Here is a 254,781-nt window from a genome sequence, read left to right on the forward strand (position 1 = left end):
TTTTTTTTTTTTGACAGGCAGAGTGGACAGTGAGAGAGAGAGACAGAGAGAAAGGTCTTCCTTTGCCATTTGTTCACCCTCCAATGGCCGCCGCGGCCGGTGCACCGCACTGATCCCAAGGCAGGAGCCAGGTGCTTCTCCTGGTCTCCCATGGGGTGCAGGGCCCAAGCACTTGGGCCATCCTCCACTGCACTCCCGGGCCATAGCAGAGAGCTGGCCTGGAGAGGGGCAACTGGGACAGAATCCGGCGCCCCGACCGGGACTAGAACCCGGTGTGCCGTCGCCACAAGGCAGAGGATTAGCCTGTTGAGCCACGGCACTGGCCCTCTTGTCTTTGTTCTTGTTCCTGTCTTCTTTTAGAATAAAGTACATTCTGGGGTGCCGGCGCCGTGGCTCACTTGGTTATTCCTCCGCCTGCGGTGCCGGCATCCCATATGGGTGCCGGTTCTGTCCCGGTTGCTCCTCTTCCAGTCCAGCTCTCTGCTGTGGCCCGGGAGGGCAGTGGAGGATGGCCCAAGTGCTTGGGCCCTGCACCCGCATGGGAGACCAGGAGGAAGCACCTGGCTCCTGGCTTCGGATCGGCACAGCACCGGCTGTGGCAGCCAATTTGGGAATGAACCAACAGAAGGAAGACGTTTCTCTCTGTTTCTCTCTCTGTCTATAACTCTACCTGTCAAATAAAAAAAAAAGAGTAAAATGCATTCTAACTTCAAAAAAGTAGATCAATCTGATTTTTGCAACTGTTCACATAAAATTAGCATTGTCTGTCTGGCAACTTTGCAATACTTTCTGGGTCTGGTGAGATTTTTTTTTTAAGAATTATTTTATTTATTTGAAATAGGAGTTACAGAGAGAAGTAGAGCCAGAGAGAGAGAGAGAGAGAGAGAGAGAGCGAGCTTCCATTCCATTGGTTCACTCCCCAAATGGCCGCAACGGCCAGAGCTGAGCTGATCCAAAGCCAGGATCCAGGTGCCTCTTTCAGGTCTCCCATGCGGGTTCAAGGGCCCCAAGGACTTGAGCCATCTTCTTCTGCTTTTCCAGGCCATAGCAGAGAGCTGGATTGGAAGAGGAGCAGCTGGGACTGGAACCAGTGTCCACATGGGATTTTGCAGGCTGGGGCTTTAACCCACTGTGCCACAGTGCCGGCTCTGGGTCTGGTGAGATTTTTAAGAAAATTATTTATGTGAGAGGGAGAGAGAAGGGAGAGAGGGAGGGAGGGAGAGAGGGAGGGAAGGGAGAGAGGGAGGGGGGAGAGAGAGAAGAGAGAGAGAGAGAGAGAGAGAGAGAGAGAGAGAGAGAGAGAGAGAGAGAGAAGGAGCTCCCATGGCTCAGGGGCCCATGCTGGGAGCAAGCAGCAGGAACTCAATTGCTTGAGCCATCACCCCTGCTGACTAGGTTTGCATTGACTGGAAGCTGTGGCTGGGAGTCACACGCAGGCACTCTGATGTCAGACACAGGTATCTCGAATGCTTACCAAGCTAAACTACTGGGTAACTGCTATGGTAACATATATGCAACATAAAATTCCGCACTTACCCATTTCAAAGTCTGCAGTTCAGTGATGTTTAGTACATTTGCAATTATGCAACTGTTACCATTATCTGTTTCCAAAATGTTTTCATTGCTGGAAACAGAAACCCTATACTTGTCAAAGAATTAGTCCCATTTCCTCCTCCCCTCTGATCCCTTTTCAAACTGTAATCCACTTTCTGTCTCTATGATTTTGCCAATTCTAGGTATTTCATATAAGTGAATTTATGCAATTTTTGTCCCTTTGTGTCTGCTTGCTTTACTGGATATAATGTTTTGTGGGTTTATCAATGTTACAGTATGCAACAGTATGCTGTTCCTTTTTAACGGTGTTTTTAAAATCTGAGACACAGAGTCAGGAACACACACATACACACACACAGTGAGTGAGAGGAGAAGAAGGGAGGGAGGGAGAGAGAGAGAGAGAGAGAGAGGAGAAGATGAAAGTTCTCATTTTTCTGGCTCATTTCCCAAATGCCCACAGTGGTCTAGTCAAAACAGATCTGGGAGCTTAATCCAGATCTCTCACATGGCTGACAGGGACCTGATTACTTAGGCTATCCCCACTGCCTCCTAAGACCTGCATTAGCAGGAAGAGGGAGTCAGGAGCCTGAACAGGGTATTGAACCCAGGTCACTCCCTGACTTGAACACTAAACTGGAAGCTTGACTGCTAGGCTAATGCTCATCCCTCCTTCTTTTTTAAGCCTGAATAATATTCCCCTGTATGCATATGCCACCCTGTGTTATCCATTCATCTGTTGATGGACACTTCGATTGTCTCTTCCTTTTGTGAATAATACTGCAAAGGATATTTGCATGCAAGTGTTTAAGTACCTGTTTTTAATTCTTTGGTTGTTTCTTTTTTCATTTGAAAGGCAGAGGAGGAGGAGGAGGAGAGAGAGAGAGAGGGACAGAGAGAGACTGACAGAGTTGGATTTCCCATTTGCTAGTTCATACCCCAAATGGCAACAGCTGGGATTGGGTCAGGCTGACGCTGAGAGTCAGGGGCTGAATCTGTTTCTCCCACATGGGTAGCAGAGTCACAAGTATTTGAGCCAATACCTGCTGCCTCCCAGGGTGTGCATCAGCAGGAACTATAAATGGAAGTGGATCCAGGCACTGTGATATGGAATTTGGCTATTCCAAGTGTCCTACATCATATTCCCACCTCATGCTTTTAATTCTTTTGGGTATATACCTCAGAGAGGAATTGCTGGATAGTATGGTAATTCTATGTTTATTTTATTTTTTCAGGACTGCTAACGGTTTTACACAGTGACTACAGCATTTTCCATTCCCATGAGCTGTATACAAGTGCCTTCATTTTTCATGTTCTCAGCATCACTTGTTATTTAAATTGTTTATGACAGCCATCCTAGTAGATATGCTGTCTCACTGCAGCTTTGGCTTGCATTTCCCTAATGAACAGTGGTGCTGAACACCATGCTTCATTGTGTTTTCTGGCCATTTGTGTTTCTTCTTTGGAGAATGATATATGTGTGTGCGGAGCAGGGGAGTGGTTATAGCTACATTTCTGACAACTGGTTAGTTTTCTTTAATGCTTTTAAGTTTCTAAAAATTGTGAGGGTCTATTCAGGTTTTAAACAAAGTTATTTATTTTAATATAAAAAGGATGGGGAGAGAGGGAGAGAGAGCGAGGGTGTTTGTGTGTGTGTGTGTGTGTGTGTGAGTGTCAGAGAAAGATCTTTCAACTGCTGGTTTACTCCAGAAATGCCTGCCACAGGCCGGGCAGGATCAGGCTGAAGCCAGGAGCCTGGGCTGAAATCTGGGCCTCTGGGCCTCTCAGGTGGCGGCAGGGACTCAACTGCTTGAGCCTCATCTGGATTAGAGGTTGAGTACCTGGGACTTGATCCAGGAACTCAGATTTGGATGTAAGGAACATAATCATTGTACCAGACGTCCACCCCTTATTTAGACTTTATATTTCTTCTTATGTCAGTTTTAGTATATTAAATATATATTTTTAAAAAGTCCTTTTTTTACCAGTTAATTATGTTTTCCCAATATATTCCTTGTTACTTACAACCTGGTAGATCTGTAGTCATCTTCCTTTTATTATTCCTGAGGATAAATGTTCATGTTCTCTCTTGGTTGGTATGCCTTCAGGGTGGTTTTCAAACAAAAACCTTCCAATTCTTTGACACCTGTTGCATCAAGAAGTGGGTCTATTTTTCATTCTCTTGTGAGTGGACTTGAAACTGCATTGATCAATAGAAAATGGCAGAAATGATGCTGGCTTGCTGGTTGAATTCTAAGACTGAGCCCTAAAAGATGATGCAGTGGCTATGTTATTTGCTAAAACTTCTGTGTTTACAGCCCTGAGCCTCCATGTGCACAGTTCAGCCACTCTGAGGCCACCATGCTATGGGGTGGCCACAACCCATGGGAAGGTCCCCTGTACACGATCTGTTGTCAGTTCCAGTCTGAGTCATCACAGCCAAGGCTGCAGGCATGATTCTCGTGGACTCACGAGAGATGATTCCAGCGCCTGGATGTTTAGTCACCCCCCAGGAGTCAAGTCTTCTCAGTGGGAGTCCCAGACCTTGTGAAGCAGAGATTATCGGATAGCTCCAGTGCCTTCTTCTCTTGGTAGGGACCTGAGTTCATCATGGAGCCCACGCCCATGACCTCATCTGTGCCTGATCTCCTTCCAGAGGCCCCGACACCAAAGGACCCACCTCTCATGAGGGCATAATTTCGTGTATGATTTTAAGGGCTGACACACTCATTCAGTCCACAAGACATGTATACCTTACAAAAAATAGGCAAATGCATTCAGCTCCTTCTAAGGGAAAGTTATAGCCAGATGCATTTGAGGTCTCTTCAGGAGCTTAGGGCACAGGAGCCAACAACAAGCGATTGAGGAACCTGAGATGAGATACTGAGATCTGTGGCGGAAGATGCCATAGTGCATTATTAAGGTCTACAAATGACTAATGTACGCTTTCCACACCTGGACATGTGGAACAGAATTTCAGCATTAGATGAGTGTGTCATTCTTACTCAGTGCTTTGAATTTTGTACTCATGATTGCAGCTGATTCATTGTCCATGAAAGAAAAATGTATCACGAGGGAAAACATAACTAAAATAAGTCGGAAGCTGAAGCTGGAAATGGAAACATCATCTTTGAATCATAAATTTTATCAGGCCATGCTCTTCAACTTTGGATTTATATTTTCCAATTTACTGAATTATGTACATCTTTCCCTGGAACATAACTTGAACCCCAGCAAATGGGAACCCCTCATTTCTGTAGTAAATGGAGAGAAACAGTTACTGACTCAGATATATTGGCTGTGTAGCCTAGTTTTACTTGGTAGATATTAAAGCATTTCATTTTCTTTCTCTAGTGCTGTGATTTTCGCTTGTTTTGAATTACAACACTTTCTTGTCATTTGCTTCATTTCACAACATTCTCACTTCTGAAGAGAGATTTCAGAGCTATTGAGAATAAAATGCTATAAGATTCATTTTATTTAGAGACTCGTGTCATAATTTGAAATAACTGGAGATACTCTTCCAAAGCCCAGGAAAGTGCTGCTTTAGAGTGAGCCATGAATTCTCATAGTTTTCTTGTTGAAAAGGTTATTTTTCTACAAATTTTACATGTTCATCTCCCCAGCTATTTTCCTTAAGTGTACTGACAGCACCTGCCTCACCAGGTGAGTGTACAAATAACACCACCACTCTTTTGTTTCCTCATTAGTTGTTTGAAAACAGGCTTGCCCTTTTTAGCAGGACACACAGTGTCTCCTTCCTGGAAGCTTCATTTCCTCCCAGAGTCATTCATAAATCTTGAGGAGTTTTCCCTTGGTTCAAAGGGTAGCCCTTCCCCTAAATGCTGTGTGCGAGAAAACTGCTGCAAATCCTTCCCAGGAAGCCCAGCACTTTCCTCCTAGGCTACCCTGATGGACCCGATAATCCAGGCATTCACCCGCAGGCCTCTCGTGGGAGGTCTAGGGTTAGACTCTTTTAGTTTATACTGGCACATCAACAACAGGGTTGACACCCCCACTCTGGGACATTTGGCAACGTTTGGGGACATTTTTGGTTTTCACAACTGGGAATAGCTAAGTGCTACTGGCATCTGGTGGGTAGAAGACAGGATGCTGTTAAACAGTGTACAAGGCATGGCACAGTCCCCTAACCACAGTTCCAACACAGAAAACGATGTGGTCCCAAATGGCAATAGTGCTGAGGATAAGAAAGCCTGGTTTTCTCCAGTGGACTTCACCAATTTTAACCTGCTACTTTCCCCAGGATCTCCAGGGGGTTCAGCCCTCAGTCACAAGCTACAGCTCCACCAGCAACTGCATCCCCAGACTCCCTAGTCTCCCAGGTCATCTGAGGTTTTTTTTGTTTTTTTTGTTTTTTTTTTTTTTTTTTTTAACCAATCTACACTACTCTACCCCCTTTTTCTCAAGATGTACTCTGCTCCAAGGTGTCCAATATCTTTTTGGCTTATCTCCATTTGAACTTCTCACGTTCATCACTGAGACTTCAGGGCCGTTGAAGTCCATCAGCGAGGCCAGTATCAAGGTCTATTTCCCCTCCCAAGTTGCTTTTGGTCCCCTTTGCAAATCTGTTCAAGGTATATAAAAAACCAAGAGGGCCATTTCAATATCAGCCATGCCCCCCGACAATTCCATCATATCCCTACTTTCCGGGGTAGTGGGTGTCCCCTTGACTTATATTTGCATAATCCAGATGAATTCCCAAAGGATCCTCTGTTGCAACAAGATCTTATCTACGGAGACTTGCTGGGCTCAGTAGGCAGAGAAATAGCATCTTGATTAAAAAATATATTCTGCCTCACTAGGCACTCTGATCCATCCGTCATTGTCTCCTGCCTTTTGATGCCTTAGATTGTACTGAGTTTCCTGCTAGTGCACCAAGCGTTAAAGACATTTTGAAAGCAGGTAGTTTGCTAGATTTGCTTTTGGAGTGACCTCTCTACTGATTACAGGTCAAACAATTTTTTTTGTCTTTGTTATTTGTAGTCACAGCTCCCATAGTGACATTTTTTTTTCCCTGATATGAAATAAAGGATCCATAGAGGTTTGGGTCCTTATGTTGGTACAGTGGATATTGATACAAAGAGTATCCAGGAACACCTGAACTCATATTCTTATTTCTGTTCAGAAACAGAAGCTGTGTTTCTGGCCTCCCTACAGGTACTAGGGGATCAACAGTGTTCTTATGATCTGACCTCAAATCTCAATTACTGATGGTGGTTTCGGAAACACAAGACAGATTCCAATGAACTGGCCAGCAGATTACTGGGGTAAAAACTCTGAATAAATTGGTGGCTGCCTTTTCTCTCAGCATCTGAGATGGAGGTTGGAGCGGAGGGCAAGGGACTACACACTACTCCACAAAGATTACTGCACACCATTCTGCTCTCTTGGGCTTTCGCCCTGAAGAGCTTTGCACACTTGAGGGAAGGATGGGCACTGCCATATGCTGTCCATCCAGGAACAGGTGGGGAAACAGTCCTACAGGAAACCAATGGATCTCATGAGAATGGACCAAACTTGTGGATTACAAGTGTCAGCTCTAGACGCCAGAATTTGGTAACTCTCTGTGTTATAAATTTTCACTCTTATCCCTGAGAGTTCAATAAAATCTTAAAGTATTCCAATATCAGCTGCTCTTTGCTGTCAGAGGATTTAAAAAAGATTTATATCCATGTTTGAGATGGAAGGCCATCAAGAAAAATGCACAAAGGCCAGAATGATGGTATCAGTGAAGATTGCTAAAATTCTCAAAAGACAAGTGAATTCTAGGGACAATAACTGGGAGTTGGCATTGGATATGAGGATTATCCCTTCCCATATGGAGATTCAAATTTTATATATTTTAATTTTATTTCAAAGATGGGAGGGGAAGAGGGGAAGAGATAGATAGATAGATGAGTGATAGATAGATAGCTAGATGATTTTTCCATCTGTGATGGTTCACTTTCCAAATACCCACAACATCCAGGGCTGGGTCAAGTTGAAGCCTGGAGCCTGAAACTCAGCCTGAATCCATCACATGGGTGGTAGGAACCCAACTACTTGAGCCATCTGTTGCTGCCCAGGGTGCATATCACCAGGAAGCTGTATTGGAAGCAGAGGAACTGGGACTCGCAGCAGGCATTCCAATAAGGGATGTGGGCATCCAAGCAGTTACTTAACCCACTGTGCCAGGCGCCCACCCCCATATGTAGATTCTGTCTGTTCTTAGTCACTGTGGGTAATTTTGCCAAGGAAACATGAGTTTTAATCATACTTTCTCCAAGATACTGGTACATGCCTGACACCACCAGGACTCACTCCTGACTCGAGTCTCCACTAACACTGGAGAAGAATCATCATCATTAATGAGGCTTCCTTCTTGCTTCATTCTCCCAGCACATATCACTAGCATAGCGGTTGACACATCATTCTGTCTTCCTCATTGGGTTCTCATTACTCAGGCAAGTTCCTGGCACAGAGTAGACACACAGTAAATGTGTTGAATGATTGAAGGAACAAACCAGCACAGGATGGGAAGTCTTCATGGGGTTGTTACTTGAGGCCACAATCTTATGATGGAGAGTCTGAAAAACACAGTCTGCTCTTGAATCAGCTGTATTGATTCAGAGAGCCAGGAAGATGCTTCTATTAAATGTAGGAAGATTATCATTAGTAGGATGTGTCCCTAGGGCAGATTTCAGGGTCTGTGTGATAGTGTTGAGTGAAGACTAAACTTCTGACCTCAGATCTTAGTTCTGCCATTTGTTAATGGCATAACAAGGCAAATAGCTTTTGGTTTTAGTTGGTACCTAATTTCAACCTAAAATTTATCTTTCCATCCATCTGATATTGATCTAGTGCCTGCCATGTGGCAGGCATGATGCAAAGTACTAGAGATTAAAAGGTGATTATGATAAAATCCTCATCCTCTAGCTGTTTACCATCAAGTAGAGTTGACATTTTTTCCCCCACAGCTATCCAATATAGTTGCTCCATAAATCACAGAAGAGCTGTGTAGACTGGAGTGCTGTTATTTTGACTCTGATTGTTTACTGATTGCTGTCGCTACAGAAAAGTAACTTCTCAATGAGGGCTGGGCCATGGGAGGGCACGAACTGCGTGAAAGACCGAAGACTTCAACTCCAGGCCCATCCAAATAAAAAATTAGTGGCCACTGACAAGTTCCTCATCTTTGTGGATCTCTGTTTCCTCCCCTATAGTCTGAAGTGGGCAGAGAAAGATGATCTCAAACTTTCCATAGCCCACACTTGGATTTTATAAAACCTCAAGAGCAGATGAGCAGTTATCTTTGCTGGCCACTAGAGGTCAGTACCTTAAAAAGTGTACAGTCCACATTTCCCACGGTTTCCTCTCTGGGCCTGAAACCTGCTTCAAGCACCGGGGAAAGCCACTCTGCAGGGGCACCAGTGCTAGACAATAATGTCCCCCAGCGGCGACTCTCGGGAGCTGGTCCCTACACACTCCAGCCTCCTCCACTCTGGGGTAGCGACTCTCGGGGAGCACCTCCAGTCCCCGCTGCAGCAGTTTGCTGAGTAACACAGACTTCCTGGTCCCTGCCCGCTACCGCTTTCTCTCCACAGGATTGGTGTCTCCTGCACCTCCCAAATAAAATTAACTTACACTCGGGTCCTTGCCTTGCTTTCTGCTTTTAGGAGAAATCAGCTAAGATAGAAACAGAGATAGAGATAGAGGGAGGGAGAGAAAGAGAGAGAGAGAGAGAGAAAGAGAGAGAGAGAGAAAGAGAGAGAGAGAGAGAGAGAGAAATGTTTTCCATCTGCAGGCTCACTTCCAAAATGCCTGTAACAGTTTGAGCTGGGCCAGGCTGAAGCCAAGCACCAGGAATTCCATCTGGGTCTCTCTCATGCATGGGAGTCACTGAGCCATCACCTGCTCTCTTGCAGGGTGTGCATTCGCAGGGAGCTGGATTGCAAGCAGAGGTGAGACTTAAACCAGGCATCCCCTGCAGCGTGGGCATCACGAGTGGCAGCTTAATGTGCTGCATCACAGTACCTCTCCACAACACGTTTTTGGAATAGAGCAAAGAAAAAGTGTGGCAACACCTCCTGTTGATGGGCTTTGCCCATGCAACCACGTTGTACACCGGGTATTGATGCTCTTAGTTGGGGCAAATGACAGCCCTAACTGAGCCAGCAGCCAACCCCCCAGGCTGGCCCCTGGGCAGACAGAAGCCCACTAAGCCATGGGATCCCCACTTCGGGGGATTTGAGCTGAGGGATGAAAAGAAAATCAGGGGGGATTGAGCAGAAGTGGAGCCACAAAGATGTCAGGGCCTAGAGCTGAGCTGAAAAATGGCAGGAGGTTAAGGGAGAGAGCAGAATCAAGGAAGTAGAAGAAAAGAACCAGATCAGGGTAAGAAAGCCAGGAGACAGTGTGAGAAGCCCACAGATGCAGCAAGAAGCAAAATCATGGAACTGTATGGAATTTAGTTCATCACTCGGGCTCGAGCCAGGATTTACTGTGTCCTCCACTGACATCCTTCAGGGCTGTTGGAAGCACCTAGTTCGTATCAGACCTGGTCGAAGCAGGTCTCCACTCATGCTCTGAAATTGTGAAAAATATACTTCAGAAGACAGCTGTCAAGTTTTGCTTTTAATGTAGGGTGTGAAACTGGATATGACCTTACCTTATGGAGCTGAATTAGAATGTAAGGAATTCCAAACTTTCACTGGATTCAGGGAAGGCGAGTTTATTTATTTATTTTTTAAAGATTTATTTTATTAATTTGAAAGAGTTACAGAGAGAGATAGAGACAGAGAAAAAAAAAGAGGTCTTCCATCCGCTGGTTCACTCCCCAGATGGCCACAACGGCCGGAGCTGCGCCGATCTGAAGCCAGGAGCCAGGAGCTTCTTCCAGGTCTCCCACGTGGGTGCAGGGGCCTAAGGACTTCCAGGACACAGCAGAGAGCTGGATCAGAAGAGGAGCAGCCGGGACTAGAACCAGCGCCCATATGGGATGCCGGAACTCCAGTCCAGGGCTTTAACTCACTGCGCCACAGCGCCGGCCCTGACTTATTTAATTTTTTAAAAGATTTATTTTATTTATTTGAAAGACAAAGTTACACACACACACGCACACACACAGAGAGAAAGAGAGAGACAGAGAGAATGAAAGAGACATTGAGAGAGAGGTCTTTCATCCACTGGTTCACTCCCCAGATGGCTGCAATGGCTGGAGCTGAGCCGATCTGAAGCCAGGAGCTTCTTCCAGGTCTCCCATGTGGGTGCAGGGGCACAAGGACTCGGGCTATGCGCCACTATTTTCCCAAGCACATCACCAGGGAGCTGGATGGGAAGTGGGGCAGGTAGGACTTGAACGGGCACCCATATGGGATGCCAGTACTGCAGGCCGGGGCTTTAAACCCTATGCACCACAGCACTGGTTCCAGGTGAGTTGATTTCATCTCAAGGGTAGACCCTTGTTGAGGGATGGGCTGTGTGGAGGCTTTGTTGAGAGCTCTGGCCCTGGATTGCAGTGAGAAGGAGCTCTGTGATCAACCCACGATGTCTGCCGTAAGTTCAGAAAAAGGAAGGCAGCCCCACACTCTCCACTACCCATCTAACATGGAAACAGGGGCTTACAGGATGGAATTAGGTGACTTGTCCACACAAGGTTAATCACTGGAATTTCTGGGTTCAGTTCTTTTGTCTTCTGCCTTTTTTCCAGCTTATCCTATGTCCATGAGACTCTGTTAATCTTGGTCGTGTTTTGGGAAGCTAAGAATCCCTTCCAATAAGAAAGGCTATTTCTTATTACTGTACGTGAGGAGTACATGCTCAGCTCCCTGCAGCTTACTTGGATCCACATCAGGTCTTAGCAGGTGAGTCCCCAGGGAGTTGACTTGCCAGATACAGCCAGTAAGAATCCAGGACACTCAGTTAAATATTTGAAGCGTTATTTAATACTAAATAATTACTCATTGCATTATCTGAAATTAAAAGTAGAATTTCTGAGTGTTACCTGGCCATCCTAACTGGGAGTTAAGTGGGTGCCTTCTATCTCTCTGTGTCTTTTGAAATATAGAGCATATGTTTCCTGGGTCCTGACCATCTCACATACAATCATCTAATTATTATTTGTCAATAGTTCAATCAACAGGAATGCCTTAGGTATTTGTGCTTTGATTATAGTTCCTGATGTCATAGACCTGGATGCTTTCTGTAGAAAATTCTTGCAGCTCCCCATTGTCACGCCCAAGTAGCTCCATTGACGATAGGGGTGCACGGCAGTATTGATGTTTTAAACTGAAGCTGAGGTAGGGGTCAGTCCCAGAGACTTTGCCTTAACTTGCCTGTTTCCGTTGTGAGGCATCTCACAAGACAGTCTTGCACAAGCGCACTTTTGTCATCCAGCAGCGTGTGTGCAACCCCACTGAGTTTGTGACTTTTCTGCTGCCAGTGATTGCGGGTCATTTCTTGGAATTCCAACGAGGGTGGGCAAATCTGTGCTTCAGCAAATCCCGCCACCTCCACGATGGCACTGCAGGTTAGCCAGGCACACGTCTTTGCATCGCTGCTTGTAAACACTTTTGCCATTAACAGATGCATTGATTCTGAGTGACTTCATGCTGTAGTTAACCCACTGGATTTATCGTTCTGGACTAATAAAAGGTCAATAAAATGATGTCAGTTCAACACTCATTTCCTACCCTGTTCAAGTTAGGAGGGGATAATTAAAAAATATACACACTAGGATGATTTTGTCTTATTTTGGCTTTAAAGAATCCTTTGTAATAGACATCCAGGTATGATACCAGGATGATGCAATTTCACATTCAACTTACAGTTTTAGGGAGTTTGTTTTTATCATACTTCTTATATTTTTTTCTCTATAATTCTTTGGAAGTAAAATAGTATGCAATTACTCTAACTATGCAACAGCTTATGTAAAATAAGTGAAATGTGTAATTGTAAAACTTAAAAATAAAAATTTAAGTGGAGGAATTTTAAAATCTCTATTAATAATATTATCCAAAACTTTTTGGATACATGTTTGCAAACTCACTTTAAAAACATGATAGTCACTAAAAATTTTCTATGATAGTCTTTGTTTTGTGACTATTTCATGATCTTCCATGGAGCTAATTCATTTCTAGCCTCAAGATTTTTTTAAAAAAGATTTATTTATTTATTTGAAAGTCAGAGTTATGCAGGAAGAGGAGAGGCAGAGAGAGAGAAACGTCTTCCATCTGCTGGTTTACTCCCTAATTGGCCTCAATGATCAGAGCTGTGCCGATCAGAAGCCAGGAGCCAGGAGCTTCTTCTGGGTCTCCCACGTGGGTGCAGGGGCCAAAGACCTTGGGCCATCTTCTACTGCTTTCCCAGCCTTATGATTTTTAATAATTGCATTTTGTCAGATGAATGTACCACAGTTCAATTAATCTGCCTTCCACTATCAGATACTTAGTCTACCTCTCAATTTTCTGCTATTATTATTATAGATTTATTTTGTTTATTTGAAATGCAAAGTCATGGGGATGAAGAGAGAGAGAGAGAGGGAGAGGGAGGGAGAGAGAGAGAGAGTGAGAGAGAATTTTTCATCTGCTGATTCACTCCCCCAATGGATGCATTGGTTAGGGCTGGGCCAAGCCAAAGCCAGGCTCCAAGAACTTTATCCAGGTCTCCCACATGAGTAGCAAGGGTATAAGGGAATGGACCACCATCTCTCCATCTGCTACTTTCCCAGGCACATTAGCAGTGGGCTAGATCAGAGCAGAGTGGCCAGGACTCAAGCTGGTGCTCTGATACGGGATGTTGACATCTCAAGTGCTGGGTTAACCCACTGTATCGCAGTGATGACCCCTTGATTTTCCATGATACAAACTTTAATGCATGACCTTTTCTATAATAAAACCTTTGCACACATTGTTAATTATTTTCATGGAATAAATTTTTAGAAACTGGAGATTTTGATTTTGTATCTTAGACAAAAGAAAGGAATGTTTTGGCTACGTAAGAGGGAATGTGGATGAGGGCATAGTTTCTTGTACATCTTCCAGGATGTGACTCTATAAAGGGAACAAGTATTTTACTGGAATGGTGACCAACCATGTAGTTATGTCTGGCCACTGTACTTCCCCAAGCACATTAGCAGGGAGCTGATGAGAAGCAGAGCAACCAGGAGACTGAGAAAACTGTCAACATGAGAAAGGTTGCAGAGAATTGATTCTCGACTGGGGACAATGTTGCCTCCCCAGAGACATGCGACTGTGTCTGGAGATACTGTTGATTGTCATGACCAAGGAGGGGTGCTGCTGGCATCTGGCGGGTAAAGGCCAGGAATACTGATGAGTGTGCTCCAGTGACAGGATGTGCCCTCACAACAAAGAGTGATTGGCCCAAAGCAGCAATGTTTCTGAGGCTGACAATCCTGACATAAGGAGGTGAAAAAAGGAAGTGGCAGTATTTCTCTTGAACATCGTGGCATGACACTACACATTTTATACATCCAAGAAAACTTTGTTTTTAAAAGCTATTGAACTCTTCAGTTACTGGACATATTTGAGATCTCTTGGCTTGATCTACGAGCCATGCTGGGCAAAACACAAGACCTGTGGAAAGTGGGATCCAGATTGCTCCTAGCCCCTGAGTGGGTTAATCCTGACGTGTGTAAGAGTATGTGTATGTGTAGTGTATGTAAAACAGAGGAATTCAAACTGCCTGCGTTTTCCTAAACATAATGATATAACCGTGGTGCTAAAACCTTTCCTGAGTTCTTCTCGGCAGAACTCATCCAGACCCAAAAGGCATCACGGTTCCCTTGGGGCCGGTCTTTGCTCCCCAGGCACAACAAGGAAGTTTGGTGCAGTTTGGACTCCTGGGAATCTTGGAGCCATAGATTTGGTCACAATGAATGAATATTTTAATCATAGACAAATCCACTGCAGCTGGAGGAGAATGATGTGTAAGGATTGTCAAAGGAGCAGGAATACCCCCTGTGCAATGGTCTGTCTGTGAAACTGATGGAAGAGGCTATGAGACGTAGGGGAGTACAGGTGTGTGTGCTCATGACCAGGCATGGGTGCTGGTGGCAGGTAGACGGGAGTTAGAGCCCTGTCCTTGTTAAGGCCGGATGGCAAATTACTCAACTACTCAGAGCCTCAGGGCACTCATCTTTAAAGAGCAAGAGGAACATTTAACTCATGATGAGCTAGAAAGCTATTTGGCTCAAATTTTGAGCCCCACAATGCTTTACCAGCTGCTTCAGGCTATTGCTAGTTGAGGAGGAGGACTTGCAAAACCCATTGTCTATCACTGCAAAGCTTGATGCCAAACTCCTTTACAATTTTCTTGTAAGTGGAGCTAGGCCATTTCTAAGATGCCAGGACTCCTGGTGCCTCAATTACAGGCAGTGTTAGCAGCTGTGGACTGTAGCCCTTCTGTCCTTTTCAAGACAGGCCACCAGTTTCATCGCTTAAGTGTAAGGAATTTTAGAGACTCTCAAACAGGAAGCGATCTAAGAGGGAAGATCTTGAAGGTTAATTTCCATTTGCCCTTTCTCCCTCTTATATATTCCTGTACCAAAGTCAACTGAGGTAATCAGAGTCTAGCTGGGAAATCAAAGTTGAAGTTTATTCAGCGAGTCAAACGGAGGATTTAAACCCAGGAATAAGCAGTCAGTTGCTGAGTGTGATGCAAGCTTGAGTTATACTTTTCTTACGTGAGTGCATGCACTGAATTATGTTTAAACAATCAGATTTATGTGTGGTTATCAATCACATTGAAAGTTGAAGAACACCTGGTAATAGCTAACAGATTTGATTATTGATTAGGGAGGTACAGGTTGAGGCAAAAAAAATGGGGTCATTAATCACTCTTCCTACAATGTTCTGAAGACATAAAACTCACTCTTTCTTCATAGAGTAGACATTCCCTTGGTCATCGGTGAGGTTTGTTAAAAGGTCATGTTACCTGGGAACAAGCTGCAGGGCATCTTCTGAGAGTGGACAGTGTTTCAGCTGACATGGGGTTCTGCAGTCACTTTTCCATTCTTAAATCCACGCTTAGGAGGCACACAGTCCATGGTAGCTGGTGGTAGTTTGTGAATTCAGGAAACAAGAAGGGAAGCCAGAGGCCAGCGCTGTAATCAGTGGCCTAGGATGGCTTTGCCGTCTCCTCTGTGGTGCTGTCACTATGTTGGCCAAGGAATGAATTCAATCTATTGGCTCATTTTGAGTCCATAATGAAACTGATCTCAAAGGATGCCTCTACCTCCTTTTTGTAATTATCAAAGATAGTTGCATATTTTGTAGCATATTCTGAGGCTTCATTGTAAAAAAAAATCAGGAGGGTTGAGGGAGTAAAAGCCCATCAACTGAGAATAATGAATTCTTTCCTTAAAAGTGTTGGTTGGGGGCCAGCATCATCACATCCTGTGAGATGAGATCATCACAGATGCCAGGCTCAGACAGTGCAAAATATTTAGTCAATTCTGACCAATTATTGTCAAATATTAGATTATCTCAGAGGATAGTAATTCTAGTAACGCATTGATTTACTGTTATATAGACAACATTTTGGTTTTATATGAAAGCAGCCCAGAGAGGTCACCTTTTGTTTCTTACTGCCGAGTAACCAATACCTCTTCTGGTCCTGGCACCCTTCTTTTCCTTTGGGAAATGATCTCTCCCCTACCCTGAGTCCATGAGATTTAGGTGGGATGATACCATTTCTAGCTCTAGGGGTGGCTGTGATGTCATGGGCCTGGCCAATGGGAACCGCACATCACCATGGCCTGTCATTGATTGAGGCCTAGGCCCAGAACTCGAGCAAGACCAATCACAAATCACAGCCACAGGTTCTCATCCTCAGGCCTATGGCTGGAACTGTGGAGAAAAAGAAATTTTTTTTTGTCCTTCTGGGACCGAAAAATGCAAACCTGTTGTTGCTGGTGGCCATCTTTGCCACAAAGACAAGAACCTGCCTGAAACCGAAGTCAACACTGAGGAGAGCTGATCTGTTAGACTGGGAGAGAGAAAATCCTAGTGCTAACACTGGGTGCAAGATCTGGCTCTAGAACTTTTTATATCTTGAGCTGGTTTGGGTTGGGTTCCAATAGCTGCAATCTAAAGAACCTTGATCAATGTACAGGATGATTATGAGACTTTGATTATACATGGCATTCACAAGAGAAGACTGTTTTAAAAGAACTTGTCACTGGTTAACTCATCATATTTTCGCTGTATACATTATTAAGGTAGATACCATGTAGAGTCCTGGATATACAGATGAGTAGGACAAAATCTCCATCAGACAGATGAATGTGAGAACATATGAGCAGTGCAGAGACGGCACTAATGGGAAAGGAATGTGAGATGGGATAAGGGTACAGCACAGCATCAAGGAGGGGGCTCTGTAGCTTGCCTGGCGCTACTGTGCCACTCACTTTTGACTTCACACAATCCTCCCCCTCCTCTCTTTCCTCCTTCTCTTCCTCCTCTTCCTTCTACTTCTTAGGCTTTTATTTATTTTTAAATTGACAGATAAAATTGTATTTATTTATTGTGTGTATTTATTTATTATGATGTTTTGAAGTACTTATACACAATGGAAAGACTAACCAAGATAATTAACATATATATTACCCTCACATAGTTAGTTATTTAGTTTTGGTGGGAATGCTTAATATCCACTATCTTAGCAATTTCAAGAATAAAATATATTATCATCAGCTGTTGTACAATAGATTTCTTGAACATATTCTCCTATCTAACTGACATTTTGTCCCCTTTGACCAACATCCCTTCTCAACACCCAACCTTACCTCATTTCCTGCACCAACCACTCTATCCCCTGGTATACACCATTCTGCCCTCTGCTTCTAAGATCAACTGTTTTAGATTCTACCTATAAGTGAGATTATGTGGTATTTGTATTTCTTTGCCTGGCTTATTTTGTTTAATATAATATATTCTAGGTTTACCCAGGTTATTGCAAATTTCAGAATTTCTCCATATTTTATGGCTGAATAGTATTCCATTTTACAGATATCTCACATTTTTCTCATTCATCAACTGTAGACTGTTAGGTTGATGCCATTTCTTGGTTACTGAGTAATGCTGCAATAAACATGGGAGTGCAGAGATCTCCTCAACATACTGATTTCATTTCTTTGGATATATACTGAGTAGTGGGATTGCTGGATCGTATGGTAGTTCTGTTTTTAATGCTTTTGAGAACCCTCAGATTATTTCCGTAATGACTGTATTATTTACATTTCCATCAACAGTTTGAAGGGCCCCCTTCTTCCACATCCTTGCCACCATTTATTTTTCGTCTTTCTGACAATAGACATTCTGAAAGACGTACTTCACACATTTCTGAACCTCTCTGTCCTTCAGTTTTCCTATTTGGAAATTGGGAAGGATAATTGTTATGAGGACTGTCTTTATCCATTTGGACTGCTGCAACAAAATACCAAAAATGTGGTAGGATATGAACAATCGTTTATAGTTCTGAAGGCTGAGAAGCCCAAGGTCAAGGTGCTGGGAGATCTGGAGTCTGGGGAGGGCTCGCTTCCAGGTTTACAGATGGCATTCCTCTCATTGTGTCCTTGCTTGGTGCAAGGGGCAAGGCAGCTGTCTGAGGCCTCTTCCATGAGAGTACTAGTGGCATTCATGAAAGCAGAGTCTGTTGAGCTACTCTCTTCTCAAGGGCCTCACCTCCTAGTGCCCATCCCACTGGGAGTATGCATCAACATATGAATTTTGGGGAAACACAACCATGCAGGCCATAGCAAGGACTCAGTGGATCAACACTCCTAAAACACATTAAAAGTGTTCAGCAAGTGGCCACTATTGCCACTGTGACTATACACTAGTTCCCAGGGTGGCTTTTTGGAGATGTGACTATAAGAGAAGGTTGAGGCTAGGTCCTGAAGAGCCCAATGAGCCGTGCTAGTGTTGATAACATCTCTTGCCTTCACTAAGTACTCAGAGGGCTTAAGAAAAATTAGCATTTAATGGTTAACCTAACTGAAAAGTCCAAAGGAAGATCTGGGTCCAAATGATGACCCCCAAAACCCCATTTCCTTTCTTTAACTGTGTCTCTCTGCTTCTTCATCTATGGATAAAAACTCCATTTTCAAATGAGATCATGCTTCATGCTGGTAAGATTACTGCTAGAGTCTTGTGGGCTTAAGTCCATTGGGAAAAAATGAGATTATTTTCTTTGGAAGTCCCACAAAAAGCTCATTGGCTCTTACTGATTTCCTGAAACAATTATTTTTCATGATTGCAATGCTGTGCTCTGATTGATCAGGATGGAGGTTTGCATATTGGAAGGATCAGTTCCATTGAAAAACTCATAGACTTGGCATGTAAGGGAGTATGGTCCTTCCCAAGGAAAATGAGCATGGATACCAGAAAGGATATGAAAGGCATGCTTGCTAGTGACAAGGTAATTTTTATTATGTAGCTATTGGGTGGACTAGTACAGGTTTTTAAGCTGGGGAGTGACATGATTAGATTTGCATTTTAGAAGTATATACCCAATGTAGTATGGAAGATAGACTGGAGAGTTGTGGCTGGAGCCAAGAGATCAGTTACAAAGTTTAAAAACAATCTGGGAAAATGATGATGAATATATGAATGAAACCTTTACATTGAGAATGGATAGGTGCATTGAATCAGAATTGTATATTTAGAGGATAGAACTGTAAGAATTTTACGTTGAATAAAACTCAGTAAGGAAAGGAAGGAAAATGTATACAATACGCTGTAAGTTTTGGGCTTACCTACTCAACATGAAACTATTGGGGGGGGGAGAGAGAGAGAGAGAGAGGAGAGAAAGAGAGAGAAGAGCAAAAGTAGCTAATATTTACAGTGGATTTATGCCTACAATCTTTTTCATAGAGTCATACAGAAAAGTATAGTCAGAATTTATGGGATCTGTTTTACATCACAGGCAACATTCACAATGATAGATGCTGTGTGGATGTCTGTGCACACAAGGATACAAGGCAACACATGTGCCCTATCAGTGAGCACATAGGCACATACATGTTCATGTGCACATAGTTTTGTATTAGCCTCACTCCAGCCCTTTCTTGTTTTGCTCCTTTCCTGTCATCTGTGTCTTACTTCTGTTTTATTTCTGTATTTTATCTATCTTTGTAAATGGCTTAAACACTCTGGAACAAGATGATAAAGTCAATAAATATCACTTAAACATATTCATTTTAAGTCAGTCCTCACAAAGAATGATTGCAATGTGACTTGAAATTTTTTAAAACCAAAATCATTTTAATACACAAATATCAAAAAATCTGGATGAATTATATCTGTGATGTTTGAAGCAACAATAGACACCTGTATTTGCTTAAGATCCTATCCTTTGAATACCAAAATAGTCTTTCCTTTCTCAGGTCTCTGATGCGCATCATGACCTCATCAGATATTTCAAAATAAAATGCATTCCTGAGCGAGAACCAACGACAGGATTGTCAGTTTAATGAGCTACTCAAAACAGACTTTGTAATGAAAGAAATATTTAAAAGATAAGCAAACAATGTTTAAAAGATGAATACATTTTTGGATCATGATCAGAAGAAACTTTTAATTACACAGTTTTGGGGGGGGTCATTACTGTCTGCAAAAACTTTCCCATTTTTCAAATTTTCCATCAAATCCTTTGGTCCTCAATAAGCCCATACTTTCTTGTTTGTCAGAGTAAATATTCCTGTTGACTCTTTTTCATATTTTGTAGCTTCAGCAGTTACTTGTAAGCAAGTGACTACTTTGGACCAGCTTTTCTCTCTCTGTCCAATATTCATTGCTGTCTGTCTCCTGACTCACAGAGAGCAACAAGTGCACAATCAGATAGGCAGAAGACAATGGAAGCAAGGTAGTCTGAAAGGCAGGAGAAGCATGATCACCCTCACGCACAACTACCTGATCATTGTAAATTTCTCCTCTGAGCATGGCAGCACCTGGCTGTGGAGCTCACAGGGCCTCCTCACTTTCTTCTGAACACAGTCATTGCTGGCACCTTTTAGGTGTTTCAAATGCAGTCTCTCTTCTGGATCTCTGTTCTCACTTCCATGCGTTGTCCACATCATCACAAGTGTTTCAAGTGTCCTTTTCTCTACTTGGGTCCCTCCAAGTCCTATTTGTTACTCAAAACCCAGGGAGCAGAAAATAGTCCCCTGTCCCCCCTCCCCCCCCCCCCACTTTCTAAGTTGGATGTAAACATTTCCTTCTCTCTCATGGCATTTTTATCTCCAACACAGCATTTGTCATATTTTAGCACATTGTTTTCCACGATAAAAGGCATTTTTGGAAGTGTGCAAGTCATTTCCTTTCTGGAATCTTTAAAATCAACGAGGCTGTGCCATTTTCATCTTGGCGTTCTTCTGCCTTCAACAAAGCAGTCCTGGCAGTTCCGACACAGGAGGCAGTAGAATAATTATTAAATGAAGGGTCAAAGAAAGCAATGCATTGAAGGAGGTTTAGAAGAGCCTCAAAGAGGTAAACTAAGGGAATCCATTACTGCAAGAGAGACACATGCGTCTGAGTCATGGGTGAGATTAACTGAGAAATTGAAGGTCGGTGGGAACAGGAAGCTGGTGCTGAAGAGAGAGCAGAACGAAGGGTGCTCAAGGCTTCAGAGGGTATCTGTTCACTCAGGTGTGGGGTGCTCTCCCTCCTCCCCCTGTCCAGTCCCCCATCGCTCACTCATACACAGGCAGCCATAGGCTTTGCTTTATTTGAATTTGAGACCTAGGAAACTCATGAGAAACAACGTCTCACCACAGTGTAAAGTAGTGGGTGCCCTTATTTGTTAGGAAATCATTAGGATAAACGTTTCTCCTGGCAAATGATTGTACTGAACAATTTCAGGGAGTGATGTAATTACTGTGTATTTCTCTCGATTTCCATCTTTACTTCCCCTGTCCCTCCCAGGCTGCTTCTAACTTCAGGCTCTTCACCCCTTTAGAACAGAAAATACTAATGATGGGTTGAGGGTAGGATGGGGGAAATGTGGATGCTAAGTTCCTCGTTTCCTTTGCAATCATCACTCCACACTTAAACACGCACACTTTAGCCACCCAATGTTTCTCCATGTGTAAACTCTTCTCTGGGTCCTAGCCCTAGGAAAGACAAGTGCTATTATGTGCCTGTAGCCTGGATTCACTCTTTCTGCTTGGTGCTCATGACACTGACATGTGAGAGCATGCTCACCATACACTAGCCAGTATGAATGTAGGATTTTGTCTTAAGTCATAATTAAATCTGATTTGGTCCCATAACATCTGGTCCATAAAGGCTCAGTAAAGCCTTGTGTGAATTTGTACAAAACATGAAGAAATCAATAATAAAACAAAAGAAACTTATTACTTCATTTTAGCTTGCTTGAAAATACTCAGCATCTCTTACCTTTGGTTTTTGACTTACTGTAGACTTTGAAAATTATCAAAGATTTTGCTTGGGATGATATGACTCTGAAATAATAGACAAAATGTAATTTTATGAACATTTAATAAGGCAATATCTTGACAGTTGATTTTATCACTCAGGTCATTTAATATAAAATTTGTTAAAATTGCCTTTCATCTGTTTAAATATTTTTGAACATCACTTTCAAGATAATTCATATCTGGGGTTGTTTTACATAGTTCATTTTTGACTGGTTTCAGCTGTTCGGTGGTTCATCTTGTTTTAATAGATTCTTCCGGAACTGTCTGTAAATGCTCTGGAATCTGAGTGGGAGTCTGTTTGATCCCATTCCTGGTTTCTCTGCCTTCTAGAATCCCAGATTAAATGAAAAGATGTGCTAGAGTGAGCTTGGAACATTCAGATCCGTGTCCTGATCACAGTTCATCATCTTCTGAAATGGAATCCAGGTAATCTGTGTCAACATACAGCAGAAATCCGGAGAATAAGCTGTCTGCCCAGCCTGGGTCTGAGAAGAGGCCGTTCTGGTCAGTGAAGAAGATCTCCAGCCAGACTTCATCTTCTGGCTGCAGATAGATGACCGTGGACCCTGAAGCCACATCATGGTTCCCTGTGTTGGCATCGAAGGTCCTTATCCGGTACTGTCCATTGTGTACCAGTCCGATTGCCAGGTGCTTGTTAGCCAATGTGATATCATAAGAAAAGTAATAGATCCCTGGGAAAGCACAGATGAACTTCCCTGTTGCAGGATTGTAGTGCTCCCCCTCATTGAAGAGGACCTTGTTAAATATAATAGGTAGCCTTTCTTCTGGGTAGCTGGTTGTGATGCCAACAGAAAAGGCAGATTTGAGCACGATGCTTCCGCATCTGCAAACTCCAGGCAGCCCTGGGTCCCCTTGATCTCCTCGGTCTCCCTTTGGTCCAGGAGGCCCAGCTGGACCCACTTCTCCCTTCTCTCCCTCTGGTCCCATGGGTCCTTTCTTCCCAGTCTCTCCTTGGTCTCCTTTCTCACCAGCAAGACCCAGTGGTCCAGTCTTACCTCTCAAACCTTCAAAAAGAGTTTAGAGTTCCATTAATAGTTCCTCTAAATGCAAGACTGCAAATAGCACACTACACAATTCAGCCAACTTTCAAGACTGTACTACCAAATGACACATCTTTAAAAAATCACTGATAGAACAAATATGAAATAGAAAAATTTAGAAATTCAGACATTTAAGTCTATTTCCTTGAGTATGTTAGAAATCACTTTACCACTAATTTAGAATAATTAACTATTATATGATAGATCAGCTGCCCCTCCATTATTTATATCCAGGTATTGGTCACTACAGAAATTGTTCAATGAGGATGATAGTACTATTCCCCAGAATGGAATCACAGAGGTAGACAGATCATATAAATCTTCAGAGGCTATTAAGCCTCATTTCCAGGCTATTTCATTTACTATTAACAATAAGAGAATTAAAATTAAGTTTGCTTATATTTATGAGCCTTTGTTAAGTACCAGGGATGTGTGAAGTGCTTTATTTGCATGCATTGTTTTATTTAAATCTCACAATGACTTCATGAAATAGGAATTCTTATTACTTCCCTTGTAGATGAAGAAACTGATCCACAGAGAAGTTATTTTGCTCCAGGGAACAGAGCTAATGGTTATGGAATTGATATGGGAATTGAAGCCTGCCTGACTGCAGCCTGAGAATCCACTGGAGTGATTGGCAATGCTGTCCATTGTAAAGTGCACTTGGAACATAGTAAGTGCTCCACTTGATAAAATAACCATAAAGTATTGACCACTACTGCTACATAGCTCCTTTCTGGAGTAGAAGATGGAGTCCAGAGAGGTTAGAAAACTAGGTTAGAATAAGACTAGGACTAGAATCCATGACTTCTTAGCCTCATGATGCTTCCTCTTCATCATAAAGCCTCTTATTTGGGGGTTGGAGTCAAGAATCGTAAATTCTGTTTGGCTTTACACCTAAATGGTTGTATCCTTTTAGGCAAGTCCCTTAGTTTCTCTGGGTCTCATATACAGAAAAGATATAATAGCTATGAAGGGATTTCAACAAATTGAGATCATCATACAGGAATATTTTGTGTGTGTTCATCTTTATTTCTGCAGATCAACTATAGGCTAAATGCAGAGAAATAGCAATCTTATTTAAAAGTAACAAACAAAATCTATAAAATTTCAAAACCATACATGTGGAAGCAGGATACACAGCAGACTCATAGAATGTCAAAAGCCCTAAACAGCACTCTGGCCCCAGAATCAGCCTTTAAGGCATTCGGGTCTGGCTAAAAGGTCCATGAGAGTTTCACAGGCATGGAAAGCCAAGACATTGTGACAAAAAAAAAAATAACCTAAATGAAAGATCTTTGTGAGTGAGATCCCACCAGAAAGAATGGGCCATCAAAGAAGGCAGTACCTTTCTCTGAAGCAGGGGGAGAATTTCTACTTTGACTATGGCCTTGTCTAAATAAGATCGGAGTTGGTGAATTCAAGAGGCTTCCATAGCCTTGGCAGCTCATGACAAGAGCCTAGGGTTATTACTGATGTCATAAATAAGAGTGTCAATTGTTAACAATGGGAGTCACTGTGCACCTGCTCCCCATGTAGGACCTCTGCCCTTAATGTGTTGTGGTATGAGAATTAATGGTAAAACTACTACTCAAACAGTACTGTATACTTTGTATGTCTTTATGGGTGCAGTTGAAATCTTTACCTAGTATGTACTAAATTGATCTTCTGTATATAAAGATAATTGAAAATGAATCATGATGAAGAATGGGATGGGAGAGGGAGTGGGAGATGGGATGGTTGTGGGTGGGTGGGAGGTTATGGGGGGAAAAGCTGCTATAATTCAAAAGTTGTACTTTGGAAATTCGTATTTATTAAATAAAAATTTAAAAGAAAAAAAACCTTGCATGTAATAGCAGTGATTTTGTACCATAAAAAGATGTCACTCAATTTAATAGCCAAATGCATTCCATAAATAATGCTTGCATAATGTTGTCTGAAAAAGAATCAAATTTATTGGCTATCTTTAATATACTACTGTATTCAGTGGAATATATTGTTGGTGGATTGTGTAGTTTCACTTTAAAATCTATTTGTTCTCAAGAACTCTTATTAAGTTAAACCTTTTTATCTTGGTGATGCTTTGATATTGTTTCTTTGAATATTACACATACATGGCTGTGTTAGTTTAATGATTTCATCATTTCTCAGTTGGCAATGTTAGCGATAAAGTGCTGAGAGTAATGTACATTTGAGGAAAATTAAAGCTTTCGCTTTGAAATATGAAACAGTTTAATCATTTCACAAAGTGGCTATTGAACAATTTATAACGCATAGAAAATGCTAACAATGAGTGTGGCTCTTTCTTGGAGAGTTGGGATCAACATTGTTAACTGACCATAGTAGTATCTCCAGCTATGGGTGGCTTTTGTTGCTAGGTTCAAACTATACCAGGCCCAGCCAGCACACATTCTGATATTTATTTCTTGAAATAAGGTCATAATAGTTTGAATTTTCAATGTTTGTTTCATTAAGGAAGAAATGAAATATGAATGCTATTTTGCTTTAGATTACTTGGGAATCAAAGACTCTAACTTCCAAATTGCTATTTTATATTCAAAAGGAATTTAAAATTTTTGCTTTTACTATTGACCTTTGATGCATTAATAAAATAATTTTGTTTACAGTATCAATTTTGACCATAAAATCTCATTATGTGCACAAATCCTCTTGCCTCTGATTCTAGGCAAGTCACTCCTTGTCTGTGTTTCAAATGCCCCATCTTGCAAAAATATGGACAAATTGCAACTACAACCATGTCAAACTCATTGGGCAAAGAAGTCAATATAGACCCAGCAGATCTGAGATGAAAGCCCCTGTCGGCCATGGATTAGTTATAGGAATTTGAAGATGGGGATTGATCTCTAGAAATGAAGGTGTTGTGCTGTATTGTTAGAGAGCTCATCCTCTTGAAGATTCTTTGAGACCAAATCATAGATACTTGGATGCAATTTCACGGTGCCCTCCATGAAAAGCTCTTCATAACCTCAACCTCTGGGTTTTCTACAGTAATACCTTTTTAATACGCCAAAGTGCTGGAAGATAAATAGTCATGAGCTAGCTGTAATAATTTATCCTGTTTACATAAAAAATTTTCCTGTGTGTTAAGAGATTACACAGTAAGAGTAGAAAGAAAGAATGATTCATTCTCTACTTCCCTATTATGTCATATATAGGCTTGGGCAGAAAGGAGAGTTACAGAGTAAGGGTTGGGCCATGTTTAGGTACTGGAGGCTAAGTAGAAAGAATTCCTTCTTAGTGCTCCATGAAATAGGTAGGTGTGCCTAGATTTTTTTTTTAAATACATTTGCTTATTTCTTCCATCTGCCCATTCACCATCCATCCATCCATCCATCCATGGATCTATGCATGCATTCAATGCTCTAAAACTGATTGACCATCTCCTGCATGCCTGTCACTGAGTTAGGGGCTGAGTGGGACATTGACCTGAATAACATCTTCCCGGCTTCAGGTTAGCTGTTATTCCTTATGACCTTATGATCTGCAATGTGTCATAGTTAAGCTCATGTATATACTTAAGTTTATATGATAAATTGGAATGAGTGATCTGGTTCATGAGGTAACTTTAGTGACATTTGAAGATATTTACATGAATATGCATTCAGATTAAGTCAAGTGTTGATGATGTACTACAATAATGATTATCGCAGACCAGCGTGAGAGACATATATTTTTACAGAAAAAATTTAATTCAGTAAAATAAGTTCTGAAATTCTGTCTTTCTAGACCAAAAAAACGCACTTGACTCTGCTTGGACTTGGTTGAGTCAGATGTAGTGGGAGTGTTTACCCAGAGTACAAGAATGAGGGGATCCTCTTGTGTTGTTAAAGGGAAACAGGGAGTCAAGGCTCCCAGGCACATTGTGCTCAGATACAGCCACATAACCACGCCGCCCCTACTAGACTCCACCAATGGCTCTGTCCTAGTAGTTTCTAAGTGGTGCATGCTTTTCTTTTGATCATATTGTTTTCCCTACCTTAACTTTCTGAGCTGTTACATGTCCTTATGTATTTATAAATATACATTGAATTTAAATAATCTCAGGTTGGGAAAGTAACTATTTTTGAATCTCATTTTTTTCCATTGGTAACATTAGTATTATTGCTAGTAGGGTTCCAGTGGACTTTAAATACTAAATTAAGTTCTTTCTGAATGGTTGCTATTATATGTTGTAGTTATGCAGTTACACATTGGCCTCTCTCACTTGAAAGCCTGTTTATCAAGGCAAAGACAATGTCTTATTCAAGCTTGTGTTGCCAATGCCTAGAATAGTGTCTCACCCAGGTTTAACCTTGTACTGCCTACATTTCTATCCTCAGGGCACGTGGCGAAGTCTGGAGACCTTAGCAGCTGTCACAGTTGGAGGGATGTTGCTCAACAGGCTGCAGTGCTCAGGCAGCTTCCTCACAGCGGAAGCCTGTACTACCCACATGTCATTTGTGTAGAGGCTGAGAAACACTGGTTTAGAATAATGCTGGATAGTAACAGATGCACTCACAAAAAGCTTGTGGGGTGAGTAATGTATGGGTGAATGAATGTACTGGTGGCTATTGGAGAAGAGTTGGCCTCAGACATGGTTAAAATTGCAGCAATTCTTAATATTGAATTTAACCTGATTCTCTCTCTCTCTCTCTCTCTCTCTCTCTCTCTCTCTCTCTCTCTTTCTGACTTGTTGTATGGCATTGGGTAGTCACAAATTTATCTGTGACCTATATTTGCATATTACAATGTAGCATGTAATAATAGCTAACATTGGCTGAGTGCATACAGCATGGACGTTATTTTGTGGGGCCAATTTTAGGTATTCTTCCCCTTTAACTTCACAATTACCCTTACTACTGCCAACTTACAAATGAGGAAATTGATGCTCAGAGAGACTATTTGCCCAAGGATACTAAGTTAGTAGTTGTAGGGGCCAAGATTTGAGCCTAATCTGACTCTGCTTGCTTGAGCAGTCACTACATTATTGCTTCCAGACACAGTAAATCAGAAGAGACAGCAATATATAACTCTACAATTCTGCAGTTATACAGGAACTTTGGGATATTCATAATTATGACTATGTGGTAAATTATATTCACAGGTTACACTCACGCATCACATTAAAAGTTCTTTCTCTGATGTTGAACAATGTGCATAGATTTGGTAGTTATTGATTTGCCAAACATTTTTTGCATGCCACATTTAGAAATGAATTATTAACCAATAACCTGAATATATATTATAATGCTGTTTCACAGAACACCATTAAATCAGGTGCAATGATTAGATGGAGGCACTTTCTTAGATCTATTGATTTTTTGTTCCTCTCCTTTGTCCCAGTTTTTACACAGAAATTTATTTTCAAAGATTGCTTCCAAATCCCTTCCTCTTTTAGACTAACACAGCCTCTCAAGAATTTCAGTTTGGTTTACTCTGAAGAATTGCAGAGTCTGGCAAGCTTCCCAGGCCAACTTATTTGTGGAGAGCAAGAGTGAACATTACCGAAGGACTAGGGGACAATTGTGTTGCTGTGCCCAGCTACAGGAAATCTATTTTGTAACTGCTACAGGACAGGTGGGACTGTGATGAGCTAGGAGAGTCAGGCCATGCAGTGTCATTGTCATTCCATCTGTGAAAAATAGCATCTAGAATCTTGTTAGGTATCTTTGGTTCAGTGCCAAGCAAGGCAGTACCTTTGTATCTGGTGACTAATTTCTGCCTCTGCTTAGCTGCTCTGTCTGCCTTCCTGCCCATCTGTCTGTCCATCCATGCACTCACATATCCAGCCATTCCTGTATAGTAGAGTATCTGTTGGCTCCAGGCCTCAGATGCTGAGTCCAGCTCACCAGCAGCACACATGCATCTGCATCCATCCTCAGCAATTCATTTAGAACACTGGGGCTTAATTTCCTTCTCTACATAATGGGATGACGTCCGCCAGCAGAAGCTGTCCTCACTGTTGCTTGGGGATTCAGCAAAGAGTTCATAGCAGCACCTGAATATTTCTCACCAGAAAGCAACACAGAGAAGGAGCAGCTGTGCAGTGGGGGCGAAGGAGTGTTCTGTGGGACTTCATTATGCATTACCTGCAGATCCCTTTTCTCCCTTTTCTCCTTTCCTGCCGTCCCGACCATCTCTGCCTGGAAGGCCGATGCGGCCGTGGTGCCCAGGAGAACCGTTTGCTCCTGGGGGGCCCGGAGGTCCGGGTAAGCCCGGAATGCTGCAGATGTATCTCGGGGCATAGCTCTCTCCTTTGAACTGATGTCCTCGAGGTTGTCCACTTGCACAAAGGGCGAAACTTGTAACATAGAGCAAGACAAACATCTTTGGCTCTGGAAGAGAAACAAAGGGACATAAATGCACCCTCTTTGGATTGATTATGAGAGCAGGAATCTGTAGCCGCTCACTGCAGTGCTTTTTCACAAGTGTAAAACTTTGTCAACTCATAATATCACTGAATACTGTTCACACAGTGCTGATAAAAGTTCTCAATGCTCTGCAAGAAGTTGTGTAGAACAAGGGTTGATTTAAAAATTTTCAAATTAAATCTTAGTGGTGCACTTACTCTACAGTGGTATCATTCTTACAATTCCTGTAAGTTTTTCCATTTACCAGTATATCATGAACACTTTGCATCCAAATTATTCATAACATTATACAGTTACTGCTTTTGTCTCTATTATCTCCTATGAACACAGTCCCTCATTACAGGTATTTAAGTTGTTTCCGGTGTTCCACAAATATAAATACCACGCTGGACATTCTGCTAAGTAATCTTTGCATACATCCATGATTGCTTTCTTAGAATTACTGGGCTTTTTAAAACAGGGGAACGGCAGAGGCATTTTAAGGAAAACCGTGTTTTTCATTTGATAATCAAGTGTAATGCAATTAGTGTTAATTGGAGTACTGTGCGTGTCTGGGGGGGGGGGTCTCAAACTTTAATTTAAACTCTCCAGGATGTAATGCCATGGTGTCCCATTAAGCCTTTAGCACTGGGGCTTGATTAAGAGCTGTGTGAGATTCCATTGTGCACGGCACCATGTGTTCTCTGTGAAGCAGCTAGCTGGCCTCTTCAGCCCTGATCTGACAGCACTCGGGTTTTTCCTACTCAGCTGAGAAAAATGGATCATTTATTAGCATGATGTCCTTGTATATTGAATGGGGATGGGGAAGTTCAGGGGAGACTGGGGAGACCTGAGTTTTTAAGGCTAAATGGTCCTTAGAATTACCAGTTTCTTGACTAGGAGAACATGTATAAATGGCTTTGGAATTGCACAAAGGAGTAGTTTGGGATGATTGGACTTGTGTTTTATTTTTTTTCCCAAAGAAACAGTTTATTTAATGAGTACAAATTGCATAAGTACAACTTTAGGAATATAGCAATTCTTCCCACCATCCCCAGCCTCCCATCCCCACCCCACTCCACCTCCTTCTCCCTCTCCCATTCCCAGTCCCATTCTCCATTAAGAATAAAACAAACAAAACAAAACAAAAAAACTGTTTCTTGACAGTCAAGACAAGGACTGTTCAAGTCATTGCTTCTCAAAGTGTCAATTTCACTTCCACAGATTTCCTTTTAGGTGCTCTATTAGTTATCACAGATCAGGGAGAACATATGGTATTTGTCCCTTTGGGACTGGCTTATTTCACTAAGTATGATGTTTTCCAGATTCAACCATTTTGCTGCAAATGACCGGATTTCACTTTTTTTTTCTTTTTTTAAGAATTCAGGCAAGGACTGTGGCTGCAGACAGCAGTAGAAGGTGACAATACATTTATTTATTTATTTATTTTTTGACAGGCAGAGTGGATAGTGAGAGAGAGAGAGACAGAGAGAAAGGTCTTCCTTTTTGCCGTTGGTTCACCCTCCAATGGCCGCTGTGGCCGGCGCATCTCGCTGATCCGAAGCCAGGAGCCAGGTGCTTCTCCTGGTCTCCCATGCGGGTGCAGGGCCCAAGGACTTGGGCCATCCTCCACTGCCTTCCCGGGCCATAGCAGAGAGCTGGCCTGGAAGAGGGGCAACTGGGATAGAATCCAGCACCCCGACCGGGACTAGAACCCGGTGTGCCGGCACCACAAGGCGGAGGATTAGCCTGTTAAGCTATGGCGCCGGCCACTTTTTTCTTTTTTTACCACTGTGTAGTATTCCATAGAATACATAATCCCATAATTTCTTTATCCAGTCTTCAGTTGATGGGATTTAGGTTGATTCCATGACTTAGCTGTTGTGAATTGAGCTGCAATAAACATGGAGATGCAGATAACTCTTTTAATAACTGACTTTATTTCCCTTGGGTAAGTTCCCAGGAGTGGGGTGGCTGGGTCATATGGTAGGTCTATATGCAGATTTCTGAGGTATCTCCAAACTGATTTTCATAGTGATTTTACCAGTTCACATTCCCACCAACAGTGGCTTAAGATACCTTTTCCCCCACATTATTGCCAGGATTTGTTGTCTGTTGATTTCTGTATGAAAGCCATTATAACTGGGGTGAGATGAAACCTCATTGTGGTTTTGATTTGCATTTCCCTGACGGCTACTGATTCTGAGCATTTTTTCATGTATCTGTTGGTCATCTGAATTTGCTCTTTTGAAAAATGTCTGCTTAAGTCCTTGGCCCATCTCTTAATTTGTTGTTTGTTTTGTTGTTGTGGAGTTTCTTGATCTCTTTGTAGATTCTGGTTATAAATCCTTTATCAGTTACTTGTTTGCAAATTATTTCTCTCATTCTGTCGGTTGTCTCCTCACTTTCCTGAGTGTTTTTTTTGCAGTACAGAAGCTTTTCAGTTTGATGTAATCCAAGTTGTTGATTTTGGCTTTGATTGCCTGTGCCTCTGGGATCTTTTCTAAGAAATCTTTGCCTGTTCTAATGTCTTGAAGGGTTTCTCCAATGTTCTCTAGTAATTTGATGGTATCAGGTCATAGATTTAGGTCTTTAATCCATTTTGAGTGGATTTTCATATAAGGTATAAGATAGGAGTCCTGCTTCATATTTCTGCACTTGGAAATCCAGTTTTCCCAGCACCATTTGTTGAAGAAACTGTCCTTGCTCCAGGATTTGGTTTTAGTTCCTTGGTCAAATATAAGTTGGTGTAGATGTTTGGATTGATTTCTGGTGTTTCTATTCTGTTCCATTGGTCTATCCATCTGTTTTTGTACCAGTACCATGCTGTTTTGATTATAATTGCCTTGTAGTATGTCTTAAAATCTGGTATTGTGATGCTTCCAGCTTTGTTTTTGGTGTATAAGATTGCTTGAGCTGTTCGAGGTCTCCTATGTTTCCATATGAATTTCAGCATCATTTTTTCTAGATGTAAGGAGAATGTCTGGTATTATGATAGGTATTGTGTTGAATTTGTAGATTGCTTTCAGAAGAATGGACATTTTGCTGATATTGATTCTTTCAATCCATGAACACAATTTTTCCAATTTTTTAATCTTCTATTTCTTTCTTCAATGTTTCGTAATTCTCATAATAGAGATCTTTGACATCCTTGATTAAATTTTTTTCCAAGATATTTGATTATTTTTTGGCTATTGTGAATGGGATTGATCTTAGACTTTTTTCTGTCTGTGTATACAAAAGCTGTTGATTTTTGTGTGTTGATTTTATATCCTGCTACTTTACCAAACTCTTCTTTGAGTTCCAATAGTCTCTTGGTGGAGTCTTTTGGATTTTCTATATATAAAATCATGCAATCTGCAAATAGGGATAGTTTGATTTCCTCATTCTTAATTTGAATCCCTTTGATTTTTTTCTTGTCTAATGCTTCTGGCTAAAACTTCCAGGACTGTATTGAATAGCAATGGTAAGAGTGGGCATTCTTCTCTAGTTCCTAATCTCAGTGAGAATGTTTCACACTTTTCCCCATTCAATAGGATGCTGGTCATGGGTTTGTCATAAATTGCCTTGATTCTGTTGATGAATGTTCCTTCTATACCCAGTTTGCTTAGAGTTTTCATCATGAAAAGGTATTGTGTTTTATCAAATGCTTTCTCTGCATCTTTTGAGGTCATTATATGGCTTTTGTCCTTCAGCTTGTTAATGTGATTTATCACATTGATTGATTTACATATGTTGAACCATCTTGCATGCCAGGGATAAATCCCAATGGGTCCAGGAGAATGATATTTCTGATGTTTTGTTGGATTTGATTGGCCAGAATTTTGTTGAAGATTTTTTGCATCTATGTTCACCAGCGAAATTGGTCTGTAGTTCTCTTTTTCTGTTGCATCTTTTTGAGGATTAGGAATTAAGGTGATACTGGCTTCAGAGAAAGAGTTTAGGAAGATTCCCGCCCTTTCAGTTGTTTTGAATAGCTTGAGATGACTTGAAGCTAATTCTTTTTAAAATGTCTATTAGAATTCAGCAGTGAAGCCATCTGGTCCTGGGCTTTTCTTTGTTGGGAGGTTCTTTATTACATATTCAATTACCATCATGATTGTTGGTATGTTTTGGTTTTCTATGTCTCATGGCTCAATTTAGGTAGGTTATATGGGTCCAGGAATCTATCCATTTGTTCGGGTTTCCCAATTTGTTGGCACACAGCTTTTTATAGTAATTTATTTCTGTGGTGTCTGTTGTTACATTTCCTTTTCCATCTCTAATTTTGTTGATTTGGGTCAGATGACCCAAATCCTCCTTTTGTTGGTAGTTGGAACCATGGTGTATCAATTTTATTTTATTTTTAATCAGCTCTTGTTTTTGCAGATTCTTGTATTGTTTATTTGGTTTTAATTTTGTTTATTCTCTAATTTCAATTATTTCTTTTCTCCTACTAGTTTTGAGTTTCGTTTGCTGTTATTTTTCTAGGTCCTTGAGATGCACTGAGAGCTCATTTATTTGGAGCCTTTACACAAATTGCTGTAAACTTTCCTCTTAACACTGCTTTTGCTGGATCCCATAAATTTTGGTATGTTGTATTGTGGTCTTCATTTGTTTCCAGAAATTTTTTGATTTCTCTTTTGATTTCTTACTCACTGTTTATTCAGGAGCATGTTGTTCAGTCTCCATGTGTTCGCATAGGTTTTGTAATTAGGTGCATATAGATTTGTAATAGTCACATCTTCCTGTGGAATTGATCCCTTAATCATTACACAGTGTCCTTCTTTGTCTCTTTTAACAGTTTTTTGTGTTACAGTCTATGTTGTGTGATATAAGAATGTCTATACCAGCTCTTTTTTGGTTTCTGTTAGCATGGAATAGCTTTTCCCATCTTTCACTTTCAGTCTGAGTGTATCTTTGTTAGTGAGATGTGTTTCTTGTACGCAGCAAATAGATGGGTTTTGTTTCTTAATCCATTCAGCCAGTCTGTGTCTTTTAACTGGAGAGTTGAGGCCAATTACATTTAAGGTGACTATTGATAAGTAACAACTTTGCCCTGCCATTTTTCCAAAAATATTCCTATTTTTTACTTTGAATTCCCTTTGAACTTTTACTAGGAGATTTTCTTCCTTTACCTTCTTTTGTAGTGATGACCATATTTCTGTGTTTCTGTGTGCAACATATCCTTAAGCATTTCTGCAGGGCTGGATGGGTGGTGACAATTTCTTTTGGTTTCTGTTTGTCATGGAAGGTCTTTATTTCATCTTTATTCATAAATAGAGTATTTTTCAGAGTATAGTATTCTGGGTTGACAGTTTTTTTCTCTTAAGACTTGGAATATATCTTGCCATTCTCTCCTAGCCTGTAGGGTTTCTGATGATAAGTCCTCTGTGAGTCTAATTGGAGATCCTCTGAAAGTAATCTGGCATTTCTCTTGCACACATTTTAGTCTTTTCTTTATGTTTTACTGTGGAGAGTTTGATTACAATATGTTGTAGTGAAGCTCTTTTCTGGTCATGTCTATTAGGAGCTTTATGTGCTTCCTGTACTTGGATGACCCTTTCTTTCTCCAAATTGGAGAAATTTTCTGTTATTATTTCACTAAAAGGCCTTCTAATCCTTTCTTTCCATGCCTTTAGGAACTCCTAGAACACATATGTTGGGTGGTTTGATAGTATCCTATAGATTCTCAACAGTGTTTTTTAGTTTTCTAATTTCTTCTTCTTGTGTTTGGTCTGACTGTATAATTTCCTGTGCTTTCTCTTCTAAGTTGGATATTCTTTCTTCTGCTTCACCAATTCTGTTGTTAAGGCTCTCCACTGTATTTTTTATTTGTTGTATTGAATTCTTCATTTCCAAGATTTCATTTTGATTTCTCTTTAATATCTCAATTTTGTGGGAGAAACTTTCTTTCATGTCATGTATGGATTTCATGAGTTTGTGCATTTGTTTCAGATTACTCCTGAGTAATCCTATGGTCAATTTTTTGAATTCCCTCTCTGGCATTTCTTCCATTTCATCATCTTCACAATCTAGTATTGAGGTTGTGTTCTTTTGAGGGTGTCATTTTGTCTTCCTTGTTCTTGTTTCTTGGATGTGCATTTGTTATTCAGCATTTGTGGGGATACTTGTTTGTTTCTTCTTTGACTTTTCGCTGTGGTGGCTTTTATCTTTGGACTAAGTCTGATTGGATTAGTGGAGCGTCTGCTTTCAGGAATTACTAGAAGTGTGTGGTGGGTGAGGCCAGTGATCTCTGTTCAGTGCTCCAGATTGAAGGGTGTGTCTGAGGTGACACACCCAGGTTTGGTGTGGTAAATCTCTTTCTCTTTCTTTCTTTCTTTCTTTCTTTCTTTCTTTCTTTCTTTCTTTCTTCCTTTCTTATCGGGACAGTGGTTTCTTCTTGTCTGTTGGCATAGACTCAGCTGGCTCCTCTTCTTGACGGAAACCAGTCCTGGGTGCTAGCCCCAGTGAGTGTATTATTCGTCCACTCTAGCATAAGGACCACACAAAGGATCTGTGCAGCTCTCAGTATAAGCTCAGATTCCCCAGCAATGTCTCTTGCCATGTAACCAGGGAGCCCTGATTGTGTGCAGCCTTCCACAGTGACTGCCCAATGTCCCAGCCGCACCCTAAGTCCTCCCATGCAACCTCAGTGTTTTCACATTCCCGGCACACAAGACTCCCATAGTCACTTTCAAAAGTTTCCCCCTGGGTCATGGGTACCCAGCCCCTGTCTATTCTCCCCACCAGACTCAGGAGTCTCCACTTGGCTGATTGCTGGGCATGGACATGAGCTGGCACAGCTGTTACGTTTGTCCAAACTGTCGCCTGCTCTCTGTCAGCTTGTTAACTGGGTATCTTTGCAGGATGATCAGGAAGAGAGAAAACATGCCCTCCACTTTGTTTTTTATTCTCCTCTAGTCTGGCGGGTACACGATCCTGCATGGGGCTCAAACCCAGATTCCCTGTAGGCTCTTCTTGCAGCTTTTTCGCCAGTGACTTGGGCTACTGTGTCTGGTCTCACATTGCTCTCCAGTGCTGTTGAGGAGGCTCTCAGCCTGTGGGGTCCTAATTTTTGTGCATGTTGGCCCTCCACATAAGTCCACTGTGCTCCTCCAATTTTCATGGTTTCTTTTGCTGTTTCTCCCTAACCATTCCCTGAGACTGCACTCTTTCCACTTTTTAAAAACTATCTTCTTGTAGATCACGCAGCAAGCTCCATCCCTACGCTGCCATCTTAATTCCTTATGGATTTGTGCTTTAATAATAATAATAAAAAACACATAGTGCTTGACCTGGCACATGCTCCTTCAAAGGAAGTAATCATATCATGTGGGGAAGCAATCAGACAGAGTCTCTTTGGTTTTTTGACAGCCACTCAGAACATTAACTAGGCACTGGTTACCACTTTTGTGGTACCCAGGGGGAAATTGCAACATCTTTGAATTAGGCCCAGGAATTTAGAGAGCATAGGAAAGACAAAACTAAGAAAAACACAAAATGCACACAAACTTTTGCAATAAGCCTGATTCCTAGAAATCGTATTAGTGAAAAGTAACAGCATTCATCCAAATACAGGCGTTTTATTTGTAGTCATAAAATGAAAATCAAGAACATCTTTTGGCATGCACTGTTTGCTACACTTATCATAGTAATCCTTTTTTTTTTGTTTCTATAATGAAATACTTGAGGGTAGGTACTTATAAAGAAAAGAGGGTCATTGAGCTCACAGCTTTGGAGGTTGAAAGTTCAATAGCATAGGCTGGTTCTGGTGAGGCCCCACCCCCTGTTGCCTGGCTGCATCACTTCATGGCAGATGGCACCATTGTGAGAGCACTTCCTCTAGAGGGAGACAGAGGAGGAGAGGGAAAGGAAGAGGGAGAGGGGGAGGGAGGGGGAAAGGGAGGGAGAGAGGGAGATGAGGAGAGGGGGAGGGAGAGGAGAGGGGGAGGGGCAAGGGAAAGAGGAAGGGGAGGGGGAGGGAAAGAGGGGAAGGGAAAGAAGGGGAGGGAAGGGGAGAGGGAGGGGGAGAGAGAGAATCTTAGGAAGTCAGAGCACAGCCCATGTGGTGCAGGGGCCCAAGGACTTGGGACATGTTTCACAGGCACATCAGCAGGGAACTGAATTGGGAGTAGAGCAGCCAAGATTTGAACCCATATGGGATGCCAGCATCACAGGTGGCAGTTTAACCCAGTATACCACAACATCAGCCCCAACATGGAGGCTTTTAACCACACACAGAATAGAGGACTCTGGGGGAGGCCAGGAATTGAGTCTAAGAGTGAAATTATCAGAGAGAAGATGCTTTGGACAATGACATCTTAGACACTCTGATGGAAGTGTGAGGATAGTCATTTATTTATTTATTTATTATATGTAATATATGTGATATATAATATATAATATGTATAATATATATAATATATATAATGTATAACCAGCCTAAGTGGGGACAACTTTCTCTCTTTAAAGGATTCATTTATTTGAAAGGCAAAGTTACAGAGAAAGAGATCTTCCATCCACTGCTTCACTCCCCAAATGGCCACATTGGTGGGGCTGGGCCAGGCCAAAGTCAGGAGCCCTGAACTCAATGTGGATCTCTCATGTGGGTGCAGGGGCCCAAGCACTTGGGCCATCTTCTGCTTCTTTCCCAGGCCATTAGCCTGGAACTGGATGGGAGCTAAAGCAGCTGGAACGTGAATCCCTGCTCATATGGTATGGCGGTGTTGCAGATGGCGGCTTAACCTGCTGTGCCACTACACTGGCCCCAGCAAGAGCTGTTATTTAATGTTTTCACTGTTCTGTTAGTATAAACAATAGTGCAATGAATATCTAATTCTGTCATCTACTTAATTGCATATGTTTAGACTTGAGCATCAAATGATTTTTCTCAGTTTGTCTTTTCACTTTGTTCATGTAATTTTTTAAATGGTTTTTAAGCATGAAACACTTTTTGAGGTTCAATTTGTGCTTAGAAGAAAATAGAAAAGAGCCTTGCAGTTTTCTTTTAATTCTTTTTTTTTTCACATTTAAAAATATGATCCATTAGAACTTTTCTGATAAGAAGTGTGAGGTAGGGTTACCACTTTACATTTTCAATACCTTGTAATAAATAGCCCATCATTCACCTGCTGCCCCACTGATTTTCAATGAACTTGGTTATTCTGACTGACAATGAGGCATGTGGGTCAGGACTTTGTAAACATTACAATAGATTTTAACAGCTTTATAAAGATATAATTTGCACACCATATAATTCAACAAAGTGAAAGTGCATTATAATCCAACTTTGGCATACCTCCAAAATCCCCCAAAGAAATCTTGTACCCATTGGCAGTCACTCCTCATACAATATGCTTTAAAGTACTAAATTGAATTATACAAATTTATGTAGAATATGTGATAAAATATATTTTATCCATCATTTTGCATTTTTGGAGTTAGAAAATCAAAGCTCTGAAAATATTGCTAAACTTGAACAGATCTGTTCTGGATGTAAATTATACATGAGGGTCTATTCTGTTTTTCTGTGGGGATTATATAAATGTAGGTTTGATTTGTATTACTTTAGATTCTAGAGGCTTTATGTTACTGTGCGTTTTGAATATTTAAGGAAAGAATGTAGTATGTGTTGCTTTGGAAATATTTTTAGTTATAGAACCCTCTGTGCTTGCTAAAGTAGCCATGGGAAACTCTTGGAGAAATACTGATTAAACCAGGGAAAGATTGAACTGCTAGAAAATGTGTTCATAGATTGAGATCCCTTGGTAAATAGCACATTTTCTTCTTTCAGAAATGAAAGTTTTGGAAACATAAAATGATGCAGTTTTGTGGAAAATAGTGTAATGATTTCTCAAAAATATTGAGCATAGAATTTCCATATTATCCAACAATTCTGCTTCTGGAACGAAAAGCAGGAACTCAAATGGCTATCTATACACCTGTATTCATAGCAGCATTATTCACAGTAGCCAAAAGTGGACAGGACCCAAGTGTCCATCCACAGATGAATGGATAGACAAAGTATCTGTACAGTGGGATACCATCCAGCCTTACAAAGCAAGAACATTCTGGCACAAGCTACAACACGGGTGAACCTTGAAGACGTTATGCTAAGTAAAGGCAGTTTGTGAAAAAGACAACTATTGTATGTTTCCTTTTAATCGAAGTGCCTAGAGTAGTCACATTCATAGAGACAGAAATTCTGCAACTTCCAAGTGAGCTCATGAGGGCACTGCCATACTCCGACACAACCAGGGTTTGAACTGAGTCCTCTGTCTCCAGAGCTTGAGTGTTCCTCGATACCATGTGCGGGAGACTCCAAGATACGGCTTCATGACAAGGGGCTGACCTGGACTATTAATTCAAACTGGAAATGTGCTCTGCCTGGAAATCATTAGGAAGAGGGTAGGTAACCAGTGAGGGCCAGAATGAGACGTCTCCTTGGCTTCTGGGGCAGGGATTTCACAATAGGGGGCTCTCTCATTCTCTGGCTGCACTAGGACTGGCACCGTGATGGGGCCCGAGGGGGCCCTGAGCTCCTCACGTCCCAGTTCCTTCTGTGTTGGGCTCCTCAGCTCCCTGACCGTGGCTCCGGTTTCCCTCTGCAGAGCTGCTTCCCGCCCTTCCTCCTGCTGGCACTGCTCACAGCCCTGCAAGGCCGCCCAGTCACACTGTGTTCCAGCTGTTTATTTGCTTGCCTGCTTCCCCACCCAAACGTGCACGCCGCGTCACGGATATCTGGGACATAGACTCGTCCACAGGGCAGGCTCAACTAAGCTTTAAAGGAGGAAAAATCCACTCACTATCATCAACAATTCATAATTTATAAACTTCTGGCTGTTCCATGTAAAGTGCCACGGTGGAACAGTGATAAAAAAAAAAACAAAACAAAACAAAACAAAAACAAAACAAAACAAAAAAAACCAACAAAACCTGAGATTTGTAAAAAGTCTTACAGTCTACAGAGCAATGCGAAGTCCACTTCATCCTCCCAAAGCAGCTTTTGGGGTAGGCTGGACAGAGAACCAACGCTCAGAGGGACCCTGTCACTTGTCTATGGTCCAAAAGCTCACGTCAGGTCAGAGATTTGAACCCAGGTCTTGAGTTCCATGGATTCGTTCTGCAAGAATCGTTGGTTTCATAAACTAAAAATCTACCATTATGAAAGAAAGGCCATTGCATCTATGTTTGCCAACATTCTAAAACAAACAAGAATAAACACCATACCTTGCTTGGCTGGTGGTGGCCGCAGGGTTCTAAATCCACACGAGACTGAAGCTCTTTCATGAGAGTTCAGTGAGAAACTTGCTTTGGTACCAGACAGAATAACAGATCCAAGTTCTCAAAGAGTTCCAAATAGTTGTGCTAAAAATAATGTTCTTGCTTAGTCCCAAAGAGCCAGAGGCCCTGGAAGTCATTCATCGAGCGAAGCTCAACTCGGGGACCAGTTAAAATTATGGTTTTGTTTGGGATCGGCTTTGAGCGCCTGCTTTTCTTGACTGGTAAGTTTAGAGACTTCTCCATCGCTGTGTTCTGGCCACTTTTCCAGATTTGTTTACTTAATTTTTCCCCTCCGCATTTGTTTTCCATTGAGAGGATGTTTTAGGGGAAAAAAAAAAAAAAAAAAAACAATCGCTGACTGGAAATTAGCTGTTAGCTTGGACAGCACAGTCTTGTATGTGAGAGATTCCAGGTAGAAGCTTTAGATTCTAATGGTGTTTCATGGAACGACAAGGAGCGATGTGACACCTATTCTTAGGGGACAGGAAAGTGGCCCTTCCCTCTGTGTGCTGCAGAAAGAAAGGCTATGAGTACTGCACTGTGGTTTGCTTTGTTCCGGGCTGAAAGGATAAATGGTTGTATATTTTTAGAAGACTAATATGCCTTTGTTCCTATAGAGAAATGATTGTAACGACTCAAAATGCAGACTGATTCTCTAAAACCTATGACTAGTCTTCTCCGGTGCAATCAATTTCTTTGTTTCCCTTTGATGTGTATTTTTTAATATTTGCTTGGCAACAGCAATATAATTTATGATGTCATGTATGGAAATTAAGTGACTGAAAAAAATCTTGTTTTCATCTTGCTTTCACGAGCCTCATTCTTCTCTAACAGTGAGAATGCTAATTGAGAGAAACGTTTCTATAGTTAGGAAAAGGAACATGGGACACAATTCTGACCAGGAGGAACGGCGGGCTCTCTGTTCTGATAGGCCTTATTGTTCTGGATGTATCTAGCCTGCAGTGCAAAGGAGAGGGGCTCTTTTATTTTGTTGCCTGTTCAAAATCTGGATGCCATAATGATGTGGTAAAAATAGTGTCTTCAGCATAGGAGCTAGTCCTAATTTTTTGCTAAATTAGAGTAGAGAGAGACAGCGAGTGACAGAAACACACACACACATATACTCACACACACACATACAGATCTCTCACCTACTGGTTCACCCTCCAAATGCCCACAACTGTCAGGGCTGGGCCAGGCGGGAGCCAGGACCCCAGAACTCAGTCTGGATCTTCCACGTAGCTGGCAAGGGTCCAAGTACTTGTACCATTATCTACTGCTTCCCAGGGAGCACGTTATAGAGGCAGATGGAATTGAGACTTGTATGCACTCTGATATGTGACACAGGCTTCCCAAGCAGTGCCTTAATCACTCTGTTAGATGCTTGCCCCTAAAGTAGGGTCTTACTCAGAGTCACTGGGCTTGTTCTTTTATCCCCATAATAAAATGGTTGGCCTTAGGGCCAGCACTGTGGCACGGTGGGTTAGGCCATCATCTGCAGTGCATATATCCCATATGCATGACGGTTCAAGTCCCAGCTGTTCCACTTCCCACCTGGGAGGACAGTGGAGGATGGCCCCAATTCTTGGGAGGCCTGGAGGAGGACCCTGGCTTCTGGCTTTGGCCTGGCCCAGATGGGCCATTGCAGCCATCTGGGGAGTGGACCAGTGGACAGAAGATCTCTGTCTTTCTCTCTTCCCTTCTCTGTGACTCTGCCTTTCAAATGAATAAATCTTAAAAAAATTGCCCTTGATTATTTCTGAAGTCCTTAATATTCTCTAACAAAATGCTGTGCCTGATGTTAATCATTAATAATCATTAATAATTATTAATAATAATCATTAATAATAATAAAAATGATGTCATCCAGTTACAAGTTGAACTTCAAATGTTTCAGCTACTAAAGGGTTCACTTCTGTGTTTACAATCGATGACTTCTAAGATATATTTTTTTTCATTCACTCTTCTTTGGAATAGCCCAGTCTCCACCAGGGAGCATAGAAATAGATGGATTTGTTGGACAGTAAAAGGATGGGCATATTCTTATTTTTGTGCCTTCACCTGGTCAAAAGCTAATTCAATTTATAGATATTTATACTGTCTTTTGTGAGTCATGCACAACTTGTCTAATTTCCTGGTAATGTTGTTTACCACACTTTTGATGATAAAAGATTTTTTATATCATGAAAGAATCAGGTTGTTTTTTCTGTCCTGTAATATTTGAGTTTTTCTTTTTAAAAATGATTTTCCAACTCAGATAACCTAACTACTCATGGGCTAATGTTTCCAGAGGGAATGAACCTCCAACATCTTCTCTTAGAGCCCTCAGACCTCAGCTGTGGCTGTAACTTCTTGGGATCTATTTCACACTTACAGTAGCTGAAAGTGATGAGTAGAAAAACATGCTGAAGACCATAGACCAAGAGCAAACAGTTGGATTCCATTTTGACCTGTCACTCACCCCAGACCTGTTCCATCTTTCCTAGGGAGACAGTTTTTCCCTCTTAGCTTCTTGTGCTCTTGTTTTCCTGTAGTCTTTACTTAACTTTTCCAATGAATTCTGTTTAACTCATTCCGATCAAGTCAGTGTTAACACAGCATCTAAAATATGTGGCTAAACCAGCTCTCAAGAAAAACAAAACAAAAAAGCAGCAAAAAACTTGAATTTGGAGCTTTTGTAATTTCTTTGGTGTAACTGGCCCTGTCATTGGTCCATTTCAAGCTACCAACCTGATATTCATTGCAAGCAAAGTTGGGAAGCTATTTGCAGAATTGGCTCAGCACCTCACCTGTTGTACAGACACACACTCATACACATGCACACGCATGTACATATACACATACCTACACACACATAGAAGTCATTTTGCTAGGCACTAGAATTATTTCAAAATTGATGGTTCTAGCATCTATAAAATGAGTATGTACAATGTGTTAAGATATTATAAACATTGCTTCCTTTAATCTTCACTATAACATTTCCGCTTCTTCCTGTTCTAGGTGGCTCATTCAAGCAGTCTCATCTACAGTCAGCTCACCTCACACCGTATTTCCTTCCCAGGGACTTGCAAACTTGACAGGACCAGATTTCAGCATCCAGAAAGCTTGTGATTAGTGGACTGCACACCGGTCTCCTCCTCCCCCAAACTCGCTGCAGGTGGACTGAGTGCTGTTAGGAATGCAATCTTTTCTTAGCCTCGGTGCCTTGCTTTTATCACCTCCTGCGGCTCCAAGTTCCTGCCAACCATGTTGTCCTACTCCCCCATCTCCATCCATTCACATTAAACCTCCTGTGTGTTGCTTTCTCTGGCATGTCTCCCTGATACTCTCAAGTAGTTGCAAACTTGCCCTCCTTTGAACCCTCCTAACATGTCACCAGACCTCTCTTATGCACTGGACCTCACTGGCTCTTCCCTGGTCATAATGAGTCAGCATACTAGAGAAATAAGTCTAGGTATTTATGCTCTCCGACAGCTCTGCGGATGATTCTGTTGGCAGCTGGGCTTTGGAAATCCTTGTCTCGTTCATACACACACATACATACTCACATACATGCATGCATATGCAAACATAGAGACATACACATGCACACAGATGATGCTCTGCCTGCTCATCCTTCCAAGCCAGTGGGTTTCAGTGACACAAATCTGGTCCTGCCCATCTCCCATCCTACACTTCCATGTGGTACTCCATTACACATTTATTGAGGTGCTACTGTAGGGAGATACTGCACATTTGCTGTTGATATTCACTGGAGAACACAACACAGCCCTTACAGAGACAAAATCTAGTGGGCAAGACAGACATCCAGATGATAATCTTAGACCTCCATCCAACAGGATATTAATTGGCAATTTCTACCATCTTGGAATTTTAGTGGAGGACTCAAGGCAGAGAAAAATGGGCAATCAGTGCCCACATATCCACTTAGGACTGGATAAAAGCCAGCCAGATCTGACACTTATCATCATCCCTTTTCAATCCACACAAAAGAAAAAAATACAAGTGGAAATTCTCAAAGGGCTAGTGATGGGAGACATCAAGGTACAGAGCAGTTTGTGGGTAAGGGGCTGATGAAGAGTTTGTCCCCTTCCTTCCTATGAGCAGGGAAGGAGTGCCCCTTCCCCAGTCAATTGGCAAGGACCTGAAAGAGTCACCAAAAGAACAGGGGAGCCTGCAGGAAGAGAGCTCTGCGGTTATCATGGGCCAGTAAAATGCAATCGAGAAATGTTGAGTGAGTTTGGGCCCCTGGAGCTGGATGTCTTCTGTGAGCATACAGACTGGAGAATTCTGAAGGCAGAAGGCTATCTGAGGAAGTGAGAGCAGTGCAGGGGTCACTTTGGGCAAGGCAAATAGTACTGAGGCTGGCAGCTCGGCCTGGGCCATCTGGATGAGACCTCCTCCTCCAGGAAGAAGCCCTGAGCACATCACTGAGTGCTGAAGCCGAGGCTGGTGTGGGGACAGTGTCAGCTGCCAGCCCCAGAGGGAAGCACCCCCATCAGGGCTCAGTACAGGGAGCCTCTGATGGCCTGGGAATGTGCTCAGCATGAGGAGGCCACCAGATACTTGGCACCTGTGCAGGCACTGGCAGCCAGGAGGGGACATACAGCTAGCACCCATGACTTTAAAAATAAGGTGTCCACTTTTTTTCTAGTGCCTTTACCTCCGTATCTGACCCTAGAGATACTGAATCTAGAAAGAGGTGGGTGGCCAGAGACGGAGGAAGAGAGAGAGCACAGCTTGTCCAGAGCTGAAGCCATGGACGGGGCACAAGCTTTGTGTTGGGTGTGAACCAGAGGTTCCCATTTAGATCGGTCCTTTCAATAAGTGAGTATCAGTCACAATGGACTACCGGAACTGCTCAGGGAGCCTGAACGTTACCAGAAAGCTAAGGAACTTGCTGGGGATCTCAGAAGAGGACAGGGGAGAAAGATCCAAAGGAATCTGAATAAGTGAAACAATGAAGGTGTTTTTGTTTATATTGTATAAAGGACAGCCAGGATTATTTGAGACATTCAATAAACTTTGGAGAGTGTTCTGAATGAAAGGTCCAGGTGTTGCAGAGTTAGCAGGGCAACCTCGTTGAGTCTCTAGGTCAGAGCGGGCTGGCTTCTGACCCCAAATATGAAACAGGAGTAGGCATCAACCAGGCAGAAAGGCAGGCGAACACTTCCAGGCAGAACGTCATGTGCAAAGGCCCCTGGGAAGGAGCAAAGGCCAGCACAAGCCTGGAGGGAGGATGTGCCTGTACCAGCAGGACTCTGCTGGGCAAGAAACCTCTCTTCTCTATCCTAGGGTTGGAAGGGGCCCTTGAAGGGTTGAGTGAGTTTTATGGAAAGGCTGTTGACTCTCCCTCACTCTGATTTCAACAAGGAGGAGGAGGTAGGTGAGATGGTGCCTGCGGCCACTTCCCGGACTTTTTAGGGAGACCTCCACAAGCTGAAAAGATTCAGTTTGGTTTCTGGACTGAAACTGCCATCACTGCAGGGAATCAGGCGGGTTCTCCTGAGAAAAGGAGGTGCGGATTCTTTTAAAAGGCAGTCAGTTTGCCTGTTCATTGACTGAACAAGTGTGCGTTAGTGCAGCAGGCCCAGTCCCAGGTTCTGGACCTACTTCCTTGAAAGGAGAAGTCAGGTTCTTTCTGCACACAGCTCACATTCCAGGGGACTCACATGCTGTTAGAGATGCAGCTACCTCAAACGCTGTCTGCCCCACGTTCCATTTTACAGATGAGAAAAGTAATTCAGGGAGGGGTGAAGTGTCCAAGGATCATATGCCAGCCAGGACTAGAACTCAGGTCCCTACGTGATGTCCAAGTTTCCTTCCTCCACACAGCACAGCCTCCTGCTGAGACCTGATTCTTAACTTCAAATGTAGGAGACAGGGGCCAGTGTTGTGGTGTACCAGTACAATGCCTGCAATGCCAGCATCCCATATGGGCCCTGGGTTCGTGTCCTGGCTGCTCCACTTCCAATCCAGCTGCCTGATTTTGGCCTGTGAAAAACAGGAGAAGATGGTGCAAGTATTTGGGCTCCTGCCACCTACATGGGAGAGGTGAATGAAGCTCCTGGCTCCTGGTTTTGTCCTGGCCCAACCCTGGCTACTGAAGCCACTGGGGAGTGAGCCAGCAGAAGAAATATTTCTCCCTTTCTCTGCCTCTAATTCTTTTTTTTTTTTTTTGACAGGCAGAGTGGACAGTGAGAGAGAGACAGAGAGAAAGGTCTTCTTTTTGCCGTTGGTTCACTCTCCAATGGCCGCCGCAGCCGGCGCACTGCGGCCGGCGCACTGCGCTGTTCCGATGGCAGGAGCCAGGTGCTTCTCCTGGTCTCTCTCTCTCTCTCTTTCTCTCCCCTTCTCTTTTTGGAAGTCTAACTTTCAAATAAGTAAAATTTAAAATTTAAAAAAATGTAGATGTCATTTCAGTATGTTCTATATACATAGATAGCCATCATTGTTGATAGCTGAGAATTAACAATATAGCATAAATTCACATCACAATACTTCATCTTTGTCCAAAATACCATAGTTTAACATATAACATGCTTTTAAAAAGTTACAGAAAACTTGAAGCATGCCTATAGAGACAAGCACCTAATGAGATTCTGCGTACCCTCCCAGCTTCAACACACACCCAAGCACAATCTTACTTTCCCTTTCCTTCACCCCTGCACTTGGTATATTTTGAAGCCAATTCTAAACATCATATCATTTAGTTGATAACTCTTCCTATAAAACCCAGGAATTTTTATCATCTTGGGTAGTAACAGAGTGGTTGACGCCATATAGTTTCCTTGGCCCTTGAAATCTTTTAACCAGAAATGAGCATACTTCAGACAAGTTAAAAAAAATCCTGAAAGCTGTTTGCTTACAAACTACTATTCTGTGTACCAACAATTCTGAAATGTAAATTTATGTGGCTGTGTCGATTTTTCAGTGAAATTTTCAGAGTGCAGTGGCAACTCTCCGACAACTTGTTATTGAAATTCTAAGAAGATGTGGGTTGGTTACAGGCTGCCGGTGGATCATGGATTCTGGGAAAGAGTGTGGTACAGGGCTAATCTACAATGCCTCCCTACTTTTAGAATGCGTGATGCTGATGTCAGGACTTCCAATTTTCGACTTTTGCTAACAGAACCTGTCACACTGCCTTAAGATTGTTTAGGAAACACTGGAGAACTGGCACTGTTTTTGCGATGTGAGGGAAGTCTGAGGTTGGAATGCAAAGGCTAACAGGGTGATTTGAGTTGATTTAAGAACTGACGGACAAGGAATGGAGCAGGTCAAACTAGAGTGGATCTTGGACTGGGCGTCCCTGCCACTGCACAGACACAGAAAGTAGAGGCCAGGTAAAAACGTGTGTGGATGACAACCAGGGCAGAGCACCGGAAATCCCTGATGAGTTTGCTTCACCACTACGCAGCCTTCCACTTCAGCCTGCATACTTTCCGGACAAAGACTTGGCTTTTTTTTTTTTTTTTTTTTTTTTGACAGGCAGAGTTGTACGCAATGAGAGAGGGAGAGACAGAGAGAAAGGTCTTGCTTCCACTGGTTCACTCCCCAAATGGCTGCAACGGCCGATGCTGCACCCATCTGAAGCCAGGAGCCAGGAGCTTCTTCCTGGCCTCCCATGTGGGTGCAGGGCCCAAGTACCTGGGCCATCCTCCACTGCCCTCCAGGGCCACAACAGAGAGCTGGACTGGAAGTGGAGCAACCGGGACTAGAACCCGGCGCCCATGTGGGATGCTGGCACAGCAGGAGGAGGATTAACCAAGTGAGACATGGCGCTGGCCCCAGACTTGGCTTTGAGAGTTGCCATATCTTTGAATGATGGAGGGAAAAATAGTTACTATGTGTTAATGGTTTATTGTGGCAAGGGGCTGTTGTGATGCTTAATTCTGTGTATTGGGCCACAGTGTCTTGACTGGGCCACAGCGTGTTGGGCCACATTTTTTTTTTCTGGCTGTGTCTCTGAGAGTTTTTTTTTGAAGGTAAAGGGCTTAGGAATTTGTGGACTGAGTAAAGCAGGTGGCTCTCTCCAGTGTGGCTGGGCATCAGGCAATCCATTGAGGACCTGAACAGACGAAAAGGTGGAGGAAGGGAGGCTCTGCTCTCTGTCTGAATATGGGACCTGAACATGCATCTTCTCCTGCCGTGGGTGCTTCTGGTTTTCAGACCTTCTGGCTTGGACTGGAATCTACATCATTAGCTCTCTGCTTTTAGAGCTTTGAGTCATACCCCTGGCTTCCCTGGGTCTCTAGCTTGCAGGTGGCAGAGCATGGTCTTCCAAGGCTCCATAAACATGCGAGCCAATATTTATAATAAATCATATATAATTTATAATAATATAATTTATAATAAATCATTTATTATATATATATAACAAATCACATATATTTGTATCCATATCTATATTTCTCCTCCTGGATTCTGTTTGTATGGAGAATCCTGACAAATACAATGATTCCAAATGTTCATATATATTTCTTATTCATTCTTATTCTTCAACTCATGAGGTAGTGCTATACATTTCCTATGATGAATGAAGGGACCAAAGCTAGGGACAGACAGACACTACTGACGAGCACCAAGTTGGACTTCAAAGTCCTCTCTGGGGCTAACATAATGGCATGGTTGCTTAAGCCTCTGCTCGTGACGCAGGCATCCCATTTAAGCCTGAGTTACAGTAACAGCCGCTCCATTTCCCATCCAGTTCCATGCTAATGACCTGAAAAAGCAGCAGAAGGTGGTCCAAATGCTTGGGCTCCTGCCACCCATGGGAGAGACCTTGATGGACTTTCCAGGCTCCTGGCTTCAGCCTGACCCGGCCCCAGCCACTGGGGGCATCTGGAGAGTGATCCAGTGAATGGAACTCATTCTCACTCTCTCTCTCTCTCTCTCTTTCTCCCCCCATCTACCCTCCACCCTTGTAACTACTACACCTTTCAGGTAAATAAATACATCTTTCAAAAACAAAGTAAGACATAAAAAACCCTCTCCTTCACAAGTGATCACTTTATCCATATGGGTGAGGTCCAAGGGCCATTTCAACGTTTTGCTAGAGTGTCTGTCTTCATGACATCTAACAGCAGAAAACTTAAGATGCTGTATTGGGAGTGGATATGGAGTAATATTAGGGGAAATTCACTTTCCTCTGGGCCTTTGATTTCAGGAGGAGGGATTTTTCCTAAGTATTCTTATGTCCTTCCCCACCCCCTTATTTATTTTACTTCAGTGAAGTGAGATAAATGATCTGATAGGCAAATTTGAGCACAATAGTAGGCATATCAGTTCAAGTGGCAGAGAGACAAATCAACGCAATTCAACGGAATATGGAGTAAAAATCTCTTTGACTACCATATTTAAGCAATGTCATTTAAAATTTAAAAATTTTAAGTTTTTACAGAATAATATTTATGGGGTAGAGTGTGACCTTTCAATACCTCTTTTTAAAAAAGTAGACTTTATAAGATAATTTACAAAATGTAAATGTACCCCTCTTGTGTGTGGTCAATGCATTTTGACCAGTAAATGTGGCTGTGTCACCTCCATCACAGCAGAGACACCGAGCTGTTCTGTTCCCTCCAGACACCTCCTCACCCCTTTAGAGGCGGTCTACTCCCCAGCTCCAGCCCCTAGCAGAGGCTGACCTTACTTCTGCTCCTATAATTTTGGAATATCTTTCCAGTATGTCATGCAAATGTAATCATGCCATATGTAGGCATTCGAGGCTGTCTTCTTTCACCCAACATAATGCTTTTGAGAGTCACTGATGTTGCAGGTTTCTTTCATTGCTGAGCAGTATCTCATTGTATGGTTGTACCAGAGTTTGCTCACTCACAGACCAACTGATGGACATTCATTTGTTTCCAGTTTGGGGCTATTATGAATTAAAACTGCAATAAATATTCAAGTACCTCTCTGGGTGGTTATGTGTTTTCTTTTCTCTTGGGAAAGTACTTTAGAGTGCGATTCCTGGTAATATGTTCAGCAGATATTTAACTTTATAAGAGCTGCTAAAGTATTTTAAGAGACTATGTCTACCATTTTACATTTCCAACAGCAATGTATGGAAAGTTCTAGTTGCATTATGCCTTTGCTTGCACTGAGTATTAGTTTGCTTTCAAATTTTAGCCATTCTTGTGGGCATGTGGTGGTTTTGCTTTGTAGTTTTTATCTGTATTTCGCTAAAATGTTGAGAATTTGTCCTGTGCTTATTGGTGAAATATCAGTTCAAATCTTTTTCTCATTTTGGGTTGTTTATTATAAAACTTTTTTGTATATTATGGATACACATCAGACTGTACTTTGCAAATACTTTCTCTAGACCATGACTCAACTTCTAGTTTTCTTAACAGTGTCCTTTGAAGAGAAGTACAGCTGTCCTCAGTATCCATGGGACATTGGGTCAGGGCCCTCTGATGAATACCAAAATCCGTGGCTGCTTGAGCCCCTTATATAAAATAGCATAGTATTTGCTTGTAAATTATGAAATCATTCTGTAGACCTTAAATCACTTTTAGATTACTTGAAATACCTAGTACAATAAAAATGCAAATAGTTGTCATACTATATTGTTTAGAGAATAATGACAAGAAAAATGTCTTCATGTTTAGTGCAGAGGGAATTTTTTCTTAATTTTTTTAATCTATAGTTGGCTGAATCAATAGAGGCAGAATCCATGAATACAGGACTAGTTGAATTTAATTGTCAATAATTATTTTCTTTTATAGTTAGTATTTTGTGTCCTAAGAAACCTTTTCCAACTTATGATCATTTGTCTTGAAAATTCATAGTTCTAGGTTTTATATTGAGGTCTATGAGCCATTCGAAGTTCATTTCTATATCTAGGGGCTAAGAAAGGGTTGAATTATTTTGAGAATGAATAAACACATGGGCCATAGCCAGATATATAAAAATAAAACTCTGCCCCACAAGTTTTAGCCACATGCCCAGGAAACCAGCCTGCTCTATGTCAGACTTGCAGCAAGTAAAACTGCTATCTCTGCTAACATCCAGCAAGCTGAATAGTGAATTTTGTAACCATCGGCCCAAGTCACCAGGACTTGATTAGCAAGGGACAGCTTCCTTCATTCTTGTCCATTCTTAAGTCCAACTGGGGGATATGCACCCAAACCAGTCACATAAGTTGTTCTGCTTCTGCATGGCCACCTCCAGCTTCCCCAGGTCAGCAGCCTTCCATCCATGTACTAGAAACTTTCCCTTTGTTCATTATAAAGCTGCCCTACTCTTCTATGAATCTATGGAAAAGTGTAAATGGTGACAGATGACTCCCTTGCTGTAGCAAGCTCTGAATATAGAGCTTTTTCTTGTTCTCATTCGGATAGTCTTTATTTATACCATAGAGATGTCAACATGTCCTCATTTGATTCTCTATTTGTTAAAATATCTGGCAGGAGTAGATCTTCCATCTACTGATCCACTCCCTAAATGGCCATAACACCCAGGACTTGGTCAGGCTGAAACCAGGAGCCAGGAACTCTATCTGGGTCTCCCACATGGGTGGCAGGGACCCAAGTACTTGGGCTGTTATCCACTGCCTTCCCAGGCACATAAGCAGGAAACTGGATCAGAAGCTGGACATCAAACTGGCACTCTGATATGGGATGCTGGCAACATAAGCGGCAGCTTAGCCAGCCACGCCACAATGCCAGCCTCTCACCTGCATCACCGTGAGCAGCAGGTGCACCTATGGAACATTTTTCACCTGGCTTGTTTGCGAAGGCCCTGGCAAGGAATCCCACCTGTAATGTAAGGGGTTGGTGATCTGGCTCCAGAAACTAGGGCCTCACCAGCAGGAGGACTTGCTTCCCCTCCCCCACTCTTGCTGTCTCCACTCAGAAAAAGAAAACAAAGCAAAACAGAAGAATCTGAAGAGTCCATGATAATGTGGCTATTGGTCATTTTGACTAAACCTCTTTTGTTAACGTGTGCCATAAAAAGCTGAATTCTTAAAAAAATAATTTCCCTATTTACATCCATTCTAGTAATTCAATACACTCTGTTTTTATTGGAATCAAAGAGGGAAAATCAAAAGCAACAAGGAATACAGAGTGAACAAACATGGGTTGAGGATCCACTGTTTGCTAGACACTTGAAACATTTTATAAATTGATATGTTCCAGCATATATTGAATCTGAATACTCTACTCATAGACAGTTTCCATGTTCAGGTGTTGATTTGAGATGGATATATGCCTGATTTTAAGACAATTTGATTCTTTAAATTTTGAACTGGGTTGTAAACAAATAAAGTCATTCACCCCAGTAATTATTCCTAACAATGTTGATAACAACTAACTTGTATTTAATGCTACTCTGTGCCAGGTGCTGTTGTAGCACGTACCATTTGCTTTATCTCCCTCAAGGGAAGATCACATGTCAAGCTTCCTTGGAGACCAGCAGCAGGCAAGACTTGCTCATCACAGGAATGACAGCTGTTATCCTACTGCACACAGGTTGGTGAGGAACTTGCCCCAAGGCACACAGTTGGTCATTGTTGGAGCAAAGACGTGAAGTATTTGGTTTCAAGGAAATATTCTGAGGTCCCAAGTTTCCACAATAATTGCTTCTCCTAAAATGTCCAGCTAGTCTGTGGGTGGGACGTGAGCAGCCAAGAAATTCTACTGGGATTTTACTCTGGCTGGAGCCCAGTGGGCTGACTTGAGGTGAGACAAAGAAGGAAGGAGGAAGAACTCGGAGGCCAGCAGGTCAAACCTGGCTTTGGGTACTGAGCTTCACTTAAGAAAAGAGAAGCTACCAAAGGAAGAGATGCAAGCTCTCATCTCTTTGCTGGGAGTGGAAGTAGGCAGCCCCTGGCAGCAGGCTAACAATAACCTGCAGCTTGTTAAGAATAATAAGTAATTGGCTTAAGGGCATCCTATTACACAGAGCCTGGCCCAGGGGCAAATACAAGAGGAAATAATAGAAGGTGCAAAAGGAAAGAGGGATCATATGCCAGCACACGGGGTGGCATTGGCTGGAACGGCGAGATGCATCTTGCTCTTGGATTCTCAGAGCAACTTGGCAGCCAATGCCTGTTCTCACTTCCAGCTGGCTATGGGACACTCCCCTGCTGAGATGGCATGGTCATGGCGATACCCACATCCAGCCTCCCGATACAGCTGCCAGTGAGCCGAGACAAGAAGTCTATCCGAAGGGCGGCAGCTGGCAGTGCAGAATTCTTCCTGCGACTAACAGTGAGCGCCACGTACTGGAACTCCCAGTTGGGAGGCAGCATAGAGTAATACCCACTTATTAAGCTTCTGTTGTATGCTAGCCACAGTGAACACTGAACATTTGGTGAAATGGGTATTATTATCTTCTTCTTACAGATGTTGAAACTGAGGCTTCCCAAGGGCAGAATTTGCACACGGCCATGATAGATTGGGCATTCAAACCCAGATTTATCAGAACCCAGCTCCAAACGCTTAGCATGAAATAAAGACAGAGGTAGCGGTTACCTTCTTGGATTGTTGTAAAGATTTATCAAAACAATGCATAAAAAGTGAGTCATGTGTTTCCTAGAAACCTTTGGTGGGTTAGTGGTGCTGTCATAGATGCCGCTACAGCTGCTGTGTGTCCTGTGTTCCCTGTGCTCCTCCTGTTTGCAACCGAAGACCATCCAGAGAGGACACTCCTTGCTTGCAGAGACCAGACGGTCATCAAGTAAGACGGTCATTCAGTGAAGCAAATCCATCCTGCAACTTTTGAAGTGTCATATATAATATAGGCATACATATAACAATAATTCTAATAGCTGACTTTGTTTGCTAGGAAAGCCACTTAAACTCACTTCCTTCCAGTCATCTCACGCCTAGTCAAATATTTTAGTGCTTCTAAATATCTACCCAGACAGTGGAAGTCCCATGTTCTTTGCTCTGCTTTCTGCTGGAAACATGTGAGACATTCAGGCGAGGGGAGTGGTACGAGTAGGGGCAAATGCTACAGTAGATGCAACAAAGGCAGTGACTTAGCGGCCGGGGGTATTTCTTGCACATAGGTCCCTTCTAGCCAGAACACTGTCCTCAGCAGACTCCATCACAGTGGAGAGAACACTGGGAAATCCAATAATGACTCATAGAGTGCTGGAGAAGAAAGCTGAGCATCAGGGTTTGGCAAAAAAAGACAAAAACAATGGAATGTTGCCCCAGAGTCTAAATCAGCAGGGTTCATCAATCTCCTCTCTTCCCAGGGACAGTTCGTGGCTGGATTAACACCTCTGATGTTGGGGCAGGCATTGTGGCACAGTGGGTTAGGATGCCAATTGAGATAACCACATTCCTTGTTGGAGTGCCTAGGATTGATTCCCAGCTACTTGGCTTCTGATCCAGCTTCTTGTTAATTCACACTCAGAGAGGCAGAAGATGATGGCTCAAGTGCTTGTGTCCCTGCCACCTATGTGAGAAACCTGGATAGAGTTTCTGACTCCTGGCTTCAGCCTGGCCTGGCCCTAGCTGTTGTGGGCATTTGGAGAGTGAACTGGTAGATGGAAAATCTCTCTCTCTCTCTTTCTCATTCTCTATCTCCTCCCCACAACCCTGCCACCCTGTTACTTAGCCTTTCAATTAAAATAAAAATAAAGAAACTTAAAAACGACCCCTGGGATTAAATGCCAATTTCAGCATTGTCTAGCCTTGTGCTTTTGGCAAAACTGCCTTGCTCCGGGCATCTCCCTCTGGATCCTCAGTGTTCTTTTCCATAGCCTGAAATTTAAAAATTTCTCAAGTAAGATTGTTGTAAAGTTTGGTGAAGTAATGTATCTCATTGGTTGGCACATGTGTGCTATTCAAGAAATGTTGGCTTCTTTTGGTGGGAAGAGGAGCAGATATAAGTTGCAAGCACTCATTTAGAAAAAAAAAAAAGTGTTTAGGGGCAGGTATTGTGGGCATTGTTTTTGATGCCTGCATCCCATTTTGGAGTATCTGTTTGAATCACAGTTTCTTCAGCTTTTTTCTATGCATCTTAGGAAGCATATGAAGCAGATGATGGCCCAAGTACTTGGGTCTGTGTCAGCCACATGGGTCCTGGATAGAATTCTGGGTCCTGGCTTCAAGCTGGCCCAGGCTTTTGGGGAGTGAACTAGTGGATGAAGAACTCTCGAACTCTCTCCCTCCGTCCCTCCCTTCCTTGGCCCCTTATTTCTCTCTGTGTCACTCTGCTTTTCAAATAAATAAATAAATAAATAAATAAATAAATAATTAAATCTTTTAAAAAATGAGAATAGTGTTTAGAACTCATGGTTTTTCCAGGACTAGGAAATGCATAATTTTGGGGACACCCCATTTGAACTCTAGATCTGTATTTTCAGGTTAATCTCAACTATGGGTGTGATCAGAGAAACTCTCTCTGAGTAAACAACATTCAGGCAATTTCTTGGGACCTGAAGGACGGCTATGAGGAGTCTAGAAAAACAGGTACCAGACTGGCGGCGTGGCTTAACAGGCTAATTCTCCGCCTTGCAGCGCCGGCACACCGGGTTCTAGTCCCAGTTGGGGTGCTGGATTCTATCCCGGTTGCCCCTCTTCCAGGCCAGCTCTCTGCTATGGCCCGGGAAGGCAGTGGAGGATGGCCCAAGTGCTTGGGCTCTGCACCCGCATGGGAGACCAGGAGAAGTACCTGGCTCCTGGCTTCAGATCAGCGAGATGCTCCGGCCGCAGCAGCCATTGGAGGGTGAACCAACGGCAAAAAGGAAGACCTTTCCCTCTGTCTCTCTCTCTCACTATCCACTCTGCTTGTCAAGAAAAAAAAATAATAATAATAAAAAGAAAACAGGTACCAGGGTGGGATAGAGTTGGCTCTGCAGGCAAAAGCAATGGCTTGAGTAAAAACCTGGCATTGAGAGAGAAGAAGGCACTTTGGAGAAAGCAAGAGAACGGTGGTGCAGCTAGAGGAGAAGGGAGTAGGAAGGAGTGAGGGGAGAGAATCCAGTGACCATCATGTGTTATAGGAAAATCTCCTGGACTACTATTTGGAGTAGGGTTTGGCAGAAAGAAGCTTGAAGGGGCTATGGTAGACAGTGCCCCTGGACAAGGATGGGTAATAAAACAATGCAAACACTAGACATGACTTTACTTTTTAATTAAAAATTTACAAAATTATTTATGTTACTTGAAAGGCAGAGACACACAAAAGATGGACAAAGAGATCTTATCCACTGATTCATTCCTCAAATGGCCACAGCAGACAGAGCCAGGCCAGGCTGAAAACAAGAGTCAAGAACTCAATCTGAATCTCCCACAGGGTTGCAGGGACCCACGTACTTGAGCCATCACCTGGGGCCTCCCAGTGTGCACAGTAGCAAGAAGCTAGAGTTGGGAGTGGAGCTGGAAGTTGAACCCAGATAGTCTGAGATGGGATGCAGGCATTTTAACTTCTGTGCCAAACATCCCCTCCCCCAGCAATGATTTTAAAAGAAGCTATTAAAGTAAAGTAAGGGTTAATCATAGCACTGTGATTCTGTGACAGTTGCTCTGAAAACCGAGACAGCTACTAAGTGAGTAATGAGAGGGTAGTACATACAGCAAGGATACACTAGGCAAAAGCGAGATTCGTGTCCTGGGTAAGATGAAGAGGGACAGTGTGGCATTTCATCATGCCAGTTAGAATGGCATGCAATTTGAAATTTATGAATCGTTTATTTCTGGAATTTTCCATTTACATTTTTGGACTATGGTTGACTGTGTGTACTGAAATCACAGAAAGGGAGACCATGGGTAAGAAGGGAACACAAGATAGGATGCTAACAGGACAAGCCCAGGTTTGGCTTGTTTGTTTTTTGTTTAGCTGTGTGTGTGTGCATGTGTGTGTGTGTGAGTTTTCTCTTAATATTTTTTCCTATTCATAGTTTAGAAATTGTATGAAGGAAATATCTATGCTACTTTTATCTTAACACTATTTTCAATGCTTTACATGCACAGTATAATTGCCAAATAGAAATACTCATTTTTATATTAAAGATATGCTCACTGAAGAAAACCTGCATAGAGGAAAAAGTAGAAAACAATAATAAGACATTGTAGCTTTATCTCTCAGATAACCACTGCTGTCAGTTTAGTTTATTTGTTTCTGTTATTTTTGTTCTGTATGTATGTTCATAGATCTTTTTAAGACTTGTCATATTACTTATAAACTTTCTTTTTTATTTTTCTTTAACCTAATACTGTATCACAAGCTTTTCTTCTCTGTTACTATTTGGAGCCGTTAATGGCCAAACAATATGCATCAAGTGGTTGTACTACAGTTTGTTTAATCCCCTTCCTTCCTATTTTAGGACAATTAAGCTGTTTCCATATTTTCCCGTTATAATTGAGATTATATTGAAAGTTTGTGTGGTTATGCCTTTATCCCTATTTAAGATTATTTTCTTAGGATTGATTCCCAGAAGTGGAATTACTGGGTCAAAAGGTTTGTGTGTTTTATGTCTCTTTTGGTACATGCTGCCAAACTGCTTTCCAAAAGGCTGTGTGAATTTACACTGCCCCATCCCTGTATGAAAACAAAATTCTTGGAATGTAAGTTCTTCAACAGTCAGGCACCTTTTGTTCCCGGAACACAGACAGAGCACTGAATTCTCAGATTTGGAAAAACTAAGATCGACAAAGCTCCACTCTACTGTAGAGAGAACATCAAAGCTTGTCCCATGCGGTATTGACAATTGTCTCATCTCCCGGTTGGGTGGCATCTCAGAGGTCATTTTGCACAAACGTTCCTCATTCCTGACACGACTTTACCCAAGGCTCAGCCTTGTTTATTTGCAAAGTCTCAGAACTAGTCCCATGCTATGTGTACAGCAGGTGCTCAGTGTAAATCTGCAGACCCAGATACAGGTGCGAGATGCACTGCATGTGTGAGGACACCTGCTTGTGGTCTCCCCAGGCAGCTTCCCTGGTAAGACACCGCAGGCAGCTCTGTGCTGGGACAGAGCAACTATTCTCTGGTGTGACCAGGGCTCAAGGGAGCTGGAGACCCTTAGTCCCAGGGTTTTGTGAAGTGTGGGCCACTCTTTTTTTTTGACAGGCAGAGTGGATAGTGAGAGAGTGACAGAGAGAAAGGTCTTCCTTTTTGCCGTTGGTTCACCCTCCAATGGCTGCTGCGGCCGGAGCATCTCGCTGATCTGAAGCCAGGAGCCAGGTGCTTCTCCTGGTCTCCTATGCGGGTGCAGAGCCCAAGCACTTGGGCCATCCTCCACTGCCTTCCCGGGCCATAGCAGAGAGCTGGCCTGGAAGAGGGGCAACCGGGATAGAATCCGGCGCCCCAACTGGGACTAGAACCCGGTGTGCCGGCACCGCAAGGCGGAGGATTAGCTTGTTAAACCACGGCGCCGGCCTGTGGGTCATTCTTAAAATGCTCCTTGAGGCTTTGGCTGGGCCAGGGTGAAGTCATGTGACCCTCAAATCCATTTTTACATCTTCCTCATCCAAAGTGTCAAGCCCTCCTAGTCCTCTTCTCGTGGGTCTATAGTTACTCAGCCCTACCTGTTACCTTCACATTGGCTGTCTGCTGCCCTCTGGCATTCTTTGCCTCTCAGCTTTGCTGGAACCTGCCACTTTCCCATGCCTAGCTGAAATCTGCACTTTGACAACCCCAGGAAGTTTATCCATTCTACTGGGATTTGTCCAGCATCTCCTATGACCCAGTCAATGGCCCAGTACTGAGGGTGATAGACACAATCGAGTCTAGTCCTTGTCCACACCTTGATCTTGCACAGCTCTGGGACTTTGCTTGTGTTACTCTCAACCTACCAGGTTTTCCACTCCATGTCATCACCTGATTCAGCCCCAAACTCACTCAAAATAACTTCTACCAATCTTCTGTGTGTGTAGGCATTGGTCAATGCTGTTGAACAGACCTAGCACAGTCTCTGGGTCTGCCATGGGTTTGGGATTGGACAGCAGAAAAGAATCCCACTGAATCTGCTGTGGCCTGGGCTCCGTCACACATGGACTCAATCTTCCTCCACCCACACAAGGGGATTACTCCTATTATTTTCATTCTCAGATGGAAAACAGGCATAAAAGACAAGTCACTTGCCTGAGGCCATGCAGTAATAGTTAACTATTATATTTTACTACCTTTTTTTTTTTCCAGTAAATAACTACATGAACTAAAAGAGAGAGCTTTAAGGGGTGGGTGTGTCATACAGTGGTTAATTTGTCAGTTAGAATGCCTGAATTCCATCCATATCAGCGTGCCTGGTTTGAGTGCGAGCTACTCCACTTCTGACCACTTTCTTGCTAATGCAAGCTCTGGAAGATAGCAGATTATGGCTCAAGTATTTGGGACCCTGCCATATATTTGGAAGACCTGTGAATTCTTGGCTCCTGGCTTTGTTCTAGCTAAATCCTGGGTGTTGTGGGCTTTTGGGGAGTGAACCAGGGAATGGAAGCCCTCCCCTTCTGTCTACCTTTCCATGAATATAGATAAATAAAAATTTTAAGAAGTGAGAAAGACTTAGAAGAGAGGCAAAGCTAGTTTGTGGGTCAGGGAAGATCACTCTGAAGAAGGGACATTTTAGGGGATACCTGGGGATGACTTAGAGGAAGACAGAAGAATATGAGAGGGCCCTCTGGCAACAGAGAACTTTGGGAATTCTAGGAACTGAAAAGACAGATGGCTAAAGCTTATGGGATAAAGTATCCTATCAGGAAGTCAGAAACAGGGACAGGATCAAGTCCATTTAGGACTTAGAGAAGTTGGGTTTTGCCTTACCAGCAAGGGTGAGGGGATTTCTAGAAGGATATGATCTTTGTTATGCTCCAGCTGCTGCCTTGAGACAGTGAATCAAGGGTGGGCAGTTGGGAGGCTGACGCAGCTGAGTGGGCACAAGATGATCGTGGCTAGTCACAGCAGCAGCAAGGGATAAAGAGAGAGGTGGAGAGATTCTACACGTATCTTTGATTAAGTCTTGATAGGCCAAGTGTAGCATCCTGTGGGAAGCCTCTTCAGGGCTTGTCCATGCTGGCTAGCCCAACACTCTTTCTCTCTGCTTCCACACCATCTCATATCTGTTATAGTGTGGGTGAAGAACTCCCCTGTATTTTGTCTGCTTTCTCTCTCTGGATGGTGGGATCTGTATTTTATTTATTGTTTCACTCTCTTCTATACCCCTACCACCGGAACAGTGGTTGTCACATAGTTAGGTATCTGAAAATGCTTTTAAAATGTATTGATCACTTACAGTGTGCCTTTAGTTGTATTTTATTTTAATGTACACCATCTGGTGTACTAGGCTCCAACCTCCACCCATATAACTGTTTCTCTTCCATCCCCACTTTATAGACAAGGAAACAAAGGCATAACAAGGCCAGTTGTCCAAACTGCTCAACTCACTGTAAAGTTCTAGAGCCATGGCAGGAGTCCAGGTCTGCTGGTGATGAAGACTGTTAGTGTGGGCACCTTGTTGATCTACATGATGCCCACACTGCCCACAGGCTTGTAGAGTAGGGGAGCAGAGTCCTTGCATGTATCATCACCAAACTGGAAACCTAGGCATGATGCAGTAGCAGCAAGTGAGTGTACATGGAAATCACTTTAGTATGCCTGGACGATGGACTATTATTTAGGCATTAAAAATGAATGTGATACAACATGGATGAACCTCAAAAACATGATACGAAATGAAAGCAGCCAGACAGGTCACATATTGTATGATTCCATTCACAATCAAGTTGCAGTCAATGAGGTATCATATATATAATGATGGCTCAATAAAATTATATTGCCTAGTGATATTGTATTCATCCTAATTTATGTAAGAACATTCTATGAGGTTGGCACGTTGCCAAAATTATCTAATGGTGTACTTTTGGAATGAGCCAGGTTGTTAAGTGATGAATGACTGTACATCAAATGTCCGGAATGGGTAAATCCAAGAGGATAGAGAGCAGGCTGGTAAGTGCCAACGGCTAGTGGCTCCAAGGAATGGAAAGCAACTGCTTAATAGTTTCAGGGTGTTCTGTGAGAGTAGTAAAAATGTTTTGGAACTGATGTGGGCAGTGACTGCTCAACACTCTTAATGTATTAAATGCCACTGAATTGTACACTTTAAGGTGGCTCATTTTTATGAGTTTCACCTCGATAAAAATTTTAAAAGAATGCAGAAAAATGAAATGTACAAGCTTCAGGCTAATGGCTGAGGAGCAGGGAAAGGGTAAAAACAGAGATTTAGTCAAACCTGTTACTTTTTATTTCTTTATAACATAAAAGATCTGAAGAAAAACAAAACCAGAAAAAAACATCACTTGGTTATTGCCAGAAATTCTTTGGTATAGGGAGGAGGAGATAGGAGCAGACAGAGTACCATAGGCCAGCATGAAGTCAGGATTGGCCAAACTTCAGCCTAATTGTCCTGCCACTGAAGCCTCTACCTTGTAATGCAAGAGGAGGGACTGTGCAGTTGTGACTCAGAAATCTGGGTTGCAGCCACAGCTCTATTTAGAATGAATGCAGACCAACCTGAGATGTAACCAAATTGGCTTCCTCCCATTTGTTTCTCTTTCTTTGGATGGAGAAGGAGTTGTCTGAGACTCTAAGGCATGAAGGGTGGAGGGCTGAAGCCCTGTGGTCAAGGTAGAATGAAAGTCATAGAGAGAGCCAGTGCCTTCAGTGAGTAGCTGGCCAAGCTGTACCCTGGACCAGACACCAGACACATGACTACACACACACACACACAGGCTGAAAACTGTGCAAATCTTTGTCACAATACTTCCAGGATTTAAATAGTCGAAAATGACAAAAAAATGCAGCTAAGGCTATATCTATAAGGATGTTGATCCTAGTGAAACACCATGTTTTGAATTGTATTAAGTGATTTTTTTTCCCCTGCAATTAAGGTTGTTTAAGGCAATGGCACATCAACAAAAAGACTCTTTGCACCCATTAAAGTCCATGTTCTCCAGAAAAATTTAATGGCAAAGGCAGATGTTTATAATATATTGTCTAAGAGAAAATGTAGGCTACCACATTGTGTTTCTAATTTGGAATATCCATTCTGGTTTAAAAATAAAGTATGCATCAAATGGAAAGACGAAATGGCTCAATACCAACATATTAATATGGCTATCCTACCATGTGGTGGGGTTAAGTGTGATTTACATTTTCTAGTTTCATCTGTAAACTCTACTTTCTAAATTTTCTGCAAAGGGCAGTTAGCATTTTCCTTTGAGTCTTTTCTTCAAAAGACTCTTGCCCACCTAATGGATAGTATCCTATGTGGTTGAAAGGAAAGTATTATCTTTATGAAAGTTAAGAGCAACAAATAACATGAGACTATTTTATGGATATTTCTGTTAGTTCATTTTCTCTTCCTTTTCCCTCTTTTTTCTTTTGGTTCTTCAATGTACATTTCTATCTACTTCTCTTCCTGGTGCCAGACTTAAAACATTTGGTTAAGGTCTCAAATTCTCTTTTTCTCCTACACTTTCTCATTGAGGAATTTGAAAGCAAAGAATCTTGGATTTTAGACATCTGGGGATGGCCAAGATTTTGGACTTGTTTTATAAAAAGATGTATTTGTTCAGTTGAGCAAGTGTGAAACAAATGCTTTCAACATGTCAATTAATCTTTGCGGCCTGAGTGATGTAAGGGTACTCTCACTCATGTTTTATGATGTTTGGTTTCATAAGAATGTTTTGGTTTCAAGGCATTGGCCCCTGTTCTCTGTTGACTAGGAACAAATTTGGAGTATGGAAGGCATCTTGACTCCTATCCCAAACCTCATTTGTTTTTTAATCATCAACTGGAACTCTATAATGGCTATGACTAAAACATTTGGTGAGTTCATGAAAACATTTATTTTAATAGAAAAAAAAGGAACAACACTAGAAGTAGAAGGACTGACACCATGTTTTGACAAAGGACTTTGTTGGTGGAAGTCCTTAGTGATAGCTTAGAAGGTTGATTCTAAATTTAAGTCACAGATCCAAAAATGTAAAAGAGGCCAAACAAAGAGATTTTTCGGTTAAATTGGACAATACTGATTTATAGTGGCTGGGTTGCAGGTAGAATTCACTGTCAATCAGAGCAGAGTTGGAGTGAGTAATGCACTCAGTGACACAAATCTGTCTGAATTCCCCAAAGCCATGTTAGAACACACTTTAGCTTTAATCAAACTTTAGAACTAAGAGATGTCAAGGGGCAATGCTTGTGTTACAATGTTTAATGCAAAAGTCCTTACACAAAAAATGCATGAATATGATTTTGTATAGAGAAAAGAAAGAAAAACTCTACACATTGAGAAAATAAAAAGACCAGAGAGAAATCTAACAAAATGCTATTTGCTTTCTGTTATGATCATGGAACTATGTTGCTTTCTGTATCTATTTTCTGGAAATTCTTAATGATCACACTTTATTTGTTTAATAAAAGAGCTCTTCATTCATCAACATATAGCTACCAATCTTGCAGTTCAGAGATTTAACGATGATTAAGCCACTTTTCTACTCTGGAGAAGCTTACAACATTTACAGGAGAGACAAATAGACAAGAAGTGAATACGTGGTTACTGTGAATGAGACAGGAATACTTGATGCCCAAATGCAAATAAAAAAAGCAGTGGCCTTTATACTGGTGAGTAAAGTCAAACTTTATAGACAGTGAAATGCACACTACTGTAATGCTAACATTGCACAGGAAGAACATCCACTACAGGTCATTCTCTCTAATTAAATGAATGTTGAGTGGGTCTGAAGACCTGAGAGGACTGATCTTGCAAGGAGCACACAATATTGGAGTTGTACTCTGCAACCTACCAGTTTGAGGAACATAATCAGTCTTTGAATCCTCATTTCTGTGTGCAGAAGCTGCTGTTACAGACTCTATCACATTGATACACAGTTAGCTTGTCCCCTTGGCTCATTCTGATAATGGTCCTTTTTAAATTAACTATAATGGAAACCTATCTGTTGTAGCAGAAAGAGAATCATAAAGAGCTCAACAGAGTGGTTAGAAATCAGCTTTTAAAGAGAGGGAAGTCAGGCTCTGGATTAGGTCTCAAGGGATTTTCTGAAGAGATTGTGCATTAACTTGGACCTGGTGCCATTTCCTTTGGCAGTTGCAGTCTTTGTGGAGTGTTTGTTAATGTTTAGCTTCCCATCCATGTTGCAAGGACTGGGTTGGCTCACATCAGTTATCTCCAGGTCAAGGAATGCTATTCATTTGTTACACAAATGTTTATTACTGCCTCCTATGTGCCTGGCCTGAACTCAGAACTGGTGCAGTGGCAGTCTGCAACAAAAAAGCAAAGATCCTTGCTTTTGATAAAAGAATAATTCTAAGATGTTCTAATTTAATTACCAGGGCTGGAGGATGGAGTAGGGTTGGAAGAGAGATAAGGAAATGAACCAGTGAGCAGCTGTGGCTAAGCCAATAAAAGATTGTTTCACATTCCTGAATCTGTGCTTAAACCTTGATATAAAACTCGGGGTGGCCAATCCTCAGGTGCCAGTGCCTCCTGCTTATCTATGACTTTCTGGATTATTAATCCCAGCCTATCCGGAAGGACGCAGAGGTCTTCTCCATGCAGACTACTCTCCCAGCCCCCGAGTTTCCCTGCTTCGCATTATCCTGCCCTCTTAAGCTGTGGCCAATGTAAGCGCGATGTAAACACTCCACGCTTTCCTCCCTTGAATTTTTGTTGTAAAAAGGCTCCGGTCTCTCAGGTCTCATGGATGCATTTCTGACTGTTCTCTAGACTTGCTGCTGCCGGTTGAGGGTCTGATTCCTGGGCCTGTTCCCTTTCTCTAGCTAGTACCTGTGACGGCTCAGTAACCCTTTTTATGTCACAGAAGCCCTGGTCTTGAGAGTTTTGGCTTACCACTGCCAGGGAGAGATAGCTGATACACACACAGACATACAGGTCGATATGGAAATGGGTGCCAACGGCTCGTGCTGTTAAGAGTAGGGTGCAAGAGGACAGCCTCCACTTACTGCAGACCTCCATTGTTCGGTGCCGTGAAAAGGTGCTGCTCCTGTGAGTGGAATTTGCTGTCCGCTGTCTTAGCTGTCAGCATGGTGGACAATACCCACCTTGAGGTTGTGGCACTTTGTCACAGCAGCCACAGGAAACTAATACTCCAGGGAAAGGCAACAGAAATGTCTGGGGCTGGTTAAAACAATGAATTTTTCTGAGACCAGTGAGCTTGCATTTGAAGCCCGACTCTGCCACCTGCTAACCACGCGGTCTTGAGAAAACAGCATGCTCTCTGTGAAATAGTACAAACTTAGGACAGTCAGGATACTTCAGAACACTCATGGAGAAGTGGAATTGAAAGTGTAAGTTGGGGCCAATGTTATAGCATAGTGGATTAAGCTTCTGCCTGCAATGCCAGCATCCCATATGGGTGCCAGTTTGAGTCCCGGCTGCTCCATTTCCAATCTAGCTTCCTGCTAATGCCCTTGAGAAAGCAGTGGAGGATGGCCCAGGTTCTTGGGCGCCCTGCACCCAGGTGGGAGACCTGGATAAAGCTCCTGGCTCCTAGCTTTGGCCTGGCCTACCTCATGACTATTGTGGCCATTTGGGGAGTGAGCCAGCAAATAAGAGGATCTCTCTATTTTTCCCTCTCTCTGTAACTCTACCTTTCAAATAAATCTTAAAAATCTTAAAAAAAATAAAGTATAATCTTAAAAATCTTTAAAAAAGAAAGTGTAAGTTTATTTTGATTTTTTTTTGGTACAAAAATTCAGTTTTTATAATATTTGGAAAATGAGTTTTGCAAAATTGTTTTTGTCTCAAAATTGACTGAGACATTCAATTCCATGTTTCCATGAACTTTTGAAGTACTGTTGTATAAAAACGTTGGCATATTATAAGTGCTCAGTAAACAGAGGTGGTTTTCAATGTACATGAGTGCTTATTGAAACACATTTTCTGTCTCTCTGGAATCATGGAAGATGAATGAGTCTTTGCCATCCAGCACTGGTAGGAACTCACTAGAGAGTTTTGAATGGTGTCAAGGGATGATCTCAAGTTCACGTTCAAGTGAGGATTTCGTTCAGAGGATACCAATGGCAGTTCCTTTTCCTTACTGCTCGCAAGAGATGTGATTTGGATGACAGGCCCTGATGTTTCTCACAACTCTGTTTTGTCTCATGGTTGTAATTCACAATTGATGTTGAAGCTTTTAGCCGCCAAATAAAGTGGTGCCCTTAAGCCCTTTTGCAATTCTGTTTGTCCTTGATAGATCACAGGCTGCCTATTGCTGCTGTGCAAAAAGGTTTTCCCGCAATGATTCTGAAAACCAGGGAGAAAGTACATTCACATGAAATCTTTGTGATGTTCTGTTTATCTAGTTAGAGTGATACTGTTCTCTAATGTAATTTTATATTCTTAAAACAAAAGACTTGCTGCTTATGTTAATTTGGTCTAAGGAAATAATTTTTAATCCAATAAAAATATCTACATGCAAAGATGTTTGCTGCAGCATTGTTAAAAGTAGAAAAATTGGAATAAACTGAAATGCTGGACAATTGTTAGATATGTTCTGGTTTAGTCCGTGGAATTTCATGAAGCTAATTTAAAGTGTAGTCATAATGACTTTTCCATCCTAAGAATAATATTTGCAATATTCTGTTAAGAGAAAAATCTGGATATAAAGTTGTGTTCAGATGGTTATAATGACTGCAACACATATTAATGGCCAAGATACAAATGTACCAAAATACTGACACTCACAATGTTCAGGAAACATAGCTATGAATTGTTTTTTTTTTATTTTAGTAATATAGTTATTTATATCTCCAAGGAAAAAAAATCAGTTAAGTGAAAATAGGAAGAAATAAGCCAAAACTTTAAAATAGCAAGAAAATTATGAATATACACATTTACAACTTTAATTAAAATATTTAGTTTAATGTTGGTGGCAGGAAAGCCAATGTAAGAAATCTGGGGCGCCGGCGCCGTGGCTCAACAGGCTAATCCTCCGCCTTGCGGCGCCGGCACACCGGGTTCTAGTCCCGGTTGGGGCACCGATCCTGTCCCGGTTGCCCCTCTTCCAGGCCAGCTCTCTGCTGTGGCTAGGGAGTGCAGTGGAGGATGGCCCAAGTCCTTGGGTCCTGCACCCCATGGGAGACCAGGAGAAGCACCTGGCTCCTGCCATCGGAACAGCGCGGTGCGCCGGCCGCAGCGCGCTACCGCGGCGGCCATTGGAGGGTGAACCAACGGCAAAAGGAAGACCTTTCTCTCTGTCTCTCTCTCTCGCTGTCCACTCTGCCTGTCAAAAAAAAAAAAAAAAAAAAAGAAATCTGGGGCATTAACACTTAGCAGGGCACATGCAAACTGTCACAGCATTCGTGCTTTCTGGCCTTGAGTCAACTGATTTGGTTTCATGCTTGCTTAACTAACTCCATTCTGATGGTTTCAGTAACCTCCAATCCAGTGCCAGAGCTAAGGAGGAAAAACAAGAATCATGCTATGATTTATTGAGGGTTTGTAATATGTTAAGCTTTGTGTATAATGTGTTACCTATATCATCTTGACTCAGCCTCACAATTCAGGTAGGTTCTGCTCTACAGAGTTTATAGACCAGATGCTCAGACAGGTGAGAAAAATGTGCACAGGGTCTTCCACTGGCTGGGGCAGAAGTAGGTTCAGATACTGGGCTGTTTCATCTGTGAACCCTTAGCCACCTCCAAACTGAGTGCTTACCCTGCTCTAATGTAAAGAGATTTGACAGCATCTCTCTAGATTCGGGGTTCCCTACCTTGACTGTGCATGTACACAATGGCATTTGAACCTTTTAAACAACAAAAGGCATGTTCAACACATTCATAGATGAATGGAATTACAAGATAAGTTTATTTTGGTGCATTTTTTGAAATTCATGCAGAATTTTCTCATTATATGCATTTTCCATGAATTTTCTGAAGACACCACTTATGCATGGATTTCAAAAAACTTTGTAACAAACTTATCTTTGAATTCATTTTTCTATTAATTTTTCAAGTGCTGCTATCCGATGAAAGTAATCCTTCCTTCCACATCGTCCCTCAGCCTGCAGTTTGTCTTCCCTGAGAAAATCACTGTGAGCAGGAAACACTCCACAAACACAGCTAGATACCGGGGACGCCTTCTCAAGGTCTAATGCCTTAGAAGCTCCTGGGTCTGTCCAGGATCCTGGACTTTTCACACGCTCCCTGAAATGATCTGGATGCCAGGCCTGGGGCTGAGGCCCATCCTCCAGAGATGGTGATGCCCAGGTGATGACAAAAATCGGCATTACCACCCCTTTATGTCAACAGCAATTTAATTGCATAAAGCATTTCAGGAACATTAGATATTTGACAAAAGGAGTTCATTTTTCCTTGGTTTTCCAAATCCAACAATTTTAGAGAACGGTATATTTTATCTGGAGATGTTTCTGGGCAGAAGTGGAACTGTGAAGTGATCTGAAAATTCCATCTGTCCTTGGATCCTGACTGCTGGAAGGAGCATTGTCTTGGGGGAGACTGCGTGTCCTGGTCAGCTGGGACCACCACAACCAACTGCCACAGACAGACGGCCGCACAAGTCACTGGGTGTCACACAGCTCTGGAGGCTGGAACGTCTAAGATAAAAGTGCTGGCAGATTTGGTTCCCAATTCCCCCTTCTCAACTTGTAGGTGGCATTCTCTCTGAGTCCTCACATGGCAGGAGAGAGAGAGAGAGAGAGAGAGAGAGAGAACTCAGATCTCTCTTCCTCTTCTTGTAAGGAGGATAATCCCATGACAGGACTCCACTGCTATGACTTAATCTAAACCTGATCACCCCAAACACCCCACGTTGAAATACCATTACATTGCATTTTAGGGCTGCAATATATGAATTTTGACAGGGGTGAAACATTCACCCCATAACACTGGACTTCTAGTCTACTCTGCCAGAGACCAGATGAGTGCGCTCGGGCAAGCTGCTTCCCTTCCAGAACATGGAGGTAAACTGGTTGGAACAGAACGAGGATGTCCCAGGTGTTCCCTTGGGACACGTAGAACCTTCTTGGTGCCGCGATGGAAGGGTTTTTGGCAACCAAACAGACTTCTAGTTCCATAGTTCAGCCTCCTTCCCATTTTCATGATCCTACCTCTATAAGGGCAGCTCTTTTAATCTGTATGTGTGTGTTTATATGTGTGTGCGTGTGTGTGTGTACAAGTATCCATAGAAAATGTATATACAAATAGCTCATGGAAAGTGGAATTTAAAGATAAATTTAGGTGTTGGTGTTTGGTACAGTGGTTAAAATGTAGATCTAGGACACCCATGGCCCATATCAGAATGCCTGGGATTGATTCCTGACTCTGGTTTCTTGCTAACGCAGGGTTTTGGAGGCAGTGGGTGATGGCTTACGTAACTGGGATTCTGCCATCCATGGGGGAGATTTAGCTTGTGTCCCAGGCTCCCAACTTCAGCTCCCCCAGCTATGGCTGATGTAGGCACTTGGGGAAGATGGGTACTCTTTCTGAATGGGATTGCTGGGTCATATGGTAGATCTATTTTCAGATTTCTGAGGCATCTCTATACTGTCCTCCTTAATGGTTGTACTACAGTGTTATTAGGGTACCTTTTTCCCCAACAAGCATTTGTTATTTTTTGATTTTTGGATGATAGCCATTCCAGCTTGTTTGAGATGAACCTTTATTGTGGTTTTTATTTGCATTTCCATGATGGGTAGTGATCCTGAGCATTTATTCATGTGTCTAAACAATTTTTTTTAAAAAGATTGTTCTGATGCAAAAAAAAAATTGGAATTCCATGCATATCAAGAGTGTTCCAAAAGTTTGTGGAAATTATGTACTATGAAAAAAACCATGCATGTTTAAAAACTTTTTGCACCAAATAAACTTACCTTTTAATTCCATTTTCCATAAACTTTTTGAAGTACCATACACTAATTAAGCAGCAGCCTATTTAGATTTCACGGTTTTCTATTAATGCTAGTGATCTTTTCACAGTCTAAGGTCAGGATACCGCGTTGCACTGAAAGTCTTAGTTGACTTAGCCTCTGACTGAGAGGTTAGTCAAAACAGTGGCTCCACAACAGAAAGGAACTGTTTGGTCTCCTCTGGTGTGCTGCTCAGTGTGAGGCAGCCACTACTGGGGACGAGTGACTACCGTGCAAGGGAGCAGCAGGGGCTTTGAAGTCAGGTAGAGCTGGTGTAACAACCTGCTGAACCCTCCTGAACTTCAGATCATCATTTCTGAAGCTGGAGAATAACTAATTTGCAAGTGTTGAGACCAAAATGTGTCTGGCATAGGGTACCATTCCAAGTGTTGGCTGTCGCAGCTCTTACCTGGGTCCCTCAAGACACCAGGCTGCCTAGGCCTCACCATGGCCATACGGTGCTACCCCTCCTGGCACTCTCATCTTTTACCCTGCTGAACCTCAGACATTTCCATATGCCTAGAATAATATTTAGTAGCAGCAGCATGTTCTCTCAAAAAAAGACCTTCTGATGGTTGGCGTTTTGGTTATCCAGCTGAAAAGGGGTTTAAACCATGCATTCTAATTCAGTTATTCCAAATTGGCAAAATCTTACATAATTAATAATGTTGGCCTTAGAAAAATTAGAGAGTGTATGGATAAAAAAAGGAAGGAAACAGAAATCAGCTGTAATCAGACCACCCAGAAGTAACCTTGTTATCATTTTGGGATCTACATCTGGAAAGATACATAGACCATCCCCCTGTAGCTCTCCCTCTCTTTAAAAAAAAGATCACAGTGTCCTATGAATTACATTGCCTACTTTTCTTACTATTTATGATCCATTTTCATATAACAAAGTACATGAATACTTGAAAATTTGTAGGCAGAGGATCTCCGTGAGAACTCAGTGGAAAGAAAGGGTTATCAAAGATATACTGTTCTCTGAAGGGAGGAGAAACATCTGCTTTGCTTATGGCCGTGTCCAAATACTGATGGAGTCCACAGTCACAAAGGGCTTCCATAGCCTTGGCAGCCCATGTCAAGAGCCTCAGATGATCACTGATGTCATAAATAACAGTGTTAATTATTAAAGGAACAACAGAAGTCACTGTGCACTTGCTCCCCATGCAGGACCTCTGTCCCTAATGAATTGTAATATGAGAATCGACTGCAAATTTTCTAATTTTCTCCCCAAACTGTACTCTATATATTGTGTGTGTACGTGGGTGCAAATTGTTGAAGTCTATGCTTAGCATGGAGTTGGTCCTCTGTATATAAAGTCAAACTAAAGCCATAATGAGGAAGGAGATGGGAGAGGGAGAGGGAGGGGGGTTGGGAGCTGGGGGGGAGTATGGGGGAAAGAACTGATATATTCCTAAAGTTGTATCTGTGGTATTTTAGGCATGGAAAGCCAAGACACTCTGGCAAAAAAAAAAATGACCTAAATGAAAGATCTCTGCGAGTGAGATCCCAGTGGAAAGAACGGGGCCATCAAAGAAGGAGGTACCTTTCTCTGAAGGGAGGAGAGAACTTCCACTTTGTCTACGACCCTGTCAGAATAAGATCGAAGTTGGCGAACCCAAAAGGCTTCCATAGCCTTGGCAACTCCTGACTAGAGCCTAGGGAGATTACTGACGCCATAAACAAGAGTGTCAAATTGTTAAGTCAACAACAGGAGTCACTGTGTACTTACTTCTCATGTGGGATCTGTCCTTAATGAGTTGTCCAATGTGAAGTAATGCTTTAACTAGTACTGAAACAGTATTTTACACTTTGTGTTTCTGTGTGGGTGCAAACTGATGAAATCTTTACTTAATATATACTAAATCGATCTTCTGTATATAAAGATAATTGAAAATGAATCTTGATGTGAATGGAAGGAGAGAGGGAGCGGGAGATTGGGGGGTGCGAGTGGGAGGGAAATTTTGGTGGGGGGAAGCCATTGTAATCCATAAACTGTACTTTGGAAATTTATATTTACTAAATAAAAAAAGGAAGAAAAAAAGTTATACTTTGGAAATTTATATTTATTAAATAAAAGATGAAAATAAAAAATAAAGTTGTATCTATGAAAAAATGCATTCATTAAATAAAAACTTAAAAAAAAGTTTGTAGGAAGTTGAATCAAAAGGTAAGTTTATTTTGGCAAAAAATATTGAAATCCATAGTTTTTTCATAATTTGCACATTCCATGAACTTTTTGAAGACTTCTCATGAAATTTTGTCATCTAATTTTTACATTGTAGTATGCAGACATGTTGACATTGTCTTCACTAATTCCCCGTTGTTGGATGGTGCAGTTATTTTTAATTTTTGTTTTTGCCCATAGGTGGCAACGAACCTTGCTCTAGTGAAATCCCTGTGCCCCGTTCTGCAGTCAGGATGTTTGATGCTGGCAGCGGCTACACTCAGCCCCGTCCTCGTTTCTCTCCTGTTTACAGAATCGCTTGTGCTGCTAGTGCATGTGTGGCTTCCTAGGGCCCCCGTGCTCCTCTGAGGGCAGCAGCCACTGTGGCTCCTTGTCCTTTTCTCCCCCCCCCCCCCAATACTCAGCACTGTGGACTGACCTCAGCATGCTTTCACCCTGTGGCTGTTCCCTTGAATTTCCATCCCAACTATCAGTTCTGCTCGGATACTTGGTGTCTGGCTCCTTAGCCCTGGTGCTTGCCCCCACTCCCTCCCTCAACAGAGAGTGACCACATCTAATATGTGAAAAGCACGGGCGTGGGCACTGGGGCAACAGTGGCCAGTAAGAATTCCTCCCTCAGGGAATGGTGTTGTGGAGTGGCAGGCACATGTGAGCAAACACGGTCATTTCAAAGGGACAAGTGCTGCTAAGATGAGCGAACAGTTCGGAGGATGGTGCCTCTTGCAGAAGGGATGCTTGGGGACTTTAGGAGGGGGCTCAGAGAGGGCTTCTTTGAGAAGGAAACCTTTGCATAAACATCTAAATTACGTTAACGTGTGACCAGTAATGGACGTGAACATGGGGTCCGTTCAGGCCTAACAATACAGGGGCATGCAGCAAGGGCAACCACGACAGGGATGGTGTAGCAGCAGAGGAGAGAGCAGCAGTGAGCGTTTTGGAGATAAGGTAGGGGGGGGCTGGACGGGGGCCATGGTCTGGAGGGTCTTGCAGGCCCTGGGGAGGAGTTGAAATCTTATTTGAAGGTCAGTGGGAATGTCTTGAGGGAAGCAGGAGAGGGACAGGGTCTGGTTTTCATTTCACAAGATCACTCGGCTCAAATTTTGTTTTCAACTAAATTACCCCAATTATAAACACTCAGCAGGAGGAATGATAACTGAAACAGGCACTGGCCAGGAGGAATTCACACGGGTTTCTGAAAATTGGGTTTTCTCAGCTTTCCAAGTCTCTTTTTGCAGTAGATATTGTTATAAAATCGATATCCAACTCCTGCTCTGCCCTGGCAACCAGAACTCTGGTTTGTCGGGTGGCAACCTCCGCCCAGCTTCACCCTCCCTTCCCAGCCTCTGCTGTGGGGTCACTTGGGGGGTGGCAGATACAGTGCAGCCAATCAGGTATGCATGGGCATGTCTTGGGACAAAGAGTCAGTCAGCAATCTGCATCTCTAGCTCCACCTTCCTCTTGAATATATGTGACGTCTGAAGTGCAGAGCCACTTGCTCTCATTCCATGACAAGCGTGAGAATGGAAGACAAGACGATAAAGAAGCCATAGTGAGAGGAGAGCAGTCTGGGCCTCTCCTGGCCTTAATGAGCAACTGAACTAATGCCAGTGGCCCCCCGACTTCTCATCGTGTGAAGAAATACAAACCCCTAGCAGTTTCAGCCATTGTTCCTTGGGTTTCTGTGGCTTGCATACAAAGTACTGCTAATGGATATACTTTCCAACGAGTGAAGTGGGAACTGACTCCATTAGTGATGGCATGGAGTATTATGCATAGCCAAGGAGTTCTAGAAGCAATCATTGAACCTCGCTGGTGAAGGCTGGGTGCTCAGGGCTCAAGTCCCAGATGCTCTGGGGATGTGCTGTTGGGTTGCCATGTGGAGTACGACTAAGTTCCCTAGAGTTGTGCAGATATGCTTGATCTGAGAGAGGAGCCACACTGAAGGATTTGGCGCAAACACGATGGGGCCCTTAGCTTCTGAGACCTTGGCATGCACTGAGCATGGAATGACAGCCCTGCTCCAGGCAGCTCTGTGCTGATTGTGACATCTTGAAGCCCTAAGTGCACATCCAAGACCCGAGAGCACACTGTTTCAATGCTCTTGGTCAGACTCCCACGAATGCTTTTGACTTTGGCCCTTTCCCTTTTCCACGGTGAATTTTCTGGAGATCTCCCTGTTGTAACCTCTAGAAGTATAATTTATAATGAGCATAATCAACACTGTATTCTAGAAACTTTAAGAAATATTTTGTAAACATTACATCTCATCCTTATTTAATCTTTACAATGATCGACATATTTGAGATGATTTTCCTGGCAAAAATCAAGTCTCAGACATGTCAAGTAATTCTTCCCAAGTTATGCAACTAAGTGGAGAGGGAGAAGGGGCAGCCAGACACGCCTGGTTCGTAAGCCACTGGTACTCTTTTGGGATCTGTGGGCCCCGTGTGCTGTGTGAAGCTCTCATCTAGGGGGTTGCTCACCACTTCCACGAACAGCATGGAAGGAGCAGCTCACAGCTGTGTTTGCAACCTTTCAGAAATCATTTTAGTGGGTTCAGTAATAGCTCCCCAAAGACACCGCATCCCCAAACCTATGAATGTGCCTTTATTTGGAAATATACAGATGTCTTAAAGATCCTGAGATGATATCATCTCAAATCCTTGTGTCCTTAGAAGAGAGGAGAAGGGAAAAAGACAGAAAAGAAAGTGATGTGAAGATGGAGGTAGAGACCAGAGTGATGCACCTGCAATGTAAGGAACCCCAGCATTGTCAACAGCCACAGGAAGCTGAGAGAGAGGCAAAGAATGGATTCTCTCCCAGGACTCCAGAAGGCATCAACCCTGCTGACACCTTGACTTTGGACTTCAGGCCTCTGGAACTCTCAGAGAATAAACTCCTGCTGCAAGCCACGCAGTGTGTGGTCATCTGCTATGGCAGCCCTAAGGCATGAATAGAGCATTGTGAGCTAGTGTACAAGGCAGAGACAAGACAAGGACAACAGTGTCTGAAGGGAGAGACACCAAGCTAAATGTCCCCACGCACTGCAGTGAGAGGCCAGCACACTCTTCTCAAGAAGAGAAGTCTGCGGGGCTGCCCAGGGTTTCTGAGTACTATGGAGGTTGAGGACAGGCAAATTTTCAGTAGCTGATACTATGTGTGGAAGAGTGGGAGGGGTGACAGTGGCAATTATGTTTGCGGGACTGTAGCTTATTATGAAAATCTCAGGGGCCGGTGCCATGGCGCAGTAGGTTAATCCTCCACCTGTGGCGCTGGCATCCCATATGGGTGCCGGTTCTAGTCCTGGCTGCTCCTCCTCCAGTCCAGCTCTCTGCTGTGGCCTGGGAAAGCAGTAGAAGAAGGCCCAAGTGCTTGGGCCCCTGCACCCATGTGGGAGACCTGGAAGAAGCACCTGGCTCCTGGCTTCAGATTGGTGCAGCTCCAGCTGTAGTGGCAATCTGGGGAGTGAACCAGTGGATGGAAGACCTTTCTCTCTGTCTCTTCCTCTCATTGTCTGTAACTCTGCCTCTCAAATAAAATAAATAAAATCTTTTAAAAAAAGGAAAATATCAGAGTTTCAGAAAAGAGCAAAGAAGAAATCTAACCAAAAACAACCTCCTGTGTCTCAGAAATCATTATGTCATCATTCCACAAACATCATTCCAGATTCTCTGAAGGCATATATTTAGCCACAAGTCTTGGAGGATGTAATTTTACAAAAATAGATGCATACTTTGCATGCTATTTTTACATAAATTATTAGACATAATCTATTTGGGTTTTCCTGAAGAAAAATAAACTAGAATCAAAAAGATGGAATTGTGTAACTTCAGATAAAAATTTGTTCAAAACAAGAGGTATTAGTTCCTGGAAGAGATGTCTCAGGTTAAAATATAACAAAAAGGTAAGAGTTCCGAAAGAATAGTTTTTTTAAATTCTCTGTATATTTCAACTTCATGAGATGTTTATTTATTTACACTTCCTTTTCCCTTACACTCATCTCTTGATTTTTGTTAGGTACATTATTATTTTTGGACCATCTGGGATGATAACATTTCTCTTCTGACAACTAATTTCCATTGTTTCTTAGTCTTGTTTCTGTGTCTAAATGGATCCAACACATATTTTTGTCGGTTTACAGAGGCTGGGTGTTTAACTTTGATTCATATCTTGCGAAACTAGATTTATCATCAAGTAGTTTTCAAGAAAGGCTTTGTTACCAGTGTCCTTAAATTCTTCATGCTTAATAATACTCGCTGGCTGTTTTAAGTCACTAGCACATCTTGGCTGAGCAGAAACCTCCTGAGCCACCCTGTTCCCCTTACAACTTGGTAGATGCTGCTCTGTGGTTCTCTGGTATTGGGCGGTTAGTGGAGATGGAGAGAACCTGCTGCTCTGTCCTGATAACTCCAGTTCTCTGAACCACGCATATGGGATATTTACCTTGAATTTCAGTGTCTTCACAGGATGAAGCTATTTCAAAAGCTTCATGGAAAACTAGAATCAAAAGATAAGTTTTATTTTGCTGCAAAATATTTTTGGAATCCATGTATGGAGTTTTCATAATATGGATTTTCCATGAACTTTTTGGAGGCCCATAATATACATCTCTTGGAGTTGTCAGTTTTACTTATTGTTCCTGAAGCATGGTGCATCCTTTAACTTTAGAGATACCTAGGTTTCTTACACAAAAAATTCCTAAAATTGACTTTTAAGTTTTCCCCGTTTCCTTTTTTTTCTGTTCAGAGCACCAATTTGTGAAGTATTGGTGTCCTTTATTCTTCGGTTTGTATTGTCTTGTCTGTAATCATTTTTATCTCGTTGTTCCCTTTCATTTCGTGTGATTTCTTAAGCTTGTCCTGTGCTTTCAGCAGGATTTATCTATTTTCTTTGCTTCTAAGTTGACTTTCATCTCTGTAATTGTTTCGCTTTTATCTTACATTGATTTCCTGGGCTTTGCTAGTGCACATTTCAACTGGCCTTCATCTTACTTGTGTTTTTGATCACTTCCATTTCTTCTTTGAACTTCCTTTTTTGAGGACCCGTGCTGTGAAATCATTTAAGATTGAAGAGAACTAATCTGGTGGTATATCATTTGTAATGTTTTAAAACCACTTTCTGTATTTGTTGTATCTTCCTGTATCTCTCCCTCTTGATGTATCCCTTCTGGGGCCCTTGCCCAGTTTCTGTGTCAGTCTTATTCAAATATAAATGCAGCCAACATGTTGACCAATAATAGTGCAGAGAGCCTTGGAAGGGTGGTTCACGGTCTCCAAATCAGACTTGTGGTCTCCGCCTGTCCATCATTCTCTCCACGTTGGTGCAATGTCTCCCTTGCATCTTGGTCTGCAGAAGGTCAGTGTGGCTCCTAAGGCAGCTCTTGAAGATACAGACTGTGATGTGACCCCAGGATTGCTCCTACCCTCTCCCTCTTCATCCTGTCCACTGCAAGCAGATCATCCCAACTAGAGACTAACCCTAAACCATAAAAATGGATCATTCCAACCAGAGACTAACCCTAAACCATAAAATGGATCATATCAACCAGAGACTAACCCTAAACCATAAAAATGGATCATATCAACCAGAGACTAACCCTAAACCATAAAAATGGATCGTCCCAACTAGAGACTAACCCCAAACCATTGAAATGGTGCTTTCCTGGTTCCTCATTGTTCACTTGTCATTCCCATCCTCCTGGCTGGCCTGTCACATGAAGATAGGTGTTTCCGGTAATATCCTGTCTTCTCTGGGTGGAACGCAGCACTGGTGCGTGCCCACTGGTGTTTCTGGTTAGATCTTCTTCTGATGCACATGGCAGGGCCATCCATCTTTACACTCAAGTCAGGCCTGGCCTGTTGATTTGCTCGAGCAGGAGAATGAGCGGTGGTAACATGTGTTATCTGTGTGCTGTCTCCCCTGCACCGTGGGCTCTGAAGCCTCCTGCTATAATGGTGGCATCAGGATGTGACCAAGGTGGCTGACGCCCACGATGAACAGACACTCTAGCTGGCCCACAGTGAGTGTACAGCATCACCAATTTGAAGCCATGGAGATTTGGGGTTTGTTGGTTACTGCTGCCTAACCTGGCCTCTTTCAGTACAGGAAAGAGAAGTAATAACTCTTGTAGCAAATGTCAGGAAGCTTGGGAATTGAGTAGAGCTTGTGGGCTGCCTGGAAGGGGGAATCAGGCAGATCCTTCATCCCTCATCCGGGATACGACCAGCTCCACGAATTTCCTTGAATTTTGGAGGGAAATTGTGGACTCTCTAAAGTTAGGGTCTCTTGCTGTAGAGGGTTTCAGATTTCTGATGTTTACCAGAAAAGAAACCAATGAAACGAACCCTTTTCTGTTTCTCTCTGCTTCCTTTCTATAAATAATATCTTCTTGTGCACTGAACTGAATGCTGTTGACAGTGTTTTTTACTACCCTGGACAAACTTGGCTGATTTATGATCGATTATACTGATCATTTAAATCCCTCCCAGAGCCATGGGAGCTGTTGCCTTCAGGTCCTGTTGCAATTTATAGTCTATAAATGTTTTATCCTTTTTTTTTTAGTCATGTTATTTTTTTCTTACAATTAAAAAAATGTGTATATAATCCAAGACAATTCTGAAGAACAAAACTTTGTATTCTAATTCATTGTGGGGCCTCGCGACAATGGAAGATAGCTTAGCTCCAATCTCATTCCCATTTCCTCACCCGGCTGCCACAGTGATATCTGTTTCCCAGAAACAGAATCCAAGCTCAGGTCCCTGCCCCAACATTCAGGAATGGCATGGCTGCAGAAAAAAATCGCACAAATTTTCTGAACTTATGGTCTCATCTATGAAAATATGGTCATGGCCATTGCTCTTTCAGTCCCACAGTAATATTGCAAAGAGTAGATGAACTCCCATGTAAGAAAGACTTAGGGCCAGTGCTCAGTTCCACATGAGCATTCAGTACTTACTACTTAAAAGTACCTTATAAATTTTACAAGTAGTATCTCAGTCCATTCATTCATGTACTTCATCCCAATACATTGAGTACTCTTCAGGAGAGTTGTGTTTATGGCTATATAAGACAAAGGAGTAGTGGTGATAGTTAAATTATGCTATGATTAAAATGTCATCCATGTTCTGAGATCACAATAGCTAACATCTGAGAGCTTGCAATGTGTTCAAGTACTGGGCTATGTCTTTCCATGGATCATCTCATCGGATCCATACATCATTGTGTACATTACTATTATTATCTTCATCCTAGAAAGCAGGAGGCTGGGGCTTGGGGATGAAGGCACTGGCCCAGGTAACAGAGCAGCAGAGTTGGAATGGGCTCTGCAGGCTCTATGGCTCAGAGCACAAGTGCTTAACCACTATCTGTGACCCTCCAGAGATACTCATTCTGCTGGAAGCAGACCACTGCCTCAGGACAGGTGACCATGAAGGGTACTTCAGAGAAAGCTATGCCTGAGCTCAGCTTTAGGGTCTGAATAGGAAGTGCCCAGTCAGATGGAGGAGTCCTGAGCCTGGGCTCAGATGGTCCTCATGTAGATGTGCTGGGTGGCTGCAAACAGTTCACCATGGAAGCACAGATCCTGAATGTCAGTTTTGGAGGACAGGGCTTGAAGAGTGGGAAGAAATCTGATCAAGAAGCTTAGAGGTCAAATAAAGGAGATTGGATACCAATGAGACACCAATGATAGATGTTAAGTATAAGTGTGGTATGATTAGCTTTGCTATTAGTATTTGGTAAATGGATTCCAGCTGGGGTTCATTAGGACCCTTGGTAACCCCAGGTGCTTTTAACATTCTCAGCTGAATATATACAGATAAAATTGCAATAATCTCTAGGGCCTGTAAGCTCCTTTTTACTTGGGGCCATAACTCATGATTGTGTTGCTGGAACCACATACATCTGACCCATATCCAGCACTGAGGAAATTGTTGGCCGAGTGAATGAAAGAAAGAACTAGATCCATGGTAATAGCTAAGGTGAGAAAAACAGTGAGGCCAGAATTGATGGGAGTTTCTGTCTGCTGATCTGTTTGAGGATGAGCTCTTAGGGGGAAGGGAGGAAAAGGTGGTGGGATTCTACCTTCTGTGTGCTTTGCAATTTCAAAAACAGTTCAGATGGTCTGGGGATTCTTGGAAGGTGGGTTGTGCAGTCACCAGCAATCAGTGGGAGATACTCATGAGGTGTGTTACTGAAACTCCCTGGCTGTGAGTGAGGCATTGGCAGATGGGCTGCCAGGTGCCTCAAATAATGTAGGAACCAAAAAGAAGCTGATTCCGTGGGATGTTGCTCCCTTAAATTTCTCAGAAAGCACGTTTCCAAGTGAGGCCTTAAGAACTCTTGGGGTCTTCACAGCTTAGTGAGTAATGGGATGTTTTTGCTCTTCAGACATTACAGGTCCTTGAAGATAAGGGTCATGGGTTATAGTTTTCAAGTCCAGTATGACTCAGAGCACCTGCGCTCAACCACCACCTATGGCACCCCTAGAGATAGTACATGTACTAGAAGCTGACTGCTGCCTCGGGCTGGGTCATCACCAAGGGCATTTCAGAGAAAATGGTGTTTACACTCAGTCCTGAACTTGAGTAGGGGGTTCCCAGTCAGACGCAGGAGTCCTCAGTCTGGGGTCAGATGGTTGCAGAGTTGTCTGGTAACCGCACAGTTCCCCGTGAAAGAATGGAGTGTGCGAGGGCTCTCAGTGTATCAGGGACGATTGTTGCTCTGCGCCACGGCTCTTGACCCCCTCCCAGTCTCATCCACACTGACAGCTGCCTTTGTGTCCCTTTTCTTCACTATGAGGGGCTTTATCTGAAACTACAGAACCTGCCCAGCCAGAGTGAGGACCACCAAGAACTGGTGGTGGTGGGAAGCCCTTGCAGCAACCCTAACCAATGAGGGATGAGGCTTCCCACCCCCGATGGGGAAATTCTGAGGTGTGCTCTGCCAGTTCCTCAGAGTCCTCAGAGGGATTGGGCTGAGTCTCCGCTGTCCACAGTGTTGGTACACTCAGTGACGCACTCTCTTTGGGTTTAATTATCCCTTGTCTGTTTCACTTTACTTTTTCCCTGTGTTATACACGTTATGGTCTGCCTTTCAGTTTGGGAAAGTATGATTCTCTGCTTTGTGCTCAGTAAATACTGGGTGAAGATAGGAGATTGGCTCAACTCCCCCTAGTTGCTGAATAACGTTGGAGAAAAGTAGGGAGAAAAGGTAGCACACAATTGTGCTACTTCCCTTGACTTCCAGAGGGGCCTCTCTTGCCCAGCCAATGTTTTACAAGCTCCTCTGTACTGGTTGCTCTCTGCCCCACCCATCCCATTTGAAGACACTCCTCCCCTCCCATCCACAATCAACCCCCTCTCAACCTCAACTTCAGTGTCCACCTCAACCTCAATCTCCAGCTCAACTCAACCTCAATCTCTATTTTGTTGCTCCAGCCCACCACAGTGGGAATCTGAACCAATGATCCCCAGGGTGCAGTACAAGGGCTGAGTCTTCACATCTGGGTGCTCTAAGGCTGCAAGCCCTTGTCCATTCCTGCTTCTCTGGCCAGCTTGGAATTACCTGTGTCCAGAGGCCCTTGGGAAGGTCTTAGCCACACTACAGCTCCACTTGGAAATGTCATGCCACTAAATCCTGGGAAGGAACCACCATAGTTGAGAGTCCCTTCATTGCCCCCAATTTCCCTAGAGATCAGCATCTGCCCAGGCTCAGGTCTAAATTTCTGAGAAATTAGGCCCTAAAGGAAAATGTAGTGTCTTTGGAGTCAGAGGAACCAAAATTTAAATCTTACATGTACTATATACTGGCCAGATGACCTCAGGTGAGATACTCACCTCTCAGCCTCATTTCTTCCAACTGTACAATGGTCATCATTGTGTGTGTGTGTTTATTTATTTATCTGATAAGTAAAGTTACAGAGAGAGAGAGAGTGGCTCGAGCTGGGCCGATCTGAAGCCAGGAGTCAGGAGCTTCTTCCTGGTCTCCCACACAGGTGCAGGGGCCCAAGCACTTGCACCATCCTCTACTGCTTTCCTAAGCTATAGCAGAGTGCTGGGTCAGAAGAGGAGCAGCTGGGACAGGCACCAGTGCCTATATGGGATGTTGGCACTACAGACGGAGGTTCAGCCCACTACATCATAGTGCTCGCCCCTGTTGTGTGCGTTTTAAAGGATATTTAGGAATAGCATATTTAGGGTTGATCTGTATTTACTTAACAATAGTTGGGTCTTAGGATTTTCTGCCTTTTTTTTTCTAGTATCATTTGGTCTTTTGGCCCTGCCTCCCCCTATTTTGTCCCTTCTCCCAGCCCACATCCCATTACACCTCCTGGCAGAAAAAGTCCAAGTTAGGGTCCAGGATGCTGGCCTCTGTTAATTGGGTGGATGTGGTAATGATGTTTCATTGAGTCTGTTTTTTGGCAAGGCCAATTGCATTAACTGCATTTTCTTACTTTCTGGATTCCTGACCTCTGGTATCTGACTGGGGAAGAGTCTGCCCCTTCCAAGGCTGGCCAGCTCTTAGAGGCAGCCGAGGGCTTGGCAAGCATACTCCTTTCCCGTGCACCAAAATAATCCAGAGTCCACACTGTAACTGCCACCTTTGTCATCTCATACACTAAGCCAACATGACCCCAGGACCAGCTACCAGCAACCAGAGAGTCCCTGGGCCCCCATACTTGCTGCAATTATTCCAGCCAGCCAATCTTGTCTCACCTTTCCCATGGAAAATACAGTAAAGGCTCTAGCTCAGACTTTTCTCTCCTCTTCTTGTGACCACTGAGCAGACCAGGTACCCACTGCCCCTGGTCAGATGACCCTGCATGGAGTGACACCACCCCTCCTCTCAGAAAATAGACATAAAAAATCTTTGGTCAATGCCGGCGCCACGGCTCACTAGGCTAATTCTCCGCCTTGGGGCGCCGGCACACCGGGTTCTAGTCCCGGTCGGGCACCAATCCTGTCCCGGTTGCCCCTCTTCCAGGCCAGCTCTCTGCTATGGCCCGGGAAGGCAGTGGAGGATGGCCCAAGTGCTTGGGCCCTGCACCCCATGGGAGACCAGGATAAGCACCTGGCTCCTGCCATCGGATCAGTGCGGTGCGCCAGCCGCAGCGCGTCTACCGCGGCGGCCATTGGAGGGTGAACCAATGGCAAAAGGAAGACCTTTCTCTCTGTCTCTCTCTCTCACTATCCACTCTGCCTGTCAAAAAAAAAAAAAAAATCTTTGGTCAAGAGCATTAGCCTGTCCTTGTGGTCTCTCCATCAGTTCCATAAATTAAAATCCCACAGGTACACTTCCAGACAGTCCTGCCCAAATCCTCTCGGGAAATAGGTGTTCACATTGTTACTTCATTAGACTCCCATTGTGTGCATATTTCTCATGTCAGACACTTTTGTGTCACTTTTTACGTGAGAGTGTGCCAGAGCCAGTACTGGGGCCTAAGACCTCTGAGAGTCCCTGTTACCTCTCCCAGGACTCCCCAGATGTGAAGAGTAGAGTCCAGTTCCATGTGGGTCCAACACATACTTTACATGTATTTTTAGTTATGAAAGAATATATTTCCCATACAAAGTCAAATGATTAGAAGGCCTTGAACTAAAAAGAGGGAGTCCTTATGTGCAGATCTCCTCCTTTGAACCCAGTCCCTCAAAGATTCCCACAGTCAGCGTCTCCTGTGCTCCTTCCTCCACATTTTTTAAATTCTGCATGAACATACGCACATATTGAATTAGATTTGTTTTACAAAAGTGGAACCCAAACATGTCTGTTTTCTGTAACGTGCTTTTTCCATTCAACAGTCTATGGTGAGTCCTTGCCTCTGCCCAAGTTCTGTAGTGTGAGCAGATTGTAACAGATTTCACCAATCCCTACCGATATGTGTTTAGGTTGTTTCTAATTTTGCATGAATTTTTTTTTCTTTTTTGACAGGCAGAGTGAACAGTGAGAGAGGGAGACAGAGAGAAAGGTCTTCCTTTTGCCATTGGTTCACCCTCCAATGGCCGCCGCAGCTGGTGCGCTGTGGCCAGCGCACCGCGCTGATCCGAAGGCAGGAGCCAGGTGCTTCTCCTGGTCTCCCATGGGGTGCAGGGCCCAAGGACTTGGGCCACCCTCCACTGCACTCCCTGGCCACAGCAGAGAGCTGGCCTGGAAGAGGGGCAACTGGGATAGAATCCGGCGCCCCGACCGGGACTAGAACCCTGTGTGCCGGCGCTGCAAGGCGGAGGATTAGCCTATTGAGCCACGGCGCCGGCCTAAATTTTGCATGAATTTAACTACTATTTCTTGAAATCTCACTCACCCTTTGGCTATGGTAACTGACCAGGCCCTACACAATCTGCCCTTGGGTTTCTCCCTGACTTCAGCTCGTATCATTACCCCTCTGCCCCAGTCACTCTGCACCAATGTGCTTTTGTCAAATGTTCTTTTTTTTTTTTTTTTTTTTTTTTTTTTTTTTTTTTTTTTTACAGGCAGAGTGGACAGTGAGAGAGAGAGACAGAGAGAAAGGTCTTCCTTTTGCCGTTGGTTCACCCTCCAATGGCTGCCGCGGTAGGCGCGCTGCGGCCGGCGTACCGCGCTGATCCAATGGCAGGAGCCAGGTGCTTCTCCTGGTCTCCCATGGGGTGCAGGGCCCAAGGACTTGGGCCATCCTCCACTGCACTCCCTGGCCACAGCAGAGAGCTGGCCTGGAAGAGGGGCAACCGGGATAGAACCGGCGCCCCGACCGGGACTAGAACCCGGTGTGCTGGCGCCGCAAGGCGGAGGATTAGCCTATTGCGCCGCGGCGCCGGCTTGTCAAATGTTCTGAACACACTCCCACCCCAGGACCTTTGTGTAGGGCTTCCTCTCTGCTTGGAAGCCTTAAAATCCAGATCTTCACAGGCTCACCCATTCACCTTCTTCAGTACCCTACCGAAGCGTCCAATATCTGATAGCCCCTCCTTTACCTCCCATATGAGATAGAACTTCCCACCTGGGCCCTGCCCACCCCCTTACCCTGCTCTACTTTTCCCCTAGTGTATTCATTGTCTGAAAGAGGGAAAGATTACTTATGTGCTGCCCGTCTCACTTCTTTAAAAAACAAAAATGTTCAGGTGGGCACAGCATTTCTGTTTTGTTCACTCCTGTGTCCCTTGTGTGTAGGAAGGGCCTGGCGCACAGTAGGTCCCCTGAGTGAGCAGCCCTGTCTTGCTGCTTGTGCTCTCATAGCCTGTAGTTGTCACAACCACCCTGCAGCATGGGTGGGTTTGCCCCATTTTAAACTTGAAGAAACAGACTCAACGAGGAGAGGTCCCTAACCCTAGAACACGTAGCGAGGAAGGTCAACTGGAATGGCAGCTCTCAAACCCACCCAGACCTTGGACTTTCCAAGGGAGTCTCTTAAAACCAGAGATGCCTACATCTCACACATTCAGAACTGGGACTTCTGGGGCCCAGGAATCTGCATTTGAACACACTCCTGTGAGTGGGAACCTCTGGTCTAGAATGCGATTTAGTTTTCCTGCAGGTCCTGTTCATGCCCTCATTCTAAGTTTTAGCTGCCCAGGCCTGGGTGGGGGCGTCTGGTGACCGTGGGTGTGTCCTGTGGAATGGCCTGCAGGGGATGATGCTGGGTTCACAGTGTCTGCAGCAAGGAGGATGCGTCTCTGGGACAAGTTCCTAGCCTTGCTTCTAGGTTTTTACTGCAGCTGTCATGAAAACTTCCTCACTGAAGGCTAGCAAACTCCTAGGCGTTGGAATTCACCTATTTCCTGGAGACTCGCTGCACTGCACTTTCATTCCACTCAGATTCCTCCAGATAATCCTCCATTGCTTCTTTTTATACCAGAATCACTGGTGTTTATTGCTAGGAGATGGAGAAAGGAAACAGGCCCACAGAGAGGCAAAGCAGGCTTGCAAGGAATTCCTGGCCCAGTGCCTTCCCTAGCACATCCTCTCCCCTCCCGGGTGGAGGCCATTGTTTGCTGCTTTGGAGAAGGCGAGCTACACTGGAGCAGCTCTGGAGAGGCTGAGCTGGGGGCCATGTGGACAGGGATGGACCTAGGGCTTTCTGGAATGTATAAGGCAGGACTGATGCCCTTGGAGGGGGCTGCCCTCCTTTACAAGTGCCTGTGATGGGAGTCAGAAGACCCTGGACTTGAGGTGAGAGTCTGACTGCTCCTCCCTCCGTGTCTGTCACTTGGACTCAGATGATGGTCGGGTCCACTCGTGGAGCTGCAGAGAGGGGTTAATGGGTTGATGTATACAAGTGCCTTCCGAGTGCTCACAGGTATGGACTGAAGATTCTGCGGAAGTAGAATCTCAGTGTCTGGACATGCAATGAGATTGTGTGGGGGATTCTGATAAAAGAACATGTAAATTCAGCTTGGTGTCTATGCACGGTCTTAAAATTTCCAGTTCTTTTTGCCATGTCTAAAACATTCTCTAATAAATCATTCTAACCTAATGTATCTCTCAATCGAAGGCTAAAGGAATATTCTAGAACCCCTGGGTAACTCCTGCTGAAGGTAAATCTAGACTACTCATGAAGGCACTTTTTCCTCTCTCCCTGCATATCTGGATTTATGAGGCCCAGGCTGCAACAAGAAGCACGTGAGTTTCAGAGTCCATCAAACCTCACCTTACCTGCTTAATTTCTTTGTGCATCAGCTTTGTAATCCAGAAATATGGGCACAGGAATGCATACCACTTCAGTGGTTTTGAGATCCAGTTAAAATAGTTAATATTCATAGAACACTTTGTCTCTGGCCAGGACTTTACCCATATTGACAATATTTCGTTCTCGGTATTACCATACAAAGCAGGCACTATCATTACCCTACTCTACAGATGAGCAAACAGAGCCGGCCAGACGTGAGGCAACGTGCCCAAGGTCACACAGGCAGGAACAAACCCATCACTGTTAACTACTCTTACTTTAACTTGTTCTTGCCAGTGGGAATTCTGTATACTAAGTATACCCTTCATTGGCTGTGTGAGCCGAACAGAGTGAGCCTCTCTCGGTCTGTGGTCCTAAGAGCCTGAACTGTTGTCTGAACAGCTTCTTCCTGCTTGTTTGCTTTTTCCTACTCCTCCACTTTTCAGCACAAATTTCAGTTTTCAGAATTTATTTCTTTTTTTTTTCATTTTATTTGAAAGGCAGAGAGAGAGAAGACAGGGAGAGAGAGAAGAGAGAGAGAAAGAGAGCAATCTTCCATGAGCTTGTTCACTCCCCAAATGGCCACAATGGCTGGGGGTGAGCCAGGCCAAAGCCAGGAGCCTGGAGCTTCCTCCAAGTCTCCCATGTGGGTATAGGGGCCCAAGGACTTGGGCTGTCCTCTGCTGCTTTCCCAGACACATTAGCTGGGAGCTGGATCAGAAGTGGAACAACTAGGACTCCAACCAGCACCCATATGAGATGCCGGCATCATAGGCAGAGGCTTAACTTGCTGTGCCACAGCTGGCCCACTTGATGACCTGTTGCGTTGGGTGTTCTATCACTTTCAGCTGGAAGAATGCTAACTGACGGGGTTCCCAGATGGACTGCCTCTTGGTGGTAAAGAGGTGGGGGTGACAGGAACTGTGACTAATTGTTTTTTCTTGTTTTCATGAGAGTGTTGAGCCCTGATGAGGTACTTATAAATACCTGCCAATTCCTTCATCACAAATTCAGTGGAATATTGGATACTTATTGGGAATTTTGATTCATTATTTAAAAACCCTTGTATGCTGTATAAATAGTTCCTTCTTGAAGTGTCCAGGGAAATTTGGAGAAAATTTACTCTGAGTTTCTTCCCAACTTTATTTCCCAGTGAGATCAAGTGTATAATTCACATGATTTTCAGCAGAGAGAGTCATGTTATATTTTTTGGACTGTCTGTTCAAATTCTCTGGTAAGAATTCTTACCACTTAAACGTGAAGCTCTGAATCTTCTGAAATGCGAGGTGGAATGTCACACTCCTCTCCCTATAAAGCTTTGTGGACACTGAGGGAGGAGCCACAAAAAGAGCCCCAGCCATGGATCTGTAGGTTTTAGGGACTACGCTGGTGTCGTGGTCATTTTTATGTATTTATTTGGCTAGTTTTCAGTCCTTAGTTATCCATCAAACACTCATCTAGGGTTGGTTATGATGGCATTTTTTAGATATGATAAAAGTCCCTAAATCATTGACTTTCCAGTAAAGTTTTCCTCCAGAATCTGAGTGGCTTGACTGAATCAGTCAGAGCTGTAGCTTCCTTACTGTAGTCTGCAGCATGTGCTCTTGCCCAACAGGCCCAGCCTGCCCTTTCCGGAGACCTCGCTACAGACTTTGGACTTCTAGCCGGCCCCCACGTTCTTGTGATCCAAGCCCTTGCTGTGCATCTCTTGGTTTGTATCTCCTACCAGTTCTGCTTCTCTGAGCAATGCTGTATACAACTGACCAATCTTAACCTTCCTGAAATTGTATGCAGGTGCATGTGGGAATGGAAGAAAGTGCAGAATCTTCCTATTTCCAAATGATCTTTGTCCCATCACAGACTAGCGTCCTGTGCTGGATGGAGGACAGGTCTTTAACATGTCCGTCAGTTCTCTACCACCTGCTCCTGACGACCTCCTCAGACTCATCTCCTGTCTCCCCAATCTTCACATTTCATCCAGGATGAATGATGTTCTTGAACCCCTGGAAGCTCTTCCCTGGGGCTGCTGAGAACCCATAACTCAACAGGTCACTCATCAACAAAGTACCTTGTACACTACCCTCCCTCTGAATGTCCTGTGCGTTCCTGTTCTAGCTGAAGTCTGGCTTCCCTTAAGAAAACTTCTGTGCTGTAGCCCACTCACATGGTGGCTACTTTCAACCCCCACTCCTCCTCCTCCTCCTCCTCCTCCTCCTTCTCCTCCTCTTTCTTCTTTTAACTGTACCTTAAGATCCCTCCTTTTAAAAAAATTATTGAAGGTATAAAAATTTCATGTATATCAATTTAGGAACATGGTGATACTTCCCATCTTACCCTGCCTGCCACCCACTCTCCCACCCTTCATCCTCCTTCCTCTCCTAATCACTCTCAATTTTTACAAATATCTACCTCCAGTTTACTTTAAACTCATAAAATCAACCCTACACTAAGTAAAGAGTTCACTAGTAAGAAGGAAAAAAACACTGTTCAAGGCTGTAAACAATCATTGAAGCTCAAAATGTTAATTTCACTCCAATACATTACATTTTTGATAATCTATTAGCTACCACCACAGATCAGGGAAAACATGCGCCATTTGTCTTTTAGGGACTGGCTTATTTCACTAAGTATAATTGTTCCCAGTTGCATCCATTTTGTTGCAAAAGAGAAGATTTCACTCTTTTTTTATGTTTGAGTAGTTTTCTATAATATATATATATATCATAATTTATTTATCCAGTCATCAGTTGATGGAATCTGGGTTGATTCTTTATCTTAGCTATTGTGAATTGAGCTGCAATAAACATGGGGGTAAGACAACTCTTTTATCTGCTGATTCCATTTCATTTGGGTAAGTTTCCAACAGTAGGATTGCTGGGTCATATGGTAGATCTATTTTCGGCTTTCTTGGGTATCTCCTTACTGCCTTCCCCAATGGTTGTACTAACTTACATTCCCACCAACAGTAGTACTTTTTCCTCCACATCCTTGCCAGCATTTGTTCGTTGATTTCTGTATGAGAGCCATTCTAATTGTATCACCCACTCTTCATTCCACTAAACCTAGAAGTGAAATCGGTGACTTCCTTGCTGATTCCAGACCATTCATCCTTCAGTGTCAAATCTCATGTCATTCATCTACCAAGGGTAGGAAACCTTTTTTCTGGGAAGGGTCATTTGGATATTTATAGCATCATTCTCAGGTCATATAAAATTATCAACTTAAAAACTAGCCTGTTACAGATTTACTGAATTTTGTGTCCTGCCTATGGTTGCCTTGGCAGAGTCAGATCAAATGGTTTCATGGGCCTCACACAGCCTATGGGCCAGACAGCCCCCTCCTTGATGCCATCCACTTCCCGCATCCAGTCCTCTTGGAGGTACTGATCTGTGCCACCTCCCTCATGTCTTAGAGCTTTCAGCTCTGGTCCCCTTTCTCTCCGACACTATTAAAATTCTCAGTGATTTCATCATCTACTTAAAGACTTGTTGCAGTCTTGATCTCACACTTTCTTGACCTTCTTTCTTCCAATGGTCCTGGTTCTCTGATCATGTTTGCCGTTATTATTAAGCAGGAAGTACTGAGTCTTCATAAAATCAAATTAAAGTTTCCTACTCTTCTATCACCACTTGCTGTTTTCCTGCTCAGTCAACTCCATCCAGTACGCCAAGTCCAGCTGCTCTTTGACCTCTCTTGGGCACGACCACCTTACCTCTGTACTTTATTTACATCAGCACTTCCTTCCTTACTCTGCCTAATCTTATGATAAGTATTCTCTGAGACACATCCTTGACTCCTTGGCTCCTCTTTTCTTTATTTTATCTTATTGGCTAAAGCACTACTTTGACTGGATGCACTGGAGAAAGGTACACACAGCCATGCTGACTGCTCTCCATCCCAACACAACACCATTCACCCCAAAGATGCTTCATTAATGCATCTCATTAAAGATAGATTTTTCTATTTCATTGGAACTCATTCTCCTTTATAACCATTTCATACCTTCTCCTCTGACTTTAAATCCCCAACATCTCTCTCAAGGGTCACTCTGAAAAAAATGACCTATATTCACCAATTTCATTCTTCAAACTCAATCTTAAATTCACCCCATCAGGCTTATACTCCTCTACTCCACAAGAACCAACCATTTTCAAGGTCATCAGCAACCCACATTGTCTACATCAATAGCTCAGTTCTCTTGGTACTTGACCTATTGCCCCTCCAGTCTTCATTCACCCTTGAGAAACTACTGTCTGCTCATTTTCTTGCTGCCCATTAGTTTCCTTCGTTGCCTCCTTTCTCAGATCCTCCTTCCCTTCCTAAGTTTGGAAACGTTGGAAGTCCATGTGCAACCCTTGGTTACTTTCACTTCTCTATCTGTACTGTTTCCTTGGCAATTCTAGTCATATGGCTTAAAATGTCCATTTCTAGCCCAGACTTCTTTTCTGGACAGCAGACTCACATTCAGCCACCCATTAGACGTCTCCACAGCCGTCTGACACTTGGGTCCTAGTGGTACAACCTGCTCCCACACTTCCTCCTCTCAATAATTGATGACACATTATTCAGATGTTTAAGCCAAATACCTTTGAATCACCTGTGATTCTCCTCTTTCCTGCAAATATCACATCAACAAATCATTTTGTTTTTTCTTAAAGCTTTCCTCAAGCATGTCATCATTTCTCACTGTCTCTGCTGTTGCCAAGTTCGTCCTGTCAACATTAGCTTCTGCCTAAATTATTACACAATTCTCCAGCTGGTCTTGCTGTGCCTGCCATTGAAGAAAGCACCTAGCAGAGATAACAATCCTGCTAAGACCTGAAGATGGGTGCCTCTCTTTTTCTGAGTAAAAGCTAAAGGCTTTTTTTTTTTTACTATAATGTAAACTTAAAATATGTTGTCTCAAAAACCAAAAAAAAAAAAAAAAAAAAAAGCAGAAGGAAGGAGAGGATGGAGGATGGGAGGGGGAGTGGGAGGAAGGGATATCATTATGTTCTTATTATCAACAATTCACATTGGATCTGCAAAAACTAATTAAAAATTAACATAAAAAAGTTTAGAAAATGCTAAAGGCTTAGAGTCAGCCATGAGGCCTTGTTTGGCCTGCCTCACCCCATCACATTGTCTCATGTTCTGCTTTTCTCTCCTTTGTTCATTTGACTCTGACCACACTATCTTTCTGCTGCTCCTCAATTATGCCAGGTTTATTCCTGCCACAGGACATTGACATATACTGTTCTTCCTACTTATACAGATTCTCCTGCAGATGTATGTCTATACCTATGGCTATATCTATCCATGCCTATGGTTATCTCTTGGTATTCTCTATACCTTTACCTGTATCTTCATCTGCCTCTACTACTCTTTCAGGTAAAATCAAATTTCACGTTCCCAAGGAAGTTTCTTCTGACCACTCTTCTTAAACCTGCAAACCCAATGATTCTGCATCTCTCTCTCTATTTTCCCCATTGCATGTCTTATTATCTAACACATTGCATATCTTGCTCTATTTTTTGTATCATCAAGGGAAGGCCTTTTAGTCTGTGCCTTTTGTTGCCTTGTTCTGAGCATCTAGAATACCTGTTACATTTTAAGGACAAACATTTGTGGAATGATTAACTAAATGACTGCTACGGACATTGATAAACCTTATTTGAGTGTCTCACCTCTAAGTCTTCAACTAGATAGTTTCTGCTTAAGCTTCCCCTCCAGAAGTTCCCCTAAAAGCCCCATGCATAAGAAACAAGGCCAGGCAAGGCAATATCCTGTTATAATGGGACATGCAGCCACAAGATCCTGGAGTAGGACCCCAGAATCCTGGTGAACCAGACTGGGTCCCAGACGTCTGCTGTCTGGGAGGTATCAGTCTGCCTGCTAGCAAAGGCAGGTCCAAAGAGAAGGAAGGAGAATAGACAGTCTTTCCTTTGGCTTTGAGGTCTGGTTTTGAACTTAACAATCTGGTATTTGAGGTTTATGGCTGGTGAAATAAAATGCTACAAATAGAAATGTCTTAGTCAAATTAATTTTCTTTTATTACTACGCTATGATGTGATCTGTCTGTCCTCAAACAAAAAAATGCAATGTAAAATATAAGCTATTAAGGTACATGCTTGTTAATTTTTTATGTATGTTTTGTTTTGGCCAGCAAATTCTTCACCAAGTGCGCCTGCTATTGTTGAAATCGCCTGGCTGGCCTACCAGAGTTAGAGCAATGACATAATCCACTTCGCTGGACCTCCTGACAGTCGATTTTCCAAACAGCCATCACAGCGGACTTTCAGAATTTAACACAGAATCTGTCAATCACTTTCCTGCATAAAACCTGCAGTAGTGCCCACCTCACTCCGGATGGGGGCCAACATCCTTGCAAGACCATAGGTGATTTTCTCCCACTCCTTTCTGACCTCCCATCTCGTCAAAATCCATTCCAGCCAACTAGTTCCTGGAACAAGTCAAGCACAATCCATCATGCCTCTCTGCTGCCTGTTCCTGTGCACTCAAGAACACTCTGCTCCCAGATGCTGGACTCAAAGAGCTTACTCCTCTCTTGTGCTGCTGCCTTCCCCTGGCTCATAGCTTCTCTAGCCTACCTGTCTAAATCAGTACACCTGCCCCCCCTGGCGTGATGCCACTACCTTCTCCATGGTCCTCCTGACTTACATGCTTTTGTGGCTTATTTGTCTGTCAACTGATTATCTGGAATCTAAGATCCTGGAGGGAGGAGTTTGTCTGTTTGATCCCAGCTCTGTTCCAAGTGCCTGCAATAGAGCCAGGTATGTTGCAGTGTTTAATCCTATATCTTTACTATTGCAGTGGTCTTGTCTGTGAATAGCATTTCTAAAAGACAAGACCAAGAGACCAATACTTATTTACAATACTTGGGTAGGTAGATAGGTGGGTTGGTGGATAGATAGAACTAGTGTTCAAGAAATCTCAAGCTCCTAACCTTTGTTGTCACAGAAGAATCCTCTTGGGATCCTTGAAGGACTGGCTGGATTTGGGCCAGTCTATCAGCATTCTGGCTGCTCCCCACTGTGGCATGGGTGAGGGGTGCCAGGGCAAGGTGGATGAGAATCCTGAGCCTCCCACCTACCTGAAGGCCACTACCTGCTATGGTCTATCCACCAGCTACTCTCAAGTCTGAGCATGAAACCTTCCCAAACCAACCCTAGTGATTTCAAACAATCAAAGGAAGACGGTCTAAATCTGAAACATTTGGAAGTCTAAAACCTGATTTGGCTCCAGAAAGCTCATGCTTATTAAAATCTTCAAAGACCAGATATAAAAATGGTCCATGTTTTAGATTATCTCCCTCTCATTTGTCATGTCTGGAGCCATTTTTACAACACAGAACACAAAAGCTCTGGAATTTAGTTTTCTTCCTGCACACACATACAGAAAACTCCCCAGGCTTGTGGGTCATGGAAGGAGAATATATGTGGCCGGAGGGCTTCTCCAATAGTATGCACTTGGGCCAAGTTATTTTCAAAACCGAGATGAGTTTAGAGAGGTCATGTAGTTCAGAGTTTAAAACAAAAAATGTTTCAGGAAGGTTTGTGTGTTTCACTTAAAAGGTAAAATATACGGGCGATGTCATGTGCTATTTTTATATGAGATCATTTGTAGATAAACATTTACTATAAATTTCAATCTATCAAGGGGGAAAGAAGTGGATAGGTTTTTCCTAGTGCTTAGTCTATGACAAGCACCAGACCAGGTGTGCTCAGTACATGTTTGATTACTTCACTGTCCTTATCATAAGCTAAGATCCCAGTTACAACTTTCCAGAGAAAACAGAGGGCATCATTGCAATCCCCTCGGTTTCCCTAATTCACATTCCTACCTATCCTCACTTGCTTCTCTCCTGTTTCGGTGGACCTGAGTCTGAGTTAGGACTTTTGCTTGTTTAACGCAAACCCTTTCTCTGGTAGTTGTTTTGACTCACCTTTTGCACCTCCAAGACCTCCTGGCCCAACTACCTAAACTCATTCTCTGATATCTTTAAATTCTACCATTGGCTCATTGCTTTCAACCTGTACATGTGTCCAAGTTTCTTCCCTCCTGAAATGACCTTGAGTTGGCTCTCTTGGCCCATTTCTGTCTGTTCAATCAGACAAGTTAAATGCATCATGCAGGACCAGGAGGGGGTAAAGAAAGAAAATGGGCTCTTCACAAAGATGCTGCAAAGATGGCTGCAGCAAGTATTCAGACTTGTCCAGCTACCAGTTTCTGACTTCAGTCTGTGCCACCAAACTGACGGTACCAAGCTCTACATAGATTTTTCATATTTTTGTTTTTAGTGAGTTTTATGTCCAGCTAGAAGCTGGAGATTAGCTATTGAGGGTGAGAGGTGTGAGGGATGACTAAGTGGAAATAATTGAGTGGGGGGATGACGTAAGGACAATGGAGAAAAGAAGTGTTTTCTGTTCTCTGCCCAGGAACTGGTTTTGCAATGCAGAGAGTTGTTAATTTCAGATTCTGGAGAGAATGTTTCCAGGAAAACATTTAGGACAATATTTCCAGTAAAGGCTTGAGTCTCTGGCTATCAACATAGTTATGTTGGGGGCCAGGTGACTTAACATGGAGAAATGGCTTCCTCTCCACTTCTGCCCAAAACTTAGCAACACCCTGATTCCACGAAGATCATCAGCTTTGGGTAATGTTACCTTCTCAAGACAAACTCTATCACAGTGTGTGATTTGCATAATTGGGTAGGAGTTAGACTGTGATTTGCATGGTGACTGTTGCCTTGGAGTCCATGGATACTTGTAAGCCCAGCACAGAGACACCAAGGAACACCGGAGGGTAGTTGCTCAGTGAGAGGAGACATATGACATTGACTGCTGATGTTTGAATGTCTTCGTCAGCATGCTCAGTGTGTGAAGCCAGAGGGCAAAGGTCCAAGAGGGCAGGGATTCTTGTCTATTTTGATGATCCCTGATTTGGTAGGCACTCATAGACGTTTGTTCAATGAACTTGAGGTGACTTTGGCTGCATGTGGTCTGGGAAGGGATGTTTCACCTGAAGAGAGTTGGATACTTAGTCTGAACAGCTGGAAGCAGTAGAACCCAGGAAGGATCAGTTAAGGTCAGATTTAGGGTATGGATGAGAGACAGTGAAACAACAGCAGTGGCTTCTTGTAAGAAAGTCTGACTATAAAAAATCAAGTGAGAAATCAGATGGGAGATTGAGAAGGGTATAGAATTCATTATGTGTAACAATGTGGTATAAACTGTAATACAATAGATAGGAAAGAGGAAAATTGGCTTGAGTATATCACCCACTGTTTTTTATTTTAGAAAAAGATTTATTTATTTGACAGGCAGAGTGCCAATGAGAGAAAGACGTATCTTCCACCGCTGGTTCACTGCTCAAGTTGCCACAACAGATTGGGCTGTGCCAGGCTGAAGCTAGGAGCCAGGAACTCCATCCTGGTCTCCTACTGGGTAGCAGGGGTCCAAGTACTTGGGCCACCTTCTGCTGCTTTTCCAGGTACCTTAGCAGGAAACTCAATTAGAAGCGAAGCAGCTAGGACTCAAACCAACACCCTGATACAGGAGGTGGCATTGCAAGTAGCAGCTTAAACTGCTGTGTGACAGTGTTGGCTCCTCATACATTGCTCCTCACGCACTGAGAATTCTAGTGCATTTTCACAATGACCTTCATCTCAACCAGATTAGATGGGTGGGATAGGTACGTTCATTCTTTTTTTTTTTTTTTTTCAGGTAAAAGAAGATAATCAGGTTAGATGATAGCTTGCTATAGACCAGAGAATTCATATGTGAACAACAATCCATGGCTTTGAATTGTGTTGTAGAATTTTTTCTACTTTGCCATAGTGTGGAAATGAGATTTTGACTATGCAAATCTGCTGGCTCTTTTCAGTTTGTTTTTCCTCTTCAGAATTTTGCAGTAGTGACTATGAATTGATAAGCTTTAAACATCTATCGTTGACTGAAAAGTGTGGAGTGATATGAGGAGATAATTAAAATGGAAAGAAACCCAATCTAAAACCTGGCTTTACACATTAGGATGAGGATAATGTATTGAAACAGGGGAGAGCCTCTGTGGAAGCTTTATTTCCCATCTCAGCAACACAGAACAAATTGCACAAATTCTGGGAATTACAGCCCATGGTAACAAACACTGAACTCACTTTTAAAAATGTCACCAAATGGCTTTGTTGATGCTGTTTTGTAACTAGTCACAGCAGATGGTACTTTGAAGCATATGATGCAGCTTGGAAAAGAAAATCCCTCAGACATTTTTGTCTGGTTTGCTAAGACAATGTGATGAAGCTTGAAATGAAAGAACCTCGGTGTGCACTGACAGAGAAAGGCTACACAGCGTTCGATGGGTTTGTTCTAATTTCTTGCAATCATAGAGTTGATTCTTCAACTGTCAACTCTGTCTCTGTGTTGGGTTTTGTGAAGGTTTATGCACTCACTAAATAAAGGGTGTGAAGCAAGGGAGAAAATAACTAAATAACTACTATGTCCTACATTAAGTGCCAGACTCTATGCAGCATATAAACATTCTACATAGCTTATTTAATTCTAAAGCAATTCTTTTTTCTCTTTATTTTTTTTATTTAATAAATGTAAATTAATTATAAGACCAGCAATTGTTGCCCTATTTTATTTACAAAGAAATGTGGTGGGTATTGTGGCACAATGGGTTAAGCTACAGCTTCATATGCCTGTATCCAAATCGAGTCCCATTTCCTCCATTTCACATCCAGATTCCTTCTAACCTGGGAGGCAGCAGACGGCAATGGCCTCAGTACTTAGGTCTCTGCCACCCATGTGACATACAACAATAGAGTTACTGGCTCCTGCTTTTAGCTTGACCCAGTCCTGGCTGTTGCAGGCACTTGGAGAGGGAACCAAGAAATGGGAGATCTCTCTACCTCACTCTCTTTCTGTCTCTGACTCTCCCACTGTTGCTCTGCCTTTTAAACAAATAAGTAGAATCTTAAAAAGCAAAGAAATTGATGAACAGAAACATCCTATACCTAATTAAGTAAAAAGTTGGAATTCAGACCCTTATCTAGCGCCCCAATCCATGGACTTCCTATTTTATATACTGTAGATAGACTTCTAGGTCTACCTACTTTTTCTTGTTTGCTTTAAAATATTTTTGTAATCATTCATAATTTAGCTGTTAAATATTGAGATAAATGAAGCTGTTAAATGTTTATGTAATGGAGTGCTATTTGTGCATCGAATTTCAAATTTATTGTTTCCAGAAATAGGAATTTTTGGCACATTTTGACAGCAGTGTAGGTTGACTCACTCCATTGCAATTCAACATCTCCTTGACTTTTTCTGTAGTAAAGACTGGAAAGCAGAATATACAGACTTCTGGATTCTCTTGCAGACAGAGGTAGCCATGGTACATATAACGCTTGGCCAACAGGAGGCAAATGAAAAATCCTGGAGGAGCACTTTCCATCCTAAATAGAAAGGCAAAGTTTGATAAGAGAGGCTTTTGCTTTCTTATATCAAAATCTGAACTCCACACCAGGAGGTGTAGCAACTATACTGCCACCACAAACATGAAAGCCCTGGGCGCTGACATCCCTGGACCACCAACCTGTGGGTCTCTTGTTAGGTAAGAAAAATAGCCTACACATGAAAGGAAATGGGTTTTCTGACATTCATGGACAAAAATACAACCCTAACTGACATACTTAACAACCAGAATTTTAGAATACATTCATATTTTCTAATGCCATTTCATTTTCACTCCAGTTTTAATTGTGATTTATAGGTCCCAACATGGAAATATGGGCATCAGACAACAGATTCATTGGAATAGTGTTCATTCCATTGGGCACACACTAGAACAGAGTTGAGTCCTCTCCCTGATTGTGGGAAAATGGTCAGTACAACTGTGTTTCAGGAAACATGTTCTTCCAGACAATCTGGACACCACCCCCACCAGCATGGGGGTAGGGTAGGCAGAACAGGATATGCCCCCCACCGATTTCTTTTGCATATATGTAGACTTGGCCTTTGGTTACAAAATTTAGAAATGAACTTAAAGAATCATTTATCTATCTTTTCACCTTGGAGAGGGACCACACTAAATTTATACCAGACATAAATGATAACTGATCTGGTTTTAATAGACCTCCAAAGAAGACAATTCCTCAGGAGGCCATTCCATATTTAGAAATTCAGAGTCAATTCTTCTTTTAATTAGAATGAGTATTGCATATGACAAAAATACTCCTTTATTTTTCTGTGCAGTTGAGTTGGTGTTTGCAGAGTTGGGCAGTCCTGGGTTAAATTGTAATTCTGCCACTTGTTAGCTGGTGAGTGTCCTTGGTTCTCAGCTTCACTAAGCCTTAGTTCCTCATCTGTAAGATAAGTGGAATCATGGCTATACTGTACTCCCTGGAGTCCAAGTAAGGAGCTAAAGAGTGCAAAACTATGAGGACATAATTTTCCAAAAAGGTAAGTGCTCAAACGCCACTCCCCTTTTGTCTTCTGTCCATTATGGATAGCAGTTTACCGTTGTTCTCTGGGGAATTCTACATTAGAGACCTAAAAGGTGAACTTCATGTAATTGCTCCACAGCTTCCTCTACTACATACTAACTCCAATTCTCAAATTGCTCTTACTTTTCTTTTTTTTTTGCCTTTTATTTAAGAATTTATCAATTTGTTGATTGATTGTATTCTAAAGGCAGAGTGAGAAGGAATGACAGAGAAAGAAATCTTCTGTCTGGGGTTCACTCCTCCATGGCCACAATAAGCTAGGATTGAGCCATGTAGAAGCCAAGAGCCATCCTAGTCTCTACTTGCTCTTACTTTACAATCCTTATATCATAACCTGTTATTGAAAAACAACTTAAAAATGTTTTGTAGTTTGGAGATCACATTTTTATAAAGTAAGCAAAAAAAAAAAGCAGCAATTGAAAATGGAAAATATTTACTTGTACACTTTATGTTGCTATGTACACAAAATTCTCATTCTTGGTTGTGGTTCCATAATTGAGATGTACTCCATGGTGACAAAAGCAAATGGGGTAATGAGACAGCCATCTGGATTATTACACCAAAGATATTCTGGCTGCAATTATGTGGTTAATTGAAAGACAAAGACTCCTTTGGGGCAAGTTCTGTGCATCCCAAGTTTCACTGTGGTAGACACTGTCTGGGACCCAAGGGAGGTCTACTACACCATTTTAAGAAAGGACACATTTCATATCATGGATTATTTTAAAAAGCTGTACACATGACTCTTGGATAATGGAGTGTTGGATCAGCTGAATTCTGGCAGCTTTGTGTGTTGGCTTCACTCACATATGCATAATTTCAAACTCAAAGCCACACATGAAGTAATTGTGAAGCCACACAATTCATCTCTAAGACCCTGCCATGCAGTGTTTCCTGTCTTCTGCAGCAATGTAATCCCTAGAAAATGTGAGGATTCCAGCTTTAAAAAATCATGAATTCATCTTTATTCGCTTAGAACCTACTCATTTAACCTTGAAGAATATCTCAAAAAAGCCCAAATAACATAATGAAAGAATGACACAACTCCCAAAGCATAGTTAATTAAGAGACTTTCCTTTCTTCTTTTTCACACAATTACTCATAGCGTATGACAGTAAGAAAGAGAAAGAGAATTTCAAAAGTTTCAGTTATTGAAGCCTCATAGATGTACTCATTTTCCACCCTTTGTATGTGATAAAATTGGAGCCTCAAAAAAATTTCAATGACTTGTCTAGTATCACATGGCTAGTGACTTAACCATGGCTTTGAGCCACTGCATTATTCCTGTCATTCAAATCTACTAAATGTCACTTTCTCAATGAGGTGGGTCCTGGCCACCTTTGCTAAAGAAGTAATCCCTTCCTGGTACCTGCTAGTCACTCTATCTATCACCGTATTTTATTTTCTTAGCAGTCTTTGGATTCATACTCTATGACTCTGTTGTTTTTCTCCTCTTCTGAAGTACAAGCCCCATGAATACAGAGACTCTAGCTCTCGTTCACTGTTCGACCTAGAATAATGTTGGGCAAAGAGCAGGTGCTCAATAAGTATTTGTGGACTTAATGGGCTGGCTGGTATAAAGAGGAAAGGAACTCCTGTCTATTACACACAATCATGCCAGGTGATTTGCTAAGTTAAAACTGTCACATAAACTTCCAAGATAAGTGACATGCTTGGCGTCTTGAAGTTAGGAAGTGGTGAGGAGAGAATTCCAAGTCAGGGATATTTTGCTTCCAGTCCTGATGCTTGCCACTAAGGAGACTGCTTCCCATGGTCTATGATTCCTGTTCCACTCAGCTTCCCATGATGTCTTTCTCAGCATCAAGCTTTCCCACATCTCCAGGTCAACGTCGGACATCACTCCTTGTGGTTTGTATCATCTGTGACAGTTGTCTTCTGGTAAATCAACCTGAATATATATTACTCAGCATAGTAAATATTCTTGTTGCTGGTTTCTCTATATAAAGTTTACTAAGTAAATTTCTCATAAGTGTTGTAGCTTACTTTGTCTAATTTGTTGACAAGTTCCATTGAGTTGCACTAATTTTCAGTAAAAATAGAGAAAGAAATCTACCCATCTGGTGACCATTGAAGCCTGATACAATCAAAGGGATTGATGACAAAAAGTTCAGATGGTTACAAGGCTTAGAAGATGACAAGTGCCAAAAGATGAAGAAAGCACTGGGATATAAACAAGACGAAATGTAACCCTGCAACAGTGTTGCTTCTGACCACAGGATAAACCACAAACTTGAGTTGGGGGAAAATGCCAAATCTCTTGCTCTTAACAGAACTCTTCACCTCCTTCAGGTTATGGTCACTGTAGGTACCACAGTCTTCATTTTCTCCTGGATTATAGAACCAACTGAAGGTAGTGACTGTGAAATGCTGATGCACACCAGAATCACTTGGATAATTTATTAGCCAAGAGTGGCAGGTCACTGCTGTAATCAATGAGGCACTGAGCCAGGCATAGAGTTAGGGCCTAACTGACAATGACCATTATCATTAGCTTTGTCATTCTTCCCCACAGGGCGGGTTTGGGTCTGACCCATCCACAGGTTGGTAAGAGAAAGGAAGAACATGGGGTAGAGAATAGAACCCAGGATTTGGAACTGGAAAACATGTGTTAGGATCCCAGCCCTGTTCTCTAGATGTTCGACTTTGGGTGAGTTGTTTCTTTCTTTCTTTCTTTTTTTTTTTTTTTTTTTTTTTTGACAGGCAGAGTGGATAGTGAGAGAGAGAGACAGAGAGAAAGGTCTTCCTTTTTGCCATTGGTTCACCCTCCAATGGCCGCTGCGGCCGGCGCATTGCGCTGATCCGAAGCCAGGAGCCAGGTGCTTCTCCTGGTCTCCCATGCGGGTGCAGGGCCCAAGCACTTGGGCCATCCTCCACTGCCTTCCCGGGCCATAGCTGAGAGCTGGCCTGGAAGAGGGGCAACCAGGATAGAATCTGGCACCCCAACCGGGATTAGAACCCGGTGTGCCGGTGCCACAAGGCGGAGGATTAGCCTGTTAAACCATGGCGCTGGCCATGTTGTTTCTTTTTTTGAGCTTCAGTTTCTTTGTCTGAAATCCTCATGGCCAATAGCATTTATCTGATGGGCCATTGTGAAAGCTGGGTAAAGAAATGCACGTGAAGAAAGAAGTGATGGTTGAAAACACAGTGTTGTCTCCACTATGATAAATACAGGTCATTTGTTTCTAGATCCTAGCCCTGCCAGTCGTCACTGCCTGTGTGGCTGTGGGTTAGGCAACTTCATTAGACCACGTATATGAAAGAGGCAAAAACAATACTTCAACCATACTCACTCTCAGTCTTGCATGGACTGCTGTTGTTAGCTCTCCTTTATAGTAAGAAAACTGAGACACAAAAGAAGTTAAGAAATCAACCATGGATCACACACAGGCCATTATGGTTTGTGTCCCCAGAAAGCTGGGTTTCAGAGCCTCTGTTCTTCAGCAGTGAGCTTTGTGCTGCACGGAGCAAGTGAAACATGACTGGTGTGGGCCTAGCACATGGCAAATGCTTGAGTAATTTCCCAGTACTTGAATACTTTCCTTTCACATTCCAAACTTATATCCTTCATTTTATGATCCAGTATACCACACATTGCAGTCAACATCCAACTTATTTAGCTGTTGCCTGTGAAAATTGAAGCTCACTTGGGCCACATAAAAGCTACAAATATGTTTATACTGGGAAGAGTGCATGGTTTCACATTTGGTTTTTATTGCATTAAGCATATAACATCTATTTGTTAGGCAAAGGTGAAAGGTTAGAGATTACCTCAGGCTATATATGGAGAAGAGTTGCTTATTGGGGAGCTACATAGGGAATCTGTGATAAATTCCCAATAATGAAAATCCCTTTCCACAGGGATCCTTCTGACTCTCAAAAGTGTCATAAGCGCGTGCAGACAATGAGTGACACCAGGAAGCAGATCATCTCATCCTCACAAGATGTCAAAGTGAGCCGGAATTATGCAGTGGGAGAAAAGGAGTCAGACACTAAGGCTGGAGCGAAGGGCAATGATTCTGGTTATTTTGGGAGCTTTCCAAGGAGTCAGGCAACGCAGCCTGGGTAGAGGGTGTGAGAAGTTGTTATTCAGATCATGAATCAGAGCATGTTGGGGTTATATGGACAGAGTGAGAGTCCTTGGGACATAGTTCCCTGCCACCATAGAGCTCATGGAGACAGACCCTGAAGAAAAACTCTCGAATTCCTGGGGAAGCCATGGGGCTCACAGAACCAAGTCTGATCCAAGCAAAACTATCTCCTTTAAACGAGTTAGTTATACATTTCCCCCTAATTAGTTAACAGTGATTCATCAGAATCTGGTTTAAAATATCTGGGAAAGAAAGAACTTAGTTCAATATATCACTTACAAAAATTATGCAATCCTTCGTATAATCACTATTAATACAAATCCACAATTTTACCAATCCAGTTTACATACTTAGGCTCCTTTGTTGCAAGTGATTGCATTATCCACCCACAGCCATGTGGAGTGGTAAGCATATTTGATTAATAAACTAGACAGTAAATAAATCAGCAGCCTTAACCCCAAATAAATTGAGCCCAGGATTTCTACTAATACAAAGCAATCTCCAGAGAAGAATATTAAGCTTAATGTGTTCTTTTTTCCTCCATTAAAATCCTACAGAACATCAGGAGAGACGCATCTAAAACCAGAATTACAGAGGCGCGGACTCAAGGACAGTTCCATTTCTCAAGGTGAGGCTACAAAACCACTTCAGTTACTCTCACCAGCACCTGCATCCCGCACGCTCGTCTTCAACAAGGACCTCTAGCTGCGCAGGAGTGTGCCTGCCAAGTCAAAGGTTTTCACAATGAACCCTGCCCCAGCAAAGCCAGTTCTGACAACTTTCACTTTCTCTCTTAGCACAAGCATCCCCCAGAGAGGTTTTGTTGACCAAGCCTCAGTTCGTAAACACTTGCAAACATCAGAGAAGAGCGAGGGGAGAGAAACACCAACGTGAGCCAAAACACTCATCTCTAGAAGAGAAAAAGCCTGAAGACCAGGCTTTGAGCAGGAGAAAGTGCTGTTTACTTACGTCGCTCGCAAGACCTTGCCACAGCTGGAGAGTTTGAACTCTAGGGCGTGCAGATGTGGAGCTTTTGCTTGTAATCCCCTTCCCATTGGCAGCGAGGAGTGCTCATAACTCTTTGGGACTTCAGATTGATAAGCAGTTTCCTGATTCGCTTTCAGAAGCATTGTCCCAGGATTCAGGCCGTGGCAGGGAGAGAGGGAGTGTTCAGGCATGCAATGACGCCGTGGCTTGCACAGACCTCCTGGTTGTTTGATCGAACCCAAAAGAAGGATTTGTTGACTTCGTGAGCAAAAATAAATATTGTCCCTTATCTGTTGACTTGCTTCTCAAATCGTATTTGGGTGACGTCATAAAGGATCTGGACAACCATTGTTCTAGAAATATAATAGCCAAGTTGGTGCCTTCGGATCTCTCATGCTGGAGGAAACCAGGGCACCTCTCACTGGTCTTCAAAGACCAGCTGTGGGCAGGTCCTCAGCAGCCACCTTAGAAGATGTTCTTCAAGACATGCAGTTCAGCCCCTTTCGTTGACAGTGAAAGGAAATGAGGCCCAGAGCTTGGATGACTTGGCCAGAGGCATACAGCTAGCTAGGGGAAGGACTGGTACCAAGGCCTCCTGACTGTGAAGCCAGTGCTCTGTCCACTAGGGAGGAGGAAGCAGAGGTACAAGTTTGAGATCCACCTTTAGGAAACAGGCCACGAGATGTGCCCTTAATGTTTCTGTGCCCTGGTTCTCACATCTGGGGAACTGGAATCTTACTAGTGATGCTTGATCGTGCTGTCTGGTGAGTTCTGTGAAAGAGCTTCGTCAGGAATGAAAGCCATGTGCTACCCTGTGATGGGATTTTATCCACATGGCCCCTATTGTGTGCTTCCCCTCTCCTTTCCATTCAATGTTATTGTCTGTGGCCACTGAGTGACTTTTGGGTGATGAAGGAGAATATTGGTCAGGGAATGGGATAGGACATGGAGAAAACTTTTGACTTTGGAAAGTCAAGTCAGGAGCAGGTGAAAGGGTAAATGGCATGTCTCAACATTTGCCAAAGAAAGAACACTGGTTCTGGAAACAGAAAGCAAACATTTGGCCACTGCTTCAAATACTTGTCAGCCCAGGGAGCCCTGCAGGGTCATTTCAACATTCCAAACCACAATTTCCTCACTGGGCACATAATCCCTATCCCACTGTGCTTACTTCATTCTCTTGTGGTAATGATCAGATGAGATCTTCATTAAGATTGTGCTTTGCCTTGAAACTAAAGTTGTGTCAGTGCTATGTTCTTTTCCTCTTTTAAATTAATATTTTGCTTATTATTTTTGAGATAACATTTTTAATTATAGTCAAAGGCTTAATACTCCATTAAATAAAGAGTTCAACAAATAAAAGGTAACTTAGTAAGGTTGGAATGCATATGTCCTCCCGAAATTCAAGTTGGAACCCAACACCCAATGTGATAATGGTTATGGGGACATGGGCCTCTTTTGTCTTTCCATCTTTCCTCCAGGTGAGAACACAGTGATTGTCCCCTCCAAAGAGTTCAGCAATAGGCACCACCTTGAAAGCATGGACAGGGCCCTCGCCAGACATGGAACTGCTAGTGCCTTGATCTGCAACATCCAGGCTTCCGTAGTGAGAGATAAACTTCGATTATGAATTACTCCAGCTATAGTATTCTGGTGCAGTAGCACAAATGACTAGCACAGCAGTATTTCTCAGGTCCGTTGCTGCACTACCCAGAGCAAACATTACTCATGGAAGGCATCGCTACTGCTCCCCATTTCACTGGTAGCACCACCTCACACCCTTAGTGCCAGGGCTCCTGACTTCTGCTTTGCCCCTTTCTTCTCCTTCGAAGGAGCATATTTCGTCTTTCTTTCCCTATCCTCCACGTCTTCATACTTGTCTCTCCATGCAAGTCTTGAGCCAGGCTTTGGAGCTGATTCTCAGTCCTTGGCCTAACAAATCTGTTCTAAATTTCCCCCATTCCATTCCAAAGAAGAAGGCCGTTTCCCTGGAGGGAATTCAGAAGAACTTAGAAGCTGTGGAAGAAAGACCTAAATCTGAAGTCTTGAAGTAGAAATGAGACCAAGAGAAAGAAATGCTGCAGGAAGCAACAGAAGAGAGCAACCTCAGCAAAATGGTGGAAAAGAAACTGACCTCCAAAATGGAAGCTAACCGAGAGACCTGAGAGGCACAAATGGCTGCCAAGTGGAAGCCTCTGCCAGCACAGGACAAACAAGTTGAAGAACTGCAGAATCCAAAGGCCCTGCTAATGGTCCTGAAGCTCACTGATTTGTTCTGAGAGCTGACATTCTCTCCCTCCGCTCCCTAAATATCCAACGACGCACCATCCTGCATCATCTTATTGTATCTCCTGACAAATATGCTCAAAGCTGATGTAGGACTGTATAGGGAGATCCAGACTGCAAGATGTTGTTTTAGGGGATAAAGAGGAGAAATCGAAAAGCGGTTTAGTCTTTTTCTACAGAGCTGATCTTTCTAATGTAGCTATTTTTCTTGCATCTTTTCTACTTCAGTATACTTGCTGCACTGGGTTAATGGCTAGTGCTGTGTTGGCTTTGTGAAAACATGTTTATTATATAGTATGTAGTAGTTTCTTCTGAACTGTTAGATGCTGATTATATGTTTACTTTTCAATCCCAATTCTGTTGCCAAATACCAGATGCTACTGTAATTGAATGGTTAATAAAACTACACAGCACTGTTAAAATAAACAAATTTATTTCACCACAGCTCTGTTGACTGAAAGTCTGAGATTAGTGTGCTGGCTTGGTTGAGTTCTTGTGAGGGCTGCATTTCTGATTTGCAGGTGACTGCCTTCTTACTGGGCCCTCATATGGTGGGGAGGACTTTCTCTTCCTCTGCTTTAAGGCCACAGTCCTATTTGATTATGGACCCATCTTTATGACCTCATTTAACCTTAATTTTCTCCTAAAGACTCTGACTCTAAGGACTGGTGTTGTGGTGCAAATTACATCACCAGCATCCCATACTGGAATGCTTATTCCAGTCTTGGCTACTCTGCTTCCAACCCAGCTCCCTCCTAGTGCACCTGGGAAAGTAACAGAAGATGGCCCAAGTACTTGAATCCCACCACCAATGTGGGAGAACAGAATGGAGTCCTTGGCTCCTGGCTTTGACCTGTTCCATCCTCGGTCATTGTAGCCATTTGGGGGGAGAGAGGCAGTGTTTAAATCAGCAGATAGGAGATATCTCTGCTTGTCATTCCCTTTCTCTCTCTGTTACTCTTTCAAATAAATAAATAAATAAGCCTAAAATACTCGAGTTCCAGATACACAGTTACATTGGGAGTGAAAGCCTCAACACATGAATTTTGGGGGACATGATTAAGTCCAGAGAAAAGAGCGTTAACAGTGATTGAGCCTACTGATTTCTGTTATTCTTGAATCCTTTTTCTTTACAAATAATTATAGAGTTATAGGAAAAAAAAAACACAAGAAATAAATTAGTTTCCCTTAAAGGTGATATCTTATATCACTCTAATATAACATCAAAACCAGAATTTGACATCAGTACAATAAAATTAATGAGATCTTATTTAGTTTTCATCAGTTTTTACATTGATTAATTTATGTGATGTATAGTTCAATGCAACTTGATCTCATCTATGGATTTTCCACTGTTCTTTTGATTAGTACTTGATTCCTACCTAAAGTGATGTTTTATTTTCCTAACAAAATGTTTATTGACGTGACTAGTAATTACTGATGCTGTCTCACCTTTGAAGCCTTGCCATCAAGTTTTTTTGTTTGTTTTTTTTGTGTTTTTTATTGCAGGCAGAGTGGACAATGAGAGAGAAACAGAGAGAAATGTCTTCCTTTGCCATTGGTTCACCCTCCAATGGCTGCCGCGGCCGGCGCACTGCGGCCTGCGCACCGTGCTGATCCGAAGGCAGGAGCCAGGTGCTTATCCTGTTCTCCCATGGGGTGCAGGGCCCAAGCACTTGGGCCATCCTCCACTGCACTCCCTGGCCACAGCAGAGAGCTGGCCTGGAAGAGGGGCAACTGGGACAGAATCTGGTGCCCCGACCGGGACTAGAACTCGGTGCTATGCGGAGGATTAGCCTATTGAGCCACCGCCCCGCCATCAAGTTTTGATGCTTGCATTTCATTATGTTCTTTTACTTATTCAACTAAAGCATCCCTGGAATTTCTGCACATATCCTTTTTTCTCATTGTCTTTGGCTAAGGAAGCAAAGTTTCTCATTATATATAACTTACCACCACAGATCATTAACTAAATGTTGGGATTTTAGTTGCTCCATTCTGAAAGTCATCCTTACCACAGTAGATCACAGTGCAATACTATTATAATCACTCCTAAATAGCAGGGAACAAAAACTAACCGTTCTAGATATTGGATTGGAGGGGATAATGTTATCATCATTGAAACAATAAAACAGCATAATAATAAAATGCAATTTAAATAATAAGTTGCCTAATAACATCTGTATAATAAAATTGCAGGTGATGAAAGGAAATTTGAAAACGACTCTGAGGTATCAGGGTCTGAGAATCAGCTTGAGCCCTCTGGATGCTGACATGGTGTTCCCCAGTGAGCTGTGTTGGCTGCACTGACTGCATTAGCTCACTCTGTCTAATTGAAAAAAGACAATTTGTAGAAAAGTACCAGGAAACAAATGGTGTAGGTGGTGCTAGGTAATGCCAAAGACTCTGAGCGACAGGTATGCTGACATTTGGAAAATCCAAATGTAGCGCAAGTCTTAGGTCTAAGACCTTGACTTGCTTCTCGAAAACTCATCATGAGGAAGCATTTAGATTTGCCTCCAAGGTGGAGTTAATTCTTTAGAGCTTTAGCACGTTAATGAGGGCAACAAAATTCACATCATTCTTAAAAGAATACTTTGGAAGACTCTGTTTTCCGCAATGATCACTTGCCTTTGAAGACTGGAAAGTGCCTTCGTCCTAGTTTTATTTTAAGATTTTGATTGAAGACACTGAAATGCAGACCTGGCTTCAAAGCATAGTTTCAAACCAACAAGCATTTCCTGGTTTACATTGCTTAATTAATAATAATATTGATTCAAAAGAAGAAAGAGATTCCAAATCTCAGTAATTTCTACTATTCATAAATGTAAACAGTTAAACCAAAATGTCCTCAAAAATAACTGAATCTTAAATCCTTCCCATTTTCAAGCTCCTCGTCTCATCATCATCACTAAGTTTTTTCTTGTTCTCTTCCAGTTTTTTTCCTTCTTCAAGTTCAGCGTTATGACTATGCTAAATAAATCCACAGGATTTGTACATGTCCTTCTTGTCTTAATCAACAACGGAGCTTCCACTTACTGGGTAGCTTATTCAGGATAAGTGCATTTACTGAGGCTGGCTTGCTTGCATCAAACAACATACAACAGCTACTTTGGAAACTGAACACCAAATTTTAGTCACATATTATTTAAAAGTTAAATATGCAGCTCCATAAGAAAATAAAAGAGAAACAATAAAAATAAGAGAAGGAAATGTCAGAAATAAGAAAGGATAGAAAGGAAGTTAAAAAAAAAGGAAGGAATGGGGCTGGCGCCGTGGTGCAGTGGGCTAATTCTCCTCCTGCGGTGCCGGCATCCCATATGGGCACCAGTTCTAGTCCCGGCTACTCCTCTTCCACTCCAGCTCTCTGCTGTGGCCTGGGAAAGCAGTAGAAGATGGCCCAAGTCCTTGGGCCCCTGCACCCATGTAGGAGACCGGGAAGAAGCACCTGGCTCCTGGCTTCGGATCGGCGCAGCTCTGGCCGTTGCAGCCATTGGGGAGTGAACCAATGGAAAGAAAACTTTTCTCTCTGTCTCTCCCTCTCACTGTCTGTAATTCTACCTCTCAAGTAAATAAATAAAAATCTTTAACAAATGAAAAAAGAGGAGAAAGATGCAATGAAGGAGAAAGAAAAAAAAGAAGAAGAAAAGAAAGCACACAAGGGGAAGACCAAGCAAAAAGTAGACATGGTCTATACATTTTTTTCATGGAACTATCTGCAGTTCAGGATGAGTCACCCCATGTCACTCTTCCATTGATGCAGAACCTAATAATACATCAACTAAAGATTTACAATGAGAAATGCCATTTTGGGTAGGGTGACCATTGCCTTACTTTTTTCTGGGACTAAGGGGTTTCATGAGTTTTGGGACTTTCTGTTATTTATTTATTTATTTATTTGACAGAGTTAGATAATGAGAGAGACAGAGAGAAAGGTCTTCCTTTCCGTTGGTTCACCCCCCAAATGGCCGCTATGGCTGGTGCTGTGTCGATCCGAAGCCAGGAGCCAGGTGCTTCTTCCTGGTCTCCCAGGCAGGTGCAGGAGCCCAAGCACTTGGGCCATCCTCCACTGCATTCCCGGGCCACAGAAGAGAGCTGGACTGGAAGAGGAGCAACTGGGACTAGAACCTGGTGCCCATATGGGATGCCGGCACCGCAGGCAGAGGATTAACCAAGTGAGCCACGGCGCCAACCCCAGGACTTTCTGTTTTAAAACAGGAATAGTTCAGCAAACCAGGATGGTTTGTCTGGGAATGAAGCATCTTTGAGGGCATGGGACTTTCAGTGCTAAAACTTTCAGAAAAGCTGGTCACCGTCTCTTTAGGTGAAATAGTAAATCTCATCTCCTTTGTCTTTTGTGCATGGTGAAGTGATCTGTTGAGGGTAAATGTGTAACTCAAGAAGGACAGACTTGGGAGAAGGAAGTTCCTTTTGCTTCTCATTGGTCATCTTCTCACCACGTATGACCAAGACAGCAGACGTAGGAAAGAGAAAAGGAGGGAGGAAGTGAGAGAGAGAGAGGCGGGTATCATTTGAGCTGATATATCCTGCCATACACACAAATCTACCATTCCTGAACTGTCCAATAAATGAGCTTATGCATTATCTTTCTTTTCTTGGTTGGTCTTTTTTTTAAAGAAAATTTTATTTAAGGTATACAAATTTCATACATACAGATCTAGGAATATAGTGATACTTCCCATCTTACCCTCTCTCCCACCCATGCTCCCACCCTTCTTCCTCCTCCCTCTCCTATTCTCACCCTATGATCAAAACACATATTGAATCGTATGAAATTGTGAATATTCTGCTTCTTTTGACTTCAAATGAGAAAATTTTATTTGATCCCATGTAATTATTATTTCCATTTCACAGATGAGGACAAAATTGAGTAATATTGAGTAACTTGCCAACAATGCACATTTGCTAGATGGCAGACCTGGGAATAAAATCAAGCCTCTTGTGATTCTATGATACACATTTGCATTTCCAGTTGTTTATGCTGTCTGAAAAAAGTACCTTAAGAACTATCCTAGCTTACATTAGGTTTGGACACATATATTACATATAAACATACATAGCGACAAACATCTGCTTGTTTGCTTCTGAAATCCTTGTTTCACTACATGTTTCATGAAGAGAAGTTGATACTTGAGTATGTACAGCAAGATGGAAAACAATATTCTCTGGTATTTACATATTGGTGGGGAGAAATCTCCAAAGGTAATTGAATGTCAGATTTTTAAATTCCCTTCAACTTTATTTTGCACTGACAATCAAGAAATGGTACTGTTGCTTTGCAAAGAAGTGATTCTTAAGTCACTGTGCTCTTGGTACACCGAGACTATTTAATTGTTTCCCATAACTCAACCACAACACTTTGTAACACAGCTGTGTCAGGGATATGAGCATTCTGGATTTCTTCTTCTCCCTCTGCCCTCTTTTTTTCTTCTCCCTTCACCTTCTTCTTCTCCTCCTCCTCCTTCTCTCCGCCTCCTCATCCTCCTTTTCCCCTCCTCCTCCTCCTTCTCCTCTTCTTCCTTCTCCTCCTCCTTCTTCTCCTTCTTCTCCTTTGCACTTGCCTAGTGAAGCAACAGATTGATGTTTGTCCTAGAAACATTCCTTTTCGTGGTGATCCTTATCTGTGTTTGACAATCTTGGAGCATCATTTTGAGATGCTTATGTATTCGTTATACATGAAGTTATCACCTTTCAGGACTGCTTCTTAATTTAACGGACTGCAGGGGAACAGTGTGTCTTGTGGCAGTGTGGATAATATTCCCCAGTAAGTGCTGTTGGCATTGTCTGTGATCAATCACGTCTTTTTCATTTCATGAATTTCCTTCCTCTGCTGACATGGTGGCAGGCTCAAATCATCAGCTATTGCTGCCATAAACTGGCAATGGAATAAACCAACAATTTCAGAGGCTCATAACAACAAAACTTCACTTTCTTTCCATGCTCACTTGGAGGTGTGACACTTTGCCCAAGGTCACATAGCTAGTAAACGCTGACACTGAGATTCACTCATTCAACAGATACCCCTGAGGTCCTACTAAGTGCCTAGTAGAATGAATAGGTAGATAAACTACCAAGCCAAAGACTATCTGTATCTTATCTGATGACTTCAAAAGTGGAAACAACAGCAGTGGACATTGAGACACAGTGGGTTAAGCTGCTACTTGGGACCTCAAATCCCATATCAGAGTGCTGGTTTGAGTCCCAGCCCTCCTTTTCCACTCCAGCTTCCTGCTGAAGCAATGATTGATGCCCCACAGTATCTGTGTTGCTGTCCCCCATGTGGGAAACCCAGGTGGAGTTCCTGGCTCTTGTCTTTCACATGGCCTAACCCTGGCAGTTATAGGCATTTGAGGAGTGAAGAAGTGATGATAGAAGATTTTCTCTCTCTGTCACTCTGCCTTTCAAATAAATAACCAAATCTTTTTTATTTATTTATTTTATTTTTTGACAGGCAGAGTGGACAGTGAGAGAGAGACAGAGAGAAAGGTCTTCCTTTTGCCGTTGGTTCACCCTCCAATAGCCGCCGCTGCCAGCGTGCTTCGACCGGCGCACCACGCTGATCCGATGGCAGGAGCCAGGTGCTTATCCTGGTCTACCATGGGGTGCAGGGCCCAAGGACTTGGGCCATCCTCCACTGCACTCCCTGGCCACAGCAGAGAGCTGGCCTGGAAGAGGGGCAACCGGGATAGAATCCGGCGCCCCGACCGGGACTAGAACCTGGTGTGCCAGCGCCGCAAGGCGGAGGATTAGCCTATTGAGCCACGGCACTGGCCTAAATAACCAAATCTTTAACAAGTGTACACAATACCATTACATCTCTAAAGAATCAACCAAAAAGAGAACCAATGAAGCAGGAAAGATATGCCATGCTCTAACAAGGCAGGGGTACTACACTTGCCAGGAACTGGGGGATGTTGGTAACACTGGCCAGAATTGTAGCCACAGTTGGATCACAAGGTTAATTAGACAATTCAAATATAGAGGCATTCCAAGAAGAAACCTGTGTTGCAAGTCTACTTCCTTTGAGAGAGAGGAAAAAGAGAAGGAAACATTTGAAACCAAATTTGAATGTCTTCTTTGCCAGACATTGCCACTTGAAAAAAATTCATGCGGCAATCTTCTGAGACAATTGCATCACACTGCACATTTTGCCTCTCTCCTGGTATCACTTTCTATGTCTAATGCAAGTAGAGTGCTCTTTCCTTCTTAGTCTAATTTGTGAGTAACATGTTGCAGGCCCTCAACGAATGGTTTTCTTGGCAGATTCAATCAGTTGCTTCTAAAAGTTCATTTTGCACTTCTTTATAGCTAACATAGAATTTGTTTACCTCAGGAGGCACTGTGACCAGATAAATACCCATCTTCCCAGTCTCCTTTGTAGCCAGGAAAGGCCATAGGATCCCCCAATCAAGATAATAATAAGTAGGCAGAGGTTGATGGAAGAGGCTACTGGGAAAGCTTCATAAAGGAGAAAGACAGCTGCTGTCATCTGTTTGAATTTTGTTATCTGCCATTTGCTATGGATCCAGAAGGCAGTCACAACATTGAGATAGAGTAGATGTCTTGCAATCACAATGAGGACAGCTGCATATGGCAGTGGATGAGGAGAAGCAAAGAAGGAACCCAGGCTTCTGATGGCAAAATTCCACAGTGTGAGATCATTAAGAGGTGGGCCAATGGGAGGCAATTAGCTCATGAGAGCAGTCAGCGACCTTATGAGAAGAGGCTAGAGAGAGCTTGTCCTCTCCTCCCCCCGCCTTTCTTTCTCTCTCTCTCTCTCTTTCTCCCCTCCCCCCCCACTCCCTACCATGTAAAGAAACAACCAAAAGATGGTCATCTGCACACCAGGAAGTGAAGCATCACCAAACACCAGATCTGCTGGTGCCTTGACCTCAGACTGCTCAGCCTCATGGGTGGCGGTTGATGGAGAAAAACACGATTGTTGTTTAAACTACCCAGTCTGTGGTATTTTGTTGTGGAAGTCTGAAGTGACTAAGACAGATGCCATCACCTCCACCCTTAATTGTGTATCTCCAAGCTAACTCCTTTCAAGGAAAGAAAAAGACCCCCTCCACTCAACCAGGCCATGCAAGTTGGGTTTATATTGCATTGAACGTATTATCTGACCAACACAGGTCCCCTTTTCACTTTTATTCTCATTTCAATAGGGAATACTATCAGATTTTGGTTAATCCTTCATTGTTGCAAAAGATTTGACTTCTTTCTGAGCAAATTTTCTGCAATAGCTCATTTTTCATCATTTGGCTGTGGTATCTGCTTGAAGGAAAATACAATTAAATATACTTTTGTTTTTAAAAAAACTTTATAATGCACTATAATAATAGCCCATAGAAAGAGCTCCACCTGGCAAAATGCTGGGCTTACCCTTGCCCACTAAAGTCACATCAGACAGGGCATGACACTTGAAGTTCCAACCAAAAAAAAATCATCCAAAGGAAGAGATGCAATGAAAAAATTAATGAAGTCTCTTTTAGGGTTTGCATTCTTAATCTTATTATAACTTTTGCAGCACCATTTGGTAGAAAAAGAAAACTAGAAAATTTCAAGGTAGGAATCCAGATTCAAATTTCCTCTGAACCATTATAAGGTGAATGATTGGGGGTGTTTTCATGTTTTAAGGCTTTAGTTTCCCACATTGTAAAATCATGATGATGATGGTTCTAATGATGATAATCATACCTAGTTATAGAGTTGGTGCAAAGAGTAAGCAAGTGATTGCCTGTGAAAGCACTCTGCAAACCACAAAATGTTACGTAAGCTTCTCCCACTATTGCAAGGTGAAAAGCTAATGCCAAGTGTGAAATGGCGCCAAGCTTGTCCAGTTGCCATCTGGCACTGATACATGGTTTAGAGGTGTGAAACTGAGATGCTGAAGGATATATGGACTGTAAATTCTTCATTGAAGATTAGTAATGAAGGTCTTTCTTGCCTGTATTGGGTCTTGCAAACATAGGTGCCAATTTTTAATAGGTATTGGGTAAGAAGGAAGAAAACTATTAATTTTTTTGATCACTTATGACAAGTGCATTGGTGTTGTACAGATTTGGTCTTTAATTAATTGGAGACATGAAGCTACATCAAGAAATTTCTTCTGAGGGGAGAAATTTTGTAGTCTCATGAGTGGAGCTATGCTGCATGTGAAGTTGGTAAGACAGCATGAGTTCGGCACAATGGTTAGGAATGCTGACTCAGGCAGAAGTCAGTGCTGGGTCAGGCTTTGGGGAGGGCTCTGTGACCTGAGTTTAGAAGATTAGTCCCTCATAAAAGGAGGAGAATCCTGGCCGGTGCCGTGGCTTAACAGGCTAATCCTCCACCTTGCGACGCCGGCACACCGGGTTCTAGTCCCGGTTGCCCCTCTTCCAGGCCAGCTCTCTGCTATGGCCTGGGAGTGCAGTGGAGGATGGCCCAAATGCTTGGGCCCTGCACCTGCATGGGAGACCAGGAGAAGCACCTGGCTCCTGGCTTTGGATCAGCGAGATGCGCCGGCCGCAGTGGCCATTGGAGGGTGAACCAACGGCAAAAAGGAAGACCTTTCTCTCTGTCTCTCTCTCTCATTATCCACTCTGCCTGTCAAAAAAAAAAAAAAAAAAAAAAGGAGGAAAATCCTATTAAAGCAAAGCGGAATTGGTGCTGTTTTACCGGTAGGAAGAAGGGATGGGACTTTCCTAGCCACTGAAGACCTCCTATGTCAGCTTTCTCTCTCTCTCTCTCTCTCTCACACACACACACACCCTCTGAGGTAATGAGTGTGGGCATTTTCTCTGTGATTGGCACTATGCTAAAAACTTTAAGTTGCTGGCTCATCAACCTCCTCAACAGCCTTCTGAAGTAAAGGTACTAAGTTTAGCCCCATTTTGCAGATGAGAAACTGAGGAATAGAAAGGCTGAATGACTTGCCCACAGTCATCCCGCTGAATTGGAACCCAGGAAATGTGGTTTCTATGACCTGATCTTTGCCATGATGCTATTTTGCCCCTTGAGGCGGGGAATAGAGCAGAACATACGCCAGACAGCTGTGAGTCTTGAGCTAACTTAGGAAAATCAAAGGTGTTAGTAGAGGATGGCTGAAGAACTGCCTGCAGATAGCTTGGGCTTCCCAGGGAACTAAATGTAACCATGCATTCACATACAGCACAGTCTCTCTGGTCTGTTGTGAGATTTAGGGATTTGAGAAGACATCTGGAATTTATTTATGCCATTTAGGCTTTGAAATTCAATATTAAATTCTTATAGTGAAAGAGACAAAGAAGTCAGAATAGACTGTATTAGTGAAATCTGTCTACCCTGGGCCTATGTTTGCAAACTGGGATTAAATGTCTGGCTAAAATATTGCTCTGAATAGCCTAAGAAATTCTTCTCCAAAAAGAAACCAGGTTTCTGCCATGATTTTGACCTTCCGTGTATGTGGCAGTGGAAGGAACTATATTTCAGGGCTTGTCTTCCCTTGGATCATACTGAGAACATGAGACATGGTTACCTGGCCCTTGCCATTATGGCACCAACATAATTAGAAAATTACCACTTTGGCAGTCCATGTTTTTCATTCTGATCCTGCAGAGGCAGCAGCATCTTCAGAGAAAGATGTGGACTGGTTTTGTCATTTCATTAGTTGTGTAATTTTGGACAATCTCCCCAAGCCAGTTCCTTAATGTGGGGCATGTGTCGAGCTGAAGGTGTAACGTGGAAAGCAGATTCCGAGAACTTGGGGTGGTTCATTAAGACTGAAGTGGAAAGTGCTAGTGAAGACTGTTAGGTGAGGAAACTAAGGAGGCGTGATCCTGACAAGTCTTGCACCCCAGCCGGAGTGATTGGACTTTATAGTCAAAGCAGTAGGGCGCTACTGAAAAGTTGTCTAATTTAATCCTTTTGAATGCCAAACAGAATTGCTTTTCTGTATTATCAGTGTAGTAGCTTATTACAGAAAATAATAGGTAAAGAAGAGAAACATTTTAAATACAATCAACCTTAGCTTAACCTCTTGGGAATGTTTTTCATTTATATTTAGATGCATGTTTTCATAAAAAATGTTATCATATTGTATGCATTCTTTTTAACCTAATTTTTTTATTTAATAAATATAAATTTCCAAAGTACAGCTTATGGATTACAATGGCTTCCCCCCTCAAAATTTCCCTCCCACTCGCACCCCCCAATCTCCCGCTCCCTCTCCCATTCCATTCACATCAAGATTCATTTTCAATTATCTTTATATACAGAAGATTGATTTAGTATATATTAAGTAAAGATTTCATCAGTTTGCACCCACACAGAAACACAAAGTGTAAAAATACTGTTTCAGTACTAGTTATAGCATTACTTCACATTGGACAACACATTAAGGACAGATCCCACATGAGATGTAAGTACCCAGTGACTCCTGTTGCTGACTTAACAATTTGACACTCTTGTTTATGGTGTCAGTAATCTCCCTAGGCTCTAGTCATGAGTTGCCAAGGCTATGGAAGCCTTTTGAGTTGGAGATCTTTCATTTAGGTCTTCTTCTTCTTCTTCTTCTTCTTCTTCTTCTTCTTCTCCTTTTTCTCCTTCTCCTTCTCCTTCTCCTTCTCTTTCTCCTCCTCCTCCTCCTCCTTCTCCTCCTTCTTCTTCTTCTTCTTTCTTTTTTCCAGAGTGTCTTGGCTTTCCATGCCTAAAATACTCTCATGGGCTCTTCAGCCAGATCCAAATGCCTTAAGGGCTGATTCTGAGGCCAGAGTGCTATTTAGGACATCTGCCATTCTATGAGTCTGCTGTGTATCCCGCTTCCCATGTTGGATCATTCTCTCCCTTTTTTTTTTATTTATTTTTTATTTATTTTTTTATTTTTTGACAGGCAGAGTGGACAGTGAGAGAGAGAGAGAGACAGAGAGAAAGGTCTTCCTTTTGCCGTTGGTTCACCCTCCAATGGCCACCGCGGTAGGCGCGTTGCGGCCGGCGCACCGCGCTGATCCGATGGCAGGAGCCAGGTGCCTATTCTGGTCTCCCATGGGGTGCAGGGCCCAAGCACTTGAGCCATCCTCCACTGCACTCCCTGGCCACAGCAGAGAGCTGGCCTGGAAGAGGGGCAGCCGGGACAGAACCGGCGCCCCGACCGGGACTAGAACCCGGTGTGCATTCCCACCAACCAGTGGGTTAGTGTCCCTTTTTCCCCACATCCTCTCCAGCATCTATTGTTGGTAGATTTCTGAATGTGAGCCATTGTCACTGAGGTGAGGTGAAACCTCATTGTGGTTTTGATTTGCATTTCCCTGATTGCTAGTGATCTTGAACATTTTTTCATGTGTCTGTTGGCCATTTGGATTTCTCCTTTTGAAAAATGTCTATTGAGGTGCTTGGCCCATCTCTTAAGTGGGTTGTTTGTTTTGATGTTGTTGAGTTTCTTGATTTCTTTGTAGATTCTGGTTATCAACCCTTTATCTGTTGCATAGTTTGCAAATATTTTTTCCCATTCTGTCCGTTTCCTCTTCACTTTCCTGACTGTTTCTTTTGCAGTACAGAAACTTCTCAATTTGATGCAATCCCAAATGTTAATTTTTGCTTTGACTGCCTGTACTTCTAGGGTCTTTTCCAAGAAGCCTTTGCCAGTACCTATATCTTGCAGGGTTTCTCCAATGTTCTCTGATAATTTGATGGTGCCAGGTTGTAGATTTAAGTCTTTAATCCATGTTGAGTGAATTTTTGTGTAAGGTGAAAGGTAGGGGTCTTGCTTCATGGTTCTGCACATAGAAATCCAATTTTCCCAGCACCATTTATTGAATAGACTGTCCTTACTCTAGGGATTGGTTTTGGATCCTTGATCAAATATAAGTTGGCTGTAGATGTTTGGGTTGATTTCTAGTGTTTCTATTCTGTTCCATTGGACTATCCATCTGTTTCTGTACCAGTACCATGCTGTTTTGGTAACAACTGCCCTGTAGTATGTCCTGAAATCTGGTATTGTGATGCCTCCGGCTTTGCTTTGTTGTACAAAATTGCTTTAGCTATTCGAGGTCTCCTGTGTCTCCATATGAATTTCAGCATCATTTTTTCCAGATCTGAGAAGAATGTATTCAATATTTTGATTGGTATTGCATTGAATCTATAAATTGCTTTTGGGAGAATGGACATTTTGATGATATTGATTCTTCCAATCCATGAGCATGGAAGATTTCTCCATTTTTTGGTATCCTCTTCTATTTCTTTCTTTAAGGTTTTGTAATTTTCATCGTATAGATCTTTAATGACCTTTGTTAAGTTTATTCCAAGGTATTTGATTGTTTTTGTAGCTATTGTGAATGGGATTGATCTTAGAAGTTCTTCTTTAGCTGTGGCATTGCCTGTGTATACAAAGGCTGTTGATTTTTGTGCATTGATTTTATATCCTGCTACTTTGCCAAACTCTTCTATGAGTTCCAATAGTCTCTTAGTAGAGTTCTTTGGATCCCCTAAATAAAGAATCAGATCATCTGCAAAGAGGGATAGTTTGACATCTTCCTTCCCAATTTGTATAAGCTTTTCTATTATGATCATTTAAAGTGAATACACTTACATTACCATTTTAATGTTTACATAATACTTAATAATGGCTGTTTGCATATGCCATAATTTCTTTAATGTTTTTCTGCTTTTGGATTTTTAAATGTTTCTACATGTTAGAGTGTTAAAAAAACCCAGTAACAGACATCCCTCTGACTAAATTTTAGCACACAACCATAATTATTTTCTTAGGATAAGGGTTAAGACAGGTAGGGTATGATTATTTCTTTTAAAAATGTATTTATTTATTTGAAAGGCAGAGCTACAGAGAGAGGAGGAGAGACAGAGATCGAGAGAGAGAGAGAGAGAATCTTCAATTGGATGGTTCACTCCCTAAATGTCCATAATGGCCAGAGCTGGGCTGATCTGAAGCCAGGAGCCATGCACTTCTTCTGGTTCTCCCATGTGGATGTCAGGGACCCAAGTACTTGGGCCATCTTGTGCTACTTTACCAGGCCATTAACAGGGAGCTGGGATCAGAAGTGGAGCAGCCAGGACTCGAACCACTGCCCATATGGGATGCTGGTGCCACAGGCAGCTCTTTTTCCTATTATGCTACAGTGCAGCCCACGGAAGGGAACGATTACTTTAATGAGTTTCATGTATGTTGCTCATTTACTTTCCAGAAAACTGGGAATGAGCTGTCCTGACAGCAGAGTTCAGGCTGCTCATTTTATGGGAGAGCTGAGCAGGACATGGCAGTTACTTTCTGAAAGATTAGAGCATGTCCCAAGAAAGTGACAAAGATGATGAAATTGAGGCAACTGTGAGGAACAGTCAGAGGGAGGAGATGTCAAGCAAGGGAAGTTGCCATTTTGGAAGAGGCAGCAAGGGGGTGTCTTCAAATATTTGAAAGATGGCCCTGTGGGAGGAGGCTGGCAGTGTTCTGTGTGGCTCCCAAGGACACAACCAGGATCAATTCACGGAAATGTCTGCTTTAAAAGGAAGGAGAGTTTCTTAACTTAATACTAAAATATGTAAATGGATTATGTAATGTCCTAGAAAGACTCTCAGGATAATTCCATCTGGGGTCTATACCTCATCAGGAAAGAAAAGCGCAGCTTTGCAATGGAGCCCTCTGTTGTCTTCTGACAGTGTGCTGTCTGCTAGTGCTTGTGGGTCTCAGATAGGCACCTGTCTGCTATGACCTCACTGGAGATCTGCAAGGCCAAGTTTAAGTGCAAATGTTACATCTGATGGGTGAGTGTGTGAGCAACTTTGAGGTAGTATCAGTCCTCATTTTTCAGATTCTGTACTTGAGAATTCAACTCCTTGCTAAAGTTTATTTGTAGTCCCAAATCAATACTCATGATATCTTCCTGATTATTGTAGATATGCATTGTTGAGATCAAAGAAATGTGTTCTGTCTTCTCCTTTCAACTCATTCTATAAGCAAGTGCCTGGTTTTTCATTTTTGTTCTTAGTATTCATTGCTTTTGGGAGATTTAAAAATGGCTCCCAAGAAGAGCGATTTTCTCTAGTGTTCCTAAGTGCAAGAAGCTGTGATGTGGATTGCAGAGAAAATATGTGTTAGATAATCTTCATTCAGGCATGAGTTACAGGGCTGTTGGCTGTGAGTTTGATGAATTAAAAACATACGTGAAATAAGGTGTCCTTAAACATAAACATGTGTAAAGCAAGGTTATGTGATGATCGACTGCTGAAAATGTCATGATCAGAGGCTCCCAAGAACCTAACCCTTAGATTTCCCTAGACGCAATGGTTCAATATTGGCTAATTCAACATTTGTGATGACTTTATAGAACACCACTACTACAAATAAATGTGTTTTTAAAAGATTGATAGGTTCCTTTTGCTCATGGAACTTAACTCTCGGATGCCTGATCAGTCAATCCAATCCCAAAGTCAGTCTCAAAGCTCTGTGTGTTTACATATTATTTCTGTGGATTATTTTCAGAAGGAAGTGGGTGGATGGCTGTCCAAGCAGAAGCACTTAAAGGCATGTTCTGTGGACAGACCACTGCTGCTACACCTGCCAGACCCTTTCTGGAGAGGTGAAGGACTGTAACCTTCTTTTCCTTCTCTGGCTAGAATCTCTCCTTGGTTCTTGGCTGTGTGTAAGGCTACAGGTAGATATGAATGCCTGTTTGTGTTTATCATACACTGTGAAGCTGTGTCTCTGGGCAAAATCCATTCTTCAGAAGGAAAAGAATCCCACTTTAGCTGTATCTCTGGAACTGGAGATCAGACTCTCTTCTGACAGCGCTTTGGGTGGGTCAGTCACCAGGACTCCTCAAGAAGGCACTGAATATCCTGTTGGGGGTTTCAATGGAGTTTGACCAACAGCCTCTGAGGTCCCTTCCATGCTAAGATTTTTATGATTCCACAGTCCTATTTCTTACACTAAGATTTCCTTTGTTCATCTGTTTTTCTTCCTGTCTGGATTTGGGACATGATGTCGCACTTTCTTGGAGGGAATTGGCTTCTGTTGACACCTTTTGGGGAGGAAGTGGGCTAGGATGCCAAGTGTCCCATGGTGGCCTAGACACAAGGTAGAACTGTGTCACTCAAAACGCTAGTAGCATGGATCCACCTTTCTTTCATCTCTACCCATACTTTTCCCAGAGATTCTTCCCACCTCCAGGGCCAGCAATATAACTTCTCACTTCCACGGCCAGCAACATAACTCATGACCCTACCACAGAAAGAAAATGTATGACCTTTGTTTGAAAAGCCAGATAAACATTTTTACACTCTTTTTTCCATGATATTTACTATTTTATGTGGCTCCCTCTGGCATGGGGATATTGACTGAGAACCCTTGTCTAAGGTGCCTGCCCTTTCTTATGCCTGTGCCCAGGCCCCCAGTGGGAGAGGAGGGTAGCAGTGTTTTCTGGGAAGGAACAGGGAGCTGAGGACCAAGAACCTATCTAAGCCCCCCGTGGATATTCCATGGTCCCATCCCACTTGACTCGCACAACACAAAGGCACAACTAAGACTATTGGAAGACAGAGAGCACAGGCCAAGCCTGGGGCCGCTTGTGAGCACAGTACAACTGCGCTGGCTGGAAGTGCACAAACCCACCCTGTCCACTCCCAGCTCTCGAGTCCTGGTTTAGATGCAGAAGCCCACACTCTGCTTCTGCTCTTCCACATGTCTTGCCCCTGTGTTTCTTCTGTACCTCTCAGGAGGCTCTTACCCTCTGCCTTGTCTTGTGATGAGTCATTCAAATGCCACACATCCTCTAGTGGTTGGCCTCGCTCCTTCTCATATGTTACCTGTCTTAACACAGAGCGTGGTTTCAACTGGCATGAAAGCCATTCTGGATGGTGAGGAGTGGGCACAAGAGACAAATCTTGATTGAGCCTTGAAAATAGTTGTTGCTATTTATTGAGCATTACAGAAGGGGACTTTGATGAAAACAATTGCTCTAGTCTCCCACCCAAAGGGTTAATGTTTGGTACAGCCAGGGGCTCCAGCCTCTTTCTCATCAGTGGGGACTGTGCACTTGAATTCATCCCTTCATGGGTTGTCTTTAGGATCCACAATTTTTGGGTGAGAAATGAAAGCTTTGGAGAATGTGTTCAAGCACACACAACTAGCAAGTGGCAGAAGGGGTTCTGAGCTGGCTCTGTGGGGGTTTCTCTGTGCATGATCTCAATATCTATGACAACTTGTAAACTGCTAGTCCTTGTTTGCAATTCAGCAAGCAAATTTGGTTCAGTTTGAGGTTTAACAAATGTTCTGAATTAGTCGCTATTATTTAAAAACTGGGAGATTTCACATAAAAATCCCTCTGCCTTCTCTTGTGGCAACAAATGGGTGGGTGGGGTTGTGTAGCTGGCATCTTTTTTTGGGTAGGCCATCTGAGCTCTTGTTTCTCAGGTCTTTACCCAGCCCTGGTGTTGCTGGCATTGATTAATGACCCTACTCTCTGCTCTGTCAATTCTTTACTTAGAGTAAGACGTTGTCCTATCTGTTGTTTCATCCGATCCTGGGGTTTCTGCAGTTGAGTGAACTTGCTCAGGGTCACATGGCTAAGACGTGAACTCGGGTTCAGTTCTAATTCCCCGACAGACATAGCCTTCTTGAATTTTTACAACCTGTAAACAGCATGCAGCCATTATCCTCCAAAGCGCGCCCTGGCTAGGAGAGTCCCAGTGCGCTGATCTCTGCAGATAACTCTAATAAAAGCAGGAATCAAGGGTGACCACATGTGCATATACGAGCAGGGGTGGGTTGGGGCCCTGTTTCTATGGAAAATCATTCTTTAAGGCTTAGCAACTTTCCAAAAAGCGCCTCATATGGTGTCATTTCTTCTCTGGGGTCCATAATTTAAATTTATGTCTTAGAGCAATTGGGGGGAAAAATCTCATTTTCCCCCCACTGCGGTTTTCCCCTCATCATCTCTTTGCTTCCCCAGGTCAACTTGTATGTCACGGGGTTGGGGGGGGGCTATTTATAGTGTGTTCTCCCCTGGAAGATTTCCTGGAATGCTCTCAACGTCCTGATGACATCTCCATGTCAAAAGCTGAGAGAATTTAGATCACTCAACGTGAGCCGCAGCAGGCAGAGCCCGGGCAGCCTGAACAGCTTCCAGGACAGAGCAAAGCAGGACTCAGAGGACACGCAGGGCCACAGAGCAACACAGCTTCCAAGCTACTGCAGGGTGTCACTGTTCCAGCCTCCCGGCTCCCAGTCCTCTGCTGACTTCCTCTGAAACTGCTACCCACCTGTGTCTCTCTCACTTGAAAACCTTTGATAGCTTCTCACTTCCTTCAGAATAAAGTCAGAATTGCCTCTCTGTGACTCTCCTTCCTCAGATTGAACTCTTTGATAAGTTTCTAAAAAAGATCTATTTATTATTTGATAGAGAGAGAGAGAGAGAGAGAGAGAGAGAGAGAGAGAATGAATCCATTTATTGGTTCACTCCTTTACTGGCTGCAAGCCCCTGCCAAAGCCATGAACCTTTAACTCCATCCAGGTTTCCCACATAGGTGGCAGGGTCTCAAGCACTTGGGTCATCTGCTGCTGCTTTCCCAGGTGCAGTGGCAAGGAGCCTGGTTAGAAGCAGAGCAGCCCGGACTCGAACTGACACTCCAATGTGGGATGCTGGCATTGCAAATGGTGGCTTAACCCACTGTGCCATGGAGTACTGCCCACCCCCTCCACCCCCCAATCTAACTTTTATCATACTACCTTCTTTCTAGAATATTCTTTTCCAATCAAACAGGCCTACTTGGTGTGCACCGAGAACTCTGTGCATGCATCCTTCCCCCTGGCCTCTGCTGTCTCTACAGATCCCCTCTCTCCCTCACAACCCAGTCATCCTCTTCTGTGAGGTCTGGGACCCCTCAGCCTCATTTCCCCCAGCTGTGGAGAAAGAGAAGGACGGATGCCGAAATGTACCTTGCCTGAAACTCCAGATGCAGCAAAACACCTGCTCCTAACGCCCCAGGGATGGAATGCATCAGGCCCACTGGATCCATTGTGTAATATACTTCTCTCTTTGTTATTGTTGTTATCCAGTCGTTCATTGATTCAAGCACATTTTGAACAAATGGGAGTTTGGGTCTCACTCTGCAGCTGAGATCTCTCCCCACGCACTAGCCATGTGGTCCAGTTCCTTCGCCTCCCGCAGGAATTCGCAGAGCTGAATGAACTCACGTTCCTGCAGCATTCAATCAGGACCAAGGGCTCAAGCCAGACAAAAGATGGATCCTCAGGAGATGCTTGTCTCTCCTTCCTGCTGATGGCTTTTGTCATCGACCAGGGATGTCACCGGCAGCTACCTTGTATAAACTGCAGCAGGGTCCCAGGGAAACTGTGCTCTGAGACACGAGCTCTATTTGAGGTGCTTGTGTTTTATGGGTGTGTGGTATGGCTTCCCCCAATTCATATTAGACCAACTTTTGAAGAAAATATGAGCCAAAAGGAAAATACTCAATTCTCCCTTTTGTGTGCATATTGGCCATTTGTCTGTCCAAAGTAAACAGCCTCTCTAATGGGCCTATCCAATTTTATTCTCAAAGATTCTAAAACTTGTCCTGGAATGAACTTGCAGGCCAATTTCTTTTAAAATATAAGTTTTAAAGATTTTTTCTTAAGCCAACATGAACTGTCACTGACTCTTTCAAGTGGACATTGCATCAGCAATTTCCAGGACTGGAGGTCTTTTCATTGGAAGGGAAATGTTATTTTGTTCCCTCCGCTGTCTCAGTGCAAAGAATAACGAATCCTAAGATCTCCAGTCTGCAGACCAAACGGAAATCATCTCATCGACATAGAATATGCAGCTATTTAGAGCTAATATTGTATTTTTTATTAGATTTTGTTTTTTTTTCCAAGCTAATATTCTAGAAATTAAAGCAGGCCTCAGGATCATATATGCCTGGATTTATGAGAGAAATAATACTTGCAAATGGGCACCAGTTTTCAGGGATAATTAAGGGATGTGAAGATTTGCTTTCAGCGAGAGAAGCAGGCATTTGAGCTGGCACGTGTGGGATGATCTGGCAGGCAGATGTTGGCAATGACCGCATCCAGGGAAGGAGGAAGGAGTGGGCAGATGATGGACACAGCAGTGCTGAGAGTGACCAAACCTAACTATCTGTAGCTCAAGGCACTGCATTTTCCAATTAGTGTCTGTGATAGGCGATCCGGATTCTGCCTGCTCCTCTGCAGATCGCCTGTTCACTCACCGCTCTCTGAAAAGCTTTGAACCTTGCTCAAGCCCATTTGTACCTGGAAGCTGAAGCTGCCACCTGGGGCACATTTGCACTTCCCTTCACTTTCACTCAGGGGCCACGGTGTTGGTGTTGACACATTGTCTTATAGGGTCATTTTGTCCTTTTGCAGGTTTAGAAGGAAGCACACAGGATTGGATTAGTGCTTTATACTGGGAGTGGCAGGATGAAAAGATGACGGGCACCTGGGTTGTACAGACCCAGGCTTGAATCCTGGCTTGCCACTTAGTGACTTTGGGCAAACGATGGAGCTTCTCTGAATCCCATTTCCTCCTCTGCTGAATGGGTCGCAACCACTTTACAGGATTTACATAAGGATGCAGGGAGGTAATCAAGAGATACATCTGACATGCAGTAGGAAATGTCATCAAGGACTGTTTAAAGGCAGTGCATGGTGGGGTGTAGCTTGAGGGGCATACTTGGTCAAGATCCCTGATCAAACTGTTGGGTGGAGGGAAACATCTTCCAGAGCTTGCAAACCTACAAGATACGGTTGACTCACCTTTGGCTCCAGCACACTTAGGTATCCCGAATTCTAAAAACAAGTTAAGTTGCCTTTGCTGAATCCCCAGCTCTGTTCTACTTCCTCCCTTCCTTCCCCATGTTTCCCTGCATCTGTTGCAGGATCAGCCACCCGTGCTGTAGACCCTCCCTAGCTACTCATTGCTTCCTCTCACTGCCCCATTGCCAGCTCTTCCAATCTCCTAAAGTCTCCAGAAAAGTGCCAATGTCCTCACACCTGTCACAGAGCACACAGTCTGACAGCCCAGCAGCTCTCCACACCATGGGCTGCCACCTCCCCTAAAGCAGCAGCTCTCTGCCTTGACTGCATGTTAGAATCACCCGGGGGAGCTCTAAAGCATGGTTTAAGCCTGGATCTCACCCGCAGAGACTGACGTAATGGTTTTGGGTGCTGCCTGGGCTTTTTCCAAGCTGCCTCACTGATCTTTAAGGTGCAGCAAAGATTGAAGACCACAGTGAAATTTCTTGCTCTCTTCTGTTTATGTAATCTGATGATGCTGCTTCTCCACTCACCAACACTTCTGAATCTCAGGATCTCACTGAAATCCTGTTACAATGTTGCTTTCTGGAGTAGATGAAGTAAGTCTGACAGTGAAGGGAGTTTACAGTAGGGGTTGCTGTTATGGGTTGCTGAAGAAAATAAATGAGTTTTGTTCAAATAGAAAGCTTACAGAATGTGTGTTCAAGCTGGGAGGTTACGGGGGGAGAGAAATGGAAGGAAAACAGGAAGGAAGGAAGGAAGGAAGGTAGGAAGGAAGGAGGGAGGGAGGGAGGAAGGAAAACTAAGGAGGGAGACTCGGACAACACCCGCATATCACCCTGCTTTCTCTTCCATTCCTGCAATGGAAACAGGATTTTTAGCATTAGCTGTAATTTATAGAGCAGCACATTATCTCCCTTAATTCTTTCCACAAGTCTAATGAGATGGATAATATTATCCTCATCTGTTTATAGCAAGGAAATGAAGGGAGGAGAAGTTCATTGTTCCATGACACAGTCTAGAAAATGACAGAGCTGGGGTCTCCCCCAGATCTGCCCTAGCTTCAGGGCCAGCCTATACTTTGCTGCCTCTTAGGATCAGAATCCCAAGGTGTTAGCAAAAGATCTTGGGAAATTTCCTCAGAAGTCCAGCTGGAGGGAGCGCAGCAAAAACCAGAACTGAGGCCAAGGGAAGGTGATGCGAACAGTAAGAGTCCAGGGTAAGGAAGGACACAGGACGAAGAAAATGAGTCACTCTGGGGACAAATGGAAACAGACTGGGATGAACTTTCCCTTCCTTCTTTCTTCCCTTCCTTTATGTGATCCTTTCTGCACACGAAGCAGTCTGCTGTAGCCTGAGGCTGCACCCAGTAAGCTCTCTGGTTAACCAGGATTTACAGATCTCCCTCAGCAACAGCCTTGCAACAGCTTCAGCCATAAACCACCTTTGCTGTAAGACTCGTATTCCTTGCTACACACAGCAGCATTTCTAAACAGGATATGAGAGAGGTTGTCACGCAGGGCAACACGGGATGTTCAGTGAGAGATTAAGGGATTGCTGAACATAAAAGTGAGATAAGGAAGACAAATTTGTTCCAAGGCAGGGCCCGAGTTGCAGCAACAGAAAGGGGACTCATTTCCCCTCTGTCCATCCTCTGACCTTGAGCAGACCCAAGATGTCACGGGTCACTTGCATCTGAAAAGTATCAGGGTGTGGCTGCCAGGAAGTGGAATTTTATGCTCAACCCTAGTAACCAGCTTGGTCCTGTGGTTCACATATTTAGCTCCTCCTCCTCCTCATGGCTTTGATTTTCTGTTTCCATTTAAAGTGCTTTGTTTTGCACATTTCTTTCAATTTGCCTGGAACATTTGTAGAAGAGGCCAACTGACACTTAATGGAATTCTTCTATGCACCAGGCATTTTGCTAGGCATGTATGTTATCCAGAGGCACATACGCTGCAGGGGATCAAGCACACATGCAAACAAAGGAAAGGCATCCAGACTTGGGGGAAAATGTGGCAAAAACACAGAGAAGCAATGAAATGAGAAGAAAGGAATTGAGAGAAGATGCTGATTGCCGTGAAATAGGATGGGAAAGCAGAGAAGAGAGAAATAGGATGAGAGGGTGTGAAGACAAGAGGTTTAAGGGTGATGTGAGAACACAGAGATTGTGGGGAGCAGAGAACAGGACAGGAGGAGGGAGATGGCTGGAGGAATGGGGCTGGGTGGAAACAGGACCAGGGTAAGACCTGGAAGAAGAGAAAGTGCAGGAGAGGCAACTCTGCAGAAGGGGTAGTGACGTGGAGGTTGGAAGTTGCCAAGAGAGGTCAGGAGGATCTTCATCCACTCCAGCCTCCAGCACTGGGAAACGGGCAGCAGCGCACACTTCACACTGTGTCCTGCAGCCTTGCCTGCTAGGAAACAGGAGGATCCCGGCTCTGTAGGCCAGCAGGTGTACAGGGCCACAAATCGCTCCAGTAGAGGGTGAGTCTTCAGTCTTCCTTGCAAAATACGGACAAACATATCATCCACTTTGCAGGGGCTTTGAGGATTTGCCCATAACTGTGCCTTCTAGCCAGGAGTGTACCCTGTTGTCTCCTGTTGTGGGGTGGGGGTGGGGGTGGGGCATGATACACCCATACATGTGCACATTTATCCAAAGTTACTGGAAACATAGAATGAAAAGTTAAATTTACTTTGGTGCAAAAAAGTTTTGAAATCCCTGCATAGTTTTTTCTGATATGTGTTTTCCATGAGCTTTTTGAGGCCTACTCAAATGCATGGGTTTCAATTTTTTTTGTACTAGAATAAACATTATTTTAAAATATTTTAATTTCATTTTCCCATGATCTTTTTGAAATGTCCTCAACTTTATCATTGAAAAGGCTCTGGAGACTTCTCACATAGCAGGAACATGGGAACTCTTTTTATGTCTCCAGATGATACTGTATTGACTCATAGGAAATCACCATTTCTGAAGGTCAAACACACAGAAATTATTTTATATATTTTTAGATTTATTTGAAAGGTAGAGAGAGACAGCATGACCTCCCATCCACTCCTCAAATGCCTGCAACAGCCGAGGCTGGAACAGGCCAAGCCAGGAGCTGTGAAGACAATCTGGGTCCTCCACATGGGTGACAGGAACCCAACTACTTGAGTGATCACGTGGTTTTATCCAGAGTGTGTGTTACCAGGAAACTGGATTTGGGAGTGTTGCTGAGACTCCAATCCAGGCAGTCTGATATGGGGTGTGGGTGTCCCAAGTGGCATCTTAACTGCTGGGTCAAATGTATACCCTAGCCAGTCTTTTGGAATAATAACACTTCATGAAAACATGCAAATACATGGGTTTTCTTGAAATGCTGAAGATCTGGCACAGCTGAGCCACGTTTCCCCTAGGACCAGCGGAGGGTGACCAGCCTTTCTGGTGGAGCGTGGGATCCTAGCTCTCTGGGGTCTCTGCCATGCTCATCCACTCATGTGCATTGTCTGCTTGGTCCTGAGGGTTAGGGACGTAGCCTCTGACTTATTGCCTAGAGCTAAGCTATGTCTTACTGCTACTGTAACCTGGGAAATTATATTTTCTTGTGCAGAAAAAAGTGTTAGGACGACAATGTAGAACTGTGTGAGCAAATGGCAAGAATACATCATCCAAGCCAAACACCTGAAGCCTTGAATCCACTGCCCTTATTTGTGGGGGACACACTGTAAGACCCTAGTGGATATTCGAAACCTCAAAACTCTACATACACAATTTTTTCTATATATACATATTTATGATAAAATTGAGCTTACAAATTAGGCATAGTAAGAGATTAACTATAACAATGGAGCAAAAATTTTAATAACAATAATTTCAATAATAGCAACAATAATAATAATATATTGTAGTAAAAGTTTGGCCCTGAGGCCATTATTAAATAAGTGTTACTTGAAGACTAGCACTGCAATACTATGACAGGCAGACTGGGAGCCCAGAGCACTGCTAAGTGACTAATGAGTGGGTGGCGTATATGGTGTGGACACGCTGGACAAAGTGATGACTCCTATCTCAGTTGAGGCAGAGTGGGACAAAGAAAGAGTTCATTGTGCTACTCGGAACTTAAGAATTCCTTATGTCTGAAATTTCTATTTGTTGTGGGCTGCAGAATGGGATTAGAGCACAGTGAAAGTGTGGAGCAGGGAATTACAGGTACGGGACACCCGTGTAATCAAAGCAAGCCAGGAGCACTGGTCTGGAGCCTGCTTGCCACTCTGCTTCCACAGCAGTGTGGAAATATTTTCAACTTGGCTAAAATTCTCTCCCTGGACTTGTCTACACTCACATAAGAATGCATTCGCTAAATTTCTAGTGTGTGTTCAATCTTCTTGGTTGTACTTTTGTTTTTAATCCCCAGTTAAGTGCTAATTTGTCCAGAGAGAAGAAATCTACCATAACAAAGAGGTCTAGGGAAAGAGCAGCTGGCATTTGCAGCATTTGCATTTCACTTTTTTTTTTTTATTTGACAGATAGAGTTAGTCAGTGAGAGAGAGAGAAAAACAGAGAGAAAGATCTTCCTTCCGTTGGTTCACCCCCCAAATGGCTGCCACAGCAGGAGCTACGCCGATCTGAAGCCAGGAGCCAGGTGCTTCCTCCTGGTCTCCGACGTGGGTGCAGGTGCCCAAGCACTTGGGCTATCCTCTACTGCCCTCCCGGGCCACAGCAGAAAGCTAGACTGGAAGAGCAGCAACTGGGACTAGAACCCAGTGCCCATATGCGATGCAGGTGGAGGATTAACCAAGTGAGCCACAGCGTCGGCCCTGTATTTCACTTTCTAGCTTGCACACATTTTCTTGCATAGTATCTCACTTAATACCTCCAGTAAGTCCAGTACATATTATGACCATTTTCAAAGGTGAATAGAGGTTCAGAGATTTCCAGTAACTTGGGTGCAATCACATAGCCAGGGAGACTCAAAGCTGAAACAGACACACAAACAGATTAGAGTCCCAGGACCTTCATTCTTTGTAGTTAACTGTGAAGAGAAGCAGCATCACAACATGGATGAAAACAGGCTTTGTTGCAACTAAGTTTAAGAAATAATCTGAACGTTTTAGGTGTCCCTTGTATGAGGTGAACTTACTAGTGAGGCTGGCGCACATGGCAATTAGGGAAAATGGAGCATTTGGATCAGAGATGTGGTCGTTCCCCTGCACTGTGGGCTGTCAGATGATCTCCAAAGTAGAGGTTATAGCAGCCCTGACACATATCTGATACTTCTTGACACCTCACTAATCAAACTCTTTTTTATTTATTTTATTTTATTTTTTTTGACAGGCAGAGTTAGACAGTGAGAGAGAGAGACAGAGAGAAAGGTTTTCCTTTTTCCGTTGGTTCACCCCCTAAGTGGCCACTATGGTTGGCGCATTGCGGCCAGCGTACTGTGCCCATCTGAAGCCAGGAGCCAGGTGCTTCTCCTGGTCTCCCATGCGGGTACAGGGCCCAAGCACTTGGGCCATCCTCCACTGCACTCCTGGGCCACAGCAGAGAGCTGGACTGGAAGAGGGGCAACTGGGACAGAATCTGGCGCCCCAACCGGGACTAGAACCTGGGGTGCCGGCGCCGCAGGTGGAGGATTAGCCAAGTGAGCCATGGCGCTGGCAACTCATCGAACTCTTGATACTCTCTTGCTAACCCTAAATTGGATTCTTTCTCTCTCCTTCCGTCTCTCTTTTTTAAAATACATATTTCTCTGAAAGGCAGAATTAAGAGGGGAAGGGATATCTTCCATTCGCTGGTTGACTCACCACCCAAATGGCTGCAATGGCCTGAGGTGGGCTAGGCTGAAGCCAGAAGCCTGGACTCCACCTGGGCCTCGCATGTGAGTGTAGGGATCCAAACACTTGGGCCATCTTCTGCTCCTTTCCCAGGTGCATTAACAAAGAGCTGGATCTGAAGTGGATCAGCAGGGACCCAACCCAGTGCGCATAGCGGATGCTGGCATCGCAGGTGGCAGCCTAACCCTCTGCACCACAGCGGCATCCCCAGCTTCTTTGTTAACACAGGGATTCAGGCAGCCATTCTCCAGCTCAGGACAGCGAGGATCGAGTTGGCATGAGGCACGCAAGCCATTTCGAGTCTGGCAATCCAGCTGGAAGCTTGTTTCAAAAGGGGTATGCGTATCTTAGGTGAGTCACGGGGCAAACCCTCCCTGCAAGCACAGAGAGGCACCGACGGAGGGTGGGGAAGGCGGAGGGGGGCAGCCTTCAAGGATTTAAAACCCAGGGAAGAGAGGGCCTTTCCTTGCTGCTGCTAAAAGCAGAACCTGAGCAATCGGGAGATGCCAAAAAGGATGAGATTCTGGCGTGATGAAGAACTTCCTGGTGACTGGTGCTGTTTAAGTGAAGGGGTAGCTTTATTAACGATGCGTGTTTGACCTCTGCTGGTGCTGAAATGGAAGGTGGCATCTGCAGCTTACATTCTAAAAGTCTGTTTGGATATCATTCCACCTCAGCCTCCCGGACAAACAGTAAGGCACTGAAAACATTTTTGTTACATTTCAGAGCCTGATACATAAATTGTCTTCCAGAAATGAGAGTTTTTCTTAGTGCCTCCAGTTTATATTAGAATCACATGGAATTGCCATTCTTTTTTTTGTTGGTAACAAATGGCTGGATGTCAGTGATTTTATATGGTTCAACATATTTTATACAGAGGTAAGGGAATAGGCTCAGATGCTGTGGACTTGTGTTGAGTAGTGAAGAGGGCCACCCAAGAAGCTGTGGAGGGAGCGTGCACAGGTAATGGGTGACTCAAGGGAGAGCCAAGGGTGAAGGCAGACAGAAGGTCACAAGACAAATTTCCAAAGCTCCCATCTTGGCCCATTTTGTGTTGCTAAAGTAGAATACTTGAGACTGAGTAATTAACAAAGAACAGAGGTTTGTTTCTTACAGTGCTGGAAAGTGGGAATTCCAAGATCGAAGGGCCTTGGTGTTACATAGCCCATGGTGGAGGGCAGAAGGGCAAGAGAGCATGCGGAAGGGTGGGGAGAAAGAGAGAGCAAAAGAGCAAACTCACAACCTGAATCTCCAAGCCCCTTCCTCATTAATCCATTTATGAGGGTGGAGCTTTCATGGTCTAAACACCTTCTGTTAGTCCCTACTTTATAGCACTGTTGCACTGGGAATTACCTTTCCAACACAGGCTGTGTGGAAGACACAGTGAAATCATCACACCCCGAGACCATGTCAGGGATTATGTGGTTTATTGTGAAGGAAAAGAGGAGCTGCTAACAATCTTGATAGAGACACCTGTGACAAAGTGGGTAGGTGATTCTAATACATTCCAAGAATACCTTAACTAAGATTCCTTTGTTGTCAAATCAGATTTTAGAGTGGAATGGGACAAAAATTACTTTATACACAGTCATTTCTAAATAAATTAATGGTGTGAACAATAAAGTGAAACAAATCACTTAACCAATTTCAGGGAGTTAACTCTTTCCTGTAGGTAGCCAATTAGTGTTCTAATGACAGCTCTCAAATATTGTCTGAGTGGGGGGCTGGCGCTGTGGCTCACATTGTTAATCCGCCGCCTGCAGCGCCAGGTTCTAGTCCTGGCTGCTCCTCTTCCAATCCAGCTCTCTGCTGTGGCCCGGGAGGGCAGTGGAGGATGGCCCAAGTGTTTGGGCCCCTGCACCCACATAGGAGACCAAGAAGAAGCACCTGGCTCCTGGCTTCGGATCTGCACAGCGCTGGCCGTGGCAGCCATTTGGGGAGTGAACCAACGGAAGGAAGACCTTTCTCTGTCTCTCTCTCTCTCTCACTGTCTTTAACTCTACCTGTCAAATAAATAAAATAAAATAAAATATTGTCCGATGTCTGGGAGGATGTATTTTAAGGCAACTACAATAGCTATCTATGGCTTTCTATGATTGGCAGTATGTCAGGACCCTAAAACTATAAATGTCTAACACTGGTCAATAATTAGCCTTTCATTAAGTAGGACCAATTTCCTTCTCTTGACTTTGAGGCAGAAGTCAGACGAACATGGTGAGGAGTCTTCAGAATGCTTATGAAACATGCATATTATGAAAAGATGATGCACGAATTTCGTAATTTTTGCACCAAAATTAACCCATCATTTTATTCCAGTTCCCACATTTTGGAGTTTGAGGTCTCCTCTGACTCCGTGGCCTTGGACAAGGTGCTTCGCCTTGCTCTCCTCTCTGCCATAGGCTGAGTCTGCCACCTTGCAGACAGATGCAGAGGTGGAGGAAGGAGCCCCTCCCGTTTATTACCAGGTCAAGCAGTCATGCTGTGTTTATGGGAGGGAAGCTTTCTCCAGTTAAATTAAATTTTAATTGGAAATGGTTATTGAAGGATTAGTCAAGACCAAAGCACCAGATTTCTACAGAAAATAAGGAATCCTTTGTGGGGGTACCCATGGCAGTATGCAAAAAGAGTGTAGGTTTTGGAGGCAGGCACAACATGAGTTTGGGGACACAGAGACAGGATAAATACAGTCCTGGCACAAGGTAGAGACTTCATGAAAAGATACTTAACCTGATCACAGTAAATATCTCCTCCGGAGACAGACGGAATAACTCTGAAGGAGTCCCTCTATCATCATCTGGGACACAGGTTTCACTGCTGGTTGTTGAAAAGTTATTAGGTGTGTGACAGGATCACTTAACAGGAATGATGATTTGTGGTGTTCTCCATTCCCAACTTACCCTTATAGGAGTGCTGCCTATTTCAAGAATATTGCCTTGTTTCAGGGGTTTTTCAGAGCAGGAAGCAGAAGTGTCTTGAAAACAACACTTCTTTTCAGAAAGTCTAAGTCCAAGTATGTGTTGGGGAGACGTGAAAAGGACTGTTGATGGGAGATGGTCCTGCACCTGGAAGGGCAGGGGTCAGGGCATCTGAAAGAAGTAGAAGTGCTCACTCTGTAGGGTCAACTCAATGAGGGGAGGGCTGCCTGGGACTGCCCAGACATCAGGTTCCCGAGCTTGATAGTGATCCTCGATTCCCAAGGAAGGTACGAAACCAGAATCCACAGACATCAAAAGGATAGGTAATTTATAAGAGCAGGCCTGATGAACATAAAAGAAGACCTGTCAGGGTCTTTGTCTGACACTGGTTTGGAAAATGGAGGCAGGTGCATCACTAATTTCTGTAACTGAAGTTCCTGCTGGCATGGTCTCTTTGAATCAGATTTAAATGGAATTAAAGAAAACAGAGAAATGTGACATCTCTTGCAGACTTGTGTTTATACATGAAGATTCAGACATGCTGTTGGAAGGCAGCGGCGAATCAAAACGTGAACAGATGCTTGCTCCCCAGGAGCTTGTCACCTGTGTAGGAGCTGCAGGAAGTCACAGGACTCCAACACAGGGGACCATCATCCAAAAGCCCTACCGTATCTGACATGGTACAAACTGCAGGAAGAGTTCTCAGTCCGCAGAGAAAGACAGTCGAAGTTTGCAAAAGGCAGATGGCCAGGAGGATGGATGGGAGCTTCTCCTGAAAGGCTATATTAACATGCGCCCTCCCCCAGTGGTTGCATACCAATACCATTAATATGTAATTGCTTTAGCTGTAAACTCATAAAACTTTTGTAGGCCCTAAAGTTCTTTTGGAAATATGCCTGTTTGATATGAAGGAGGGGTCTGGAACTTGGTGATCAAATAGGGAACTATATAGTTAATGATTTCCATAAAAGTGCTGTGAGCCTTATCTCATGGAGTGGGAGAGCTGCGAGGGCTCTCACAGGTCAACTGGCCCCCGCCACACTCCCTCATTTCCATTCCCTCCCGTGTTGCTATTGAGGCCCATGTGGAATTTGGATTTAGCGAGGATGTTATTTTGAAAGATTTTTGTGATGGTCAAGGCCTTGGTGCAGCTGAGCTGAACGTGTGCCTCCACCCTTTAACGGCTGTGAGAGCTGCCACTGCCGCGGTCTCCTGCCTGGACACACTGGCCTCCTAACGGGAAGTGGACTCTCTGCCCCTGCCGCGCACTGATTACACATCCTAAATCATTGTTCTCATCATGTTGCTTTCTTGTTTACAAACCTTTCGTGATTATTCCATGAAAAATCCAAACTCTGTGGTTTGGCATTCAAGGCTTGCTATGATCTGATTCCAACCAAGTCTTCCTAGCTCATCTTTCTCCCGTCTCTGTGCCTGCACTTTGTCCTGCCAGGGCTGCTTTCTTGCTGCTCCCCGTGCTGTGCTCTCCCACGCTTTTGCTAATATTCTTCTCTCCGCCCAGAACGCCCCTCCCTCCCACCAGTCCTTATCCATCCTTCAAGACCAAATGACACATTCCCTCCTCTGAGGCGTCTTCCTGGGTGAGGGGCCCGAGTTCTAGACCCCTACCCTGCCTGTTGGTGAGTGAAAGACACCAGGCAGAAATTCCAGACCGAATTGCTCTGGGGCTCAGTTTTCTTACCTGTGAAATGGATAAATCGACAGCTACCTCGTGGGGAATTATTTGGCACAGTTCCATGTACATGACTCACATCAAAGAATGTAGCCCACTATTCTGGCTAATCCAGGCGCCGGTGGTCAACTCTTCTTTGAGTTCCCTTTGAGCCTTTCATGTTCTCTCTTGTGGTATCTGACCTTGTATTTTGGATATTAAACATGTGGTTTATTTTCCCCATTCTTTTGATAGCTCCTTGAAGGTGGGATCATGTTTTCTCCTAGGTTCTCCCTTTTGCATTGCCCTCTACACAGCAGGTCCTCAAACTGTAGGCAAAGGCTGACAGTTCAGTGTGAAATTACTGACAAGAATTTACTTGGCTGTCGCATTTCTCTCCCTTCTAAAGGTTAACAGTAGTTTTTCAAACAGGCAGTTTCCTAAGATACGAGATGCCCAGTTGTTGACATTTGTGAAGCGGCTAGTGGAGGTTGGCGCATCCCAACTAAATCTCAGGAGACCGTGCTCTTGGAGGACTTGTGACCTCAACTCGCTGGGCCAACTCAACCGCACCACCTTCCAACAAGTGCTTCATGGTCTGTGTGATATTTTTTAGAGGAAAAATTGGTTTCGTGGTTAGATGAGTTTGGAAAGCATTAGAGTCTAATGCCCCAGTCAAGGAGAGTCAGGACACAGTACCCAGCTAAAACATCAGAGAAGTCCTACAGTTGAGAAAGCAGTGTTTACTAGCCACCAAGAAGAGCTGACAGTCACCAAGCTCCCATCATCCACCAGGCACTTTGCTTACAGTAGGCTGTTCCCTTAATCCTCAGAATGCCCTACAAGATGAATATAATTACCACGGTCACTTAATGGATAAAGAAAATGATGCCTGAATGGGCCCAATTCACAGGGACATCCAGGGCTGCAGCTGGAATTCGAGGTCAGGTGTTTGCGACCTTAGAGTTGCAGCTCTGGTTCACTGTGGTGCACAGCTCTTCACATTCTCAAATATGCCTGGCCAGGAAATGCTTTTGTTGTTCCTCCTGGAATAACCCATGAAACTAGTGTTCCTTGGGACACGCCTTGGGAAATACAGCCTCATCACCCCTAAGTTACTCGGGTTATGGGAGCAGCCACGTTCCTTATGCCTCTGTGCCTCTGCATGCCTACCTCTGCGGGACATCCGTTCCCTTCCAGCCTTCTCATGGTAGCTGACACGCCCACCAAGGTCTAGTTCAAATGCAGTCCTATGGAAAGCCTTCTTGGTTTCAGCAGGCCAGTTTGCAAAGCCCCTCTCTGTGTTTTCATCCTTCTACACTCGTCAAAGACCAAGTTCAAAGAGTCTTGGTAAAGTATTGGGCGCAGACCAGACACTGTTACCCTCTGTGGAATTGCCACCATGTCGCTTGCCTTGCCTCTCAGCATTGATCCCTGAGCCTGTGGCTTGCTGCGTTGAGGGTCACAGGATTTGAGTCTTGCCACCGTGGCCCACAGCCGGGGCTAAGCTGGCTTGTGGCCGCTACAGCGTGGCCCACGACCCGGCAGTTCAGCAGTTAAAAGCCTCCTCCCGCTGCTTCTCTCTCCTTAGGCCAGGAGGTGCATTAGGTCACATTGGGCCTCTGTCGTCAGCGCCCTTTTGGGACAACCCTGACCTGTCCTTTCCAGGGCACTGTCCAGGTCTCATTACTGCGCCTGGGGTGAGTCAGCTGGCTCGGGGCTTCATTAGCAACCCCAACCCTTTTTGTTTTCGTCCTGCTTGGGGCCCAGGGGTGGGGCCTGGCGGGCTTGGCTTCCTGAGATGCCGCCAGCCTCCTTGGGAGCCCGTGCAGGAAGCCGGCGCTGCAGCCCCAACACTCACGTCATGGCATAGTGCGCATTTCCAGGCCGCACCCATCCCCAGGGTACAACTCAGGCGCCACGCACCGCCGGCCACCCCAGCTCTTCGGCTGCCTGCGATGAGGTCATGGGCGGGGCCCGGAGACCCCCTCCAAATAGGGAGGGGGCTTCCCCCACTGGCCCTGGGACGGGCCGAGAAGACCGGAGCGAAGCGATGGGAATCATCTCTTCATCTCTGTCCAACCCACTGCTCCCTCCTTCATGGTCTACGGGCCAGTGTGGCGGGACGTGGAGGGAGAACACAGAGAAGACTACAGAAAGAGGACTTCGAAGCGGCAGCTGAAAGTGGCCGAGTCCACTAGCAAGCGTGGAGGGAGAGAAGCCATTTGAGCCTCTTGACCACTTTGCTAGGAGCCCAGGGTGCCGCCTTCTGGCTTTTCTGTAATAACGCGCTTCCCTTGACCGTAGTCCCTGCCCTTTCACTGAGACCACACGGCAGGGGAAGTGGCCGCAATCCACCTTCTACAACCAGAATGTGAGACAGAGCAGAAAGTAACCCAGAAACACAGCCACAGCTGGCGAACAAGAAGGTAGAACCCTTGTAAGCCCGAGAGCAGAATCCCCCGGCAGTGCCTCACTTACCCTCCCCCCGCCCCGCCTCCCCACCAAGGCCTCCCGGGTTGCTTTGCCAATGTTGCTGTCCCGGTGGGTTTGGCAGCTCAGGTCACCTATGTGTCCCACACCACTCCAGCTCAATCAAACCCACACGGTGTCGTAACCTCTGCCCGTGAGCTCACATGTGTGCGCGCAGCAAGCAGTGTGCAGTTGTGTTTTAAAACCCGAGCCTGCCAGAAGATTTTGCAGATGTCTGATTTTTCTGCACCTGGAATTCTGCCGTGGAGAGATGGAAACACTGATAACAGACATTTTCTTAGGGAAATGGGAACAACGCATCGCACATCGGCACACCCCTCCACCTCCAACCATGAGATACTTCTCACGGGACCGCTGCATAGAAAGACAAGAAAACACCCCAGCCTCTCTGCTCCCCACCTGTCTAGGAGGCAAAGCACCCCGGCTTAGACAACAGCACAGTCAGCCAACTGCGACTAACAAATGTTGACTTGAGCACTTTTCCTCCCTCCAGAATATAGAACGCCTGTAACATCCTCGTGTGTCGTCACAAAGGGAAAGTCAAATGATTTATTTCACATTTAAAAACATACCCTGCAAAACAAGTTTATAAGCAGTCATAGAAACCGCAACGAAGAGAATTCGGGGAATGATATTAAAATCTTCCGTGGGGAAAGATTTCTGAGTTAGAAGAATCACAGCTCTGGGAGTTGAGTTGCACATAGCAGGATACGGAAATACAGGTACTCTGACCTTGGCAGTAAATTAGGTCATGGCCACAATGGCGGATGAGAAGCTCACCAGTTTGGAGATTTTTTAAGAACTCTCCACACGCCCCGGCAACACACATTTTCTAAGGGAAATGGCATTTTTCGTGGAGTCAAAGACGTTTTACGGAGATTCACCCGTCAAGCAGAATAGGAAGTAGGAGAACACACTACCGCTGTGGCTTTCCACCCTCTGATTTATCATTTGCTGACATACTTCCTACAGGTCCCTCCATTTCTTTACAAGTAGCCATCGTAAGATCTTCCAGTAAATATTTTGACAAAGGCCAGACAGGAGGGAAAAAGAGAAAGACTGAAGTGAAAATGGTTCCTTACCTTTTCTGGCCATTGCTGGAATCAAACTTTTCCCCCAAGCATGAGGTTGTCTTGCTTTGGTTGTCCCATGAATTCAGAAACCATTAAAAAAAAAAAGTTAAAGCAGAAATAGATGTTTCTTCTTCGAAGCTGCTCCAAAACAAAGCACAAAACAACTTGATGAAAAATAAAGTGCCCGTCTGAGCTTGAGAATGTGTTTGAAGCTTGGAACTCATGCTGTTCTACTAGGTTTTGCAACTGTCTTTCTCAGTTTAAATAACCTCCCACTCCTTCTCCCAGGCACTTGCCAACTGCTATAATTTAAAGCAACTGCGATCCTTCCCATAATACTCACATTTCAAAGGGCTTAATATATACACTAGTTAGGAATGAGCGGGAGTAGGGGACCTCCTTCTGCAGACTAGGGCTGAGCAAACGGAAGGAAACCTTGTCAGAAAGCAAAACCATTCTGTCTCTCTGTTATCCACTGCTCGTCTCACTGTGGCGACTCAAGTGGCTTTTGCCTTTTAAGAAGACACTGAAGACCAAATGTCATCAATTCACTGCAAGCCAAAAAGAAAAAAAGAGCACTTAGGAAATTTATGCTTCAACTTACAGAATAGAGGTATTAGTAAAAGTGTGCTTAAACATCACTTTTGGTAACAGAATTATTTCCAGGAAACTTGCTCCCAATTTATCTATTTGGCAATTTAGGATGATCATACATGTTGTTTCCAGAAAAGGGGAAAGTAGTTCAAGTGATGTTATTAGCATTGGTCTTGTCTTAAACTTTTTTTTTTTTTTTTTTTTTTTTTTTTTATTAAACTTTTATTTAATGAATATAGATTTCCAAAGTATAGCTTATGGGTTACAATGGCTTCCCCCCTCCCATAACTTCCCTCCCGCCCGCTACCCTCCCCTTTCCCGCTCCCTTTCCCCTTCCATTCATGTAAAGATTCATTTTCAATTCTCTTTGTATACAGAAGATCAGTTTAGTATATATTAGGTAAAGATTTCAACTTTTTGCCCATATAGCAACATCAAGTGAAAAAACTACCATTGGATTACTAATTATAGCATTAAATAGCAATGTACAGCACATTAAAGACAGAGATCCTACAGAATTTTTTTTTTCAAATTAATTAATTTTCTATGCCATTTCCATTTTAACACCAGGTTATTTTTTTTTTTCATTTCCAATTCTCTTTATATACAGAAGATCACTTCAGTATATAATTAGCAAAGACCTCATCAGTCTGCGCCCACACAGAAACGCAAAGTATAAAAATACCGTTTCAGTACCAGTCGTAGCATCACTTGGCTTTAGACGACACATTAGGGACAGATCCCATATGGGGTGTAAGTACACAGTGACTCCTGTTGCTGATTTAACAATTTGACACTCCTGTTCATGGCGTCAGTAATCTCCCTAGGCTCTAGTCATGAGTTGCCAGGGCTATGGAAGCCTTTAGAGTTCGCTGACTTTGATCTTATTCCGATAGGGTCATAGTCAAAGTGGAGGTTCTCTCCTCCCTTCGGAGAAGGGTACCTCCTTCTTTGATGGCCCCGTTCTTTCCACTGGGATCTCACTCACAGAGATCATTCATTTAGGTCTTTTTTTTTTTTTTCCCATGATATCTTGGCTTTCCATGCCTGCTATACTCCCATGGGCTCTTCAGCCAGATCCGAATGCCCTGAGGGCTGATTCTGAGGCCAGAGTGTTGTTTAGGACATCTGCCATCCTATGAGTCTGCTGTGTATCCCACTTCCCATGTTGGATCTTTCTCTCCCTTTTTGATTCTATCAGTTAGTATTAGCAGATACTTGTCTTGTTTGTGTGATCTCTTTGAGTCTTAGACCTATCAGAGCTATCAATTGTGAGCTGAAATTGGTCACTTGGACTAGTGCGATGGCATTGGTACATGCCATCTTGATGGAATTGTGTTGGAATCCCCTGGCACGTTTCTAACTCCACCATTTGCGGCCAGACCGATTGAGCATGTTCCAAATTGTTCATCTCCTCCCTCTCTTTTTCCACTCTTAGATTTAACAGGGATCACTTTTCAGTTAAAATTTAAACACCTAAGAATAATTGTGTGTTAATTACTGAGTTCAACCAATAGTACTAGAACAACAACAATAACAACAAATACTAAAATGGATAAAGTATTACATTGTACATCTAAAGTCAGGACAGGAGCTGATCAGTTCATTGTTGCTTATAGTGTCCGTTTCACTTAACAGGTTTCCCCTTTGGTGCTCAGTTGTCACCGATCAGGGAAAACAAATGATATTTTTCTCTTTGGGTCTGGCTTAATTCACTCAGCATGATGTTTTCCAGATTGCTCCATCTTGTTGCAAATGACTGGGTTTCGTTGTTTCTTACTGCTGTATAGTATTCTATGGAGTACATGTCCCATAATTTCTTTATCCAGTCTACTGTTGATGGGCATTTGGGTTGGTTCCAGGTCTTTGCTATTGTGAATTGAGCTGCAATAAACATTAACGTGCAGATGGCTTTTTTATTAGCCAAATTAATTTCCTTTGGGTAAATTCCAAGGAGTGGGATGGCTGGGTTGTATGGTAGGGTTATGTTCAGGTTTCTGAGGAATCTCCAGACAGACTTCCATAGTGGCTTAACCAGTTTGCATTCCCACCAACAGTGGGTTAGTGTCCCTTTTTCCCCACATCCTCTCCAGCATCTGTTGTTGGTAGATTTCTGAATGTGAGCCATTCTCACCGGGGTGAGATGGAACCTCATTGTGGTTTTGATTTGCATTTCTCTGATTGCTAGTGATCTTGAACATTTTTTCATGTGTCTGTTGGCCATTTGTATTTCCTCTTTCGAAAAATGTCTATTGAGGTCTTTGGCCCATCTCTTTAGTGGGTTGTTTGTTTTGTTGTTGTGGATTTTCTTGATTTCTTTGTAGATTCTGGTTATCAATCCTTTATCTGTAGTATAGTTTGCAAATATTTTTTCCCATTCTGTTGGTTGCCTCTTCACTTTCCTGACTGTTTCTTTTGAAGTACAGAAACTTCTCAATTTGATGCAATCCCAAATGTTAATTTTGGTTTTGATTGCCTGTGCTGTTGGAGTATTTTCCAGGAAGTCTTTGCCTGTGCCTATATCTTGCAGGGTTTCTCCAATGCTCTCTAATAATTTGATGGTTTCGGGTCGTAGATTTAAGTCTTTAATCCATGTTGAGTGGATTTTTGTGTAAGGTGATAGGTATGGGTCTTGCTTCAAGCTTCTGCACGTGGAAATCCAATTTTCCCAGCACCATTTATTGAATAGACTGTCCTTATTCCAGGGATTAGATTTGGATCTTTGGTCAAATATAAGTTGGCTGTAGATGTTTGGATTGATTTCTGGTGTTTCTATTCTGTTCCATTGGTCTATCCATCTGTTTCTGTACCAGTACCATGCTGTTTTGATAACAACTGCCCTGTAGTATGTCCTAAAATCAGGTATTGTGATGCCTCCGGCTTTGTTTTTGTTGTACAGGATTGCTTTGGCTATTCGAGGTCTTCTGTGTCTCCATATGAATTTCAGCATCGTTTTTTCTAGATCTGAGAAGAAGGTCTTCGGGATCTTAATGGGTATTGCATTGAATGTATAAATTGCTTTTGGGAGAATAGACATTTTGATGATATTGATTCTTCCAATCCATGAGCATGGAAGATTTCTCCATTTTTTGGTATCCTCTTCTATTTCTTTCTTTAAGGTTTTGTAGTTTTCATCGTAGAGATCCTTAACGTCTTTGGTTAAGTTTATTCCAAGGTATTTGATTGTTTTTGTAGCTATTGTGAATGGGATTGATTTTAGAAGTTCTTCCTCAGCCGAAGCATTGCCTGTGTATACAAAGGCTGTTGATTTTTGTGCATTGATTTTATATCCTGCTACTTTGCCAAACTCTTCGATGAGTTCCAGCAGTCTCTTAGTAGAGTTCTTTGGGTCCCCTAAATAAAGAATCATATCATCTGCAAAGAGGGATAGTTTGAGTTCGTCCTTCCCGATTTGTATCCCTTTAATTTCTTTTTCTTGCCTAATGGCTCTGGCCAAAACTTCCAGAACTATATTGAATAGCAGTGGTGAGAGAGGGCATCCCTGTCTGGTACCAGATTTCAGTGGAAATGCTTCCAACTTTTCCCCATTCAATAGGATGTTGGCCGTGGGTTTTTCATATATTGCTTTGATTGTATTAAGGAATGTTCCTTCCATACCCAGTTTGCTTAGAGTTTTCATCATGAAAGGGTGTTGTATTTTATCAAATGCTTTCTCTGCATCTATTGAGAGAATCATATGGTTTTTCTTCTGCAGTCTGTTAATGTAGTGTATTACGTTGATTGTTTTGCGAATGTTGAACCATCCCTGCATACCGGGGATGAATCCCACTTGGTCTGGGTGGATGATCTTTCTGATGTGTTGTTGCATTCTATTGGCCAGAATTTTATTGAGGATTTTTGCATCTATGTTCATCAGGGATATTGGTCTGTAATTCTCTTTCAATGTTGCGTCTCTTTCTGGCTTAGGAATTAAGGTGATGGTGGCTTCATAGAAAGAATTTGGGAGGATTCCCTCTTTTTCGATTGCTCTGAATAGTTTGAGAAGAATTGGAGTTAGTTCTTCTCTAAATATCTGGTAGAACTCAGCAGTGAATCCATCTGGCCCTGGGCTTTTCTTTGTTGGGAGGGCCTTTATTACTGTTTCAATTTCTGTGTCAGTTATTGGTCTGTTTAGGTTTTCTATGTCTTCCTGGCTCAATTTAGGGAGGTTGTATGTGTCCAAGAATCTGTCCATTTCTGATAGATTTCCCTGTTTGCTGGCATACAAGTCCTTGTAGTAATTTCTGATGATTCTTTTTATTTCTGTGGCGTCTGTTGTTACGTTTCCCATTTCATCTCTGATCCTATTGATTTGGGTCTTTTCTCTTCTTTTTTTAGTTAGTTGGGCCAATGGGGTGTCAATTTTGTTTATTTTTTCAAAAAACCAGCTCCTCGTTTGGCTGATTTTTTGTAATGTTTTTTTGGATTCAATCCTGTTGATTTCTTCTCTGATTTTAATTATTTCTCTTCTCCTACTGGGTTTGGGTTTGGCTTGCTGCAGATTTTCTAGATCCTTGAGATGACTTGAAAGCTCATCTATTTGGTGCCTTTCCAATTTCTTGATGTAGGCACCTATTGATATAAACTTTCCTCTTAACACTGCTTTTGTTGTATCCCATAGGTTTTGGTATGTTGTGCTGTTATCCTCATTTACTTCCAGAAAATTTTTGATTTCTCTTTTAATTTCTTCTATGACCCATTGTTCATTCAGGAGCATGTTGTTCAATCTCCATGTGTTTGCACGTGCTCTAGGGATTCCTGAGTTGCCAATTTCCAATTTCATTCCTTTGTGGTCTGAGAAGCTGCATGGTATGATTCTAATTCTTTTGAATTTGCTTAGACTTGCTTTATGGCCTAGTATGTGGTCAATCCTAGAGAGGGTTCCATGTACTGCTGAGAAGAATGTAAAGTCCTTAGATGTCGGATGAAATGTTCTGTAGATATCTGTTAGATCCATTTGGGCTATAGTGTCATTTAAATCTACTGTCTCCTTGTTGATCTTCTGTCCTGTTGATCTGTCTATCTCTGAGAGTGGAGTATTGAAGTCCCCCAGTACTATTGTATTGGGGTCTAAGTCTCCCTTTAAGTCCCTTAACAAGTCTTTTAAATAAGCTGGTGCCCTATGATTAGGTGCATATATGTTGATAATCGTTATATCTTCCTGTTGAATGGATCCCTTAATCATTATATAGTGCCCCTCTTTGTCTCTCCTAACAGTTTTTGTGGTAAAGTTTATGTTGTCCGATATTAAGATGGCTACGCCCGCTCTCTTTTCATTTCTGTTGGCGTGGTATATCTTTTTCCAGCCTTTCACTCTCAGCTTGTATGGATCATTGTTGGATAGATGGGTTTCTTGTAAGCAGCAAAAGGATGGGTTTTGTTCCTTAACCCAGCCAGCCAATCGGTGTCTTTTAACTGGACAGTTCAAGCCATTAACATTCAATGTGACTATTGAGAAGGAGTGACTTTGCCCTGCCATTTGCCAAAGATGTTTTCTAATATCTGGTTTGAGATTCCTGTGATCTTTTGCTGTGAGGTTTCCTTCCTTTAACTTCTTTCATATTGGTGACCGTGTTTCTGTGTTTCTGTATGTAACACATCTTTAAGCATCTTTTGCAGGGCTGGACGAGTGGCGACAAATTCTTTCAATTTCTGTTTGCTGTGAAAGGTCTTAATTTCACCTTCATTCACAAATGAGAGCTTTGCAGGATATAATATTCTGGGCTGGCAGTTTTTCTCTCTTAGTACCTGGGCTATATCTCGCCATTCTCTCCTGGCTTGTAGGGTTTCTGATGAGAAGTCTGCTGTGAGTCTAATTGGAGATCCTCTGAGAGTAATCTGGCGTTTCTCTCTTGCACATTTTAGGATCTTTTCTTTGTGTTTCACTGTGGTGAGTTTGATTACGACGTGTCGTGGTGAGGATCTCTTTTGATCATGTTTATTAGGGGTTCTCTGAGCTTCCTGTACTAGGATGTCTCTGTCCTTCTCCAAACTTGGGAAATTTTCTGCTAGTATCTCACTAAAAAGGCCTTCTAATCCTTTCTCCCTTTCCATGCCTTCAGGAACTCCTAGAACCCGAATGTTAGGTTTTTTAATAGTATCCTGTAGGTTCCTGACAGTATTTTTTAGATTTCTGATTTCTTCTTCTTTTCTTTGATTTGACTGTTTCCTTTCCTGTTCTCTGTCTTCTAATTCTGATATTCTCTCTTCTGCTTCACCCATTCTGTTTTTAAGGCTCTCTAATGTGTTTGCCATTTGATCTATTGAGTTCTTCATTTCATTGAGGTTTTTTGTCACTATCTCAGATTTATGTTCCACTAGTTTTTTCATTTCATTTTGATTCCTCCTTAATATTTCATTTTCACGGGAGAGATTTTCTATCTTGTCCATTAAGGATTTCTGTAGTTCAAGAATTTGTTTTTGAGAACTTCTTAATGTTCTTATCATAAATTTTTTGAAATCTGTATCTTTCATTTCTTCTATCTCATAATCTTCATAATCTTGCATTGGCGTGTCTTGTTCACTTGGGGGCGTCATAGTGCCTTCCCTGTTCTTGGAACCTCCGCTTCTATGTTTCTTTCTTGGCATGTTAGAGATAATTTGTGGTGTTTTTGTTTTTGTTTTTTTCTCTCGTTATACTATGCCTCTAAGTGAGCTGTCTGCTTTGTTGGAGCCTTAGGGGCTGTGATGGGTGTGGCCAGAGAGCTATGCTTGTTTCTTCAGGTTTAAGGCTGTGTAAAGAGCAACTCTCCCAGATTTCTCACTCACTTGCTCCTTGCTGGCTCGCTCTCTCTCTCTCTCTCTCTTTTTTTTTTTTTTTGACTCAGTTGGGAGTGGAGTTGAGTGTAGTTGAAATCTGGCCTTTGTGAGTATTCGTTTGATCTACCCCTGGGACCATACACAGAGATTATGCAGCCCTCAAATGTGTTCTCCAGTTTCGCTAAAGATACTGAGTTTGGCTGAGCTTTACATATGTAAAATCGCGGTGCTCTTTGTTTTGCTTGGTGAGTGAAGGGAGAGGCCTCTGTTCCCCCTCCCCCCAATGTCTCGGACTTCTCAGGTCTTTGTCTTACCCTCCTCCTCCGTTCCCGCGCTGGCGAGATTCTGAGGCTCTGGCTCCTCTCCCGCCGCTGCCACTCGGCTCGTCTCGGTTGGTTTTCCACGCGGTGGGTTCCCTGTAAGTCCTCTGTGTCTCATCCACGAGATCCGGAAGCGTTTCCTCTGCAGTTTTTTTCTTGAGTCTTTTCCTGAGGCTGCAGTAATTCCACTTTTATGAAAGTTTATTTTCCCAAACTAAGGCACACGTCCTCACTATCCGCCATCTTGGCTCCGCCCCCCTGTCTTAAACTTTATCCTATATGTGAATCATACATTCTAGGAAGACGCTTATCTTGCAAAATTTGTTTGTGTGGTTGAATAAATTTTCTGACATTTAGTCTGTTATCAGTGTTACAGATTTTATTACTATCGTCCCTCTTCCAGCTGCCTCAACACACGTACACGCATAGGAGCATCTGTGACTTTAAATTACAGCCAACTTTTAAGTGTGGTCAACTGCAAATGGTGATTTTAAACGTATAGTATGGTATGTCTCAAAACAAGTCCTGCTCATTATCTGCCAGATAACAGGTCTCCATAAATACTGAATAGATGAATAAAGTAGTGTATATGTTCAGACCAATTGAAAGTTTCTGAGGAGTGGATATTTGGCCTAGCAGTTAAGATGCTGCCAAGGCACTTGTGTTCCCTATCAAATGCCTTGGTTTGACTCCCAGCTCTGGCTCCTGATTCCAGGTTCCCATCAGTGCTGGCTCCAGGAGGTAGCAGGTGATTGCTGCAGTGATGGGTCCCTGGATTGAGTTCCTAGTTCCCTGTTTTAGCCCAGACTAGTACCAGCCATTGTGAGCATTTGGCTAGTGAACCGCAGATGGGACCTTTCTCTCTCTCTCTGTCCCTCTGACTCTTGAATGATGTTGACAATTTTTGTTTGGGTATCTGTTCCCATTAGGGATAGTTCATATGTGAAAGTTCAGAAATAAACAGGACAATGTATGCCTCTGCCAGACTAAATGACTCATTACACTGTAATAATATCTCTTAATTGTATAAAAACATCGATCAAATAAATAGACTATTCAGTAGAGAATAAAACTATTGACACATGTACAATGTTATTAAGTATGCTCACTGCACAAATTAGGCAGACAAGTTTCAAGACAAAAAATTCATTATTTCAAAAACTATACATTCTTTGCCACTATGTTTTCTGAGTCACCAAATGTAACTTTTATGCAGTGAGCAGAGGGTGGTACCTCTGAAGGAAATAGTGCAAAGAGTGAAGAGTCTAAAGCTACAGGGATTTCTTTATTGTGAATGCAGAGGAAAGCATGGAATCAGTTTTGCTCTTGCTCCTGCTGAGCTGAGTTCTCCAGGCACAAGCACCTGCAGAATCAGACATGGATCTACCATATTCCAGTTATGTGACCTTGTATGCTTTAATTGGATTTCCTTAATTACCAAAGAGTAAATGCAAACATGTCAAACCACCCATTTGAAGATGTACATGCAATATTGCATTTATTCAACAAATAAAAAATGAAGCATCTCACTGTGTAGCACAAAGGTTTACTTATGTGTCGCTGAGATTTAGGAATGTTACAGCAACCAGCATGGATCTCCTGACTAATATCAAAACTGATAACAGACATGGGACACTCCCCCCCAAAAAAATGATCCTAAACTCCTGCAGTGATGGCCTGGCAGTGAGCAGCAAGGGAACTGTTTCAGGGGCTGGAAAGGTGGACTTCCGTGTTTTACATTGGAAAACATTTGGCGAAGCTGACAGCTGTGCCAACTTGGAGGGCGGTATCTGCTAAGTAACTTGAAGCTCTGGGAAGACAGGTTGGAGAAAAAACATGGGTTGAGTGAATTAGCTACTAATGGCTGGATTTAGCAAGGTGTTTCAAGACTGAGATGAGCTAGGAAAATAAATGGCTAAATTAAACACAGAAATAAAGGAAAATGGGGAGAGCAAACGCGCATTTGATGGCTTGCAGGAGCCGAACATTTTTTTGAGGGGCTCATATTGCTAAAAGTACTATAAACCTGTACTAAAAATGTGTTTCAAGACTGAAAACATCTTCTCCCACTAGCAGGAGGTGGGCTGTAGGTCTGCCCAGAGGGAAGGCTCCCCAGAACCCATCTTCAGGTGGCCAAGGAGCAGAATGGGCAAGCTGAACCTTTTAGAGAGAAGAACTGGTGGTTCTAATAATGGCCAGAGCAAAACTAGGACCTTATCAAGAACCTCCTCCCATAGTAAAGGGGGTGGGCCTTTACTGTCTCTGATGGGCAGGACTTGGTGTCTATCAGTGGCTTGCTGTGTGTTTCCCATTGCTTCACTTTCTGAGTGGGGATTTTTATTGTTGTTATCCTGGTACTGGTAAGCCATTTGCAGAGACATAAAGAGATAGAAAGATTGAGATACAGACACACACACACACACAGAGAGAGAAAGATATGGTGATAGACATAGATAAATAGTTAGTTGCCTGTTTCATTCACAGACCAATCACTGCCTTTGTAGCTGATAGGTCATTGGATTGAGAGATGATCACATGGAGGCAGAGAACTTCACATAACCCAGAGGCCTTAGCCTTTAAGAAGAACACAGTGGTCAGACAGACTCAGGTTGTTTCCTTTAGGGGAGGGGGAGGCATGTTCTCTGGAAGAAGGAAAGGAAATGGACACTTAGGGACCAGAGGTTGCCCATACTCTGAGTAACAAATCTGCATATTCCTCTACATTTCACGGCCTCCCTTGCCATGCCACTGATTGTGTGCTTGTTTTCTTGTTACTCAGATGTAAACAGAAGTCATGGGGGCACTTCTGGGCTGAGGTAGCTAACAGGTGGTGTGCCCACTCCACATTCTTCCTCTTTCCCCTCTCCCTGTGGCGAGAGGTGAGAGACTCAGGGAACGTGTAGAAGGAGCCTCAAACCCTGAGGCATCCCATCAGTGGGCTGCTGTCCAGGACAGCCAGCTGACCTCCTTCAGGCATTATTGAGTAGTGACACACTGATAATGTGTTTCCCACTGAGTCTGGGTTGCATTTGCCAGAGTTAGCTAGCATCATTTGCTCCTATTAATACAGATACTTTCAACAGTTTTTGGAAGAGTAAATGAGATATTACAAGTAAAGAATGCAGAACAGGGTCCAACACAATCCTGGGTGCTAGTTTTAAAATGCGCTTTTTCACTTTTCCACTTTATTGAGGTGTGCTTGCCATGCACAAAGCCATGCACATCTAATGCATACGACTTGATGAGTTTGGAAATGAGTATATACCTATGAAACCGTCACCACATTCTATGCCATGATCATAGCCATCTTCTCCCAAACTTCCCTCTTGGCATTTTTATTTATTTACCACTATTATGTTGAGATGAAGACACTTAATATAAGATATATACTTTTAACAATTTTTGGCTTTTTTTCCCAGAAACAGAGTGAAGAGGAGGGTATGATTTTTAAGTTTCTTTTTAAAGACTTGTTTATTTACTTGAAAGGCAAAATGACATACACACACACACACAGAGAGAGAGAGAGAGAGTCTTTCATCTTCTGGTTCACTCCCCAAATGGCCACAATGGCAGGGATAGGTTCAAGCTGAAGGCAGTGTTCCAGAAGTCCATCTGGGTCTTCCAGGTGGATGGCAGGCACCCACGTACTTGAGTTCTCATTTGTAGCCTTTGCAGGAACATTAGCCAGAAGCCAGATTGGAAGCAGAGTAGCTGGGACTCAAACCAGTGCTCCTATATGGGATACCAATGTTGTAAGCAACGGCCCCAACAAATTTCTAAAAATATTGTTACTTATAGGTTCTATGTATGCTGCAGAGTAGATCTGTAGGACTTATTCGTCTTGAGTAACTGAAACATTGCACTCTTGGATAGCTATTTTATATTTATATTTATAAATTCCACTTTTTTGTTCTTGCAAGCATAATCCAGTGAAATGCTAATGGTGACTATTTGAATACATTTAGGGTTTGTAAATTCTGTGCTAATGGTTGACTAAATTGAAAACCATAAAAAGATTAGAAAATGAAGTAAATAATAAAAATAAAATTTAATCCTTATCTTTCAAAAATAGATACGTGTATTAAGAAAATCATCCAATGAGTTACTGCAACTTGAAAGCAGAGGACAAAGGAAGTTGTATGCTCCAAGTTACAGGCCAAGTGCTCTCTTCAGCATTTGATTATTGTAAACACCACTTGCCCAAATATTTGTTCTGGTGTGTGTCCTGATGTTGACTGCTACAGACTTCTCAGTGGAAACTGGGTAACTATCCCAATAACACTGAGAGTTAACTTTTCTAAGACATTTCCTACAGACTTTGAACTATTCTGAACAAAAGGCCCTGTTTTTATGTTTTGTTGTTTATACTCCAGGATTTGGAACACTTCTAGAAATGTGGTTTCCTTCAACCTGGCCAAAGGACCACACTTTTTTTCATTTCTATCACATTGAAGTAACAGTCACAATCATTACGAACATTCCCTCAACACTAACAAGGCATTGTTGTATGTGCTCTGTAGATGTACAACCCATTTCACTTTCTCAACAATCTGAGGTAGATATTAACATTGGCCTCATTTTTGCAGATGGGGAATTTGAAGGACAGAGAGGTGAAATGACTAGTTCATGGTCACTCAGCCAGTAAACAGCAAATCTGGAATTTGAACCCAGGCTGTCTGGTTCTAGCAATCCAAGTTCCTAAATGTGGTGAAAACACATCTGCATGTCGAATAAACAGAACATGCCTCACCCACGTATTTTCCTTAGCGTTCATTGCTAAGATGGATATCTGAGATGATACAGATTACTTCTGAAAGACGTCTTATACTGCCAGAGGCAGCCGGCTGTTATTCTTGGAAACCATGCACTTCCCTATCTGAATGTAATTATAAAGCTTGAACATTTTTCATATATTAAGCTTTGTGTTCTTACAGTTAACTTTATTTCTTTGCTTTTTCATGCATGCAGCAGCCAAGTTTCAAATTATATCTTGAAGCCCAGGTGAATTCATCTGCATTTTGTAATAAAGGCTGTTGCTGAGTTCTATGTGAAGACATTGAGGAAGAGGCTAAAGGAGTGAACTTTGTTGGGTAATTCCATATTCCTCTTGGAAGATTTTGTTGAAGTCTGGAGATTGAAGATGAACAGAAATGCTTTTATTTAGAGAGATAGGAACTGATCCAATCCCAATTACAAGGTGAAGCCACTCAGGAGGTGCTGACCCTTCTGTAAACTGTCCAGTGTTACATGGGTGCATACTGTGTTCTGGTTGCTGTTGAGTAGTGTAGGCACAGTAGGTACAGAATTTCCTTGAGTTTTTAGTTTCCAACTCCTCTTTCACGGAGTTTGATCCTGGCGAGCAAATCTGAAGTCTCCTCTTCACTTCCTTGGTGACTTAGAGTATCAGGTAAGCATAGATAGCCAAGCTAGAATAGGAGACAGTATCCTAGATTAGGAAGAGTTGAGAGTATTTTAATTCACTCTCACTCCATCATGATCTGTCTGCTGAGACTTGGCAGATGGCTACACCATTTCAGGTCTACTGCTTGCAGGGAAAGGGAGCCACAACTTCACACGCCATTGCCGCAATGCTCTGAGTAACCGTGTGTACTCCTGCTCTATTGTTCACACCTAAGTAGTTTTCAAGTATCCAAAGGCAACTCTCAATTTTCCCTCCACCCACCAAGTTCATCTTCCTTTCTTCAAATCCAATGGCTCCAGCTCTTTCACCTGTTCTTCAACATGATTTCAATCAGGTTGCCATTGCTTGGCTATCCCTCAGGGAACCAGTGTTTAATTATGACTGAATGTCTCATGAGCAATGTGGTTTGGTGACCAAGAAATCCACAGACTGAGTTACAATCTCAACTCTGTCTTGAAATGACACTTTTCTACTCTCGGGTTTTGAATATGTTGCTGCCTACACCACAGCATTCTGAGGTTCTTCACTAGGCTGTGACTCTCATACCTTTTCAGGATCTCCCTGCATGAATCCGTCATTCTCCAGTTAGAATCAATAGGACCAATCCAAACCCTCTCTGGCCTGATTCTTGCTTCTCTAACGCCTGCTTTCTGTCACTTCCTGGAGAGAGTGCATGCCCTTCAGGTTTAATAAATCCAAAGCAATACAATTTTCCTTCAAACCCGCTCTTCCTGAGTTGCCTAATTTTTTCATTAATATCATAATCCTCTCAAGTGCTTAGAGTTTAAAACACATGTTATTTGTTTTACTTCTTCTCCATCATCATCAAATCTTGAATGTTCTTTCTTTATTAATTTCTACAATAGACATCCTGGAGCATTTCTATATTTGAAATAACAAATCCAAGTATTTCCCTCAAGTTTTGCCTGTGGAGTCATAATCCAAAATGATCCACAAAAAGAGGCATATGGAAAATAAATTTGGATGATATTATTTATATATGAGAATTTCTAAAAGTATATAAATTAACTGTTAAGAAAAAAAAATGGTAAGAAAAAAAACTCAATCTTAAAGACTTGAAAGAACAACTATTTTTTTACCATTTAATTTAATTATTTGAGGGGTAGAGATATAGACATTGAGAGGAAGAGACAAAGAGAAAGGTCTTCCATCTGCTGGTTCACTCCCCAAATGACTGTAACGGCCGGAGCTGAAGCTAGGAGCCAGGAGCCTCTTTCGGGTCTCCCATGTGGGTGTAGAGGCCCAAGTACTTGGAACATCTTCTACAGCATTTGCAGGCCATAGCAGAGAGCTGGATTGGAAGAGGAGCAGCTGGGACTAGAACTGATGCCCACATGGGATGTCAGTGCCACAGGCAGAGGATTAACCTACTGTACCACAGCACTAGCCCTGCAACTATTTGTTATTCCTTATACATTGGTGGGTTGTTTGGACAGATGTTCCCATCTTGTCTGTGCTGGGCTAGTCAGTTCTTCTGGTCTGCTGAGATTGGTGTGCCTGGTAGTCTTGTATTCCATGGACTGTTAGTTCATCTAGGATGGTCTGGATTTTCTCCATGTGTTTCATCATACAGCAGGGTAGTCTGGACCTGACCTCAGCAATTGCAAAAGTCAAAGAGATGGAAATATGCAAGTGCTTTTTCAAGCCTTCACCTCTGTTTACTTTGATATTGACCAGTTGTAAAGTGAGTCTGATGCTCAAGCCCAGAGTCCAAGTGAAAGAATCTGCCCAAAGATGTGATGCCTGAATCCATTTTCTGTCGCTCCAGGTATATTATACCTGAGACTGGCACTTCATAAAGTAAAGAGGATTACTTGGCTCATTATGCTGGTGACTGGAGGGTCCAAACAGCATGGTGCCAGTGTCCTAAGAAGGGACTTCATGGATGGTTCATAACATGGGGAAGAAAGACAAAGAGAACTATGTGGGCAGGTTTTACTTTATACCAATCCACTCTAGTGAGAGCTAACCAGGGTCCCATGGGAGAAACCTTCCAAGGGTGATATCCCCAGTGACATAATTATCTCCCACCAGGCTCCACCTTTTAAAGATTCCACTGCCTCAACATCTTCATACTGGAAACCAAATTTTCAGCACATGAACCACTGGAGAAGAGATGAAAATCATATCAAAACCATGGAAAATGGATACAAAAAGACTGAAAAATGGGCACCATGGGGGTATTCAGTCTTCCATTAAGAGGTAAAATATCTCATGTTTTCAAAAAAAGTATTTGAATGAATTTTTTTAACTTTCATTTAGTAAATATAAATTTCCAAAGTACAGCTTATGGATTACAATGGCTTTTTCTCCCCCATAACTTCCCTCCCACCCACAACCTTCCCAACTCCCACTCCCTCTCCCATTCCATTCACATCAAGATTCATTTTCATTTCTTTATATACAGAAGATCAGTTTAGTATATATTATGTAAAGATTTCAACAGTTTGCATCCACACAGAACATAAAGCATAAAATACTGTTTGAGTACTAGTTATAGCATTAAATCACACTGAACAACACATTAAGGACAGATCTCTCATTTAGGTTTCTTTCTTTCTTTCTTTCTTTCTTTCTTTCTTTCTTTCTTTCTTTCTTTCTTTCTTTCTTTCTTTCTTTCTTTCTTTCTTTCTTTCTTTTGCCAGAGTGTCTTGGCTTTCCATGCCTAAAATACTCTTTAGCCAGATCTGAATGCCTTAAGGGCTGATTCTGAGGCCAGAGTGATGTTTAGGACAACCGCCATTCTATGAGTCTGCTGTGTATCCTGCTTCCCATGTTGGATTGTTCTCTGCCTTTTTTATTCAATAGTTAGTATTAGCAGACACTAGTCTTGTTTATGTGATCCCTTTGACTCTTAATCCTATCATTATGATCAGTTGTGAACTGAAATTGATCACTTTGACTAGTGAGATGGCATTGGTACATGCCACCTTGATGGGATTTTTTGATGAGTGCATTAGATACAAATATTTTACAAAGCACATTGAAGAAGAGGATGTTTTAAGGTGACAATACTAGTGGGGAGAGGTAGAACGTTCCTAGTCCTCTGTTTCCACCTATCTTCAGCCCACAAAGGAGAAAGAAATAATATAATTACCTCCATTTTTGACACTCTGATTTCCATGCATAGTTTTCTTCTACCAGAAGAGTTATAATCAGCTTTTTATAAGAATGAAATTCACTGGGCACACAGTTCACTAGTGGACAGGGTATAATCTTGAATTTTTGAGTCCTTTCTGGTAGAAGTTTCCTCCTCTTCTATTGTAGACTGGGGAATTAACTTCTTCCAGCTTTGACAATCCTCTTGTCTATCTTTTTATTTATTCTTTCTGCATGAAGCAGATGACTTTTAATATCCCATCTCCATATAGTCATAAGGTAACTCACCCCCCTATTGGGTGGGTCCACCAATATTCTACTCTGTTTTATATATTTTTAAAATTTTTTTTAACTTTTATTTAATGAATATAAATTTCCAATGTACAGCTTATGGATTACAATGGTTTTCCCCCCATAACTTCCCTCCCACCCACAACCCTCCCATTTCCCACTCCCTCTCCCCTTCCATTCACATCAAGATTCATTTTCAATTCTCTTTATATACAGAAGATCAGTTTAGCATATATTAAGTAAAGATTTCAACAGTTTGCACCCACATAGAAACACAGAGTGAAAAATACTGTTTGAGTACTAGTTATAGCATTAAATCACACTGAACAACACATTAAGGACAGAGATCCTACATGAGGAATAAGTGCACAATGACTCCTCTTGTTGACTTAACAAATTGACACTCTTGTTTATGGCATCAGTAATCACCCTAGGCTCTTGTCATGAGTTGCCAAGGCTATGGAAGCCTTTTGAGTTCACTGACTCTTATCATATTTAGACAAGGTCGTAGTCAAAGTGGAAGTTCTCTCCTCCCTTCAGAGAAAGGTACCTCCTTCTTTGATGACCTGTTCTTTCTACTGGGATCTCACTCGCGGAGATCTTTCATTTAGGTCATTTTTTTTTTTTGGCAGAGTGTCTTGGCTTTCCATGCCTGAAATACTCTCATGGGCTCTTCAGCCAGATCCGAATGCCTCAAGGGCCGATTCTGAGGCCAGAGTGATGTTTAGGACAACCGCCATTCTATGAGTCTGCTGTGTATCCTGCTTCCCATGTTGGATCATTCTCTCACTTTATTATTCTATTGGTTAGTATTAGCAGACACTAGTCTTGTTTATGTGATCCCTTTGACTCTTAGTCCTATCATTATGATCAATTGTGAACAGAAATTGATCACTTTGACTAGTGAGATGGCATTGGTACATGCCACCTTGATGGAATTGAACTGGAATCCCCTGGTATGTTTCTAACTCTACTGTTTGGGAAAGTCAGCTCGAGCATGTCCCAAATTGTACATCTCTTCCCTCTCTTATTCCTACTCTTATATTTAACAGGGATCACTTTTCAGTTAAGTTTCAACACTTAAGAATAATTGTGTATCAATTACAGAATTCAACCAATAGTATTAAGTAGAACAAACAAACAAAAAATATTAAGAGAGATAATGTATTAAGTTGTTCAAAATACAGTCAGGGCAAGGGCTGATCGAGTCACTATTTCTCATAGTGTTCATTTCACTTTAACAGGTGTCCTTTTTAGTGCTCAGTTAGTTGTCACTGATCAGGGAGAACATATGATGTTTGTCCCTTTGGCTTAATTCACCCAGCATCATGTTTTCCAGATTCCTCCATTTTGTTGCAAATGACCAGATTTCATTGTTTTTGACTGCTGTATAGTATTCTATAGAGTACATGTCCCATAATTTCTTTATCCAGTCTACTGTTGATGGGCATTTGGGTTGGTTCCTGGTCTTAGCTATTGTGAATTGAGCTGCAATAAACATTAAGGTGCAGACGACTTTTTTGTTTGCCAATTTAATTTCCTTTGGGTAAATTTCAAGGAGTGGGATGGCTGGGTTGAATGGTAGGGTTATATTCAGGTTTCTGAGGAATCTCCAGACTGACTTCCATAGTGGCTTAACCAGTTTGCATCCCCACCAACAGTTTCTTTTGCAGTACAGAAACTTCTCAATTTGATGCAATCCCAAATGTTAATTTTGGCTTTGACTGCCTGTGCCTCCAGGGTCTTTTCCAGGAAGTCTCTGCCGGTGCCAATATCTTGCAGGGTTTCTCCAATGCTCTCTAATAATTTGAAGGTTTCAGGTTGTAGATTTAGATCTTTAATCCAGGTTGAGTGGATTTTTGTGTAACGTGTAAGGTAGGGGTCTTGCTTCATGCTTCTGCACGTGGAAATCCAGTTTTCTCAGCAGCATTTATTGAATAGACTGTCCTTGCTCCAGGGATTGGTTTTAGATCCTTGATCAAATATAAGTTGGCTGTAGATGTTTGGATTGATTTCTGGTGTTTCTATTGTGTTCCATTGGTCTATCCATTTGTTTTTGTACCAGTACCATGCTGTCTTGATTACAACTGCCCTGTAGTATGTCCTGAAATCTGGTATTGTGATGCCTCCGGCTTTGTTTTTGTTGTACAAGATTGCTTTGGCTATTCGAGGTCTCCTGTGTCTCCATATGAATTTCAGCATCATTTTTTCTAGATCTGAGAAGAATGTCTTTGGTATCTTGATTGGTATTGCATTGAATCTGTAAATTGCTTTTGGGAGAATAGACATTTTGATGATGTTGATTCTTCCAATCCATGAGCATGGAAGATTTTTCCATTTTTTTGGTATCCTCTTCTATTTCTTTCTTTAAGGTTTTGTAATTCTCATCATAGAGATCTTTAACGTCCTTGGTTAAGTTTATTCCAAGGTATTTGATTGTTTTTGTAGCTATTGTGAATGGGGTTGATCTTAGAAGTTCTTCTTTAGCTGTGGCATTGCCTGTGTATACAAAGGCTGTTGATTTTTGTGCATTGATTCTATATCCTGCTACTTTGCCAAACTCTTCTATGAGTTCCAATAGTCTCTTAGTAGAGTTCTTTGGATCCTCTAAATAAAGAATCATATCATCTGCAAAGAGGGATAGTTTGACATCTTCCTTCCCAATTTGTATCCCTGTAATTTCTTTTTCTTGCCTGATGGCTATGGCTAAAACTTCCCCAACTATGTTGAATAGCAGTGGTGAGAGTGGGCATCCCTGTCTGGTACCATATTTCAGTGGAAATGCTCCCAACTTTTCCCCATTCAATATGATGCTGGATGTGGGTTTTTCATAAATTGCTTTGATTATATTGAGGGATGTTCCTTCTATACCCAATTTGCTTAGAATTTTCATCATGAAAGGGTGTTGTATTTTATCGAATGCTTTCTCTGCATCTATTGAGATAATCATATGGTTTTTCTTCTGCAGTTTGTTAATGTTGTGTATCACATTGATTGATTTGTGAACATTGAACCATCCCTGCATTCCAGGGATAAATCCCACTTGGTCTGTGCTGATAATTTTTCTGATGTGTTGTTGTATTCTATTGGCAAGAATTTTATTGAGGATTTTTGCATCTATGTTCATCAGGGATATTGGTCTATAATTTTCTTTCAATGCTGCATCTTTCTCTGGCTTAGGAATTAAGGTGATGCTGGCTTCATAGAAAGAATTTGGGAGGATTGCATCTTTTTCGAGTGTTCTGAATAGTTTGAGAAGAATTGGAGTTAGTTCTTCTTTAAATGTCTGGCAGAATTCAGCAGTGAATCCATCTGGTCCTGGACTTTTCTTTGTTGGGAGGGCCTTTATTACTGTTTCAATTTCTGTCTCAGTTATGGGCCTGTTTAGGTATTCTATGTCTTCATGGTTCAATTTAGGTAGATTGCATGTGTCCAGGAATCTATCCATTTCTGATAGATTCCCCTGTTTGCTGGCATACAAGTCCTTGTAGCAATTTCTGATGATTCTTTTTATTTCTGTGGTGTCTGTTGTTACATTTCCTTTTTCATCTCTGATTTTATTGATTTGGGTCTTTTCTTTTTTTAGTTAGTTGGGCCAATGGGGTGTCAATTTTGTTTATTTTTTCAAAAAAATAGCTCTTCTCTTGGCTGATTTTTTGCAATGTTTTTTGGATTCAATCCTGTTGATTTCTTCTCTGATTTTAATTATTTCTCTTCTCCTACTAGATTTGGGTCTGGTTTGCTGCAGTTTTTCTAGATCCTTGAGATGTGTTGAAAGCTCATTTATTTGGTGCCTTTCCAATTTCTTGATGTAGGCACCTATTGCTATAAACTTTCCTCTCAACACTGCTTTTGCCGTATCCCATAAGATTTGATATGTTGTATTGTTATCCTCATTTACTTCCAGAAAGTTTTTGATTTCTTTTTTGATTTCTTCTATGACCCAGTGTTCATTCAGGAACATGTTGTTCAGTCTCCTTGTGTTTGCATATGCTCTAGGGATTCCTGAGTTGCTAATTTCCACCTTCATTCCCCTGTGGTCTGAGAAGCTGCATGGTATGATTCTAATTCTTTTAAATTTGCTGAGACTTGTTTTATGGCCTAGTATGTGATCAATCCTAGAGAAGGTTCCGTGTACTGCTGAGAAGAATGTAAAATCTTTAAATTTGGATTCAAAGTTCTATAGATATCTGTTAGATCCATTTGGGCAATATTGTCAATTAAATCTGCTGTTTCCTTGTTGATCTTCTGTCCGTCTGATCTATCTGTTTCTGAGAGTGGAATATTGAAGTCCCCCAGTACTATTGTATTGGAATCTAAGTCTCCCTTTGAGTCTCTTAACATACCTTTTAAATAAACTGGTGCCCTGTAATTACGTGCATATACATTTATAATAGTTACATCTTCCTGTTGAATTGAACCCTTAATCATTATATAGTGTCCCTCTTTGTCTCTCTTAACAGTTTTTGTGTTAAAGTTTATTTTGTCTGATATTAAGATGGCTATGTCAGCTCTTTTTTGGTTTATGTTGGCATGGAATAACTTTTTCCAACCTTTCACTTTCAGTCTGCATGCATCTTTGTTGGATAGGTGTGTTTCTTGTAGACAGCAAATAGATGGGTTTTGTTCCTTAATCCATTCAGCCAGTCTGTGCCTTTTAACTGTAGAGTTGAGTCCATTAACGTTCAATGTGACTATTGATAAGTATTGACTTTGCCCTGCCATTTTCCCAAAAATATTTTCTAGAATATGCTTTGAGCTTCCTATGATCTTTTACTGGTAGGTTTTCTTCCTTTACCTTCTTTCATATTGATGACCATGTTTCTGTGTTTCTGTGTGTAACACATCTTTAAGCATTTTTTGCAGGGCAGGATGAGTGGCAACAAATTCTTTCAATTTCTGTTTGCTATGAAAGGTCTTTATTTCACCTTCATTCACAAATGAGAGCTTTGCAGGATATAATATTCTGGGCTGGCAGTTTTTCTCTCTTAGTGCCTGGGCTATATCTCGCCATTCCCTTCTAGCTTGTAGGGTTTCTGATGAGAAGTCAGCTGTGAGTCTAATTGGAGATCCTCTGAGAGTAATCTGACGTTTCTCTCTTGCACATTTTAGGATCTTTTCTTTATGTTTCACTGTGGTGAGTTTAATTACAACGTGTCGTGGTGAGGATCTCTTTTGGTCAAGTTTATTAGGGTTCCATGAGCTGCCTGTATTAGGATATCTCTGTCCTTCTCCAAACCTGGGAAATTTTCTGCTAGTATCTCACTAAAAAGGCCTTCTAATTCTTTCTCCCTCTCCATGCCTTCAGGAACTCCTAGAACCCGAATGTTGGGTTTTTAAATAGTATCCTGTAGATTCCCAACAATATTTTTTAGATTTCTGATTTCTTCTTCTTTTCTTTGGTTTGACTGTATACTTTCCTGTTCTCTATCTTCTAAGTCTGATATTCTCTCTTCTGCTTCACCCACTCTGTTTTTAAGGCTCTCTAATGTGTTTGTCATTTGATCTATTGAATTCTTCATTTCATTATGATTTCTCATCACTATCACAGTTTCTTGTTCTACTAGTTGTTTCATTTCATTTTGATTCCTCCTTAATATTTCATTTTCGTGAAAGAGATTTTCTATCTTGTCCGTTAAGGATTTCTTTAGTTCAAGAATTTGTTTTTGAGAACTTCTTAATGTTCTTATCAATTTTTTGAGATCTGCTTCTTGCATTTCTTCTATCTCGTCATCTTCATTATCTTGAAATGGGGTAATGGGGTGTCTTTTTCATTTGGGGGCGTCATAGTGTCTTCCTTGTACTTGTTACCTCGGTTTCTGTGTTTGTTTAGCATTTTGGAGATATTCTTTGGTTTCTTCGCTGTGGTGCTTTTTCTCATTATACTATGTCTCTAGATTAAGTGGACTGTCTACTTTTGATGGATCCTTAGAGGCTGTGATGGGTGTGGCCAGAGAGCTCTGTTTGGTTCTTCAGGGTTAAGGGTGTGCCAAAGGTGACTCACCCAGATTGTGTTCTCTCTCTCTCTCTCTTTTTTTTTTTTTTGACTCAGTTGGGAAGTAATTCCGCACAGCTGAGTGGAATTGAGGGTAGTTGATGTATGAAATCTGGCCCCTGTGGATATTCGTCTGATCTACCCCTGGGACCACACAAAGAGTTTATTCAGCCCTCAGTGCTGTCTGAAATTTCTCTGCAGTTTCTCACCGGGTTGCCAAGGTTACCGAGTTTGTGTACTCGGTGAGTTCTCTCACCCCCCCTTCAGATTTTCACAGTCTCAGTTCGTTAGCTCCACACTTCCACTAGGTCCTAACCTCCTGTTATTTCTCCCCACCAGAGTCAGGTTTTTCTGCTTGGCTGATGGTGGGTGCTGCTTTACGAATGTCCAAAATGGTGCCTGCTCCTTGTCTTGCTCGGCTTTGTAAGCTGAGTGGAGATAGAGGCTAGTGTCCATGCCAGTTCCCTTTATTTATTCATTTTTTTCTCTCCTCCAGTCAGCCTGGTGAACTTTCCCCAGTGAGGCTTCAAGCCTCGTTCCCTCTAGGCTCTTTCTGCCTTTCCCCACCAATGTCTCGGGTTACCGAGGTTTTTGTCTCACCTCCCTTTCCAGCGCTGTTGTGTGGACTCTGTCTCGGCTTCCGCACCTCAGCTCCCGCATGGTGGGCGTCCTTGCTCTCCCTGTAGGTCCTCCGTGTCACATGCACTAGATCCGGAAGTTTCCTCTGCAATTTTTTCCTGAGCCTTTTCCTGAGACTACAGTAGCTCCACTTTTATTAAACTATCAAACTATCTTTTCCCGGACTATCAGTGCATGCCCTCACTATTCCGCCATCTTGACTCCACCCTCTACTCTGTTTTAGTTTTTTTGGTCTATACAGTTGGCCAATAAGCTGCTTCAGCTGGCTTTGCAGATCCGGGGGTGGGAGGCTGGGAGCAGCAATTCTTATTACTTTGATTTTGAGAATCAGCTGAGTGCTTTAACACTATTTTAAGAGATCAGCTTTTCTTTTCCTCATCCAGTGGGTGATATTCATTGGCACACACCCAGCAATTAGCAAAATCATGACTTTAGTATTCACTTGGCTACCAATTTTTGCTTGCATTTTTCTCTTGGCAGAGTAGAGCACTGCTTACAAGGACACTGAATGTTTTCAAGCTGTGGTCATTTGTCTCACTCACAAGGTACTTACCACTTTCTGCTTTATGCCATTGTTTTTCATGCTTATGCCATTTTGGTTTTTGTGTATACTAGAGCATGAGTTTATTGAGGACTGAGATCATGTCTTAAACTTCTTTGTTAAATTTCTATTATCCATGGTGTCCCACATAAAATCTTATGTTTACATATATGTGAAAATTATATCAAATAAACCCACATAAGGGTGAGAACATTTGAAAGGTTACGCTGTGAAAATATGGACAGACTTATGCAGAAACTTTGAAGTACATATGCTTTTGTTCATCCATTTTCAGTCATTAAAAGCTTCAATATAAAACAGTTAGGACTGGTTATTATCACAGTGTGAGTCCTAACAAGGAAAGAGATGGGCTATGAGAAACTGAAATGATTGCATTGTGATGGTAGCTTATTGCCAGAATAAAAGAGGAAATGGGAAGGAAGTCAAGAAAACATTTGTGCTTGGATTTGGTTTCAGGGATGGACAGAATTCTTGGCTCAACTTTTATTTTACTTTCATGGCTAAACTTATACCTGATTATGGAGTGTGATTTTTCCAATTCACAAAGGGTCAGATTAAAATATTATACAAACTTGGGAGAGGATAAATCTTTGAATCAGCCAAAACTTGAAATGCTATATTTTTGTTGATAATAGTGGTTCTTTAAATTTGCATCACACTTTATGGTGTCAGCCTCATTCTTCAAACCAAAAACACTAGGTCATATTTGGAAAAAAGTCAATAATTCAGTAACATGAGACATATAGTAGTGTATACTTTTTAATATTATCAAAGCTTACAATAATTGTAATAGTATTTGATGCAGTCTTATTGGGAAACTTCTACTCTTGGGATCTAACTTGTAAACACAAATCTACCCTCAAACATATTGATGAGAAATGTGGATTTATTGAAGTTTTTGTGAGAAGATGGGGGAGAAGACTATATTACATAATAAGCAGCAATATTTAACCAAATTTTCCAATTTATAGGGCTGCTATGGACTTCAGATTCATATGCTCATTTTAACCCCCAATGTGATGGCTTTCGAAGATAGATCTCTGTGAAGTAACTAGGTGTAGACACTGTCACGAGGGTGTAAATAAAGATTGTCCTAGGCACCCTGAAATATATGATAAGTCTGCCCATTAATTTTTTTCTTTTGGCTCTTGAGTCAGATCTCTCCACCTTAAAAGGTGCCTTGAATTTTCATGTCACCAGCAAAATATAAATTAAAAACATAGTGAGGTAACACTACACACCTCCTATTATGAAAAAAATGTCAAAGACTGATTGTGCCAAGAATTGAGAAGTATGTGGAGCAACTATAGCTCCCCTGCTATGCTGGTATGAGTTTAAATGGTACAATCACCCTGGAGAACTTGGCACTTTGGCAGGCGCCTTGGCTTAACAGGCTAATCCTCCGCCTTGCGGCACCGGCATACCGGGTTCTAGTCCCGGTTGGGGCACTGGATTCTGTCCCAGTTGCCCCTCTTCCAGGCCAGCTCTCTGCTATGGCCCGGGAAGGCAGTGGAGCATGGCCCAAGTCCTTGGGCCCTGCACCCGCATGGGAGACCAGGAGAAGCACCTGGCTCCTGGCTTCGGATCAGTGTGATGCAATGGCCGCAGCAGCCATTGGAGGGTGAACTAATGGCAAAAAGGAAGACCTTTCTCTCTGTCTCTCTCTTTCTTTGTCACTATCCACTCTGCCTGTCAAAAAAACAAAAAAAAAGAACTACTTGGCACTTTGAGATAAAATTAAATAAAACATTATCGTGAAGCCAAGAAATTGATTCTCAGATCATTTATCCAAGGTATATGAAAGAAATTAATAAAAAAATTTCATAGGAGTCTAGTTTATGATAGCAAAAAACCTGGAAATAAATATCCATGTATAAATGAATTAACAATTTGTGATAATTCCACATTTTATTTGTACTATAGAACACTATTCAGCAATAAAATTGAGAACAAGCCAACTTAGGTGAATGAATAAACAGATTGTGATAAATTGTGAACAAATTGTGACTTCATAAACAAATTATGATATTGCTGTATGTTACCTCAATATATCTCAAAATCACTATCGTAAGCTGAAGAAACCAATAGAAAAGAGAACAAAGGGTAATTATACCATTTTCTGGAACTCTGCAAAACTGATCAACAGTGGGAAAGCACATCAGTTGCTGCCTTGACTGCCGGTGGGATGGGGACTGAAAGCAAAGTTGCTCTGGAGAAACTTGGGGGAGCTTTAGGGACATTCTGCATCTTGATTTTGGTGACAGTTAAAAACAGGAACAGTTATCACAACTTACAGAACTGTACATATAAAGCAGTTACCTTGTACTATATATGAATTATACATTAAGCTGATTTAGAAAGACAAAATCATTGGATATCGTTTTTGTGGCTATCTTGAGAATTTTGACTTTTCAGTTTACATAGCACCTTCAGAATAGTGAAGTATTCAGCAAAAATTATAATTAATTGATCTTCAAACATGCCCCGGGTTTTCCACAGCTCATTGTACTACAAATATATGTCTGTTAAATGTTAGAAAGTCTTGCAGTATACATACAATCATCCTGTAGCTGTTTTAATTATTGTCTGTAGGCTAGTGTTATTTTTGTATAATTATGTAAATATGCTTATTTGTCTAGGCACAAAGTTCTAACCTAAAAATTCTGAAACTATTGTTGGCTTGGATCAGCCTATCTTTGGGATTCTTTTTCTGGCTCATCTTCCCCCTCTTGTCATTAAACCTTCCATTGTACTGGGTTTATATACCATGAAACAATCAAAGTCCAGCCTACAAGTAATGAATCACTCATGTAAGTGAGGATTGGTCATTAAATTATCCCAACTATGAGCTGCCAATACAACTCAGAGGGTGGAGACTTGCATCTGGTGGCCAGCTGCTCAGACTCCTTATAAAGAAAAAAAAAAAGATATTCAAAGTCCTCCAGATGCAACAAAGTACGCAGGTGGCATCATTTAACTTGATAACATGACTCACTAAGCTTCAGAGAGTCCCCAAGAGTTTTCCATTTGAGCTGTTAAAATGTCAAAGTAGAAAGGGGTGAATGTAGAGGTTGAGAGATCTAGTTCAATGTTTTCAGTAGGACTTGAGTCCCATGACTGGAAGGAGTCCACACTCTTACTGAACCCAATTACCCTCTAAGCATGAGGTAGGGACATGTAGAAAGTTGTCAACAACAGAATTCCTCTGGGCCACTTCCTCTTGGCCACTCTAATGCCATCAGCTTTCCTGGCTTTTGCTCAGTGATTAGATCCAGCTGTCTACCCACTCTGTGGCTGGACAGCAGAGCTTGGGGCCACTAAGGGTAGGGATGGTTTCTAATTGATGGTTTCTAAGTATCTGTGCCCTCTTTTCAGAAGTCTCTAGAGCAGCATCTTGAATGGAAAGATCACAGAATTATTTCACAGTATCCAAGGCTTTCCAAAAACTGATGCTCTGAGTTGGCACACAGAGTCACCAGTGTCTAGATCCTAGACACTAGGTCTAGAATTTATGATTCGTGCTTCCAAATATACCTACATTGCTGTCTAGGTGTGGTTTGAGACATTTTGGTGGAAAGAGCCACCTGACTCCATAAAATCTCAAAATGTTGCTTACATGCCATATCTTTGGATTGACACTCATACATGAAAAATTACTCTAAAAGTTATCTGAGCTTCCTGGATGAGTCACCAGTTACCCTATCCCATCATCTCTGGGAGTGCCCAACTGCTGTCTCACTGCTGGTGCCCCAATCCAGAGAGGACAGGGCTATTAGTTGGTGTTGTTCACCAATGAACACGCCTATTGCACAGCAACAAACCACTCCCTAAACAATTACCAAGCCTATTCATGGGTCATCCACCAGTCCCTCATACTTAAGTAAAAATGAGCTTAATATCACAATTGCTTTCTAACAATCTACAAAAACTAGCCCTTGATATACGTGAGGGTGTTGTTTGAAGGAAAAGAGAGAGGAAGAAAGCATGCTTTCAATCTCAAACTGAGAGTTACATTCACCTTTCTTGGTTCTGAGTCCCTTGGACTTGAAATAAGCCGAGCTAGTGGCACCCCAGAGTCTCCAGCCTACTTTGGGACTTCATGGCTGCAATAATGGTATGAGCCAATTATCCTAATAAACCCTCCTTCTTGAACCTACATCCATATAGTATTGATTCTGTCTCTCTGTGGATCCCTGACTAACATGGGAATATCTCCTATCATACTTGAGCTGTTTAGGGGAACTAAGTGAGACAATGCATGTGTAAGTGCAATTTCAAATGAGTTATATTTGTTAAACAAGTGTGTCACACATTTAAAAAAAAATTTTTTTTTAATTTTTGACAGGCAGAGTGGACAGTGAGAGAGAGAGACAGAGAGAAAGGTCTTCCTTTTGCCATTGGTTCACCCTCCAATAGCCGCCGCTGCCAGCGCGCTGCGACCGGCGCACCACGCTGATCCAATGGCAGGAGCCAGGTGCTTCTCCTGGTCTCCCATGGGGTGCAGGGCCCAAGCACTTGGGCCATCCTCCACTGCACTCCCTGGCCACAGCAGAGAGCTGGCCTGGAAGAGGGGCAACCAGGACAGGACTGGTGCCCCGACCGGGACTAGAACCCGGTGTACCGGCGCTGCAAGGCGGAGGATTAGCCTACTGAGCCGCAGTGCCGGTGAAGTGTGTCACACATTTTAAGAACTGGTAGTGGGGCTGGCACTGTGACATAGTAGATTAAGCCTCTGCCTGTGGTGCCAGCATCCCATGTGGGCACTGGTTCAAGTCCTGGCTACTTCACTTCTAATCCAGCTCCCTGCTGATAATCTAGGAAAGCATAGGAGGATGGCCCAAGTTCTTGGGCCCCTACCACCCACGTGAGAAACCCAGAAGAAGCTGCTGGCTTCTGGTTTCAGATTAGCCCAGATCTAGCTGTTGCAGCCAATCAGGAGAGTGAACCAAGGGATAGATGATCTCTCTGTCTCTTCCTCTCTTTGTCTGTAACTCTGCCTTTCAAATAAATATTAAAAAAAATATGATGGTGAGAATGAATTCACAACACTAAGCAATGTTTCCCAAGTTTAACATTGTGCTTAAGAATCATCAGTATGGTTAGCAAAATTCAGATGACCACCCGGCCTCCCAAAGATGCCCCACCATAATCCCGGGAGCCTGTGAATGTTATGGAATATTACTCGAGTAATGTTGTATTGTATAGTACTCTTGACCTTAAGGGAAGGAGGTACTCAGGGGTTCCTCTTGGAACACATGATCCCTAAAAGCAGACACTTCTTCAGCTGATAGCAGTACAGGATGTCAGAGAGATCTGAAGCAAGAGAAGATGGAAGCAACAGAATGCAACGTTCATTGCTCTTTGAAGTTGAGGAGGCCACATAAGAAGGAATGTGGGCTGCCTCTATGCGTTAAAGAGCAAGGTGAGCTCACACCAGCCAACAAGCAAGGCTCTCAGTCCTTCAGTCACACTAAAAATGAATTATGCCAGTAACCATAATCCACTTGAGGCAGTGGATTATGTGTTTTAGCTGTGTTTTCATATAATTGCCCAATCTGCCAACCCTGATTTCTGGCTTGGAAGACTTGTAGTATAGAATCAGTCAATGGTCCTGCCCCTCCTACACCTATAGAACTGTGAGCTAATGAATGAGCATTGTTTTCAGCTACTAGGTTTACGGTAATTTGTTACACAGAAATAGAAAACAAACACCTGGGACTGTTGCCAAAATGGCTCTGAGTCAGCAGGCCTGAGTGGAGTCTGGGATACTATGTTTCTAATGAGCCCCAAGGTGATGGCAGTTCAGGGGTTAAATTTTGGAAAGACACTAAAAAGTAAATGAATAAATAAGTAAATAAACACAAACATCACAATGCTGTTGATCAGACTCATTTTCCCAATGATAATATTTAAATAAATATTAACATTTAAGAAACAAGTAACGTATTATTACATCACTTTTTTCTTGATGACCTTTTTCCTAGGAATACTTTTGTAGTTTTCCTGTTTTAAAAATTTGTCTCTCCACAACATAATTGGAATGGAGAGAGGAAAGATTTTGATTGTCTCCATTTTCACCTGAAGTCTTAGTTCACCTAGTGATGGGCCTTCAAAAGCTTCTCATAGAGTGTAATGCTTAAATTTATGTGTGAATTTGGCTAGGCTATGTTTCCTAGTTGCTCGGCCAAACATTAGAGGTATTTTGTAGACAGGATTAACATCCACAATCAACTGACTTTAAGTAAAGCAGATCAGCCTTGAAAATTTGGGTGGCCCTCATCCAATCAGTGGAAGATCTCAAAATCAAAAGCTGAAACTGCCCTAAGGAAGAATTTTGTCTCAAGACTTAAACATGGAACTCCTTCCTGAGTTTTCAGCATATTGATATGCTCTACAGAACTTGGAATTGCCAGCCCCACAATCACATAAACCACTCACTTGATAAACACATCTGGGGCTGATGCTGTGGCATAGCAGGTTAGGCAACAGCCTGTGACATTGACATTCTATATGGACTTTGGTTTGAGTTTTGGATGCCCCACTTCCAATCCAGCTTCCCGCTAATGGCCTGGGAAAAACAGTGGAAGATGGGCCAACTGCTTGAGCAACTACCACCATGTGGGCGACTCAGATGAAGCTCCTGGCTTTGGCCTGGCCCAACCCTGGCCATTGTGCCCATCTGAGGACTGAATCAGTGAATGGAAGATTTCTCTCTCTCTCTCTCCCTTTCTAAAAAATAATAAAAAATAAAACTCGTCTTTATAACTATTTATCTACCATCATCTACCTACTCTCTCTCATTTATGTATCTATATCCATATATCTATCTCTCATCTGTATGTATTTAATTAACATGTACAATCTATAATGTATCTGTAGCTATATATAGTCAATCTATCATCTATACCTTTGGTTCTGTTTCTCCAGAGAACCCTAACATACAGAATTTTAAAAAGCAATGGCACGTTGGAGCTGTTAGTAAGTGTTCATTATAATTTTTAATGAGCATCTCTCCATGTCACACCAAAAGATGAAGGAACGTATTATAGGGCTTATTGGAGATTCCACTATTTCACTCTGTTTACTTGGACACATCTGCTGATGATGTGCTTAACTTCTTTTCTTATTCAAAGGGAGGATGGTGGTGGGGATTTAAAGATTTCAATAATTACAGATGATGGAGATGATGGTCTTTGACATAAGCAGCCAAAATAGACATCAAATTATACTCATTCTGTGTTGGGGGAGGATGGGCAGGAAAGAAGTCCTCTCCTGAGCTAATGCCAGACATCATCCTCGTCATGACAATGATGCTAGTCATTCCTCTTTGAAGCCATGACTTCTGATTTTCCTCATCTGCCTTCCAACTGTCTTGTCAACAGCTTTGCAAACAAAAGAAGCCAAGGGTTAGCTGGCATGTCTGGATATAGATAGAAAAATTACTTCATGTAAGAGGAAACTGGAAGTGCATAGATAGAAAAATAGTAGCAAATGTCGTGTATTTGTATAGTTTGGGAGTATAGAAAGTGCTGTCACTTCCATTATGTCACCTCACTTTTTCAAAGAGAGTAGTGCTGTTTCCATTAATACATGAAGACATGGAGGCACTGAGACTTTGGGTTTCTCTGCTCAAGCTTAACAAGCTGAACACAGACTCTAGATTGAACTCAGTTCTGTCTGGTCCCTTTTCCTCTGCAACAGCCATCTTGTTATACTATCAGCACATTACAGCAGGTTGTCAAAATCACTGGCATCCAGGGATAATAAAAACTTTCCTTTGATCTTTATTCCCAGGGTGAGTGGAGAAACTTAATAATTATGGAGAAAATGTTGGGCATAAGTCCCTTTGATGCTCAAAGCATTGTACTTTGACCTGGGCAGGAAAGAGGGTGGAAGTTTGCAAGAAGCATGGGGGCTGACAAATGCAAATAAGGCTAAGGTTATTAGTGCTCAGGAAATGAGGTCAGTTATGTTAAGGGAATGACTATGAATTCTTAATGTAGACCATGCAAGGATTTTCAGAAAGAAATTAATTCTCTTGGTAGTGAGGTACATTAACATATCTTAGAGAAGTTCAAGTTCTGATGTTTTTGAAGATCAGGAAAGTAAGAGAGGTGAGTATGTTCACTGTGTAGAGATGAGTGGAGAGTGAATGCTGCTCTGGAGAATTGAAGAGTCTGGCCAAAGAAGACATCTGTAGACCCAGTTCTTGGAGACACTGGTTTCCTATCCCTACCCCAGAACAGGGCAGTTATCTCCTTCCCAGTCAGAAGGCAAGAATTCATGTTCCCTTCACCTGGGCAAACTGATGGCCATAAGCTGGAGCCTAGCTCTCTGTTCTAAATAGGAGAAGAGGTAAGCCCATGAAATTGAGTAGACTCCCATTGCTGGAAAATTTTTCTCCTGAAGGGACTGGAGACTGGGGTGTTGGCAGTGAGAAGTGGCCATGCATGCTACCAAAGAATTAAGTGGCTGAACCCAGCCAAGAACTCAACTTTTGATTCTTTCTCCTTCCCCTACACTCATCAGCCTCTAATCCCTTGTCTCCTAACTTTGCACAGATTTGAAACCCTTTTCTAAAATATTTTGGGCTTTAAATCTTTATTTGCTCCAGTGTTGTCTTTGTCAGTGCTACTGTAACAAAAGCCACTGGGTGGCTTCTAAACAACAGAAATGTATTTCAGGTTGGGTTCTGGTGAAGTTACAGTCTGAGTTACAGACTGCCAACTTCTTATTGTGTCCTCCAGCAGTGGAAAGGGGGTAAGAGAGCTCTTTGGAGTCCCTGTTATAAGGGCACTAATCTCATTCATGAGGGTTTTGTCTTCATTATCTACTTACCTTCCTAAGTTCCTACCTTCTAATATCATATTGGGGATGAGGATTTCAACATATGAATTTCAAGGGACACAACATTCAGGCCATTGTAAATGTTTGGTCAGTTCTGGGAAAGGTCAATAGAGAGAGTGTCCTGGATAGGTGGTGTCTGATGGTCCCCTCCTAGACTGGGTTAGACAGAGTTGCCTAAAATTGCATGCTTAGTGAGAACTAGAGAATGTGACAACTTTTATAAATAGGGTCTTTAAAAGGTAGTTGAGTCAGGGATATTAAGATAAGGAAATTATCATGCATTGTCCAGATAGATCCTAAATCTGATGACAAGTGTCATTACAGAAGATAAACTAAGGAGAGATATAGAGAAGAAGAGAATGCTGTGTGATGATGGAGGCAGAGCTTGGAGTGGTGTGGCCATGAGTCAAAGAATGCGTGGAAACCCAAGAAGCTGGAAAAGGCAAGGAGTGGATTATTCCTCGCAGCCTTCAGAATTAGCAGGGCTGTGATGACACCTTGATATTGGACTTCTGGCCTCCAAAATGGAGAATACATTTGTTTTAAGCCACACATTTTTGGTAATGAGTTATGTCAGCTCCAGGGAACTGGTATAAAAGTCCTCCATGGTCAAGACAGGTTCCTTTCTCCTAGGCAGTGGGCAGTGTGTTGTGCTAGATGAGAATTCAGAGAAAGAATGAGGTTAATTCCCTCCCAAGCCATGTGGGGGTCAGTGCTGTTTGGCTGTTTACCAGGTCATACAGGAGGACAAATGGCAAACAGACACATGAAAAAATTGCTCAGGATCACTAGCCATCAGGGAGACGCAAATCAAAACCACAATGAGGTTTCACATCGCTCCAGTTAGAATGGCTTTCATACAGAAATCAACAAATAACAAATGCTGGCGAGGATGTGGGGAAAAAGGTACCCTAATCCACTGTTGGTGGGAATGCAAACTGGTAAAGCCACTAGGGGAGACAGTTTGGAGATTCCTCAGAAACCTGAATATATTCCTAGTATTTGACCCATCCATCCCATTCCTTGGAATTTACCCAAAGGAAATGAGATCAGCAAATAAAAGAGACATCTGCACCTCTATGTTTACTACAGCCCAATTCACAATAGCCAAGACATGGAATCAACCTAAATGCCCATCAGTGGAAGACTGGATAAAGAAACTATGGGATATGTACTCTATGAAATACTAAACAGCAGTTTAAAAATGAAATCTAGTCATCTACATCTAAATGGAAGAATCTGGAAAATATCATACTTAGTGAAATAAGCCAGTCCCAAAGGGACAAATATATGTTCTCCCTGATCTGTGACTACTAACAGAGCACCTAAAAGGAAACCCGTAGAAGTGAATGGACACTATGAGAAGCATTACTTGAATAGCCCTTGTCTTGACTGTTGAGGAATACTTTATTATTTCACTTTATCTATTTTTTTCTATTTTTTATTCTTATTTTCTTCTCTACTTAATACCATTGGCTGAACTCCTTACTTAACATAGAATTAATCATAGATGTATTAAGTCAATTGAAAATAGATCCAAGTTAAAAATAAGAGTGGGAATGAGAGAGGGAGGAGCTGTACAGATCAGCACACATTCCCACAGACCTACCCCTAAGGGTGAAGCTAAAAACTTACCATGGGACTCCAAATCCCATTTAGCTGGGTGGCACTAATCCCATTTTATGTGATAAAATGATCATATTAATTATGGAATTGATCATATTCATAGGACCATCAGTCAAAGGGATCACATAAATAAGACCAAGTGCCTGGTAATAATAGTAGATAGAATTATGAAGGAGAGAAAGTTCTAACATGGGAAGCAGTCCACACAGCAGACTCATAGAATGACAAACACCTTAAACAGACCTCTGACCTCAGGCCTGACTGAAAACATGATGAGAACATTTCAGACATGGAAAGCCAATTCATAGTGGCAAAAATGGTTCTGCATGAAGAATCTCTGTGAGTGAGACACCAGTGGAAAGAAGTGGCCATCAAAGAAGCATGTACTTTTCTCTGAAGGGAGGCGAGAACTTCCACTTTGCATATGGCCCTGTCTAAAAACCGACAGAGTTTGTGAACTCAAAGGGCTTCCATAGCCTTGGCAGCTCATATCAAGAACCTTGGGTGATCACTAATGTTATAAATAAGAGTGTCAGTTGTTAAATCAACAACAGGAGTCACTGTGCACTTGCTCCCCATGCTGGAACTCTATCTTTAATGAGTTATATTATGAGAATTAATGGTAAAACTTGTCTTCAAACAGTTCTTTATACTTTGTGTGTCTGTGTGGGTACAAATAGTTGAAATCTCTCCTTAGTAAAGAGTTGGCCTTTTGTATATAAAGTCAATTAAAAAGAAATCTTAATGAAAAATGGAATGGGAGAGGGAGTAGGAGGTGGGATGGGAGTGTGGGTGGGAGGGCAGCAATGGGGGGAAGAAACACTATATCCCTAAAAGCTGTACGTATGAAAATTTGTATTCATTAAATAAAAACATTCAAAAAAGCAAAAGTATTAGAGCCCAGAAAAATAGAGACAGTGTTGCCAGTTTAAGGAGAGAAAAAATGCATGGAAAACTGCTTCTTAATGGAATGGTCAGTGTTTGAAAATTGTTGATGGCACTGGCAGAGGGAAAAGGGATCTAAGAGTCCTGGCAATGCACTGCCAAGCCTGGGAGGCACACACAACTCATATATATTTGATTTATTTGATAGAGTGACAGAAGTGGGGGTGGAGAGAGAGAAGGAGGGAGAGTGGTAGATAGAGAGAATGAGATCTTGCATGCATTGGTTCACTCTCCAAATGGCCATGGTGGTCATGGCTGGGTCAGGCTGAAGCCAGGAGCCAGGAATTGCATCTAGGTCTTGCATGTGGATGGCAGGGTCCTAAGAACTTGGGCATCTTCTGCTGCTTTCGCAGGTGCATTTGCAGGGAGCTGGATCAGAAGCAGGGCAGCTGAGATGCTCTGATATGGGATGCCAGCTCTGCAGGTGGCAGCCTTACCTGATGTACCATAATGCCGGCCCTTCACAGCTCTTTCAGTTGCAACTCATTGGTCAGAACAAGTCACATGACGTTGCCCAGCCCCAGAGGTTCAAGAAGTGACTGGACGATAGAGAGCTGGATAGATTTGAGGGAGCACAATTAAGAGCTAATTCATAGGGTTGTTGTGAGAATGAAATGAGTCAACACCTGTAACACTCTTAGAACAATACCTGGCATGGAGTAAATGTTCAGGAGTGTTTATTAAATAAACTCTCTCCTTTCCAGGGGCCAGTCCTATGCCACAGCAAAGCTGGGGGCTGGGCAGGCTGTGCCAAGATGTGATGAAAGAGTTCAGCCCTGCACACCTTCTTCTGGGCCTGTGGTCCTGCTCCAGGCTCTGTGCTAGCAGGCGCAGGACCTCTGCTTGTGCCTTCCCTTTTCTAAGCCAGGAAGTCCTATGCTAGAGCAATGAGAGAGTCAGAGAGCAGGCACCTGGGACCCCTCTCTAGCAGGAAGCAGTTCAGTGTCCAATAGTGGCTTAGATGCTCTGGTTCTTACGGGAGACATGGTATTTTGAAGGATTTGCAAAGGAAGCAGCAAAGCGAGTCAGAGGTCAGATCTACCCTTAACCTGGAGGGAGCCTGTCTGGGAGGGAGTGGCTCTCTGTCACAGCTCCATAGCTTTGCAAGGGGCCCTTGTCTACAAGACTGAGCTCTGAAGTCCTAAGTAGACTGTGGACCATAGCACCAGACTGTGGGTGTCCTGTGTCGCCTGACCTGGCTGAGTCGCCAAGGGAACTTGTATATTTTTGCTTTAAATGAAGCAAAAGTGTTGGTTTCAAAAGTGCAATTGACTAGGATTGAATAATTGGAGCCTCCCTATTTTCCCTCTGATAATAACTTCCCTTAATTTATCTGAAGTCATGTGGATGCTGATTAAGGGAGGATGGCTCTGAGTGGAAATGTTGATGAAGGATATGGGGTTATTGATCCAAAAGGAAAAAGGCTCAAGTTCATTCTTGGAGAAGAGCTGCCAGAGAGATTCCATTTTCATTAATCAAGAGACTACTACATGCCAAGCACTGTTAGAGAAACTAGGACTTGGCCCTCATGCCTTATTCTTCCTGACAGTGGTACACAGAGAGGTTGGAACTCACCATCCTGCTGAAGTCTGTGAATGCACGTGACATTCAATTTACTTGATGGAGAGAGCTGGCTGTTAGACTCCAATTTGACTAAAAGTTTTGGATTCTTTGGTTAGCTCACCCTGACATAACTAAGATAAATCAGGGGCCTCTTTGAAATTTTAAATGAGAAATATTAGTCATTTATTTGTCCTAATGCTATTTGGCAAAAGTTACCACCCACCCACTCTATAAAACTACTAGACACAGCAATGCCCAAGATACACAAGGTTCTGCTCCCCTAAAGGGATGTCATCCCTGAGAGCAGGGCAGGCCACAAAGGAGAGCTAATCAAACACCATATTTCACCAATTCTTAGATGTGCATCTCCAAAACTTTCAATTTGGAAATAATTTCAAACTTCCAGAAAAGTTGCAACAATAATAGAGCTAGAAGATGGATGCATGAATAGTTACATATATACATACAAACAATGTATCTTGGGACACATTTAACAACTAGGACTCCACACCACACACACACACACACACACACAAACACTTTGCTTTCTAGCATTTCCTGATGTCCATGGTGGACATACACTCTCTATGGCAAATTTTAAGCTACCAATATGATGGCACAGAGTGTGGAGTTGGCAATAGATATAATAAGTGTAAATAACCTGAAAAGCATAGATAACAGTAAAATATTTAGAGAATGAGGAGTTTTAGATATACATTACTTTTATTTTAAATATTTATTCAATTTTATAATTATGTAATGGAATAAATGACCATTTCACCCATATACAGTAAATTTTTAAATAATCACTGATCATTAAAACTATAGTAGTATAACATTCTTAATCATTGGTTTGACAGATATAAATCAATATTTCATGAAACTATATTTGCAGCAATACTGATACACACGTGGATTTCTTTTTTTTTCTCTTCTCTTGTTTTTAAAATTTTAGCTCCCACGTATAAGGGAGAACATGTGGCATTTGTCTTTCTGTGTCTGGCTTATTTCACTCAGCTTTATGTCCTCCAGTTGTGTTCATTTTGCTGCAAATGGTAGAATTTCATTCTTTTTTATAGCTGAATAATATTCCACTGTGTATGCATACCGCATTTTCTTCATCCATTCAACTAGTGATGCACACATTGGTTGATTCCAAATTTTGGCTGTTGTGAACAGTGCTGTTATAAACATGGTGGTGTAAGTATCTCATTGATACACTGTGTGCAAGTCTTTTGGGTATATACACAGTAGTGAGATTGTTGGATCATATGGCAAGTTTATTTATAATTTTAAAATAAATCTCCACACTGTTTTCCACAGTGGCCCCACTAACTTAGATTCCTACCAACAGTGTTTAAGTGTTCTGCTTATTCACGTCCTTGCCAGCATTTATTACCTCTGTGTTTTGGATTTTAGCCATTCTGCCGGGGGTAAGGTGATATCTCATTGTAGTTTTGATTTGCATTTCCCTAATGGCTAAAGATGTTAAGCATTTATTGCATATATTTGTTGGTTATTTATATTTCTTCTTTTGGAAACTGTCTGTTGAAGTCCTTTGCCCATTTCTCAACTGGATTAGTTGTTTTTTGTTGTTGAGCTTTTTTTTTTTTTAATTTATTAATTTGACAGATAGAGTTGGACAGTGAGACAGTGAGACAGAGAGAAGGGTCTTTCTTCCATTGGTTCACCTCCCCCAAATGGCTGCTATGGCCGGGACTACACCAATCTGAAGCCAGGAGCCAGGTGCTTCCTCCTGGTCTCCCATGGGGTGCAGGAGCCTTAGCACTTGGGCCATCCTCCACTGCCCTCCCGGGCCACAGCAGAGAACTGGACTGGAAGAGGAGCAACTGGGATTAGAACCTGGCACCCATATGGGATGCTGGTGCGGCAGGAGGAGGATTAACCAGGTGAGCCACGGTGCCCGCCCCTGATGTTGAGTTTTTTAAGTTGCTGATATATTCAGGATATTAATCCTTTGTCAGGTGGTTTGCAAATAGTTTTTCCCATTCTGTTGGCTGTCTGTTCACTCTGTTGCTCATTTCCTTTGCCTTGCAAAAGCTCCTGAGTTTGATAAAGTCCCATTTGTTTAGTTTTGGCTTTTTCTGCCTATGCTTTGAGGGTCTTGTCCAAGCAGTCATCCATTGTGCCAATGGCTTGGCATATTTCCCTTATATTTTCTTCCAGCAATTTCATATTTTTGAGTTAATTAAATTAAAATTAGGTTGTTTATCCCTCTTGAGTTGATTTTTGTATATTGTGAGAGGTGTGGATATAATTTCATTCTTTTACTTATGTATATATCTAGTTTTGCCAGCCCCATTTGTTGAAGAGATTATCCTTAGTCTAATGTATGGCCTGAGCACTTTTATCAAAAAAAAAAAAATCAGTTGGCTGTATGTTATGTGGATTAATTTCTGGGCTCACCATTTTGTTCCACTGACCTATGGATAGGTTTTCATGCCAGTACCATCCTATTTTAATTACTATAGCTTCATAGTATTCTTTGAAGTCAGGTATTGTGATGCCTCCAGCTTAATTGTTCTTGATCAGGATTCCTTTGGGCATTCTGGGTCTTTTGTGATTCCATATGAATTTTAGCATTGTATTGTCTAATCCTTTAAAGAATGCCATTGATATTTTTCTAGAGATTGAAGTCAGTCTTCAGCTTGTTTTAGGTAGTACAGACATTTTAATGATGTTGATTCTTCCCATGCATGAGCAAGGAATAGCTTTCCATTTTTTGTGTGCCCTTGATGATACCTTTCATCAGTGCTTGGTAATTTTCAATGGAGAGATCTTTCACTTTTTTGGTTAAATTTATTCCTAAATATTTGATTTTTTGTGGTGGCTATTGTGAATGGGATTTTTTTCTTGATTTCTCTTGCTATGAGTTCATCATTAGCATGTAAAAAGTACTGTTTTTTGTTTGTTTATTTTATTACCTGTAATTTTACCGAGTTGGTTTATCAGTTCTAATAAATTTTTGGTGGAGTGTTTAGGTTTTTCCATGTACAGCATCTTGTCATCTGTAAACACGGATAATTTGATTTCTTGCTTTCCATTTGATGTCCTTTGTTTCTTTCTTCTCCCGAATTGCTCTTTCTAAAAATTCCAGTACTATGTTGAAGAAGAGTGGAGAAAGTGGACATCCTTGTCTTACTCTTGATCTGAAGAGAATTGCTTTCAGTTTTTCCCCATTCAATACAATATTGGCTGTTGGTTTGTGATATTTAGCCTTTATAACTTTGAAGAATTTTACTTCTTACCTAATTTGTGGAGTGATTTTATCATGAAGGGGTGTTGAATGTTACCAAATGTTTTCTCTACATCCATTGAGATTACCATATGGTTTTTGTTCTTCATTCTATTGATGTGACTTATGACGTTTACTGATTTGCGAGTGTTGAACCTCTCTTGCATTTCTGGGATAAACCCCATTTGATCATGATATATGATCTTTTCATGTGTTTTTGGATTTGATTTTCTTGCATTTTGCTGAGAATCTTTGCATCTATGTTCTATAATTTACTTTTCATATTGTGTCTTTGGTTTTGGTATCAAAGTAATGCTAGCCTCATGAAAAGAATTTGGCAGAATTCTATCCTATTTAATATTTTGGAATAGTTTGAAGGGTATAGGAGTTACTTACTCTTTGAATGTTTTGTAGATTTCAGCCATCAGGTCCAAAAGATCCTGGATGTTTCCTTGATGGAAAACTTTTGATCATTGTTTCAATCTCTATTGCTTGTTATGAGTCTGTTTAGATTGTCTTTATTTTCCTGGTTTAATCTTGGTAGGTTATATGAATCCAGAAATTTATCCATTTCTTCAAGGTTTTCCACTTCATTAGCATGTAGTTCTTCAAAAATAGTTTCTTAGGATCTTTGTATTTCGGTGGTCTCAGTTGTAATGTCTCTTTTCATCTCTTATTTATTTGAGATTTTTCCTCATTTTCTCATTGTCTGTCTGGCTACAGGTTAATCTACTTTATCTTCTCAAAAAACCAACTTTTTGTTTTGTTGATATTTTGTATTTTTTTAGTTTCAATTTCATTTATTTCTGTTCTGATCCTTATTATTTCTCATCTCCTGCTGACTTTGGATTTGGTTTGTTTCTGTTTTTCCAAGTCCTCAAGAAGCATCATTAGATCTTTAATTTGAGACATTTCTCTTTTTTTAATGTAAGCATTTGCTACTATAAGCTTCTCTCTTATTATGCTTTTGCTGTATATCACAGGTTTTGATATATTGTATTTTCATTTTTATTTATTCTAAGCATGTTTTTTATTTCCTTTTCAATTTCTTCAATGACCTGTTATTCATTCAGTAGCATGTTGTTTAAATCCCAAGTATTTATGAGTGTTCTATTGTTCTTCTTGTTGTTAAATTCTAGTTTTATTCCTTTATTGTCTGAGAAGATACACGGTATGATTTCAATTTTTAAAAATTTTCTTAGACTTGGGGCCCGTGCCGTGGAGTAGTAGGTTAATCCTCTGCCTGCGGCACCGGCATCCCATATGGGTGCCAGTTCTAGTTCCAGCTGCTCCTCTTCTGATCTGGCTCTCTGCTGTGGCCTGGGAAGGCAGTAGAGGATGGCTGAAGTGCTTGGGCTCCTGTATTGACATGGGAGACCAGGAAGAGGCTCCTGGCTCCTGGCTTTGTATCGGTTCAGTTCCAGCCGTTGCGGCCATTTGGGGAGTGAAACAATGGACGGAAGACCTTTCTTTCTGTCTCTCCCTCTCACTGTCTGTAACTCTACGTCCCAAATAAATAAATAAAATCTTTAAAAAAATTTCCCGAGACTTGATTTGTGGCCTAATATGTGGTCTATCCTAGAAAATATTCCATGTGCCGATGAGAATGATGTGTATTCTGCAGATGTTCGGTGAGATGTCTGTAAATGTCTGTTAGGTACATATGTTTGATAGTATATTTCAACTCTGATATATCTTTATTCATTTTCTGTTTGGATGATCTGTCCAGTAATGAGAGTGGATGTTGGAGACACTGATTATTATTGTAAGTGGGTATTTCTCCCTTTAGATCTAATATCTATCTTTCCCTTTAGGTCTAATAGTATTTGATGTAATACCTGGGTGGTCTTGTGTTGTATGCGTATATATTTATAATTATCATATCTTCTTGTTGTAGTGAAACTTTTATCAAAATCTGATGTTCTTCTTTATCTCTTTTTACAATTTTTGATTTAAAGTCTGTTTTATCTGATATCAGGGTAGCTACTCTTGCTTATTTTTCATTCCCTTTTTCCTGGTATATCTTTTTCCAGCCTTCCACTCTCAGCTGATTTGTCTTAGTTTATGAAGTGAATTTCTTGTAGGCAGGATATACTGAGGTCCTGGTATTTTTTATCCATTCAGCCAAACTTAGTCTTTTGGTTGGAGCTCTTAACTCATTTACATTTAAGGTTAATATTGTTAGATAAGATTGGATAATGATTCTATCTGCTCTGTTAGTGAATTTGATGGTGTCATGTATTTTCATGTTACTTCTCATGCTGAACACTTCAGAATTTCTTGTATGGCTGGTCTGATGGGCGTGAATTCTCTGTTTTTGCTTATATGGAAAACATTTTATTTTCTTTCATTTTTAAAGGATAACTTCGATATAATATTCTTGGTTGGAAGTTTTTTTTTCTTTTTAAAAATATTCCTTAAGGAATACAAACTTCATGCAACTCATATATATAAATTTAGGAACATAGTGATTCTTCCCATAGCACCTCATTCTTGCCCATACTCCCCACCCTTCAAATTCTTCCTCTCCTATTCCCTTTCATATATTTTATAAAGATCTATTTTCAGTTAATGCTATACTCATAAGATTAACCCTACGCTAAGTAGAGTTATCAACAAATAGTATGAAGAAAAATGCAAAAAATAAAAATAAAACAAGGAAACAAAATATTGCTCCTCGACGTCAGGACAAGGGCTATTCAAAATCATTGCATCACAAAGAGTCAATTTCACTTCTAGAGATTACTTTTTAGGTGTTCAATTACTTACCACAGATTAGAAAAAACAGATGGTATTTGTCTTTTTGGGACTACTTATTTCACTAAGTATGATGGTTCCCAGTTGCATTCATTTTGTTGCAAATGAAAGGATTTCATTTTTCTTTTTCAACTGTGTATTAGTCCATAATGTATATGTACCATAATTTCATCATCCAGTCTTCAGTTGATGGACATCTAGGTTGACTCTATATCTAAGCTATTGTAAATTGGGCTGCAATGAACATGGGGGTACAGATAACTCTTTTGGTTGCTGATTGCATTTCATTTGGGTAAATTCCTAGGAGTGGGATGGTTGATATATGATAGGTCTATATTCAACTTTCTGAAATATCTCCAGTGTCTTCCACAGTGGCTGCACCAGTTTTCATTCCCACCAACAGTGGATTAGGCCCCTTTCCTGCTTGTCCTCAGCAGCATTTGTTTGTTGATTTCTGTATGAGAGCCATTCTAACTGGGGTAAGGTAAAATTTCATTGTGGTTTTGATTTTTTTCATGTGTCTGTTGGCCATTTGAATTTTCTTGCTTGAAAAATGTCTGTTCAGTTTCTTTGCCCATTTCATGACTGGATCATTTGTTTTTATGTTGTTGAATTTCTTGAGCTCTTTATAGATTCTGGAAATTAATCCTTTATCAGTTGCATAGTTTGTAAATATTTTCTCCCATTCTGTCCTTTCCCTCTTCCCTTTGCTGAGTGTTTCTTTCACAACGCAGAAGCTTCTCATCTTGATATAATCCCATTTGTCAATTTTGACTTTAATTTCCTGTGCTTCTGAAGTCTTTTCCAAGAAGTCTTTACCTGTTCCGGTGTCTTGGGCTTCCCAATGTTCTCTAGTAATTAGATGGTATAATGTCATAGATTTAGGTTTTTTGGTTCATTTTGAGTGAATTTTTATATAAGGTGTAATGTAGGGGTCTTGTTTCATACTTCTACATGTGGCGATCCATTTTTCCCAGCACAATTTGTTGAAGAGACTCTCTTTGCTCTAGGTATTGTTTTTTCACCTTTGTCAAAGATAGTTTGGTTGTAAATGTGTGAATTAATTTCTGGAGTTTCTATTCTGTTCCGTTGATCTACATGTCTACTTTTGTGCCAGTACCAGGCTGTTTTGATTATAACGTCCCTGTAGTATGTCTTGAGATCTGGTATTGTGATGCCTCCAGCTTTATTTTTGTTGTTTAAGGTTGCTTTATCTGTTTGGGGACTCTTATGTTTCCATATTGATTGTAGTATCATTTTTTTCTAGATCTGAGAAAAGTGTTGTTGGTATTGTGATTGGTATTGCATTAAATCTCTAAATTGCTTTCAATAATATAGACATTTTTATATTGATTCTTCTAATCCATGAACATGTAATATTTTTACACTTTGTTATATCTTCTTCCATATCTTTCTTTAATACTTTGTAATTTTGTTGTTGTTGACAGGAGAGTTAGACAGTGAGAGAGAGAGAGAGACAGAGAGAAAAGTCTTCCTTCTGTTGGTTTACCCCCAAATGGCCGCTACAGCCAGTGCACTGCACCGATCTGAAGCCAGGAGCCAGGTGCCTCCTCCTGGTCTCTCATGCAGGTGCAAGGCCCAAGCACTTGGGCCATTCTCCACTGCCTTCCTGGGCCACAGCAGAGAGCTGGACTGGAAGAGGAACAACTGGGACAGAACTGGCACCCCAACTGGGACTAGAACCTGGAGTACCGGCGCCGCAGGTGGAGGATTACCCTAGTGAGCTGCAGCACCGGCCTAATGTTTTGTAATTTTTATCATAGAGACTTTTGACATCCTTGGTTAAATTTATTTCAAGGTATTTATTTATTTTGTAGCTATTGTTAATGGCATTGATCTTAGAAGTTCTTACTCAGCTGTGGCATTATCTGTGTATACAAAAGATATTGATTTTTATGTGTTAATTTCATAATTCTGTTACCTTATCAAACTCTTTTATGAGTCCCAATAGTCTCTTATTGGAGTCTTTTGGATCTCCTTTATATAGAATCATCTGCCATCTGCAAATATGAATAGATCGACTTCCTCTTTCCCAATTTGTGTCCCTTTGATATCTTTTTCTTGCCTAATGGCTCTAGCTAAAAATTCCAGAACTATATTGAATAGCAATGATCAGAGTGGACATCCTTGTCTGGTTCTGGATCTTAGTGGAAATGCCTCCAATTTTTCCCCATTCAATAAGATGATTGATATAGGTTTGTCTTAGATTGCTCTGAATATGTTGAGGAATGTTCCTTCTATACCCAATTTTCTAAAGGTTTACATCATGAAAGGATGTTCTATTTTATCAAATGCTTTCTCTGCATCTATTGAGATAATCATATGGTTTTTGTTCTTCAGTTTGTTAATGTCATGTATCACATTGATTGATTTGTGGATGCTGAACCATCCCTGCATACCAGGGATAAATCCCACTTGGTCTGGGTGGATGATCTTTTTGATGTATTGTTGGATTTGATTAGCTAGTATTTTATTGAGGATTTTTGCATCTATGTTCATCAGGGAAATTGGCCTATAGCTCTCTTTTTCTGTTTATTTATTTCTCTGTTTATTTTCCAGTTTAGGAATTAAGGTAAAGCTGGATTCATAGAAGGAGTTTGAGAGGATACTCTCCCTTTCAATTGTTCTGAATAGCTTGAGAAGAATGCCTGGTAGAATATAGCAGTGAAGCCATTGGGACCTGGGCTTTTCTTTGCTGAAGTGGTCTTTACTACTGTTCCAATATCCATCTTGGTTATTGGTCTACTCAGGTGTTCTGTGTCTTCATGACTCAATTTTGTAGATAGTATGTGTCCAGGAATCTATCCATTTCTTCTAGGTTTCCTGATTCGTTGGTACAGCTCTTTGTAGTAATTTCTGATGATTCTTTTTACTTCTGTGGAATCTGTTGTTACATTTCTTTTTGCATCTATAATTTTAATGATTTGGGTCTTCTTCCTTTTTTTGTGATTAGCTGGGCCAATGGTATGTCCATTTTGTTTATTTTTTCAAAATACCAGCTCATAGTTTCACTGATATTTTGTATTCTTTGGTTTTAATTTTGTTGATTTCTTGTCTAATTTTAATTATTTCTTTCCTTTTACTAATTTGGAGTTTGTTTTGTTGTTTTTTTCTAGGTCATTGAGATGTATTGACATTTATTTGGTGGCTTTCTGATTTCTTGATGTAGACACCAATTGCTATAACCTTTCCTCTTAACACTGCTTTTGCTGTATCCCGTAAGTTTTCATACTATGTATTGTCACCTTTATTTATTTCCAGAAATCTTTTTGTTTCTGATTTCTTCTGTGATCACTGTTCATTCAGGAGCATGGTGTTCAGTCTCCATGTGTTTGCGTATGTTCTAGAGACTCTTGAGTCGTTGATTTCTACTTCCAAGCCATTGTGATCAGAGAAGATAATGGTATGATTTTTATTTTTTGAATTTGCTTTATTGCCTGCTATATGGTCTATCCTAGAGAAAGCTCAGTGCACTGATGAGAAGAATGTGTATTCTGAAACTGTGTGGTGTAAAGTTTTATAGATATTGGTTAGGTCTATTTGGTCTATAGTTTCCATTAGCTCTGTTGTTTCTTTGTTGATTTTCTGCCTTGTTGACCTATCCATTGATGGAAGTGGAGAGCTGATGTTCCCCATTACTATTGTATTAGAGACTATGTCTCCCTTTAGATTCATTAACATTTCTTTTAAATAGCCAAGATCCCTGTAATTGGGTACTTTTACATTTTTTATAGTCATTTCCTTTTGTTGAATTGATTCCTTAATCATAGCATAGTGCTCTTCTTTGTCTCTTTTAACAGTCTTTATGTTGAAGTATATTTTATCTGATATTAAGATGGCTACACCAGCTCTTTTTTGGTTTCTGTTAGCATGTGATATCTTTTTCCATCCTTTCACCTTCAGTCTATGTATATCTTTGTTGGTGAGATGTGTTTCTTGTAGGCAGAAATAGATGGGTTTTGTTTGTTATTCTAATCAGTCAGTCTCTTGTTTTTAACTGGAGAGTTTAGGCCATTTACATTCAAGGTGACTATTAATAAGTAATATCTTGGCTCTACCATTTTTTCATAAATATTCCTAGTATTTTCTTTGGATTTCCTTTGTACTTTTACTGGGATATTCTCTGCCTTTACCTTCTTTCATAGTGATGACTATGTTTCTGTGTGCAGCACATCCTTAAGCATCTTTTATAAGGCTGGATGGATGATGATCTCTATTGGTGTGATCACCCCTTTACCTCCTCTCCTCCAAGCTGAGAAATTCACAGGCGTTATTCCACAGTGTGTTCAACACTCATCTGCACCACTGTATGAACTGTAGAAATGATCTGCTCAGTCCTCATTGTATGCATTGTTCCTGCTGCGTTGAGCTGCCCCAGCAATCAATGAGCTCTGAGAGTGTGGCTCTGCACCCAGTGTGTGCCCAGAAATCCAGCTACACCATACCCTCTCTCTTGCAGTCACAGTGTTTTCACAGTGTCAACACCCAGGGCTCCCACAGTAAAGGAGTACAAAGGCTCCACTCTGTTCTGCTAGCCTGTTCTATCCACAGATAGTTGAGGAGATCCCAGAGCCACTGCCTATATGTATGGACCCTGATCCTCCCAGTCAGACTCAAAGTCAGTGGAGAAAGTGGATTTTTCTGTTTGGCAAAAGCCCTGGATCACATGTGTGCACAGTATTCAGTGGCTGCAACCTCATATGTTTCACAATTGTGCTGGGCACACACAAGAATCCCTGCAGGAGGCACTTCCCTTCTGTTGGGATGGCTCCCCTTCCTGACCCATTGCTGGATGGGCACAGCAGGGAGTGCTATTGATGGCAAGGTAGAGACTGTCCTGGCCAATTGTCTAGAACTGCCATCAAGATGGAGACTGTTCCCCTCAGTTGCTGGGTATACAAACAACAGCTGGAGCAGCTGCTACCTGGTTATGTCCAGAATGGTGCCAGACCTCCCACAGCTAGCCACAGGGTGCTGGTGTGGAGGGGGAAGAAGGGGAGAGAGAGACATGATATTGTTTTTCCCCCCCTTCTGGGTGAGCAGTTGCCCCATTCCCTGAGGGTTCCAGGTTGGACTCAAAGGTGGTGCAGTACACTAGGCTCTCCCTGCATCTGCATCAACAGTGACACAGGCCCATGCGGTCTGACCTCACCTTACTTGCCAGAGCAGGAACTTCCTCTGGATCTGGGTTTCTGGGCCCTTTGTTGTGTTCATGCTCGTAGCTGCACATCTGTGTCTTCCACTTAGGTTGAGGCCATTTCCAGTGCTTTCATGGGACTTTCCACTGAAGTTTTCCTTGCAACTTTCCCCGGAGAGTGTACTTTGTCCACTTTCATTATGTTAACTTCACCTAGCCTAGAGCAGATCAGCCTGCCTCTATTCTGCCATCTTGGAACCGATCCTCTTTTAAGAACTTGGATATATCATCCCACTCTCTTCTGGACTATAGGGTTTCTGCTGAGAAGTCTGATGTTAATCTAACTGATTTTCCTTTAGGTGTGACTTGATGCTTTTCTCTTACTATCTTTAGGATTCTTTATTTGTCTTCAACTTTGAAAATTTGACTACAATATGCTGTGGAGATCTTTTTTGGTTGAATCAGCTTGAGATTCTTTGAAGTTCTTGTATTTGGATGTCCATGTCTCTTTCAAGACCTGGGAAATTTTCAACTGTTGTTTCATTTAGCAGTTTCTGAATACATTTTTCCTTTTCTTCTTCAGCAGGGATACCTACAATATGAATATTTGGTCAAGATTCATATTCAATTCTCTTTATATGTGGAAGATCAGTTTAATATATATTAAGCAAAGATTTCAACAGTTTGCTCCCACATAGCAACACAAAGTGAAAAAATACTGTTGGAGTACTAGTTATAGCATTAAATAACAGTGTACAGCACATTAAAGACAGAGATCCTACATGATATTTTTTTAAAAATTGATTAATTTTCTATGCAATTTCCAATTTAAAACCAGGTTTTTTTCATTTTCAATTATCTTTATATACAGAAGATCGATTCAGTATATACTAAGTAAAGATTTCATCAGTTTGCACCCACACAGAAACACAAAGTGTAAAAATACTGTTTTAGTACTAGTTATAGCATCACTTCATATTGGACAACACTCTCAATTATATTTTTTATTTCACTGATTGAAGATTTCATCTCTAAAATTCCTAACTAGTTCTTCTTAATCAGTTCTGTCTCCTTAGTAATATTCTCATTCACATCACTCACTGATTTCCTCATTTCTTTAATCTATCTGTAGTCTCTTGCATCTGATTGAATTTACTTACAATTATTATTTTGAATTCTATCTGTCATTTCATAGATTTTCCATGGTTCAGAATCTGTTCTTTTGGAAGCATCATGCTTCTTCATGTCTCCTGTGTCCCTATGTTAGCATTTGCATATCTGGAGTATTCACCCCTTGTTTTTTATGGGCTAGGTTTTATTGGCAAAGAGTTTATCATTTAGCTGGAGTGAAGGGTATCACTTGGCTTATTGCTTTGGCTTTGGTTCTAGCCAAGTCCAAAAGTGTAGTCTCTGAGTGAATTTTGTCTTAATCAATGTCAGTCGTGTCTGTAAGTGACACAGTGGTCCAGTCCACTGCAATTCATAGGGGTAGAAATATGGCTTCAAAATGTATATGGGTTTCCCTAGGATGTGTATCTTTGGTCCACAGAGAGTTTGGTGTCAGTCTCCATGATGATTCTGATGGAGACAAAGATGGCTTCCCCTTTGTCCTACTGGCAAGCTTGAGTGATTCCAGGGCTATGGCACCAATTTCTGTGGCTCTAGGACTGTGTGGTGCAGAGAGACCCTTTCTCAGGTCCTGCTAGGAGAGTTCAACTAGTACTGAGGCTTACAACACCAACAGCACTAGACCTAAGACTAAGGGATGTGAATTGAACCCTTTTCCAGTCCTCCAAAGTGACTACAAGGCATACTGGGAAGTTTGCTCTAGGAAGTTTGAGTTCAGAGTGGTGGAATGCAGGTAAGTTTTTTCCTTGTTCCACTGTGTAGATTGCAGTGACACTGAGATATTTAGAACTAACTGTTACAATCCTGGGGTAGTAAGGAATAGTGGGGTCATTACCCATATTTCCCAGTGTGGGAGCAAATTTTTTATAGGCTGTTTCTGGTGCTAGCCCCAGAAGCTAAGGTGAATCCCCCTGGCTCACATGGAGTGTGTGAGTGTAGCTCTGGTGCTAATGCCCCAAAACTCCCACAGTTGCAGGATGCAGATCTGTTCTCTGCACCACACATTGCCCTGACTGTGACTACGATGCTGGTAGGAGAGGAACAGAGGCACACTGCTGATTAGGAGTGCGGAGGGGAAGAAGCAAGGCGGCTTCCCTGCTGCAAGTCCAGCAGCTGCTAAGACCTCAGCTTCCCACAGTGACGTAAAGGTCAGTGGGTGACTGTGGTGATTATGGAGTTCTCTCTCACTAAAACTGTGAGTGGTGGAGAGTGCAGCAATTTCTTCCTCCCTTGACATGGTAAGATGGCGGCTAATAGCATCAGCTGGCTGTGCCACGTTGCCGGCTGCAGTGCTGTCTCTGCCTTCTCTCCTCTGTCCCATGGAGTCTTTGTTGTGGTTTTGTTTTGACTTCTTTGCTGAAATTTTCTGTCAGTCAAATTCCTGGAAATGTAGTTCTTCCTTTGTTCTTTTTTCTTTTTTTTAATCCCAGAGTAGCTCATGTTAGGGTAGTTATATCCTATTCAGCCATGTTGCTATGTCATAATTCGATTTTAATAATGCTGTGCTGAACAAGTGACTCACAAAATGCTGAGAAATTTAAAGCCAGTGTGGCTCTCTCCAGCACAACACTCACACACACACACACACACACTCACTCACGTATGTGAGTGCTCTGGTACATGTATATGTAACCACAATGGATACCTCCTCCTTTCCTTTTCACATTCTAACCTTGTAACTAACTGTATATCTACAACTATAAAGAGAAGACACTGTCCTGTTTTCACATTCTAATGAACACAAGCTAACTGTTGATCTTGTGGCCAATCAGAAAGGTCCACAGATGAATGAGGCTGGCTTAGCAGTTGCAGAGAATGACCATAAGGACATAACTAGAACAGCAGACGTCAGATAAGAGTGTGATTTGTGGCCATCAAGCCTAGTTTTAATTGACACTACTGCATAGTCAAGAATTTACAGCCACCCGCTTTATGTCAAAGGAACCTCTGCTTAATTGATTGATGTCAAGATGATTATTCAAATTGATCCTGGGAACCTACCTGCCTGATGATCAATCAGCAGAGCCCTAAATTATCTTCCCTAAATCCTCCTCTGCTCCCAATTTCCCTTTCTCCTTTTAAAAGGTTCTCCTGCTAACTTGACAATTGGGGAAAACTTTTGAGACCAAAGATGTCTGCTGTTCCCCCACCATCAGTAGCCTCTTGGCTAGACTGTTTCTTTGCATGAACTCTTGCTTCTGTGGTTGGTTACTGGTCTTTTTTTAATGGCATCACATATACACATGCACACACACTTTGGAAATCATAAATTTACAGTGACTGAAATCTCTCACCCTCATCCTGGAAGTTCTTTCTTGCCTTCACTCATTCTGTATTTCAATGTCCTTTCTTCCTCAGTGAGAACCCTGGGTCTCAAGTATGTCAGCAACACATTGCTTATTTGCTTAACACTCATTTAAAGGGTACTTTAAAAAGTTTGTGAAAATTGGAGCTATAAGATACGTTTATTTTGGTGCAGGAAAATTTGAAAGCTATGCACATTTTCTTTATAATACACATTTTCCACAAATTTTTCAAGAGTTCTCTTATGCTCCTTACTCAAAGAAGTCTGTTTCCTTCCATCCTCAGCCCACTAAGGGTTGAGGTCTAAGGCTACCATCACATTCTCTGCCAGTCTCTGCCAGTCTCTTGCATTCCTTACACAACCACTCCAACCCTCATTTTAAATCCATTTGAGTCTGTCTTAGTTTGTCTTAGTTTGTTTTCTGTTTCCATTGATCCCTCCCATCCTTTGTTGACTTAATTTAATTTTTAAAACTATGAAGGACATAACCATGCTTTTGAGCATCAAACCCACAGCAACTCAGGAGTTCCATTCTCCTCTGCACCCCTTCCCCTTGGGTCTCCTCACCAGACTCAGTGTTCTCTGCTTTATTCTCTGTGTTTCTTTTTGAAAAATAATCTGGTATGTTTCTTCTTTACTTCCTTCCCCTTTTTACACAAAAGGTTATACACTGTGTTGGCATTTTTGTGCCTTGGCTTTGCCATTTAGTACTGTCTTCTGGAAACTAGTCCATACCACTTCATAGAACTCTTTTCTCATTCTCTTCTGAACTTTGAAGTACTCCACTTTGCGTGTGCACTGAAGTCCATTCAACCAATAGCCCATATTTGGACATTCCAGTTGTTTTCAGTAGTTTCAGTTCTTAAATAAATCAATGAATAGCCATGTGTATATGCATTTTCTTATCATTGGAAATGTTTGCTGGGGGAAAATTCCTAGACATAAGACTGCTGGGTTGATAGATAGCTGCTATAAGTAATTTTGTTAGGGATTGTCAAACTCCCTTCTAGAGCAGGTGTGCCATTCTGCATTCCACAGGCAATGCATGACAGCATCTCCTTCCCCACAGCCTTGCCAATGGTGTGTACTGTCAAACTTTGTGATGATGGGGGCGAGATGGTATCTGTGTAGTTTTAATTTACATTTCTCTAATTATGACTGACACTGGACATATTTTATACATTTAGGCCCTTTTTATATCTCTACTTGTAAGCTCTTAGGTGAGCTTTCTTCACATTTATAAAATGGGGATGCAATATTGATGGTGTCATGGTAAAGTTTGTAGCCTTGTCACTTTATGAAACATAAGTATGCATCATAATTATAAACTGTGAGATCTTAGACCTGAAAAATATGAACAACAAATAAGAAAATATGCTAGGTGGTAATATGTGCTTAAAGAAGTAAACAGGGTGGTACAAGTGTGAGGAGCCAGTTCCTATCTGTTGCCTCTGCCTTCGTTAGGTAGGTTAACAGAGCAGACTGGAGGATCAAAGTCAATTGTTTAAATAATTCAGTTGCCTAATTGCTCAATAAACAGAGCAATTTCTTGATTAAGTTAGCTGTATCAAGCATTTGGGGTGACTATTCTATACCCAATGACAGCGACTCAGTTATTAGCTTAATAAAAATACTTTCTTATATTTGAATTACTTTGGCAGCATAATGTTACCTGCATGTCAGATACTTTGAATTAAAAAACTCCAAAGTATAGGGTTGGACGTGAAATCAGAGAGTTTTGGATTTGAGCCAAGCCTTGACTTCTACCACCTGTGTGCACTTGGGAATTCTGCATGGTCTGTGTGAACTTCTGCTTCCTTGTCTAGAAAACAGAGCTGGTGACTGCAGGATCCGCAAGAGAATGCGACATACTGTGTAAAGCTTTTGAATCAGAGAAGCAGATAAACGTTGCATGATTTACTGCACTTTTGGTTGTTCTACATCAATTTTGATTAAGATGAAGTTCAAAACCAAGAATTCTGGCAATTCAAGATTCCAAGGCAACAGGGATTTTCTTATTTGTCATTTTACTGAATGTGGGCCATCAGGCTTCCAAACAAAATGCAGGATACTCAGTTAAATTAGAACAGCAGAGAAATTATGAATAGTGGAATCATATAAGATGTCTCAGATGTTGCATAGAGCATATTTATATGAAAAATGTATTTTTCAAAAAAAGATTTATTTATTTGAAAGGCAATTATAAAGAGAGGGGGAGTCAGAGAGAGAGAGAGAGAGAGAGAGAGAGACAGACAGAGAGAGCTTCCATCTGCTCTCAATTGGCCTCAAGTTCAGCACTGGGCCAGGCCAAAGCCAGTGGCCAGGAGCTTCCTCCAGGTCTCCCACATGGACGTCAGGGACCCAGGTACTTGGATTATCTTCCACTGCTTTTCCCAGGCCATCAGCAGGATGCTGGATCTGAAACAGAACTCAAACCAGTGCCCATATGGGATGCTGGCATCACAGATGGCCACTTTAACTGCTACACCACAATGCTGGCCCCTAAAAATGTATTTTTAACCAAAAATTCAACTGAAAAATCTGTATTTTTGTTTGCTAAATCTAAAAAAAAAAAAAACAATAAAGAGGACGGGGGAACAAAGATTTCCAAGTGGAATAGCATGTCCTTGGTCTAAGATAGTTAAAAAAAAAAATCAATGATCATGAATGTACAAATGACTAAACAACAAATTGTGCATACATACAGTGGAATATTATTCAGCATTAAAATGGAATGAAATTTAGATAAATGCTACAATATGAGTGAAACTTGAAGGTATGCCAAGTGAGTAAGCCAAACACAAAAGGATGGATACTGTGTAACTACACTGATATGTGGTACGTAGGATAGTCAATAGTCTACAGATAGTAGAATATTGGTTACCAGGAGCTGTGGGGAGGATGGGGAGTTATTGTCAAATGGATATGGAATTTCAATTGGGGATGATTGAAAAGTTCTGGAGATGGAGGGAGGTAATGACTGCTTGAAGTATGAATGAACCTAATGATACTCAACTGTGTACTGAATAGCAAGTGTAACACATATTTTACAACAATGAAAAGTGAAAATTCAGAGGTGGATTTCTTCTTGTCTTTTTTGTTTTGTTTTGTTTTGTTTTGGGTTTTTTTTGACAGGCAGCGTAGACAGCGAGAGACAGAGACAGAGAGGAAGGTCTTCCTTTTCCATTGGTTCACCCACTAATGGCTGCTGCGGCCGGCGTACCACACTGATCCGAAGCCAGGAGCCAGGTGCTTCTCCTGGTCTCCCATGCGGGTGCAGAGCCCAAGAACTTGGGTCATCCTCCACTGCACTCCCGGGCCACAGCAGAGAGCTGGACAGGAAGAGGAGCGACCGGGACAGAATCCGGCGCCCCGACCGGGACTAGAACCCAGTATGCCGGTGCCGCAGGTGGAGGATTAGCCTAGTGAGCCACGGCACCGGCACTTTCTTGTCTTTTTTAAAATTTATTTATTTTGAAAGAGTCACAGAGACAGAGGGAGAAAGAGAGAGAGAGGTGAGGAGGAGAGAGAGAGAGATCTTCAATCTGCCGGTTCGCTCCCCAGATGACCTTGATGGCCAAGGCTGGGCCAAGGCAAAGCCAGGAGCTTCCTCTGCGTCTCTCACTTGGGTGGTAGGAGCCCAAACACTTGGGCCATTTTTGGCTGCTTTTCTGAGACCATTAGCAGTGAGCTGTATGTGAAGTGGAGAAGCCAGGACATGAACTAGCACACATATATGATGATGGCATTGTAAGTGGCAGCTTTACCCACTATGCCACAATGCCAGCCCCAGAATTACTTCTCTTCTTGGTTCTGAGCTCCCATGAAGATGAGAAGGGAGAGTTACAGCTCAGCCCCTAGGCCAGTGAGGAAATACTGGAATAGAGTTTCTGGCCTGCTTCAGAGCTTCTCAAGGTCTGTTGAACATGTGAGCTCTACCCCAGCCGCACCTGCACCTGGGCTTCTAATTCAGGGGATTCAGATGTGATTGGAAGCTGATAGTTTTAATAAGGTTCTCAGCTGCATTCTAAGCTGCAGGAGAGTCTCATGTACCAGAGAATCTAAACATTTTAACAAGGACTTCAGGAGCTGAAATAATTGATGAATCTCACTGAATTCACATCAAGCTTCCTCCTTCTGGAAGAAATATCTTTAGATGTTGTAAAAAAAATGTTCAAAGCCATTGAAATTCAACCCAAACAGAAAGTCAAAAGACTTAAATTAAATATGTCTAGGTTGATTTCCTGCCCTGGCATAGATTTTATTAATCCTTTTTTCCCTCCTTTATCTTTCAACTTTACACTTGTATACTTTGCATATTTCCCCCCTGAAGTTTTCAGCTTTAACTTTGAACTTAGCTCTTTGAGAAGCACCACCACACACAATATTGATCTTTGTCTTATTTGTCCCTTTTATCAGAGAAAGGATGTAATTTCCAATAGGTGTTAACCTGCAGATTAAGAAGGATTTCAAATGGTTTTTAGAGAAAAAGGCTACAATATTTATTACTGGGAGAAAAAACAATAAATTTGCAGACTTTCAAAAATTACTTTTTTTAAAAAATCATCTTTGCCTGTACTTTAGAACTCCAAATTTGTCTGGTTGTTTTGTATTAAAATACTTAGCAAAAAATCACCCCTATGTGAGCTTCCATGGTACAAGATGGGTAATCAAAACAAGCTGCCTATCCTCAAAGATTTTGCTTCCTTGCCTCACATGAAGAAATATGGTCTGGCCTTCCTAGTCTGATAAATAATGCTAATGAGGTCAGCCTGCGAGTAGAAATTCCACAGGTACTGTTACTTCTCTCAAGCATCACTTAAAAATCAGGAAAAATCATTTTTTAAGAGCCTAAGTGACCCTGGGTAAGGCAATGTATGATATAATTGCTCATATACTCAAGGGCAAGTGCAAAGGGACTGTGGCATGCTGGGGGGCAAGGATGTCAGTTTTGGTCACAGATTTTGGTTAGCCTGGCTCTGCCTTTACCGAGACGCTTTAATAGAACTATGCTATCTCTTTATAAAAGATATATCACAATCTTCACATTTAATTCTGTGGCTGGTGCAATAAGTACAAAAAGTAGATAATATTTCCTTCAATAATAACAATAAAAAATAATGACTAGTATTTAAGTATTAAATCCGTATATACCCCCAACTCTGGGCAAGCTGCCTTTTGTAGTGTACCATAATTTACAACAGAATTTTCCTTGTAGTTCTATAAGAGGCTGTTGTCAGTGGCTTACAGGTGGGGAAACTGAGGTATGATGAGAGAGCTGAGCAATGCCACCAAAATGGAAGCTCCCTAAGGACAAGGACTTTTGTTCATGTTTTCGTTTTCTTTGCTGCTATGGACCCAACACCTAGACAGCGTCTATTATTAAGCCTACCAGAGGCTTAATAAAGTTCATTTATTAAAGTATATGCTTAAACACCCACTGGAGTATGCACCTAAAACTTGGGGCCAAATAATTGCTAGTCCAATCAACCCATGAATCTATTATGCTCTTGTTGTTGATGTTCATTGAGTTGTTAGCATGAATACAGCTAAATGTCTTACGTTTATTACCTCATTTCATTCTCTAATTCTGTACAAGTAGTACTGTTATTTCTCTCATAGTACCCACAGATCACTGGCTTGCTGTTGGTGGCCAATAGGTTACTATTCATTGAGTGAATAGATCTACTTTTCCAGCTGATGTCTCAGTTACCCCACAAACAGCCAGTATGAAGTTATGTCTGCCTTGAAATAGTTTTGCAGGCTTGTATCCTCATGGCAATGAGGATAAGTCCTTGCCAACAGTAGGTTTTTAATTAGCATTGGTTGAAAGAATGACAAATTGTAAATTCTCAACAATCAATGTCTTCTGATAGTAATCAAGTTCATTTATTCATCCATTTATCCAGTATTTATTAAAATACTCTGCAGAGTCTATGCTTCCTAGTGGAAATAAACAGATTAATAAATATTAACTTTGCAATCTACCTGCTGAGAGCTATTGGGGGGAAAAATTAAGTAAATAATACATGTTTTAAGAACACTGAAAAACTGAACTTAAAAAAAAAAACTTGAAAAACCCTAAAAGAGAGACCTTTCTATATTGTGATAGATTCCAGCAATTCAGTTGTTATCTCTCCATGAAACTTCCTCTTAACACTTACTGTATTTTTAAAGCACTTTCTGGCAAGAACTCATTAATTCCCAGGGCATTTGGACCAAGGCAATCAGAACACTCCCAGCTTCCGTGCTCTGCTGATTGTCTTTGCAATTATTCGGCGGAGAGGGAATTACAACCAGACTCAGCTTTCTGGTGGAAAGTCTTTCAGACATTTAGATGTGTTTACCCTTTTCTGAACTTCTAAGCATTCATCCAAGCAACCTCCACCTATATGTCCATTCATCTACCCATTTTTACTAAAACAGGAGACTGAGACCAGGAAAAATGAAATGAGCAGTGTTTGGTGAATGTGCCATACACATTGGCTATTGCTATTATTAATGTATTTTATCAACATTTATTTATTTATTTATTTACTTGACAGGCAGAGTGGACAATGAGAAAGAGGGACAGAAAGCAAGTTCTTCCTTTACTGTTGGTTCACCCTCCAATGGCTGCTGCAGCCGGCATGCTGCGGCCGGCACACCGTGCTGATCCGAAGCCAGGAGCCAGGTCTCCCATGCAGGTGCAGGGCCCAAGGACTTGGGCCATCCTCCACTGCACTCCCGGGCCACAGCAGAGAGCTGGACTTGAAGAGGAGCGACCAGGACAGAATCTGGTGCCCCGACCAAAACTAGAACCCGGTGTGCCAGCACCGCAGGTGGAGGATTAGCCTATTGAGCCACGGCACTGGCTTTATCAACATTTATTGAGCACTGCTGATTCCTGTGCTAAACCCTGGGGATGCAGAAATAGTCCCAGAACTAGGGAGGCAGACATTCCCACATCTTGTTGCTAGTAGAATGGAAAGCTCAAAAAAGAGGCATTTGGGTGTAGTCAGAGATTTTCAGAAGACCTAAGACCATCTACTTCCACAAGATGGTAGACTTTTTGTTCAAGAATCATACAAGAGAATAATGTTTACTAGAGGGAGCTCGAGCTTTGCAACCAGGAATATCCACCCTTTCTTACCCATGTGATCTTTGTTGTTAGTTTCTTCATCTCTGAAATGGGGCTATCAACACAGTGGTAATGGAAACAGACCTTCCCCCATTGGGTTACTGTCCAAATTAAATGAGGCAAAGTATGTAAGCACATCCTAGGAAATTGTGGCAGAGAGTTGGTGCTCCATAAAGGCTCCCCCTCTCCTATTAGTGTATTAGCACAAATCAGTTTGTTCTTTGGAGGCTTTGGTCATACTTGATATTTGCGAGTTGAGAATATGTTTCCTAATATTCACTAGTGACTTCACCAGATTCAGCTGTGACTGATTTTCATTATCTCCAAATACGAAAGTGTTCATCTCCCTCCCCCTGCCACGCTGCAAGCTCTTCTGTTACATGAGCTGGTCCAGCAGAAGTGGAGGGGTCTATTTGCTTAGAGCTACTGTGGGGAACAGTTACCTATATAACAGACTTTAACAAATTAGAGTTGAACTTACCCTTAGGTGGCTACAGACACATTCCAAGTGAATTTTGAGAGGAAGCAATGCCCAGCAAGAAAGTTCAGTGTCCTAGGGAGACTGTTTTGAAAGAGAAAACACTCCTGTGGTGTGCAAAAGCTGTTAACAAGTCTATGAGGTTGACAAATTTCTCCACTTCCTAGGCCCTCCCATGCCATTTAGTGATTACATCCATGATTCTCAGCAAATCCCTTCTTCTCTGCATGGAGTTTTCTCACATCCACTGAGAGGCATTACCTTAAAATCTTGGCTCCTCAAGCTTGGTGAAGAAAACCTGCTAAGGTTCCAGAGAGAGACCACAGAGGGGCTGGTGGTAGGGGATGGGGCAGGTGGGGTTCTGGCATCTATACTCTCCCTCTAATCACGAAGCTTCACTTTCATCTCCTTTAAAGACGCAGAGCTTCTGAGAGATTTTCTAAAAAGTTTTAAGTTCTTCCAGTGAACATGTCTGCAAGGCATCAGATGTGATGATCTTCAAGCTCTCGGCCTAAGGAATTCTGATAACAGTGTAAACAGATGCTGGCTGACTGCAGGCAGGCAATCAATCAGTGCAACTATTTTAGCATCATTTTCAGAGGTGGAGAGCAGTAAAGCTCAAACTTGAAAATGCAACCACATCCCCTACAGATCTAATTAACATGCAGACTCTAAGCCAGCAGGATTCTTACAGTTTCTTATTTCCCAAGAAGCTGCTGGATACTGGAAAGGGAGCTAGCTGGTCCATGGAACATACTAAGGAGCAAGAAAGTAGAGAATAGGCTCACCAAGATTGTGAAATAGCTATTTTGGGAAGATTTCCAGAAAAGATTCTAGCACAAAGTGTTTTCTAGTTAACTTTCAGTTAACCAAAGATGACCCTTTGAATGTTCTCATTTCTGGAATAATTTAAGTTAGGCATTCATTTTGGTCTCTGAGAAGACTTAATGAAAGAACATATTGGTTCTCTAAAGCTAGGACAAACAACCATAAGCACAGTGGCTTAAAAAGCATACATTTGTTATTCTATAAGTCCTGGAGCTCAGCAAGCCAACATAGAACTCATAGATTAAAACTAAAGCGTTGGCAGAGCTGTGTTCCATTCTGGAGGCTCCAGGAGGGAAGCCATTCTCTCGCCTTTCCTGGTTCCTGGACATTGTCTGCATTCATCGCCTGTACGTCTATTTATTCATTTTCAAAGGTCAAAAGCAGCACCTGCAGGTTGAGCTCTTCTCACAGACATCACATTCAAGAACCCCTTTGATGACACTGGGCCACTCCAGAAGGTCCAGGATCAGCATGCTAGGTCAAGGCACCCAATTTAACCACATCTGAAATCTCTGTTACCATATTAGCTCACAGATTCATGAGATTGGGGGTTAAGGTGTGGAAATCTTTGAGTCGCAGGGGAGTATTATTCCTCCTCCTTCTTGATTAATAACACCAGAGTGTTTTAAAATCATAAACAGACACTGGGAGGAAATGGTGGAAGCCCAGATGTGAGAGGAAACAGACAGATGGACTTGAAAGAAATAGAGGGATTGGACATTTACAGCCACAGCAAGATTGAGAGACCTGGGTCCAGAGAGCTAGGTAAGAGCACTCCAGCGTGGGTGGGGAAGCCACACTTCTGAGTTGCCTGCAGATGGGTGTGGAGGAGGACAGAGGATGCCTGAGAGACAAACCACATTGGATAGGATGAGAGATGGCTGCATGTGTAAGGGGAAGAGTGCACCCTGGGAGAGAGAGAGCAGCTTTTGGCTCAGTAAGGGAGTTTTCAAAAGACATCCCCTTCCCTGCCTCCATCATCAGGGAGACCCCAATCACTAAATCATAATAACCAAAGTGCAGAAGGAGAGAGGAGGCCTTGGCAAAGGAGGTGTTGTGGTCACTTTGGAATTGAAAACTAATGACAGAAATAGATTGAAATGCAAATGAAGAGAATATGGAAATGAAAGTCATTTTGACAAGGAGCTGCAGGTGGGAGGCCAACCGAGCTCAGATTTCCGTTTAAAGTGATAGAGAAGGAAGAGCCCATCTAATTTAGAGGCTATGTGGAGCCCCTGATAGGGGTGGGTCTCCTGTTGCTATTTCTGTGACTGTGTGGGTGTTGATTGCAAGTGACACCCACTCAGTGAGTTGTGCTTGTGGTATTGTAGAATGAGAATCATCTAGAGCCTCAGTTCCATCACTCACCAGCTGTGTGACCTTCCTCAAGTCATCAAGTCTCTCAGAGCCTCTGCCCCTGACTGAAAACTGGGAGTAATCATTTCTAGCTCACATGGGTATTATTAGGGCTAATGAGATGAAATGAAACAATGTATTTAAATATCATATTGAATTGTTGAACATAGAACACATGAGAGTTGACACAAAAAGTCTACTGCACTATCATTCTTCTACTCTTCCTTTGTCTTGTGCTTATTGTAGCACCAGGTTCCTTTAACCCAGTGTTATGCAATCTATGTCAGTGTAACTTATGACCCCAGTCCCTACTGCCCAGCATAACACAGTAGGAAAAGTCTTCATAGACTTTTTATTGTCTTCAGGCTAAGATGTAAACATCTCAGCTTATATTTCAAGGTCAACTATGTTTGACTGTAGTCTTCTTTCCTCCTTGCTGCTCTTCAGATACCCCCTGCTCCCCAAATATGGGGCTTTGACTCCAGCCCAATGAATACAACCATGATAATTTAAGTAATTGAATTTGTATCACCTATATTAGAGACCTGCATTACATGATTACCTTTGGCCTAGTCTAGTCTTGGGCATTGTAGACATGTGGGAGTGTATTAGAGGATGGTTCTCTCTCTATGTGTGTCTGTCTCTGCCTGTCTCTCTCTACCTCTCAAATATGTAATAAATTTTAAAAATAAAATAAAAGTAGAGAGGTGGAAGGGGAGAGTTCATGATTAAGTCACTGATGACTGGGAAAACTGTTCATGTGGGGGATGTGCAGGTGGGAGATGGGTTGGGCAGGTGTTGGAGCAGAGCAGAAAGATATAGAACAAATGCAGGAAGCAGGGAATAGTCCCCCACAGCCATCCTGACTTCGTCTGCCCCTGTCTGCTCAGCCCATTCCACTTACCTTCCAGTAACATGCAGCTTCTTGGGTCTCGTCCTGCCCTTGCCACCCACACCCTTTATGGTTTGCATTTTTGACTAACAGATGCTCTTTCACCCAGCTGAAATGCCCTTTTCCTGGTCTGTCCATCTCCCATCCTTTAGGATGAAGCTCTGCCACTTCTTCCCAGAAGTCCTGGTTTGATAGAAGTTGCCTGGCCACCTCCTTCCTTTCCTTCATCTCTGACAGCTTCTCCCCCTCTGTGCTGTTTGTCCCTCCTCACACTTCTGTTACCAGTGTCTGGTTTTCTTCATTCTACTTATTCACTTGTTGCCCCATTGCTGTAGACTTTGAAGTATGAGGGTACTTCAAAACATTCATGGAAAAATGGACTAAAGGGTAAGTTTATTTTGGGGCATTTTTTTACAGATCTGTGTGGACTTTTTTCATAACACCCATTTTACATGAGCTTCTTGAAGATCCTTTGGATAGGAACTATGACTTACTCATCTTTAAATGGTCAGTGCTCAGCCTATCAGATGTAGATACTCAGAAACATTGATTAAAACAAAGTGAACACCTTAGAGTTGTGGACCTGGCAGGACCTGGCAGGGAAGCTGTAAAGTAAGTATCTAGAACCACAGTGGCTTTGCTAAATACAGGGAATAGAGGTGAACTGTGCAGTGGGGATAACAATGATTGTTGTCCAGGCCAATGTAAAGGCTTTAATGAAAACCATGTGAGACCCCCCCAGTCAACCAGGAGCTATCAGCCAAATACAGTTGCCGACAATTTTGTGTAAATCACTCTGTCATTATCACTAGGGTCTAAAAATGTTGACATTTCATCCAAAGTTTGAAGGCTAATAAGGGAGTCTGAGAAGTTTAAAGCTTGGAGAAGAGAACTTCTCAATAAGACAGTTCCTGTGCATCAGGTAGTTTTGCAGTAAAACCAAATACTACATATAACTTACATATATTATTTCTCACACTTCTTTGGGTCAGTTGGCTGATTTTCTGCTCAGGATTAACTTGGCTGGTCTCCATGGTCAGCTGACATCCCAGCAGGGATAGAGGGCTTAGGGTGGCCCAATTCAGTGCTTGGCAGGATGTTTGACATGGAGGTCCTCACCGGGATGCCTCCCCTCTGCTTCAGTGCTGTCTCACCCTCCAGTAGGCTTGTTCAGTTTCTTCATATGGGTGTCTCCGGGTTCCAAAGAGCAGCAAGAGAGAGTAAGCCCCAGTGAGCAGTATCTGCTTGAGGGGTGGATATTTACTTCTCTTGGTTGGGATACTGCTTTGAGAACACCCACATCCCACAGCAGAGTGCCTAGGCTTGAGTTCATGCTTTGCTTCCAAACCAGCTCCCTGCTAACGCATGCTCTGGCAGGTAGCTGGTGATGGCTAAAGTACCTGAATTCCTAACAATCATGTAGGAGACCTGGATGTAGTTCTGGGCTTCTGGCTTTGGCATGGCTCAGCCCTAGCTATTGTGGGCATTTGAGGGGTAAGACAGCAGATGGAAAATCTCTCTCTCTCTCTCTCTCTCTCTGTTTCACTTTCAAAAGAAAGAGAAAAAGAAAGAAAGAGAGAGAGAGAAAGAGAGATAGAAAGAAAGAATGAAAGAAAGAAAAAGAAAGAAAGAAACGAAGGAAGGAAGAAAGAATATGCTCTATTACATTCTCTATGTTCCTATGGCCAAAGCAAATCATAGAGTGAAGTTCAAAGTCAATGAGACAGGGCACAAGGGAGTGAGAACAGGGAAATATGGATCTTTGGAGGATCAGTACAGCAACAATCAACCAAACTTTGGGAAATCCTCAGGGCAGATGCAGCCATTTTTTTGGAGACCTTCAGTCTGACATAATAGAAATCAGAGGAGTGAGTGGTGTTTGGTGAGTATGGCAAGGCGAGAATATTGTAGGATTATATGATCTCACTGGGTCAGTCAAATATGACTGGAAGTTATGCATGCCATTTCCAGGCAAATCAGCTAGTTGTGAGACTTCATCTACCCCATTTCCTCCTACTATAGCAATCGTGAAAATTCATCCTGATGTAGAGGAGAAATATAAAACCATAACATGGAGGATAGCTGGCCCAGAGAGACATTCAGACCCCCAATATACTTTGTGCAAAAGATTTGAGTCTGGTGTCAGCCACCGTCTGCAAGGCAAGCGTCCCATATGAATGCTAATTTATGTCCTGGCTGCTCCACTTCTGATATAGCTCCCTGCCTGGGAGAGCAGTGGAAGATGGCCCAAGTGCTTGGGCCCCTACTACCCTTGTGCAAGACATGAAAGAAGCTCCTGGCTCCTGACTTTGGCCTGGCCCAGTCTTGGCCTTTGCAACCATCTGGGGAGTGAATCAGTGGATGGAAGATCTCTCTCTGTCTCTCTTTCTCTCTCTTTAACTCTAACTTTCAAATCAATAAATACATCTTAAAAAAAGATAAAGGAGTCTATGTTTTTAGGCCCTGGAAGTTTGGAGAGACTGCAGTATATCCCAGCCCTCACTGACAGGTATGGACATGAAAAACACAGAGCTGCTGACGTTGTGGAGATGAATGATTGTTATCTGAAGAGAGAAGGCAAGGAAGGTTCAGAAAAGTGCCTAGGACTGAGTCTGGGGCAATCCCAACATTTACAAATTCAAGAGTGGGGGTGACGCTAGCAAAGTGGACCAAGTTCAAGGCAAAGCTTTGGCTGAAGACTATGCACATTCTAAAGTTTTCTCTGTAAGCTCTTGTGCAACAGGGACTAACGGTTTTCACTCATATAGAGCTACCTCCAAGGAAGACAGCTGCCTAGGGTTTCCCTAGGTAGCCCTATATCTTGTAGTTGAATTTAAGAACCAGGGAGAAAGAAGATGCAAAGATTAGTACTTAAAGAAGCAAACTGAACAAAGCTCTCCTGTGGGTACATAATCACAGCATCTGTTTATGGAAACCAGGGCATCCTTAAAGCTGAGAAAGAGGCAGCAGAACATTCAGTTTGGCTCTTGTTTTCATCTTCCCCTCCACGTTATACAGTAAGCCTCTGGAGGACAAAGGCTTGTATCCCCATTGGTGTCTGACTACTCTCCCTATACCAAAAGATGTGAAATATTTTCAGACAGCAGAGCCGTGTGACTTCTAGTTCAGAGCTACAGAGGCTAGGAGCCTGAGGACTGACTTTGTTTCCTGGGGTCGTTTGTTGCAGAAAACTTACTTTCTCTTTTCAGAAGTGTCCTAAACTTTGTTGAACAGAAGACTTGCCCCCCTGCAGGGGATGTCTACAAAACGCAATTATTTTTGGCAAGGTAGTCTCTCCTTATGATTCTCCTGGGCTCGGGGAGAGGTTGCCAGAATTTTAAACTGTGCTAATTTCTTAGGTGGAGCATGTTCCGACCTTCCTCATGCTGTGTGTCCTAGCTGTGCTAATTTTGTTCTCCTGAGAAACAGTATGGAGCAGGATGATTTAGCTCAACTTTGGACCAGTCAAGTTTAGCTTTGCCAAGGTAGTTCTCTATTTCATGTCAAATTTCATATCAGACGCAGGTGGCAAGGGATGGTGTCACTTCAGGGACAGACATTCCATCCTTACCACTAAGTTCCCCTGTCATAAACAAATCTGGGAGATTTAGCTCTGCATTTGAAGCTTGACTGTTCTCTCATGGGCAATTAATGCAAGATCCATGTTTCCAACTTCAGATTCAACTTCCTTTGACCTGAACCAGGCAGGAGAGCTGTTTCCACTTGCAGGTAGCCCCAAGAGGAAAAATTTCTGTAGAGAACTTGGCCTACACTGTGTTTTTTGGTTTGCATGTTTTCTCTACTTGGAATGTTCTCCCACACCACACCCAGTCAGTCCTTGCTTGTTCTTTAAATGCCACCCATGGGTGGGGGTGGGGTTGCCTCCAGCAGAAACCATCATCAAAGCCTCTTCCCACCCCCGTGAGGGTTGGATGCCTCTCCTTGGTGTTTCTATGGCACCTGGGGTCTGCTCTGCTCCAGGGAGTTTGCCATCCTTTGCTTTACATAGCCAGTAGGAGTGCTGGCATTTCTATTTGTGCTTATCCTGTGTCAGAGCTTCATGTTTAGTAGTTCACCCAAAGCTCACAAAGCCTGGACAGTTAGTGCCATCTGCAAAAGACAAGATGGAAGGTTGCTGAGATGAATTAACTTGCTCAAAGTCACACAGGTAGCACTTGACCCTTTATAATAAAATTGGTGCAGACTGACTCCATACAGTCAGGGGCCATGTTGTCTCCATCATTGTGTCCTGAGCACTCAACAGACTGCTTGACACATGAGAGGATGCTGGAACTGACCAGAAGACCAATGGCACACAAAGGTATGTCTCCCTTGTAAGACTGTGAGTTCTCTGAGAATAGGAGCTGTGACTTTCACAGTTGATGGGTAGGAAACAGCAAGGTCTCTGACACTGAACAACTGAAAAACAACAATAATGGATAAAAAGCAATAGATCTGCTTACTGTGTGCCAGGTGCTACTGGAAGCACTGTACATCTATTCAGGAAAGTCTCTTCCTGTGCTTATTTATGAACTAAGGCCCCAAGACACAGAGAGACTAGGTAGCTTACTAAAGATTGCACAGCTAGAAAGTTGCAGATCTGCTCTGTGGCCCCAGACAGTCTGTGGATAGTAAATACTTGTCATGTTTGCCATAGTGAATGAAATAATAGGCTCGTGGCCTTCTGCATGTGGTGTGCTAGCAATATAACTTCCTTCTCATCCCTTGGAGCGCCTGGGATTAAAGACTGACTGACATAGAAGCTGGTGCCCAGGGTGTCTTCCCCCACAGTTCCAGCTGGAGCTCCTGCGTGGGCACAAATTAAGAAGAGGTGCTAGCATGGTCCCTTCTTGTGCCTTCTAGACAGAAGAGGCACCATAAAACCACTGTAGCAGAAAAAAAGCTGCCATACCTCATGCGTGGAGAGACAGGGATAGAAATGAGAAGCAGCAGCAGCTGATGCTGGGCTTACAATGGCACCCACCAAAACACAGCACAGCCCACAGAAATCTCAGAGGTTAGTCAGCCCCACCAGCTCCTTATGGAGAAGGGGAATGAGGCCCAGAGAGGCTGCTGACCTGGTTAACCTCACACAGCCTTTTGGGAAGTATTATCAGGAGTACATCTCTCAGAGCAGTCAGAGGAGAAAGAATTCAGGTGCTCAGGAGTGAGAAATGGAAGTGGTAGGTGCTGCAGGAGGCTTCAGACCTTACCTTAATCTTTAACCTGAAAGATCACCTTTCAGATGAAGAAATTCAGGCTTAATACCAACATGCACGTAATACCAACATGTATTTGAACCAAAGAATTTCTAAAAATGTCTATTTTGTTTAGAGTTTCTTAAATTCTCAATGTGGAACAATTATTTGGCACAATCCCAATTGCTCAACCATCACTTTAGCCATTGAAAAGGAAATGATGTGAAATGCAGAATAGTTAATGTTGCTATAGCAATCAAGAAGACCTCTTCACCTCCTGATTCCTTTTCCTTTCCAAGTATTAGACTTAAATGCCAAACACATTGGCTGCTTTCATTTTAAAACACAGATTGTCAATCTTCACTTAATCTGGATGTGGCACACACCCCAAATACAGATGAGATGGAGTGGGTTGTTCAGCATCACCAAGCACATCGTTCAGAAAAACAAATCCAAGATCATAATGACCAGCCCCTATGTGGAAGCATAGGATATGAATCTGGAGATGCCCAGGACCCTTGAGGCACCAGCGGCACCTTCAGGGGCACTGGGTTATTTCAGCCATGGTGCCTACTTGGATCACTCCCTTAACAGATCCCTTTTGCTTATCCACAGAAGGTGAAGTTGGACAGGTGGGTCCTGATGTCATAACTGTTATTTCTCTTCTTGGAGCCCATAGTTCTTTTCCTGCTTTGTTTCTGTTTATCTGCAATCTTCAGGCTTTGGCAGGGAGCGAGAGATCAACATTCCTGGGCCAGGCTGCTGGCTAGCAGCTAGAAGTTGCTAGAATGACTGGAAGTTGTCTGAGCCTAGAACGCAGTGTAAGTTGCCGGTTTCAAAGGTTCTTTTATTAGGGAACCACATACAGAGAAGGCATGGGAGGATAATTAGCTTATGAGAAAGGAAACACTATGGGTACCATCATTAATAAATAGGCGAAGAGATGGTTCGCTCTGGACCTGTTTGAAAGCCAAGGGTCTTACTGGCACGGTTACACCCCAGAGTGTCTTCAAGCAGGAGGTTGATGGAAACAGTGAGGGAATCAGAATACTCTCTGGATGGAGGCGGGAAGTTTTATATGTGTTTTCTTTTGACCTCACTCATGATTGATTGAGTATTTCTACCAAATCCCTTAAATTCCCCATATCTCTGGTTCAACAGCTATAAAAAGGAAAGGATTTCTTAGGCTGTTTTCAGTACCCCATAGGATGCAGTTAAAGACCAATTAGTTTAAATCTGAAAATACTTTATGATCTTGGGACACTGTATGATATAAAGAAAAAAGAGTTGATAATCCCTCATTTATACAACAAACATTTACAAAGTACCTACCAGGTGTAAGGCCTTGGTCCAGGCACTGAATCATTACTATTATGCTGTTTTATGGATTTAAGTTATCTTGAGCTCTTTAAACAAGTCTAGCTTAATCTGTTGTTTGGTGCTCACTTGCCAAAGGGAGTTCGGTGTCCCCAATGACGCCATCCCCACCTCTCGCTTTTATTCAATTACAACAGTAACCTGGATAATACAAAATCCTTTCTAAGCCATCAGTCATTGCTGACAGCCTGGATTGGTTGCTTGAGCCTAATTTTTCCATTTCAGCAAAGTTAGGCTCATGCCAAGGAGCTGCCAAGGCACAAAGCATCATGAGAAAATTAGTCTGTTGTACTATGTGAATTAGCGGCATAACTAGTACTCAAACAGTACTTTATACTTTGTGTTTCTGTGTGGGTGCAAACTGTTGAAATCTTTACTTAGTATATTACTAGATTGACCTTATTCTGTATATAAAGATAATTGAAAGTGAATCTTGATGTGAATGGGATGGGAGAGGGAGTGAGAGATGGGATGGCTGTGGGTGGGCAGGAGGTTATGGGGGGAAAGCCACTATAATTCAGAAGCTGTACTTTGGAAATTTAAATTTATTAAATAAAAGTTAAAAAAAAGAAAATTAGTCTGTGTGACTTGTCATGGATGACAAAGCTAGAATCAACATCTCTTTCTCTGTGTCTCTCTCGCTGTCTCTCTCTCTCTCCCTCTCTCTCTCCCTCTCTCTCTCTCTCACACACACACACACACACACACACACACCGTCCTTTCTTGCTGTCCCAACATCTGCCTGTCCTGAGTCCTGTGTCTCAGGGCTCTTGCCTGCACAGGCATCCCAGGTAATGGGAGGCATGAACTCTCTCACTGGCACAGTGCCACCTCTTAGACAGAATGTCTGCATACATGAGTGCTCTTGGGTGATGGTGCTTTGTTGGTCTGAAGAGGGTGTGGTGTAATTATGTGTTTTCATCATGGTCTTGATGTACAAATTGAGGGCTAACCAAGTTCTCTGAAACACCATCTGTCATTGCCGCAGATGTTTAGCACCACAAGGCATTATCAACCAAGGAAGTCCCAGTCACCAGTCCTGTGGCTCTGAGGGTCCCATTGCTCTCCTAATGGGTCAGATAACTTCTGGAAAGTGAGCTGTGGTAACCAGCTACCATTATGCTTTGATCTGAATAGTAGATTAAGGAGCCTTGTATTTTTTGAATAAAGGTTTGCAAGAGTTTGAATTTAAGTCTTTACAATTGATCTGAACAGACAACATTCTAAGATCACAGTATTTGTTCCAAGATGCTTTTCTCTAAGACCCTTGAAAAGACAGCAGGGATGCAATTGCTCATCCACTTAAGCCTGTCAGGAAGGAAATAGCTTATGAGAGGAGAGGAACTGCTGCATGAATTTCCATAAAATTGCAGGCCAAGAATATTACATGTCATTCCTTTTAAAATATCGAGAAAAAAATAAAACAACACACTCTATCATTTCTTTGGCAAAATGTAACCTGCTTTCTATTTATCCAATTCACTGAAGAAATTGTATTTAGTTGCTTAGAAAATTGTGAGACCATCTACTAGCATATCTTGTATTGGGTTTTATGCTTGGTCTGTGGGTCTGTGGCTCATGCTCCAAGCATTTTGCTTTAACTTACTCTGCATATGAAGGGTCTAGAGAGTAGGGAGGGTGGAGTGATTTCCTTAGGGATGGGTCTGACTTGTATAGAATGTGTCCTGAAGTTTAGCCATGTGATTTCTCTGCCCAAGCTCTGTACCTGCCCTGCCAAGTTCATACTAAAAACATGGTTGCTACACCCAGCGTATATACTAACAAGGACATGAATTGGTGGTCTAACCTGAAGGTGGTTGGCCATGAATTCTGTCTCCCTACTGGTCATCAGGCTGAATTAGCCTGTCCCTGCTGTCTGGTCAAAGCAAACATCAATGTATAGACTTTGTCATTAGACAGATACAGGTCAAATTCCTGGCTCTTAACTAACTAGCTATTGGACCTTGAGAAGTCTCTGTGTCCCTGGGTGTCAACTTCCTCAGCTGTGAAATGGGATTAATCAGCTACTTTATAGAGCAGAGAACAGACTCCAGTGAGATAACACATGCAAAGTCCTTAGTTCTTAGGACCCACCACAGTGCAAAAAAGAGGTTGCTATTTGGTTGTTGAGAGCTTTTAAACTTCATCCCTCCCTTTATTATGTCTCACATCAGACAGAGCTATTAATAAGCCTAATGGTCGCTTCTTTGGAGCTAGTGGTTGATTCAAACTACAGAGGTTCCCGAAACCCTTACCTGGCCCTACCTCCCAGGTATAATAAAAGCTGCCTGCCAGTCTCTTTTTCTGCTCTCTCAAACCCTGTGCAGACCAGCTTGGGAGACTTGTTCTACACTTCGCCAGAAAGCCTCACAATGCAGGCAATCAGCCTTTCCATACCCTCCTTGTACATGTGTGGCATCATCGAGAGCAAACTTTGGCTGAATAGGGCCCCTCCTGTTTCTGTGGAGTGTCCAACACCCACAGAGCATATTAGCTATCACAATTATTAAGCTGAATTTTTGGTTTTTAAAGGGCATTCAAGAGCCTCTTAGCTCATAGTGCTAGACTTGGAATGCATTGCTTTTACCATAGTCACTCTGAAAAAGCAACGGGAGATCAAATAGTGGGTACGATGTTCAGAAAGTCTGGTAGGAAGAGCCATGTACTCCAGGAGAGGGCTTATACTCTCTGGTATCTCTCTCCTTGGGTGTTTGGTGGGGACACAGAGAAATGTGCTGACTCAGTGCAGAGCCATGTCCTTGGCACTGAGCATGCTGACCTTACTTCCTTCACCAAGCAATCCTGATGCACAGATGTGGGTGAGGAGGCAGGTTATCCATCTCCACAAAGTACAGCTCCATGGTTCAGGAAGACCAACTCCGTGATGTGATGGCTGACCTCTCTTAGAGGTGTTCTCTCCCTGAGTCGGGAGATGCCAAGGCCTGTTGGGAGCCAGTAGTTGGCATACTCAGGAGGTACTGTCAACCATGTGGGAGATTGCTTTACTCACCTTCTGGGCAGATCCCTTTTGCTCATCTGCAGAGGTGGGGTTGGGTAGGTGGGTGCTGTTGTCTTACCTATTGCAGATCTTTTTGGAGCCCCCGACTCTTTTTCTCATGTTGTTTCTATTTGGTCTCATTCTCCAAGTCTGGAGACATCCAGGTCCAGGTGTGGAGGGGGAGGTGGATATTTTTGGGATAGGGTAGTGGGTTCTGACACTTTCCAGAAGTGGCTAGAAGTTGAAGTAGGCAAAAATCTACCAAAACTGTTGATTTCTTAGAAATAAATGAAGGTTGGGGCTGAAGAAGAGGTTTCCAGTGTCACATCTGAGAGAGTTTAAAAGTCTGAAAATAACAAAAGAGATGAAGGGTGAAGAATCAAGGAGAAGAACAGCTCAGGAATCATATGAATCACTCAGAATATTAACTATTAAAGTTTTAGGGGGCTGGCACTGTGGTGCAGTAGGTTAATCCTCTGCCTGCTATGCCAGCATCCCATGAAGGCGCTGGTTCTAGTCCTGGCTGCTCTTCTTCCGATCCAGCTCTCTGCTGTGGCCTGGGAAAGCAGTAAAAGATGGCCCAAGTCCTTGGGCTCCTGCACTGGTGTGGGAGACTGGAGGAAGCTCCTGGCTCCTGGCTTCAGATTGGCACAGCTCTGGCCATTGTGGCCATTTGGGGAGTGAACAAGCAGACGGAAAATCTTTGTCTCTCGTTCTCACTGTCTGTAACTCTAACTTTCAAATAAATAAATAAAATCTTTTTTTAAAAAAAAGCCTTAGGCTCTGATTAGGAAAACTTGATTGGTTCTTGCTTATTTCACTTACTAAACTGTCTCCTCACTGCGTACCACGTACTGTTATCTGCTTACAGGGGAAATAACTGGATGGATAATTTGTTTTTATTTTTCTCAGGCAATGGTAGGTGATCAGGCATATATTGACAACTCCACATGATCAGTGTCCCATTGGGAGTATGATCTGAATACACCAGTCCTTACAAACTGCTGGGACAAAAACTCTGACTTTTCTTCCCCAGGAGTTAGACATTGAAATGTCCTAAGATTCTTTTAATCTACTCCAAATCATCTGGTCAAACAGTGAATACAATTTGGCTCCACAGACAATGTTTTCCTGATTTAAGTGTTGCTGAACCAAAAGGAATATAATTTATGATTTTAGCTATGTCAACTCAGTAACGTGAGGAGACCTTATAAACCCAGCATAAAAAAAGGTATGATGATGGGAATCAGAATCACAGAGACAAAAATATGGAAGTTGACTGCTATGTGCTCTTTTTTGTGTGTAGACTCATATTTTTTGAAACAATGAAATAAAACTTACCTGTTTGCAAAACCAAGCAGGCATACTCAAGAAAGATCTTTCAAAATGAATCAATCTTCCCCATACACAGTGAAGATCTGTTGCTCACGGGGAATCTGGAGAGAGGTGTGCAGGGATTGCCTCGGGAGCTGGGAAGAATCATTAAGAACAGAAATGGAATAGAAGAACAGAAATGAACTCATTAAGAGCATTTGCTTCAGGACCAGACAATGGTGTGTCTCAGACACAGACATAAATCGCCTGTTCACAGCCACGTAGCACCTTTTCAAGAACTTGGCTTTGACACAAAATTCACTTTTCCTGCCATAAGCCATCTCTTAAAACATGCTGGCCCACCCAAAATTGATTTAGCACAACTTACTTTATACTATGTGACCACAAAAATAGTTATTCATAAAAAATTATTGGGGGTATTTGTGCCTCATAATGGAGAGAAAATTAGTGGGGGAAAATGTACAATTTAGACATTTTATACAATTACGAGAGGCCTGCAAACATTTATGGAAAGTGGAATTAAAAGTAATGTGCAGGAGTGAGAGTTGCGGCACAGAGGGTTAAGCCGTTACTAGGACACCTACATCCCATGTAGAGGTGCCATCCAGTTCCCTGCTATTGCACACCCCGGGAGGCAGCAGATAATGGCTCAGTTCCATGGTTCCTTGCCACTCACATGGGAGATCCTAAAGGAGTTCTAGGCTGCGGGTTTTGGCCTGGCCCAGCCCCAGCTGTTGCTGACATTTGACAAGTGAACAAACATAGGAAAGAGCTCTCTTTCCCACTTCTCTGTTTCTCTTTCAATTTTTTTAAAAATGTGCAACTTCCACAAACTTTTTGAAGCTCCTTTGTTATCCGGGTGCTTCTTTCTGGTAACTGACTGTCATCCTCCAAGATGAAGAGATCCACGGGGGTAGCTCTTACATCGTCCCTCCTTCCTTTTCTGGTTCCTTCTTCCCTCCTTTCTTCCCACCCTAGTTTGACAATTTTGAATTGCACATATAAGTGACATCATGCAGCAGTTGTATTTATCTTTCCATGTCTGGCTTATTTCACTTAGAATTACGTCTACTCATGTTGTCACAAATAACAGGAGTTCCTTCTTCTTTTTTTTTTTTTTGACAGGCAGAGTTAGACAGTGAGAGAGAGAGAGGCAGAGAGAGGTCTTCTTTCTGTTGGTTCACCCCCCAAATGGCTGCCACAGCCGTCGCGCTGTGCTGATCCGAAGCCAGGAGCCAGGTGCTTCCTCCTGGTCTCCCTTGCGGGTGCAGGGCCCAAGGACTTGGGCCATCCTTCACTGCCTTCCCGGGCCACAGCAGAGAGCTGGACTGGAAGAGAAGCAACTGGGGCAGAATCTGGGGCCCCAACCTGGACTAGATTCCAGTGTGCTGGCGCCGCAGGCGGAGGATTAGCCAAGTGAGCCACTGCGCTGCCCAGGAGTTCCTTCTTTTTAAGACTGAATAATATTCCATTGTTATATTGTGTTACATTCTTATACCTCATTACTGCATTTTCTTTCTCTGCTTGTCCATTAATGGACATTTAGATCATTTCCCTATCTTAGCTATTATAAACAATGCTGCAATAACATGGAACTGCAGATAGTCTCTTTAGGATATAGATTTCATTTCATTTTGATCTTTATCCAGAAGTGGGATTACTGGATCATATGGTTGCTATACTTTTAATTTTTTGAAGGACCTCTATACTACTTTCCTTATTGATTGTACCGATTTACATTCCCACTAAGGGTGCACAGGGGTATGCATCACAACCTCACCAACACATGTTCTCATCTCTGGTTTTGATAAAAACCATTCTAACAGGTGTAAGGTAGCATCTCATCATGGTTTTGATTTTCATTTCCCTGATGACTAGTGTTGTTGAGTACCTTTTGATATGCCAGTTGGCTATTGGTATGTTTTCTCTGGAAGAATGTCTATAAGATCCTTTTCCAAAAAAAATTTTTAGAGCAGTTTTAGGATATTGAAAAATCGAGAGGATGTTACAGAGATTCACCATATGCTTCTGCCACTCACACACACAATGTCCTACATTATCAACTCCTCACCAGAACAGTGGATTTGTTACAGTAGATGTGATGAACCTATATTGACACACCATGACCATGCCAAATCCATGGTTTATATTGGAGTTTACTTGCATATTGTACATTTTATAGATTTCTACAAATGTATAATGGTATGTATCCTACAGTATAGTATCATATAGAGTATTTCACTGTCCCCCAAATCCTGTAACTCTATTCATTCACCCAGCATTCAATTTCTGGAAACCACTGGTCTTTTTATTGTATTTTTTTCCAGAATTGCATGTAGTTGGAGTCGTATAGTCTTTTCAGATTAGCATCTTCACTAAATGGCATGTATTTTAGATTCCTTCATATGGTGTAGGCATTGTGGTATAACAGGTCAAGCCACTGCCTGTGATGCCAGCAGTGGCATCTGATCCATCTTCCTACTAACGTGCCTGGGAAAACAGTGGAGAATGGCCAAGTGTTTCAATTCCTGCACCCACATGGGAGATACGGAAGAAACTCCTGACTCCTCACTTTGGCTATTTGGGAGAGTGAAAAAGTAAATTGAAGACATTTCTCTCTTTCTCTCTCTCTGTCTCTTCCTTTCTCTGTGTAACTCTACCTTTAACATAAATTAATTAATTTTAAAAAGATCCCTCCATGCTTTTCATGGCTTGAAAGCTCATTTCTTTTTGGTACTAATATTCCTTTTTCTGGGTGTACAACTTTTTATTTATCTATTTTACTACTGGAGGCATCTTGGTTGCTTCCATGTTTTGGTAATTACAAATAAAGCAGGTATAAGCACACATGTACAGGTTTTTGTGTGCACATAGATCTACAGATCCTTTTGGTGGATATCAAGGAATGTGATTGATGGATTGTATGATGAGAGCATGTTTAGTTTTGTAGAAAACTACCAAACTGTTTTCCAAAGTGGCTATATTATCTTGTATTCCTGTCAGAAATAAAAGATAACTTCTGTTACTCCACATGTTTGTCAGCATTTGGTATTGTTAGTGTTCTGGACTTTGACTGTTATGATAGGTACGTAGGGGTTTCTCATTGTTTTAATTTGTATTCCTCTGATGGTACATGAAGTGGCACATCTTTTCATATGCTTATTGTTATCCTTATATTTTCCTTGATGAGGAATCTGTTGAAGTCTTTGGTCCATTTTCCAATCAGGCTGCTTGTTTTCTTACTGAGTTTTAAGAGTCCTTTGTGTGTTTTTAATATCAATCCTTCATAAAATAGGAGTTTATTTTTAGTCCATATTTTCTCCCATTGGTAAGCTTATTCTCATTCTTCTGGCATTTGAAGGGCAGAAAGTTTTTAATTTTAATAAAGTCCAACTTATTAATTAATTATGTCTTTCTTATGTCATGCCTTTTTGTATCTGTAAATTCGTTATTATACATAAAGTCATCCAGGTTTTCTTCTATGGTATATTCTGGAAGTTTAATGTTTTGTATTTTATATTTAAGTCTGTGACACATTTGAATTAATTTTTATGGAGGGTGGATGGTTTGTGTCGAGGTCCATTTGTTTGACATGTGGATATCTAGTTGTTCCAGCACTATTTGTTCTGAAAACTTCTCTTTTCTCTTGCACTGGCTTTATGCCTTTGTCAAAGATAAGTTGACTATATTTATGTGATTATATTTCCGGGCTCTCTATTCTGGTTCACTGATCTGATTGTCTACTCTTTTGACAATATCTCATGCCTTAATTATTGTTGCTATAGTATGTTTTGAAGTTTACTATGTCAGTCTTTCAATTCTGTACTTCTTGATTACTGAATGGGCTAATCTGAGTCTTTTGCTACACCATAAATTCTAGAATCAGTTTATAAACTAACTTTCTGGGGTTTTGATTCGTATTGCCTTGAATCTGTAGATAGAATTGGGAAGAGTTGACATCTTGACAACGTTTAGGCTTCCTGTCCATGAACATGGAATACCTATTTATTTAGTTTGATTTCTTTCATCAGTTTTGTAGTTTTCCTCATATAGATATTGTACACTTTTTGTTAGATTTATATCCAAGTTTTTCATCAAGAAGGGTAATACAAATGGCATTGCATTTTTAACTTCAAATTCCACTTATTTGTTGTTCATAAGAAAGTAATTGACTTTTGTGCAGTAACCTTTTATCTTACAACCTTGCTATGATTGCTGATGAGTTCTAGATTTTTGGTTGATCCCTTCAAATTTTATATGGGAAGAATCATGTTATCTGTGAATAAAAACTATTTAGTTTCTTCCTATCAGACAGTATAAATTTTATTCATTTTCTTGTCATGTTATAACAGCTAAGGCTTCCAGTATGATGTGGTAAAGGAATGGCGGGAAGGGATATCCTTGCCTTCTTCCTGATGTTCATGGGAAAGCTTCTAATTTCTTACTTTTATGATTAAAGCTAGTTACAGATTCTTTTGCAGATATTCTTTACCTAGTTGAGGGGATTTCCCTGTAGTCTTAGTCTACTGAGAATTTTTACCATAAATGGGTGAGGGATTTTGTTAAAATTTTCTGTAACAATTGATATGATAATTTAATTTTATAGCATTTTAATGTGAAGGATTATTTTAATCCATTTGGATTGTTAAACCAGCTTTGTATACCTGGAATAAATCTATTTGATTATGGCATGTATTCTTTTTATAAACTATTAGATTCTATGTTAATTTTTTTGAAAATTTTTGTATCTGCATTCATGAGATATATTGCCTTGTAGTTTTCTTTTCTTATAATACCTTTCTCTTGTTTGATATTAGGGTACTTTTACTCTCATAGAATGAGTTAGGAATTATTCCCTCTGTTTTTATCTTCTGAAAGAGAAGATAGAGAACTGAATAATTTTTTCTCTAACGTATAGTTGAATTCACCAGTGAATCCACCCAGGCCTGATGTTTTCTGTTTTGAGATTTTATTAATTATTGATTCAATTTCTTTAATAGATGCACATTTACTAAGATTGTCTATTTTTTCCTTTGTAGGTTTTGGAAATTTGTGTCTTTCAAAAAATTGTTCTGTTTCATCTAGATTGTAAAATTTGTAGGTCTAGAATTTTTCTTGGTATTCCTTTAGTATGGTTTCAGTGACCATGGGATCTATAGTTATTTTCATATTTTTAAATGTATTGTTCTCATAGGGTAATATGTGTTCTATTTTAGTGAATATTCCATCTGAACTTAAGAGTAATGTGCATTCTGCTGTTGTTGGATGAAGTATCCGTAGATACCAGTTATGTAGAGCTGATTGATGCTGCTGTTAAGTTCAGCTATGACCATAATGATTTTCTGCTTGCTCTGCAAGTCCATTTCTTTTTTTTTTTCAATCAAAACACCAGGATTTTATTTTCTATAGAAATAGGAAAAAACATAATAAAAGACAAAAGACCCAGAATAGTCAAAGTGATACTGAAATAAATAAATAATAAATCTGGAAGAATAGCAATATCTAGTGGCATATTACAAAGCTATAATAATTAAAACATGTTGTAATTGGAATAAAACTCTACACATATATCAATGGAATAGAAGAGAGAACCCACATTAATACAGCACATTAATCCACATTAATACAGCAAATTGAATTTTTACAAAGGTATCAAGATGTACATTGGAGAAAGACGGTATCTTTAATAAATAGTATTGGCAAAACTGAATATGCCTATGTAGAAAAAGGAAATGAGAGCTGTACCTCCTACCCAATACAAAATTAAAATTAAGATGAATCAAAGGCCTAAGTGTAAGTCCTAAAATATGAAATTGCTAGAAGATATTACAGGTCAAACGCTTAAAATATTGGTGTAGGCAACAAGTTTTTTGATAAGACCTCATAAGCACAGCTAGCAAAAGCAAAACCAAATAAAGGGATTACATCAAACTAAAAATTTGCATATTAAAGAACCAATTAAAAGAGTGAAGAGACAATTGACAGAATGAGAAAATATTGCAAGTCCATTTCTGATTCAAGTGCATTGAAATGTCCAAATATAAGGTACATTAATCTGTTTATTCTTTCTAAAAATTTATTTATTTTTATTTATTTGAAAATCAGAGATGCAGAGAGAGAGAGAGAGAGAGAAAATCTTTCATCTGCTGATTCAGCTAGGATCAGGAGCCAGGAACCCCATCTGGGTCTCCCACGTAGATGGCAGGGACTCCCGGACTTGGGCCACCACCTCTTGCTTGCCAGGGTGCACATTAGCAGGAAGCTGGACTAGAAGTGGAGGCAGCAGTCAAACTCCACCAGTCTGATATGTCTGATATGGGCTGCGGGCATCACAAGCAGATGCCGAACGCACTGTTATACAATGCCTGCCCCCATCTATTTCTCTTTATAATTCTATAGGTTTTGCTTTATTAGTCTGATTGTCTGTTGCTAAGTGAATATACACTAAGGATTATTATTATTCTTGGGGAATTGAGCTATTCATTATTGTGTAATGTCCTCTTTAGCCTTTATAACTTTTTTGCTTTGAAGTCTGCCCTATCTGAAATTAATATAGCTACTCCTGCTTTATTTAGATTAGTGTTGTCATGGTATATTTTTCTCCACACATGTACTTGTGATCCATTTCTGCCTTTATAAGTAAAGTGGGTTTCATGTAGACAACACATAGTTGGGTCTTACTTTTTTTAAATATAGTAAATATGTTCAATATTATTTGTTAATTTAACATAAAAACAAAGTTTTTTATCAACTTTGATAATTTTGGTTTCTTAGTTTTTGTATTTAGATCATCAGTGTTCAAAATGATTATTGATATAATTGGGTTAATATCTACAATAGTTTTACTGTTTTTATTAATTGTTCTTGTTATTTGTATTTACCTTTGTATTCTGCTCTTTGCTGTCACTTATTATTTTAATTGAATATTTTGTATGACTTATGACACTTTTCTCTGTTTGCTTAGCATGTTAGTTATACTTCCTTGTAAACTTCTTTTAGTGGTTGCCATAGATTTTATAATGTACATATACAAGTAATACAAGTCTAATTTCAAAACAACATCACAGGTTGTATGAGTAACTAATAATAGCAAAAAAAATGATATTTTCTACCTACTATCTGCATTATTGATGTCATTCTTATAAACAAAAATAAATACATTATTTCATGTATTATTTTAATAAACTCCTATATGTATATCAATTAAGTATAAGAAAATAGGGGAGGTCTCCTGGTATGGTGGTCAAGCTGGCACTCGGGATGCCTGCATCCTATACAGGAGAACCTGGCCTGCGTCCCGGTCCCTGCACTTCTGAGACAGCTTCCTGCTAATGCATATCCTGACTGGCAGCAGGAAATGGCTCATGTACTTGGGTCTCTGCAACCCATATGGGGGACCTACACAGAGTTCTGGGCTCATAGCGTCAGCCAGGTTCAACCATGGCTGAGAAGGCATTACTGAGTGAATCAGTGGATGGAAGATATCTGTCTCTTCTTGTTTGTTTCTATACCTTTCAAGTAAAGTGAAAATTAATAAATAAAAGTTAAAATATAAAAAACGTTTTTTTATTTTACCTTTACTTATTTATGCTTCCTTTCTTTATGAATAATTGTTTCTGAAATATTATTTCTTTCTTCCTAACAAAATTCCTTTCAAAAATATTTTAAGGTGGGAGAGAGAGAGAGAGAGAGAGAGAGAGAGAGAGAGAGAGAGAATCTTTCATCTGCTGAGTCATTCTCCAAATGCCCACAACAACTGGGCCAACCTGAAGCCTGGAGCCTGGAACATCATCAGAGTCTAATGGATGGCAGGGGATCCATGACCTCAAGTCATTATCAGCTGCCTTCCTGAATGTCCATTAGCAGGAAACTGGATCAGAAGTGAAATGGTAACTCAGACCCAGGAACTCTGACACAGGTGTGAGCTTCTTAATTGCTGAGGCAAACACCTGTCTCCAAAGAACTTGCTTTAACATTTTTTTACAAGACGGGTCTACTGGAAATAAACTTTCTTAATATTTGTTTTCTGAGAATGTTTATTTCACCTTATTTATTGACAGATAGTATCACAGGATGTAGAATTATCTGTTGGTGCTTTTATTCCTCTTCAACACTTTAAATATTTTATTCACTCTCTTCCTGCTTTTATGATTTCTGAGAAGTTCCATATAATTCTTCCATAGATGAGGCCTTTCTTCTTTAGCTTCTCTCAGGACTTTTTCCCTGTGTTTTATCTTCTCCTTTCAACATGATGTTATCTCTGTGAAGATTTTTGTTTTTGCTCTTTGTTTGTCTTATTGTTTGATATTTGTTCTCTTAGTATTATCTGAGATTCTTGGATCTTCAACATCCGGCAAAAATATTGCAGCAATTCTGAGTTACTCTATTTCAAATATTTATTCTGTTCTTTTTTTCCTTCTTCTTCTAGTATTCCCATCACACTGTTTGTTACACCTTTTGTAGTAGCCCTATAGTTCTTTGACATTCTCTTCTATTTTGTTCAGTCTTTGCTCTCTTTACTTTTAGTCTTGGAGGTTTCTAAGGTTCAAGCTCAGAGGTCTTTTCTCAGATCTATCTATTCTACTAATTAGCCCACTACAGTCATTATCCAATTGTGTTACAAAATTTTTTATCTTTAGCTTTTTTAAATTCTTTCTTAGGATTTCCAAATCTCTCTTCCAATTCCCATCTGTTTTTTCATATTTTCTACTTTGTCCATTAGGTTTCTTGGTATATGAATTGTTCTAAATCCCTGGTCTGGTAAGTCAAACATTCCTTTTCTATCTCTTCAGATTTTCCTTTTTGCCTTTTAGTTTATCTTGTAATTTTTTTCTCTTCCAAGCCACAGGAGATGAACTGAATAAAAGGAACAGCTGTAAATATATCTTTAATGATGCAGCAGGGAGGGGAAAGTTCTATAATTCTATGATTAGGTCTCAGTTTTAGCCTTTGGGTTGTGAACTTCACAAATGTTCCCTCAGTGTCTCAACTCAACCCCCTTAGCTGACACAGCATGACTATAGTGACTGGAGTTGGGTGTACAACTGATACAAATTCAGATGTTCTCTTGATGGCAAATCTTGCTAAGAACAGATTGCTCTGGTATATTTCAACATGTTTTAGCCCTTGCTCTTGCCAGAGTTTAGGGGGCTTTTCTTCAATATCGACTATAAAATCAAGAGCGTTTCTAGAGAAAAAGCTCACAAAAATGTGGAGAAGGGCAAGCGTTTGACCAGGCAGTTAAGACAAAGGCTAAGATGCCTACGTCCCATATTAGAGTGCCTGGGTTTTACACCAGCCTCTGACTGCCGACTGTGGCCTCCCGATGTTGCAGATCCTGGGAAACAGAAGTGGTGATTCAGGTAGTTGGGTTTGTGCCATGTCTGTGGTTGATTTGGATTGAGTTCCTGGCTCTTGGCTTTGGGTTAGGACCAGTCTTGGCCCACTAAACTGTGATGTCAGCTGTGGGTTTTTCATATTATAGCCTTTATTGTGCTGAGGTAAATTACTTCTGTATTGTTTTGTTGATTTTTTTTTATCATAAGGGAACATAGAATTTTGTCAAATCCTTTTTCCTGAATCAGTTGAAAGGGTTATGTGATTTTTACCTTTCGTTCCATTAATGTATCACACAGACTAATTTATGTATGTTGAAGCACTCTTATATCCCAGAAACAAATCCCACTTGTTCATGATGTACAATTATTTGAGTGTGTGGCTGAAAGTGTTTTAATAGTCTTTTAGTGAAAATTTTTGTATCTATGTTCATCTGGGATGTTGGTACATAGGTTTCTTGTGTATATTTTGTCTGGCTTTGATAAACTCATATAACTCATAAAATAAATTTGGGAGTATTGTGTTTCCTTTTAGTTTTTGAAAGAGTGCACAAATTATTGACATTGATTCTTTATTGATGTTTAGTAGAATTAACTCATGAACCCATGTGGTCCTTGGTATTTCTTTTTCAGGAGGTTTGTGATTACTAACTAAATCTCCTCACACATTATTGGTCTGCTCAGTCTTTATATATATATATTTTTGATTAAGTTTTGGTAGAACAAATGTTGTTAGAAATTTATTTACTTCTGGGTTATCCAATTTGTTGGCATATAATTGTACATAATAATATTAAATGAACCTTTTTATTTCTGAGTCACTATTTGTAATGTCTCCTCTTTCATTTCTGATTTTTATTTGAGTCATCTGTTTTATTTAGTTTGACTAACTAAAGGTTTTCACTTGATTATATTTTCATAAAACCAACTTTTCTTTTTAGCTTTTTCTATTTTTTTTTAAAAAGATTTACTTATTCATTTGAAAGATAGAGTTATGGAGAGAGAGAAAAGGAGAGACAGAGAAAGACCTTCCATCCATTGGTTCACTCCCCAGATGGCTGCAATGACTGGGACTGGGCCAGGCCAAAGCCAGGAGCCAGGAATTTCTTCTGGGTCTCCCACTTGGGTCAAGGGGTCCAAGGACTTGGGCTTTCCTCCACTGCTTTCCCTGGCACAGAAGCAGGGAACTGGATTGGAAGCAGAGCAGCCAGGGCTCGAACCAGTACCCGTATAGGACGCTGGCACTGCAGACTGTGGCTTAACCCACTGCATCACAGCCCTGGACCCTTTTCCTATTGTTTTGCTACTTGATTTGCTTATTTTTGTATTACTAACATTGAACTTAGTCATTCTTCTTTTTCTACATCCTCAGTGTGTAAAGTTAGATTATTTACTTGAGATTTGTTTTATTTTAACATATAGGCATATATAACTCTTATATAACTCTGAACCTTCTGCTTAGTTCTACTTAAGCTGTATCCCATACCTTTTGGTATGTTGTGGTTTCGTTTCCACTTGTTTGAAGATATTTTAAAAATTCCTTTATGAACTCTTTGACCCAGTGGTTGAATAAGTCTGTTGTTTAAATTTCGTATATTTATGAAATTCCCCTATTCTCACTGTTATTATTTTCTAGCTTCATTTTATTGTGGTGAGAAAAAGATATTTTAAATAATTTTGATTTTCTTAAATTTAGTGAGACTTTTTTCATGATATAACATTTAATATGGTCTGGTGAATGTTTCATGATCACTTAAGAATATGTATCTTTTGTTGAGTGGGAAGTTCTGTATGTGTGTTAGATTCACTATGTTCCTGAATCTGTATAAATGAATACATGAAATTTGTATACCTTAAATAAAATTTAAAAAAAAGGAAATTACTATAACAAGCCAAAAAAGCTCGCTCTTCTTTCTCTTTTTGAACTTCCATAATGTGTGTTTTTTGTGTCTACATGTATATATTATATATATTTATAATATATTATATTAGCTTACTTGATTACATCCTATAAATTTGACAGACCTTTTCTATTCCTTTTTTCCCTTTGGATAATTTCAAATGACTTGTCTTCAAGTTTGCTAATTCTCTTCTGTCTGATCAAGTCTATTGCTGGAGCTCTCTATTGAATTTTTGTTTTACTCACTGTAATCTTCAGCTTCAGATTTTCAATTTTATGATTTTTAAAAAATTATATTTCTTTCTTGAGGCTTTCATTTTGTTCATGTATTATTTTCCCAATATATTGAGTTGTCATTTATGTTCTGTTGTAGATCATTGAGCTTTATGAACACAATTACAGATGTTCCTCTAGTAATGATGTGGTTTTGTCCTGCAAAACCCATCGTAAGTTGACAATATATGAAGCTGAAAATACATTTAGTACATCTGACTTGCTGAATATTATGGGTTAGAGACATAATGTACCATACTATATCTGTTGTTTACCCTGTGATCATGTGGTAGACTAAGAATTGTGGCCCACTGTTGCTTCCCAGCATTGTAAGAGAACAGCATAGCACATATCACTAGCTCAAGAAAAGATGGAAATTCAAACTTTGAGTATGGTTTGTACTGAATTTATATTACTTTTGCATTATTGTGAAGTCAACAATTGGTTACATTGAAGCACTGTAAGTTGAGGATTGTCTCCCCAACCCAGAAACCTTTTATTTAAGGAATATAAGCTTCCTGTATTTCATAAATACAACTTTAGGAACATAGTGATTCTTTCCACCATACCTGGGATTTTGTCTTTATTTTTAATTCCTTATCAGGAAATCTGTAAATTTTTATTTGTTTGGGACTGTTTACTGGGAAATTATTGTTTTCTTTAGGTAGTCTCATGCTTTCCTGATTTTTTGTGCTTCTTGTATATAGTCTTTTATCATTAGTCTAGTCTTGCTTCAGTGTCTGCATGTTTGAAGGGACAGTCACCTCTTTCCAGCTTTATAGGTTGAGTTTTGGTGGGGGAAAACACAGGAGTGCAGGTTGATTGGGCTGCACAGTGGCGTTGGGTCTGGCTTCAGAGCCAGGGAGGCAGGTTTCAGGAACACATGGAGGTGCTGATTCCACGTGGGCAGGGTTCTCGTTCTGGAGCATGCAGTGCAGCTGGGTTTCTGGGGAAATGGTGGCAATGCAAGGTCTGTTTAGTACTAATATTTTTTCACACCTTTGTGTTTTGCGGTGATTTTGCTGTTTAAAATGGACTTCAAGCACAGCACTGAAGTGCCGTCTAGTGCTCTTAAACCCAAGAAGGCTGTGATGTGACTTTTGGAGAAAATGCATGTGCTATATAGTTCATTCAAGTATGAGTTGTAGTGCTGCTGGATGTGAGTGCAGAGTTAACAAATCACCTATCTATCCATCTATCTACTATCTACTATCTACTATCTACCTACCTATCTATCTATCTATCTTTAAAGAGCAACACACAAAACAAAGGTGTGTACTTATTGGTTTGCAAAAATATAGTCAGAGGCTTGCAAGAACATAATCTTTTCTTTCCTTTGAAAACATTAGTTCAGTATTCACTAACTCAGTGTTCCCAAGAAAATCATAGAAAATGAATACTAAAAACAATGGTAATCAACTATAAATACTGAAATAGAGAATGTGATTTATTATATTTGGGAAAATTATGTGTAATCAAGAAGATACATTTTCTAAGAGGTATCAAAAAGTTGATGATAAAAGCTATGTCCAATCTGCTAAAGGTGCTAGAATGAAAAAGAGCAACTAGTATCTTCAACATTCTATCTTTATATTAAGCTCTTTTTAACACTCAGAACTTTTAAATCGTAACATAAATTTGCATGACATTGAAATCACATGTTACTTAGTGGCATATGGTTAGCATTTTAGGGAGATATTTAGAAGCTGTGGGGCTTAGAAAGTATGTTCCTTTCTAGCTAACACTCAATGCCCAGGGCAAAATTCTCAACATGGTCTAAGGAGCCAGACTCTCTAACAGCACTTGCCTTTAACAGTGTTTGATGTGAATTATTGAGTTTCCACGAAGTTCTCTGAGTCACTAAGTTACCATCTATAAGACCACATTTCTTGATAATTTTCATCTAGATTTCACAGGAAGCTATGATCTTATTAATGGTAAAAGAATACTACCTCATCAATGCTAATGATGAACTTTTTTGTATAGAGTTTGACATTTTCCAAAACAATTTCTATCATAGCTACAATCAGGATAGTATGACCCCTACATTTTCAGATAACAATCTGAGGTTCAGAAATGTTAAGTGCCATGCCCAATACTCGCAGTTAGCTCATAAACATGGTGGCTGAGACTCAAAACCAGGCCTCTGGCCCCAAAGCTCATGCTATATCTGATGCTCCAATGATTTTCTAGTTGCATTTCAGGGTCAACCTGATTTGTACTGAGATATTTAAGAGTCTGATCAGATGGTGGTGAAGGGAGGACTTTTCTGAGTCTTGATTTTTAAGATATGAAAATGAAGAGCAAGAGGGGGAAATTCAAGTTCTCTAGCAAGTTGAATCCAAGTGAACACAAGGATGGGACATGTACTTCCTGAGGGCACCAGTCTAGTGTACAGGATGGGCCAAGGCTTTGCAGACAAAGGGTCCTGACCTCAATTCCATCCTTTGAGCCCCCTCTCTTTGCAAACCTGGGAAATTACTTAACTTCACTGAGCCTTGGATTCTTCACATATTAAAATGGGAACGGGAATACCTGTGGCTAGGGCTTAAGGAGATTATTAAATAACACATCTGTCATGCTCAATGTGTCTTGGACCCCTTGAGACACAGTTGTAAGAATCTCAGAGGCAGAGATCAAGACTTTAGTTTTACTATTGATAAGACTGAATTGAAGAAATATGATGTGAATCTCTAACCACCTGGATTCCTACGATGTTCTATCCCGGGCAGAGTCTAAGAAGCTCTTGCTCTCAGGAAATGCCGAAGGACCCCTGTAAACTTACCAAATAGAAGAAGATCAGAGAGACTGGTGTCCACTATTGGGGGTGGAGACATGGAGTTGCTGCTAAGCCCTTTCTCTCACACTTTAATGAACTCTTCCTTCCTCCCTTATGGAGGAAGACAACACCATTCTCCCCCGCAGGGATCTTTAAATGAGGAACTGTGTGTAATGTCCTTGGTTTATGCACACCAGATTGTGTGGGGGTACTTGAGAAAGTTCATGGAAAATGAAGTAAAAAGATAATGGAAGTTTCCCGTGAACTTTTGGAAGATCCTTCCGGTATTTGCTATAAAAAGATAACATACAGTGTTGGCAGAAGCAAGGTCATAAACCCAGACTACTATTACCTAATTTTTTCCTTATGGTGAAACTAATGGGCAAATCATACAGGGTTGGGGTCTTCAGCATGGTTTAGAACTGCATGTTCAAACAAGCCCCACTTTCTGTGGCATAAAATCTGGCAGCCACTCAAGGGGCAAGATAGCCAATATGTACACAGTGCACACAGAATATGATCTAGAAATTCAGTACTAGCAGTGTGTGTGTGTGTGAGTGTGTGTGTGTGTGTGTGTGTGAGAGAGAGAGAGAGAGAGAGAGAGAGAGAGAGAGAGAGAGAGAGAGAATCTATTGAGGAAGCAGTGTAGCCCAATAAACTAAGTATAAGAATAGATAGGAGCAATTTATGAAGTACCTGATGTATGCCAGGCACTGTACCAAGAACATTACATACATTATTTGTAGTTTTCATCACAATGCCACAACCTGGAGCTTATCTTCATTTATAAAATAAAGAAATATTCAGAAATGAGGCTTAAAATCAGAGCTCCCTTGTTTCAAACCTTGCCCCTCTCACCACTACACTCTACTGTTGTATCTCATCTTTTCCCAGCTTGAGGAGAGGGATTCAATGGAAAAACAGCAGTAAACTGCATGAGCAGAAAGTGCAGTAGGGCAGAGACAGACCCTGCCTGCCCAAATCCCATTGGAGAAGGGGTGGACTCTGGACAGAGCAGCAGGGAACCTGGAGTCCCCACTATAGCATGCCTCCCATGATGTAGACAAAGAGATCCCAATGTCCTGGGCTACAGAGCATCTCCCTGTTTAATGGCTTGAAGAGAGAAATTAGGGCCAATTAGGAAATTACCTAGACCCAGTTTTTCAAATGAAAGACCACTGAAATGGCCACTGCCAGTGTGGCCACAGCTTGTTGGCTGATACCTGGTGGGCAGCCAAAGCCAACCTCTGTCTGTCTCTATCTTCTCTCGGTATGGCTTTGATGTGGGCTCTCTCTCTTGTCCATGCATTTTTATGAGTCCTAGAATAGACTTATTTCAAACAGACCCATCCCAATTAGGATGTTGATCTTTTCTTCCTTCCCATCCTTCCCTTCAATGGCCAGAATCACATCAGCCAGGGAGAGCCCACTGGAACAAACCCAGAGAAGTGGTTTGAGCAGAGCCTGTGCCCAGTCTGAGGCTTCCAGATGTCAAACACCACTCTCCTCCTGGCAGGACACATCTCAGACTCCTTTCTTTTAAAAACAGACTGTGAAGAAAGTAACATTTTCATGACATGTGGGTAGATGGGGACATCAATAGACCTGTCCTTAGGTCCCACACATATGACTGGCCGCAAGGTTGTATGCATATCTATATCTATCTATATATATTTCTAAACAATCATTAAAAGTAAAACTAAAATGACAGTTATAGCTTCTACACTCAGGAATGATGCCAAACCACAGCCCACAGTCTCTCGGCAACCCCTAGGAGAATGGTGTCAACTCCAGCTGTCTGGCCAAATGTACTCTGTCTCCCCTCCCAACGACCAGTTCCTTCTTATCATGGAGTTTGAAGACTGCTGTACTGCTGACACACAAGGAAAACAGTCTTATCTCGACCTGGGAGGAAGGATTCCTCTGCCTCTGCCTAATTAAGGGCCTATGGGGAATGAGCTCAAGTTTGAGGGGGAAAGAGGTTTGAGAAGAAACCACTTTTCCAGCTGTTGTGTGAGTTAGGCCAGGCCCTGATATCACAGATGGAGCTCTGCTTCTTTTCTCATTCCCTCTCCACACCCCCTCATCATCTCCTCCTTCAGACTGAATTATAGTGAAATAAATGAGCTTGGAGAAATCATATAAAACAAGAAGTTCCTGTTTTCCTTTCTAAGATATGATATTTCTATTATTATTTTTATAGTTTTTATGGCTGTCTACTTCCTTCTGAGTTCAAATTGCTTCTTTTTAAAGAATTATTTATTACTTATTTATTTGAAAGTCACACTTATACAGAGAGAGAAGGAGGGGCAGAGAGAAAGAGAGAGAGAGACAGAGACAGAGGTCTTCCATCTGCTGGTTCACTCCCCAATTGGCCACAATGGCCAGAGCTGGGCCAATCTGAAGACAAGAGCAAGGAGTTTCTTGAAGGTCTCCCATGTGGGTGCAGGGGCCCAAGGACTTGGGCCATCCTCTACTGCTTTTCCAGGCTATAGAAGAGAACTGGACTGGAAGTGGAGCAGCCAGGACACAAATCGTTGCTCATTTGGGATAATGGCATTGCAGGTGATGGCTTTACCCTCTGCACTACAGTGCCAGCCCTCAAATTGCTTCTTATTTAATGTGGATGACATAGCTTAACTCAAGTTCCAAACCAACCCCGTTTTCTGTGACTGCCTCCATTACAGAAACTGTAGCAGTAAGGTAGTTGATTTCTTAGCTGTCCTAATAGCTACAAGAATAATTTGACACTATTCTGGACAGCAAGCAACAAGACAGACTTGCAGAATCTACTCTGCTTGTCCCCTTCTTTTTATTGCCTTGAATCAAATTCTGATGTCTAGAGCCAAAACCATGAGTTTGTCACCATGAGATAATAGACCCAGGAAACAGACCAAGAAAATCCCAGCACATCTAGTTCTGATATAATAAATTTAACTTGGTGATTTATTTATTTTTGTCTGCACAACAATTTATTTATGCAATTTGATTAACTAACATATTAATTCATTTGAAGGGTGCTTCAAAATATTCACAGAAAATGCAATTAAAAGAAATTTACTTGGGTGCAAAAATTTTTAAAATTCATGCAGTTTTCTTCATGATATGCATTTCCACGAACTTTTTGAAGACTCCCACTTGTGCATGGATTTAAATTTTTTTAAAGATTTATTTATTTATTTGAAAGAGTTACACAGAGAGAGGAGAGGCAGAGAGAGGTCTTCCATCCGATGGTTCACTCCCCAGATGGCCTCAATGGCTGGAGCTGTGCCGATTCAAAGCCAGGAGCCAAGAGCCAGGAGCCAGGAGCTTCTTCTGTGTCTCCCACGTGGGTGCAGGGGCCCAAGGACTTGGACCATCTTCTATTGCTTTCCTGGGCTATAGCAGAGAGCTGGACAGGAAGTGGAGCAGCCAGGTCTCCAACTGGCACCCATATGGGATGCCAGAGTTTCAGGCCAGGGCGTTAACCCACTGTGCAACAGTGCAGGCCCCCAGATTTAAATACATTTACAGACAGATATTAGGCAATAGACATAATGATAGATAATATAATTATACTGATATAAATAGGTACCATGAAAGAAAAGAAGAAACAGTGGAGCAAAGTCAGGGGCATGAAAGTATAAAGATAAGGTTTAAAAATATAGAATGGAAGATCCATATGGTATGCACACAGATGATATCTGGCAGGTTCTCAGTAAATATCTGTTGAATGAATGAACAAGCAGGTGAATCAATGACTCAGTCAACTTTTAGGCTTGTCATTAGAAAATAAAACCAATCTATATGTATACTTTTTCTGTTAGATATTCTAAAATTACAGAAAAATATTCAAAACTGATACACTGAATATAATTCTTTCATAAGTCTTGCAGTGGGCAGTTTAGTCTGAAGCTATCTTAATTTTATTCTTACTCCTGAATAAAAGCTAGATTGGAAAAATTTTCTCCTCCTTCAGCACTTGGGAGAAGCTGTTCGAACTTCTCTGATATTGTTTCTGAGAAGGTGTCAGTTTGTTATTATGCCACTTTGAAGATTTTTATTTTATGTTTGATGTTACGTAATTTCAATATTGTCTGGTTTAATTGTGGATATAGTTATGCTTATCCTTCTCAGGAGTATTTTTTGCTATACTTTTCTTTTTTTCCATTTGAAGATTCAATTCTTTTTTTTTTTTTTTTTTTTTTGACAGGCAGAGTTAGACAGTGAGAGAGAGAGAGAGAAAGGTCTTCCTTTGCCATTGGTTCACCCTCCAATGGCCGCCACGGCCGGTGCACTGTGGCCAGCACATCGCACTGATCCGTAGGCAGGAGCCAGGTGCTTCTCCTGGTCTCCCATGGGGTGCAGGGCCCAAGGACCTGGGCCATCCTCCACTGCACTCCCGGGCCACAGCAGAGAGCTGGCCTGGAAGAGGGGCAACCGGGACAGAATCCGGCCCCCAACCGGGACTAGAACCCGGGGTACCGGCACCACAGGAGGAGGATTATCCTATTGAGCCGCGGTGCTGGCCGATTCAATTCATTTTTAAACTTTGGAAAATATTCTGATATTTCTTTTAATCTTGCTGTCCTTGCCTCATTCTCAACTGTGGGACTTCTGTTGGATAATAGCTATTCAATTCTGTCTTCCTCTTCTTCATAACTCTTAACTTCATAGTTTTACTTTACTTTACTTTCTCGTTATCTCTTTGTTCTACTTTCTGCTCTATTCATATTTATTCTACAGTTTTTTTAGTCTCTTTTTAATTGTCTCTAATCCACTGCTTAAGGAGTTTTTGTCTCAGGTACTATAATTCTAACTTTTGGGGGCTCATTTTCAAATCAGCTGCTTACTTATTTCAGTAATTCTTATATTTTATTCTTATGTTCTTCATATTTATTTTAAGTATGCTTTACTTATTTTAAAGTTCCTTTAAAATTGTCCTATTACAGCTGCTGTTCGCACATGGATTATACTATTTTCTAATTCGTGCCTCTTTATGACTGTTGCTATTTTTGGGTCCTTCTGTTATGGGATATAGGCATCCTCCCCACCTCCTACTCCACCATTAAATATATATATATATTTAATATAAATTAATATATATATATAAATTTCTCTTCAGGAAATGTGCATGAAGACAAAGCACATGCAAATATACAATGCTTCTTAAAAAAATCCTAGTGAAAACCCACGCTAAAGTAAATTAACACATCTTTTCAGAGTAACTCAAGAAATCCTTAATAATAACTTGTTTGAGAACTTTGGAAGAGAGCATTAGTGAGAAATTGTACTGTGTCAGTGAGACATTCTACCATTAGTGCATCTGCTGTGGTTTGAAGATGATTTGAATCCTCAAGTCATGAGAACTTTAAGTCCTAAAGTCATAAAATAATGGTCCAAAGAAGGTGGAGGCTTGACCCAATTATGGTGTCTAGGAGGTAGGTGGTCCCAGTGGGAGGTACTTAGGTCACTGTGGGTGTGTCCCTAGAAGGTGGTTCTCATGAAAGGGTTTATTATGAAAGTCAAATCTGACCTAGCTGCTCTTTGCTTCCTGGCTTACCACGTGATCCCTCCTCTGCAGATTCTCATCCACCACCCTCATCAGAGGCTAAACCCGTGGGGCCTCCTGATCTCGGGTTGCAGACTTCTAAAAGTGTAAGCCGAAATATACCTCCTTCATTCATAAACATCTTGTCTTAGGTATTTTTTATAGTGATGAAAAGCTGACTTTTACAGTTAATGGACTACATGTTTCAAGAACATTGGCAAAGACATCAGAGAATCTTGTCGACTTGGTAGAAGACCTAGAGTAAATGTAGGAATTCAGGTACATGAAAGTCTAATAGTTTATCATGTCAACAATTGGGATGGGTCTAATATGTAAGAGACTTTCAGAAACTGGGAAGCCAAGGAATGTTGATGCAATTTCATTAGCTTTTTTTTTTTTTTTTTTTTGACAGGCAGAGTTGGACAGAGAGAGAGAGAGACAGAGAGAAAGGTCTTTCTTCTGTTGGTTCATCACCCAAATGGCTGCTAAGGCCAGCGTGCTGTGCTGATCTGAAGCCAGGAGCCAGGTGCTTCCTCCTGGTCTCCCATGCAGATGCAAGGCCCAAGCACTTGGGCCATCCTCCACTGCCTTCTCGGGCCACAACAGAGAGCTGGACTGGAAGAGGAGCAAGCGGGACAGAACTGGCATCCCAACCAGGACTAGAACCCAGAGTGCTGGCACCGCAGGCAGAGGATTAGCCTAGCGGGCCATGGTGCCAGCTGAAATTTCATTAGCTTTTAAAACTGTTCCATCATCCAGTAAGTATGACACATTGATATTCTAATTGCCATTAAGAGCAGATATTTAGTAAGTCCAAGAAAATTTTAAAATATACTAACAGCATCATCCCTGCTCCTTATGGTATATAAAATATAACCAACATTAATTCTGAATCCTTCCCTTAGCACTAGAAATACAAATACTAATAAATGTACATAAAATAATTTCTATATGTGTATTTTATATTTTAATTGTACTCCATTACAATTTGCCTATAGTTTTCTTATGTCAACTGAAGGATTTTGAAGAATGCCTTAGAACAGGGTCTGCAGAGGAGTTAAGAACAAAGGGTGCTAGGCTTAGATTTAAATTACCTGGATTTAAAACTCAGTGCTCCCACTGAGAAGTCTCTTTTGTCATGACCAGTTAATGAGTGCTCTGGGAATGCCAAGTTGTGGTCAGTAGAATGAGAACAATTGTATCAATCTCCATCCTGAGAATCAGCTGGCCTGATACAAGCCATGTGTTTTATAAATACAGATTTAGGAACATAGTTAAACTGCCCCTCCTGCTCATGCTCCAACCCTTCTTCCTCCTCCCACTCACATTCTCACTCTTTATTTTTATAAAGATCTATTTTCAGTTTACTTGATGATTGTATATTTACCTGTATACTAAGTAAAAGAGTTCAGTAAATAGTATGAAAAAAAAAAAAGAACCCTGTCCCTCAATGGAAAAGACAAAGGCTGTGAACACTGAATTTCAGAATGTCCATTTCACTCCAATACATTACATTTTAGGTACTCTGTTAGTTACCATGGAGCAGAGAAAACATGATACCTGACTTTTTGAGACTGGCTTATTTCAATAGGTATAATGGTCTCCAGTTGCATCCATCTTGTTGCAAAAGACAAGATTTCATTTTTTTTTTTTTTACAGCTGAGTAGTACTCCATAGTGTATATGTACCATAATTTCTTTATCCAGTCAGTAATTAATGGACATCTGGGTTTATTTCATATCTTAGCTATTGTGAATTGAGCTGCTATAAACTTGGCAGTATAGATCACTCTTTCAAATGCTGATTTCTTTTGGTTTGGGTAAATTCCCGGAGTGGGATGGTTAGATCATATGATAGGTTTATATTCAGATGCAGTACTTGTTCTACTCTCCCAGGTACAACTCTGGCTTCCCTTCAACTGCCCTGAGTGAACACCCTGCCCTTATCAACTTGGCCCAAAGATCCTCCCACTCCAAACTAGCCCCATAGATGTTGATCCCACTGGGCTCATGCTGGATTCTCATAAGCTTCATAGGCAGCCAACAAACAATTTAATTTGAAAATGGGATGAGTTGATAGTGAGTGTTATGCTAGATCCTCCAAGAAGTACATGACAAGATGGGGTTAAAATTGCAAGGATTTTATTGAGAAAATATGGAGGGAGCTAGGAAAGGCTAACAGGTCATCAGAACATGATGCAAATCTGATTCAACTGAGGGAGGAAGGGAGTAGAGGTTAGCCATCATAGGTTCCCAGCATGAGGTCAAAGGAGGATTCAACCTAGCCACTGGTTAGTCCTTGCAGCAAAACTGCCCATCAGAGAGGGCTCTTAGTTTCCTTGGTATCTCCACCATACTCAGTAATTGCCAGGAGCTACTCAACTGAGACAAAACCTTGATGCAGATACTAGAGTGGGTTCTGAAGCACAGCATCTGAGCTGGCACTGTACTCTGCTTTCTGTGGTCTGGGTTCTGTTGGCTAATTGTCATGGCTGCTACGGCAAGCTGCTCCATACCAGATGGAAAGGCGGTCATGATGGCTCCTATTCACTTACTCAGCAAAAGTATGTAGTACATCTATGTGCCAGATGCTGAGATAAGTATAAACATCTAGGTCAATTTTCCATGCCAGACTATACAGCATATTTTTGTTGGCTAGGTGCTCACTGACATTCTCATCAGCCTCCTGAAAAAAATAAAGGTTACTCCAAAGCTGCTAGCATTTGCCTTCTGATTCTTTAGTTTCTGAGAAGACCAATCCTTAGGGGAGACAGAACATGGAATATCTGATTGAATGATACATAAAGGCAGTAGGCATTGTGGAGCAATGGCCTTTCAGTTCATCCATGTCACATGGAGATGCCTGGAAAGAGATGCAGTAGCATCGTTGGGAGTCAAAGGAAATTGAAGGGGTTGCACTGCAGACCTACCAACACAGCTTCAACCAGAGCAGATGTCCATTTAATACCTCGTAGTCTGGAATTGCAAATAGGAGCCATGCATTTTAAAAAAACATAGGATGTACAGAGTTTTGAAGTCCGATATGCATCATAATCAGATGAATCATTTCTATTTCTCTGGAATCTAACACAGTGCCTCAGACGTAAAGGCACTGAGTAAATTCTCCTAATAAATTAATGTACATACAAATGAGTGAATGAAGTCAGCCCAGGTCTAGGAGTTGTAGTGAAGCTAAAATCCTATGCCCACTGTATCTGCCCATAACATATCCTCTGATACTTAATATTTTGATGGAAGAAGCTGCTTTAAAGTTGGTTATTTTAAAATTAAGTGAGATAATTTTAGAACTCTATTCCTCAAATCAAATAAAATTATACAGAAGAAATTTGGCATGAAAACATTAAATTTGTGAGGGGTTTTTGGGGGAAGGGAATGCAAAATTCTTTTTCTTTGACTTTTCTTCTTCATTATTGAAAAGTCCCTAGAGGACTATATCTCTCCAGAAATACAAATGTTCTCCTAATGAGCAGTTGGTCTATTCAGTCTTACTGGTTAGACGATGACCCAGAGACAGTGGTTACAAATTCAGACAAAGGGATAATTCAGACCCTAACATCAGAGATGGACACCAGTGCGGAAGTCTTAACCATGGACTTATCACAGACAGAGCTCTTGGAAAGGGACTCTCTCTTTTTTATATAGTTGAAGAAAAAAAGATGTCTTCTCAGACATTCTGGTCTTCACTGTAGGAAGTGGTGTTAACTCACAGCTGTTCACAGCCCTTAGGTATCTAAATTTCTCCTTCTCCCATTTCTCCCTGCTTCTGGGCCCCCTTTCATGATGTGTGTAATGAATACGACTCCTGGTGGTGATGAGAGCGTTTCCAACAACAGGATGCTGGGGCCACATCTGTGCTGTGTCAGCCAATGACACATTGGCATGGAAGAACCGTGCCAGGGGACGCAGAGTTGCTGGCTTCCACAGTCTGCTGCCTCTGGCATCCGTTCTTCCTTAAAAACAGATTATGCAATGCTTCATTTATTTACTTACAGTCAATAAATAGTAATACATAAGTATAACAAAGATAATACAAGCCACTTACAACTTTATATTACCTCTAAAATAAAACTCAACAAATGTAATGTTTTGGTGTTTAACACCCCAGGTTTTATCTGTATATTTCAATTTGACTTGAGGGATGGATTTTTAAAATTAGCTCACTTAATTTAAAAACAACAAACTTCAAAGCAGATCCTTTCATAAAAGTTACATAGAAAGCTGTGTTTGCAGTACATAAGCCTGTAACCCTCTAGCTGGAGGAAATCTTTGCAATGCAGATCCTGTAGCCCAGTTACCAGACTTCTTTCTCCAGTTTTTCATTTTCGTTTCCTGGCTGTTTGATGATTTTGGCCAGCCATTGTTTCCTTTCATGCATTCCTCACCCCAAACTCACAGCTCAGTGTCATCTCAGGTGACTTTGTGGTCTTCACACTTCATTGCATTTAATATCTAGTTCCACAGATGCTGATTCTGAGAAAGGTGCTCCCATTAGAATACCTCTGCTAAATGGAAGTCTTGTTGGCATTGTTTGAGGATATAAAAATAAAAACAATTGAAAATGAGTGAATCTTGGATGAACAGTGATCACCCCTGAGATTCTGCACCCAAGGCCTGGGGTTCAGAGCCGAATGGGGACCCCTGCAGCAGCGTAAACATGGCAAACATTCACTTAGACCTCTAAGTTCTTCGAATTCTGACAGTTTTTAAAAAGTGCTGATGGGCCGGTGCCATGGCTTAAAAGGCTAATCCTCTGCCTTGCGGCGCCGACACACCGGGTTCTAGTCCCGGTTGGGGCGCCGGATTCTGTCCCAGTTTCCCCTTCTTCCAGGCCAGCTCTCTGCTATGGCCCGGGAAGGCAGTGGAGGATGGCCCAAGTCCTTGGGCCCTGCACCTGCATGGGAGACCAGGAGAAGTGCCTGGCTCCTGGCTTCGGATCAGCACGATGCGCAGGAGGGTGAACCAATGGCAAAAAGGAAGACCTTTCTCTCTGTCTCTCTCTCACTATCCACTCTGCCTGTCAAAAAAAAAAATAAAATAAAATAAAAATTAAAAATTAAAAAGTGCTGATGGATTTATATAACTCATTTTATGATGGGATTCTAAACATTTCTGTATTCTACTACTACACATCTATAAAACCTGTGGTCTTCCTTTCTCTCTGTGGGTATATGCGTGTGGATAATCCATTTCTCACAGAAACTGGGTCATGTAGCTTATATGCCTCAGTAACTTACGTTCAAAAAAAGATTAAAAAATTATTTTATTAATTTGAAAGAAAGAGTGAGGGGAAGAGAGAAAGAGAGAGAGAGTTCATTCTACCCTTTGCTGGTATACTCCCCAAATGGCTGCAACAACTAGGGCTGGGCCAGTCTAAAGCCAAGAGCCAGAAACTCCATCTGGGTCTCCAACATGGGTGTCAGGAGCCCAAGTTCTTGGACCATCTTCTGTTGCTTTCCCAGGGGCATTAGCAGGGAGCAGGATCAGAAGCAGAGCAGCCGGGACTCAAACTGGTGTTTTGAAATGGAATGCCCGTGTCTCAGGCTTAACCCGCTGTGCCACAATGCTGGCCCCAGTAACTTGCTGTTGTGATTTAACAAATACACCTGGTTTGCAATATGTGATGCATAGGAAATAACTAGCGGCAGGCAAGACACAGTCTGTGCTTCTCATCGCTGTGTTTAATGTATTCTCACTGATGAGAGACAGACATTCGATGACACCTTATGCCCTTAATATGTCATTTACATCATTCTCTGTAGTAAGAGTAAACTCTCCTTTAGTCTGTGAACAACAGAGTCTCAGCAACACTCAAATTTTCTCAAAATCTGTCACTGAGGCTGAAATAATTTCCGTTATTGCTTGGCAAGCCAGGGGGTCTGTTTTCTCCTCTTCTAGAGCAGTGAATTGCATTGGGGAGACAGGAAATAAAGCAAGAAGGTCGGGAGAGACTGCTATGAAGTGTGAAAGACAAGAAGGAATCCAGTTTAATTGAGAGAATGAGTGGAGGCTGCCCTGCGGGAGAGACATTTCAACCGAGACCCGCAGTCTTGGTCTGCCTTGCGAGCAGCTGGGAGTTTGGATGAAGGAGGAGAGCAATGTTCCAGGATGACCAAATGGAGCATGTGAATGACGATCTGGAAGGAGGAGGGAGCATAGCCATTAATTTCTGGAAGGCATCGATTCTTTAGGACCCAGCCCTGAATGAAGGGGAATCTGACAGAACATCCAGGAGACAGATTTTCAAGTTGTGGTTGAGGAGACGTTCATTGAAGTCAGTGTGTACCAGCCACGTCATAAGCTTTCTCAGCACTTGCCCTAGGAATCTTTAGGCAGAGCAGGGCTGCTGGAAGGGGAATGAGCTCTGGAAATGTGTCAGAGAGATGAGCCACACAGTCTCTGTTCCTGTGAAACGTGCTGCTATTCCTAAAACCCTAAGCCCATCACAGAGCCTCTTTTCGTAGTTTTACAGCTCTGTGTTTATTCTTTGGCCAAATACCAAAAAATATTACTCAATCCCTGTAGAATTGTGCGTGGAGTTCAGCTAGTGCTCAGCACAGAGCTCGCTCCTCTGAAGATCTAAAGAGCATTTGAGTGGCTCTTGGGCATTCACTTAGCAGAAGGTAGAATTTGAAAATCATCTTTAAAAAGATGAATAGAACCCATGGATAACAGTAGATTTTAGAACTGGAAAGGATATTGAAAGCCAACAAAATGAAGACAAAAATCTTCATTTTTTTCAGTTAGTAAATTAGGACAAAGGGAGCCCTAGTGACCTGGGCAACCTCATCTGCCAGTGAGGCCACGCCAGGGTTGGCAGAAGGTCTCCTGGTTGACTCCATTCTGTCTGTTCTATCTGGGCACTTGTTGGGGAGAGGATTTGTTTCACCAGGGCACTTCTGTTCCATTTGAATGCTTCTGGGAGGTGATCCCTAGGAGATAACATATGTATATTTCAGAGAAATTCAGAGCAAGTTCAAGGAACACATAGCTGAAGAACTGCTTGTGTCGTTGGCTTCACCTGGGTTCTTTGCAATCCCATTGTCCACTTGACTGGCTCCTTGGACTTAAGGTCCCAACTTTAGTGTTATGTCCACAGAAGGGGAGGGTCAGCCAATGGGAAGTACAGACAGGAGATTTATGGGCAGAGAGGAAAAGCTGTTTTCTTCCCTTTGTCCCTTCCCAGGTGAGTCCCCAGGCTGCAACTGTAGGCTGAATCTTTCTACTGAAACTACTGATTCTGTCTGGACTCTCTCCTAAAGCGAATGGTGCCCTCCTCTTGCCCCTTCAGATTGCGAGAGGTGGTAATGGCTCCACTTTGTGGCTAGCTCTGGTTAATGCACCATAACATTGTTTCATTTTAACCCCATCCAAACTTTTGGAAATGTGTTCTATGTTAAGTGTTTCTTGATGACTTCATCTCAATGTGCTCTCTGTCTTGCTGAGATTCTAATGGGTGCAGCAAGTATTTAATATAATTACACATATTCATATGGAGGCAGGATCAAACACATTCTGTAAGAGCTCCAGGGAGCAGAACCAAGACTCTGGAAATTCAGTGGAACAGCAGTAGTGGCTTAGTTGGAGTAGAAGGCATCATAGCAATATAAGGGTCAATTATCAGGGAACGTGAGTGCCTCTTCTAAGTGAGAGTACAATAGTGCTTGCTAAATGAAATAGTTTTTTTTTTTTTTATTTTTTTTTATTGTTGACAGGCAGAGTGGACAGTGAGAGAGAGAGAGACAGAGAGAAAGGTCTTCCTTTGCCGTTGGTTCACCCTCTAATGGCCGCCGCGGTAGCGCGCTGCGGCCGGCGCACCGCGCTGTTCGGATGGCAGGAGCCAGGTGCTTCTCCTGGTCTCCCATGGGGTGCAGAGCCCAAACACTTGGGCCATCCTCCACTGCACTCCCTGGCCACAGCAGAGAGCTGGCCTGGAAGAGGGGCAACCGGGACAGAATCCGGTGCCCCGACCGGGACTAGAACCCGGTGTGCCGGCGCCGCAAGGCGGAGGATTAGCCTGTTGAGCCACGGCGCCGGCCAAATGAAATAGTTTTAACCATCACTATGCTACTGTCAACCTAAATAATACGGAGAGACACTCTCTAAAAGTGTTCGTATTTATTTGGGACTAGTGGAACATTGCAATGGGAATGCATAGACCGTGGTATAGTATGCGTGCATTCAAGGAGGTTGAGGAAAGGAGAAATTTTCAAAGACAAAAATGACAAAGACTACCTAAGTCATTTTGAAACAGTTACCCTTGACTGCAAAGAAACACGCCGTGGATGGATATTTGTTCCAGCAGTTAGGATGCTGGTTGGGATGTCCACGCTCCGTATCAGAGTGCCTGGATTTGAGTGCAAGCTCTGCTCCCAATTCTAGCATCATGCTACTGTGCACCCTGGGAAGTGGCAGCTGACAGCTCAAATTCTGGGGTTCTTGAAACCCATGTTGGAGGCCTAGATTGGGTTTCTGACTTCTGGCTTTGGTCTGTCCAACCATGGACATTGTGAACATTTGGGGAGTGAACCAGCATATGGGTGCTCTATGTAGTCTATCCATTTGTCTGTCTTTCTCCCTCTCAAATAAATGAGCTAACTAGCTAACTAACTAACTAACTAATGTAGGCATCAGTCACAGATTAAACTGGCAGTTGGTGGACAGATGTTCTTGCAGAATTGTACCCGTGTAAGGTTGTGGTGGCCCCTGTGCAAAGTCGTGACTCTGACAGAGTCTTTGGTGATACTTCTTGTTATCAGGCAAACACGCCTGAGACCCCCTCCTTCAGAGCCTCTGCCTTTGCTGCTGTATTTGATTTTTTGCCAGGTCCTCACACATAGACGCCATCGTGATTCTAACAGCTCTCAGGCTACACCAAGGGAAGCAGGGTGGACCGCCTGATCTGGGTGTGAAAGGGAGTCTGAGGCTCAGTTCTCACAGTCCCAGGGGAACCCACATGTCATAGATTTCCTTTCCTCTGGCAAAAGGGGAAAAACAGACTAAGTGATTTACAAGACCTCTTTCAACTCTAAAATTCCCCAGTTCAGTGTTCCCATGATGTGGGCTGGCCATGAGATGACCTTGGAGTGCTAAAAAGAAGGAAAACAACACTGGAAGGAGTGCACTTTGCCTCAAGTGGTGAACGTGTCTTTCCTTTCTCCTTGAACCTGGACTTAGTCAAGCCCACTGCACACCATGTGGCTAGTGTCCACCCCAAGGATTCCCCTCATTATCATGCTTTCCAACATGGAAACTGGCACACGGAAGTTGTTAACAACACTCAGAGAATGAGGGAGAGACGTGTTCACGCCAGAGTCCTTGGCTTCTCTGATTCACTGCCTTCAACCCTACTTATATTCTGTGTTTTTCTGGCTCCTTACCCCTTTGGACTAAATGTTCTGTTCCTGGCTCCTGTTTTCTGTTGGAACCAGTGATGGCTTTGACTTCTACAATGCAGCCTTGACATTGTCCTCCACGGAGTTTGCATTCCCACACTGCTTCTCTGAGCTCTGGGAGACAATCTCTCTAAACATGCCCTGTTAGGTGCCATATGAAAAGCAAACTTTACAAAATCTCCCAGTAACTCGCATAATGGGTCTCTCTTTATCTTTCAGTTTTCTACGATTCCTGACTTTCACTTCATCCCTAACTCCTGTTTCCTTAAAATCTTTATGAAAGGATGGTGGTTTTCTGGTTAAAGAATTTTGACTTTCAAAATGTTCTCAACAATAAAAAGCCCATAGCTAGCCTGTCCTGAGAAGATGCCTCTCCTCTGGCTGTAGCTCTCCTGTACCTTCAGCAGCAACTGCACTGTTATGTCCTGCCGTTCCTATTTCCTTTTGTCTTTTGGGTACCAAGCTGGTCTTACAACACTGTGATACCAAATGGACGGGGTTTCTATTCTCTGGACACCAGTGAGGTGTCCTATATTTCAATTCAATCCCGTCACTAACCACTCAGGGCTAGCATAATTCCATAGGTTAAGGGTTAATCTCATAAGACTGCTCCCATTGCTGACACTGCCCACAAGTCCTGGGCCACGTGTACTTCTGACCAGCAGGCTCTAAACTGGGTGCTGTGGTTTGGTTGTGACTTATCTCCCAAAGGGTACACATACTGAAAACTTGGTCTGCAAGGTGGCGATGTAAGAAGTACTGGAACCTTTAAGAGACAGAAGGTGGTTCCAGGGTGCCACCCTCAGAAAGGATGAATGAGTTGTCCCAAGAATGGATTATCACAGAAAGAGCAAGACTGGTGCCTGATTCCTGGCTTCCTGTCTCCCCCGTGTGATCCTGCCATTGTGATGCCATGCTCCAGGAGGCTTTCACCTGAGCTGAGCAGAAGCCAATGACTTGTGCTCGGACCTCAGAATTGTGAGTTGAATAAATGGCTTTTCTTTGCAAACGACCCAGCCTCATGCATTTTATTAGAGCACTGGGAAATGGACCAACATGTGTAAGGTTTTCATGGCCTCCACTGCAGGTTTGATCATTTGCTGAACAGCTCACAAAACTCAAGGAAACACTTTACATGTGTGTCTTGGCTTAGTAGAAAGAATACGGCCCCATAACAGCCAATAGCAGAGATGCACAGGGCAAGGTAGGGGGATTCCAAGCCCTTCCCAGGGCTCTACCTTCGGGCATGGCTGATGAAATCATTCTCTGGTCTCCCTGCCTTCCTCAGAGGCTGACGCTGTAAGTTCCAACCTTCCAATTTTGCCTTGGTCTTTCTGGGGAACAGGCCCCCAGCCTGAAGCTGCCAAGGGGCTCCCAACCCCCAGTCCTCTCATTAGCATGAAAACGAGACATGCTTATCATTCTCAAAATTCCAAGGGTTTTAGGAGCTGTGCTCCAGGAACTAGGGACACAGATTAGGTTCATAGCTAGACTGCATTTCTCAGCCTCTCTGGCAGTTAGGTGGCCACATGACAGCATCCTGTTCAGTAGAAAGTGCACACAAGAAAAACAAGTCCCCCAAAGTCCTGGTCCCAGAAATCTCCCAGGCAAACCTTGCTGCTCTCTCTCTTCCTTTGTTTTCTGTTTGGATGCAGGATATGATCCAGTGAGGATGCTGAGGCCCCTGGGGGATGAAGGACCCAGTAGATGAAGAAGCCCAAGCCCCTAAATGGTTATCACTAGATCTTTGAATGAAATAGAAGTCTCCTTAGCTGCTGACTGTCATTGAAATGTGACACACCAAGAAGTAAACCTCTGTTGTGTCAAGACACAGACCTGGGACCTCCTGAAGAACACTCTACACCCATCTGCCCAGGACTTGGAGGCTCTGGGTCACCATCCTGGATGCTGCTGCTGCTCATGGGAGAAATTTGACTGTGAAATGTAGTCCTGCCAAGAAATGTGTATTTAGAAGCAAGCATTTCCCTTAAATATGTCTCCAGTGGTGTGTGTGTTTGTGTGTGTACATATTTGCATATGTATGTGTGTGTGTTCAGAGTTGAAGGGGGCTTTCTCTGTGGAGACAACTGATTGACTTTGATGTCTAATAATCTGGTCTACATTCATAGAAGTAAAACAACCCAATAGGAAAATAGCATCTTAGGGAGGGGAGAAGCTGCCTGCATCATCCCTGTAGGTCAAGGATTATGGTGGCAAAACTATTGTCTCTTTTCCCCATCTGGACTATGTGGCAGAGGATTTAACTTGTGACTTTGCAAATTAAAGTTTTCCCATGGAGAAGGACTTCACAAGAGGCCCCAGCAAGTAGGAAAGAAGAGATCGGTTTCTGCCCTGGGGAGAGGGCCAAATGCTTCACATCCAACCCTTGAGAGGTAAGATGCTGCTGCTGACTAGCCAGTGACCTCCTGTACTCCAGCCCCTTGGTTCTGAGCGACCCACCTGCTTCTGTCCCCAGAATACGAATGAGAAACATCAAGGTATTTCCAAGGTGGTTCCTGTCATTTCTTTAAGAGATATCAACAAAAAGAGAATACAAGGAAGGAAATGACTTTACCCTGACCCCTCATGTTGTCATCAGCCTTTTCCTCTGCCGTGGGCGACAGACTGGCCAATGTGGTTACCACTGGTCCATTGGACTCCAGAACTCTTGTCGCCAGCTATTTTACACCACTGGGAAGAGACTCTGAGATGCCCCAGTGTGTCCTGGTTTCACAACATGTGCAGATGAACCAAGGGTCTAGAATTAGAAAACCATGCCCTTTCTGCTCATTTGTTCCATACCAGACGTAAAAGTTCAATCAGCAAAAACACCTCCGGCCAGCAAAAGAATCACTTCCTGCCTATCTTGTTAGACTGTGTTCTGCTGATGACTGTCAAGGGGCCTGGAGCCCAGATCAGTCCGACGGGATAACGGAGAGAACCAGCTTCATTCTCGTAAACACTACTTCCAAGTTGTGTGAGGTTACTCAAGGTCACTGTCCAGTTTAGACTGGAGTAGTCAACTTGGAATGTCCCCACGCCCAGGGCAGGCCCAGCATCTCAATGCCTGGATGGAGGGGTAGAAACAGTCCTGTCCCCTGCCAAGGGCTGTCCCAAGGCCAGGGACTGGAAGCTCTTCAAGTGCTCTGTGTGGCAGTCCAGAAAGTGATTGGCAGATGGTGCCAAATGAGAGGGAATTAGATCCAGGAGGGAAACGTGGGAGTTGCTTTTGCATCATCACTATGTGTTCTCTTCTGCTGAGTTGCAGCCCTATGGCTTTCTAACAGAGGTGTTTTCTGACCTGAACCTGCAGCCTGATGTTGAGCGGAAACCGTGGACAAATGTGAAGCCAGATGGTGCATGCTGTGTGACCTTGTGCCAGTGACTGCACAGTGCTGAGCCTTTGCTTTTTCTGCAGGGAGACGGAGCACAGTGATGACACAGATTGTAGACTTCTGGACTCCTAGCGTGTTGGCCTTAGGCAAGCATCTAGACTTTCCCTTGACCTCAGTGACCACAAGCCCACGTGGGGAGAACAAGAGTTCTTATCTCAGAGGCTGCCAAGGAATCCCAGCAGCTTGGGGGCAGAGTCTGAGAACAGTTCTGAGGTTCTGCTTCAGGCCTGGATGGGCAGTGCATGCGTGACTCCAACCTTTGTGTGGTAAGCTGGGAATAACAGCACGTGCTTGGGGAGGAAACGCCGCTCAGCATGCAGGGAGTAGACAGTGGGAACTCAGCACCGGCTGAGGTGCTGAGCAGGAGGTGCCTCCCTGGGGCTTGATCTGGGGACCCTGAAAGCAAATGACCAAGGTTTGTCTCTGCCAATCACCAACTAAATGTTCAGCGGATCAGGTCACCAGCATATGCAGTGCTTTGTTCTAGGAGGGAACCTTTGAAGAAAATGAAAAAAGGCAGCAGGACATGGTGACTTAAGAGGGCTGGCGTCAGGAGCTCTGGCGTGGAATTCTGACCCTCCCTGAGATCTACAGAGCCTTGGACAAACCTCTCCTTCACTTCGGCTCAATGTCGCCCTCTGTGTAAAGAACCTGAATGATGTTCAAGTTCCCTCTAATGCTAGTATGGTGTAATTTGCTATTGTTTTGGGGCACCCTGCTCCTCCACTGCTGGAAGGAAGGTAAAATGAATAAGTGAACAAGTTAGCACTACCGAGTCAGAGGAAGCCAGACCCGCCCACCTCTGTGTCTCCATAACTTTACAGTTGGCCTTTCAGCAAATATATATGGAGCCCTTATTATGTGCCAGGGACTGTTCCCATGGCTGGGGGAATACACCAATGAACAAAACAGATACAATGCCCAGCTGCCAAGGAGTTGACTTCTAGCAGTATGGACAAACCAAAAATAAGATAAAAAACAAACAAATCAGTACTTAAGAGGGACAGAAGAAACGAGGAGGAGCAAGGTTCTAGATCAGGCGTGAGCATTTAATGTCCGATTCTGCACTGGATTGGGGCCTGGCCTGCGCTGTACACAGTAGGTCCTCAGTAAAGCTTAGTGACCCCATGGCTGAGTGAGCAGAACCTGCATCCTGCAAAGACTGATTTGGGTGCACATTCGCACAGCCGGTACGTTTTGATCTGCAACGCATTAGCTCTGACGGTTTCCAGAGCAGACCTGGAATGATTACATTACCATTGTTTCAAAGCTGAGAAGCACAGGTCCAAGGACCACAGATTCCTCCCAAACCAGAGGAGCAGAGCAGGCAGCCACACCGTGGCGTTACATGCACGTTGCTGCCCCCTCGTGGTAGTAAAGAAATACAACCTCACTCTTATCTCAAAGGTGAAATACATCGCCAGCATTCAATGACATCACTGGAGTATTAAAATTCAAGTATCAGTGTGGTGAACACACACTTCAAACCCAAAATAGAATGGTCGTAAGAGGACAGAGGCTAGAATATGAGGATAACTTCCTATAAGTCAGAACGATGGCGTAGCCTCTTCTTGCCACTTTAGTAGAAGGCTCTTGGGGCATTTGTGGTTATTGTATTGGATCAAGCTCATATGAAACCTGGCTACTTATCAGTCTTAGAACCTTGGGAGCGTTTCTCTGGAAGTTTGTATGTGGACCTCAGGGCCCTCTGCACTTCAGTAGGGAAGCAGCATGCTCATCGTATGTAATGAATAGTAGATCCAAATAGCCAAGAACTCTGGTCTCACAGCCTGGAGAGATCCCATGGAACCAGACCCGAGAGTCTGATTATCGCTGTGGACCTGGGCCGAACACCCTATTTCACTGTTACACACATTCCCGCATTATAATTTCCTGTGGATGTGGCTGTTCACCAGGTAGTTTCTGTTGCTGTCTGGTCTTGCAGTGAGTTCCCCGTTGCCCCTGAACGTCTGCTTTCTCAGGTGAAAAGAGGAAAACAGCATCCACTAAATGAGGTTCATCAATAAGCAAAGTGAGTGGGCATGTAAACGAAACTACTAGAAGACTGGGCACCCAGTCGATGCTTTTAAAAAGAAGCAAGTTGGCTCGACACTGGCGTGCATACAAACTTAGAAAGCATCTTGAGATTTGTAAGTGGTATGAAGATGCCTCTGATGAGCTGCTCCTGGCATTAGGCGCTTTGTCAGCTGCAAGCCAGCTGGCAAACAGTAGGGGCATTCTAATTGATCCATTTTGGCCCATTTTTTTTTCCAGGTGTGTTTCTGTCAGAGGACTTTGAAGTCCACCATAAAGAAGATGCTGTGTCCTTCTGTGTTTGGAGCTAATAGGGCTGACCCCATTCCTAGGATCTCTTTGTTCCGGATGAGGATGCTATCCTGTCCTAAAAATGAATCATACACCCAGGGGAGCTATCTTGGGTCCTGCATCTTGGGGCCCTGCCATGCTGCAAGTGTTTCTGTCTCCTGGAAGCTCCTATGTGGAATCTAACTCAACATGATAGCATCAGGAGGCGGGGCACTGGGGTGACTAGAGCAGGAGGACGAAGCCCTCACCAGTAGGATTAGTGCCCTCATGGAAGAGGTCCCAGAGAGCCACCTTCCACCACGTGTGGACACAGTAAGCAGGCGCCACCTAGGAACTGAGAGATGTGCTTCCCCGACAGTGCAATCTGCTGGCCGCTTGTTCTTGGGCTTCCAGAACACTGAGAAACAAATCTCTGTTGTTGATCAGACACCCCACTGATGGCCATTTGTTATAGTGGCCTGAATCAACTGCCTTTCTTCCCCTGGTTTAAATCTGTGTAGTTCTTCTTTTTAGTGTTACAACAGTAACAAGTGACTATTATAGATAGCATTGAGCCATCGCAGGTGACTATTATAGATAACATACATATTATAGAGACATTGCAGAAGTATATCACCTGTAAAAGAAACATTTTCCATAACCCCAACCCTCTCTTAAAGATTGGGCATATTACCGCGTTCACTTTATTTAATGAGTGTACCAACACATGTGGGAGTGTTTTAAGGAAATGAACTTTGTAGATCCTGAATGAGTTCTCTATCATCCATCTATCCACCTCTCAACTGTTGTGCCATATTCTACAGAGAGATAGTCCTACTGTAACTCTACAGTTTCTCTTCAGGTGGCCCAATGCCTTTGTTCAACTGGAGATCAAAGATTCCATCCATGTGAGGTCTCTCAAAGACTGGAGGAAAAATACAAGCAGTGGAGGTGCCCTTTGTTGTAAAACACAGCACAGTGAGCAATAGAGTGTGCTTGAGCCTGGAGTCATTGTGAACAGCGTCACCCAGTGGCTGGGAGGTGAACAGTGTTCACCAACTCAATCCTACCGGTAAGAATGATGCACTTTAGTTGGTGGGTTCTTATGGTTTATATTTTAAGCTTCATTGATTCAACAAGCATTTTTTGAATGATACTATGAGATGATCAGGAATACTGAGATCATTTTCTTAATAGTTGAAAACTGGTCAGTACTTAAAGCAATGGTCAATTGCATTCCATGACACATTCAATTGCATTTCTCTGAGCAAGAATCATTTGTGTGATTATCAGTTCTCTGCAACTTCCAGAATATCAAAGAGCTCAAAGCCAGCGAAATGCAGAGATAATCCATAAGGTTATATTAGACTGGACATCCACGAATTTTCTCTGCCCATTTCAAAGACTTTCAGATTATTCACTGAAAAGTACCACATTAACATGCAGCTGAAAAATACAGCCCGTAAATGCTAAGACCGTGGTGACATGTGAAGCTAAGAAACGGCAGAGTTGAGCGATGTGGAAGATGATTTTGAGGAGCTGTTCTACGAAAGCAGGAAGACTGAAGGATTTGGTGATGCAGAGAGCACACACTGTGACCTCACTTCAGTGGAGGAGCTGCATGGCAGGCTTCCATCTTTGTCAGTGCATCTCTCTGTAGTTCACACGTCTTCCCCAATCTGAACTTCCAGCCAACCCAACACCTCCAGGCAGCAGCAAATGTGAGCCCAAGCTCCTGGCTTCCCAGGTGCTTCCTGCTCCCTGGCTGGCCTGTGGTTTTGTTTCTTGCCTGTAGGTTGGATTTCCTTTTTTGAACCCAGCTTCCCCAGCTTTGATCCTTAGGCTTTTTCCAATATAATTGGCTTTGGTTGTTTTTAGATCATGCCAGGTGAGATTTTTCTGACTATAGGAGCACACTCAATCATTGGACCGCGTCGGTCAGCTTAGACAGAGGTCTCCTTGTCTCTCGCCAGCAAGACTCAGAGAATATAGGAAAAACTCCTGGCTTTTAAGAAGTTCCAAACATCATGTCTGAAGAAAATTCAGTTTATTTCATTCTGGTCCAGCTTTTTTTTTTTTAAAGATTTATTTATTTAACTGAAAGAGTTACAGAGACAGAGGGAGATCTTTCATCTGCTGGTTCACTCCCCAGGTGGCCGCAATGATTAGGGCTGATCCCAGCAGCCAGGAGCTTTATCCAGGTCTCTGAACCTGGGTGGCAGGAGCCCAACCACTTGGACCATCCTCCACTGCTTTTCCTCGGCCATTAGCAGAGAGCTGGATTGGAAGTGGAGCAGCAAGGACACAAACCAGCACCTACATGGGATGCCGGCTTCACAGGCAATGGCTTTCCATTCTAAGCCACAATGCCAGCCCCTCTTGTTTGGATCCCAGATGTCAGCTGAAGTATTTGTATTCTGGGTTATGGACTTGGACAGGACTGTTTCAGAATGCTGTGCCCACTGTCATCATGGTATCCATCATCAACGTAACCTAACCACTAATGGCGTTAATTCAAGGTTGCACAATGAACTGATCAGCTCCTGTCCTGACTTTAGATGTACAATGTAATACTTTATCCTTTTTAGTATTTGTTGTTGTTGTTGTTGTTCTAGTACTATTGGTTGAACTCAGTAATTAACACACAATTATTCTTAGGTGTTTAAATTTTAACTGAAAAGTGATCCCTGTTAAATCTAAGAGTGGAAAAAGAGAGGGAGGAGATGAACAATTTGGAACATGCTCAATCGGACTGGCCGCAAATGGTGGAGTTAGAAATGTGCCAGGGGATTCCAACACAATTCCATCAAGATGGCATGTACCAATGCCATCACACTAGTCCAAGTGATCAATTTCAGCTCACAATTGATAGCTCTGATAGGTCTAAGAGTCAAAGAGATCACACAAACAAGACAAGTATCTGCTAATACTAACTGATAGAATCAAAAAGGGAGAGAAAGATCCAACATGGGAAGTGGGATACACAGCAGACTCATAGGATGGCAGATGTCCTAAACAACACTCCGGCCTCAGAATCAGCCCTCAAGGCATTCAGATCTGGCTGAAGAGCCCATGAGAGTATAGCAGGCATGGAAAGCCAAGATATCATGGGAAAAAAAAAAAAAAGACCTAAATGAATGATCTCTGTGAGTGAGATCCCAGTGGAAAGAACGGGGCCATCAAAGAAGGAGATACCCTTCTCCGAAGGGAGGAGAGAACCTCCACTTTGACTATGACCCTATCTGAATAAGACCAAAGTCAGCGAACTCTAAAGGCTTCCATAGCCCTGGCAACTCATGACTAGAGCCTAGGGAGATTACTGACGCCATGAACAGGAGTGTCAAATTGTTAAGTCAGCAACAGGAGTCACTGTGTACTTACACCCCATGCGGGATCTGTCCCTAATGTGTCGTCTAAAGCCAAGTGATGCTATGACTGGTACTGAAACAGTATTTTTATACTTTGCGTTTCTGTGTGGGCGCAGACTGATGAGGTCTTTGCTAATTATATACTGAAGTGATCTTCTGTATATAAAGAGAATTGGAAATGAAAAAAAAAAAAAACAACCTGGTGTTAAAATGGAAATGGCATAGAAAATTAATTATTTTGAAAAAAAAAATTATGTAGGATCTCTGTCTTTAATGTGCTGTACATTGCTATTTAATGCTATAATTAGTAATCCAATGGTAGTTTTTTCACTCGATGTTGCTATATGGGCAAAATGTTGAAACCTTTACCTAATATATACTAAATTGATCTTCTGTATACAAAGAGAATTGAAAATGAATCTTTACATGAATGGAAGGGGAAAGGGAGCGGGAGGGGGGAGGGTTGCGGGCGGGAGGGAAGTTATGGGAGGGGGGAAGCCATTGTAACCCACAAGCTATACTTTGGAAATTTATATTCATTAAATAAAAGTTTAATAAAAAAAAAAAATTCAAGGTTGCATTGTAAAGCTACCTTTTTCCTTTCCATACTTAATCAAAAAGAATTGGGTCATTAAACTTAATTTTTAATAAATATTGTAGAGGAAAAATCTGTATGTTATCCAAATACCCTATTTCTCTTTAAAGTTGATCCCATTATTTTAGCATTCACGGGTAGGTCTTGACTGTAGCAAATATTTCTGTGATATACTAATAGTGATTTTCTATTTCCCACATTCCTTCTTCAAATATTATTTGGAATTTTTCAATCAGGAACATTTTCCCCTTCTCTTTCACTAACTGGTTTATGCACTCACTTAACTATTTTAGTTTGGGCTCATGGATTTTTTTCTTATTCTTTGGATTATAATCCAATACTTATTGTTTTTTTTAGTTTTGCTCAAATTATTATAGTTTTGGCCATTAGTGTTCTTTCAAGTTTTCTTTTATTTAAAAATAATAATTCATATTTGAGAGAGAGAGAAATAGAGACACAGAGACTAGGAGAGAGAGAGAGAGAGACTGAGAAATAGACACACACACACGCACACACACACATGGAGAGAGAGAGAGAGAGGAGAGAGAGAGTTCCCTGTGTATGTCATCGAATGGTTATCTGAGTACACTTTTTTTCTGGAAAATTCCAAATGTCAGTTTATTATTGACTAATGTTTTTTTCATCTTGAGCTGATAAGATTCCTCTGGGGGAAAATACTCAGTGTTTTAGTGTTGAAGGGATAGGTTGATTGAGAATTTCAATATTTGGTATAACCACTTTAATATCCCAGTTCTCTATATGATATCATTTATTTCTGGTATCATGGAGCCTTCATTTTACCTCCTTAAGGGGCTCCTCCCGAGGCCAGCACCGTGGCTCACTAGGCTAATGCTCCACCTTGCAGCGCCAGCACACCGGGTTCTAGTCCAGGTCGGGGCACCGGATTCTGTCCCGGTTGCCCCTCTTCCAGGCCAGCTCTCTGTTGTGGCCCTGGAGTGCAGTAGAGGATGGCCCAAGTGCTTGGGCCCTGCACCCCATGGGAGACCAGGAGAAGC

At 42.1% G+C, this 254,781-nt stretch overlaps 1 protein-coding gene across 2 annotated transcripts; it reads right to left on the reverse strand.

The window, feature by feature from the left end:
* Window positions 1-22,235: 22,235 nt before the first annotated feature.
* Window positions 22,236-142,067, reverse strand: C1QTNF7 (C1q and TNF related 7). Of its 2 annotated transcripts, none has more exons than XM_062213366.1 (3): window positions 142,015-142,067; window positions 29,160-29,405; window positions 22,236-23,034 (listed from the first exon to the last, which is right to left on the reverse strand). In XM_062213366.1, exons 1-3 carry the CDS (start codon window positions 142,025-142,027, stop codon window positions 22,403-22,405), a joined length of 891 nt encoding a protein of 296 aa, XP_062069350.1. In that variant the 5' UTR covers window positions 142,028-142,067; the 3' UTR covers window positions 22,236-22,402. The 2 variants fall into 2 exon arrangements, with proteins under 2 accessions (XP_062069350.1, XP_062069351.1); XM_062213367.1 differs by lacking the exon at window positions 142,015-142,067 and adding an exon at window positions 104,965-105,093.
* Window positions 142,068-254,781: the final 112,714 nt, after the last annotated feature.

The sequence above is a fragment of the Lepus europaeus genome, chromosome 16 (genome assembly GCF_033115175.1).
Source record: "Lepus europaeus isolate LE1 chromosome 16, mLepTim1.pri, whole genome shotgun sequence".
Lineage (NCBI taxonomy): Eukaryota > Metazoa > Chordata > Mammalia > Lagomorpha > Leporidae > Lepus > Lepus europaeus.

Excerpts from the sequence above, each read along its gene's own strand:
- C1QTNF7 (XM_062213366.1), bottom strand. Across the intron at positions 23,035-29,159 it reads GGGAGAAAAGGGATCTGCAG|GTTTGAGAGGTAAGACTGGA; the intron begins GTAATGCATAAT and ends CTCTTTTTGAAG.